The 275022-nt window shown below is 39.6% G+C and overlaps 1 protein-coding gene across 1 annotated transcript; it reads right to left on the bottom strand.

Moving 5' to 3' along the window:
* Positions 1-58437: 58437 nt before the first annotated feature.
* Positions 58438-268600, bottom strand: CRACR2A (calcium release activated channel regulator 2A). Its single transcript, XM_043967976.1, has 19 exons — positions 268069-268600; positions 244770-244818; positions 195267-195523; positions 174226-174337; positions 168105-168279; positions 162140-162286; positions 151257-151347; positions 145117-145212; positions 133417-133604; positions 128347-128418; positions 118739-118784; positions 113563-113657; positions 87569-87875; positions 84381-84513; positions 78567-78648; positions 78237-78351; positions 64051-64152; positions 62881-62957; positions 58438-59020 (listed from the first exon to the last, which is right to left on the bottom strand). Exons 3-19 carry the CDS (start codon positions 195480-195482, stop codon positions 58930-58932), a joined length of 2145 nt encoding a protein of 714 aa, XP_043823911.1. The 5' UTR covers positions 195483-195523; positions 244770-244818; positions 268069-268600; the 3' UTR covers positions 58438-58929.
* Positions 268601-275022: the final 6422 nt, after the last annotated feature.

Genomic DNA, 275022 nt, shown 5'->3' with positions numbered 1-275022 from the left:
CTAGGTTACAACACATGGCTGGGGGTGGAGTGGGGGACCTAGGGAAGTTTGAATTAGACTTTTACACATATGTAGAAACAAACATGCATGCCTACAAGAAAAAGCTGAGTTTTAGTCTTAGCATAGACTCAATAAGAAAAATAACACTACTTAACAACAAAGAAAAATGTGTAACAAAAATAATGCAATCATCTTTCGAGAGCCTAGGAATACACTGCTCTTCTAAATCCTAAGATATGGGTTTAATCTGAACCTAGAATTTCTAGGATGTGTATAGTTTGGTTTTATTTTGGTCCCTATGACTATGTTCACTGTGAGTAGCAAAGGAGTCTGAATAACAGTTTCCACAAGATATTTAACTCATACTTCCAAAGGACCGGCCATCAATTAGTTACAGAGGCAGTAAGTCTGGAGTAAGCTGGTACCTTGACTTCATGGTAGAGGAACATGTACATCTGATGGGGAATGGCTCTTAGGAGAATTGTTTCTTCCCCAGGTTCCAGCTGTGTGGTCATTGGTGAGGGCTTCTGAGTGCTTTTGGCTTTAGCTAGCTCATTACAGTGAACTCAGAGTGAGTGAACTCAGCAGACAGCCCTAACAGGAAGCAGTTGCCTCCATTTTACTTGGTATCCCATCAGATTTTGTCCTTCTGTGCTGCCCAAGCCCCATGCTTCTGACCAGCAGAGGAGGGGGCAGACAGAGTGAGAAGCATGCTGCATTTCTCAAAATAGACACCTGGAACTGAACATACTACTTTAGATGTGGCCCAGCCAGGGCAGCATATATCATGCCTATTTGGTTCTCATAATAATAATAGCTGAAATTTATGTAGTGCTTTAAGGTTTGCCAAGGACTACAAATATTATGTCACTTATCCTCCTGACAACCCTGGAAGGTAGATGCTATTATTTTTTTTTTCAGGGCAATGAGGGTTAAGTGACTTGCCCAGAGTCACACAGCTAGTAAGTGTCAAGTGTCAAGTGTCTGAGGCTGGATTTGAACTCAGGTCCTCCTGAATCCAGGGCCAGTGCTCTATCCACTGCGCCACCTAGCTGCCCCCTGGTAGATGCTATTATTATCCCCATCTTGCACATGAGGAAACAGAGGTACAGTGATGACTTGCCCAGAGTTACACTGCTAGTAAGTGTCTGAGGCTGGATTTGAATTCAGGTATTCCTAACTTCAGGAACAATGCTCTAATTGCTGTAACACAATAAGCCTTGCCCCCTACATAATGTTGTCCCTGCCTTGTAGACAGAGATCTCTCTGAGAACTATTGCAAATTTGGAACTTCCTTGGTACTTCTGCCTAGTTGAATGAGTGCATGGAAAAGCCAAGGTCCATATCATCTCTGCCAAATAGCAATGTGGGAGTCCCCCAAAGCTTTGTCCTGGGCCATCTTCTCTCTCCACATTCTCTCTCTTGGTGACCTTTTCAGCTCTCATGGTCCAGTTACCTCCTCTATGCAGATGGCTCTCAGATACTGCTACTTGTCCTGCCAGAAGCTAAGTATCACCTGGCTAATCCATCTGCCATGAACTGAATGTGAACAAGAGCTCTCCTCTATGTGTTGTCTCCCCAAATTAGAACTTGTGCTCTTTGAGAGCAGAGACTGTCTCAAATTTCTATTTGTATTGTCAACACAGCTTCATAAATGCTTTTCCATCCCATTCCAGCACACTGTTGCCTCATATTGTTTGCATCCTATTAAAAGTATTTTTAAATGTTCATTTTTAGTTTATTTTTCTAAAAATAAATTTATTTATTTTATTCTGAACTTAAATGCATTTCCATAACAAAGTGGGATAGAAAAACAGAGCATTGCTTTGACATTGCCAATCTGCCATGTACAACTTGCTATTCTTCTATTAAAAGTCTTACCATTTTTCACTTAGTTTCTACATATAATTTTTCTATCATATTCTTGTAAAGTTCATTTTTTAAAAACTCATTAAGATTTAACCTTTATCCTTTAAAATTTCATCACGTTACATATGTCCCAGTATTCTAGCCTGTCAAAATCTTTTTAGATACAGACAAGGTGGTAACAGTGGACAGAGAACTGGACCTAAAGTCAACTGGGTTCAAGTCTAGCTTCAAGAACTTTGTATCTTCATGACCCTGGACAAGTCACTTAACCTCTGCCTGTCTCAGTTTCCTCAACTGTAAAATGGGGATAATAATAATAATAATACCAACCTCACTGGGTTGATGTGAGGATCAAATGAGATAATATTTATAAAGCCCTTAGCACAGTATCTAACACATAGAAGGCACTTAAGAAATGATTCTTTCTTCCCTTTCTTCATTCCCTTCCCCTTTCTCTCCTAAAATGTTAGCTACCTCTCCTCCAGACTTTTCAAAGCTAGGAACTCCTAAATTTGAGATAACTCAATGTTTTCATTTAGGACCCAGAAGGCATGAGAACAACAACAACAATAATAATAACAAGAAGAAGAAATCATGACAACATCTTCCTTTTGATTGGAAAACTTTGGGTCTTGCATCAGTTCACTTCATCCAATGGCTTTCAAAGATTTTTCACACTTGGCATAAAGTTTTTGATTGAGATTCATTCATTGATTGAGCATATTATCACTTACATTAAGTGGGGCAGGATAACTTGATTGATTTACTCAGTCACCCCAAATTTTGATATTTTTTTGTGTATATCATACATTACAAACATAAGATGCAGCATAGTATGGTGGCCATAGTCTTGGAGTCAAGAAGACCTGAGTTTGAGTCCTACCTTGGACTCCTACAAGTTGTGTGTATAACCATGGACAAGTCACATAACTTCTCCACACCCTGGACAACTCTCTAAGGCTATAAGTTACAGAAAACTGACAATAACGATTGGAGATTTACAGGAGACAAAATCCAGGAAAAAAAAGAGATTGTATGTATGTGTATATGTAATACATTAATATAGGTTTATGTATGCATCCACCCATATGTGTGCACATGTGTGTTTGTACACCTGTATATATTATGTCCATTTACACATAAACATATGCATGCACGTATACATGCATGAATACATGCACATACATATACATGTAAACACATATGTGAGTCAGAAGAGGGGAAGGCAATTTTTTTTTATCCCCTAACTTTTTCAGCTAAAAACCTTTCGACTATATGTACAAGACTACTGGCAATTCTTCCCAGAATTGGTTAGGTGCACTCCATCCTTTGCCAAGTGGTTCAGAGATTCAAATCTCATTCTTAGATACTTCTTTAATCAGTTGTCCATATTACAAATTTTTCCTTCTGAAGCCTTTGACTTTAATTTGCAACAATGATGAAATTACTACCCTTGCTGATGCTTTCCATTTTCATTTTTAAGTATTATTTGTACTCAAATGAAAAAATAGAAGTATATAGTAGTGATATAGTCTCACAAGTCTTTCTCTTGTATATGTCCCAGGAAGACAGCAATCTCTTTATTGTTATTGTCAGGTGAAAACGTAGGTGCCCCAGCTCCTCATCTTTGTCTTAAACTAATACTAGATAATCTTTTATCTGATAGTACCTCTAGATTCCTTGGAGGAGAAACAACTGCTTCTTCCTTAAAGGGTTAAACTCCTTCCTTAGCATGAAGAGCCTCACATCCATGTCTTAGTTCCAAATGTTCAGTTTCACTTTCTTCTCTGTCATATTATTATACCCTCTAACCTCCAAATATAGATTATATATCATCATATCATATCATATATTGTATCATATCTCACATATCATGGAATACCACATCATGTCGTGTCATGTCATGTCACAACATACCATAGATAATATCATACCATACCACATATCATATATCATATCATACCATGCCATAACATATATAGATAATTTAGCATAGATCATACGATATACAACATGGTATGTAATACAATATATAACACACTATATCATACCATGTCAAATGATATCATATCATACCATACCACATATCATATCATACCATGCCATAGCATATATCATACCATACTGTCCTATCATACCACATCATATCATGTCATATTACATATCATATCCCATCATATCAGATCAGCTCATATCATGTATAACATTCCTAATTCATGCCTCTTCAGATCTGAATTTTTCTTTATTTTGACACTGAAGCCCTCCTATGGGTTTTTTTGTTTGTTTTTAAGGAACATCTTGTACTCTCTGATAATTGGGAAAGGCATTCTGTAAGTATTTTTTGCTTCTCCTCTAGGAAGGAGGTCAGCCTGTACTTTGAACATATATTACAATTTCTTGATTGTGGCAGAGACAAACACTGTGTGTTCCTTGCACTTGTAAGCATTATCCTTAGTCTTTTTTTCATTCTTGTTGGTAGCTCTCATGGCTGGGTTACTCTGAGAAATGCATTCTATGGATTCCAGAATACTCTAGAGTATCTTCTCCCCTTCTTACTTTGTTACACCTTCATACACACACACACACACACACACACACACACACACACACACACACTGTTTCTTTTCACTTCCTTTACAAACTTCTTTGTGCTCCTGAGATCCTTGTCCTCAAATCATTTTACCCTTCCCTTTTCTGCCAAAAATCCTATTTTTTTCTTCTTAAGCTCAAATCCTCCCTCTTTTCTTCATTTCTTCCATGTCTTTGTCCTTCTCCTTGAACCTTCCCAAACTTTTCTTCCCAGTCCCCTTCTTGGCCTTCATAATTGTCAGGTTTGCCAAATCTCCTTTATGGTTTGTTTCTCCTTCAACTTGAATCTTCCTCTTTCTTTCCACCCAACATTCTCTCCCTATTGTGTTTTAAGGTTTACAAAATGCTTTTCTCATAACAACCCTGTGTGAGGCAGATAGTGGAATCCTGGCACAGATGAGCAAACTGCAATTCAGTGTCAAGTAGTAAGTCAACCATCAGCAGCCATTTGTGAAGCATTTACCATGTGCCAGGCAGTGTGTTGGGGATACAGAGAAAGGTAGAAACAGACTTTACCCTCAAGGAGCTTATATTACAACGTGAGTGGGGGTAGGGAGAGGACAACATTCAAATAATCTGGTAAATACAGAATGTATGAAGAGAAGATAGAAGGCTATCTTATAAAGGAAGATATTGCTTAAAGGATGCTACGTGGACTCAGGAATACATCTTGCAGAGTTCAAATCTGTCCTCTGACACTTACTAGCTGTGTGACCCTCGCCAAGTCACTTAATCCTTTTTGCCTCAGTTTTCTCATCTATAAAATGGCAAAGGGGCAGCTAGGTGGCACAGTGGATAAAACACTGGCCCTGGATTCAGGAGGACCTGAGTTCAAATCTGGCCTCAGACACTTAGCTGTGTGACCCTGGGCAAGTCACTTAACCCCAATTGCCTCACCAAAATAAATAAATAAATGAACAAAAAATGAATGAATGAATAGATAGATAGATAGATAGATAGATAGATAGATAGATAGATAGATAGATAGACAGATAAATAAAAATGGCAAAGCACTCCAGTATCTTGGCCAAGAAAATCCTAAATGGGGTCATGAAGAGTCGGATACAACTGAACAACAAAATTGTTGGAAGCCAGCTCTTCTGACTCCAAATCCAGTGCTTTTGTCTCTATACCAAATTAGAAACACATCAAGAGTATAGGTTAACTCATTAGCCCATCAGAACAACTGTCCCAAATGCCCACTCCAGGGTCCTCATGTCCTGGAAAGCACCTTGGAAAACCTGTAGGGAGGCAGCTCTTCCTTCTGGCTGAAGGAGCTGCCCTGCAGTGCTGGCGGGAGACACCCTGTCACCCTCTGTGCTTCATGCTGGGCTTTTTCATTTGCCTTCTGGCCCAGCATGGCACAAATTACTGTGCCAGGCTTCTTTTCATAAGGATTGCTCATATTCTGTGCCTGTCCCTGCCCCTTCAAGTCTCTTGTGCTGAGAGCTCTGCAGAATTTAACCCATTTTATCAAACGAGAGTCTTTTGGGGGCTGCCTTAAAAATTCAGTTGTCCAGGGGCAGCTAGGTGGCGCAGTGGATAAAGCACCAGCCCTGGATTCAGGAGTACCTGAGTTCAAATCCGGCCTCAGACACTTGACACTTACCAGCTGTGTGACCGTGGGCAAGTCACTTAACCCCAATTGCCCTGGAAAAAAAAATTCAGTTGTCCCAACACATCGTGGCATGGTGTCTGGATTGTTAGTCATGAAGACCCAGGTTCAAAGTTGCATCAACATGGGCAAGTTATTTAGCTTTTCTGAGCCTTCATTTCTTAATCTGCAGAATGGGGATAGCAAATTACCCACCCTATAGGTTGTTGTGAAGCTCAAATAAGAAAACCTCACTTTGCAAACTTTAAAGTTCTATGGAAAATCCATTCATGTCGTGAGCAAGTGGTTCTTTGGCAAGTGGGACTTAGGGTCCAAAGGGTGCCATGAAAGTATTTCTCTCTTCCCAGTCCTCCACATTCTCTCAGTTAGAAAGGCCATAGAATCCAGGGATCTTCAAAAGTTTTTGATCATATGCCTGTGTCAGCAAATAACAGTTTGAGCATTTACCCCCCATATATCTATAGTTATTAATATAAAAATAGTATACAGTTCCTAATAGAATACATAGATGACAAAAATGCAAAAACAGAAATTAAAAAGGATGAGATGAAATGAACAATATATTTTATTTGGTTCATCGGATGGGGTCTGGACCTGTGATTTCATTGTTATGGGGAACTTGCAGATGAAGAAACTCTCTCTGCAAATGGAGAATGACACCTTATCTGTAAAATTATAGTCCTAAAGAGTTCCCTGGAACCTAACTTCTTAAACTGTGGGTTGTGACCCCATGTGGGGTCACAACTGTGATAACTAAATGTGGGGGGTCATGAAAAATTTGGCAACAATAAAAAAGTTATATATACCTACTTTATGGACCTATATGCCCAGGGTCACATAAAGATTTCTCAGGCGAAAAGGGATTACCCCTGGAAGAAGTTTAAGAAGCCCTGACCTAGAGCACTGAGAGGTAAAATAATGTTTCTAAGGTCACACAGCCAGAGGACACACACACACACACACACACACACACACACACATATTCCTGGTCTCCAGGTCTTCTCTCCATCTACTTAGTCATCCTGCTTCACATTTTATTCATTAAAAGTGCCAAAAAAGGGGCAGCTAGGTGACGCAGTGGATAAAGCACTAGTCCTGAATTCAGGAGGACCTGAGTTCAAATCCGACCTCAGAGACTTGACACTAGCTGTGTGACCTTGGGCAAGTCACTTAACCCTCATTGCCCCACCAAAAAAAAGTGCCAAAAAAACCCCTTTGACTTTCATTGAAATATTATTAACAACAACAATTTTAGTGAGAGTAGTGTGATTGAATAAGCTTTGGGTTTTTTTTAATCCTTGTGGATATCCTGGGGGATAGGACAGACATAAAAAATAGGGACAGCTGGGTGGCACAGCCCTGGATTCAGGAGGACCTGAGTTCAAATTTGTCCTCAGACCCTTAACTCTTACTAGTTGTGTGACCCTGGGCAAGTCACTTAACCCCAATCACCTCACCAAAAAACAAACATAAAAATAGTTGTTACTAATTCATTATTCAATTAATTTAATCAGTGTAGTTAGCCATGCAGGTGAATTTCTTTCTTTAGATATTGTTTTTTGGAAAAATACATAATATAAAAATTAATTGATAGGTTATGACAGTTTGTGAATGTAACAACTTTTCAGCAAAAGTCATATTTCTCTGCATACAAGTAAATTCACCATACTCAGCATAAAAAACAGTAGACATATGAATTGTCTCTGATTTCTAATCAGCAGATATTTTTAATATACATCCGTTGCTATTTCTTTACATGGTTCCATTTAATGGAAGATATCACACCTTAATTTACTATTCATATTTGAATACCTTAGTTGTGTTTTTGTATGAGTGAGGGGACAGAAAAAAAGGCCATCTTATAATAAATGTTAAAAAGCAGGTCAGGACTGGGTTGAGGAGGGTTTTAATTACACATAGAGAAGTTTATATTTGATACTGGAAGTAATGAGAAACTACTGGAATTTATTGAGTAAGGGAGTGACATGACCAGATGTCTTTAGAAAAAGAACTTTGGTAAATACATAGAAGTTAGATTGGAGTGGGGGGAAGTCTCAAGGAAGGTATACTAACTATGAGCCACAAGGTAATGTAGGAGAGGAAGTCATAATCTTGGGGGAAGAATGAGATTTTTCCAATATTACCTCTGAGGCTATTCCTGTGGGAGAATGAATCAAAAGCCTCATGTAGAAGGGAGATCAGGGAGCAGAGGGAGGATATGGAATGGACAAGTGTTAGGGAATAACGGGTGAGGGATAATTGTGGTTGTGTCAGAAATAAAGTGCATGATTGACTACTGGGGAGGATAGGATGTGATTCATCTTCTCACCCCCTGATAGTTGATCATATACCCCTTGGGGTCATGCCACACTTTCTTGGGAAAGTGCCCCAGCCATAGCCCCACTTTGGAGATCACTGATCTTGTCCTGCCTCTACCAGAACTGCAATCCCCAAAATGGTCATCCAGACTCCACTTGAAGACTTTAAGTGATAGAGAACTCATTACCTTCTGAAGCGGCCCATCCCATTTTGTAACCAATTCCCTCACTGAGTCGTTTTCTCCCTATATATTAAGCTGAATATGCCTTTCTGCAATTTTGGCATATTGTTTTTAACCTAATATTCTGTAGCCAAGCAGAACAAGTGCAATTCCTTTTCAATGCGACAACCCTTCAAAGATCAGAAGATGGTGATCCTTACCCAGCAGCCTTTTCTTCTTTAAGTGGTGTTTACCCAATCACATGCCCTTTCACTCTAAAAACCATCTATTGCTCTTGCTGCCCCTTTCAGTCCCTTGCTGGGACATAATCCCTGACCTAGACCTGTGCCACTGAAGCTGCCCCCTTAATTACTGAATATGCTGTTTTCTAAACAATCATCTGCAGTGGGATTCCAATAGTGCGAGGATTAGAAATGGAGAATCTGGGTTGTCTGACTCCTCCTTTGCCACTTTCTTCCTGTGTGTGGCCTGGGACAAGTCAATTACCCTGTCTAACCTCAGTTTCTTTATCTATAAAAATGTTGGGGATGGACTAGATGACTTCTTTTTTTTTTTTTTTGGGCGGGACAGTGGGGGTTAAGTGACTTGCCCAGGGTCACACAGCTAGTAAGTGTCAAGTGTCTGAGGCAGGATTTGAACTCAGGTACTCCTGAATCCAGGGCCTGTGCTTTATCCACTGAGCCACCTAGCCGCCCCGACTAGATGACTTCTAATGGCCATCTTTGTTCTAAATTGGTGCTCCTATCATTCTCTTCTGGGTTGCAATGACCCAAAACTCTGAAAACTGTGTTCCTGAAAACCAAAACAAATACCTCCCTTCCTCCTCCCTGCCCCCCACATTAACTCAAATGTTCTTCATGGTCTTTAGCTTGAAAATGTCTCACTGACATCGAAGGGACACATTGCTTTGTACATGCTTTGTCAGTTGCCGTTTAGGCCAACGAAAATGAGGCTGTACATTTCATTTGTGTATCACCCATCCCACCGCCCCCCCCCCAACTCTTCCTGTGCTTTCTCTGTCAAAAATCTGTGCTGCCTGTCATTTCCCTCTGTCCTCAATCCATGTGCCATATCTCCGTAGAAATGAAAACAAGCAAAATTTTTTCCAGTAAGCAAATAAGTAATTTTAGCAAAATACAGTTGGGAGGGGGCATATTTAGCTGGAAGTATTTATTTATTTAATGAGTTGCCTTGGAGCTAGGCAGCTTCTCCTGTTTCCCCTAAGACTAGGGTTTCCTCATCACACTAGTTGAATTCCCTGGGGTCACATTCCATATTATTTTTCCAGAAAGAAAGAGCAGCCCTGAAGTGGTAGGAAGAGGCTTGAAGGTGGAATCAGAGGACTTCTACTTGCTTGACCTTGGGGAATTCTCTTTGGGTCTTAGCTTCCTCATTTATAAAATGAAGAGGTTGGCTTTGATTATCTCTAATCATAGCCCCAATTTCTATGATCATGTGATTCTCCCAAAGGCATTTACATTTTATTTTTCCAATAGGGAAAGTGAGCAGAGTACTTGGAAACTTTCCAGTGACCTGGTATGACTGGGACAATTTCCTGCACTTTCCTGTCCTATCCTTCCCTTCTCCTACAAATACCAAAACTCTACTGGGAATTGTGATTTCTCTCTGAGTCACTAGGATAAGCAATGTTGCCCTTGAGTATATTCTGAATGGAAGACAGGGTGGAAAACCCAAACTTAGAGTGACAGTTTATAAAGGTACCATTAAATTATGCAAGCTACTTCTTTTCACACCCTGTCTCTTCTGGGTTAACATTCGAATTCTTTAGGGATGTTTTCCAGTCACCAGCATCTCGAGGGATTCTTCCTTCCCTTCCCACATTTATTTCTCCCCTATGTCTTCTTCCATGACATCTGCCTCATATCTCTTACTCTAAATATGTCAGCAGGTACCCTACTCATCTTCCTTGTGTCTCATCTCTCTGATTAGATTTGGAGTGGATCCCAGCAAACATATAGCAAGTATAAACTCTGGGATCCTACTTCAACTTCATCTTGTATTGAAAAGTCAGGTCCCCCAGAATGTGGCTACTGCGTCTAAGGGCTCTAGGGGTAGCCCTGACTGGTGTCTTTCTGGTGTCATACCTTACAAGCCCCCATTCCCTTATGATTATCAATTGATATCAATCAGTCAGCCAGATTTAATTAGCTTTTAGAAAGGGATATTTACTAAGGAGGTATAGTAAGAACAATTGGTTCAAAATATTCCCCTACAAAAGCCTGTGACACATTTTTCCATTGGTATATTCAGAGTCCTAGGAGAGTGGGCTCAATTTGGAAGGTAAATGTGCTTATCCTAACAGTATGGTCTACCTTCTGTAATCACCTACTCAGAAAGTGGGGACCCCAGACCTTGTTCCTTTCAAGGATGGGGGTTACAGTTTTCCTCACAGGTTTCTTGGCTACTATTACCAATAACTACTCTCATCTTCATTGTGATGGAGATGGATGAAAGAGCAATGTAATTGATTGTCCTAGCTTCCTAATGCCAGGTATTATTGGCTTTCTTTGTAAGAAGTGTAAAGGTTATTGTTTCTTTGCTGATTCACTTGTAAGAGGAACACTAAATCTAGGAATTGAGGGCGAAATCCCACAGAGGCGAACATGCAGGAGAAAATGGCCTAGAGAAGAAAGAGGGATAAAGGAAAGAATTATTATCTTTTGGATAGAATGAATGTCTTTGATGTGTGTGCAGAATCTAGGAATGTATTGATACCAGTAAAATATGTTTTATCGTACTATGTGCAGATGGAAACAACTAACATAATAGGGTATAACAGAGAGAAAAACAGACAACAATTATAATGTTGAATGCAAGTAGATTGAACTCACCTATAAAAAGAAAGGAAGAGAATTGCACAATGGATTAGAAAGAACAATCCAACAATATGTTAATTATAGAAACCATTAAAACAGCTACATGCGCATTCAAAGTGAGAAGCTGGAATAAAATGTGTTTCAGGAAAATTTTAAAAACCAGGAGTTGCAAACATAATCTCAGCTAAGATAGAAATCAAATCATCTCATTAAGCAGGGAAACTACATTATGATTAAAGGCACTATAGACAAATATACTTGCACTAAAGAGCATAACAACTAAATACTTCAAAAAGGTTAACAAATGTCAAAGGACCTAGGTCTCAAAGCATGAACAAAAGAAGAGTACATTCTTAAATACTTAGGTTAATGAAAAGAGAAAAAAAGAAAGGAATAATGAAAATATTTTTGCAAAAAATTAAAAATCTATCATTCCAAAACAAATGCAAGAGGAAATATTAAAAATTTAAGTGGAAACAAATAGAATTTGACATAAAAATAATTAAAGCCATAAAGTGTTGTTTTTGAAAAATCCAATAAATTTGACAAACCATTAACAGAAGAGAAAATCAAATTAACAAAATCAAAACTGAAAAAGTAGAAGTCGTATTGGGCAGAAAAGAAATAAAGAAAATTACCAGAAATTAATTTTCTCAATTATATGCCAACTGAACTGAAAATGTAAACAAAATAATTATCTAAAATATACAAAATATCCAAATTAGAAAAACTGGAAAAAGATAACTTGAATACCTGAGTATCTGAAAGAAAATTTGAGCAAGTCATAAACAAACCATAAGGATGGGGGGCCTTAAGGAACAGAGAAATTCATAAGTGAATTTCATCAAATATTTAAAGTGTAAATAATCTCTATACCATAAAGAGAGGTGGCCCTTCTCTTTGTCATGGCTAAATCCTATCCTTACATATGTTATGCCTCTTGTCTCTTGAAAACTTTCCTCATTGATCTTTCATTCTCCTTCCCTTCATCCTCATCTTGCAACTCAGTCTACTGGCTCCTTTCTTGTTTCCTACAAATAGTGAGATCTACCACTTGATCTTCACTCTACCCTAACCTTCCTGCAAGCTATCATTCTTTCTTTATTTTTGTATCTAAATTCCTAGAATCATCCACACTCACTGCTTCTACTTCCTTACCACCCGTTCTATCCTCAATCCTTTATAATCTGGTTTCTGACCCAACTGTACTGAACCTGCAATACTTTCCATTGGTAAACCTTTTCTCAACCTATTTTCAAGAATCCCATAGAAGCATTAGGGCAGGTAAGTGGTATAGTGGATAAAGCCACATCCCTGGAGGCAGGGAGGACCTGAGTTCAAACATGACCTCAGACACTTTCTAGTTATGTGACCGTGGACAAGTCACTTCATGCTGTTTCCCTAAATTCTTCATCCCTAAAATGACCTGGAGAAGAAAATGGCAAATCATTCCAGTACCTTGCCTAAGAAAATCTCTACCAAATAGGGTCACAAAACTGAAATGACTCAATGACAAAAACAGTAGGATCATCTATTTTTCCTTGGCTTCCATGATACTGAATTCTCTAGGGCTTCCTCTTACCTGGATCTACCTTAACAGACATATACATGTATGTATCTATGTATGTATGTAGGTGCTCATATTTACATATACATACATACATACATACATATGTTTGCCCTTCATTCGCAAAGAGGACTGTGATATCAGGAGTTGATGACTAGAGATGGCTCCAGATGTTTAAGGCAATTGGGGTGAAGGGACTTGCCCAGAGTCACACAGATACTAAGTGTCTGAGGTGAAATTTGAACTCAGGTCTTCCTCACTACAGGGCCAGTGTTTGATCCACTGTACCACCTAGCTGCCCCGTCTTCACAGACATACTTAGAGGAGAGAAAAGTTAGTGGGGAAGAGGGAGAGGGGACCATATATGGACTCGTTAGCTGTCATCAAATATTTAAAGTGTTGCCAAGTAGCAGAGGGATTTGGCATGTTCTGCTTGGTCCCAGAGAGTAGAACTACCTGATATGGGTGGAAGTTATATGTGGCAGATTTATACTTAATATAAGGAAAAACTTCCTAAGAGAGTTATTTAAAAGCACAATGCCTTGGAAGATAACGGGCCCTCTCTGATTAGAGCTGTCTCTTGAAGGGCTCTTACTGGGGATATTATAGAGGAGATTTTCAGTTCAATTCTTTTTTTTAATCATAAAATTATTTTATTATTTTCCAGTTACATGTAAAGATAGTTTTCAACAATTGTTTTCATAAGATTTTGAGTTCCAAATTTTTCTCCCTCCCTCCCTTCCTTTCCCCCTGCCCCAAGACAGAAAGCAATCTGATATAGGTTATATATGTACAATCACAGTAAACATATTTCTGCATTAGTCATGTTGTGAAAGAAGAATAGAACACAAAGGAAAACCTTAAAAAAGAAAAAAAAAGAAAAAGTAGAAACAGTATGGTTCAATCTGCATTCATAATCCACAGTTCTTTTTCTGGATGTGGAAAACATTTTCTATCATGAGTTCTTTGGAATTGTCTTGAATCATTACACTGCTGAGAAGAGCCAAGTCTATCATAGTTGATCATCACACAATGTTGCTGTGACTGTGTACAGTGTTCTCCTGGTTCTGCTTACTTCACTCAGCATTAGTCCACTTAAGTCTTTCCAGGTTTTTCTGAAATTTACCTGCTCATCATTTCTTATAGCACAATAGTATTCCATTACATTCATATACCACAACTTGTTCAGCCATTCCCCAGTTGATGGGCATTCCCTCGATTTCCAGTTCTTTGCCACCACAAAGAAAACTGCTATAAATATTTTTGCACACGTGGGTCCTTTTCCCTTTTCTATGATCTCTTTGGGATACAGACCTAGTAGTGGTTTTACTGGGTCAAAGGGTATGTACAGTCCCATAGTCCTTTGGGCATAGTTCCAAATTGCTCTCCAGAATGGGTGGATCAGTTCACAACTCCACCAACAATGCATTAGTGTTCCAATTTTTTCACAGCTTCTCCAACATTTATTATTTTCCTTTTTTGTCATATTGTCCAATTTTATAGGTGTGAAGTGGTCCCTCAGAGTTGTTTTAATTTGTATGTCTTTAATCAATAGTGATTTAGAGCATTTTTTTTTCATCCAGCAACAGATAGCTTTGATTTCTTCGTCTGAAAATTGCCTGTACATATCCTTTCAACATTTCTCAATTGGGGAATGACTTGCATTATTTTAAATTTTATTTAGTTCTCTCTATATTTTAGAAATGAGGCCTTTATCAGAAACACTGACTGTGAAAATTGTTTCCCAGCTTTCTGCTTCCCTTCTAATTTTGGATGCATTACTTCTGTGTGTACAAAATCTTTTTAATTTAATGTACTCAAAATCATCCATTTTGCATTTCATAATATTCTCTATCTCTTGTATGGTCATAAATTGCTCTTCTCTCCATAGGTCTGAGAGGTAAACTATTCCTTTTTCTCCTAATTTGCCCATGGTATCACCCTTTATGTCTAAATCATGTACCCATTTTGACCTTATTTTGGTATACAGTGCAAGATGTTAGTCTATTCCTAGTTTCTGCCATACTATCTTCCAGTTTTCCCAGAAGTTTTTTTCAAATACTGAGTTCCTATCCTAGAAGCTGGAGTCTTTGGGTTTATCAAACAGTAGATTACTATAGTCTTTTACTACTGTGTCTCCTGTGCCTAACCTATTCTACTGGTCCACCACACTATTTCTTAGTCAGTACCAAATAGTTTTGATGACTGCCACTTTTTAGTATAGCTTCATATTTGGTACAGCTAGCCCACCTTCATGTGCATTTTTTTCATTAGCTCCCTTGATATTCTTGACTTTTTGTTCTTCCAGATGTATTTTGTTATTGTAGATAAAAATAATTTAAATTATATCTATAAAATAATTTTAGGTAGTTTGATTGGTATGGCACCGAATAAGTAAACTAATTTAGGTAGAATTGTCATTTTCATTATATTAGCTTGGCCTATCCATGAACAATTGATATTTTTCCAATTATTTAGATCTGATTTTTTCAGTTTAATTCTGAAGCACTGTGATGTGTCTTCCTTAAACTCTTCCTCTGGGCCTACTTCCAGGTATAATTCTATACAAGAGAGTCCTGACCCCTACTTGATCAGCCCAAACTCTTCAAGTGTCCCTGCCACCCCCAACCTCCTCACACACACACACTCCATAGTAAGGCTATGGTGCTATTTACTATTTAACTCGGCTTCTAATATGTAGGTATGAGACATTTTTAAAAACTACTCCTAGAGGGGCAGCTAGGTGGCCCAGTGGATAAAGCACCGGCCCTGGATTCAGAAGTACCTGAGTTCAAATCTGGCCTCAGACACTTGACACTTAGTAGCTGTGTGACCCTGAGCAAGTCACTTAACCCCCATTGTCCTCAAAAAAAAAACACAAAAAAAACTACTCCTAGAAACAAAAATATTTGTCAGGAGTGTTAATAAACCTAGAAAAGAAATTTTGTTGCAGATCTCAAAGATTCAAGTTGTCTCTATCAAGCTTAATGCTGAAACAAAAGTGAGGGAGAGTGGGCCTTTTTAAAAACTATTCTCATCCTTCTTGACCTCTCCTCAGCAGTTGACACTGTCTCATCCTTGGATACTCTCTCTTCTCTTTAAGTTTTTGTGACACTGCTCTCTCCTGGTTTTCCTCCCAGCTACCTACCTGACCTTTCTTTATCCCAAGTCTTCATCCAGGTCATGTCCACAAACTATTAGCCCTCTTCTCTCTCTCTCTCATCACTGAGATTATTATCTCAATACATAGAATTCTACCATCTATCTATCCAACTTTAACCTCTCTCTTCATCTCCAGTCTCATATCACCAATTGCCTATTGGACATATTGAATTGGATTTTAAATAGATATCTCAAACTCAGTATGATCAAAACAAAACTAATCATTCCCCCCCCCAAAAAAAATTGTCCCTTCTTCCCAATATCATTATAACTCTCAAAGGTTATCACCATCTTTTCAGTCACCCAGGCTGGCAAACCTCAATTTCTCATTTATACTCATTCTATATATTCAATCTGTTGCTAAGTCCTGTAATTTTTACTGTCAACCTGAAATTTAAAGCAATCAAAATAACAAAATTAAGATTTTTACCTGGGGCAGAGGAATTATAAACTGTGCCCAAAGGGTGGGGCTCAAAACAGTTTATATGGGTTCAAACAACAACAATAATTAAAAAACCCAGCACATGGAAAGGCTACCTTTGGGGCTGATTACCTTTTGTTTCACCTGTTAAATTCTTTTACATAAGCTGAGAGTAACAGATTCTTTGGGAGATCTACAAACTAATCAGAGGCTGGAACTGTCAAGGTTTGGGCATCCCTAGGTCATCCATTGGTGTGGGGAAAAAAAAACTAAGTGAAGTCAATCAGTTCTCAGTAAATTGTGTTTGTCATTACCTTCACAACATCTCTCATGTTTTTTTTCCGCTCTATTAGCACATATATTCTTAGCACTGTGCCTAGTAAGTTCTTAATAATTCCTTCCTTTACTCCTTTACTCCTTTCCTCCCTCCCTCCCTTCCTTCTGTTATGGGGTTGGGACATATCAAAGAATTTGGAACTATTAAAGTTTAAACTGGCCGGCTAAACTAAAGAACATGGGTCTGCCATAACTCTTCTTGAGAAGCTAAGCTGTCAGAATGGACACACCTGACAAGTAAGGGATATAAGGCATGGCTGCTGACTGGCACCAGGGGACAGAGATAACTCCAGAAATCCAGACCACCACCTCTCATTCAAGTCTTTCCTCACCCCCAAAGAGAACTTTCCATTGTCAGGTGGTTACCCCATCCAATCACCCCATCTACAATCCATAAAAGCTTTTGCCTTTCTTCTGTTTGAGGAGACAGGTATCTCAGAGAATCATGTCTCTGAACCATCTCCCCTTGACTTCTCTCTTGGTCATTTTCTCTAGCGCCTAAATAAAAGATAATTTTATTCTTTTTTTTTTTTTGCGGGGCAATGGGGGTTAAGTGACCTGCCCAGGGTCACACAGCTAGTAAGTGTCAAGTGACTGAGGCCGGATTTGAACCCGGGTACTCCTGAATTCAAGGCCGGTGCTTTATCCACTGCGCCACCTAGCTGCCCTGAAGATCATTTTATTCTAATTGGATTTGCGCATGGGAGGGTATAATTCTTTAAAGAGGAATACCTAAGGACCCCCATATCACCACTAATTTCCCCATGACCCTACCTTCCTTCCTTCCTTCCTTCCTTTCTTGCTTCCTTCCTTCCTCCTTCCCTCCCTTCCTCCCTCCCTTTCTTCCTTCCGCTCATCCACCCACTTACCCACCCAGTCTGGTGCAGACCCTGCCTGGACTGCTGTAAAAAACTGCTGATTGGTCTCCTTTGCATCAAGTTTCTCCTCACTCCAGTTCATCATCCACTCATCTGTTTAAGTGATCTACCTAAAGCATAGGTCTGACCATGTTACCACCCTAACTAATAAACTCCAATGGTTCTCTACTACTTTTAGAATCCAGTATAAAAATCCTCTTTGGCTTTTAAAGCTCTTCATAGCCTGTTCCCTTCTTGCCTTACCAGTCTTCTTACTCTTTGCCCTCTTTTATTCCATCCCCTGACTGTGCCTTTTCATTTGTAGGGGAGGGAGAGGTAGAGGGGAAGGGGGAAGGGAGAAGGAAGGAGAGAGACACAGAGACAGAGAAAGACAGAGACAGAAAGACAGAGACAGAGACAGAGACAGAGAGAGGAGAGAGAGGTGGTGGGATCTTCTTCAAACTTTAACCTTCCCAGACCATAAGAAGTAACCTCTAAACTGACAGGCAGAGAGGTACATGGATTCATTTTTATGTTTGTTTATTTTTTTTAATCAGGCATGTTCTTGCACTGACACAAAAATGGAGAAACTAGTGGTCCTTACTCCCACTCCTTGCATTACATCCTCAGTGTGTAACTTGCCTATTTCTAATTGTGTCCTTTTTTATTTCTGTTAAATACTGAATGTGATGGCTCTAATCTTATTTCTGGTAAATACCTGTGGTTTACCCTTTTCTTCACATTTTCCAGTGTCCCTTTCTTTGTGGCATGACAGCCCTGGGAGCCACAGAGGAGAGCGTGACCTTTCCTAGTTGGGGGAGGGGGAAGAATCTCATCTCCCCAGCTCATCGTTAAAGAGTTTTTGTTCTCTAAAGGGGCCTCATCATGAGCCAGGTCTTAACTACACTTCCAAGAGCAGAATTACTACAAACTTGGATCATTAAAATGTTTTATTTTGTTTTTTAATCTGCCTCATCAGTCACAAAATTAACATCATGACCAAGGGTGTCAGTTTGTATTCCCAGCACTTAGCACAGTGCCTGGCACATAGTAGGCGCTTCATGCATTTGCATGTTGTAATGATGACGACAATGATGATGGTGATGTTGTGAAAGAAGCACTGGATTTGGAGTTATGAGGCCTGGTTTCAAGTCCTAGGTTTGCTACTTTGGTACTTGTATTTCTTTCTCTCTCTAGGCTTCAATTGCCTCATCTGTTAAATGAGAATGGTAGATTAGATGACCTCTAAGATCCCATCAGCTCTAACATTCAATGATCTTATAGGCGCATTATGGGTATTATGGGTCTCTGTTCAGCTGGATGTGAATCACAGAAACGCATCTCTGCCTTTCTGCAGCAGTCAGCCATATCTAGTCTAGACAGAAAACAAGCTATTGCTTCTGGCTTTGTGTGATGATGTTTTTATGAAGTGTGTGGCTTTGTGTGCTATAATGAGTTTCTGATAGAGCTAGGATTGTTACCTGCCTGAGGGTGGGGAGCTCTGTGGGTTAAATTAATGTTTCAATGAGGCCAAAGTCATAGGCTTACAGAGAGCCAGCAATATTTGAGAACCAGATCTTTTGGCTGGGTGACCTTGGGGAAGTCATATCTTTCTCTGAAAAAAAAGGGGGCAAATACTTGAAAAAAATATCTGGGGTTTCATCTGTGTAAGGAACTCCTAATAAAGAATTTTCTCTTGGGGGGAGCTAGGTGGCACAGTGGATAAAGCACCAGCCCTGGATTCAGGAGGACCTGAGTTCAAATTTGACCTCAAACACTTGATACTAGCTGTGTGACCCTGGACAAGTCACAATCCTCATTGCCCTGCAAAAAACAAACAAAAAATAAAAACCTCTAACAATGTAAATCTCTGCGACTTGTAATTCAATACAATTCAATTCAGTAAGCATTTATTAAGTGCCTACTATGTACCATGCATTGGGCAGCCCTTACCTCAAGGCACTCCCAGTCTAATGGGGGAAGACGACACTCAGAAGGGACCTGAAAAGGGAGAGTATCACTAGGGGGTACCTGATTCAGGGACAGAATGTTCTTTGGAGTTGAAAACAAGCAGAGTTGTTGATGGAAAATTCAGATCCCTTCTATAAAAAGAAGTCTCTAGGAGAAGCTTCATGCTCCACTCTCCAGGCCTCCAGTCAGAGGGGAGAGACCACTGAGGAGCTGAGAAGCCTCAAAAACTGAGTCAATGAGCATGACGATGAAATTTCAGGTGATCAGCTCTTCCTGGGTGAGGCATGATGTCCTGAGGAATCCAAACCAAGAAAAGCTGTAAATGAAAAGTCTTATAGTAGTCTTAAAGAGTAGCCTAGAGGCACTGAGAAATTCAGTGACTTGCCCAGGGTCACACAGTCAGTGCAGGTTTAAGGGACTCGAACCTACTTCTGCTTGACTCCAAAGAAAGCTCTCTATCCACCACACCCTTGACGATCCATTAAGATGCTGGACATAGATATTCTTTCTAACCACCAAGCTCTCTGTCGATGAGGATTATTATTATTTAGCACAATAATAATAGCATTTATAGTAGTACTTTAATGACAGCTAGGCTGGAGTCAGGAAGACCTGAATTCAAATCTAGCCTCAGGTATTTCCTAGCTGTGTGACCCTGGGCAAGTCACAACCTTTTTTGCCTCAGTTCCTTCATCTGTAAAATGAGCTGGAGAAGAAAATGGAAAACCACTCTGGGACCTTTGCCAAGAAAACCCCAAATAGGGCCACAAAGAGTTGGATGAAACTGAAATGACTTAGCAACAGCAACATGGTACCTTAAGGTTTTCTTTATAAGTTTGTATGTGGTTCTTCACATGTTCTCTCATTTAGTATCTCTTAGGATCACCAGAGTATATATCTAGAACTGAAAGGGGCCTTAGAGGTCATCTAGTCCAATTTCCTCATTTTACAGATGAAGAAACTGAGGCCCAGGAGGTAAATCGACTTGTTCAAATTCACAAGGTGGTAATTTAGGAGAGAGAAGATTCAAACTGAGTTCCTCTGATGCCAGATCCAGCTCTCTTCCCATTCCTTTATGAAACTGTTAGCCTGGTGAATATCCCATTTCAATGAAATTCAAAAGAACTGATCAGGGGCTTATTATATGGCAGGTGAGAGATTCAGTTCGGCATAATGGAGAGAGGACAAATCTTTTTTTTTTTTTTTTTTTGAGGACAAATCTTAAAATCATGAAATTTGGGTTTAAGTAATGCTCATCTGAGACTATAAGGTACAGACAAGTTGCTTACCTGTGTTAACGGAGAAAATTTTTGCCTTTAGAAGTTCCCATCACTAATGAAATCATAGATCACAACCCCCCCCCAACCTCTCCCTTCCCCCCACATATACACACACTATGTTTAGTGTTGGTGTTATTGAATTCTATAGGACACAGACCCTGATCTCAAGGGCAATTTTTTTGCTGTTTGCTGTTCATTCATTTCAGTTGTGTCTGACTCCTTGTGACCCCATTTGTGGTTTTCTTGGCCTTACCATTTCCTTTTCCAGCTCATTTTACAGATGAGGAAACTGAGGCAAACAGAGTTAAGCAACTTTCTCAGGGTCACACAGCTAGTAAGTGTCTGAGGCCAGATCTGAACTCAGGAAGATAAGTTTTCCTGACTTTAGACCCAGTGTTCTAGAAACAGCTGCCCAAGGAGGAAGTGGATTCCCCATCAGCTAAGGGCTGAAAGGGAACCAGTAGTGTAGTCTTCATGCTGTGAAGGAGGAAACATAAATTTTTATTACAGTCAATTGATAAAGGTGAAGAATGTAGGACTTTGAAGAGCCTGTTACTCTCACTGGAGGTTTCTAGTCGGATATTATTTTTCTATTGTACTCTACAAAGGCTCGTAATGTTAGAACAAGATTATGCTATGGTATGTTCAGCTGAGACATAAAACATGTAGTGCATAAAATGCTCATTACGTAATGTTGGGAAGAATGGTAATGACAAATTGGAGCTAGAGTCATAGACTCAGAAGTGACCTTAGACAGTATGGGTTAATCCCTTCAAATGTGAAAACAGAAGTGACTTGCCCACAATGGCATAAATAGAAAGTAACTAAACCAACAATAGACCCAGGATTCCTGACTCTAATTCTAGTCGTACCCCGTCCCTACTGTACCACCTTACCAAATAAAATCCTCAAACCTGCAGGCCTTTGGCTAGAACTACAGGGGCAGTCAGGAGGTATGGTAGATAGAACACTGGACAGGAAGACCTGAGTTTGAATCCTGCCTCAGACACTTACTAGCTGTGTGATCCTGGGGAAGTGACTTAACCTCTTTTTTTGCCTCAGTTTCCTCAACTGTGAATGTGGATCATAATACCACCTTTTTTCCTAGGGTTGCTCTTGGGATAAACATTAGACATTTATAAAGTGCCTGACACATAGTAGGTGCTTAATCAATGTGTGTGTGTGTGTGTGTGTGTGTGTGTGTGTGTGTGTGTGTGTGTCTTTCCTGACTCTTTCTTTTCTCTTGGCACCCCACTGGACTGATGACTGTTCCAAAGGCCGTGACACTTGAATTATCTCATAAAATAAGCTTTTTCTGTGTTGGTTTTGAATAAATTCATTGTTGTTCCAGGCTTAATAAATGTCCTATTGTATCATGCAAATAACTAGCTGACCCTGACCATTACTTCACCTATTTGTCCCTCAGTAAAATGAATGGTTGGGCACACAAGATACCTTGAAATTCTTAGCACCATCTTGGAAGGAAAACAATGGAAATTACAAAGTGGAAGAGAATGCAGAAATCACAGAGGCCCATCCTCTACTCTTTTAGAAGTCTGTGAGGCCCTGGGGAAGTCTGAGCCTTCTAAGGACCATTCTTTTCTTGGAGAGGCCCAGAGAATTTATATGGTTCTCATGAGGTCCTCATGAGGTCAAACAACTAGTTAGTGGTGGAGATGTGACTACGACCCGGGTTGTCTGGTTCCATGATATCACAGATGGCTCTTCTACATTGTACAGGAGGCAAATGAATTCTCTGACAGTGAAGCCAGAAAGGCATTGTAGGGAGCTTGCCAAAAAGAAGACTAAAGAAAAGGGAGAGGAATCTGAGATAGCAAGGCTTCATCTGGCATTTGATTCTAAGTTATTAGTGTCTGAGGCTCCCATGGAGATGAAGCTATATTTTGGAAAATCATTTTAATAACTGAAGGGAAAGAGAATTAAGGAAGCTTTTGCCTGCAGCAAGACTGGGGTGGCCCTGCTGTTGATTGGGAGGGAAGTTAATTTGGCTCAGTTAATGTTGTCTATTGATCATCGCTGATTAGATCCTTTTTCACATGCCTTAGTTAAATGAATTCCTGACATGTCTATAAGCAGCAGGTATTCGGAGATGGATTGGGAGGTAGTTGGTCTGTGGGAGTGGATGGGGTAAGGGGGAAGGAGAAATATATAAGGAGTAGGGTAGGGATGTCCAGTGAGCCAAGAATTCTGGGAGAAATGACTGATAGAAACTTTGGGTTGATGCTAGAACAGCATACGAGTGTTTGTCTCATTCATTCCTCCCAATCACTTAAAACATGAGCATCAGCAATTCTTAATTATCCCTAGTAAGAGAGGGCTCATAGGATTATACTTAGATATTGGACAAGCATTTTTAAACACTTATGTGCCAGACATAGTGATAAAAACTAGGGAAAAAAAGAAAGGCAAAAACAGTTCCTACTCTCAAGGTGCTTACATTCTAATTTTTAATTTTTTTTTTTTTTGGTGAGGCAATTGGGGTTAGGTAACTTGCCTAGGGTCACACAGCTAGTAAGTGTTAAGTATCTGAGGCCGGATTTGAACTCAGGTCCTCCTGAATCCAGGGCCAGTGCTCTATCTACTGTGCCACCTAGCTGCCCCAAGGTGCTTATATTCTAATGGGTGAGATGATATATAAAGATACATTCAAGATATATACAGAATATATGGAAAGTAATTTTATTTATTTTTAAATAATATTTTATTTTTCACCAATTACATGTTAAAACATTTTAAAACATTTTTTAAAAAAGTTTTGAGTTCCAAATTCTAACCCTTCCTCCTTCCCTTCTTCCCCTCCCTGAGATAGATGGTAAGCAATCTAATATAGGCTATACATGTAAAATCATGTGAAACATTTCCATATTAGTCATTTTGTACAAGAAGACTTGATCAAAGAAAGAAAAGAGAAAGGAAGAAAGAGAAAAATAGCATGTTTCAGTCTGCATTCAGACAATATCAGTTCTTTCTCTGGAAGTGTATGGTGTGTTTTATCATGAGTCCTTTGGAATTGTCCTGGATCATTGTACTGCTGAGAAAAGCTGTTGTTTGTACTTTATTCTTGAAGAGGGCTATGATATCAAGGTGATGTCATGACTTGCAGTAAATTAGATTGAAGTGAGGGAGGGCTGTGCAAGGTCACTAACCTCACTCTCTCCTCCAGAGCCATCTGGGTCCAGTGGCAAGATAGATAACAGGATGAATGTTTAATGTAGTTGGGGTTAAGTGACTTGCCCAAGGTCACAAAGCTAGTAAGTGTCTGAGATGAGATTTTAACTCAGGTCCTCCTGATTTCAGGACCACTCATAGCTGACCATCATACAATATCACTGTTAATGTGTACAATGATCTTCTGGCTCTGCTCACTTCACTTTGTATCAGTTCATGTAAGTCTTAGAAGGCAATTTTAGAGGGGAATTAATTAGCAGGTACAGAGACTGTGACAGACTTCTTGTAGAAGGTAAGAATTAAGCTGAGTTTTGAGGGGAGCCAGGGACACTAGAGAGGCAGAGCTTTCCAGAAATGTGGAGCTAGTACAAATGCACAGAGAGGGATGTCAAATACAAAGAAGTGCAAATAGGTCAGTGTAGCTGGATTTTAAAGTGCATGGAGGGAAGTAAAGTGAAAGAAGATTGGAAAGGTGGTAAGAGGCCAGGTTATGAAGAACTTTATATTCCAAACACAGAACTTGTTATTTGATTCTGCAGGTAATAGCAGGCCATTGGAGTTTATTATGAACATTACCAATTGCCCTTTGGACATCCTGAACTGCATGTCAATAGGAATCTCAAACACAGCATGCCTAGTATGTCAGCAGGTCCAGCTTACTCTTGAAATGTCCTCATTCCAAAAACTGGAAGATAGTATGGCAGAAATTAGGTGTAGACCAACATCTTACACCTTATTCTAAAATAAGGTCAAAATGAGTACATGACTTAGACATAAAAGGTGATACCATAGGTTAATTAGGAGAGGAAGAAATAATTTGCCTTTCAGATCTTTGGAAAGGAGAACAGTTTATGACCAAATAAGAGATAGAGAATATTATGAAATGCAAAATGGATGATTTTGATTACATTAAATTAAAAAGGTTTTGTACAAACAGAAGCAATGCATCCAAAATTAGAAGGGAGGCAGAAAGCTGGGAAACAATTTTCACAGCCAGTGTTTCTGATAAAGGCCTCATTTCTAAAATATATAGAGAACTAAATCAAATTTATAAGAATCCAAGTCATTCCCCAATTGAGAAATGGTCAAAGGATATGAACAGGTAGTTTTCTGATGAAGAAATCAAAGCTATCTATTGCCGTATGAAAAAGTGCTCTAAATCACTATTGATTAGAGAGACGCAAATTAAAACAACTCTGAAGTACCACCTGACACCTATCAGATTGGCCAATGTGACAAAAAAGGAAAATAATAAATGTTGGAGAAGCTGTGGAAAAACTGGAACACTAATGCATTGTTAGTGGAGCTGTGAACTGATCCAACCATTGTGGAGAGCAGTTTGGAATTATGCCAAAAGGGCTATAAAGCTGTCCATACCCTTTGATCCAGCAATACCACTATTGGGTCTTTTTCCCAAAGAGATCATAAAAAAGGGAAAAGGACCCACGTGTACAAAAATATTTATAACTGTTCTTTTTGTGGTGGCAAAGAACTGGAAATTGAGGGGATGCCCATCAATTAGGGAATGGCTGAACAAGTTGTGGTATATGAATGTAATGGAATTCTATTGTGTTGTAAGAAACGATGAGCAGGTGGATTTCAGAGAAATCTGGAAGGACTTGCATGAACTGATGAGTGAGATGAACAGACCCAGGAGAACATCATACACAGTATCATCAACATTATGTGTTGATCAACTGTGACAGACTTGTTTCTTCTGAGCAATACAATGGTTCAAGATACTTCCAAAGGACTCATGATGGAAAAAGCTCTCCAAATCCAGAAAATAAAAAAAAAAGAACTGTGGAATATGGATGCAGACAGAACTATACTATTTCTTTTGTTTTTGGTGCTGTTGTTTTTCTTTTTTGAGGTTTTTCCTTTTTGCTCTGATTCTTCTCTTATAACATGACTAATGCAGAAATATGTTTAACGTTATTATACAAATGTAACCTACATCAGACTACTTGCTGTCTTGGGGAGAGGGGTAGGGAAGGGGGGGGGAGAGAGGGAAAAATTTGAAACTAGAAATCTTATAAAAATAAATGTTAAAAACTATCTCTACATGTAATTGGAAAATAATAAAATACTTTCATAATAAAAAAAAAGAAATGTCCTCATTCCAAATTTTCTTATAGTATTGTCCAGGGCACCAACATCCTAAAAGTTACCCAGGCTTATGATGCTGGTGCTGGCAGAAAATGAAAGCAATGAGAAAGGAAGAGATTTAAGATAAAAATTTGATCAGAGGGCAACAGAAATGAAAGAGGACAAGGAAGCTGTAGGGTCCAGCTCTCCCTCACAAACACAAAGATCTAGAAAGAAGACCAGAGTCAAGATTGACAAATGAAGAAAAAGTGAAGAAGTGAAGAGGGGTTCTGGAAGCAGGGAGAACTTATCTCACAGAATCAGTGTGCCAGTAGAAGAGGTGGGGGAATTGGGTGATAACTTGAATATCACTTTCATTTGAACTTGTCAGAAGAGGTAGAACACGCACACACATACAGAGAAATGGGTGCAGAAATTAATTTACTTAAATAGGGAACAGGAAAGGAAAGAGAGAGGGGAGGGATAAGAGAGGAAAGAAAGGGGGAAGATGTAGGGTAGATTTAAAGAAGGATTAGCCAAACACAAATCTAATCTCATAGAATGGATAATAAAGAGAGACTTAAAAAGAAAGAAAAAATATACAAGATTTGGGATCTGAGCTCTCAAAAAGATTGCAGTAAGCATAGAACACTGACGCTGATCATATGCCTTCTCTTTCACCACCCTCTTCTTTGTAAAGAGGGGGTGGGGAATACCCCAAAAACATCAAAGAAGAAAAGGACTAATATTCAAAGATGGTTACAGCAGTTCTTTCTGTAATGGCAAAGAATGAGAAATTAAGGGATTGCCCAGTAATTAAGGACTGACTGAACAAATTATGATATATTGCAGCAGTGTGCTTGTAAATGTTTAACAGCTGACTCTCCAAATAAAAAGGTGTGTGTATACACAACCATACACATATACATGTATATTTTATGTGTGTATACATATATTATAATTTTGCCACTATGAAAGGTGTGCAACACATAGTAAAATGTACCATATCCTTTATTTTCAATTCCATATAGTAAATTGATTCTCACAGAATGCTTTTGCTGATTTTTTGCTGAATTCTTAGATGTATACCCAGTCTGTACCATGATTTGACAAATGAAGTTACAGTCCAGTCCGCTCTTTTCCCAATAAATTTATTGTCATTAAATCTGATGTGTGATCTACTATTAAACTATTTCTCACCCTTGTACAAATTACATTCACTAAATTGAAACCTCTTGTAACTTCAGCACTATTGACTGCAAGAGTGCCATCTTTTCCTGCTTTTTGCATAGCTGCAGGGCTTTGAAATGTTGTTTGATTCTACATTCTTATCTGCAAAGTCCCCACAACACTTCAAATAAATTTCATGTTTTAAAATTTCACTTCAATGAAACATTTTTTCCACTACTTATGTAGAGCGGTTAGTTCTTTAGAAGGCCAAATAGATGGTTATAATAAATCAAAATAATTAGAAATGCTGCCATCCTTGAGTCTGTCCGATAAATGACATACATTCATGAGCTGAATTATATTTTCTAATAATATTCTTCAGGAGACCATTAAATTTATTATTTTTATTTAATAGAATGTCTTTAAACTTATCTGACAATAAAATTTTCAACTTAAGAGTAATACTTTCCAGTACCAATGTTTAAATTTGCCAAAGCTCTTTTTTGATTACTTTTTGTGCTTTCTGAATGTTAGTTGATCCTGACTATTTGGAAGTAAAGGAAATTTTTCAAAAATGTCAATCATTACATCAAGTTCTTACAAGAAATTAATACTAATTAATCTCTTTGCCAAACCAGAATAAGAATGAGAAAAATGTATTTATTATGCAGCATAAGCATACCATACAACAGTAGCTCATAAACTATACAACCCACAGTTCATAACCACTTTAACTCATTTCAATTTCAAGGACTTTAGCTACAGTTTCTAGTTCAGTTTGATGATTTTTTTTTTTTTTAGCGAGGCAATGAGGGTTACGTGACTTGCTCAGGGTCACACAGCTAGTAAGTGTCAAGTGTCTGAGGCTGGATTTGAACTCAGGTCCTCCTGAATCCAGGGCCAGTGCTTTATCCACTGTGCCACCTAGCTATCCCATTCAGTTTGATTTTTACCAGATTGGTAGTTAATGGAATATATCTTATCCAGAAATATTTTGAATTGATTAACTTGCTTTATTTTAGGTATTGAATCATCAAGTGATAATTGCAATCAATGGTTTACACAATGCCAAATGATGATTTTAGGAAAAAATTTTAACAGCTCCATAGCTACTCCAGACTTTCTTCCCAGCATCATATGAGTACTATGAGAATAAAAAGCAACTAAATTTGTTTTAAAATATTCAGCATTGGGGGCAACTAAGTGGCGCAGTGGATAAAGCTGTGTGACCCTGGGCAAGTCACTTAACCTTCATTGCCCTATAAAAAAAAGAATAAATAAATACATTTTTAAAATTCAGTATTAAAGTCATAATCATTTAAAGTAGACAATGATGTATTCAAAATACATGCTGCTGTTGTGGACACCAGTTTTTTTCTTCTTTCTTTTTTCCTTTTTTTTTGGGGGGGGGGTTAGCAATGAGGGTTAATTGACTTGCCCAGGGTATCTCAGGCTGGATTTGAACTCAGGTCCTCCTGAATCCAGGGCCATTGCTTTAAGTACTATGCCACCTAGCTACCCCCAACACCAGTTCTTTTAAAGCAATAGGTAACATTACCAGTTACTCAGTTGAAGCTGATGGAACTGCACACACTGCCTGTGTTAAAAAAACAATTCAGAAAATTCCTGAAAACTTAACAATATGTTGTTATGAGCTGGTATGAACCAACTCCAGTATTCCATTGAGCATATGGATGAGTACTATGCTGAAAGAAATGATGAAAGGGACAGTTTTCAGAGAAATATGGGAAAATTTGTATGAATTGATGCACAATGAAATGAGCAGAACAAGAACAATTTATGAGTTGTAATAGCAACCACATTATAAAGACAAACAATTTTGAAAGACTTAATAACTTGGATCAATGCAATGACCAACCATAATTATCAGAGGACTAATAAAGAAGCATGCTGCCCATTCCTCAACAGAATGAAACACATAATTTTTGGACACCAATTAGCACAATACCTGTCATATAGTAAACACTTAATAAATCTTTATTGATATGACCAATGCAGGAATTTGTTTCGTTCCAAGGGTTTTGTTTTTCTGTTCTTTTCTTTCTCTTTATGTATGTATGTATGTATGTATTTTGGGGGGGGGCAGGGCAATGAGGGTTAAGTGACTTACCCAGGATCACACAGCTAGTCAAGTATCTGAGGCCAGATCTGAATTCAGATCCTCCTGAATCCAGGGCCGGTGTTTTATCCACTGTGCTAACTAGCTGCTCCCTTTTCTTTCTCTTTAATGGGGAAGGGGACATGTGAGGGAGAAAAATGGATTTCCAGTTATCCAAAAGAAAAATTAATCAAAGGAATCTTGTTGATTATGGAGCAGGAATTTTAGAGGGTATAATGGAAGGAGCATGCTAGGGTTAAAGTGTTTGGAATTAAAGATGCAGGCATTTTAAGAATTTAAAATTGGGAGGGATGATCATCTAGCCTGCGGCCCAGGGAAGTGAAGTAACATACTTAGGGTCACTCAGTTGATAAGTAGCAGAGCTGGGACTCAGTCCCAAGTCCTCTGATTTCAATTCCAGTGCCCTGAATGGTTCTATCTTCAATGGCTCCATGATCTTATCAATACTGTTATTCTCTTTACTACCTTCATCATCTCAATCTGCTTGGTTCTTACCAGTATAGTTCATAAATCTTCAATACTTCATGCATTATGATTTGTTTTTTAAAATATTTTATACAGGACTCAATTTGTCCCTTACTCCTTCAACATAATGTAATGATTGGAATGACGCCACCTGCTGGAGACTTACTGTAGAAGAGTTCCGCCCATGAAGCGAAGGTCTTTGAGGGCAAGACCAGGAGTCTTTTCTTTGGCGTCAGGAAGTGACGCGGGCTAGTGGGAGGAGGAAGGAAGAGACTGGCGTTCAGTCTCACGCTCTTTCCTCTGGACTCTGGTGGAGAGCGGAGCTAGAAATGTGCTCTCCCTTTAATAGATAGGAATCTAGGCCTTTTCTTCTCTCTTTACCAAACTCTTATTCTCCTTAATAAATGCTTAAAAGTCTAACTCTTGCTAAAGCTTATAATTTATTGGCGACCACTCATTAGATATTTTAGACAGTTTAGCTAGAATTTTAGCCCTTAACAATAACCATCTCTCTTTTTTTCGGTTCATATATTTCCTTGATGGCATCTTTCACATTTGCATTTGATTCTTGGTGAAATGTGTAGCCTGGTTTTGTCCTCCCTACTTATATCCTCTATTTCTATTCATTCTCCTTTGTTCATGCCCAATTTTTATTCTTTAAAGACTGTAGTATTCAATGACTCATAGGCACATAGCACCATTGGGGGGAATATCGATGTTAAAAGATTGTGTGCAGGGGGGGGGGGCAGCTAGATGGCACAGTGGTTAGAGCACCAGCCCTGAATTCAGGAGGACCTGAGTTCAAATCTGGCCTCAGACACTTAACACTTACTAGCTAGGGGAGGGGGGAGGGGGAAGGGGGGAGGGGGGAGGGGGGGAGGGGGGAGGGAGGGGAGGGAGGGAGAAAAATCTGAAATTGTAAAGCTTGTATAAACAAAAGTTGAGAACTATCTTTACATGCAACGGAAAAAATAAAATACCTTATATGTAAAAAAAAAAAACACCAATTACTAGCTGTGTGACCCTGGGCAAGTCACTTAACCCCAATTGCCTCACACACAAAAGAAAAAAAAAGATTGTGTGCGGGGGTGTTCGTGTGTGTGTGTGCGTGTGTGCGTGTGTGTGTGTGTGTGTGTGTGTGTGTGTGTGTGTGTGTGTTTATGTGTGTGGACATTTTGGACTCATTGAAAGCACTTCACAAATTCCTGAATGTAATGTAGTCCACTTTTTCCTTTTATTCCATTCTGGGTCCCTGCTCATTACCCACTTGCAGTGAAAGTATTATGGTGGTAAAGAAGTTAAATTGGTAAATACATTAAGCAGGCCTGAACAAGAACTAGCTCAGCCCTAAGAACTCAGGGTCTGATAATATACTTGATGGATAAAGGGAAGCTTCCATTTTCCCCTTAACTGTTTCTTGCTAAGAGATGTAGCAACATTCTAAGGATTGATGACTAACATTGGCTGGTAACTAGAATGGAGTAGAGAGGGCGAAGAAAAAATACTTTAATATAGAAGTATGCTTCTCAGAGATGAAGTGAAGGCTGGAATGCAGAGAATTTGATCACAGAATGTACCACAGTTACCTTAAGACTTAATGTGCTTGTGGTAAGAGAGGTTATTTCTGCAATGTGACTGGGGTGTTATATCAAGCAGGAAAGAGGACTGGTATGGGGTGATTGGGACAATACTTGCATATAAGGGCGTATGGAGTATTCAGGGTGACTAGCACCTCTGGTGTAAGGGCTTACTGAACTCCTGTCAGGGCTGCTCAGCCCCTTTGGTGTTCCCCTCATTCACCCAGCTCTTACCTGTGCCCCCCAAAAGCTGTAGCATGCTCAGTGGTCATGTACTGGTAAACCATTTTGGCAGATGAGTTCAAACAGGTTGAGGGTAACCAACAGGCCTGAAACCTGTCAGTGAGTTAGGGGGATGTCTGCATTAAGCAGAATAGGAGGATGAGAACAATTTGTTCCAATGGCCATGAAGGCAGCTGAAGCAGGGGCTGGGGAGCACATTGCACTTGGCCAAAGTCATCCACGGCATTCTGAGCCATCTCCAATACTCTTGACTTTTATCTCCCACTGTACTTTCATGACTCAGAAAGAGAGAGTGAGGTTGGTGGCTTTGTGCAACTCTGTCTCATTTAAATCCAATTCAGAGTAAGTCAAGACACCCCCCCATGATGTCATTGAGGTTCTTTGGAAATGAAGGACACCAACAACCACACCTGCATAGAGCATGGGGAAGCAAAACATAAGAAATCCTGCGTGGTTTGGGGAAAGTGGAGCTAGGTGAAGGTATATGACACTTTCTACTTCCATGACTAAGTGGAATCATAGGACATAATTAAGTTTCTTAGATTCACTTTTGGAATTGATAATCCTAAGAGAAAGGGAGAACACTCCTGGAACATGGATTCAAGGATTAACACAGAATCTATCCATTATAAATACATGATGAGGGGGCAGCTAGGTGGCGCAGTGGATAAAGCACCAGCCCTGGATTCAGGAGGACCTGAGTTCAAATCCGGCCTCAGACACTTGACATTTACTAGCTGTGTGACCCTGGGCAAGTCACTTAACCTCCATTGCCCTGCAAAAACAAAACAAAACAAAAAAATAAATACATGATGAACTGACTCAATGGGCAACACACCCAACTGTCCTCTGTAGGGTTATCTGCATAGGCCTATCTATTTGAATAACTATAGATTAAGGAGTTATCTAGAATCCTGTAGCTGGATACAAAGAGCAATATGCCATCCATAAACAGAAGTATCTGGAAGAATTCACTATGGGGTATCTTTTTCCATTTGGACCCAGTTTGGGGCATTTTTCATGATAGTGAGAAATATCATTGAGTATACATCTCCCTGCTTTGTGCTTTATTTGAAAATGATAATTAGATCACTGAACAAAATGATCTCTGTAGCTGTATTTATTCAAGAATACTATGTAAAATTAACACGGGAAATCCCTTGTTGGAGAAGACTCTTTAAAACTTCGTTTTGTTCTACTTAGTTAAATGCTTTTAAACATCGCTAGCAAATAATATGTATTGTGGAATCTTGCGTTTTTCTATACCTTTTACATAATTGTATGACTGTGAAAAAAGTAGTTTGCTATAGAAAATCTCTTGCAAAAGTCTACCTGTTCATTTCTTATATTTTTGTCAAGGGTACTTTTGATATATCTATAGATAATTCTGATAAAGATTTTAAATTGATGAAGAAAGTAAAGTTGGTGGTTATTGATATCTTTTTGTTTAACTTTTTGTGTGTGTCTTAATGTGTTTATACTTTAATGGATCTGTAATTCCACTGCTGTACAGGTGTTTAGGGAAGACTAGTACCTCTGGTATGAGGACTTGTCAAGCCCTTTTTGGGCTACTCATTCCCCTTTGATGTCAACCTTGACCCAACTCTCACCTGTGGCTCCAAGAAGCTATGGCGTCCTCAGTGACTGCATCCTGGTAAACTGTTTCACAGTTGGGCTAAACCAAGTTGAGGGTAACCAACAGACCTCAAACCTGTTGGTGAGTTAGGGAGATGTCTATCCCAAGCTTATGAAAACTTTCCCCAGCAGAATGGGTAGATAAGAAAATTTATTTCAGTATCTATGAAGGAAGCTAAAGTAGGTGCTGTAGAGAGCTTAGAGCTTGGTCAGGCATAAAAGACACCATGATTATCTACAGTATCCCAGGCAATTTCCAGTCACCTCGAGTTTTGTCCTGCCACTGGATTTCAATGACTCAGGAAGAGAATGAGGCTAATGACTTTGCACAAGTATGCCTCATTTAAAGGTGGCTAGGTGGTTCAGTGAATAGAGCACTGGGCTTGGAATCAGACCTCAGACACTTACTAGCTATGTGACTCTGGGCAAGTCACTTAACCCTGTTTGCTTCAGTTTCCTCATCTGTAAAAAAAGCTAGAGAAGGAAAAGGCAAACCACTCCAGTATCTTGGCCAAGAAAACTCCAAATGCAGTCACAAAGACTCAGACATCCCCGAACAACAATGAAGCCTTACTTAAATCAAATTTACACACAAGTCAAGGTATCACCTGTAGTGTTACTGGTCCTCTTTGAAAAACAAAGGATGAACAAGGGTATAGGTTCTTTCCCAATGATACAACAGTATGACTTGATACCATTCTTTTGATATCTTTCCATTGTTAAGATATCTTGAAAATCGATAACTGAATGCCTATGTTATATTATGTTATGTATTATGTCCAGTACGGATTTTATCTTTGGGTACTTTTTCAGATCTAATTTCTTGTCCCATATTCCTTGATGGATGTTCCATTTCTTCATATGCTAAGTACTAATAAGTGGGAGACTAAGTTTGGTGTTTTCATTATCATTAATTATGAGAATGGATCAGCATGGATACAGTCCAAATTCATTCCATTTTGCATCTCTTTGTTTTCTGCCTCCATGTTTTTCTTATATAGGATATCCTGAAAGTCCTAGTGAAGTTTTATCTTTTATAGCTGTATAAAGGCTTTTGAGATACCCTGTTTAAATGTTTTGGGGGTGATCTACTTGGAGCCATATCTAACTTTGTTCAGCTCATTTATCACTTCATTGCTTTGGTTCCTCTAGTATTGACAACTCTTTGGTCTTTGGACAAAGGTCTCACCTTTAGAGGACCAACGACTAAATTAATGTTTATAAATGGTGTAGGAATTATGATTCTTAATGCCTCCCTTGCTGCCAGTACGTATGTCATTGTATCTAAAAAAGAGGAAGGACATTACACAAGACTGAGGGGCACTTTGTATTTTTATTTTGTAGGTGGCCATCGCCAAAGAATTCATCCCCAATTGTGCAATTTTCTCATGATGAGCTGTTCCTTATTTAGGTAGGTTGACTTTCAGATAGGAGATAGAGTTTACCACTGACTCTGAAGTGTTAACCATTCTGGCATGGTAGAACCTGTCAAAATTTGTACTCTATTAACAAGTTTTTCAAGGACATAGGGTTTTCTCCATGACACAATAAGAGAGAGGAATAGGATTAAATTCCAATACCTCCACAAAACCTAGACTGATTCTCCTTTCTAGCTATCCATACTATTTTGTTTGCATTTTTTAAAACTGAAAGATGACTTGTTGATGTTACTCTGGGCCAAGGCATCTGTGTACAGGCCTATAAAAATACAGCAGCAGATATGATCCAATGACTCAGCAAGGCCTTTCTATCTTGATTTATAAAAAAAATCATCAGGGCAGCTAGGTGGCACAGTAGATAAAGCACTGGCCCTGGAGTCAGGAGGACCTGAGTCCAAATCCGGCCTCGGACACTTGCCACTTACTAGCTGTGTGACCCTGGGCAAGTCACTTAACCCTCATTGCCCTGCAAAAAGAAAAAAAAAGAAAAAGAAAAAAATCATCATTCACATCTAGGATGAGCTTTGCAAACTGCAAAGCTGTAGATGCTACATAAGGACAGACCTGCCATATGTCTGTCAGTAAAGGTGTGATGGATGGGAATAAATGCTTTGTGACAATAATGCTGAAATGCTAACAGACATAACAAGAGAAATGTTTCATTGTTGCCTAAGCACAGCAGATCCAAGGAGTGAACAATCAAAACAAAACAAGAGAAAACAAGGAAAAAACATTCTGGAAAAGGTATCTGTCTCTTTTGCCCTTGCAAAGAAGGAACCCATGTAAGATTTTATTGGTCCCTAGAGGTTCCACTCAGTGATATGCCTTGACATTAAAGTAACTGGAAAGCTAAGAATTGTCAGGTACTTGGTCAGTGGATCATGCCATTATGTATTTAGAACTGGAGGGGTCTCAGAGACCATCAAGCCTACTCCACTCAATGTAGAGATAAGGAATTGAAGTCCAGGGAGGTCATGATAAAACTGGATGGTTGATAAGAGATGATGATACTGACAACTGGGGGATTCTAAAACCAGAACTGTTCCCACTGTCCCATAGCTGCCTCTGGCATCATATTGGTGTTTGAAATACTAAAATGGGGGCAGCTAGGTGGCACACTGGATAAAGCACTGGCCCTGGATTCAGGATGACCTGAGTTCAAATCTGGCCTCAGACACTTGACACTTACTAGCTGTATGGCCCTGGGCAAGTCACTTAACCCTCATTGCCCCATTAAAAAAATTAAAAAATGAAATACTGAAATGGCAGAAACAGCCCCCAGTGGTACATGCTCAAATGCTAGGTTATTACCTTGCCAGGACTTAATGCTGGTCAAGGTCAGTGCCCATAACTCATCCAGCAATGGGCTCACAAATAATTTGTGCTTCCAAGTAGTTATTAGCACTTCCTTCTACCCTCAGCTCTAAGGTTTCTCCTAGGGCTTATGCCATTGGGAGAAAGATCAGACTAATAGTAGTTATTTTGTGTTTTGCTTTTGTATATAAATTCTTGCACACTACCCAGAACTCAACCCTGGACAAGAATGTTTCTCCAATGTTTCCAGAAGAATGATTCTCTTGTGGAATTTCCAAGAAGATCCATTCATCTGTCTATGGCACCAAGCAAGGTAAGATATAGATAGATAGATAGATAGATAGATAGATAGATAGATAGATAGATAGATAGAGATGATATAGATATAGATATAGATATAGATATAGATATAGATATAGATATAGATATAGATATAGATATAGATATAGATATAGATATAGATATAGATATAGATATAGATATAGATATAGATATAGATATAGATATAGATATAGATATAGATGTAGATGTAGATGTAGGTGTAGGTGTAGGTGTAGGTGTAGGTGTAGGTGTAGGTGTAGGTGTAGATGTAGATGTAGATGTAGATGTAGATGTAGATGTAGATGTAGATGTAGATGTAGATGTAGATGTAGATGTAGATGTAGATGTAGATGTAGATGTAGATATAGATATAGATATATTTTTTTTGTGGGGTAATGAGGGTCAAGTGACCTGCCTAGGGTCACACAGCCAGTAAGTGTCAAGTGTCTGAGGTCAAATTTGAACTCAGGTCCTCCTGAATCCAGGGCTGGTGCTTTATCCAATGTGCCACCTAGCTGCCTCAATAAGATATATTTTATAAAAACTTTTGGGGTCAATTAACATGGGTAATTTAAAGCCAAAGACTAAGACATGTTTTCTTAAGAAACCACTTGATCCCTGTGTCCTGGGACACTGGGGAGTTTGCTAATATTCCATAACACACTGTGTTATTCTAGGTATCTGTCCCTGGAAATGAGGCCTTGATAGAGGGTGACCTACTTGTTTGAGAGTAGCACAGGGCAAGACTTATGATCCAGTTGATCCACTGATATGACCTTGGGTGTGTTGAGTGGGTGGAAGAATCCAGTAAACCCACATTCCTGGGATATTGATTTATCAAACAATTGAGCAATCATCAAGCATGTAAGTGCTGGCTATGTGCCAGGTGCTGTGCTTGCAGCTGAGCATGCAAAGGCAAAAATGAAACAGTCCCTGCTCTCGAGGAACTTACATCTTAAGAAAGTTGGGGAAAGACAACATGTACTTACATAAGTAGATATGAAAGACATACAAAGTAGGTACAAGAGGGGTAACTAGTTGGCGCAGTGGATAGAGCACTGGCCCTGGATTCAGGAGGACCTGAGTTCAAATCTGGCCTCAGACACTTGACACTTACTAGCTGTATGGCCCTGGGCAAGTCACTTAACCCTCATTGCCCCATTAAAAAAATTAAAAAATGAAATACTGAAATGGCAGAAACAGCCCCCAGTGGTACATGCTCAAATGCTAGGTTATTACCTTGCCAGGACTTAATGCTGGTCAAGGTCAGTGCCCATAACTCATCCAGCAATGGGCTCACAAATAATTTGTGCTTCCAAGTAGTTATTAGCACTTCCTTCTACCCTCAGCTCTAAGGTTTCTCCTAGGGCTTATGCCATTGGGAGAAAGATCAGACTAATAGTAGTTATTTTGTGTTTTGCTTTTGTATATAAATTCTTGCACACTACCCAGAACTCAACCCTGGACAAGAATGTTTCTCCAATGTTTCCAGAAGAATGATTCTCTTGTGGAATTTCCAAGAAGATCCATTCATCTGTCTATGGCACCAAGCAAGGTAAGATATAGATAGATAGATAGATAGATAGATAGATAGATAGATAGATAGATAGATAGAGATGATATAGATATAGATATAGATATAGATATAGATATAGATATAGATATAGATATAGATATAGATATAGATATAGATATAGATATAGATATAGATATAGATATAGATATAGATATAGATATAGATATAGATATAGATATAGATATAGATATAGATATAGATATAGATATAGATATAGATATAGATATAGATGTAGATGTAGGTGTAGGTGTAGGTGTAGGTGTAGGTGTAGGTGTAGGTGTAGGTGTAGATGTAGATGTAGATGTAGATGTAGATGTAGATGTAGATGTAGATGTAGATGTAGATGTAGATGTAGATGTAGATGTAGATGTAGATGTAGATATAGATATAGATATATTTTTTTTGTGGGGTAATGAGGGTCAAGTGACCTGCCTAGGGTCACACAGCCAGTAAGTGTCAAGTGTCTGAGGTCAAATTTGAACTCAGGTCCTCCTGAATCCAGGGCTGGTGCTTTATCCAATGTGCCACCTAGCTGCCTCAATAAGATATATTTTATAAAAACTTTTGGGGTCAATTAACATGGGTAATTTAAAGCCAAAGACTAAGACATGTTTTCTTAAGAAACCACTTGATCCCTGTGTCCTGGGACACTGGGGAGTTTGCTAATATTCCATAACACACTGTGTTATTCTAGGTATCTGTCCCTGGAAATGAGGCCTTGATAGAGGGTGACCTACTTGTTTGAGAGTAGCACAGGGCAAGACTTATGATCCAGTTGATCCACTGATATGACCTTGGGTGTGTTGAGTGGGTGGAAGAATCCAGTAAACCCACATTCCTGGGATATTGATTTATCAAACAATTGAGCAATCATCAAGCATGTAAGTGCTGGCTATGTGCCAGGTGCTGTGCTTGCAGCTGAGCATGCAAAGGCAAAAATGAAACAGTCCCTGCTCTCGAGGAACTTACATCTTAAGAAAGTTGGGGAAAGACAACATGTACTTACATAAGTAGATATGAAAGACATACAAAGTAGGTACAAGAGGGGTAACTAGTTGGCGCAGTGGATAGAGCACTGGCCCTGGATTCAGGAGGACCTGAGTTCAAATCTGGCCCCAAACACTTAACACTTAGTAGCTGTGTGACCCTGAGCAAGTCACTTAACCCCAATTGCCTCACAAAAACAAAAATAAAAACAAAGTAGGTACAAGGTGACCTTGGAGGGAAAGCCATTAGTAGCTATGAGATAAAGAAAAGATTCATGCACAAGGTGGTGCTTGAGCTGAGTTTTGAAAGGAACCATGAATTCAAAGAGAAAACCAACATTCCAGAAGTGGCATACAGGCAGTCAAAAGGCATTGAGATAGGAGAGGAAGGGTCATGTGTGAGGAAGAATGTGAACAGCATTGTGACTGAACTGTAACGAATGAGGAGGGAAGTAATATGAAAGCTGGGAAGGAAGAATGAAGCTTTAAATGCCAACCAGGGGAGTTTACAAGTGATCCTAGAGGCACAAGGGATCCATTGGAGCTTATTGAGTAGGGAGTGACACGAGCGGACCTGTGCTTGAAGAGAATCCCTTTAGTAGCTGTGTGGAGAGTGAATTGGATTAGGGAGAGACACGAGAAGGAGACTCTTATTGAAAGGCTATTGCAATTGGCCATATAAGAGGTAATAAAGATCTAAACTAGAGTGTTGATTGTGTGAGTAGAGATAAGGGCATGTATGGGACAGATATTGTTGTGATAAAAACAAGACTTGGCAAACCAGTGGATATTTTAAATGAATGAGAAGTAGAGGATGATGCTGAGGCTGAAAATCTGGTTGATTGGGAAAATGTGGTATCTTCTACAGACATAAAGAAATTCCATAAAATGGTTAAGTTTAGGGGGAAATATAATGAGCTCTCCTTTGGATATAATGAGTTTGAGATGCCTAAGGGAAATCCAGGTTGAAATGTCCAAAAGGTAGTTAGTGGTGTGGGATAGAAACTGAAGAAAGAGATTAGGTCTAGGTATATAGATGTAGGAAGCATCCCCATAAAGATAATAATTGAACCCATGAGAGCTAATGATGAGTTCACCAAATGAGTGTACATAGAGAAGACAGGTGGGCCCAGGACAGAGCCTTAGGGTATACCCTGAGAAGAGTGGACAGACAAATAGGTGGAAAACTGAGAGGAAGAGAGCAGTGTTAAAACAGAGAGAGTCAGAGACAGAGAGACAGAACACAGAGAGAAACACAGGCAGACAGATAGACAAAGACAGAGACAGAAAGGGAGACAAAGAGTATCCATCTGGAGAGAGCGGTCAACAGTATCGAATACTGCAGAGAAGTCCTAAAAGATGAGAGTTAAGAAAAGGTCATTGGGTAAGGCAATTAAAAGATCACTGAGAACTTTGCAGAGCAGAGTTTCAGTTGAATAATGAGGTCAGAAGCCAGATTTTATAGAGGTGAGAAATGAGTGACTGGAGACAAAATAGTTAGCTTTTTCAAAGGAGTTTGGCTGAGAAAGGGAGGAGAAACATAGTATGTTTGCTGAGATGGTAGGAACTTTTTTCAAAGGCAGAGGATACTTAGACATGTCTGTAGGAAGTAGGAAAGGAACTAGTAAATATGGAGAAATGAAAAATTATAGAGAAAGTGGATGATAGTGGAGGGCAATCTACTGAAGAAAACAGTAGGGGAAGGGGTCTAGGGCACAAGCAGAGGGATTTGGGTTGGGCAGGAGTCTTCCCTTTATTGCAGACTTTATTGCAGTAAAGGAGAAAATACTGAAGGTTAATGTCAAGGGGTTATGAGATGAGGAAAAGGAGATAAGAATGACCTCACAACAAATGGCCTTGGTTTTCTTAATAAATAATGAAGTAAAGTCTTCAGGGAAATTGGGGAAGATGGGAAGCTTGAGGAGAGAATTTGTGAACATCTGCTGTGGTAAGTGGGATAGAAAATCAGTTAACAGTGGAATAAAAGACATGCTTCAGTGAGGGCCCAATTGAGATGAAATAACATAAATATGTAGTGGACCCAGTTAGCAAGATTATGTGATTATATTTCCAGCTCCACTGAGAAAATCCACTTGGTAAGAGTAGAGGAGATATATGGTAAGAATTATCCAGGGTTGGAGTTTGTCAAGACATAAGCCATGATAGGGCACGAGAACAAGGAATTTGAGAGCAAAAATCATGTATTGTTTAAATGGTTTACTAAGGGGACCAAGATTAAGAAGGGAGGAGAGACTAGACAGAGCCGGGGTGAAGAGCTGGGAAAGTACTGAGGGGGCAGAGAGATTGGAGCTCATGATGAGATTAAGAATATATTTAGGAGAATTAAGGCACCAGAAAAAACTGAATGATAGTAGATCATGACCAGATAAAAGAATTTCAGAATTCTTGATCACAGAATTGGAAGACTTGGGTAATGGCTGGTATCATTCCTGTGTGTAGTTGAGGTACAGTGAAGGAGAAGGTGTTGGGATTAGAATGAGGAACAGAGTGGTATTTGAGGAAACATCAACATTCATGTTACATCAACATGAATGGTCATGAATGTTGTTGTTCCCTAATGTTTGGGCAGGAATTGGGGTGGAGAAGAAGACTGTGATAAAGCCATTAATTTGACAGAAGGGAGAATGCCTTGGGGGTCAGTAGATGACTTCCATAGGGATCTGGATCAGCTAATAACATTGGGGTACAGTAGAGAGATTGTTGATTGATGGAAGTAGAGGGAGTCTGGAAGTGGCAATGGGGACCAAGGAGTATTCTGACTCTTTTTCTGAGATCAGTCTGTGTATGCATGGGGGGGTGTGTAGGGTGTGTGTGTGTGTGTGTGTGTGTTAAGTATGAAAAGAAGGTACAACTAATGAAAGTGGGTAGGGGCAAGGAGGGAGTCAGTTCCTGTGAATGCCAGAAATTGAAGAAAAAGAAAAAGGGCAGGGTAGAAATACTCTTTATCATAACTTATATTGATACAAGACTTTAAAATCACTGAACAGTTTATATACATGATTCCACTTGATCCTTGCAATAACCTTCTCAGAAGTCAGGTGTTTTCATATCTTCATGTCAGGTCAGCATTCCATCCACCAACAGCACACGCACTCTCTCTCTCTCTCTCTCTCTCTCTCTCTCTCTCTCTCTCTCTCTCTCTCTCTCCTTTCCTTATAGGGGAGGAGGGAGGTGAGCTTCATGAATGAAAAATTACTTTCTCTCTCTGGGGAGTGGGAAGGGAATAGGAGGGAAATGGAGCCTCATCTGCTTGTTTGTGTTTCGCTGTGTTTAAAATGTCGACTCTTAGCATATTTTTAAATTCATCAGACGTAGAAGGCGGATTTAAATAGCCCCACAGTGTGAAGTTGGTAATTTCACTTGCCATGTTATAGATGCTGGCAGGAGGCTGGAAGGGATACAACACTGTTCTTGCAATTTGGGGGAAGTCATGGAGCGCAGATTCCCCTTTGGTAGCCTTTCCTGGGTCAGAGGTGTCTTGGTACCTTCCTCTTGGGTCTATAAGAGTTCCAGATAAAAGGGAGGAAAATGAGAAGGAACAGGAGGGGGAAAGATATAAAGATGGGAAGAGAGAGGAAAGGAGATCCATACATTTCTTCCTTGCATAAATTAGAATAGATGAGGTCTTTTTCAATGGTCAAATTCTTTGATTCTATGAAAGAGAAGGAAGAAATGAATCGAGAGAGAACAGGATGACATGGAAAATTAAAGGTAAAGAAAGGCTGAAAAAATGTCAACAAACATGTATTAGGCTCCTATGGCATATGAAACACTGTACTAAGCACTGAAGAAGATACAAAGTTTAGATAAGACAAAGTCATTCCCCTCAAGAACCTGAAGGCAAGAGGTTCTACAGCCGTTTGTCCTTTGTTCTTGAAGAGGACCGATAACATCAGGAGTTGGCAAGAGTATTGCATTGAAGTGAGGCAGAGCTTTGCAAAGTCATTAGCCTCACTCTCTTCTCCAGGGTCATCTGAGTCCAGTAGCAAGACATAGGTCAAGCTGACTAGAAAGGGCCCCCAGGTTCTACAGGTGAGCAGTGTCTGATGGTATCCAGATGGGCAGTGTTCAGCTTTTGTTTCAGGTGAAATACTGGACCAGATCTTTTAAGAAAAAAAAAAGCATCAACAAACCCCAATTGTAGGATCAGCAGGAGGCTCCTCTGTTTTGTTCTCCCCAATCTGAGCTCTGTATCCTCCCATTTCCCAAACAGAAGAGCATATCCCCAGGAGTCAAACTTTAGAATGAAGAGTAGGGTCATCCCAACTACTGAATCCTCTTAGATTTAGTCTTGTCTTTTCATATCCTTTCTAGGAAAGGGGAGAACAGAGACCTCCTCATAACATTATTCCTAAATGTGCATCTCTTCAGGCCAGGTCATAACCCAGGCAATGGTCACTTCCCCAGTGACCTCTAAGCAGATCTGGTGTTTGGATTTTCCCAGTTTTTGCCTCCAAGTTTCTCCCACTTGCCCAAAAATATGGCAGTGCGGGTGAGGGGTGGAAGAAACACAGAAGCTAGGTCACCCAGGAGTAAGGCTCACTGAATTCTAGACCTTTCAATATACAGATATCTCTCCTCAAAGTCTCAATAGGGCAAAGTCTAAAATTGGCCTTTATTCTATAATTTGATACTAATTAGGTGTTGTAGGTCTGGTCCCTGAGCTTCAAGTTGGAAATGAGAATGAAATTAGACATATACTCTAGATCATTATTTCTCAAAGTATGGTATGGGGATGCTTGAGGGTACCCAAGACCTTTTCATGGGTTCTACACAGCCAAAACTATTTTTAAATATATATTTTTTTTCAGGGCAATGGGGATTAAGGGACTTGCCCAGGGGTCACACAGCTAGTAAGTGTCAAGTGTCTGAGTCCGGATTTGAACTCAGGTCCTCCTGAATCCAGGGCCCATGCTTTATCCACTGAGCCATCTAGCTGCCCCCCCCCAACTATTTTTATAAAAATACTAAGACATTCAAATTTCTAATATGATAAATATCAACAGACATTATCCAAATAAACAAAAGGTCTTTGGGGGATTTTGAGAGACAAAAGGGATCCTGAGACCAAAAATTTGAGAATACTTGCTCTAGAACATCTGAGAGTTAACAAAAAGGAAGTTTACTTAGCCATGACATTGAAAGGATACCAGTGATGATATATCCTTTGAGTCAATTAAGTGAAGAGTTCCTGCTTTTGTGATACTCATGCTGATACTACCAGTCTAGCCTGAGAGAGAACAACACTCGCTCTTGTGTGGTCTGGCTCTTGTATGTAAGCCATCAGGAAACTGCATGAAATTTATTCCCCTGAGCCAATTAAATATGGAAGACAGCTTCAATGCTTTTTAAGGAAAAACTAACCTAACCTCCATGGCAGATATTGTTCCTCCCATACTAGGTATTAGCAAATTGTTTCTTACCTATTGAAGGAGTACAAATGCTGTCACTAACATCTAAATTTCAGGGCCCTGGGACAAAGTTCCAGTTGCCCCTCCCTAGTTATAATTCGGTCTAGAAGCACAAACCTCAAGGAAGAACTGAGTTGATTTGAAGGTCAGAGAAAGCAAAGAGAATTTATCTCAGAGATCATGAAAAAAATATCGACACCCATTAATAAGTAACTTTTTCCCCAAAGAACTTTGTTACTTGTAGTCATGGTTTAGGCAGCTGTCAATCCTCATAGTTCCTCAGCATGCAATCCAGAGCCCTCAGCAGGGTACAGATATCACTCTTGTAATTCCTCATAGGATCAACAGGCGAGGTCCATTCCTTTGGGACTTCTCCATGTCTCTCTTGGTACTTTGCCTTAATTCCTATGTATTTATCATCATGCCAGCCTCTCCTCCCCACCTAACACACACACACACACACACACACACACACACACACACACACACACTTTTCCTTGACCCTCCTTTAATTTTTTTCCAGAGAAAATTCCCTGCTGCCGCAGACCCAATCTTCCTAATACAGAAAGGAATTATTCTAAATTTCTTTTTTGTAAAAGGAGACAGATTCTCCTCAGTTAGAATTCAAATTCAGGAGTTCCAGATCAGATATCCCTTCTGAACCCTCTCTTGTACTCAACAGTTCCTGACATCCTCTGACCTCAAAGAAGTTTCTGTAGGAGTTAGGATCAGCAGTCTTCATCTCTTCATCATTTTTGTATGGGTAACAGTTACTGACACTGGTTTGGGTCAGGATGAGTACCCTTTCCCCCAGCACTCAGGTGGTATCTTTCTCTTTTGGGGGGCTTTTTTGTTTTTGTTTGTTTTGGGGGGGGTGAGGCAATTGGGGTTAAGTGACTTGCCTAGGGTCACACAGCTAGTATGTGTCAAGTGTCTGAGGCTGGATTTGAACTCAGGTCTTCCTGACTCCAGGGCTGGTGCTCTATCCACTGTGCCACCTAGCTGCCCCGGGTGATATCTTTCTCACCTTTATCAGCATCCCATGGATCTAAAAACTTAGCATAGGAAATCCTTCCAGATCATCTCTCCAGGTCCAGTCTCTCAAGAGACTCCTATATAGGGTTATTCAAATTGTCCAGATCTGCTGCTCCTAATAGTAGAAGGTGGGAGGATCCAAGGTACCATCAAAGTTAATACAGGTTGAGAAAGTAAAGGGAGAGGGGGGGGGGAAGTCCCGGCTACATAAGGCATCTCATATGCAGGCACAGGTGCATGTTTTGTCACTCTACCTAGATTGCAATTCCCCGAGGGTTTCTCTACATACATAGGTATATCTATGTAGAAAAGTACCATGTGCAGAGTGAGTGCTTATTTGAGCCCAAAGGAGTTTGAAGGGTTAATTAGACAGAGGTTGAGAGAGAGACTAATGGGGAAGATTGTAATGAGCAGGACCAGAATGTGGTGAGAGGCTTGCCCTCTAACCTTTAGGAAGGCATCTAATGACCACATACTGAGAGAGAACAAAGACCAGATGGAGTCCTCTATTTATTCTTGGGAAACAGGGATCAGACATAAGGTGGGGAACAGAAAGGGTTGGAGCTAAGAAGATGAAGTCTAGATGAACACATAGTTCAGAGGACAGGATGAACAGCTGAAATCAAATGACCATCCTGAGATGGAGGGAGAATGCTGTTGTTTTTGTCAATTAGTTGTATCTGATTCTTCTTCATGACCCCATTTAGGGTTTTCTTGGCAGAGATACTGGATTAGTTTATCATTTCCTTCTCCAGCTCATTTTATAGATGAAGAAACTGACACAAACAGGGTTAAGTGACTTGCCCAGGGTCACACAGCTAGTAAGTGAGGCTGGATTTGAACTTAGGTTCTCCTGCTTCTGGACCATCCACTTGCTACTAGATGAAGAATGGTCATATCCAAATGAGACACTAGCCATTAGAGGGTAAGCTCCTTGAGCTCAGATACTGCCTCATTTTTGTATCCCCAGAACATAGAACAGTGTCTTGGATATAGCAAGGATTAAACCAGCCTTTTTGGCCAGTCATAGCTCGGTGGTCCAAGATGGCTCTGTCCCTTTTGGTACTCAAAGGGACTCAACCCTCCCTGTTACCTGATGAGCTGAAGTCAGGAAAGTAAGACTGCAAAAATATCTAGTTTGCATTAGAGCAGCTTCAGATTCTGCCTCCATTATCACCCTGGGGTCACTTTATACTATAACAGGAAGATATGAAGTGACTTCAGAACTCTAATCAATACAATGACTTGAGCGATGGTGAAGCATGTCTTCCATCTTGAGGCAAAGAGGTGGCAGAGTATCAGTGTCCAATGAAACACACATTTCCAGACATGCCAATACATTGATTTGTTTTGCTCAACTCTACTTACATGTAACAAGAGAGGGCTTTATTGAGTCAGCAGAAAGTGATAGTGATGTTTTTTAAAAAAAGAGCACCAATGAGATACTTTTTAAAAAGCCCACCCTACCACCATCACCAAAAAGGGAAAAAAAGACATGTCCTTGCTTTGAAGGGCCTTTCACTTGTCTCAAGTTCCTCCCTAACCCCGCCCCCCAATAGAAGGCTGTTATCACAGCTGCTTAGGCCCCAAAGAGTCAGTCACTGATCAAAGGGCTCCTGAGCAAATCAGGAAGGGCCGGGATGGGCTTGGTGTAGTAGAAGGAATGCTAGGGGCAGCTAGGTGGTACAGTGGATAGAGCACTGGCCCTGGATTCAGGAGTACCTGAGTTTAAATCTGGCCTTGGACACTTGACACTTACTAGCTGTGTGAATTTGGGCAAGTCACTTAACCCTCATTGCCCCACAAAAAAAAGAAGGAATGCTAGACTGAGAGTAAGGAGATCTGAGTGCTGGTCCTGCCTCTATCATCACCTCAATGAATGACTTTGGGCAAGTCACTTCACCTCTATGGGCTTAAGGTTCCATATTTTTTAAAAAGGAGGTTAGATTTTGTTGTTTGGTCTTTTTTTTTAATCATATCTGATTCCTCCTGACTTCATTTGGGGTTTTCTTGGCAAAGATACTGCAGTGGTTTGTCATTTCCTTCTCCAGCTCATTTTACAAATGAGGAAACTGAGGCAAATAGGGTTAAGTAACTTGCCCAGGGTTACTCAGGCTGGATTTAAACTTATGAAGACAAGTCACTTTAGGTCATCTCTAAAGCCCTTTTCCCTCTAGTTCCTACGGTCCTATGTATAAATGAACTATTCTTTTAGCTCTAACAATTTAAGCACATTGTCCTTTATACCAGATGGAGGACGTAGGCCTTTGTAGAAAGATGTGAGGTAAGGTGGAATGAACAATGTACTTCAAACAAGATAATACCAGGATCAAATCCAGACTGATTTTTACTGACTGTGTGATGCTGGGCAAATCTCATTTCTCATCTGTAAAATGGGGCTAATTATATCTGCACTACCTACCTCAGAATGTTGTTACAAGGAGCAAATTAGGTAAAGTGCTCTATAAATGACAGCTATCATTATTATATTCCTCAGCCTCCAAATATACAGGACCATTGCAATAGACAGAGGAGACAAATGAAAGAGAGGGGGTGGTGCCTGTTTGTTTCTGAAATAAGCAAGGGGAAGACAGGCGTGGAAGCATCTTTTCTGTGTGGCAATGAGGGAGCCAAAGTCATATTGAGTTGTCATTTTTCATGTAATAAATTGCCACGCGAAGCAGTCAGGGAGGCTCTTGGGGAAGGGAATAGCGATGCTTTGATATGCATCACCCTGCCTGAAAGAAAGGCCAATCAAGCCCTAGACACCGGCACACTCCTGCTGTATTATATTTTACAAAGTCAACAGCACGAAACTCCTTGCCCATTAGCACAGAGAAAAGCAAATTCTAACCAGTCACCTGCCTGCCCTTGGACATATTTGCCAGGCCTTTTGATGCAAAACCTTGGGGACTGAATTTTTAACAGAAATGCATGGTTAACTTTGTTCATTATTTTTAGTAAAGAGGATGGTTTGATTTCCTTCAGACTCTGTGGCATAATGGAAGAAAGAACGGATTTAGAATTCAAAGACCAGGCTTTGAATCTATGCTTTTCTATTTGCTGGTGGTATGATGCTGAGCAAGTCATTTCATAATTCTAGGCCTCTATTTTCTCATATGTAAAATGATAAGGTTGCAATCCCAGCTCTATAACTTGCATCACTCACCATTTCTAACTGTTCTGAATACTGAGGGTATTGGTGGTATGGGAAAGCCATGTTCAGTGAGCATTTATACCTCAGAAATCAGAACTTGACTTATTGTTTTGTTAATTGGCTAGTTTCAAGAAAGTAAAGGAGAACATTTAACAATCAGATTAAGTTGGAAAGTGTGTCTTGTATACATTTTTCTTTTTCTGGAAAAAGGCTGTTAAACATTACCAGCAATCCCCGAATGCATTTTACTATTGTGAAAGAACCCTCTTGGTTGTATGACAGGTATATACAGTAGATCCCAGGTCATAAAAAATGTTTTATCTGATTTCACACTTGCCTCACCTGCTCAAATTCCACTTGTTTCTATTTTTTTTTTTTTGCAGGGCAATGAGGGTTAAATGACTTGCCCAGGGTCACACAGCTAGTAAGTGTCAAGGGTCTGGGATCAGATTTGAACTCAGGTCCTCCTGAATCCAGGGCTGTTGCTTTATCCACTGTGCCACCTAGCTGCCCTGCCTCCCACTTGTTTTAAGAACACTAGACTTGGAGAGATCAGGAGAGACCCGGGTCCAAATTTTGATGTTAGCTTTTACTTCAGCAAATCATTTAAATATTTTGCATCTCAAGGTCCTCATCTATAAAATAGGGATAAAAATATTTGCCCTGATGATATGATGACATACTTAGAGAATCCTAGAGAATCAACTAAAAGAACTAGTTGAATAATGAACAACTTTAGAAAAGTTGCAGGATATAAAATAAACACACATAAATCATCAGTATTTCTATATATTACCAACAAAGTCTGGCAGTAAGAGCCAGAAAGAGAAATTACATTTAAAATAACTGTAGACAATAAAAAATACTTGGGAGTTTACCTGCCAAGACAAACCTAGGAACTATATGAACTTGGTTACAAAACACTTTTCACACAAATAAAGTCAGATCTAAACAAATGGAAAAATATTAATTGCTCAAGGGTAGGCAGATCCAATATAATAAAAACAACAATTCTACCTAAATTAATCTACTTATTTAGTGTCATACCAAGCTACCTAAATATTATTTTATAGAACCAGAAAAAATTTTTTAATTCATCTGGAAAAACAAAAGGTCAAGAATATCAGGGAATCAATGAAAAAAATTGTGAAGGAAGGTGGTCTAGTCATACCAGATCTCAAATTGAATTATAAAGTGGTAATCATCAAACAATCTGGTACTGGCTAAGAGTGGTAGATCAGTGGAATAGATTGAGAACACAATACACTTTAGTAAGTGAACATAATCATTTAGTGTTTGATAAAGTCAATGATTCAAGCTTTGGAGATAAAAACTCACCATCTGACAAAAACTATTGGGAAAACTGGGTTGTCAAAAAGTAAGTATAGATCAACACCTCACACCATATACCAAGATAAGGCCAAAATGGGTACATGATTTAAACGTAAAGAGTAATACCATATGAAAATTAGGGGAGCATATAATAGTTTACCTGTCAGGTCAATGGATAAGGGAAGAAAATAAGACCAAACAAAAGATAGAGAGCATTAGGAGATATAAAATTGATTATTTTAATTATATTAAATTTAAATATCATTTAAAATTTTAAATTCTCACATTAATCAATGCAACCAAAATTAGAAGAAAAGGAAAAAAAGGAAGAAAAATTTTTATAGAAAGTATCTCTGACAAAGACCTCATTTCTCAGATATATAGAGAACTGAGTCAAATTGATAAGAATACAAGTCATTCCCCAATTGTTAAATGGTCAAAGGATATGAACAGGCAGTTTTTAGACAAAGAAATCAAAACTATCTGTAGTCATATAGAAAAAAAATCTAAATCACTGCTGATAAAAGAAATCCAAATTAAAGTAACTCTGAAGCACCATTTCATACCTATCAGATTGACTAATATGACAGAAAAGGAAAATTGTGTATGTTGGATAGGGTGTGAGAAAATTGGGACACTATGCACTGTTGGAATTGTGAATAGATTCAACCATTCTGGGGAACAATTTGGAACTATGCCCAAAGGACTATAAAACTGTGCAATACCACCACCAGGTCTGTATCACAAAGATTTTTTTTTAAAAAGGAGTGAAAAGGACCTGTTTTTATAAGGGTATTTATAAGAGTTCTTTTTGTGGTGGCTAAGAATTGGAAATTGAGGGGATACCAACCAATTGGGGAATGGCTGAACAAGTTGTAGTATATGATTGTAACGGAATACTACTGTGCTATAAGAAATTATAAACGGGATGCTTTCAGAAAAACCTGGAAAGACTTACATGAACTGATGCAAAGTAAAGTGAGCAGAACCAGGAGAACATTGTGCCCAGTAACATTAATACTGTATGATGAATAGTTATGAATGACTTAGCTATTCTTAGGAATACAATGATCTAAGACAACTTCAAAAGACTCATGATGAAAAATAAGAACTGATGGAGTCTCAATACATACTAAAGCATACTGTTTTCACCTTTTTTTGGTTTGAGTTTTCTTCTAAAAAAAGACTAATAGGGAAATATGTTCTACATGATTATTACATGTATAACCTATATCAGATTGCTTATCATCTCAGAGAGGGAGAAGGGAAGGGAAGGTGGGAGAAAATTTGGAACTCAAAATTTTAAAAAACCAAATGTTAAAAATTGTTTTACATATATTGAGGAAAATATTATTTTTTTAAAAAGTGCCCTACCTACAGGGAAATTCACATTAAACATGAATTACTGTTAATATTATTATTGTTTTTATAGTTGTTAATATCAGTGTTTGTAGCAGAACTACAGAGTTCATAATTTTCCTATATGTTCTCAGTGGGTATTTCTCTGCAGTGTAATATAATCATTACTGTTTAGTTTTATAGCAGGTCTTGACTTACTGTAATAGTGCACGTGCTTTTTTGGAACAATGCATTGTAGCAATCAATTGTTGGGATACTGATATCCTGTCGATAAGATGAGTGGCTAGATGTTCTGACTTCTGAATTGAGGTTAAAAGAGGGTAGATCCCATTTGGAAAGATGCCTGGTTAATATATGTGACATTGCCTTGGTTCTCAAGGAGATAAAGGCTTTATTCGGGTGCTTCTCACTTACTACATTGAATTTGCTCCTTTGTCAGTCATGTGGTTTCTTTCCATTAAGGAGAGCAGTTCTAGCAACTCCCTCCGCCACACTGGAGGTTTGAAAAATGATATTCTTGTGGCTTATTTTGTCTTATCTTGTTTTCATCTTTTTTTTAGATGGAGTACAGATAAAAATGATCCTTAGATGAGCTGATCTCCTGCTATTGGTCCTCCATATTCAAGTTTTACAGACTTTTGCTCGCTGTTGTGATTAGCCTTCATTTTCAGAGTACCATGACATCAGGGTGATGTCATAACTTGCACTGAATTGTATTTGAGGGAGAGTTGTGCAAGGTCACCAACCTCACTCTGTCCTCCAGAGCCAGATTGGTCTAGTGGCAAGATGTGCATCAGGATGACTGGAGATGACCCTGGATGTTTTAAGGCAATTGGAGTTAAGTGACTTGCCCCAGGATCCCATAACTAGTAAGTGTCTGAGGTGAGATTTGAACCCAGGCCCTCTTGACTCCAGAGCCAGTGCTCTATCCACTGTACCACTTAGCTGCTCCACAGACTATTGCAGAGATGGATAAAATAACTGGGTTTTGTTGTTGTTGTTGTCGTTGCTGTTGTTTGTTTTTGTAGATATGATTATTTTTGATCTGGACCTGTGATTTCATTGAGGTAGGGAATTCTCAGTGATGCTACTCCTTCTACACATGCAAATCAACATGTCCTGCAATTTATAGTCTCAGAGAGTTTTCTGGGGCCATGAGAGATTAAATGACTTGTCTGAAATGTGTCAAAATCTGAACCCACATCTTCATACTGCCTAGGACAACTTTCCATCCACTACACTACTATGATTGGTGTACCCTTATTATTGCTGAGGACAATAATAGAGTCAGAGTTGAGGACTAAGATATAGTGAACCAGAGAGACCTGGGTTCATTCCTTGTGGAGCTTGACCTCTGAAAAAGAAAAGAGTCAGACTTTTCTTGCAAGTTCTGGTTTATTATCCCCAAAATTCAGAGCCCTCGGGACAATCTGTTAAAGATTACATTTGATTCATATTTGAATCTCCCTAAAAATGATTAACACTTCATTATATAAAGTGATGAGGCGTAGGACAGCCATTTATTTCCTCCACTACAAAAAACATACTAAAAACACAAAAGGATCATAAGTACACACTGGCAAATACTTAGAGCATGAAAAGTCTAATGATATCCCTCACTTACCTGGACTACTCTCACCCTAAGCCTCTTTTGGGGGGGGGGAGGCGGGGCAATGAGGGTTGTGACTTGCCCAGGGTCACACAGCCATTAAGTGTCAAGTGTCTGAGGTCGGATTTGAACTCAAGTCCTCCTGAATCCAGGGCCAGTGCTTTATCCACTGCACCACCTAGTTGCCCCCCTTGCTTTTCTTATTTACTATTAAAGTAAGCTAGGGTAAGTCATGAAACTACTGGCTGGTCCACTACAAATTTATGTTATCTAATCTCACCTGGACTCTCATTGTAGCAAGGCAAACATTTTACTTCCTCCTGTTTGACTTGCTATCCTATTCTCCACAGTGGCTGTTCCAAAACTTCTCTCTCTCCGAGTCTCCCATGACACCTCTTCCCCCACCTTCTCAGTTGAGGACCTCCCCTCATACTTCAAAAGTATTGAGGTCATTTACCAATAATTGTCCCTGTCCTCATCTCACATCACAGACATCTTAATCCAATATATCCTTCTTTATTTTTGGTTTCATGTGTTGGTGGCTCTTCTTGCCAAGCCCAACATTTCTACATCACCCTTGATCATACCCCCCTGTTCGTCTTCAGCAGATTGGTCTCTCTCTCTCTCTCTCTCTCTCTCTCTCTCTCTCTCTCTCTCTCTCTCTCTCTCTCTCTCTCTCTCTCAAATTCTATCTCTGTCACTGTTTCTGTCTCTTCCCTTCCTCAGTCCCTGCTCCCTTTCTCTTTTTCTCCATCTCTTCCCCCTCACTCCACACTCCCCTTCTCTCCTTTTCTCCATTTTGCTGTTTCTCCCCGCCCCCAGTCCCCACTCCCTTTCTCTGTCTCTTTCAGTGCTGGGCATATAATATATGCTTAATAAAAAACTTCTTTTCATTTGTGTCTGACTCTTCATGAGCCCATTTGGGATTTTCTAGGCAAAGATACTGGGGTGGTTTGCCATTTCCTTCTCCAGCTCATTTTACAGATGAGAAAACTGAGGCAAACAGGGTGAAGTGACTTGCCCACAGTCACATACAAATAGAAAGTGTCTGAGGTGAGATTTGGATTCAGATCTTCCTGACTCCAGGCATGTGCTACCTGGCTGCCCTTGTCAGTCTAGAATGGTTGGATTCCTAGAGCTTCTTGGGATAATTTTGATGTGAGTTATTAGGGGTTTGGGTACAAAAAATACGTTCAAGGGAATAAGGGCACTCTGGCCTTTACATATATTTCTAAGCATTAAATTAGTTAGTGAGGCAAGGAATCCAAAATCATTATAAAATCTTAGAGCTGAAAGGAAACTTCAAATTGACCAGTGGAGAGATGGCTGAGAAAGGAGATGAACACCATTTGCTGAAGAGTAAAACTATGTGTGGTCTCTCTCCGGAGTTGGGGGGAAGTGACTTGATAGATTTGGGGAGGAAATCAAACTGCTAGAGAGAAGACTCACCCTGCATTTCCACATTCTGAGATCTACCCCTTCTCCTGAAACAGAACAGGATTGTGGGAAGGCGGACAACATCCTGCCATAGGTCAATGTAAAACAGAAGCTCAAGCCAGGGGGTACTGGAGCCATTAATAGGATGAACCAGGGATCTGAAGTGAATCTGCATTGCTGACCAAACTGACATGGGGAGGAAGACGTCATGACTCTTTGCCCTCCTTACCACCCCTTTCTCCTTTTTCGGGAAGAAGTTGAATGTCTCTCTCTCTACTATATTCTCTCTCTGCTTCTGTTTGACACCAATAGGGTGATTGAGAGGCAGCCCAGGTTTGGAAGCTAGGTTCTTGCCCCAAATGTTTCATTTTTGTCTTCAGTTTTACTCTGTGGTAAAGTTTGATGGCCAACAAAATCCCCAGGCTGTTTGATGTATCAATTAATGTATAGATGGCTATAAAAGGGTGAGGAATTCTCTCTTTCATACATAGATCAAATACATTTTTGCCCAGTAAGGCTGGAGTTTTACAGAAGCAAAGAGGAGTCAGTGTTATCTTTCTATAAGCCTTGTTTAAAAAAAAAGTAACAAATATAGAAAAGTAGAACACTGAACCTTTTTTTTTTCTTTCCATTTGTCAGTGAGCCAGAAGCAGTATAATGGGAGAAGAAAAGCCATTGCTTCTGTGGTTGAAGAAACTCAGAGTAGCTGGCTTCCTCATTTATTGAGGATTCTGTGAAGATACAGTATCTCAACTGGAGGGTATCAAGTGTGGAGGTATCTTGAAGATGCTACCGTAACAAGTTAACAATGCTACCAGTTTCCAAGCTTACTCCTCCTGCCTTGGTTAGCTCACCAAAGGGGTTAGACTAAAGGAGATGGAATAACAAAAGGATGGCAATGCTGAGAATGGGACTACAGGAAGCAAAGCTACAAGAGCTGAACCTTGGAGACAGAACTACAGAACCTCTGAGGAGCAAGCATCACCTGATGGGAGCTGGTGGGAACTATCAGAAGTAGAGTATGCTAGTATCCCACTTCACTGAAGCCCCATCCAGGGTAGTATTGTAAGTAATGGGGATCATATACACAACTAGAAGGGAAAGTTGCCAACTATGGGGGGTGGAGCTCTGATCACTCTCTGAGGGCTCAGATAAGATTCCTTTCTGTTTTCCATATAAATAAAATAATTTTTCAATTTGAACCTTGTGAATCTAAGTGCTTATAAGGTGAGCTGGTGGCTATCTTTGGAGGTGGGTGGTCTACAGATATTGCCTTTCCCAGGTTCTGGCTGGATGAGGGCAATAAGTCACAAAACTGAAAGTTCCTCAAGTCAAAGGGGAGCCCCTGACAATGGTTATGTAGCCAAAGCTGACTTTTGAACTCTGGCCCTCTTGATTCCAAATTGGGGTGAGCATTTTTTTTTTTGGATGGGCAATGAAGGTTAAGTGACTTGCCCAGGGTCATACAGCTAGTAAGTGTCAAGTGTCTAAGGACAGATTTGAACTCAAGTCCTCCTGAATCCAGGGTTGGTGTTTATCAACTGTGCCACCTCGCTGCCCCCATGACCATTTTCATAAGGCAAGCCTCTCTTCTAGCTTTATCTTATCCCTAGTCAGTGAGGCTGAACTATGAAAGTTATAAGGTCTCACACTCTACTGTTTGCTAGGCATTCTCTTTTGTCCCTAAGGAAAGCCTCCTCCTATGATAGTGGGAGGAAATTTGTAGAGGCTCATGTTGTCAGATTCACATGAGTCAGACCTGAGTTGGATCCAGACCAGACCTCTGGGATGGAAAGGGAAATGGGTGGAGAGAAGGGAAGGTGGCTTAGGGAAGGGCTTGGTGGGGTCATGAGGAGTAGTAATGATAATATCAGGGAAACCAGAAAGTGGAGGTAGGACTGGCCTCAGGAATAAGTAGAGCTGATGATCATAAGCTTTAGATAGGAAAAGAACCTTAGAGATCAAAGAATCCAGTCCCTTCCTTTTTTTTTTTAAATTTTTTTTTTAGTGAGGTAATTGGGGTTAAGTGACTTGCCCAGGGTCACACAGCTAGTAAGTGTTAAGTGTCTGAGGTCAGATTTGAACTCAGGTACTCCTGATTCCAGGGTCAGTGCTCTATCCACTGTGCCACCTAGCTGCCCCCAGTCCCTTCCTTTTATTTATTTATTTATTTGGTTGGTTGGTTTTTTGGGAAGTGAGGCAATTGGGGTTAAGTGACTTGCCCAGGGTCACATAGCTAGTAAGTGTCAAGTGTCTGAGGCCAGATTTGAACTCAGGTCCTCCTGAATCCAGGGCCGGTGCTCTATCCACTGTGCCACCTAGCTGCCCCAGTCCCTTCCTTTTAAAGGTGAAGAACATACCCAAAGAGCCAACATGAATTACCCAAGGCCACACAGGTAATAAATATCAAAGCTGGTCTTTAAACCCAGGGCCACTGACCCCAGATCCTGCTCCCTTAAAGTACGTCATTCTGGCCCTTCTGGGAAATTATTCTAAGGACCCCTCCTCCCACCTGCACTGATGCCATGTTAGCAGTTATTGGGGTGGTAAATGACACTCTTAACATTTGTTCCAGATAGATTTCAGGGAAGTGGCAGTGGTGGCCTGAGACCCTAGAACCTTGTCCCAGATGAATGGCAGGCTACAAATATGCCTGAGTGCCTTTGGGGCAGAGGGAGAATTGACCTCAGTGTTAGGGTTCTTTTATCTGTCCCCTTTTCCATTCCTCCAAATCTGTGTATGAACTGGCCACTTCCTAGAGTAATCTCTGCACTGGAAACTGACGGAAAGTGACATCACACAGCACTCAGGGCAATGATTCATGGAACTTTAGAACTGGATAGTTAAGGGTTCACCCATCTACCCTCCTCCCTCATTTTACAAATGAGCAAACTGAGGCTCAATTATTCCCATTCCTTTTCCATTCCAGCCAAGGTGACAGCAACATTTCTCTTCGTTCTCAAATTCCATCAAAACATCAAAAGACACAGTTACAGAATTTTTTTAGTTTTGTTTTTAAAATCTGATCTCCTGTGGAAGGGGTGTGTTGGAGGGGGGGGGAGAGTGAGGAAAGGAGAAGAAAAAAAGAAAATTAAGTTGGTAACTATGGACCTAGTGTAGGGCTTCTATGGCATATCTGAAAGCATAGTGATTTCTCTTCCCTGACTGTCAATCTAGCCCATTAATCACCATATACAGTTTTTCTAAAAGCTATTTTGAGAAACATTTAGAAAATGGATTTTATATAGCTATATATATTGTGTTTATATCCCCCAGAAATGGTCTCTTTTAGAAGCAGATGGTTTTTCTCCATCTTTTTTTCTTTCTTCCCTCCCTCCTTTCTTCCTTTTTCTTCTTTCCCTCCCTCCCTCCTTTTTCTCTCCCTTCCTTCCTTCCTTCCTTCCTTCCTTCCTTCCTTCCTTCCTTCCTTCCTTCCTTCCTTCCTTCCTTCCTTCCTTCTTTCCTTCCTTCCTTCTTTCCTTATTTTCATTTCTTTTACCTACATTAGGTACCAAACCCCTGATGTAGTACAATTGCCCACAGTTTAGCCTAGTGGGGGTGGGAGGGAGGAGTGGAGGTTTGTTGGTGAGGCCATGGGTCCTTTGTAAGAACTGAATGTCACTGAAGGTGACCAATCAGAATGAGCAAGGTTACTGGCCCCAAAGCAATAGTCAGTCTAGTTGTTGCCCCTTTCAACCTGGGTCAGGGTTGGGCTAGTACAAAGGGTCTGGCCTATGCCCTGCTCCACAAAGATGTGGAGGGGCTTGAGATATCATCTAGTCCCACCTCCTTTTGTAACAGAAGAAGTAACTGAAGCTCAGAGTCCTAATCAATGCCTTTTTGAGTCAGGACACCCTGGAGAAGTTTGGGATTGGAATATGAGTGGCTCCCGTCTTGGTATTTTCACAAGAAATCTTTATTGAGTCGAATTCATTTAAACACAGCTAGACAGGACGGAGGCCTAGGAAGTGCTTATTGAGACAGTTCAGTTACCAGAGAATGTACCTTGATATAGTCCCTGAGGAGGATTCAGGCTGCTGTCCAAGAAGCAGCAAATCTGTCCTATAAAAAATGCCAGGGCTACTACGATGCGGAGTATGCCCTGGGCTAGGGAAGAAGAAGGGAGATGTGAAAAGGCACATGGTGACCTCTGCCAAGCCTGTTCCTCCCCTCTCCATCCCGACCCCCTCCTTCGCCATAGAAGCAGGCTTTAGAAATGGACATCTGGGCTTGAGGAAGAAGAGAGGGGAAAGCGGCCCCCTAGTGTCTAACAGCAGCTCCCACAAGGTTAGATCATTTCAAAGAGGAGGAATGAGTCATCAAAGTGAATCAAGCTCTGAGCATATGTTGACTTCAACAAAGAACTGGTATTCCAGATCGTACACGGGCCTTGTCGTGATCCAAAGCATAGTCTGGGTACTCTACTGCTGGCCACAGCAGGCCTTCTTCTTAGGTTGCTGGTGGACCTGGACAATATTGTCTCTCACAGTGTCCTCCCGTTCCTTGAGGATCCTGGGAAAGGAAGAAGATGAGTCATCAGTTAGGGAGGAACAACCTCCAGATGAGTCATGGTGAAGGCTAGAAGTAGGCAGTGCAAGTATTATTTATCTCCATCTGAGAGATCAGGAAACTGAGGTTCATAGAGAGGAGATGACTCGCCCGTAGCCATAGAGCTAGTAAATAGCAGTTACTATCTGATCTATGATTATCATGTCAGCCAGTGGGCTGAGCCACAAGGTAATAGGGGAGATGAGTGCCAGAGACATTAAAAGAATAGTAGAGGTATCTCATGGTCATATACAACTTCAGATTTGTCAATGTAAGCTCCTTGAAAGCACAGACTTGTCTTACCTTTCTGGTTTTATCCCCAGCACTTAGCACAGTGATTTCAGTAGAGTAAACTATTAATAAATGCTTTGTTCATTCATTAAATCATTCATTTCATTTTTTAAAAATTCACTTTAAAAAAAAAGATTTAGCTATGTTTTTGCAACACTTATATTTCTCCTGCATCCTTCTCTCTCCCAGAGAGCTATCCCTTATAACAAAGACTCACTTTTAAGAGGAAAAAAAGAAAGAGAAAAAAATGTTTTAATTATTGTATTTTTAATTTGTGGAGTAAAACAAGCATTTCTATAACAGTATGATAAAAAAGATTGCACATAAAACTGCAATAATATAATAAGAATACTGGGGCAGCTAGATGGCGCAGTGGATAGAGCACCGGCCCTGGAGTCAGGAGTACCTGAGTTCAAATCCGACCTCAGACACTTAACACTTACTAGCTGTGTGACCCTGGGCAAGTCACTTAACCCCAATTGCCTCACTAAAAAAAAAAATGAATACTAACGAGGAAAAAATTTGTAAATTAAAAAAAACTGACAATATATGCAAAGCACTACATTTGTGGACTCTGGCCTGTGCAAAGGAGTAGGAAGAGGTATCTACTCAGCTCATTGCATTCTTTTTTTTTTTTTTTTTTTTTTTTAGTGAGGCAATTGGGGTTAAGTGACTTGCCCAGGGTCACACAGCTAGTAAGTGTTAAGTGTCTGAGGCCGGATTTGAACTCAGGTACTCCTGACTCCAGGGCCGGTGCTCTATCCACTGCGCCATCTAGCTGCCCCCTCATTGCATTCTTAGGACAATCTTGAGACTTTGGCAAGTGAGATAGTGTTATTGTCATCTACATTTTACAGATGTGGAAACTGAGGCTGAGAGAAGACTTGACCAGGCTTTGATAATGAGTCAGTGGGGAGCTAAGACTACCTAAGATCACATCTCTCGGCTCCTACTTCAGTATTTTTCCCACTGATACTGTTGTTATTGTTTGTCCTTCCTTCTCAAAGAGGACCATGACATTGGGGGTAATGTCATAACTTGCACTGAATTGTATTTAAGTGAGGGAGGTCACCAATGTCACCAACCTCCCTCTCTCTTCCAGAGCCATCTGGGTCCAGTGGCAAGATATATATCAGGACGACTGGAGATGGCCCCAGGTGTTTAAGGCAATTGGGATTAAGTGACTTTCCCGGGGTCACACAGCTAGTAAGTGTCTGTAGTAAAATTTCAACTCTGGTTCTCCCAACTTCAGGGGCAGTGCTCTATCCACTGCACCACCTAGATAACCCTCCCCAGTCCCTCAGATATTAACTCTCCAGTAGATACACTAAGTAATTGTTAGTATGAGAGTGTTTTTAGATTTTTATGCCCTTAAGAAAGTGGTCAAACCTCCAAAATGTGCTGTGTGGTATTGGGGTAGGTATGGGTGGCTAAAGAACATTGTCTTCAGGAATTCCCACTGGCCTAGTGTTGGGTGACACTTTCAAGTAGTCCAACTTTGTCTTTGGCTCCTCTACCTCTCTAAGCCTCTTTTGCTTTACCCTAGGGGCTTAATCTTGCATTTTTATCTGGTTTCCTTTTAAATCTCAGCTTGGTCACTTATTATCTTATTATCCTGGATAAGTAACTTCATCTCTTTGGGTCTCAGTTTCCTTAGCTATTAAATGGGAATAATAACATCTGAATCACCTACCCCACTCTGCAGTTATAAGGCTCCAGTGAGTTAATGTGTGGGAAGCATATTACAGGCTAACACATTATGTAAATCACTACTTCTATTATTCCAGTGCTCTGATGCACTTATCAGGGAATAGCGTGCATTGTAGTCATCTGTGTTGGTGTCTTATTCCCAACTAGGCATGAGAGCACACCATGTTTGATCAAAATTTCCTTTCTCTCCCACTGCTTAGTATGTATACTTCTATATACAGTAGGTGGTACAATGGATAGAGTGCCAGGCCTGGAGTCAGAAAAACTTATCTTCCTGAGTTCAAATCTGGCCTCAGATGCTTCCTAGCTATGTGACCCTGGGCAAGTCACTTCACCTTGTTTGCCTCAGTTTCCTAATCTGTAAAATGATATGGAGGAGAAAATGGCACCCCAATCCAGGACCTTTGCCAAGAAAATCCCAAATGAGGACACAACTGAAATGACCAAACAACAACTTAATATATCTTGAATTCTTATACTGTATTGTGTTTTGTTGTGTCATGTGTATTCTAAGTACTATCTTTTGATTGTCAGTTCACCAGGAAACATAAGACCACAGCATTTAGTGCTTGAAAGGATATTAAATCATGTAATCCAATCCCCTCATTGTACAGATGGAGGAACTGAGACCTGGAGAAGTAACAGAATTAGGTCCTTGCACTTCAAATCTAGCACCATACCCATTGTGCCATGTTGTCTCTCCCTCCAACCCCCAAATTTTATAGATGAGGAAAGTGAGGCCCAGAGAGAAGTGGGACTGTTACCCACAGCGACACCGCAAATCACGGTGAGAGTACAGGGCATGATCGCAGCTCTCCTGACCTGTGCTTTAGTGCTCTTTCCATGACACAGGGGTGACTTCTCCAATACCACATACCTCATTAGGTCCACACTTAAACCCTCTGTCCATTTGGACCAAACCTTCTCCCCTGAAACCGACCACACTTTGTGAGGATTCACCCCATGCTTGGGGCCTTCATTTTGCTGTCAAAAGTTAAAATGGTGTCTAATCTAGAGGCAAGGCTGTCAGACTGAAGAAGTCCCCGTTTCTCCTTGGGTTTACCTTCCTGCAAGTTAATCATGACAGAATTATGCTCTTCTCAGATTGTGGTGAAAAGTACCTTGTCTTGGGAAGGGGATGAAGGGACTAAAATGATGACCAGCAAAGCAACATCAGCCCTTGTTCTCTCTGACATTTGTTTTCTTTAGTAAATCAGTTATTTTCTTTTTTTCCTATATTATCTCTCTATGACAGATTTTAGATACAGTAAACAACCATTTGACTTCAGAGGATCATGCCTTTATTAACACCATCTCCATCCAAATCTAGGATTAACTTTCTTCATAGAGTTTCTTCTGGACCCACATCCCCAAACACAAAGAAAAAAAACCTGACAGAAAAAAAAAGAAAAGTCATCCTTGAGGTTTCTTTAAACTTTGATCTCAAATTCTTCAAATTCAAATTCAATTCAATCCACCAAATATTTTTAAAATCATCTATTATATGCAAGATACATATCAGACCCTGTCCCATTGGTTGGTTTACTCCTCCAGACTCTTGAAGGGAGAGATTTTTAGGATCTTTAAGCCCCCATATTCCAAGTCTAGTTAGTGTTTTTCCTCTGCTCTATTCCTCTGAAGAGATGGATAGGACCTTCTCCATCCTGAGACAACCGTATTCACTCTTGCCATGTCTTTTGTAGAAGGCTATACAATGACTATCATAAGACTGAATCACAACCAGATTTGGCTCCCTCATTCTTTTTTCCCTTTAAGACATTCATTACACTGTGGAAGGTAGAGAGTTATTTTTTTTCCTTTACCTGGCTAGGTGAAGAAGAGATTCTTTGACATTATGGCCCGAATATGCACTGCATTCATAGAAGATCAAATCATTCTCCTAGATCCATGAGACAGAAGGAAAAGAAGTGTTTAGAGGGAGGCAGAAGGGTGTAGTTTCTTAGGAAAGACATTAGGAATGAAAAGCATTCTACAATCCTTTATCCAGAATCCTGTATGGTCTTTATTAAGACTCACTAGCTCCTCCCAGACCTTCCTAACTCAGCCTTACTCTATTATATCCTTCAGGTTCACTGGTTGAGTGTAGGACAGTATCAAGCAGAATACTGGCAATTTACCATTATCATCATAATACTGATAATGCTGCCTCTTTCCTATGGGAAGTACTGCACAATTCTTCACATCAGGCTGGGTTACAACTAGGTTTGATTGTTCCACATTCCCTCTCTACTTTATGAAAAGAGATTCATTATGTTAAGGATTGCAGGGCAATTTAAAAAAACATCAATTTTTGTCAGTCAATAAATTTTGATTTTTAAAAATTTTCTTTATTTTATTCTAAACTTTAGAAATTAAAAAGGCATTTCCGTAACAGTAGAATAGAAAAAAATAATTGTACATGAAACTGCGAATCTATTATGTACAACTTATTTTCCTTTTTAAATATATAATAAAATTATCATGTTAACTTTCTTTTTTTCCCCTCCATCAATACCTCACAATGCTACACAGGTACATCTTTTTGTCCCACTTCAGCTCTTCTTATCTATCATACATATCTTTTTGCAACCAACACATTCAGCCACTCCCACCTCAGCTCTGATGAACCCCTTGCTGACAAACAAGAGTGCCCAGAACAAACAAAGACGGAATAAAAACAGGCAAGGAAATTGCCTCCTCCTTTGGGTAACTGGCTACTTTCATTAGACTTGGGCTTATTTCACTGCTCTCTTGGGCTAGTAGGCTTGTGCTTGTTTTCAAAGCATGTTTAGTTTCAGATGTTTGGTTCCTTCCTGGGAATCTTTCCTTCATCTTATCCCCTTCATCTTGGCTTCTGAGCTACTGAAGGTGTGAGAGATTGCCCTCAATCCCAAGTGGCCTCTAATCAAATTCTATTGATCACCTGTGACTTTCCCCAGGAGGAATCCTTTTCCCGACTGACCCTAGTATGGGTAGAGATACCTGATCCTTACCTTGGCAAGACGTTCTCCATGTCCCTGGGGGACTTCTCTCTCTTTTTCATTGTCAACCTTATTGCCCAGAAGAAGGATGGAAATGTTCTCTCCCACAGCTTCCTATAGAACAGACAAGCCCCAGCTAGATCGGACTCAAGAGCGGGAGAAACCAGAGCCCAGAAGGAGTGACAAAGGCTGGTTTCCAAGAGGCAAGCAGAGGTTAAAAGTCTCAGAGATGGGAGATAAAGTCATCACAAGGGAAGAGATGGGAAAGCTGACTTCTCTGCAGGGCTTGGTGGTGTCCAGTATTTCCAAATTTCATTGGCTTTAGAGTTATATGTCCTCGCTAACCTCCTTACTTGACCTTGGAGAAGTTGCTTCCTCTCCCCAGACCTTAGTTTACCCACTGGTAAAATAGGGGAGTGTTAAACTAGGTCAGGACTTCTCAAACTTTTTCCACTTGTGACCTTTTTTTGTCTAATAAATGTTTATGTGACCCCAAGTATATAGTATATAAAATAGGTATGCATAACCTTTTGCTGTTGTGAAATTTTTTGTGACCCCCAACATTCAGTTATATGATCCCCAAATGGGGGTCACAACTCACAGTTTAAGAAGCTAGGAACTAGGGGCAGCTAGGTGGTGCAATGGATAAAGTACCAGCCCTAGACTCAAGAGGAACTGAGTTCAAATCCAGCCTCAGACACTTGACACTTAACACTAGCTGTGTGACCCTAGGCAAGTCACTTAACCCTAATTGCCCCCCCCACTCAATAAATAAATTAATAAGCTAGGGACTAGATGATTTCCAAGGTCTCTACTACCTCTAAATCTTATGACAATCATCAGGTCTGGCAGTGAACTACATTTGGTCTCCAAAGTATACACTGGATTCTCCATCCCTACATTGCCCAAGCTGGTTCACTATAACGTAGGGGGAGGGGGAAGGCAGAAGATGTAAACTAGGTTATTTATATACTTTCAGACAATGCCGGATTCCCCTTACCCCACACCTTCAAGGAGAGTCCAAGGTATTCCCAGAGACACCAGAGCTGCCACAGCTAACGGCAGTACACAGTAGGCATCCAGGGAGTCCGCCCAGATACCTTAGTAGAAGCCACCACTCTGGGCTCTAGAGCTCTTTCCTTTCTAGACTGGCATCCAGAAAAAGATGTTCCTGATGTATAAGGGCTTGAAGTCAATAGACTAGAGCTCAATTGTGTACAATGAGGGTGTTAGCCTAGATGGCCCTCTATGGTTCTCTTGGGGTCTAAATTTTGAGATTCTACAAGCCACTGAAGCCATCTGACCCCCTTTGAGGATTATTGTGAAGAATCAATCAATTAACAAGCTTTAAAGCACCCGTATGTCAGGAACCATGCCAATGCTCAAGAAGAGCTCTGTAAACCTTAAAGAGGTTAAATGTCATTTGTTTCTTTAAAAATCATTATAACAATGTTCTAATGCCATTAATGTAATATTACTTAATGTAATTATTATTATTCTATTCAAGGAGTTAATACTGGGTAATTATGTAATTCACTCACATAATGGCCACCTTCCAATAAGGCTCTGCTAGCTAGTCTTTAGGACAGAACATCTGTGTATTCACTTCCCCCAAAACACGAAATGCAATATATACTTGCCTCACCTCTCCCTGAGTTTGAAAAATGGGCCTAATACGTTGAAATAAAAATGAGTAAAAATGATAATGTCCATATTTAATAACCCTAGGCAAGCTATTATTTTTACTTTGTGAAAGCTCTAATTAGCACTTTAATACTTATTTGACAACTTATGCTAATCCCTAGCAACTGAATTTTTTAAAAAATTGAATAGAGGTGCTGTGGAGTCACAGAAGCTACAAAACCTGATAGTTTCATGGATTCTTTTAATAATCACCATAATTCCAAATAAATGGCTGAATCTCATCTAACAGTCATAATAATTTTAAGTTTAATTCACAATTACACCTGAAGATTCTCAATGAACTCTTAATGGTTATATGAGATAATACAGTCAATTTTGTCAAGTTTCAATAGTTTAAAATAATACATAACTTATTTACAGAATAGGGAACTAGGGCCCAGAGAGACTGAGAGACTGTTCCAAAAGAACCTAAAGTAAAATAAAGCATAGCACCATCTTTTTCTTGGGCGGGGGGGAGACAGGGAAATAAGGTTTAAGTGACTTGCCTGGGGTCACACAGCTAGTAAGTGTCAAGTGTCTGAGGCCAAATTTGAACTCAGGTCCTCCTGAATCCAGGGCCAGTGCTTTATCCACTGCACCACCTAGCTGCTCCCAGAACCATCTTCTTTTAAGTACAAGGTATCCCAAAAGTCTTAGTGCTGTTTCAAGCTTTAATAACCTAATCTTAAAAGTGCAGTAAGATGTTTGGAATAATCTGTATTTCCCCCTAGTTTCTCATTCTTATAGCATAGTTACCTCTCCTTGCTATCTGGCACTCTATTAATCACAATGCTTCTATCTCAGGTTGTGCAATGACATGTTACAGCATTTATGAAAGTTCAGAGCCGGAAGGCATTTTAGAGATCAACAAAATTACAGAATTTAGAGTTGGAAACTCAGAACCCATACAGTCCAACCCAGGTACAAAAGGAATGTTAACTACAACATTCTCAACAAGTAATTATCCAATCTAGAAGCAGTGTGGTGCAGTGGAGAGGGCATTGGGCTTGGAGTCAGGAAGAAATGGTTTCAAATCCTTCTTTAGATACATAATAGCTGTGTGACCCTTGGGAAGTTACTTAATTTCTGTGTACTTCAGTTTCCTCATCTGTAAAACATTAGGTGGTTGGACAAAATGGCCTATTTGCCTTACTGGCTAAAATTATCAGACTTAATTTTTTTGAACTCCCAATGGGCATTTATACCTTACCCCTAAATATCTGGTTTAAAATTTTGTATAGCCTCTAGTCACCTTTTTGTAACTTAACAGTTACTTTCTTTCTTTTATTCTCAATAATTTCACAGTCACACCCACTTTTTCTCCTTCTCCACCTCCTCTTCCTCCCAACCTCCTTTCTATTTCATCAGCTTGCTGCACTTTCCAAAGACTTTTCCAATTACCCAGCAATTCATTTCACTTCATCCCTTCCTCTTCAGGTTTCTACTTCTTAATCTCATCCTTCTTCACCGTTCTTTCACTGAAGCCAGAAGGAGCATCTGAACCTGGAAATTGTTCTTTAAATTTTTCTTGCTTTCTCCCAAGTTTGTACAAGCTGCTGCTCCTTTTTTTGTTGTTGTTTGTTTTTTGTGGGGCAATGAGGGTTAAGTGACTTGCCCAGAGTCACACAGCTAGTTAGTGTCAAGTGTCTGAGCCTGGATTTGAACTCAGGTCCTCCTGAATCCAGGGCTGGTGCTTTATCCACTGCACCACCTACTTGCCCCAGTACAAGCTTCTTCTGAAATTTAATCTCTGGTCTTCTTCATAGGTCCAAATCCTCTGAGATCTGCCCTCTCACCCACATTGAAATAATCAATAGTTTCTTTCTCTTTCTTATTTAGTTCAATTCCTAATGCTTCTCCCACAATGCACTCCCCATGGAAGCCAATGTTGTTTTGTTGGGGGGGGGGGAGGCAACCAGAGTTAAGTGACTTGCCCAGGGTCACACAGCTTGCAAATGTCAAGTGCCAGATTTGAACTCAGATCCTCCTGACTCCAGGGCTGGTGCTCTATCCACTGCACCACCTAGCTGCTTCCCCCCCCCCCCGGCCTTTTTAAGGCAGCATAGGTATCTGTTTATTTAAAACAACATTAATTTTAAGAACAAATAGTCAAAAGCTTCAGAATCTTGGTAGGCATCATCACAACTTTTTTTGTTTGTTTGTTTTTTGTTTTTTAGTGAGGCAATTGGGGTTAAGTGACTTGCCCAGTGTCACACAGCTAATAAGTGTTAAGTGTCTGAGGCCGGATTTGAACTCAGGTACTCCTGACTCCAGGGCCGGTGCTCTATCCACTGCGCCACCTAGCCACCCCCATCATCACAACTTTTAAAGAGCCTCTTGACAAAAGGTGGCATTGTCTCAAGATTGAAAGTATCAAAGTAGCCCTGAACCAGCCTCCTGGTGAACAGAAGTGACTGGCAAACAGCCGGTCCCCTTTCCCTCTAGCATGGCAGAGGGAACTCAGTGGCAATGAAGTCACCCCAAAACCTGGTCTGAGGACCAGTTCTTCTATAGTCATGCCAATCAACCAACATTTTGAAGATCCCACAAAGTAGATGGTTGAGCAGGCACAGACCTCCAAGTATTCTACATTCTAATTACATCATTCCACAGGCAAAAATGTATCTGTTTGGGAGTGTTATCCCCAGCGATCATTCAAGATCATCAAGTTTTATTCTTGAGAGCTCATATTTCTAAGGCACTTCAATGTTAGCAAAACATTGTCTTCATATTAACCCTGAGAAGGAGGTAGTGAAGTATTATTGGGCTAATTTTGCAGAGGAGGAATTTTACCTGCTTGGGCAGCTCATGGTTGTTCCACAACCATGTATCAGAGGAAGGACACATTGGCTTTGGAGAACATAGGATTATTCATAGATTCTGTCACTGCATGACTCTGGACAATTTGTGTCACTTCTCTGGGCCTCAGTTTCCCCATTTGTAAAATTACGGTGTTGGACTAAATGATATTTGAGTTCTCTTCTAACTTCCACACTATTGCCACCTTAGATCAGAACCATAGTCCTACTAACCCAAGATTCTATCTCTGATCATGGACCCAGTATATAGTCTGTGGGCCAATAGTTTCCTTTCATGACATCAACTTCAAAACTAAGGCATCACACACACACACACACACACACACACACACACACTATCTGCCTTCCCAGTTTGCCCCTTCCTCTCATTTCTTATTTCCTTAGGAAACTCTTATAGGTCCATTATTCATTAATTTATATATACCCTCTTTAACCTGATTGAACATTTTTAGCTCACCCCAAGCCTTGGAGTAGTGAATTTTCTAAGTTTGCTCTAAAGGTAAATAAAGACCCCAAAATGTTCTTTTAAGCATCATGTGGTGATCCCTGTTCTATTTGCAATTTGATGAACATGTCTCTATTTAGGCTCCCATACTATTTATAATAATTTCAAACAAATGCTTTGTCAGCCTTTGACATTGTAGCCTGATGAGTCACAAAATCATAGAAACTTGGTAGTCAGAAGAGATATCAGGGGTCATCTGATCCAACCCTTATTCTTTTTTGATATTCTTAAAAAGCAATCGGGGAGGGGCAGCTAGGTGGCACAGTGGATAGAGCACTGGCCTTGGAGTCAGGAGTACCTGAGTTCAAATCCAGCCTCAGACACTTAACACTTACTAGCTGTGTGACCTTGGGCAAGTCACTTAACCCTAATTGCCTCACTAAATTAAAAAAAAAAAAGCAATCGGGGCAGCTAGGTGGCACAGTGGATAGAGCACCAGCCCTGGAATCAGGAGTACCTGAGTTCAAATCCGGCCTTAGACACTTAACACTTACTAGCTGTGTGACCCTGGGCAAGTCACTTAACCCCCATTGCCTCACTAAAAAAAAAAAACAAAAACCAATCAGGCACCCTCTGTTCAAATGCTACTAGGGACAGGCAGCACACTTCCATAGGAGGCAGCTCATTTTGTTTTTTTTATTTATTTTTAGTGAGGCAATTGGGGTTAAGTGAATTGCCCAGGGGTACACAGCTAGTGTTAAGTGTCTGAGGATGGATTTGAACTCAGGTACTCCTGACTCCAGGGCCGGTGCTCTATCCACTGTACCATCTAGCTGCCCCTAAGCCCATTTTATTTTAAGACCAACATTTCCTAAGTCAATGTTAGGAAGCAGTTCCTTATACTAAAGCAAAATCTAGGTTTTCATGGTTTAAAATGAGTGTAGGGGCAGCTAGCTGGAGTGGTAGATAAAGCACAGGCCCTGGATTCAGGAGCACCTGAGTTCAAATCTGAACTCAGACACTTGACAATAGCTGTGTGACCCTGAGCAAGTCTCTTAACCCTCAATGCCCTGCTCAAAGAAACAACAACAACAACAAATCACCATAATAATAAAATGAGTGTAAATAGAAATTATTTTCTATTCTGGCCAGAAACTTTAAAGGCTTCACCTCCCAGATAGTTTTGTGATGGTAATTTGTACCATCTTTTCTCTCAATTCTTATAGCCCCTAGTCATTGAATGGGCGTTGCCTCAGACAAATTGAGACCTGGGAAAAGACCTTAATTTAGAAAGGCCCACTGCATCCTGGGCCATCACCAGTTGTCTTGACTTTTGTCTAGCCACTGGATTTCAATGACTCTGGAGGAGAGTGTGAGACAGAGGACCTTGCATAGTTCTGCCTCCCTGAGATCCAATTCATTCCTAAATCACCCTTGTGATGTCATTGGTCATCTTCCAAGAATTAAGGATGAACAACAACAACATCTCCTTTGTAAATCCTCAACTTTTAACCTGACTCTCTTTAGCAAGCCTGGATAGGCTCTTCTGATAACTCGTTATAAGATTTTGGGTGAGTTCCTTCTCACTGGGTCTCAGTAATAGGGAAGATTTTTCTATCCTTATGATCATTTTTGTTGATATTCTCCAAAATTCAAACATGTGGAAGACAAGACTCTGGAATTCACAACCCTACCTCTTTCTGATTTTAAATATGACAGGCTGTAACTCAGAAAGGCAGCCTGCTTTGCGGTATAGAACATAGAGTTGTTATATTTGGGAGATGTGGTGTGAATGTGTGTGTGTTTCAAAATATATTTGGTGAGAGGCAAGAAAAAACATTTAGCCTGGAGAGTGCTGGTGTTTCTTTGGAGCAAGAACAAAAAAAAAATTTCTCTGCATAATAAAATGTGCTGTTATGCTCAGGAAAAATGACTGCAAAATTATATCTTGGGGGTTTCCATATTTATCCAGCCCCTGGACTATGAGTCAAAACAAGATTTATTTGTGTAGTTCATTCTAAACTGCCAGCACTTCAAGCTCAAGTTGGAACATGGAAAAAAACAAAACCAAGCCTCCAACTGTGCTATTTTTTGTTCTGTGCTGTAAGGTGCCACTGCTCACAAAGACTGCGCAATGTGAATTAGCTAGCAACCTGGGAGTGGCAAGGGAAGCAGCCCCACGCATGCGATCTGAAAGGAGAACTGGGCTGCTTCCCATGCCAAGGTAGGGATGAACCATGGTATGATCAAATATAGTCTCCAGTAGAGGCCTCCTGGACATAGGGATTAGCCATGAGAGAGACCATAGAGATTGGGTTTCTGATCTTGGCAATGCCATGAGCTTGCTGTGTGGCCTGGGCAAGTTACCACCTCTCTGAGCCTGTTTCCTCCTATGTGAAATGAATAGGTTAAACCAGATGATCTCTGAGGTCCTTTTTGCCCCATCATCCTGAGCTTTACATGGGGTATAGAGAGCAATTACAAAGCTCCCTTGCATAGGTACCCAATGTCATTAGGTTGGGTCAGTCCATTTGACTCCAGTGGGCATGGAAGGCTCCAAGGGAGAAAGAGGCCACAGAGATCTCCAGGTGCTTTGAGTTATGAGAAATGCACTAAAATATATATGTAACCAAGAAGATTCAACAACAAGTATTCTCTAGCCAAAAGTTTCAATTCCTTTCATAGGGAAATTTCTAATCTCATTCCTAAGGAAGCCAGAGTCTCCTGGGTGGCAACTGAAAGCAGATGGGTAGGGGATAGAGCTAAACAAGTGTAGTGATAGGAACTGAGCTCTAAAGCTAGTAGTCCTAGGGAGCATCTTGTCCAACCCCCTCATTTTACAGGTGAGGAAACTGAGGCACAGAAAAGGGAAGTGACTTGCCAAGATCACTCAGGTAGTAAATGGCACATCCAGGATCCAAATCCAGGAATTTCCTGATACTGCTTCATCAAGGAAGAAGAGATGATATTAAATGTGGGCTGCTCTGGGGCTTTAGAGAAGGATTTCAAGAATCTTTGGACTACAAGAGATCACTGTAAGGAAGGGTGAGGAAGTTACAGTGAGACAGATTTTTGTTCAATGTGAGGGGAAAAACCCCACTTCATAAGAAACTCATCCACTCTTCCACAGCCAAGCAAGACTGTACTTCTGACAGCCTGAACATATCAGGATCGCTTTCACCAAAGAATTTCCTAGAGTTCCCCCATGTGACATAGCTAGTTAGTGGTGAACTGGGGTAGGGGTACAGCTTCTCCTTGGAGCTTCCCAGGAGTTACTCCCAGACACCTGCTCCAATCCTCTTTCCAGCAGAAAATGTGTTCTTCTGTATAACCTGCAGCAATTTAAGCCCATTTCTTCTTGTTCTGCCTTTCGGGGGAGGAGAGAAATAAAGAACAGCTGGTCACCATTCTCTTAATAATAACTCTTCAAATACTTGAAGGCTGTTATTAGATCTCCCCCTCTGTCTTCCCTTTGCCAATTCAAGTGACTTAGAACTCCTTGGAAAAAATATGGTAGAGCGCAAATACAAAGAACTGCTTGTCAGTACCCCCCTCCGTCAAATTAGGTGTCAGGTTTTAATACATCATCTGACATCTCTGATTGCTGGTTGCCAAGGCAGACTGACTGAGATTCTCAGGAGCCTTGAAAACAAGTGTCTCGATGATGCCAGTGCTCCATACCTTTAACATGCCTCCCTTCACATGACACAGCTCCTGCTTTCTGCACAAGGCTCCAACTTGAAAGGAGGAGGAGCCGTGATTTCAGATTCCAGCCCCCTAGTTGCATTACTCAGGGGTCAGCCTTCTGATGATTCAACTCCATTTAACTCAACAAGCATTTAATAAGCCACTACAACATACACAACACGGTGCTAGGTATTGAGAAGAGAAGGGCAAAACAGAAAACCAGGCTGGATGGCCGACGGATAGTCTCCTGGCCCATTGTTCAGGACTTTCCAATTTGGTAGGACCTGTTAGAGCTCTTTGGGCATATGTAGATGTTGAGTACTGATGGTTAGCTGGATATTTTGATGTGGCATCTGACCAGGACATTAGTGGAGGAAATGTGAATTTATGCTGAAAACACACACCACATTGAATCTTAACTACCTACCACCTATACAGCACTTTAAGGTTTGCTGAGTATTTCCACACAATATGCCTGTGAGGTAGGCAATGCAACTATTTTTATTTATTTATTTATTTATTTTTTTAGTGAGGCAATTGGGGTTAAGTGACTTTCCCAGGGTCACACAGCTAGTAAGTGTTAAGTGTCTGAGGCTGGATTTGAACTCAGGTACTCCTGACTCCAGGGCCAGTGCTCTATCCACTGTACCACCTAGCTGCCCCGGCAATGCAACTATTACAGCTTCCATTTTCCAGATGGGAAAACTGAGGCTCAGAGAAGTTAAATGATTTGCTCAAGGTCATACTGGAAATTGGAAGCAGTGGAATTTAGACCCATTCCTTGACTTGAAGACCAGTGGCTCTTTTTACCCTGTAGGCTAGTGAACATGAAGTGCTTTCCAACAGAACCCAAAAGCTGCACCACTGTTATCCTTTGCTCTCATTACAGGACTGGCCCATTTATTTGATGACATTTTTTAGGTTATGCCACTTCTTGCACACAATTTTTCATTGGCAATCCACTGCAGCCTATTAATACCCAACATGCATCTTCTCAGTTGCCTTTTTCAAATATTAATTCTTTAGAGGTTGTCATATTTCATGCATGATTCATCATAATTGTCACTCTAACTTTGAGAAATAATATATTAAATTGTAGAGAATTTGGTTAAGGAGCACCAGAAATTAGGATCTCTCTTAGTTACAATTTTTTGAGGGTATGGTAATGGGTCCCATCACTTTCTGGCAAATAGAGGGAGAAGAAATGGAAGCAGTGCCAGATTTTTTATTCTTAGGCTCAAAGATCACTGCAGATGGGTCATGAAATTAGACACGGTCCTTGGAAGGGAAGCTATGGCCAATCTGGACAGCAGACTAAAAAGCAGAGACATCACCTTGCAGACAAAGGTTCGGATTGTTAAAACTTTGGTTTTTTCCAATAGCAATGTATGGTTGTGAAAGTTAGCTGAGCACCACAGAATCGACGCTTTCAAATTGTGGTACTGGAGAAGACTTTTGAGACAACAAACTGGGCAAGAAGGAGATCAAATCAGTCAGTGCTCAAAGAAATCAATTCAGACTATTCAATGGAAAGTCAAATACTGAAACTGATGCTTAATTAGTTTGGCCACATAAAGAGAAGATGGGACTCATTGGAAAAGATCTTGGTGTTGGGGAAGACTGAAGGCAAAAGGGAAAGGGAACAACAGAGGATGAGATGGATAGATGCTGTGATGGAAACAACAAACATGAGCTTGGACAGACTTTGAGAAGATAAAAGAGGAGGATATAAGGAACTGGCATGCTATGGTCCATGAGGTCATGAAGAATTAGACATGACTGAACAATGGAGGGGAAAAACCATAGGCAGTCAACAATACTGATTGAGCACAGACCCTATTGGGATAGAATATCTACATCTTGTGCCATTGTGATACTTCCTGGAATCATGAAGACCTTCATTTGAATCCAGCCTCAGATACTTTCTAGCTATGTGACCCTGGCTAAAAGTCACATCTTGTGAGTGCCTCATTTTTCTCATCTGTAAAAATAGTAATAATAATCGCAATTACTTTTCAAGGTTGTTGAGAGGATCAAAATATGATATTTGTGATGTGCTTAGCATAGTGCCTGGCACATAGTAGGAACTTACTGAACATTTATTTCCTTCCTTCCTCCCTCCTCCACACCTTCCTCCCTCCATTCCTCCTTTCCTTTCTTCTTCCCTCCCTTCTTCCCTTCCTTCATTCCTTCCTCCCTCCCTTCCTTCCTCCTTCCCTTTGTTCCCTCCTCCATTTCTCCCATCCCTCTTCCATTCTCACTCACTCACTCCCTTCCTTCTCTTTCTTTCTTTCTTTCTTTCCTTCCCTCCTCTATCCCTCCCTTCTTTCCTTCTATCTTCCCTTCCTATTCTCCAGTTATTTCTTACTCTCACCATGTGACTAACCCTTCTCTTTGTCTGATGATCTCCTCTATTATTCCACTTCTTAAGGTGGTTGTTGTTGTTGGTTTTGTTTCTGTTATGTGTTGTAGCCTGCTTACCTTTCCAGTTTCTCCACTGCCCTCTGGGTGACACTCATTTTTGATTCTTCAGAGACTGAGTGTTCTATGACTCACAGTCATACAACAACATTGTTAGAATAATAGCACTTTTTAGAATGGGCTTTTGTTACCTGGAGAAGTTTGGAATCATTAAAGGAGCTCTGTAAATTCCCAGAGGCAATCTAGTCTGCCCCCTTTCTCCTGTTGAATTCTGGGCTCAGCTTGTCCATTTGTAGAAAAAGACTCACACCCACATTCACCCACTCACTCACTCACTTATGAACAAGTGCATGAACTCACTCCTGACCACTTGTATCTATAGTTTTTTTTCTCTCTGTGTCTCTCTGTCTCCTCATAATGGAAAGCTCTAGGGATTGTCCATCTAACTGCATGCCATAATCTGTACCATAGATGTTCTCCATTTATGTGTTTCTTTCTGGAGGTTTCCAAACTCTTTGGAGTGCTTACAAATATTTCCAGGAATCTCTCTACTTATCTCCTGGGATTGTTGTGAGGATCAAATACGATAATATTTGCAAAGTGCCTGGCACATTGCCTTGTGAAAAAGTAGGTGCTTAATAAATGCTTATTCTCTTCCTCCTCTGGGATGTTCCAGGGCCCAATTCAACTAATACAATGTCATGTTCCATCTGGAGGACCTCACCACCTAATCCTATTCAGTGGACATTAGATTTCCTTCATTCCTTCATGACCATGGAAATATCTCTGGTAAACATATATCTCCCTGTTTTGTGATTTTTACAAGAATTTTAATGAATGGTTGATTGCTTAACAAGGTTACTTCTATTTTTCCTATTTTGTATAATTTTGAATAATTTTGAATAATTTTAATGCAAGTATGGGGACATTTTGTTGGAAGAGAGCCTTTAAGGCTATGTTTTGCTTCACTGAATCTAATTATATTTTAAAATAATCAACAACAAAAAAATAAGAGTGAGATCTGTATTCTCTACATCTTTTAGTCAGATCCTTAGTGGTAAAGATTGTCTATTATAGAATATCACTTCTAAAAGCTTGACTGTTTCCTACTAATGTTTTCATCAAGGACACTCTTGATAGATGTTTATAAGATTATTACAAAAATTATATGTAGTTGGGAAAGTAGACATATCGATTGGTAGTTGATAATGTTTTTTCAGTCTTCATTCTCAGTACTGACACTGTCCTAGATTTCCCGCCCTGGATTTGATGTCTCCTCTTTTCTATGCCCTTCAGAGCAGAAACTGTGTTCTATATAACTCTGGATATTTTACAATGTCCAGTACAGTTCAATGTAGCCCAGCGGAAAGTGCCCTGGACTCTGTGAATTAGTCTCTCAAAGCAGCTGCTTTCCCCTCATTTTCTCTTTAATTCTATCTCTAGGCATATCTGGGATCATTAGAGTTCAAGTGTGATGGCTCCATTGACCTTGACGGTGAAAAAGAAGTTTGTTGTAAACATCTTCATGGGTCTTTTTTAAATCTTTCTTCTGTGTGTTATCCTTTTATTACACACATTACCCTTCAAGGAGTGAAAAGAATCCTATCTCTTAAATCAAGAAGGGCCCTCATGTCATCTGGTCCAGCCCACATCTTAACAGAAGTAAGATACTATTTTCCCATTGACAAATGTAGCAACTGAAGCCCACAATTGACTTGTCCACACTGTCTTTGGTCTTGCTAAGTTTTTTAATAATGTTGAAATGACAGGAAAGTTATGGAAGACAAGAGACTTAAGAACTAAAGACAGTTATAACTTTTAAGGGGTGAAGAACTGAGGCCCTAAATGTGAAGTGACTTGCCCTAAGTTATATAGTACATACTCAGTCTTGATCTTTGGGCTCCATCTCAATTGACCTTGAAGGCAGGCATTGTATTGAATTTTATATATTTCTCAGAGCCTAGTTCAGTGCTGGGTACACAATATGTGTGTACTAACTGTTAGAAATGAATATTTTGTTGTTCAGTCATTTCAGTTGTGCCTGACTCTTTGTGACCTCATTTGGGATTTTCTTGGCAAAGATACTAAAAAGGTTTGTCATTTCCTTCTCCAGCTCATTTTACAGATAAGGAAACTGAGGCAAACAGGCTGAAATGACTTGCCCAGGGTCCCATAGCTAGTAAGCGTCTGAGGCCAGATTGAAACCCTGACTCTTTCCACTGTGCCACCTAGCTGCCCAGCGAATGGATATATGAATTTATGTAAACAAATGAAATCAAATCCCTATTATATCTCGTCTCATTACAGCTACCAAGGAATTCAGTATGACACTAGTCTATCACAGACTTTGTCCAAAAACTTTGATCACCTGAAGTCCTGGGAGGTTCTGATCCATCTCCACCTGTTACACGATGCCATCATAATAAGGATGGTAATCAGTGATAGTAGTATAGTGCTTCATGGGCTCAAAATTCTATTATCTGTATTTTCTCACTTAACCCTCCCCTCCCAATAACCTCAAGAAGTAGGTAGTATTGATATTAGCAATATTTTATGGATGGGGGCAGCTAGATGGATAAAGCACCGACCCTAGATTCAGGAGGACCCTGGCCTCAGACACTTGTCACTTACTAGTTGTGTGACCCTGGGAAAGTCACTTAACCCTCATTGCCCCACAAAATATATGTGTGTGTGTTTTATGGATGAAAAAAACAGGACCCAGAGAAATAAAATAATTTGGCTAAGATCACTCAGCTTGTTAAAGGGACCAAGACTCCAATCTAGGTCTTCTAACTCTAGGTCATTTATTTCCAACACACCACACATATACTTCTACTAATGTAGAATACAAATTAAGTACATGAGGGGATGAATGGATGCAGAGAAAAGAAGAGGTGTGAAAAAAAGATGGGTGGGGAAAACCAGGGAAAGTTTGAGGGCATAGGCAAGTTTTGAGCTAGGCTGCAAAAAGTGGAGAGGGGATATGGAGTAGCAGAGAGGAAGACTATTCTAGAATGGTGGAGAGTAGGAAGGTAATGTTTGGGATAAGGTTAGAGGCTGAGAAGGAGGCAAAAGAACAGAAAGCAGCCATGAGCTGTGGCTAAAATTTGCTGACAGGAGCTCAAGTAATGGCATCAGCTCACCTCGACACTCGTCAGCCACTGGCGGATGGACATGAATGTCTGCTTGGCTGTGATGTCGTACATCACAATGACACCATCTGCCTTGCGGAAGAACTGCTGGGTGATGCAGCGATACCTGCCGATAAGGGATCCCCCCAGCTCTGTCAGAAATGTAACATTCCACCCCCTCCAACCCCCATCCCCCCAAAAGTGGAGGAGCTTGGATCTTCAGCTAGATTCCGGAAAGACAACTCAATATGGAGTAGGAAGTAAAGGGGAACAAGGAAGAGGGTTAAATTGGGACCAGAAAGGTAGGATGACAGGGTGGGGAAGCAAAGGGCATTTCCTCACCTCTCTTGCCCAGCTGTGTCCCACAGCTGCAAGGCCACCTGGGATCTGTCCACTTTCACTGTCTTCACTTGGTAATCTAGCCCTGCAAGGTAAAAACAAAGCCTGTCAGGGTTGGTCTAGGCCTATTCATGGGGCACTGGTTGTATCTTGGATTGTAGAATCACAGAAATTTAGAGCTAGAATGAACTTTGGAAATCAATTACTATAATCCTCCCATTTACAGATAAGGGAGATGAAACTGAGAGAGATGATGCAAAAGTAGCATGCCCAGTCTGTATCTACTCATTCCCTCATGGAGGAGGGAGGCTTAGAGAAAACTCCCTTCCTTCCTGAAAGCTTCTTATAAGTCTTCTCTTAATGGTCAAAGGATATGAACAGGCAGTTTTCTGATGAAGAAACCAAAGCTATCTACTCCCATATGAAAAAATGCTCTAAATGTCTAATGATTAGAGAGATGCAAATTAAAACAACTCTGAGGTACCACCTGACACCTATCAGATTGGCTAAAATGACAAAAAAGGAAAATAATAAATGTTGGAGAAGCTGTGGAAAAATTGGAACACTAATGCATTGTTGGTAGAGCTGTGAACTGATCCAACCATTCTGGAGAGCAATTTGGAATTATGCCCAAAAGGTGATAAAGCTGTGCATACCCTTTGACCCAGCAATGCCACTTTTGGGTCTTTATCCCAAAGAAATCATGGAAAGGGGAAAGGGACCCACATGTACAAAAATATTTATAGCTGTTCTTTATGTGGTGGCAAGGAATTGGAAATTGAGGGGATGCCCATCAATTGGGGAATGGCTGGACAAGTTGTGGTATATGAATACAATGGAATACTATTATGCTGTAAGAAACGATGAGCAGGAGTTCAGAGAAACCTGGAGGGTCTTGCGTGGGCTGATGATGAGTGAGATGAGCAGAACCAGAAGAACATTGTACACAGTATCATCAACATTGAGTGTTGATCTACTGTGATGGACTATATTCTTCTCACCAATGCAATGGTACAGAAGAGTTCCAGGGAACTCATGATAGAAGAGGATCTCCAAATCCAGGAAAAAAAAAAAAAAGAACTGTGGAGTAGATGCTGAATGAAACATACTATTTCTTTTGGTTTTGGTGCTGATGTTTTTTCTATTTTGAGGTTTTTCCATCATTGCTCTGATTTTTCTCTTATAACATGACTAATGCAGAAATATGTTTAATGTTATTATGTGTATATATATATATGTGTGTGTGTGTGTGTGTGTGTAACATATATCAGATTACCTGCTGTCTAGGAGAGGGGGGAGGGAGGGGAGGGAGGGAGAAAAATCTGAAATTGGAAAGCTTGTATAAACAAAAGTTGAGAACTATCTTTACATGTAAAGGGAAAAAAATAAAACAATTTATTAATTAAAAAAAAAAAAGAAGTCTTCTCTTGAAATGAAAGCATTCCTGGAAGAGGTCACACCATAAACTCTATTAACGAAAACATGGAGGAGGATGAAGGAGAAAGAAGGAATCAAAGTCAAATTTCATATTTTTGCCTAAATGGAATGCCCACCCACAATGTTCTTCCCACCCCTGGCCACCCATACCACATCATCATTATCGAGGCTGCCTAAAGGGCATATACCTTGGAATATGTCTTGGTAAGGGTCAACACCAGAACCTCTCAAAGAAAAGGACTTTTCTTTTAATGGCTTAGTCCTCTTCATAATATTAACCAATGTTAATTAGTTCCAGAAATATGTGAAGGGATATTAAATGGCATTATAGGGGTGAACTCCTTCCATAAAAATGTTACTTAAGTTGTACATGGAGACAGACCAAACCTGGAATATGGCATGTTAGAGGGTAATTCTTGTGTCGGTAAGGGCTCTTTGGAGCAGAAACGATGTTCTGTCCAACTTGGTGCATTCCCCAGTGTCTTGCAGAGTTCACTATGACCCTGGGGAAAGTGCCCAGGACTCTGAGTCCCAGTTGACTCTGCTACTTACTGTGTGGTTCTGGGGCAGTTATTTCATCACTGTGAGCATCAGTTCTTTTGTCTTGAAAATGGAGACTATAACACTTGTGCCACCTGTTTCATAGGATTGTTGTATGGATCCAACAAGATGACAAATGGATATCAAGTGCTTTGCCAACTTGTAAATCCTAATATTATAGTCATAAGTGCTTTCATATTTGTAAAGTACTTTGTAAATATTATCCTGCTTTATCTTTATAATAACCCTGAGAGGTAGGTGCTATTATTTTCTCCATTTTATAGGTAAGGAAACTAAGGGCTACATAGCTAGTAAGTGTCTGAGACTGGATTTGAATTCCTTTTCCTGAGTCCAGGTCCAGGGCTCTATCTATTGTATCACCTAGCTGTATTAAAGAATATAAGCCATTATGTATATAAGTGTTTCCGATCAATGAATAAATAAGTGTTGCTAGATGAATAAATTCCTCTTCTCATAGTCTTTCTCATGTAACTCCTCAGGGTCATATAGAAATGATGAAAGTTTGAAACTTCTTTTTTAAAGAAACCAGATCTGAAAGCTGGCAAGATTTTTCTTCAACATCTTCCCTCTCCCATGGAATTACATAAATATTAAACTTCTTAGGATAGAATAGGGCAGCTCTGGCAATAAAGAATGAAAGAAATCAGACAGATAATAAATGGACCAATCATAATGCAGATGACAAAATGGAATCAAATGAAAATATCAAATATTGACATTGCTTCCAGGCCAAGGGTGAGGTGCAGTAGGATAGTGGGTGGGGGAGAAACAAAGAAATCTGACATTTAGAGAGACTGGGGAGGAAGGGTCCAATCATTTATAATTACACTTTCACATTTGTCACCCCATGTGGTCACCAAAACTTTCCTTTGAAGGAGACAGGTTAATATCAACCAACCCCCTTTTGTTTTTTTGTTGTTTTTTTTTTAGTGAGGCAACTGGGGTTAAGTGACTTGCCCAGGGTCACACAGCTAGTAAGTGTTAAGTGTCTGAGGCCGGATTTGAACTCAGGTACTCCTGATTCCAGGGCTGGTGCTCTATCCACTGTGCCACCTAGCTGCCCAACCAACCCCCTTTTAGGATTTGGAAACTGAGAATGAGGGAGGTTGTGACTTTCTTAGGGTCTCCAGACTCTTGCCTAGCCTTCTGTCCTTTGCTATGGAGAACTAGTACAGTGGTGTTATTGAAAGCTCACTAGATTTGGACTTAGGAGACCTGAAGCCTAGACCTAGCTCTCCCATTTGTTAACTCTTGTGACCTTAGGCAAATCATTTTTGACTTTCTGAATCTGTTTTTTCATCTGTAAGATGGAGCTAGTAATAGTTGTACTATTGTTATGACTCACAGGGCTGCTGTGAGGGCCAGAGAACATGCTGTATGGAAGGCTCTGGATGAATGTTATTTTAGTATGCCATGGATAAAGACTGGGAGAACTGACTGAACTCTGGCCTTTAGTTTTCTTTTTTAATTGGGAAATCTCAGGGCTAACTGCTCATTATCAAAATAGTTCAACATGAACTAGGAAAGGAATTCAAAGTTGGTTTAATATTTTTTTCTTGGACAAAAGAAGTCTGGGAATCTGAGAAAGTTTTCTCTCTTCTAGGAGGAAAGGATAGGCCCTCTCTTTTCTCTGCCTGGAGTAAAGGCAGCCTGTGTACAGGGATGTAAACAGGAATTAGTGCTGAATAATGGGGAGCAATGATTGGAGAGAAGCCATAGACTCAGAGAATCCAAGAATGGTTGAGATGGAAGATAATTTAGCCCAAGCACAGGCCTAGAGAGGGGCTGTAGCTTGCCCATAATCATACCATGAGTGAGGGGGCACATGGGAGACTTATCCATTGCCCAATACTCTATAGGTGTTTCGTTTCCAGACTTCTTTATCTTGTAAACTTAAGTTCATTATCTAATGAAGGAAGACAGACTGGTTAATATAGGACCAGAGGGGGCTAGACTAAACCATCTAGTGATAGAATTCTGATGCTATGCAACAACCACAATAGTAGAAATCATGGAGGGGAAGGGCCAAGTGGATATTTGGCTGGTTAACTGGAGGGGAATGGTGGGTTTCATTCAGGAAAGCCAGATTCTAAAAGTGGGTCTAACCTGTCGCCTTCAAAGGGAAGATTCAGTGATCAATAAAGGGAAGCTTTCAGCATTTTGCTGTGAAGAATAGTAGGCATGGAAAAATTCCTAAGTCCAGAGCTGAGACCCGGGTGTGAGTACCAGCTCTTACACTTGTGAGCTATGTGATGATGGGTGAATCGCTCTGAGCCTTAGTTTCTTCATCCAGAAAAGGGTGATAATGATATTTGTCCCACCTACCTCATCCAGGGTTGTACTTTATAACCTTAAAATTCAATATAAATATGAACTGTCATTATTTAAAAGACAGAGAGAAAATAACTACTTCAAGCCTGGTTTGTCCTGGGTGATTCTCTGCCATTACAGAAAAAACAACATGGATTGAATCAAATCTACCAAGTTCAGTGCCACCATTTTACAGACAAGGAAACAGAGGCCCAGTCAGGATAAAATGTGTGCTCCAGGTCACAAAGGTATAATAAATGAGAGAGTCTACAGTTGAACCGAAGTCTTCTGACTCCAATTCAATAGATCTTTCTGAATCACACTTGGGACAGTATCAGGGATGGAGTAAACCAGCTGAGAGAGCCAGTTCCTGAAGATAAGTGGGGAAAGGAATGGATCGAGGAGGATTCTTAAGCAGAGAACAATGACTGGCTGCTTTCTAAGCCCAGTGAGGATGGAACAAGAAGAAGGAAACCTAAACTTCAGAGGGATTAATGTTAGACAGAAAGAAGGAAAGGTCAGTGAGAAACACTGGGAGTGGTATATGAGGGTAGATGTTGGAATCACCATCCCTGGACAGGGCAACCAAGATCACACAGGTTGTGTCAGAGCGGAGATTTGAACTCAGATATGCTGACTCCTGATTCTTCCCCTGTGCTGTCAGGCACTGCGAATGCCTCCTGAGTGTTTTAGATTTAGAGGTGGAAAAGACCTTAAGCCATCAAACCTAACCCCCTTATTTGTCAAATAAAGAGGTGACGTGACTTGTCCATGGGAACCTCTGATGTCCAGAGAGGGGATCAGATGAAGAACCTTTGCCAGTTTCAATTTTGCCTAGAGCTGGTCCTGTTCTCTCTAAGAGATAAATGGCTTGAGGTCATTTGCTCTATGCTTTATGTAAGGCAAGATGGCACAATGGAAAGGGACCTGGAGTAAGATTCAGATGAGCTGGACTCTACGCCACACCCTGCCACTTGCTAGTTCTGTGCAATTCGGTCTGTCATTTAGTTTGCCTTGGTGTCAGTTTCCTCGTCTACAAAATGAGAATATTTGAATATATGATCCACAGGGTCCTTCAAGGTCTAAAATTTTTTGATTCTGTTATTCCACGCTTGATCATTTAATGGTGGAACTCATCTTAGCCATCCTATACCCACTATGTGTCAAGCTGCTAAGCTGTAAAGGCAAGGCTTGAGGAAGCCCCAATCAGACGACTCCCCACTTCTGTCCTTTTGGCTCTCTGCCTCCAGATCCAGCCAAAGGGTTCATTCTAGGATCCCCTACTCCTTGGGCACTATGCTAGGCACTGGAGGTAATGACAAAAATGAAACCGTTCTTATCTTCATGGGATTTACATTCTACTGGGGTGGGGAAGGGGGAGGAGGGGATGTAATAAATACATAAATAAGGAGATTTCATCAAGGAAATTTGAACAGGAGAGAATTCACCTCCTCTAAAAAAGGAAGGAAATTTCAAGCAGCGGAACAACCGCTATAGGGAGCAACTCACCAACAGTGGCTGCCGTGCCTGGGGAAAATCGGTCTTCACAAAACCTCTTCAGAAAAGATGTCTTCCCCACGCTAGAATTGCCCACAAACACAATCTTGAAAAGCCGATCTGGGGAGTTGGGAGGGCTCTTCTCCTAGGGAGAGGTAGATAGGTCTGCCCACTGCTTAGAAAGCCCTCTAACCCACCCATCCCCCTGCCAAGCCTTCCCACGTTCCCTGTGCAGATCAGTATGCTGGAATGAATACTGAATTTGGAGTTGAGGGACGAGTAGTGAATCCTGGCTCTGCTACTTATTACCTGGGCAACCTTGGACAAGCTACAACTGTCCAACCTCCCCTGGGCCTCAGCTTCATCATTTCTAAGTTGAGGGAGTTGGATTGGATGACACATAGTAGCTTCCAGTTCTAAATCCCCATGACTGACTTTCCTACTCCCAGCATGAATACATAAAATGGGTGTGGAAGGTACAGGGCCTCCAGGAGGCCTGGGTTGCTAATGTGGCAGACTCTGGCCTCTAGGCCAGTTATCATCGGCCTCAGAACATTCAAACACCCGATAGTGTGGATGGGGCAGAGGGGAGAGAAAGGGAACAAAGCTGTTCAATCCTGCATCAGGCATCAGAGATCATTTGTCCATCGTAGGGTACCGGGTGCTAGGGAAGAAGAGCTGCCTTTATTTATCCGACTGGAGACTGAGAAAGCATGGGTAGAGATCAAAGGATCCTATTCCTATCTCAACAATGAACAGCACTTATTAGGGGTCAACTAGATGCTACAGTGCCAGGTCTGGAGGCAGGAAGACCCGAGTTCAAATCCGGCCTCAGACACTTACTAGTTGTATGATCCTTGGAAAGTCACTTAACAGCTGTTTGCCTCAGTTTGCCCATCTGTAAAATGGGTTAGTTGTGAGGATCAACTGAGATAATAATTATAAAACACTTAGTACAGTGCCTGGAGGTTAATTATTATGGCTATTATAATTATCAGTTATGTCAGTCACTTCTATAGGCCTCAGCTTTCTCACCTATGAAATTGGGTATAAAATCTTTCTACTACCTACTTCACAGAGCTGTCATGAGGAAAATGTTCTATAAGCATTTGTGGATGTGAGCAATCATTACAATTGTTAAAGAGCACATCATCTCCCTTCCATTGTAGCCTGTTTTAGTTTGGAGCAAAGCTTCTTAATCTGGAGTCCATGAACTACTCTTTTTCTGAAAAAAATTTTGATAATTGTATTTCAATATAAATGACATTCTTTGTGATGTTATGTATTTTATCTGGGGCATTTAAAAACATGATTTTGACAAGGGATCCATAGTCTTCACCAGATTGCCAAAGGGCCTATGACCAAAAAAAAAATGCTTAAGAACCCTGGGCTTAGGGCTTTCCTATCTTGTTTGTAAATTGTCAGGATAGGATAGGGAAAATCACCCTAATTCCAAATTAATCCAACCCAGTCTTGGGTTCCACAGGGACAAGGAGGGGGGACCAACCTTTTACCCTCCATTTGTCACATGGAGAAACTGAAACCCAGAAGGGTGAGACGAAGTGACCAAAGTGTCCCACCAAGAATTATTGGCAGAAATGGACCAGGAGAACAAAGCTATGTAAGCAGCCTAGGGCTTTTTTCTACTAGTCTATGCATCCTCTCCAGGAAGCTGCTTACTCACTCAGTAATTCTGCCTCTGAGTTCAGGCATAATACTTCCTGAATAAATGAGAAGCCTCTTTTGGATCAACTTAAAAGTGGATCTGGTGGAATTAGCTTCTCTCGTTTAAAAAAAAGAAATCTGTAATTCAACAGTAAATGGACTAAAAAAAAAAATCAACATAGATATCAACACTTAGGAAAGAATCCAAGGTCAATTACAGGAATTTAAATGAAAGACAAAACATTCCTTTAAATCCACAAGGTCTAGCTTTCATCACACCAACATCACTCCATCCCTCCTGGATTTCTTTTCTCAAGACAATGATAGTTATCATTCTTCCAGGCTATTTGCTCCCAAGTCAAATTCTCCATGGTCCTCAGGAATTTGGGATCATAGTGTTTAGAGCACAAGGGAACTTGGAGATCATTTAGTGCAAGCCTTTCATTTTACAGATAAGGAGAATGAAGTTGAGAGACGAGAAATGACAAGTTTCGAGTCTCTCAGGCGGCTCCTGTCCCAGGTGAACATAACACACTTGCTCTGTACCTGCAATGTGTTGGGGCATTAGGAGAGACATCTCTATATGGAGATCCAGGGGAAATGCCCCAGATCTTATGCAAATAAACATACAGAGACATTTGAGGATAGCTCAAAATGCACAGAGTTCAAATCCTGGCTCTGCCTACCTAGATAGCCTTGGGTTTGTTGGGGCTCCTCTTTGAGTCCTATTTTGTGTCTCTATAAAAGGAGGCTGGACTACAGTCCTGTTTGGCTCTAAATCTTTTGATCTATGGAAAATGTTCAAAGCACGTTAGAATGGCAAGTGGCAAAAGGGGTCTGAAGTCTCTAATCAGGGGCATAAATTCTCATCAAGGGACCCCGCCCCCCCCCCCAAAAAAAAGGTTCCTCAGAGCTTTAGGAAGATCTCTCAAAGCATTTTAGTACTAGGAGGATCTAAGAGATCACCTCGTCCAACCACATTTTAGAGATGAGTAAATTGGGACCCAAAGTGACTTATTCAGGATCACACAGGTAGTGCTATTGTGAGAGGCAGGGCTAAAATTGTATTACCTAACTCAAGGTTTATTCTGATGAAAGCACTTTGTGAACTTAAAGCATCATGTATAGTTGGAACTATGATTTTACTGGTCTACACAACTAAGAGGTAAGAAAATCTCTCCACGAATCCAAATCCACAATTGTTCTGCAACTTAAAACCTCTTAAGAGAGTTGCTTGGGCCACTGAGAGGTTAAACAAATTACCCAGGATCATATAATCAGCTTTTTAGAGGCAGAACTTGGGCCTAGGTATTCCTGACTCTTCGACCAGCTCTCAAGCCATTGTACAACACCGCCTTTCTGAAATTGCTGTGAATAATCATTTGAATGTGATAATGGGAAGCTCTATGAAGAACCAAGAGGGAATGAATGGCTGCATACAGTGGTGTTCTTGTGTCATCCTTCATGTTCTTTGAGATGGGATGTATAAGATGGCAATGTAGTAAAACAAGCCAACATGATATAGATCCCCTTACGTGGATCCCTGTCTCCTTTCCTACTGGCTGTCCTCGAGGAGAGGTGGGTTCCAAGGATGGTGCTTGTTGCTTCTTTCCCTCTTGGTTCTGCCCACTGCTCTCCTCCTCTTCCTGACATCTACTCAGCTGTCCCTCTGAGTGCCTCTCCAGAAACTGAGGCAGGGGGTCTTCCTCAATGGAGATAATCCTCCTGAGGGCCCGAAGACTTGGCCCATTGGTCCCAGGCTCCCCATCTGTGGTCCCATTCAGGCCAATGGAGCTTTTCCTTCTCGGCATACCGAACACATCTTCCTCCTCAGTTGACTGGCTATAGAGAGGAGACAAGGGAGGATGGAGAGAAGGGGAGAGGGAGGGAAGCACACACATACAAAGCCATTAGTACAAGGAAATTGGGGGACTGCCTGGCAAATGTGACATTGGTCAGCTTAGTTCATCTCCCCGCACACACTGGGGAGGACTCAAAAAAAAAATAGATGAGAACAGCTTCTGAATTATAGATTTATAGAATATCAGAGTTGGAAGTGGGGGGGCAACTAATTTAATCCTTAATCAAAGTATGTCCCTCCTGCAATAGCCCTGATGGTGGGAAATTCACTACCACATAAAAAACTCTCTCTTCCATGTTTAGATAGTTCTAATTATTAGGGAGGGTTTTTTTTCTCTTCGTGTTTAGCCAAATTCTGACTCTGCATCTTCAAATTACTGATCCTAATTGTACTTCCTGGGGCCAAGAGGAATAAATCTAATCCATCTTCTAAATAATTCCTACAATCCTAGCTGTACACTGGGCTAGTACCCTAGTGTCACCACTTATTAGCTGAGTGGCCTTGGGCAAGTCAGCCTCTCTGGGCCTTGGTTTCCTCATCTGTTAAATAAGTCATTAGGATTAGATGATCTACCCTTCTAGATCTAAGCACTTTGATAGCTCCAGTAAAGTGGCAGGTTACAAAACAAATCTACAAAAATCGACAGCATTTCTATACAACAATAACAAAATCCAGTAGGGAATAATAAAAAAGGAACTCTGATTAAAAATAATTACAAAAAGCATAAAGTATCTGGGAGTCAATTTAAACACAATCAATACCTGTAGAGATATAATTACAAAATGCTCCTTAAAGTATTCAACAAACAACTTAACTAACTGAAGGGATATACAGTACTCATACTTGGGTGATGCCATTTTAATAAAAATGACAATACACCAAAATTAGTTTATGGATTTAGTGCTATATCAATTAAACCACCAAGGGGATATTTTACAGATATAGACAAAATAATAACATTCATTTGGAAGAATGAAACATCCATAAAATCAAGAGAAATATTTTTAAAAGTTGGAATGAAATGAAATAAGCACTTCTAGACTTCAAACTACATTATAAAATTGTAATTATTAAAAATATTTAGTAATTGTTTATTGACTAGATGAGGAAGAATCAGAAATAATAAATCATTCAGTGTTTGAGAAACCTAAAAAATAAATTACTTAAATGCCCATAGTAATCTATTTGATAAACCCAAAGACTCCAGCTTCTGGGATAAAATCTCACTATTTGACAAAAACTACTGGGAAAATTAGAAGATAGTATGACAAAAACTAAGCATAGACCAACATCTTACACTGTATACCAAAATAAGGTCAAAATGGGTACATTATTTAGACATAAAGGGTGATACCATAGGTAAATTAGGAGAGGAAGGAATAGTTTACCTCTGAGATCTATGGAAAGGAGAATAATTTATGACCAAACATAAGATAAAGAATATTATGAAATGCAAAATAAATTATTTTGATTCCATTAAATTAAAAAGGTTTTGTACAAACAGAAGCAATGCAACCAAAATTAGAAGGAAAGCAGAAATCTGGAAGACAATTTTTTACAACCAGTGTTTCTCATAAAGGCCTCATTTATAAAATATATAGGGAACAAAAAAATTTATAATAATGCAAGTCATTCCCCAATTGAGAAATGGTCAAAGGATATGAACAGGCAGTTTTCAGATGAAGAAATCAAAGCTATCTATTGCCATATGAAAAAATGCTCTAAATGTCTAATGATTAGAGAGATGCGAATTAAAACAACTCTGAGGTACCACCTCACACCTATCAAATTGACCAATGTGACAAAAAAGGAAAATAATAAATGTTGGAGAAGCTGTGGAAAAATTGGAACACTAATGCATTTTTGGTGGAGCTGTGAACTGATCCACCCATTCTGGAGAGCTATCTGGAATTATGCCCAAAGGGCTATAAAGCTGTTCATACCCTTTGACCCAGAAATACCATTAATAAAAAAGGGAAAAGGACCCACATGTACAAAAAATATTTGTAGCTGCTCTTTTTGTGGTGGCAAGGAATTGGAAATTGAGGAGCCCATCAATTGAGGAATGGCTAAACAAGTTGTAGTATATGAATGTAATGGAATACTATAATACAGGAGGATTACAGAAAAATCTGGAAAGACTTAAGTGGATTGATGCTGAGTGAAATGAGCAGAATCAGGAGAACATTGTACATAGTATCAACATTGTGTGATCAACTGTAATATACTTAACTCTTCTCAGCAATACAATGATCCAAGATAATTCCAAAGGACTCATGATGGAAAATCCACATCCAGAAAAAAGAACTGTGGAATCTGGATGCAGATTGACCTATACTGTTTCTACTTTGTTCTTCTTTTTCTTTCTTAAGGTTTTTCCCTTGTGTTCTGATTCTTCTTTTACAACATGACTAATGCAGAAATATGTTTAATGTGATTGCACATATATAGCCTGTATCAGATTGCTTGCTGTCTTGGGGAGGGAGAAAAATTTGGAGCTAGATATCTTATAAAAACTAATGTTGAAAACGATCTCTACATGTAACTGGAAAATAATAAAATACTTTTATGATTTAAAAAATAAATTACTTAGGGAAAAAAAAACCTTCTTATTTGGCAAGAATTGCTAGAAAAGATAGCAAACAACCTGGCATAAATTAGTTTTAGAGCAACATATTATACCATATAGTACAACAAACTCAAAATGGAAATGGCCTGAATATTAAAGATGTTCTATAAAACAATATGAAGAGGGGCAGCTAGGTGGTGCAGTGGATTAAAGCACCGGCCCTGGATTCAGGAGGACCTGAGTTCAAATTCAGCCTCAGACACTTGACACTTTATTAGCTGTGTGACCCTGGGCAAGTCACTTAGCCCTCATTGCCCCACAAAAAAACCCCCAAAACCCCACAAACAAACAAGAAAACAATATGAAGGCAGTCAGATCAAGTACCTTCCATATCTAGTGGGAAGGGAACGAATTCTTCTTTTTTTTCTTAATAGTATTTTTTTTTGGTGGGGCAATGAAGGTTAAATGACTTGCCCAGGGTCACACAGATAGTGTCAAGTGTCTGAGGCTGGATTTGAACTCAGGTCCTTCTGAATCCAGGGCCAGTGCTTTATCTGCTGTGCCACCTAGCTACCCCCTTCTTAATAGTATTTTAATTTTTCCAATTGCATGTAAAGATAGTTTCCAACACTCATTTTTTTAAAGATTTTGAGCTCCAAATTTTTCTCTCTCCCTTCCTTTCCTCTACCCTCCCCAAGGTGGCAAGCAATCTGATATATGTTAAATATGTACAATCATGTTAAACATATTTCCACATTAGTCATGTTGTGAATTTTCCATCATAAGTCTTTTGGAATTATCTTGGGTGCACTGCTGAGAAGAGTTGTCTATCAGAATTGATCATTGCCCAATGGATGGGTACTGTGCTAAGCACTTTACAAATCTTACCTCATTTGATCCTCAAAACAGCCCTGCGGGATAGGTGCTATCATTATCTCCACTTTACCAATGAGGATGTGGAGATGAGACATAAATGTATGAGGCGAAACTTGAACTCAGGTATTCTGACTCCAAAGTACAGAGCTCCATCCACTTAACTGCCCCTAATGCTAATACAGACTTTACTAATACTCGTACAAGTTTTCAGGGCTTCTCTGGTGAGCAGGCTTCGGCTCTATTGCTCAGTAACAGAAGTATGAGGTAGAAGAGAAGAATAAAGATTTCTGAATAATCAGTACTCAATATCAGAAGCTTTGTTCTGTGTTGACAATATTTGTAAATCACTTAGCACAGTGCCTGACATATAGCAGGTGCTTTCTAAATGCTATCTATTGTTAATTTATCGATCAACATTTATTAAGCATCCATTATGTGACAGGTACTGTGCTAAGCACTGAGGATACAAAAAAGAGGGAAAAGACAATCTTTGCCCTTAAGGAGCTTATAATCTAATAGGGGGAGGCATATGCAAACAAATATACACAAAGCAAGCTACATACAGGATAAATGGGAAATAATTAACAGAGGGAAGGCACTAGAAAAAAGAGGAGTCCATGATACAGGAACTCATGGACTGGATGGTCTTCAATGATGTTGGCAGTGATTAAATCCTCTGATTCCATAATTCTGAAGACGTACAGCTTTGGGCTGACCACTGGCACAAACAAGACCAAACTACAGCTGCACCTCACAAATAAAACCTTGGGGAGAGCAGATGTGACAGAGGTGCCAAGAGCTGTCTCCTCAGGATTTACGAGGAGCTGTAGGCTTAGGTCAGAGATCAGAGTTGAACCCCTTGACTCCTACCCTGCCCTGGCCTGAAAATGTTAACCAACTAGGCCATCAATGCCAAATTCAGTTTTGATTTGAGGGAGAAGTAACAGATGTCAGTTCTAGAATTGAACTTCATTATGCAGGCAGCGAATGTTCAGCTGCTTGGCACAAATCACAGTGTACCACAGGCAAGTAGGCAGGGGGGCTATTTTCTAGGCTGCCAAGTGGGTGGTTAGTTCTCAGAATGGAACATTAGTAACACCAAGATTCCATGTTATATACAGAAAGCTCTGCTGGGTTCAGGGGGCAGTCTTGTGATTGAGAATAGTCCATGGGCCTAGCTTAAAATCTGCATCTTATTTTTCTCTCTTCCCTTTCAGTTTATTCCCTCAATAAGATTCCAGGTTGGGAGTGAGAGAAGGAGGGAGGCAGGCAGGAACATTGAGTATAATTCCTCTAGGCTAACCATGAGTCTCAGTGAGTAGAAGGAACATTAGAAGGGAAGGAAAGGCTGGCACTGGGAAGAGGCAACTAGGTGGCCTAGTAATCGTAATGCTGGACTTGGAATCAGAAACTCCTGAGTTCAAATCCATCTACAGATACCAGCTGGGCCACAACCTGGGCCACAACCTCTGTCTGCCTCAGTTTCTTCATCTGCAAAAGCGGGATAATAATAGCATCTACCTCCCAGGGTTTCTGTGAGGATATAAAAAGGTAATATTTGTAAAGTGCTTGAGTAAAAACTTAAAATGCTATATAAATGCTAGCTTAGTAGCAGCAGCAGCAGCAGCAGCAGCAGCAGTAGCAGCAGCAGCAGCAGTAGCAGCAGCAGTAGTAGCAGCAGTAGCAGCAGTAGTAGCAGCAGCAGTAGCAGCAGCAGCAGCAGTAGCAGCAGCAGCAGCAGTAGCAGCAGCAGTAGCAGCAGCAGTAGTAGCAGCAGTAGCAGCAGTAGTAGCAGCAGCAGTAGCAGCAGCAGCAGCAGTAACAGCAGCAGCAGCAGCAGCAGCAGCAGTAGTAGCAGCAGCAGCAGCAGCAGCAGCAGCAGCAGCAGCAGTTGTAGCAGCAGCAGCAGCAGTATTAGCAGCAGCAGCAATAGTAGTAGTAGTAGTAGTGGTAGTAGCAGTAGTAATAACAAAAATAGGAATGATAAACATAGGTAAGAACAAAACAGTTTATGCTTATGAGTTACACCATAAACCTGAAGACGTTTCTTGTCACTCCTAGAAAGGATACCATGGAGCTTTGTGCACAGAGAAAACTATGAATTGAAGAAGGTAGGGTATAGAGGGAACTCAAATCAAGAATGGGGTACACTTAATTGGGAGTTAGAAGACCTGGGTTCTCTCCCTGGTCCTGTCATTAACCAGGTGGGGAACTCTGGGCAAATTCCTTTCCTTCCCTGGCCTTCCATTTTCTCAGCTGTAAAACCAGGGGGTTGGGTTCGAGCAGGAGTTCTCCATATTTGTGTGTGTCAGGAATCCTTTTGGCAGCCTGGGAGGCCTGTCTCAAAGGAGATGCAACTTCTAAAAAGTGCTTAGAAGGGGTCCATAGACTTCACCAGACTTCCAACAGGTTCTACAACACACAAAAAGGGTTAAGAACTCATGGACTAGATGGTCTTAAATGTTGTGGGCAGTGATTAAATCCTCTGATTCTATAATACTATGGCACTAAACAATTGCCTTCCCTTTCCTCTTCCCTATGGACCCCTCTTCACAATCATTTTTAATTAAAAAAATTTTTTTTAAACGGGGCAATGAGGGTTAAGTGACTTGCCCAGGGTGACATAGCTAGTAAGTATCAAGTGTTTGAGGCTGGATTTGAACTCAAGTCCTCCTGAATCCAGGGCCAGTGCTTTATCCACTGTCCCACCTACCTGGCCCCACAATAATTTTTTAAATGTAGAAATTAAAATATGTAGGATTACAAAGAAAACCAATTAGATTGAAATATAGTTATGAAAAAAAGTTAATGGACCTCGGGTTAAGAGCCCCTTACTTAGAAGATTTCTAAGATTTTTGCATTCTATGATTCAAGGACACCAAAGAGGAGGAGGAGAGAAAAAGTATGGAGGAGGGAAAGATGTACCAGGGCAAGGAAGAAAATGAAAGCAGGATATCTGAAGTATATACTATATCTATATAATATATTATATAATTTCATTATATAATATGTTTAAGGAAGAAGAGAAAAAATAAGACACACAAACACATGCTCCTTTTTTCTCCACCCTTGACATGTAATATATATTACTACTAAAGACAACACCATCTACATCATGGGAAAAGAAAATCAATGATTAATCATATATCTGGGGGCAGCTAGATGGCACAGTGGTTAAAGCACCGGCCCTGGATTCAGGAGTACCTGAGTTCAAATCCGGCCTCAGACACTTGACACTTACTAGCTGTGTGACCGTGGGCAAGTCACTTAACCCCCATTGCCTAAAAAAAAAAAAAAAAAAAAAAAAATCATATATCTGTTTCACACTTCTTTTAAGAACAATAGTTTAAACTAGATTGCGCCTTAGATCGCAATTGTCGGCACTCCTGAGGAATGAGTCCTGGCCTTGGAATCAAGTGATGTTGGTTTAATTATGAATTACCTGAATTTTAATAAATAGCTTCATTTCTAGGGGCTTCAGTTTCCTCATTTGTAAGATGAAGGGGGTGGACTAAATAACCACTTAGACATCTTTCTTTAAAAAAATTGAAACTAACATATCCTTTAATTATAGAAACTATAAAAAAGAAAGCCTATGGAAATTCAAACATTTTCATTTCTTTATGAGCACTGATAGCTTTTGGAATAGGGATAGGAAATGGACCTGTATGATGTCATTACAATAGAGATGGCCTCCTTGAGGAAATTCCCACCCCCCTGGAGAAAAACTGGCACCTTCTCTACAACTTAAAAGTCTTGAAGACCTTCTTAAACCACTGAAAGTGACTTGCCCAGGATCCCATAGTTAATACGTCTGACCAGTGCAAGGCAATAGTGGAGGTAAAGCAACTTATTCAAAACCAATCTTTGAGATAAGTGATTATTTTTCTATTATATCAATAACCAATTATTAAAGTTCAGTCCAGGTTTTTCTTTTCCTATTTCCTCATTCGGAGGCCAGCCCCTGTAGGCCAGTCAGTCTGAAGGACAATGCCTATGGATGAGATGATCCAAATCCTCTGGGAACACACCTGCTCCTCCACCTTGGGCAAGACCCTATTTAACTAGAAGATCTTACTTTGTTTTGAGTATAAACAAAATCTAATCTAGGTGAATTCCAGCACCAAAGCATTGAGCTATGGCCTTGGACTCTCCCCCTCATCCCCCTGCTTCATTGAAGTTTAAGGTAACCCAGCTCAAGAAGGAGAAAACCAACCAGAATGGTCTGGTAGAAATGGAATCCTCTGCCCAGAGGGCTGGAGGCAGCTGAGTCTCAAGATCAAGCCATCCCACCCCCTCATTAATATGCCCACTTCCTTATTAATTGTTCACTAATTAAGGTTGATTTCTTCTGTCTGGGGCATTCTGGGACAAAAAATATTTAAGGCTTTCAGCGGCTCCATTAGGGGTCTTTGATTATAGAGAGAAACCACTGACCCTCAATTTATTGATTATTAGCTAGACTAATTAATAAATTGATTATTAATTACCCAGAAACTCTATCCCCTGAGCTTTTCATTTATATCAGTTTGGTGACCACCATGAAGGGACCAGAACTCTGCATCCCAGATTCTTATCAGAAAACTCCCCATGTCTTTGGGCCCAAGTGGAAAATTTGTCCACAAGGGGGAACTTTCTGTTAGCACTCTGGCTGTGATTTGACTCTGTCCCTGTTAAGAGCAGTTAGATCTTCTCTGAGGAAATTTATATGATGAGTGTGTTATTTTCTTTTTGCTGCAGCCTTTCTAATTTTTTTCACTCTCAACAGCAGAGTGGTTCCATCAAGAGAATATATTCTATTGAAAGAGGTGTCCTCATACAATGCTATGAGGATGAATTGAGAGATACTTTGTGCACATAAAATTATTGGGGTTCTGCCTGGGAAATTCAGGGTATCTGGGGGATTCCCTCCCATGTACCCCAGACTGTGTCATAATAAGCAGTGTACCGTGAACATTTCTTGCAGGACTAGGGTTTCAAAAAGGAAACTGAGGCATTGCTGTGACAGTATAAACTATCTAAAGTTACAATCTTTGCAGTCAGGTTTTTGGGTATACATATTAAAGGATTTCCTTAAATAGAGGAAGTAATTAGATATTTTTATTCTGAGTGAAAAGGAAGGTGCCTTAATTAGAATAAGAAGAAGGAGAAGTAATTTTTATCTGAACTTTAATTTCTGGTCACCAAGACTCTGAGTGTTCTGAATTTGTATTTTGTGTCTCTTTGTCTCTGTTTATAGTCTGATTTACAAGTTTAGCCTGTATTCACTTCAATTGCACACAGCTGAAGGAAGAGGCAGACCAATAAGACTTTGCCCCAAGGCATTCCTTTTCTTGTATCATCCTTTAGAGTTTAAAGCATAAAAGCAGAGAGAATTTTTTTTTTTTTGCGGGGCAATGGGGGTTAAGTGACTTGCCTAGGGTCACACTGCTAGTGTCAAGTGTCTGAGGTTGGATTTGAACTCAGGTACTCCTGAATCCAGGGCCAGTGCTTTATCCACTGTGCCACCTAGCTGCCCCAAACCTATTGTTGTTTTTTTTAATTTTTATTTTTATGGGGCAATGAGGGTTAAGTGACTTGCCCAAGGTCATACAGTTAGTAAGTGTTAAGTGTCTGAGGCTGGATTTGAACTCAGGTCCTCCTGAATCCAAGGCTAGTGTGCCACCTAGCTGCCGAAAACTTATTTTTTAATCACTGTCTTTTGATTGTGGCGAAAATCAAAAGATAGACAGGAAAGAGGAAGGGGAACCTTTTCCTCAATTTACAAAAGTTTGTACATTTGAAAGTAGAATCAGAATGGGGAGGTGGGGGGGACTACAGCTGATGCTTGTCTTCATCTCTAAACTACTAACGATAAGATCTCAGACCAACCCTCCCAAAGAATCTATCTCAGGGACTTTGTGAACCCAGCTGTAGACAGACAGCAAAGGGCTGATAAAGGAAAATTCTTTGTTTCTTATATGTCCTCTACCTTTAATTCTTAGAATACAGTTCACCATCTCATTTGCGATTGATAGTCACTTAAGCCACTTGGCCCACAGGAAGTATTCTTGAAACCTTAGAAAGGACACCCCTACAGATTTATATAGAAAGGGAGAGAGGGAGATATGGGAGTCAACCCTAGCAAAAAGGGTGTGCTTAAAGGAACTCTCCTAGGAAAAACGCCTCATAGCTTGGGATAAGGACAACTCCCCACTGAGTCAGGGATAAAAGAGGAAGATGAAGAGAGCAAGCGATTAAGTTCTGTGACTTCTGATCTAGAACAACAACTAATTTAGCTGGGGAATCTGTGGCCCACATATGGCTCTTTTTTTGTTTTGTTTTGTTTTTTTGGTTTTTTTGCAGGGCAATGGGGGTTAAGTGACTTGCCCAGGGTCACACAGCTAGTAAGTGTCAAGTGTCTGAGGCCAGATTTGAACTCAGGTACTCCTGAATCCAGGGCCGGTGCTTTATCCACTGCGCCACCTAGCCGCCCCCTTCATATGGCTCTTTTAATGAACAGACGTTAAGAGATTCAAAGCTAGTTATAGGAGACAAAAATCCTTAGCAATTAGAATACTGCTACCTTAGGAGTGGGCTGACAGATCTGGCCACTGATGGCATCTGCTCCATTTCTTCCCTCCTTGTTCTCTACCCTGCTTTATCCACTTCCTCCCTTACTCCTTCAACCCCACCCTACATCTTCATTAGGTGTTTCCCTCACCGATTTTATAAATTGAATGGCTAATCTTTCTACTGATAAATTATCCTAGTAGAAACCTAACAACTCCTAATTGACTAACTGAAGGTGAATGTGGGTATGAATTCTGTTGTAACACAGAACCGTGCAGTGGGTAAATTTACTTCCTGCTCCCTTCGGATTCCTAAATTTTAGGATTTTAGAATTCCCTGCTCTCTGATGTTACTCTATTCCCTAAAGATTGCCCACCCCAATCGGGCCAATGTTTTTGTTCTTTAAAGGCTCACTTTGATCAACAATTTATGTTTAAAATGCATATAGCCATTGTAAAAGTTGTTCATACAAGTAATGTTGGCAAAAACTGTGAGAAAAATACAACTCTCTTGACTTAAGTATTAACCCTCTCCAGATTCTGAAAAGTGAAGAGTAAGTAAGCAGAACAAGTAAGAGTAAGTATGATTTAAACTGCTTTGAGTTGATCTCTGTAGACAACATTACAGATCAGCTGTTAAGAGGGTTGGGAGAATAGACCAACATCTTATACCTTATACTAAAATAAGGTCAAAATGGGTACATGATTTAGACATAAGAGGTAATATACCATAGGTAAATTAGGAGAGGAAGGAATAGTTTACCTTTCAGATCTTTGGAAAGAAGAACAGTTTATGACCAAGCAAGAGATAGAGAATATTATGAAATGCAAAATGGATGATTTTGATTACATTAAATTAAAAAGGTTTTGTACAAACAGAAGTAATGCATCCAAAATTAGAAGGGAGGCAGAAAGCTGGGAAACAATTTTTATGGCCAGCACTTCTGATAAAGGTCTCATTTCTAAAATATATAGGGAACTAAATCAAATTTATAAGAACCCAAGTCATTCCCCAATTGAGAAATGGTCAAAGGATATGAACAGGCAGTTTTCTGATGAAGAAATCAAAGCTATCTATTCCCATATGAAAAAATGCTCTAAATCACTATTGATTAGAGAGATGCAAATTAAAACAACTCTGAGGTACCACCTGACACCTATCAAATTGGCTAATATGACAAAAAAGGAAAATAATAAATGTTGGAGAAGCTGTGGAAAAATTGGAACACTAATGCATTGTTGGTGGAGCTGTGAACTGATCCAACCATTCTGGAGAGCAATCTGGAATTATGCCCAAAGGGCTATAAAGCTGTCCATACCCTTTGACCCAGTAATACCACTTTTGGGTTTTTTCCCCAAAGAGATCATAAAAAAGGGAAAAGGACCCATATGTACAAAAATATTTATAGCTGCTCTTTTTGTGGTGGTAAGGAATTGGAAATTGAGGGGTTGCCCATCAATTGGGGAATGGCTGAACAAGTTGCAGTATATGAATGTAATGGAATTCTATTGTGCTGTAAGAAACAATGAACAGGAGGAGTTCAGAAAAACCTGGAAGGACTTGCATGAACTGATGATGAATGAGATGAGCAGAACCAGAAGAACATTGTACACAGTATCATCAACATTGTGTGTTGATCAACTGTGATGGACTAGATTCTTCTCACCAATGCAATGGTACAGGAGAGTTCCAGGGGACTCATGATGGAAGGGGATCTCCAAAACCAGAAAAAAAAAGAAAAAGAACTGTGGAGTATAGATGCTGATTGAACCATACTATTTCTTTCATTTTTGGTGCTGTTGTTTTTCTATTTTGAGGTTTTTCTTCATTGCTCTGATTCTTCTCTTATAACATGACTAATGCAGAAATATGTTTAATGTTATATATATATATATATATACATATATACATATACATATATACATATATATATATATATATATATATTACCTATATCAGATTACTTGCTGTCTAGGGGAGGGGAGAGGGAGAGGAGGGAGGGAGAAAAATCTGAAATTGGAAAACTTGTATAAACAAATGTTGAGATCTTTACATGTAACTAAAAAAAAATACTTTTATCAGGAAAAAAAAAAGAGCATTGGGAGAACCCAGGAACCAACTACTGGACTTCAACAGGCCTCTTTAAAAGTTTTTGTAATTACTAAAAAAAAAAATAATCTTAATGGATTTTAAAAGGGTTTGTCCTACCAACTTCTTCCTATATTGGAACTAGAAATAGACTGTGCAGGTTTTGAGAGAATAAGAGAGATTTGGAGCTTTTGATCTCCTAAAGAATACCTGAATTCTAACTAATCAAGTAACAGTATAATTGTGATATGCAGACTGATATGGGGGTTAGGACATATCTAGGAATTAAATTTAGTTTACCCAACTAGATAGCAGGAGGGCCACACCTAAGAAGTTAGGGGATATTAAATTCTATAGTAGGAAAGTCAGTTAGGTATGGCTACTACCTGAGCAAGGGGACAGAGATAACTCCAGAGGTCAGGACTATCATTCCAAAAGAAAAATCCCCCTGACTCTCAGAAATCTTTCCCTATCCCACCCCCAAAAGGAACTTTCCTTGTCAGGTGGTTACCCCATCTATCCTCTCTATAAAAGCTTTGTCCTTCTTCCATTCCAGGAGAAAGATGTCTCTAAACCATCTCCTCCTCTGGAGGCAAATAAAGTCTTTGACTTCCCTCTCAGTCACTTTCTCCAGTGGCCAAATAAAAGACCATCTTTATTCTAATTGGATTGTGTAAGAAAGCTGAATACCTAAGGACCCCTACCCAGGTTAAAATTAAATATATCACTTGGGAAAGTAAGTAGCAAGACATGATTTTAACAACTTTATGTGCTAAAGTTATGAAGGAAATATTAAGCACAAAGTTATAGAAGGTTAGAAGAAATCTGATGTTATTCCTAAGTGTAACAATCAAAATCTCATATACTATGACAAACACGATTGATTGAGAACTAATGGGACTCCATCTAGTTTCAGTTTCCAAGCCAATGAGTTGTCTGAGGTTGACCCAACATTATCATTCTGGTTTCTGATTATTTTGTAAAACACCAAACTCTTCTCTCCCTGAGATCCCCGAGGTTTCTTCCTGGACTTTGGCTTATTGTGCAAAACAAGCTGTGAGAAACTTCCTCTTCCCCAAGACAATCTCATACATAGCTCTGTTTTATTGCCCCATATGACCCCCCATATGGTACCATGAGCTGCAACTCATCTGCCTCAATTAAAGATCTTAATTCTATTACATTGTTTTCATTAATTTTTAGGTTGACAACTGTCACTTTTTAAATCTTTGGCAGTGGATTTAGCTAGAAATAGTGAATCCTATCATATGAAATGCTTGGAATAAATAGCCCTTGTGTAGAATAATTACTAAATAATTGAAATTATAAATTTGGTTTCTATATGATACCATTTGGAAAATAGATCCAGGTATAATTGAATTTATTCTGTTCTCATTTGAGTGAAATTTATTATTATTATACTATATCAAGAAACTTGTTATGTGGTTTTAATACAATTTACTCCAGTTATTTGATCTCTAATATGTATAAAGGTAATGCCTAACATTAATTTGATAAATTATTGTATTAGAAACATTGTTTAGAAAAATGAATTCTTTAGTTCTTTTGAGTTATGTTTTTGATCATTAAAAGACTGATGTAAATATGTTTTTAAAAACTCTTTAGAAATATAAGAGGGTGCCAAAATGGTGAAGTGAAGAAGGAACCCTCAGAGGTCCTCCCAAATTCCCCTCCAAACAACTAGAAAACTGCCTCAGAATTGATCCAGGATAAGGGAAGCAGTTCACCAGCCTGTCTTGCTAGGGTAGGAAAAGCAGAAAACTAGGAAAAGTTTTGCAAAAATATTTCTGATAAAGGCCTCATTTCTCAAATATATAGAGAACTGAGTCATATTTATAAAAATACAAGTCATTCTCCAATTGATAAATGGACAAAGGATATAAACAGGCAGTTTTCAGAAAAAGAAATCAAAACTATTTATAGTCATACAAAAAATGCTCTAAATCACTTTTGATCAGAGAAATGCAAATTAAAACAATTCTGAGGTACCACCTCACACCTATCAGAATGACCAGTATGACAAAAAAGGAAAATGTGGGATGTTGGAGGGGAAAACTAGGACACCATTTGTTGGTGGAATTGTGAACTGATCCGACCATTTTGGAGAGCAATTTGGAATTATTCCCAAAGGGTTATCAAACTGCATAACCTTTGATCCAATAATACCACTGCTAGGTTTATATCCCAAAGACATTCCAAAAAAGAGAAAAAGACCTATTTGTACAAAAATATTTATAGCAGCTCTTTTTGTGGTGGCTAAGAATTGGAAATCAAAGGAATGCCCATCAATTCGGGAATGACTGAACAAGCTGTGGTATGATTGTAATGGAATATTATTGTGCTGTAAGAAATGACAAGCAGAATGATTTCAGAAAAACCTGGAAAGAATTACATGAACTGATGTATAGTGAAGTGAACAGAATAAGGAGAACATTATACACAGTAACAGCAATATTATTCAGTGAAGAATTGTGAATGACTTAGATATTCTCAGCAATACAATTATCTTGGATCATCTTAAAAGACTAATGATGAAGCATACTATCTACTTCCAGAGAAAGAACTGATATTGATTGAACACAGATTGAAGCATGCTATTTTTTTCTTTTTCTTTTTTTTTCTTTTATTCAAGTCTTATACTAAATAACTAATATGGAAATGTTTTACATAATTGGACTATAACTTATATCCAATTGCTTACAGCCTCAGGGAGGGGGGAGGGGAGAGGGGGATAGAAAGGGATAGAATTTGGAATACAATGTTTTAAATAAAAATGTTTATTTTTTTTTAAAAAGAAAGAAGAATGAAGTATCTACAACAATAAATAAATTTCTGGGGCAGCTAGGTAGTGCAGTAGATAAAGCACCAGCCCTGGATTCAGGAGGACCTGAGTTCAAATCTGACCTCAGACACTTCAAACTCACTGGCTGTGTGACCTTGGGCAAGTCACTTAACCCTCACTGTCCCACCAAAAAAAGAAAAGAATAAATTGCTTCATGGGTCAAAAAAAAAAAAGAAATAGAGGAAATTATTATAATGGTTTTCTCTAAAGTTGGCATTTCTCTAAAGTTAGAATCCTTTAAGGATGTCCTCATCTTCATATGAAAGGTAGATGTTACTAAAATCTTACTAGACCTGCTAATAGTTTAAAGGAAAACATTGGGTACTTAATTGACAACTGAGTAGAGTATCAATATTTTAAGACTTCGAAATCTAGCCCTATGATCAGGTTAAAGTACCGTTATCTTATTTTAGTTAAGAACTAGATATTACAAAGGAAAAGATTTTTATTCCTACCAAAAAAAAAATCAGCCTCTAACTACTAGACCATACTGTCCTTAGAATGATTTTTAGCTTTGACTTTCATTTCCATAACTAAGGTTAAATAACTATCTGATTAGTCATGTCCACCTACCTCACAGAATGGTAGGTTGGAAGCCTATGTTATAAATCTAACACTATATAAATTTAGGTTATGGTAAAAATATCAGTTATTGTGAATTGTGACTATTATGTGAATGTCAATAATGTTTCCTCATATTGTTCAAATTTAGAATTATTTAAGTAACTCCTTTCGTGAAAACTTGGAAGGTTTCCACCTGGTCTTTTTTGCCTGGGCCAAAAACAAAACCCCCCAAGCCCTCAAACCCCCCAGCCATTCAACTAGAATCTTATAATATTTTAGCCCAAAACACTTTAAACTAACCTGATAACAGGTGTTATTTCAAATTGTTTGTATTTCCTAGAATTGTTCATGTAAAATTCAGTATATGTCTATGTTGTGAAACTTGGTAACACCACTATAGTTAGAAAAAAAGATAATTTTATTTGGATTAGAATGAAGAAAAACGATTTCTTTGTTGTTTTTATCTGATAAGATGTTTGACATGGTTATCAGTTTGTTTCAACTCTGCTGCTAAAATGTTATAAATTCTTAAAGAGCTACAGAAGTGAAAATACCTAATTAGGATGAGGAAATCTATAGATTAGTTTTATGTTAAATTCCACTTAATTTTGTTCGGAATGATTTTTTGTATAAAGTAATTTAGAGATGCATTCAACTGAATTAAAGTACCTTAACTAGAAATGAGTTTTGTTTTATGTTTCAAATCCATAATATTCTTCATGATATACTGTTAGAAACAGTTTTTTTTTAATCTTGATATTGCTACTTTATTTTAACAGCTAAAGTTAAAATAAAGGTTTGTAAATTTAATATGCTGAAGTACTTGCCTATATTGAAGGGGAAGTTTCATTTAAAGTTATTTGGCTATAATTTATTAAAATTTTAATGTTATTGGTTAAGTCATTCAGGGTTATTATGATAAGGCCAATTTAATTGGGTATATTTGTGGCATTGCTTCACTTAGAAAACTGAATCTCCTTCCCCAATGCAAACAGTTTTTGATGAGGAAGGGTAGTAATTAGGAATTTTATTTATTTATGATGCTTAGGGCATTTTTAAACCAACTTAATCTTTTTTTTTTTGGCAAGGCAATAAGGGTTAAGTGACTTGCCCAAGGTCATTCAGCTAGTAAGTGTCAAGTGTCTCAGGTCAGATTTGAACTCAGGTCTTCCTGAATCCAGGGCTGGTGCTTTATCTACTTTAACACCTAGCTGCCCGCCCTCCCCCCCCCCCAACTTAATCTTAAACTCCAATTTTTAAGATTTATTTTTACTTTAAGGGTTGAATAAGAGATAGATGTCAGTCTGGAAATTTACAGTTATCATATTCTATGTGAATTTATGGCTATCATATATTACTTCATTTGGTTCTAATAATTGCCTTTTTACATCAGGATAAATTTCAAGTTGTTTTTGATAAAGAGAAATACTAATAGAAAGGAATGTTAAATTAAAATAAAAAGCTTTTGTGAGGTTTTTTTTTTTAGAAAACCTGACATTTTATTTCTTAGATAATTTATTGCAATAACTTGAGAATATTGGCAACAATTTTGTCCAGCCCTACTGTGATTAATGAGGTTTTGCTATTTGACATGAAACTTTTTGGCCACCCTGAATATTCTTTTTGAGTTACAAAGTTAGGTTTGTTGTGTCCTTGGGTCAACCTTAAATGAAACTTCAAGAAAAATTCCAGAAGCTCAATGAGAGTGATATCTGCAAACTAAGGCCAGTGGATATCTCCCCCTGGGAATAAAGTTGGAAGGATGACCTTGGGAAGGCTAGGGTTGGATTCTTTCAATTCATTTTCCCATACAATAAATCTACCACCAGGATTCCATATATTTGGCTGCTTATAGTCATTCTGAGCCTTGGGCCATAGGCCTTTAGAAGCCGTATTAATGTATTATATTCATGTCCCTGAATATATCTCTAACCAGGACAATAAATTGTGATTTTTTTATGACACATCTCTTTACTGTTTTCAATCAGAAATTATAGTTAATATTTATTATAAGGGAAATGTGATCCTTAATAACTGAATCCACCCAAACCTGTGATTATTGGAACTTTGTATTTAAGACCATATGGGACTATAACTGATATTATTTTGAGTCTGGTTCTAGGTCTGATCATCAAGGAATGCTATTAGGCCAATGATCCATGAACCCAGCAACCTCATGGGGTTGACATCCATGAACTGTAGGTGGAGTTCTCATGGGAAAGACTAGGAGAATGACTCTTGGCATGGACTGAGGTAGGATTCTCCTGGCTTGATTTCCTCAGTGTTACATTTCCTCTTTTTAAAATTTTATTTTCAAATTATGGAATAAATCAAGCATTTCCATAATATAATACAAAAAAGATGATTATGCATGAAACTGAAAATCTACCAAGCATAATTTGCTATCCCTTTCAAATATACAACAAAATTATCATGTAAATTTCTTATTTTCTTCCCTTTCCCCACCTTGCCCTAGAAATGGCTACCATTAGACACAAATGGTGTGTGTGTGTGTGTGTGTGTGTGTGTGTGTGTGTGTGTGTGTGTGTAAAATTATTCTATACATACTTTCACTTATCAGTTCTTTCTCTGGATGGAGATAGTATCTTTCTTCATATGTCCTTTATAGTTAATTTAGGTATGTATAATAGTCAAAATAACTTATTTGCTCAGTCATTTTAAAAAAAATATTGTTCTTACTGTAGACAATGTTCTCTTGGTTCTGCTTATTTTGCTCTTCATTATTCCATGTTTTTCTAAAATTATTGAACTCATCATTTCTTATAGCATAGTAGTATTCCATCATAATAATCATACACCACAACTTGTTTAGCCATTCCCCAGTTGATGGGCATCCCTGAAATTTCCAGTTTTTTACCAACACAAAAAGATCTGCTATAAACATTTTAGAACATATAGGGTTTTTTTCCCCCTTTTCCCCTAATCATCTTTGGAAATAGGCTAAGTAGTGATATTGCTAGGTCAAAGGGTATAGTTTAATAACTCTTTGGGCTTAATTCCAAATTGCTGTCCAAAATTTTTGGATTGGTTCCTAATTCCACGAATCCTGAATTGGTGTCCCAATTTTTCCACTATTTCCTCTTGAATGGAAAGTATCCCACCATTTAAGCCTGGCTCAATGCAACTGGCTATCTATAGGACTCTAGCTTGGAAGTGACATCAAGATAGGGGAACATTTCGCCTTACTGTACAGCCATGTCCCTCTTCTTCTTTTAGGGCAAATTTCTATAATTGAGTCAGGTGATTACAATGAATACAATATTAAATCTTTATCTTATAGGCTAATACTAGCGTATATCTGTGTCACTATAAGAAGAGGCAGGTATAAGATTTAAATTATTTAGCCTAGAATTTTAGTCCTTTCTATATCCTAAACAACTAAATAGATAAGTATTTAGCCTTGTCATCTGCCTGTTGCTAGTTATATATTCCTGTTTAAGTTAAGATATTTTAATGTCTCACAATGGCATGGGGATATTTTGGTGATGATGTAAAGATCTGTAAAACCAAGAAATAACTCTGTTATTTAGTGAGGTTAATATCATAATTCTTTTCTGTTCTGTGTTAATGAAAAGAATTTTAGCACAATTAGTTATCTTAAAAGAATGGCTTGTGGTCTATCTTGTGTTGTCTTAAAGAGACATTTAATTTTACTCAGTATTATTCATTTGAACATGGCTAATAATTGAAAATGTTTTTTTGTAAAGAGCTTATTTGATATGCATTGTTTTGAAATTGATTACTCAATGTATTTATACATTCCATCTCAGAATCTTTTGTTACAATCAAACTTAATTTGGCAATTTTTAAAAGAATTCATTCTAGTATTACAAGTTAGCTTCTATTTAAAAATGTGCCATTATTAGTTATTTAGCAGAATTTCATCCTCCTAAGGTGGGAATTAAACAGCTAAAAGAAAACTAGAGTAAATAATGAAATAAATAGAGTGAAAATTTGGTTTTTGGTGAAGTTTTTGTTTAAATGAATACATTAATAATAAGATCAGATTATGTGAAATATAAAAACTGGGTTCAGAATTTTTTAAAAGTAGAGACATAAGGCTTAACCTAGTTCTCACTACCTGAGCTGGTTATTGGCAAAGTACAATTAAAATTGTATTAAGATTTATTTTGGGGGGCAGGTAGGTGGTGCAGTGGATAAGGCGCCAGCCCTGGATTCAGGAGGACCTGAGTTCAAATCTGGCCTCAGATACTTGATGCTTACTAGCTGTGTGATCTTGGGCAAGTCACTTAACCCTCACTGTCCTGCAAAAAGCAAACAAACAGATCTATTTTTATTAGAGACTTTGATGGAGAAGGAAATCCACTAGAAGTTGTTTTGAAGCCCCATTCATTTGAGAATGCCTAAGAGGAGAAATTACTAGAGGACCAGAGAACTGAATCAGGAATTGTTTTCAGAAACCAGACAGCTAGATGAGATGACTAATCCTGGTGATATGATGGAGCTATGAAATGGACAATTTTATTTTATTTTTTAATTTTTATCATTTACTTTTTTCCTATGTGCCTCTTTTCTGTAAGGTCTACTTGCCAAAGGGGACTCTTCCAATGGCTCATGTCAACGTATCAGTTAAGTTCTCTCCCTTTTCCTTTCACATTGTTTCCTATCATAAGTTAAAAACCCTTGATGAAGCATTTGACATATAAATTAGTGATTCATTGAGGAAACTGTGTCTCTCAAAGGAATCAAAGGGGAAATGAAAGAAGTGATTATTTTTCTATTATGTTAATAACCAATTATTAAATTGGATTCCAGTTTTTCTTTTTCTATTTCCTCATTCAGAGAGTAGCCCCAGTAGGGGAGCCAATCAGTCTCTTAAGGGCAGTGCTGAGAGATGAGATTGCCCAAATTGTATGGGAATATATTCCTCCATCTCAGGTAGGACCCCACCCAACTAGAAGACCTTATTTCTGTTTAAAGTATAAACAGAAGTCTAGCTCCAAAGTCTTAAGCTATGCCCTTGTAAACCCCCCCCCCCCAAACCGCCATGTTGGAGTTTAGGGTAAGTCAGCTCATGAGAGAGAAAACCAACTGAGTGGTCTGGGTAGAGATGGATTCCTCTGTCTAAATTGCTGGAGGTGACTGAGTCTCATGATCAAGCCACATTCTCAGCAGGAAGAGCTGAAGTCTTTTAGCCCACCTCCTCATTAATATGCCTACCCCCTCATTAATTGTTCACCAGTCAGGGTTGATTTCTCCTGACAGAGGTATTCCCTGTCAAAAAAATATTTAAGGCATTCAGTGTCTCCATTAGGGGTCTTTGGCTATGGAGAGAAACCACTGACTCTCATTTTACTGATTATCAGTTAGTCTAATTAATGAATTGATAATGAATTACCCAGATACTGTGTTTCTTACACTTTTCATTCATCTAACTTTCAAAACAATTCTAGCAATTCAATTTTTAACATTCTAGTTAATGAATTTCTAATTGGTCCTTCATCCTTCTAAACATTAACTACTGTTCATCTTTCACTCAGCCTCTTATTAGAGGACCAGTAGGTATGAAAGAAAAAAAATAATAGCTAGAATTTAGATAGTACTTTAAGGGTGCAAAGCACTTTTGAAAAATCTGGTCTGATTCTCACAACCCCTATGGGTTAAGTGTTATCATTATCTTCATTTTACAGATAAGGAAAATGACACAGACAGATATTAAGTGACCTTACTCAGGGGCACAGGTAAGCCTCTGAGGCCAGATTTGAACTCAGGTCTTCCTGATTCCATGTCTAAGGTTATAGCCACTGTGTGCAGTAGTTTCACATTTCAATGGGAAATGCATTTCAGTTCATCGGTGTCTAAAAATGTTTGTGGCCAGTGGAAATCTTATAAGGCAATGTGGAGAATGTTGTTCACAGAGTCAGCAATATTGTTTGATGAAGAATCATGAATGACAACTATCCTCATCAATACAATGATCCAAGACAATCCCAAAGGACTACTGATGAAACTTACTATCCACCTCCAAAGAAAGAACTGATGTTGATGGAACACAGACTGAAGCATGCTAATTTTCCATTTTCATTTTTTTCTTTTATTCAAGATTTTTTGTACAAAATGACTAATGTGGTAATGTTTTACACAGTCCTTCATGTGTAACCCATATCTGATTGCTTACCACCTCAGTGAGTGGCAAGGGAGGGAGAGAAGGAGGGATAGAAATTAGAACTCAAAACTATAAATAAAAATGTTTATTACTTAAATTTTTTTTTAAAACAAAGGCAGTGTGGCATAGCCTCTGAGAGAAGGTGACCCAGGTTGAAATCCCACCTCTGATACTTACTGACTGTGTGACCCTGGTCTGTGAAACTCTGGTTCTTGACTGTTTTACTTAGTTCCTGAGGGCAGAACTAGGAACAATGGGTGGAAGTCCCAAAGAGATAGATATCAATTAGAAAAAAGGAAAAATTTTCTAAAATTATCAGAGTTGGGCCAAAGTGGAGGTATCTGGTTTGTCTTTACTGGAGGTCATCACTTGTTGGGACTGTTATGGAGAGAGGATTCCTGTTCAGGCACAGGTGAGACCATTGAGGCTAATTGAGGCTTCTAAGGCTCCTTTTAACCAATAGCTTCAATAGTTGCCCACTGCCTTTCTCAAAATAGTCACTTAGGAAATGCTTATTGAATTGCATAATAAACCCTTCTCATTTTCCAAGTAATACAACTGAGGCCCTGAAAGATGAAGTGTTTGCCCCATACCACACAGAGCTTGGAATTAGAATCCAGTGCTCTAGATTGCAGGATTTTAGAATTCCACTCCATTTGGCTGGTTTCACACTCATAATTTAGAGCACTTAAACTCCACTGATTCCTTCTGGCTCTCTGTATTTCACTTTGCTCTTCTATGTGGCTGGAGAAAAAGCTTTGGCAAAAAAAAAAAAATGTCACTGGATGCCTTCCTATGTGGATAAGCAATGAGACAACCCTTCAGGCAATCAAGTTCAGTCACACTGTATCCCAGAAGCAGCAAAATAGGTTACCTTTGAGTTAATTAAATGTGACTCACTGGGAATTATCTGTCATGCCCTTGCCCTGCTCTCACTTTCAAGAAGTTAAAAATTGGAGATTCCATACGGTTCTTTAATGAAGCTCCTCCTTCCCTCTGCCCTCCCTGTAATGATTGAACACTGTCTTTTGTTTGACAGATGATGGAGTTTCAGTCAAGTGCACTTTCTAACCTGCTTTATTTCTCCTACTTCTTACTTTCTTGTAAAAACTTAGGGTTCATATGGGTTCATTTAGATTTAAAACTGAAAGGGACCTTCCAGTTTGAGTCCAATTCTTACACTTTACAGATGAAGACACTGTAGCTCAGAGAAATGAAGGTATTTAACCCAAGGCCAGATAGCTAGGAAATAAGAGAAAGAGGTTTCAAATCGAGATTTGGATCATTTTCCACTCCACTGGGCTAGACTTTGGTTTCACATTTTGTCTAAGCCTTGCAACTTAAGGCTTGTCTACAAAGGGGAGATGCTTACCTACAGGGTTATTATTGTTGTTGCTAAGATCACTGAGTTTAGGGCTAGAAGACTCCGTAGAGGAGATCGGAGTCCCACTCCATTCTATTGACCAGGAAATTGAGGGTTAGAAAAAGTAAGTGATTTTTCTCAAGGATATATAGGTAAGAAAGTAAGCAGAACCAAACTTTGACCTTTGGTCCTTTGCTGCTAATGCAGTGCTCTTTCAAGTCTATCAACCACTGTGCAGTTGATAGAATAATGGGCTTGTAGTCAGGAAGATTTGAGTTCAAATATGGTCTCAGAAACTTACTAGCTGTGAAACACTGGACAGTAATAATAGCTAACATTTATATAGCATTTACTATGTGCATGACACTGTGCTCAGCACTTTACAATGATTATCTCATTTGTTAATTTGCCTGCCTCAGTTTCCTCATCTGTAAAGGAGATAATTACGGCACATACATCTCAGGGTCGCTATGAGGATAAAACAAAATAACTGTAAAGCATTTTGCATACATTAAAGTATTATATAAATGCTGGTTATGATATGATTATAATAAACTGTTGTTTTTGTTGTTCAGATTCTGGAGGAGAGAGTAAGGCTGATGACTTTGCACAGCTCTACCTTGTGATGTCATTGGTCTTCTTCAAGAACAAAGGATGGAGAACAACACTATTATAAACCAAAATATCAAACAAAGAAATGCTGCTACATTGGTCCAAACATAGGCTACCTCAAACAGAAACCATATTTCAAATGATAAGATTTTTATGAATTTTTTTAAAAGTACTAAAAAATAACTGATTATAGGTTGCAGTCAGGTTTTATGTAGACCAGATTTTCTTTAGGGGAGGGCTATCTTCAGATCAAGAAAATACTACTGGTATAATTGTTTTCTCTTTCCCCCTCCCTCCCCAGCTTCTCTACTCTGTTTTTTACATCCTCCTTCCTTTTCTATCCTGATTTGTTTTCTTTCTCCATGCCGAATAAGCTACTTTCTTTTGATACTTGTATCATCATTATGTTTCCCCTCCCAACACACACACACACACACACACACACACACACACACACACACACACACACACAATCTCATCCCCAAAAGATTGCTTTAGCTTTGGTACTCACACTGCAATGATACACTCAGTTGCTTCTGCCTCTAATTGGAGGGCTGAAAGGCAGAGAAAAAACTCCTCCCAAACCCGTCCTGTACAGAGGGCTCAAAATCCTAGTAATCTCTTCATTTGCCACCAGATGCTCTGCATGGTTTTGACTCCAGAATCATCATCATGACCCTATTCAAGGTACACTCTGCCTTTTCTTTCCCCATTAGATTGTAAGCTCTTTGAGGACAGGAACTATCTTTCTTTTCTTTTTTTAAAATTTGTATTCCCAGCGCTTAGCACAGTGCCTAGCATGTAGTAGGTGCATGATAAATATCTATTGTATTGTATTGCATCATATCCCCCTGTTTAGTTGCCTCATTCTTAGTCTGTTTTCTTCTCTGAGGCATAAGACAGAGTATGAATGTCAAAAAGCATGGCTGGACATTGCTCAGGGACTGAGGAACTCTTTTATAACAGGAGGAGTAGCAGCAGAAATTCTGTGCAACAGCATCTTACTGACTGGGTTGGATGGGAGGTCAGTTATCTCTGCTACCTACCTCTCTACTCTGAATATACCACATATAACTCTGAGTGGGCAACAGCATTAAAGATCAGAAGAAAGGAATAATTACATGTAGTAAATAGTGTCATACCACGAGGGGACCAGTCTATCATAATGATAATGACAATGCTATGTTAGCTTACATTTAAAATGTAACACATTTAATATATTTTTTTTTTGGCGAGGCAATGAGGGTTAAGTGACGTGCCCAGGTCACACAGCTAGTAAGTGTCAAGTGTCTGAGGCCGAATTCGAACTCAGGTCCTTCTGAATCCAGGGCTGGTGCTTTATCCACTGTGCCACCTAGCTGCCCCCTATATTTAATATTTTAAGGGATTACATCTTAATCATAGCTTACATTTACATTTACAGAAAGCACTTTATACGTGTAATCTTACTTGGTCCTCATCATCAACTCTGTTATTTATGTGGAGCAGGCATTATTCTTCCTATTTTACATCTGACAAAACTAAGGCCCAGAAAAGTTAATCCAATGAAAGTAAACAAATATCTTAAGCACCTACTCTCTTCAAAGCATTGTTCCAAGTGCTGGGAATAAGTACAAAGACAAAAATGACATGATACTTTTCCTCAAGGAGCTGATATACTAGTAGACTTTAAAGTGTACTCTATACATCGATGCATATATATGTATACATTTATACATACATGCATATGTGTGCGTGGTGGGAAGAATAGTAGGATCATTGATTTATAGATAGAAGGCATCTTATAGGGGTCATTTTGTCTAGCTAGCTCCCTCTATTTGTAGATGAGCTCCAGAGAGCTCAAATTCACATAGCTAATAAATTACAAGTCAAGTGATGAACACTGGTCTTCTGACCTAAAATCCTGCACTCTTTCCACTATATAACACTAGGTATTTAGTTCAACTCCATCATTTTCCAGATGAAAAACACCGAGGCCCATTGGAGTCTATGTGATTGGGACCAGCATTCCTCCATTTTCACATAGTGCTTACCATCTAGGGATACCTTTTCCTTCCATGTATTTTCCTATGATAGAGCCAGATCTTTGCTTCCAGCTTGCTTTTGATGCAGCTGCGGCTTTATCTTTCTGTGGAAACAAAGAAAGATCTTAAGGTCAGAGCCTTTGAGTTTGCCCCCAACTCCTGAGAGTGTTTCTTCTATTTCAGACCTGGCCCTGTGACTTACTATGAAGTAGGTTGTACTTGTCCTATGGCCCCTTTTCTACTCTTCTTTCCCCTTTTAATACATTCTTCAAGGTCCTCATGCTAGCTCTTCATTCCAGTCACCCTATCCCATAAATTCATTCATAATATGGGGATTAGAAAGTATTTGCATTTTAAAGAGGGTAAGAGAGAGCATGATCCTTAACCCAAAGGAATTCTTTTCCTGGCTTGGGACTTAGGAGACCTTGATTGGTGAGCCAACAATCGTTTTTGCCAAAATAGCTCATCATTAGCGCTGGCTATAGATACTGCCAAAAAGAGAGACAGAAGACTAAAGATCTTCATTCTAGTAAGAAAGGGCAGCAAGGAAAATTTAGAGTGACCTATACCGATGTCATGATCCTTGTCATTTTACCATGGTCAAGTAACTGCTTTTTCAAAGTGCAGGATGGCCTCCCTACCAAAAGAGAATATAAAGGTACTCAATGAATACCTTTTCATTCTTCATGCTGTCATGCCTAATGAAGTGTTCCTTTTTCTAAAATGGAAGAAAGGCCTCAAGCTTTAAAAAGGAGAAAAAGTATCAGAAGTCAATAACCTGTATCAAAAGGTTAGGAGGTAGGGAAGAGGAGAAGAGAAAGGGAAGACTCCCTAAAACAAGAAATAAGAGCTAGAATAAGAGCAACTGCCTCCAAAGGCTAAGAAGACACTAAGAATATGAATGAAGCCACAATCTGAGGCTAATCCATAAAGCTCAGTGTGCTCAGTCAGGTCACCAACCCCATGATCTGGTAGAACAGCACAAATGAACCCACCGTTTTGTGGCAGAAAGCAGCAGACCTCAACACTGCCTCCAACCCTACTATGTGGAGGAGGTGGAGACAGAAAAAAATGGAGGTGTGCTGTGGCTAGGGCTGCAGCAAGCTGTGTTTCAGCAGAATTCAGCCACACAACTAAAGAGGGACCAGGAGAATGATCAATCTCTCTCTCTCTCTCTCTCTCTCTCTCTCTCTCTCTCTCTCTCTCTCTCTCTAACAGGATTGGCATCTAGTGGAGGCCAACTCCCCCCGCCCCCAGAAATCACTTAGGGAAGGGACTGAGTTCAATGAAAAGTATATTCCCTTACATAGGAAGAAGCTGACACAGTTTTGAGGTCCAATCCTTTGGTTCCCTCAAAGGATAAGGAGTCAGAAAGTAAGCAATAAAGAGAATAAAAGGGAAAAATGACTGAACTTACCCAAGGTCTCAGGAGGGAGACAACTCACTTAAAAACCTTGAGCACAAGAAGATAAATGAACAGGGAAGATATTAGTAGCAGAAGGGAAGATGACCTCCAGATCATCTAAATGAGTAAAAAAACACCTTTATATAAATATTTCAAGACAAAGGAAAATGAATCCTGTACATTCCAAGAAGACAGGGATCCCTAGCAGGATGTTCTCAAATAGTTCAAGAGAGAATAAGGATCATGAAAGCAAAATTTATAGCCTGCATAGCAGAAATAATGGACAAAATAGAAAAACTTGAATCCATTGTGGCAAGTCTCTTCAAAGATACAAAAGACATAACTACTTGGGGATATAAGTAAAAAAAAAAATTAGGTCAGTCTGGAATAAGAGAAGTAAAAAGCAAAAATGTTAAAAGAACATGTGTTCTCTCTATAAGCAAAACATACTGATCTTGAAGACAGGATACACAGAGATATTTAAAAGATCATAGATCTCCTGGAAGAACATAAATCAAAAACTTGAATGCTTCAATGTGATAAATAATGCAAGAAAACAGACCGGAACTTCCAATTTTCTCTAGCAATTGGTTTCTGGGATGAAAATGATGGATCCTTGAGGAAGAAGTGGTCACCCCATCTTGGAATATGGGATAGAGAAGGAAAAGAAAGAAAAGAGTGGCTTGACATGCACCCTAGATTTCTAGAGAACAGATTTCAAAGGATTCAGCAAGGAGGTAGGCAGAATGCTGTCAATAAGATTAGGGGAAATCAACTCAGGAAGGACAGGAAACTCTGGAGAAGGAAATTCTCACGAGAGATCTTTAAAAAGACTGAATGACCTTTTGTGGGAGATGCTGTTCAGAGGGGTTGTTGGTCAGCTATCCTTGGGACTCCATAGTCTCTGAAGTTCCTTCTATCTCAGTCTGCGTTTCTTGGTGTAGACTCAGTTTTCAGTGTTACTGTGACCTCAGACAAGTCCTACTATCTGTCTGAACCTCCATCTGTAAAAGGTGGTGATCGTTCTAGATGAACCATCTTCACGCAGAGCTTAGATGATTCCCTTGTCAAAGATTTTATCAAGGCTATTGTTGGTTAAGTGCAGACAGACCACATGACCTCTGAGGTGCATTGGATCCCATGGCCTTCTGATTGTGTAAATTGCTAACAGGAAGACTTCCTGTGTGAGACTGGAAAGGTGTTTTTGGTCAAGTAGACCTTCCTTCTAAAATCACATACATATAAATATCAGCCTGTCTATTCTATGGATAAAATCAGCTCTCTTCCCCTCTTATCTCCAAATTCCAACAGATAATGAAAAAGGGGGAAATTTCAAGTAGTCAGTTAACCTTTATTCTGCTTCCTTCCTATCTATAAGAAAGGATTTGAAGATGGTGTTGGTAGAAAGGGAGGGGCACCTTCTGCTCTGTTTGTCAAGGTCCCCTAACAGAAGTCTTGGGGGTGGGGAGGAAGCAGATTCATATCCAGAGAAAGAGTTTCATGTTAATCAGCTAACCTTATGTTTCCCAAACACTTTAATAGGGGAAGAGGATGTGCTGCTGCTGCTTTCCAGGTGCCTGAAGAGATGAGCTATGATGACTTCCCAATGAATCTTTAATTATTATTTGGCATAAAGATTATTTGGCAGTCCCTGTTTTCCTTCATCCTTCACTTCAGAGCATAATCCCTTTTCCCCTTTTTAAACAATCCTGAGTTCAGCAGGCCGGAAGAGGGAACAGAGCTTCAGGTTCATTTTTAGTTGAAAGCTTTCAAACAAGTTCCCTGTTACTTTAATTATTAACACCTTTATTATACACCTGGAACATAAAAAAGTTGATGCTGGACCTTTAGCAATGAGAGCCAGGAAGGGGGACTATGTGCTGCTGGTCTGCTTTACGAAAGAAACCAAATTCTAATGAGATCTTGTGCAATTAAGCCACCTTGGACAAGATTCAAGGCAGAGCTGCTTTATAATAATAGCTCATATTTAAATAGCACTCTAACATATGTTGTCTCTTCTGATCCTATCAACAATCCAGAAAGTAGACTATTATTCCCATTTTAGAGATGAGGAAAGTGAGGCTCTGAAGGGTTACAAAGATAGTCTAAACTCTTGTGGTTAGTAAAGGGCATGGGAGAGGCCCCAGACCTGATCCCTTGACTTTAGAGGTATAAGGGGGTAAAATTCTAGTTAGTCTGTCTAAAATATCTACTGAGTAGTCGCCAATAAATTATAAGCTTTAGCAAGAGTTAGACTTTTAAACATTTATTAAGGAGAATAAGAATTTGGTGAAGAAAGAGAGAAAGGCCTAGATTCATCTGTCTATTAAAGGGAGAATGCATTTCTCACTCCACTCTCCACCAGAGTTCTGATGAAAAGAGAGAGCCAGAGCGTCCACCTTGCCCCTTCTTCCTCCCACAAGCAAACATCACTTCCTGACACCAAAAAAAAAAAAAGCTGCATGGCCTTACCCTCAGAGGCCTTCTTCTACCACCTAGCTAGCTCCAGTCAATGGGCTCTTAACCTGTGGGCTGTAAACTTGGTGGTTTAAAAAAATATATATTTAGATAAATGCATTTCAATCTAATCTATTTCTTTTTTCTTTCGTAATTCTATGTATTTTATTTTATATATTTAAAAATATGTTTCTGAGAAGGGGTCCACACTGCTAAATGAATCCATGACTAAAAAACAATGGTTAAGGACCCCCAAACTAGATGATCTCAGAGACCCCTCCAAGATCTAAATCCTATGAGCCTGTGTGCTCTCTTCTAAGCATCTTGACTTATAATCTTCCTGTGAAGTAGGAAGTCGGTTGGAGAATATTCTCCTTTATGTGAGAGCAGCACAAACATAAAGAAGATGAATGATGATTTGCCTCAGGTCACATCACAAAGGCAAGGGGGGATGACTTCCCGACTTGGAAGGAAGCCCCCCCCCCGGCCCCCTCCCCATCTTCCCTCTCTAAGGCACATGCACATTTGCAGATGCTGCAGCAGCATCTTCAGAGAGAGCAGAAGAGAAGAAGCAGGAGGTCTGCAGTCAGTTTGGCACTTTGTGCTATTTGGGGATGCACATACGCTCATAGAAGCACAGACTACGTCGGAATAGAAGGGAGCTCTGAGGTCATCCAGTCCAAACTGTGCCTAACTGACAATCCCCTTCTGACTGAAGACTTCTTTTTGTTTTTGTTTTGTTTTGTTTTGGTGAGGCGATTGGGGTTAAGTGACTTGCCCAGGGTCACACAGCTAGTAAGTGTTAAGTGTCTGAGGCCGGATTTGAACTCAGGTCCTCCTGACTCCAGGGCTGGTGCTCTATCCACTGTGCCACCTAGCTGCCCCATGACAGACAACTTCTAATCAAGGGGAACTCACTAACTCCTGAAGCAGCCCAAGCCACTTTGGGCACTTTGGGCCATTTCTTTTAGTTTGTGACTCTGCAAATCTCACCCTCTGGTAGCAAACGGAATGAGTCTAATCCATTATTCTTCCACAAGACAGTCCTTCAAATACTTAAAATAGCTATTGATCATATTCCCTTTTGAAGTCTTCTCTTCTCCAGTTCTTTTAACAGATGCATGACTATGGACCACATTATGGCAGAGGTGGTTAGCTGCTCTGCCTTTTTAGTGTCTTCCCTGCATAGCCAAAAATATCTGACATCATTGTCTTCACCAGGACTTGGAGTTATCTTAGGCCATGTGGAGAATGCAGCTCATTTCCCAAATGGCCTGCTGCCTTGTAGTCCATTCCCTGGGGAAGGAGGCCTTGATTTATTACCTGCAAACACATGTCTCGTTCATCCTGTAGGTGCTTGTTCTTTTCCCTGTGAGACAAGAGGGAAAATGAAACAAGGAGAAATCAAGTCATGTATGAAACTCATTGACAGCATTGACTTATTCTCAGCCCTTCCTATGCCATCCTCGTAGACCCTGAGAGACAGAGAAGGCAAGAAAGAGTGTGGAATTTCTTCTTCTGGGGATTATAAATCAGAGGATGGTTTACTTGTTGTGAGGCAGAGGAAGTAGGGATTAGTGAGATTAGGAGTTACTATCTTTTCTAATTCTCATGTCCCTTGGATTTTATTAAACTTTTCTGTACCCCATATTCAATATAAAAGTAAATAAATTCTAGAATTTATTGGGGCTTTGTGCACATAAGAAATAAAATAGTCACCAAATATTCCTTGTATTTCCTTGACAGATTTCTTCTCTTCCAAGCTGGGGACCCCTGATTAGGTTGATCTCTTAAAGTCACTTTGATCATCAGGATTACCAGAGCTTTTGAGAATTCTTACTAGGGATTGATTTCCCCAGGCGGCAGTGATCTGAGGGTGAAGCTCAACTCAACAAACCTTTATTGTGGGCAAGATGCTGGGGAACATAAAAGGGAAAAAGGAGACAGTCTATTACCACTGCATGGAAGACAGAGAAAACAGAAGGTAATTTTAGGAGGGAGACAAAATTACAATTAGAGAGAAGAGGTATAAGATAATGACTTGAGGGGGACATCATGGTTAAATGAAGGTTTTAAAGTATGGGGAGGCCTAGGCATGTTTGTAGCAGCAGGAGAGTTATTAGTTAATAAGAAAAAAATGAATGGGAAGGGGGAGAAAAAAAGAGAGGGAGAAAAGGAGGAGAGAAGGGGAAGAGGAGGTAAGAGGGGTGAGGGAGAGAGAATGAGAATGAATGAGAATGGGTGAAGGACAACTTTGGAACCAAGGGCACAGTTACAGGTATTGGTCTTGGCAAGGAAAAGGGGCCATTTCTCAGATACCAGAACAAAGAAGAACAGGATAGGGGTGATATAGAGGGATTTTGAGAAATAAGGTAGAGAAGGATGACCTTCTCTAATGAATGGTGGATATCCTCAATTTTTTCAGAGAGGTAAGAGACAAGGTCCTCTGATGAGGGGAAGGAATAGTCTAAAGGCCGCAAGGAAAGAAGGCAAGACTTCAAATATCTATTTCACAAGGTGTGAAAGAGAGTCAAACCAGGAAGAATAAAAAGATTGCCCTGCAGTAGTGAGGTCTCAGTTGAGGTTAGATGACATAAATTTGTAGTAGACTCAGTGGACACAATTGTGCAATGGTTTCCAGGATCATGCGGCAGCATACCAGCAGCACAGAGAGATAAGGATGTAACCTTGGCTTACATGAGGCATGACTGATGAAAGGACTAGATGGTGGGGATTGAAGGATAGAGGATGGTGAATATTTATGGCATGGATTCAAGTACAAACGATAATGGATGGTTGGAACAAATATGGAGTCAAGACTGTAAAGGGAAGAAATTGAAGTAAAGAGGAGTGATGGATTAGTGTAAGATGGAAGGGTAGAGGACCTGGAGGTTCTAAATCATGAATGTAATATAGTTATGGATAAGATCTAAAATGTGACCATACTTGTAAGTAGATAACTTAGGGAGAAGCAATGGATCATGGAAGTTCAGAAGACAGATGAATCAGCAGGCTAGGCTATTCAAAGGAACACCAATATGGAATTGGATTGCCAAGTATGAGAGCAGGGTTTGAGGTAGAAAGGAAGATTATGATCCAGGTACTGAGCTCCTTGAGAAATTAGTGGAGAGCACTAGAAGCCAACTGCTACAAGGAGATGACTTGGGTGATCTAGAAAGAATGAGCCACAAACAAGAATCAGCTTCTAAGCAATGCAGAAGTGGGCTGAGAGCGCCTAAAAGAGGCAGTGGGGAACTAAGAGTATGTCCAGCTCCCTTCCTGACTCAGTATTAGAGGAATGAGAGAAACAGTGCCTAGTACATAAGAGATTGACCGGCGATGTAGTCTTTCAGGGGAAGCCAGGTTTCTGAGTGCAAAAAATAGAAAGCACATGAGAGGATAAAGTATATGTTAAAGTTGGACATTTTTAATGGAAGAGACAGGGTTACAGAGGGCACAATGGAAGGAGAGCAATCTATACCCTTCTTTCTGCTCTTAGTTTTCTCAGAGATGTTTTCTGTCCCCTCAGTCTGTAAGGGATCAAGGAGAACACAGTTGGATTGAGATGAGAAGATAGGGAGTGAAAATAAGAGAAGGTTGTTGAGTTTGGGGTTGGTTGGTTTGTTTGTTTTTTGCCTCATAACCTGTTGACTGAATCATCATTATAAAGGGAAGAGGCTGGAATTTGTTAGCCAAAGGACAGTTAAGTAGGACCTCTACCCTCCAGGGTTATGTAATGAGTAAGGACAGTGTCAGTCTGTTCTCTCGCCTAACACCTAGAAGAACAGGACAGAAGGGAAGGTGTGATAGATACCAACTCAGAAGATTTTGCACATGTAGAATAAGCACTTGGCTCTCCCTAGCCCCTGGTATCTAAGGTCCCAGGCTAGGTCCTGGCCCTCAGAAGCCTGATTCCCAGACCCTTAATAGATATATAGTGCTGAGCCACTGTTGTCTTTCTCAGTTTGTTGAAGCAGGGAAAAAGAGGTTGTGTTTCTACTGAAGCAATAAGTGCTGGGTCCGGAAGCCCTTCAAATGCAAAGCTTGACAAGGGATTTGGTTTGGAGCTCGGGGAGCCAGAAAATAGAGGGATGGAACACAAAGGTTTCAAGAAAAATAAGGTAAAGGCCAGCAGAGACCAGGGAGGTCCCAGGATTAGAGCTCAAGGTGGGAGAAGATAAGGAGGTTGAGGATAGTATGCAAGTCATGTGGTTTGGAATCAGGGCTATAGTCCTGTCTTATTCTCTTGTGTTTCTAGAGCTCAATATTACTGCAAAAGCCTACCTAAGGTTCTACTAGGTATTGCAAACTTGAAATAACTATGGAAAACCTTGCTATGGTAAAAGAAAGAAAGGCTTGTACTACTTTCTTTTGTAGTTTTTGATAATCCATTGTCTATTAATATTTTACCTTTCTCTAAATACTCTGAAGAGTCCAATAAAACTTGCTAAGCCCCAGAAGTTTTGCCTTTGATAAACATTCAGTAATTTAATGAGTGGTTCTATAAGCAAATTAACATTCCAAACTTCTATACTTTATTTTCCCTATATTATACATCCCATCATTTTATGTAAAAGATTTGCTTTTGAGAACTACTGAGAGTTTCTTGTTGTCCATACTAGATAGGGAATCTGTGGTGGATCTTGGGTATCTAAAGATAATCAATAAAGGAAATATATTCTGTCTATGCAGTTAGTAGAGTTTGGGTGGATCATTTCTTCAAAAGCATGTATTTACACAAGAATGGACAAGAATGCTTAGTTACTCTATGTGCAATTTTAATATTGTCATATGAAAGCAAAAGCAATAAGCAATATATAATAAAATATTACAGTGTGGTCTGGTTCCCAAAGTTTCACCAAATAGTAGATAGGTTGTTCCAAACCCGAGTTCTAGGAAAGGCACAATTCAGCTTGCTTAATAAAATCCTCTTTTCCTCTCCTCTCCCATTAGTCCCCATCTTGTGAGTGGATAAAACAGTATAGACAATGCAATACTTTTCCTAGATGATGTTTGACTCAGACCACCAAGTGTAGGATCCATTGTTATATGAAGAGTTAGGAACTCTAAACTCAAAACTAGACTCTTCCTCTTTGCAATAGAGGGATGTGCTTGAGACCAAGTACAGACTGAAGCTCTTACATCTAGTGCCCTTTTGTTCAGTAGGCTACTTATGGCATGGACCTCCAACTGTTTGTCACTATGACTAGCTCATCGCTTGTGGAATGGGGTTATAAGCCAAGGGTGGGGTCAACTCAGAGAGAAACTTTCTTGGCTCTGCTCATCACCTTGCTTTCTCTCTCCCCTTTGATTCTTCTGACTCTCCATTCAGATGTTCGGTGACCCCATCTCTCTTAGTCTCCAGGTCCTACTTGTCTGTGGTATCTCCTCTTGCTGTTACATCTCATCTCTTCTGCTTGCATGCTTTCTCTGTCACTCCCTATTAGTCAGATCAAGTCTTGCTGCAATACACAGCAAGGGAGGCAAGGTAGAGTGAAAGGGAAGTTACACTGGAAAATCAACCCTTCTTCTTTAGGAAAGTATTTGCCTCTTTTTTATAATCGCAACTTCCCTCTGAGACCTTCTATCTCCTCCCCCTTTCCCCTGTTTTGCCCATCTCCAGATTCTTTCCTTTCTGTCAGTAACAGTTCATCTCACTTTGGTGGCAATGTCTGCCTTCCGGGTCTGTACTCCATGGCTCAGTTTCCTGATTTTAATCAACAGCCCAGTGTTAACTTGGTAACCATGCAGTAACTCTGCAGAAGCTTCAGTGTTATACTTCTGTGTGAATGTTCTGCTATTAAAAAAAAAACCTCAAGTATTTTTCAAGGGTTTTCTTTTCTTTCCTTCCTGTTTTTCTGAATTTGCCCTCTTATTTCTTCTAGATACAAAGGCAAAGAACACACAGCTCAAAAGTGATGTCCTTGTACATCTTGTTCTGTTTTTTTAATCAAAGGTTTCCCAAGTAATAAGTTGTTGATGTCCCCCCCACACACACACCCAATTTTGCTAAAACCTGGCCCTTTCACTCCCATATTCACTTCCTGTTGAGACTGGCTTGAATACTGTATTGAGTGGTGCAAATCTGAAACACATTATATTTAACACATTGTTAAAATTCAGAACAATTCAGACACTAGATCCTGTGGCCCAATTATGCTTTCAAGCAAAAGATTTTATAGCTGACTCATAAAGATGAATTAAAATATGATGTCCTAATGAAAGGTACGAAGGAATCGAACTCTCCCACATTTATTCCAGCAATGATCAAAAAGGAGCACCAGGTGGAACAATGGCCCCCCAAAAAACCCAGAGAAAATCCAACACATCCAGTCTAGTTCAACAACAAAAGAATCAGAAGCTACAGGTGCTAGGAGCTGGGTATTGCCAAAGAAGCTAGCATAAACACGGGCCCTAAACTCCCAGCAAAGGAGCTTACCAAAAAAACCCCAGGGGCAATATCCATAGAACCCCAGGGGACACAGAAGCAAAAGAGCTCTGACTTGGAAAGCCCAGGGGAAGGAGAGCTGAAGACAACAGCAATCATACCAAGAGAAGTCCTGAGAGACACAAAGGAGGCAATGCATTGATCAAGAAAACCACAAGGGTAAAAGTGCCCTGATCAGAGAAAGCTAACCAGAGAGCTCTGAATCTGGGGACATTGAAGCCTTCCAGGACTCTGTGTATAGACATACTAAGGAAAGTGGAAAGCAGCAGCAGAAAGCCAGGGAAGTGAGATCAGGACCAAATAGGGCTTGACCCCATCCAAGAGTGTGGGAGAAAATGGGGCCAGGAGGGGAAGCTAGATGGCGCAGTGGATAGAGCACTGGCCTTGGAGTCAGGAGTACCTGAGTTCAAATCCGGCCTCAGACACTTAACATGTACTAGCTGTGTGACCCTGGGCAAGTCACTTAACCCCAATTGCCTCACTTAAAAAAAGAAAGAAAGAAAGAAAATGGGGCCAGGCACTAAATCTGAAAACAAGAACATAGACTAGAAACATGAGTAAATAGAAGAAGATACCAAATACTATGAAGAAATATTATGAGTCAAATCATCCAGAAAGAAAATCTGGGAGAGGATGATACCATCATACTTATATGCAAAGCCTTAAAGAAGAGGATGACTTGGTGACAAGGGTTATGAAAGGATCCTGGGAGAAAGGTAGTAAGAGATTCTAAATGGGAGGAAGGACTTAATAGGAGAAATAATAGTATAGAACAGAAGCTGTTAAGCCTTACCAAGGAAAATAGAACCCTCGATAATTAGAATGGACCAAACAAAAATCACTGATACCATGAGGAAGTAAGAAATGCTAAAACAAAATCAAGATTGGAAAAAAATAATAGAAAGCAATATAAAGTATTACCTATAAAAAACTGACCCAGAAAGCAGATCAAAGAGAGGTAATCTAATTCATGGTTCAAAAAAAAAAAGCACCTGATACTATATTTCAAGAAATTGTAAATGGAATTTGTCTAGATATGTTAGAATCATAGGGTAAGTGAAAATAGAAAGTCACCAGTCACCTCCTGAGGAAAACTACAAAATGAAGACTTCCAGCAATGTCACAGTTAAAAACCAGAGTTTCCAATTCAAAGAAAAAATTACCACAAGCAACTAGATAGAAAGAGTTCAAATTCCAAGGAACCACAAACAGAATCTCACAAGATTGGCAGCTAGCAGAGGAGAGATCTCTGATCCCTGATCTTGGAACATGATACTGCTAAGGGCAAAATATAAAAACTTAGTGACCAATAATTTATCCTGCAAAACTGAGCATAATCCCACAGGGGGAAAAGAGAGTTGTTTTTTTTTAATTAATAAAGTATTTTTTTTTCGTTACATGTAAAGATAGTTCTCAACCTTTGTTTATACAAGCTTTACAATTTCAGATTTTTCTCCCTCCCTCCCCTCCCTCCCCCCTTCCTTAGACAGTAGGTAATCTGATATAGGTGTTTTATATATATATATATATATATATATATATATATATATATATATACACACACACACATAATAACATTAATCCTATTTCTGCATTAGTCATGTTATAAGAGAAAAAAATCAGAGCAATGATGGAAAACCTCAAAATAGAAAAAAAAACCCAACAGCATCAAAAACAAAAGAAATAGTATGGTTCATTTAGCATCTATATTCCGCAGTTCTTTTTTTTTTTTCCCTGGATTTGGAGATCCTCTTCCATCACGAGTTCCCTGGAACTCTTCTGTGCCATTGCATTGGTGAGAAGAATATAGTCCATCACAGTAGATCAACACTCAATGTTGATGTTACTGTGTACAATGTTCTTCTAGTTCTGCTCATCTCACTCATCATCAGCCCACGCAAGACTCTCCAAGTTTCTCTGAACTCCTCCTGCTCATTGTTTCTTATAGCACAATAGTATTCCATTGTATTCAAATACCACAACTTGTCCAGCCATTCCCCAATTGATGGGTACCCCGTCAACTTCCAATTCTTTGCCACCACGTAAAGAGCAGCTATAAATATTTTGTACATGTGGGTCCCTTTCCCCCTTCCATGATCTCTTTGGGAAAAAGACCCACAAGTGGTATTGCTGGGTCAAAGGGTATGCACAGCTTTATCGCCCTTTGGGCATAATTCCAAGTTGCTCTCCAGAATGGTTGGATCAGTTCACAGCTCCACCAACAATGGATTAGTGTTCCAATTTTCCCACAGCTTCTCCAACATTTATTATTTTCCTTTTTTGTCATTTTAGCCAATCTGATAGGTGTCAGGTGGTACCTCAGAGTTGTTTTAATTTGCATCTCTCTAATCATTAGAGATTTAGAGCATTTTTTCATATGGGAATAGGTAGCTTTGGTTTCTTCATCAGAAAACTGCCTGTTCATATCCTTTGACCATTTCTCAATTGGGAATGACTTGGGTTCTTATAAATTTGATTTAGTTCCCTATATATTTTAGAGATGAGGCCTTTATCAGAAGTACTGGCCTCAAAAATAGTTTCCTAGCTTTCTGCCTACCTTCTAATTTTGGATGCATTGCTTCTGTTTGTACAAAAATTTTTTAATTTAATGTAATCAAAATCATCCACTTCGCATTTTATAATATACTCTATCTCTTGTTTGGTCAAAAACTGTTTTCCTTTCCAAAGATCTTATAGGTAGACTATTCCTTTCTCTCCTAATTTACCTATGGTATCACCTCTTATGTCTAAATCGTGTATCCATTTTGACCTTATTTTAGTATAAGGTGTAAGATGCTGGTCTATGCCTAATTTCTGCCATACTCTCTTCCAGTTTTCCCAGCAGTTTTTGTCAAATACTGAGTTCCTATCCCAGAAGCTGGAGTCTTTGGGTTTATCAAACACTACATTACTAGTGTCATTTACTACTGCATTTCCTGAGCCTAGCCTATTCCATTGATCTACCACTCTATTTTTTAGCCAGTTACCAGATAGTTTTGATGACGGAAAAGAGAGTTTTAATAGAATAAGGGACTTTCCAACATTCCTGACAAAAAAATGAGAATAAAAGCATAGAAGCTTTGAGGGGCTAAATGATGATGAGGTTTGTTTTTTTATTTTTTATTTTTCTAATAGGAGGAAAAGAAACAAACATCTCTTCAGAACCTTAATGTTATGCAACATCATAGAGGAGTTAAAAAAGATATACATGGGGCGTAGGGTAGTTTTGTTCTGTTGTTATGGTCTAAAGAAAAGACATATAAAAATGAATATATGAGGCAACAGAAGAAGAAGGAAAAAGAACTTTTTGTATCACATACTCAGGGTATACAAAGTAAAGATGGATAATGGTATAGGGAGAGTGGACATCACATGGATCTTACACATGAATTAGACAAATGAGAGTTGAATATACTCACATAAGCATACAAAAATGTTTAGTTAAAAATATTAAACTCAAGAGGGAAACAGGTGGTGATAGGGAGAGGGAAGAGAAAGATTTAAAAGGATCAATAAGACACTGGCTCTAGAGTCAGGAGGACCTGAGTTAAAATCCAGCCTCAGACACCTGACACTTACTAGCTGTGTGACCCTGGGCAAGTCATTTAACCCCAATTGCCTCACCAACAAAAAAGAAAGAAAAGAAAAGAAAAAAGGATCAGTAAGAGATAAATTATTGTCAACATAAACTCCAATGTCAGATGGTAAATTCTGAAGGGAGATTCTGTCTGTGCACAGAATATGGGCCGGATAAGTCAGAAACCCCTTCCCACACTCTGCATATATCCACACACACAGAACATCAGCTGGGAAACATTGATCTTTAGTATGCTATGCTAAATTAATTAATTGGGGAATGGCTGAGCAAGTTGTGGTATAACATTGTGATGGAATACTAATTTGCTATAAGAAATGATGGGGGGGATGGTTCCAGAAAAACCCGGGAAGACATATGAACTGATGCAAAGTGAAGTGAGCAGTACCAGGAGAACACTGTACACACTAACAGTAATGTTGTATGATAATCAACTATGAATGACTTAGCTGTTCTCAGCAATACAATGATCCAAGTCAATTCTGACTTATGATGAAAAATGTTATCTGCCCCCAGAGAAAGGACTGATAAGAGTCTGATTGCAGATTGAAGCATACCTTCTTTATTTTATTTTTCTTGGTGTTTTTTTAATCTGTGTTTTCTTTTGCAACATGGCTAATATGGAAATATGTTTTGCATGCCTGCACATGAATATTCTACATCAAACTGCTTGCTTTCTCAAGGCAGGGGAAGAGGGAGGGGAGAGAATTTGGGATTCAAAACTTTTAAAAAAATGAATGTTAAATTTTTTTACATCTAATTGAAAATAAATAATAGGAAAAAACAGACTATGGTTCTGTGATTTTAGGGGATTAGATAACTTTGGAATGGTGCTTCCAAAATGAGTTGGCTAGAATGCAGTCTTATGAATACAAGCTATAGACTTACCTTAGGAAATCCAGTTGTTTCAAAAGACCCGTCTTTTCTCTCTGCAAACTTTCTGTCACCCGGTATACTTCCCTGGGAAATTGGAAACCACAGAGTTTGTGAGCTGCAATAGGCAAAATGAAGGTAGGCACAGTGAAGAAGTCAGACTTACATATGAAGCCTTCCCAAAGGGATAAAAAACCGTGAACATGATGGATAAATGTACCATGAGAGACGACAGATGGGATTTGAGCCAGAGAAAGAGATGCTCTGAACTCACTGAGGAGATTGTTAAAAGGAGATTTGTTTCTAAGTTCTAAAGCGAACTCTGTTTTGTCTGATGGGGTTGTTCAACCTTGTTAGGGACTCACAGTCTGCATGCCAATCTCTAATCTGATATCTCTTTCCTCAAGAGGAGGAGGAGGAGGAGGAGGAAGACTTGTTCTCCTTATTTCTTCTTCTTTTTTAGTTAAGTGCCTTTGCAGTTCTTCACTAAGTCATCTTCCAATAATTGTCTTTATACCTCCAACATCTGGCATTGTGCCTGGCACACAAAAGATGCTTAAAAATGCTTGTTGAGGGGGCAGCTAGGTGGCACAGTGGATAAAACACTGGCCCTGAATTGAGGAGGACCTGAGTTCAAATTCAGCCTCAGACACTTAACACTTACTAGCTGTGTGACCCTGGGCAAGTCACTTAATCCTCATTGCCCCGCAAAAAAAAAAAAAAAAAATACTTGTTGAGTTTGGTCCTAGATTACAATGAAGAAAAGGTTTCTTTCTTCTCACTGTAAAGGTGGGGAGTATGATTTCTTTTTCTCTTTCATTAAAAGTTTTTATCACAAAAAAAGAAAAACAATTAAAACAATTAAAAAAAAATTTTGACACAAAAATTTTTCCCTAGTTAACCACCTTCCCCTTCTAATCTCAGCTACTTTCTTTTTATTAAAAACTTTTACATTTTACCTAATCAAAATTATCCATTTTATCTTTTGTAATCCTCTCTATCCCTTATTTGGTAATGAGCTATCTCCCTGTTCATAGATCCAATCCACATTTCTTTTCCATTGCTCCTCTAATCTGTTTATGATGTGCCCTTTTATATCTAAATCCTGGAATTTATCTTGATGCAAGGATGATGCAAGATGTTGATCTAAACCTAATTTCGGACAGACTCTGCTTTCCAGTTTTATCAGCACTTTTTGTTCAATGGTGAGGCTGGGATCTTTGTTTTTTAAGGAACATTAGGTTACTGTGTTCACTTGCTTTTGAATATGGTGTTCCTAATCTGTTCCACTAATCAACCTCTATTTTTTAACCAGCAAGAAACCATTTAATGATAAATGCTTTGTAATGTATTTTGAGATATGGTCCTGATAGGCCCCCTTCCTTCCCACTTTTTTCATTGCTTCCTTTGAGATTCTTGACCTTTTGTCCTAACATATGAATTCTGTTATTTTTTTCTAGTTTTACAAAGTGATCCTTTGATAGTTTGACTGGTATGACAGTGAGTAAGTAAATTAATTTAGGTAGTATTATACTATTTATTGTTTTGGCTTGGCCTACCTCTGAGCAATTAATATTTTCTCAATTATTTGGGTCAGCCTTTATTACCATAAAGAGTGTTTTATAATTGTATTCATATAGTTCCAGCATGGGTCTAGGAGGTATGGAGATGTGCTGTAGCAATTGCTTCTGTGGATGCTGTAGCCACAGCTACAGAATCTACTGATAATGCAGAAAAGAAATTTCTTAGCACCCAAGTGTTTGCTACTATCAGTGGTTCAAGATCAGAAACGGATATAATTTCATCAGTGGAAATGACATTAAAGAGGATGCATTACTCTCTGTCTGGCCTCTGTACCACAGGACCACGGGACCTTTCCATCTGACTTGCACCTAAAACCTTCCATATGTGTTGCCGGCCCCCATTTAAATGTGATCTCCTTGAGAGCAGGGTCTGTTTCTATTTGTAAGCCTAGTGCTTAGCACGGTGCTTTGTATACTGTGTGTGATTAATACATGATTTTTCAGTCCTTCGTTTATTCCTTAATTAATACAAATACAGAATGTAACAATCCCCACCCAAGTAGTGATGATGGTGAAGAAGAGGTCCTCTTGCCTTCTCTGCAGTGAGACCAGTAGTAAGGAAGTGTGTTGTGGCAGAAGGAGAAAGGGTTAGAAAGGGGAGAGGTCTGTGAAAGTAGTCATAGCAATAGAGATTTCCTAGCAAGCTGATAATAACTTGATTCCTTTGGAGTTCTGCATGGAGTGAGTCTCTCTGTCTCTCTCCCTCCCTCCCATAATTCCTGTAGAATTCCCCTCTATAATTACACAACAATTATAGAGTTGATGTGTAACAATAGCAAACAAATCAAATCCTAGCTCACCTCAGACAATCCTAATTCTGTAACAAAATTTCCTTGTATCCTAAAGAGCTGGAAATTCCAAACGTTTTATTACCAATGATATTTCATTTGAACTCGAGGGGGAAGCAATATATTTTCCACTATCCAAACTGGGCCCCCAATACCTACGCATCTTGAGGATTCTGCTCCGATCTGTGCTATGCTTAGGCAGGCTGCTCTGGCCTATCAACTTTTACCCTCCAGCTTTCCCTCTCACTCCTTCCTAAGCCTTCTTCGTCCCTTCTGAACCCTCTTTCCCCAGGGAGGTTCTGCCTAGAGAACAATATTCTATTAGAAAAAGAATGAAAAAAATCTCTGCAGAAATCTTAAGCCTGGGCTCCCCCAAAGAGAGTCTGTCTGTGCACCTGCTTGCTGCCTCATTATCATATTACCCAATGTTCCATGTCCCAGTGGCAGGCACTGAGCCAACAGTTGAAAATATGGGGCAGGGGGAAGAAGAAATAAAAGAAAAGAAACCAACTTTCATTGGTGAAAACTGTGATGCTGAAGATGTCTGCTGGGATAGCTAAATAAATAACCAGAAAGGAAGAGTACATCCATTTATGATCTATTACTTAAATACAAATGTCAAGATCTTATAAGAGGGGGAGGGGTTGGGAAGAAAGAAGAGGAGGAAGATTTCTTACTTTCTGATCCCAACTCCTACCTTCACAAATTATCATCTTCAGCATTACCAGATATTATAAATTAGTGGAAATCACGCTGGATCTTGTCCCAGGTCTGCTATGTGACTAACTAGTCATTATATCTCCCTGAGAAGTCTCTTGATCTTAATGTATATAAGTATGGGTCAGGGAAAACCCTGATCAATTTGATGAAAACCTCAATCAATATGACAAGATTGCAGAGCATGGACTTAGGGGACCTGGATACCCCCACTCCCATGAAGTCTAAGTGCATAAGGGATCTCCTAGGCTGCCTCTAAGATGATTAGTGACTGAGAGTCAAGAGAGACTTTTTGTAGATTCCTTTCTTATTTATTTGTTTTAGTAATGATAACAGCTAACATTTTTATAGTATCAGGAATTGTGCTTAGTACTTTAAAAGTATTATCTCATTGATCCTCACACCAATCCTGGGAGGCTATTATTATACCCATTTTCAGACAAAGAAACTGAGGCAAATAGAAGTTAAATGACTTGCCCAAGGTCACATACATAGCTAGTAAGTGTCTGAGCTGGATTGGAATTCAGCTCTGACTTCAGGCCTGGCAGTCTTTGTCACCTAGCTGCCCCCGAAATTATATAAATAATCAAATGAACACTTCTCAGGTATCTTGGAGAGAGTATGCATTTTGGGGTCTAGGTTAGATTAGATGGCCCCTGAAGGCACCTCCAAATTTGAAATCATGATTATGTGTCTGTCTTAATTAGATTTTTCTCCTATTGTGATTCTATGTCTTTTGTATGGTTTAGATTTAAGCTTCCTGAGGGCAGGGTCTGTGGCATTTTTGTCTTTGTATTCCAAGTGCCACTTGTCATGAGGACTTGTCCAGGGCCAACTTCCTGCTTCTGGACAGCCATGTACATGAGTCAGTGCAGAGGGGCTCTGTCATTTTGATATGAACCCCTGGTTAACCACTGAACAGGAAAAGCAGAGGACATCTTTAAAAAAGGTCCATTCCAGGGGCAGCTAGGTGGTGCAGCGGATAGAGTACCGGCCCTGGAGTCAGGAGGACCTGAGTTCAAATCCGGCCTCAGACACTTGACACTTATTAGCTGTGTGACCCTAGGCAAGTCACTTAACCCCAATTGCCTCACCAAAAAAAAAAAAAAGTCCACTCCTGACCCTCCAGGTGGCATCTGGGACTTCCCATTACAAGAGGAGAAAAGGTTACTTCATCCCATCCCTCACCCCTGTCCCCATGATTTTCCCTAAGGGAGTCTGTAGATATGGGGCTGCCTCTTCTGTTTTATTCTTTCCTGATCTTAGGTAAATGAGCATTGATGCTAAGATCGCCTCTCTAGAATACTGAATCCTGCTTAGAACTCTTCTACAAAATGTTACAACCAGGAAGAAGCTTAGAGCTCATTTGACCACACCACACTGTCTCTCTCATGTCAATAAAGGAAATGACCTGTTTTCCCAATAGAAGCTTGCAGATTAGGGACTCAGAACCCCACAGCAAAGCTAGGACTAGAATTTCCTGACTGTCTAGTCTCTTTCCGTTTTTTCTTACTGCCTTGAGCTAAGACCAGGGGTGAGCTGGTAAAGTTTTAACAACAGCTGCAGGACAGACTTTTAAGTGTAATCTGCATTATTAACATCTTCCCCATCTTCCTCTATCCCAATTTTCCTCATTTTTTCAAGTCTAGACAATCAACAAAAAGAAAGCAAGCCCTGATTGGTAGCATTTGCTGGTTACTGAAGTGTAATTTAACAATCAGCTCTCCTTTTGGATTCCTCAGTGTGAGTGGGCTCTAGCACACCCCTAGTTAAGGCTTTATGTCTCCGAGAAGATAAAACATTAATTCACGAATAGCCATTAATACTAGATCAATTCTTTGATCAGATAATGAGTTCTAATCTTGGAAGGGAGAAAGAAGGGCCTACATTCCACAAGACACAAGATGGGTGACTTTTGATGGGATTAAGGAAGACTTGGCATGTGAGATGTGATCTGAGGCCACACGACATGATTTGCATCATAGCTCACCACTCACATCTCCTTTTCCTCTTGCAGTTTGCAAGCCTCTTTCTGCAGGCTCTCCAGCTGCAGCTGGGCATACTGGAGCTCACTCGAGGTCCGCTCCAATTCCTCAGCCAGCTCCTGGTTGGTGAGTTTGAGTTTAGTGTTCTCTGCTTTGGTTTCATGCTTGTCATTGTTGAGGGCCAAGAACTGACCTTCCAGCTAGAAAGAGATAACAGAGTTCAGGAGAAAAAAGACAAATCAGTCTGACACTTTCAGCCCCCCAAAACAGAAGGTCGTTCTCAGGTCTTTCCCTCTCCCCTTGTTATCTGCTCAGAGTATTCTGTTCTCTATCTTACATCCACATCTTCATGTAGGAAAGAGATCCTTTCATCCATTCCCTTGTGTCTAGGAAAGACTTGAATAAACCAGCCCAGGCAGATCTATCCAGTCTTCAGGGAAAGGGAATTCTCTATCCTTCAATCATGAAAAGCTAGGATCTAACTTAAATCTGCCTGTACTAAGGCAGAGAACAATTAGGAGTCATTCTTCACAAAACTACCCTCCTTAGGCTGGGGAAGTAATATTAAATTCTCTTCCTTAGCCTTCTCTTCTTTTAATTAAATAATCCCAGTTACTTTCATCTGAAGGAGCCTGACATGGTAACCAAACACATTCTGCTTAGGAAGCAGCTCCAAGAGGTCAACCAAAGCACATGTAAAGAGAAGCATCATAGAATGAGTATCAGATTTAGAGTTTGAGGACCTGGATTTGAATCCTGGTCCTGCTACTTATTACCTATGTGACCTTGGGCAAACCCCTTTATCTCCCTGGCCTTCAGTTTCTATATCTGTAAAATGAGAGAGTTGGACTAGAAGTTCTGAGATCCTTCCTGGCTCTCTATAATTCTACCTGAGTGATCAGGGGCCAGTCATTGCTATCCTTCTGGTTCTCATTTTTCTCACTAAATGAGGGATCGAGACATCTCTAGCTCTAAATGTGGTGATCCAAGGGCAGCTAGGTGGCACAGTGGATAAAGCACCGGCCCTGGATTCAGGAGGACCTGAGTTCAAATCCGGCCTCAGACACTTGACACTTACTAGCTGTGTGACCCTGGGCAAGTCACTTAACCCCAATTGCCTTACCGCCCCCCCCCCCAAATGGTGATCCTTTCCCTCTATCCTGAAAGCACTTATAACAAATGATAAGATGAAAAAACACTGAACTTGGATAACAATAATAGTAGTAATTAACATTTATATATTACCTTTAAGTTTTCCTAACAGCAACCTCATGATGTTGAATAAGGAGTATTACCATCGTTGTACAATGGAAACTGAGAATGAAAAAGTTAAGTGATTTTCCTGGAATCCTACAGCTAGTGAGTACTAGATCTGGGACTCAAACCCATGCCTTCTGACTCTGCCCTTTTCACTATGCCCTGCTCTTCGGGATTCAAATCTCAGACCCATCACTCACCAGCTGTGTGACCTTTAGATGAAACCTTCCATCTGGGCTGTCTCCTCCATTAATGTGCAAGTTCCTTGAGAGCAGGATTGTGATTTTTCTGTTTGTACCCCAGCACTTAGCACAGTGCTCTGCAGTTGTAAGTGCTTAATTAATGCTTCATTCATTCATTCATTCATTCATCCATCCATCCATCCATTCAAATCACCTCACTTCATAATACAGAGAATGCAGTAAAAAAAAAGTCTGAATGCTACCTTTTCTAGGTGGGGGTAAAGGACTTCATAACTAATAAGGTGCCACAGAAATATTATCCTTCGACTTCTCTCTACCTTCAACTATCTCTGCATATCTTCAACCCTTTCACTAGACAAAGAATTATACCATTAAAATATTATTTAAAAAAAAAACCTGGTCTAATTAATGCAGCTGGTAGAAGAGAGAGAAGGATGAGAATAACAAGGAGTTCTGGAACATTCCTCAGGGGCTCTTGGGTAATTAGGCAAGCATTTAGTAATTAAATAGCATTGCCATCATTCATTTAATAGATAAATCTAATTGGCAAAAATAAAGAGGATAAAGAGGAAAGGACAAAGGAGATCGCCCCAGACCACTACCAAGAGCAAGTTGCCCTTTCCACAAACATTTATTAACACTTGACTTTCCTCTCTCCCTTAGCTCTGATTTCCAAACAGTTGTGAAGTCATGTCATTTCTGCTCAGACAATACCTCTTCCTTCCTCTCCACTTACACCATAACCTGCTTTGGGCCCTCATCCTCTGCCACCTGGATGGCTGCAAAGGCCTCCTGATTGGTTCCCAGGCCCTCAGTCTCTTCCCTCTCCAACCCATCCTCCACCCAGCTGCCAAATTGATATTCCCAAAGTATGGTTCTCACACTGTCATTCCATTGCTCAAGAAGATACAATGACTGGCTCTTATCTCTAGCAGAGAATGCAAATTGTTCAGTTTGGCTTTTAAAGCCCTTCACAAGCCCGGCCCCAGCCTCCTTTCTCAGCTTTTGCCACATTCATCTCCTTCATGCGTTCTGCCTAGCAGTCAGATTTGTCCATATGCTCTTCACTGCACATATTTATTTTCTTTTATTTTTAATTTATGGAATAAGCCAAGTATAGTATAACACAGTATCATAAAAAGATAACTGTACACAAAAGTGCAAATCTATTAAGTACAAGCTTGCTATTCCTTTTAAATAGATAATAAAGTTATTATGTGAATTTACTGTTTTCCTTTTTTTTCCTTCTGTTCCCCCTTCCCAGAAATGGCTACCACTAGACACAAATATGTGTGTGTGTAAAATCATTCTGTACATGCTGCCATGTATCAGTTCTCTATGGATCCAGATAACAGCTCCCTTCTTAGGTCCTTAGTTAATTTGGGTATTTACAATAGTCAAAATGAATTGTTTGCTCAAAGTTGTTCTTAAAACAATATTGCTATCACTATATACAGCGTTCTCTTGGTTCTGCTTGTTTTGCTCTTTGTTGTTTCATGCAAGTCTTTCCACATTTTTCTAAAATCACTAAGCTCATCATTTCTTATAGCACCTGAGTATTCCATCGTGATCATATGCCACAGCTTGTTCACTGCACACAACATTCCATCCCCCGTCTCAGGGCCTTGAGAGCAACTGACCCAGATACCTGGAATGCCTCCTCCCCTTGGAATTCCTGATTTCCTTCAGAGTTCTACTCAAGAGCCACCTCCTCCAGGAAGTCAATCCCAATCCCCCTTCCCATACCCCTAAGTTGTATGTGTTTTCTATTGACACTTTTTGTGTCCATGGTTTTCTCTTCCACTACCTCCAACAATAGATAAACCCCTTGAGAAGAAGGGACTATTTTGTTTCTGTATCCTCGATACATAACATTGCCTGTACATGGTAAGCACTTAATTCGCTCATTCAAAGAATCATTTATTAAGCCTCTACTCTATTCTGGGTCCTTTACTTTCTGCTGGGGACACAGAAATAAACATGAAAAAGCTGTTGTGGTAGCAGGGCAATGACTAAGAGCATGCAGACATCAGGAGACCCATTAAATCACCCAGCTATAGTCAGATGTACAGAAAAGCAGGAACTTTGTCCAAAGCTTTGCTCTCCTGCTGTGTGACCTTGAGAAGTTGCGTGACCTCTCTGGACTTTGTTTTCCTCATCTGCAAAATGTGGAGGGTTAGATGAGATGATCCCTTTCCAGCTCTGAAGCTGTGACCCTATGGTCTTTGAGTCAGTCCATCAATAAGCATTTATTAACTACTTATTATATAGGTATACACACACACACACACACATGCTGTGCTGAGGAAACAAAGAACCCAAATAGTCTCCTGTCTCTCAATGTTATGATCTGCATGCATTTTGCCTCTGCCCTGAGCACCAGCTGCACAGTCCTTTTCCTGAGAGCTCCAAACACCAGCCCGCTTCTGCACTGGCAAAGCTTTCCAAGGGGACTGGATGATCCTGCTAAAAATAGCTTCCCACCATTCAAACTGAAGCACAGACAGATTGTGTCTGGGTCTGTCCAGGGTGAGGATGTTTCCAATCGCAGATAAGGCAAATTAAGCAGTTGGACAACATTCTTCTTCCCTGAACCTTCCCTGACCTCTCACCCCATCTGTGCCTTGGCATGCCCTTTCTCCTTCTCTTAGACTCCTCAATTCTGACCCATCCTTTAAATTTTGAATTGGATGAACCCTTTCCCTGGAAGCCTCTGTGGCACTTCAGATCTGTTCCAGCTTCTGTCTTCAGACTTTATGCGGCACCGTGCCTCCCTCTGATGTCCTTTGCTAGCGAATATTAGGGATTTTAACACTTCTGCCACCAGCTAGAGTAAAAAAGTATTATGAGGGAAGCAAACACATCAAGTACAGTTTCTGGGTTTTTTTGTTTTTTGTTTTAGTGGGTAATGGGGGTTAAGTGACTTGTCCAGGGTCACACAGCTAGTAAGTGTGTCTGAGGTCAGTGCTTTATCCACTGAGCCACCTAGCTGCCCCCCATGTACAGTTTCTATCTCCCTCACTGTATAAGGCTCTGCAGATGTTAGCTATTTAATATAATCTTTTGGGGTGGGGGGAGGCAATTGGGGTTAAGTGACTTGCCCAGGGTCACACAGCTAGTAAGTGTTAAGTGTCTGAGGCCAGATTTGAACTCAGGTCCTCCTGACTCCAGGGCCAGTACTCTATCCGCTGCACCACCTAGATGCCCCTAATATAATCTTTAATAGCATAACAATAATGATTCTTTTGGCTCCCTCTGCCCTGAGGCTTAGGACAAGAGATGAAGATGCAGAAAAGACATTTTACTTGGGCCAAAGCATCATAAAATCAGAAGCAGAAACATGCTAGAGCTAGCTAGTATTAACTCATAAGAGCCAATTGTTAAATTTTTTGGTAGGACAATTTACATCTCAGAAATGGCAAATGCTACAAATTAGGACTAGATTTCTTGTTGACTGCCTAGACTTAAGGAAATGATAGAGAAAATGTTAAGAATGGAGATTAAACACCCTCTCCCCACCCAGAGCCTGTTGTTAAACATATAAACCAGCACACTGTAGATTAGGTATGTGATCACAAGTGGTGAGTAGCAGTCTGGACTCAAACCTAAACTGACTTCCCATCCATAACCTTCTTCTATCTGTGTCACATGTAAAAGTAAGCTATCCTGTCCTGCAGTAATAAATAGCATTTTACCTAGGACTTTATGTAATTTATTTCATTTAATCTTTACAACAACTCTGGGGGCAGCTAGGTGGCACAGGGGATAGATAGCATTGGCCCTGGAATCAGGAGGACCTGAGTTCAATTCTTACCTTAGACACTTACTAGCTCTGTGACCCTGGGGAAGTCACTTAACCCCAATTGCCTTAAACATCTGGGGCAATCACCAGTCATCATATATATATATATATCTTGCCATTAGACCCAGATGGTTGTGGAGAAGTGAGGTTGGTGACCTTGTTTGCACAGCCCTCCCTCACTTAAATCCAATTCACTGCAAGTCATGCCATCACCCCAACGTCATGATCCTCCTTGAGAATGAAGGACAAACAATAACAACAACCCACTATTCCACCTATCTGCCCCATATGTATACACACATGTATATATATATAGTATACATACATGTTATATGCACATTTTCTCATATTCGGTGACATATCTATCTCCCTGTGTACATATACACACATAAAATATATACATTCATATTTATATATAATCTACATTTTATAGATATAAATTGAACTTAGAGATATTAAATGACTTGCCCAGGGTAAAACTGTCATGAAGTTGGGATTTGAGGTTGTATTTCCTGACTACAAGTAATAATAATAACTAACATTTATATAGCACCTACTATGTGCTAGGCACTAAGCTAAGTACTTTAATACATAGTTTCTTCTGGAACTCTAAATGACAGATCATACTTAGAAGGTATATCACACTTCTTTTCTTTTAATTCTCTTTTTATGTCATGAACTTAATATTGACAAACACAAACGTTTCCCTCACACAAAGAACAGAAACTGTGAATCTCTTTTATGCACAGCTTGGGTTTTAAATATGTGTATATGTGTAAAATTTAACACAGTAAACCAACACTTCCTAGCTTTTTTGTTTCCCCTTCTGAACTTCTTTCTGCTTTCTTTTGTGTATTTAATGTTTCACTGATACTCATTTCTTCCTTTTTTTTCTTCTTTCTTGTATCACTCATGGCTACCCACTTCTATCCTTGTATGTTCTCTTCCTCCCCCAAAATAAATAAAAACTCTCTTATAACAAATGAGTATGGTCAAACAAAATAAATTCACATATGAGATATGTCTGAGAGTATATGTCTCATTCTGCAACTCCAGACCATTCCTTCTCTGCCAAGAGGCGGGAAGTATGCCTCATCATCAGTCTTCTGGAGTCATGATTGTTCACTGAATTAATCATAGCTTTCAAAGATTTTTTTTACAATGTTATAGTCATCATATAAATTATTCTCTAAATTTTGTTTTTGCTGTGAATCAATTCCTTTAAGTCTTCTCAGGTTTTTCTAAATATATATCTTTCATAATTTCTTAACATACAATAACATTCTTATGCCATAGTTTGTTCCACTATTCCTGAATTGATGGGCACTAACTTTGTTTTTAGTTCTTTGCTACAAGAAAACATGCTACTATAAATATTTTGAGATGTGTATCCTTTCCCTCTATCTTTGACCTCTTTGAACAGTTTAGTGACTTATGGGGTATATTCCAAATGACTTTTAAGAATGGTTGGAGTGATTCACGATTCTACCACTCTCATCATCAACTATCATTACCATGTACCTATTAAGTTCTTATGATTTACCAGGCAGTATTCTAAGTGCCAAAGATACAAAGAAAGGGAGGGGAAATGGTCCCTGCCTTTAGATAGTTCATATTCTAATGAGGCAGATAGCATGCAAAGAATTCTGTACATATAAAATACTCATGCTATAAAAGGGACATAATTTCAGATACCTTGTAATAGGTGGGATTTAAGTTGAGTCTTGAAAGGGAATCAGGAGGTGAATGAGGAAGGAGAGCATTTCAGGAATGGGGAACAACCAGTGAAAATACATGGACTTGGGAAATGAAACACTGTGTGAAAGGTACAGAAAGACCAATTTAGAGTACCTAGCATGAAGTATAAAAACATTGGAAAAGGGGCTGTTAGGTGTCACAGTGAATAAAGCACTGGTCCTGGACTCAGGAAGACCTGAGTTCAAATCCGACATCAGACACTTGACACTAGTTGTGTGACCCTGGGCAAGCCACTTAACCCTCATTGCCCCACAAAAACAATAACAAAAAAAACCCAATCCCCCCCTCCCCCCCCCAAAAAAAGCCACAAAAAACACTGGAAAGGTAGGAAGGACTAAATTCTAAAGGGTTTTAAAAGTCAAGCAGAGGATTTTGTAATTTGAGTCTGGAGGTGATATGAAGTCACTGGAATTTATGGAGTAGATGACATAGTGAGACCCGGGCTTTAGGAAGGTTGGTTAGGAAACTGATTGGAGAGAGACTTGAGGCACAGTAACTAACTAGAAAGTTATTAAAGTAATCCAGGGTAAACACTGTGTAAGTGGAGAGAAGGGCACTTAATGAGAGATATTCTGAAGGTATAAATGAAAACTATTGTCAACACATAAGATCTGTGGGGTGAGTGGGGATGAGGAATTAAGGTCACTGAAGTTTTGAACCTGGATAATTGTTAAAATAATAGTGCCTTTGAGAGTAATGGGGAAGCTTGGGAAAGGGGAAAAATTGGGGAGAAAAGATGATGAATTCTATTTTAGATATGTTAAGTTTGATATGTCTATGGTACATTTAGTTTGGGATGTCCAATAGACACTTAGTTGAATCCATAGTAGCTGACAAGTTCACCAGTGAAATGGTAGAGAGGGAGAAGGGAAGACGACAAAGAACAGACCCCTGAGGGACACCCACAATTAGTGGGCACGACCTGGATGACAATCCAGCAATGGAGCCTGAGAAAGAGCGGTCATTCAGGCAGGAAGAGAACCAGGAGAGAGCAGTGCATGAAACCTAGAGAGAAGAGAGTATCCAAGAGAAGAGGAGGATGGACAGTGTCAAAGGCTACTGAGAGGATAAGGACTAAGAAAAAGTCATTTAGTTTGGCAATTAAAAGCTCACTTTGGAAAAACAGTTTCAGTTGAATGATGAGGTCAGAAGCCAATGCCTAAATTCCTAAAGTTCTCGAAGTAAAACACAGATATTACTTACCACATTCAGGAAAGGTCCATTTATTCCTAAGGGGCAGTTAGGTGTTGCAGTGGATAGAGCACTGGTTCTAAAATTGAGAGGACCTGAGTTCAAATCTCACCTAGGATATTTACTGTGTGACCCTGGAAAAGTCATTTAATCCCAATTGCCTTAAACATTCAGGGCTATATCCAGTAGTCCTGATATATACCTTGCCACTGGACCCTGATGGTTCTGAAGGAGAGAGTGAGGTTGGTGACCTTGCACAGCCCTCCTTCACTTAAATCCAATTCAGTGCAAGTCATGACATCACCCCAATGCCATGGCCCTCTTCAGAAATGAAGGAAAAACAATAACAACAACATTTATTCCTAAATGTTTTGACATTTTTAATGAAATATGATGTATTTTATTCAAAGCCTTTTTTGTATATCTTTTTTTTAAGTGAGGCAATTGGGGTTAAGTGACTTGCCCAGGGTCACACAGCTAGTAAGTGTTAAGTGTCTGAGGCCGGATTTGAACTCAGGTACTCCTGACTCCAGGGCTGGTGCTCTATCCACTGCACCACTGTTAAGGGTTAAAATTCTAGCTAGTCTGTCTAAAATATCTAATGAGTGGTCGCCAATAAATTATAAGCTTTAGCAAGAGTTAGGCTTTTAAGCATTTATTAAGGAAAACAAGAATTTGGTAAAGAGAGAGAGAAAGGCCTAGATTCCTATCTATTAAAGGGAGAGCACATTTCTCGCTCCGCTCTCCACCAGAGTCCAAAGGAAAGAGAGCGAGCCTGAGCGCCAGTCTCTTCCTTCCTCCTCCCACTAGCCCACGTCACTTCCTGACTCCTGGTCTTGCCCTCAAAGACCTTCCCTTCATGGGCAGAACTCTTCTACAGTAAGTATCCAGCAGGTGGCATTATTCCAATCGTTACACCACCTAGCTGCCCCATTTTTTGTATATCTTAATGTAGGCATGTGGTTTTTTGTGATTAATATTATTATTTTTTATTGGGACCAACTGACTTTTAAGAATCATACAGGCTATATAAGTTATAGCAGTCTCAAAGGACAACTGAACTTGGCTATAGTCTCTACCAGAAAAATTTATTGCTAGATATGGTCACTATGTACTTTTCCTCCAGGGTCTTTCAGGCATCTTTCTTGCAAAGCACAGAGTGATGCATTAAAAAAAATAGAGAGAAGTTTCTCTGTGTAAGTTTAGGGAAATTTCCTAGGGTTATGACTTTCTATCCTGCAAAATCTTCTAGGAAAGCTGGAAATCAATTTGGGAGAAATTAAATTTAGAGTAACAGTTTACATACTATATCACAATAAACTCGCAAAAGGACCCATAAGTTAAAAACAAAGGTTGTATCATAAACAAATTAGAGAAGGAAAGGAAATATCTTTTACCACTATGGCTAAAGGGAGAATTCAAGGACCAGAGGTGATCAGAAAGGGTAATATGGACAAGTTCAGTCCTAAACAATTGGAAACCTTTTGCATAAGCAAGATCAACAGAGTTAAAGTAAGAAGGGAAACATTTAATTGGAAAGAAAATTCTTTGCATCAAATTTCTCTGATAAATATCTGATATCCAAGATATTAAGGGAATTTCACTTTCTTTATCCTTGTTGTCCTTCCTTCCTCTCTGTAGCCTTTGATAATGTTGATCACCTTCTTCTCTTAGATCCTTTCTTCTCTCTAGGTTTTCATGATACTGCTCTTTCCTGGTTCTCTTTCTTTCTGCATGACTAGTCTTTTTCAGTCTTCTATTCTAGATCTTCATCCAGGTTATGTCCACTAACTCTGTGTTTCCTTTGTTCTCTTCTCTTCTCCTTCTATACTACCTTACATGATAAACTTGCCAGAACCTACAGATTCAATTAATTATTCTTTTCCAATATCCAACCAAGTGCCTATTAGATATTTCAAACTGATTAAGAAGACTTAAATGAATCCTGTATACACATATATAAGAATAGGAGCCATTCCACAATAGATAAGAAGTCAAATGAAAAGAAATGCAAATTACCAACAATCAGATTTTTTAAATGCTTCAGGTCAGTAATAATTAACAAAATACATATTAAAGTTACTCTATACATGAGGTTGTCAAAGCTGACAAAAATGGGAAAATGACAATTTTTGGTGGGTAAAAATGTGAATTATTCCAACCATTCTTGAAAGCAATTTGGAACTAAACTCCAAAAGTCTCCAAACTGTATAGTCCAGGGTTATCACTATTATGTATATACCACAAACTTTTTGTATTCTCTAAGAATTGGAAACAAAGTAGGTGTTCATCAGTTAGTAAAAGGCCAAATAAAATATGATATAAAAATATAATGGCATGTTACCTCACTGTAAAGAATGACTATGAAAAAAATTTTTAAAAACAAACAAAAAAATAATGACTATGATCTATTCTTAGAAATCTGGGAAAGACCCAACAAACTATACTGATCAAAAGTGAACTAACTGGGCAGAACCAGGAGACCAATTTACATGATGATTACAATAATGAAAGGTGAAACAAAGTTAATGCGGTCAACAATCAATTTCAAAGAACTGTTGTTAAAAAATTCCAACCATCTCTTGGCACAGAAATGGTGGACCAGAGTTATAGAATGAGACATGAATTTTCAGACATTGAAGATGCATTGCCTTGTTTTGCTTGATTATTTTTGCTGTTGTTGTTTAGTCATTTTTCAGTCATGTCTGATTCTTTATGAACCCATTTGGGGTTTTCTTGGCAGAGATACTGGAGTGGTTTGCCATATCCTTCTCCAGCTCATTTTACAGATGAGGAAACTGAGGCAAACAGGGATAAGTGACTTGCCCAAGGTCACACAGCTAAATGTCTGAGGCCAGATTTGAACTCAGGAAGAGGAGTCTTCCTGACTCTAGACCCAGTGTTCTATCCAATGGACCATGTAGGTGCTTGACTCTAATATAATAATTTGTTATACAAGGAGGCTTCTATGAATCAAGGAGAGTAGGGAGTTATGGAGATGCCAAAGAGAGTATCAGTAACATTTTTAAAAACAGAAGAAAACAAAAAGAAATTTATAAGAAGACAAACAGGGCAATTCTGCTACCACTACTGTGTTGTTTTATAGAAAGAAGAAGCTAAATTAATATATGCTATAAAAACTACATGACAGAAATTCATTATATCATACAGAATTCTCTTCTGTTCTTTATATAGTAAATTATTTATGTTTATTAATGATTGTTCAAAAGAAAAAAAGAAAAAATTTAAATGGGACAAAGGATAATGCCTAATATCATCTCATGGGAAATCTAGAACAATTTTCTCAAGTTCTGCTCCTGGTATTGGAGAATTTGTATTTACTTGATTACCTGTGATTTCAAAGATTTTCACTTTGACAGCCAAAGGGAATCTCCCCAGAATTTTTTTAACTTAAGTGCCTGGCCCAGAGAAGATGAGAGAGGTAGGGGAGTGTTAGGAGAAGGATGTGTATGTTATTTTGAAGGCAATCATGTAAAATACCCGTTTCTGCTTCTGGACAAGCTGCTCCAACTCCTGTTCCTTTGACACCAGCTTTTGCTCCAGTTCCTGACTCTGGCACTGAATTTTCTTCATGTCCTGTCCAACAAAAAGAGGCAAAATGAAATCCAGACACAATCTGGTTGAGAGCTCCTGAGAGTCAAAGAATCAGCTGGCATTGGAAGGGAGGTTAGAGACCATCTATTTATTTATTTTTCTCCCTATTCATTCATTCATCCATCCATCCATCCATCCATCCATCCATCCATCCATCCATCCATCCATTCATCCATTCATTCATTCATTCATTCATTTTTGGTGGGACAATGAGGGTTAAGTGACTTGCCCAGGGTCACACAACTAGTAAGTATCAAGTGTCTGAGGCCATATTTGAACTCAGGTCCTCCTGAATCCAGGGCCAGTGCTTTATCTACTGCACCACCTAGCTGCCCCCATGTTAGAGACCATCCAGTCATGAGATTTTATCATATCTGGAGCTAGAAGTTAGCTCAGAGGCCATCTATTCCAACCCCCTCATTTTAAAGATGATGAAACTTGGGTCAAGGAGCTCAAAATGACTTGCCCAAGGTCCATAGGTAGACAGTGTCAGAAGAAGGATTTGGACCCAGGTCCTTTCAACTCCAGGCAGCTAGGTGGTTCAGTGGATAGAACTCCAGGCCTGGAGTCAGGAAGATTCAACTTCCTGAGTTCAAATCTGGCCTCAGATACTTCCTAGATATGTGACCCTGGGTAAGTCACTTAACCCTGTTTGCCTCAGTTTTCTCATCTGTAAAATGACCTGGAGAAGGAAAAGGCAAATTACCGTAGTATCTTTACCAAGAAACACTAAATAGGGTCATAAAGAATTGGACATGATTGAAAAATAACTAAACAGGGGGCAGCTAGATGGCGCAGTAGATAAAGCACCGGCCCTGGACTCAGGAGGACCTGAGTTCAAATCCGGCCTCAGATACTTGACACTTACTAGCTGTGTGACCCTGGGCAAGTCACTTAACCCTCATTGCTCTGCCCCCACCTCCCAAAAAGAAAAATGACTAAATAACAATCTCTCACCCCACAGTCAATATTCTTGCCATTCAGCTTTATCCCCTTTACTTTGCAAATGAGGCAATTGAAGTCAAATGAGTGAAGTTTAATTGCCAGGGTCACATGGCTAGTTGAGTGGCAAAAATGGAATCAAAACAAAGAAAACAAAAAAAAAAACAATTTTTGTTGCATAGCTATTCTGTCTGCCTAGCACTATGCCAGGCACTGAAGGAAATCAAAAGTTTAGAAAAAACATTCCCTACTCTCATAGAAATTATATTCTCCTAAGGAAGCAAGACACCAACACAGTTAGCTATAATACACATGAGAAGCCCATTAGTGTATTTGAACTTGGATCTCCTGACTGGCTAGTGCCAGTCCTTCCCTTCCTCCAGCCTGGACCCACTCTGAAGACCTTAGGCAGATGCTGTGTGTCAAGTTCTGTTTCACCTTGTAGCAAATTTGCTTCTAAGCACAACTCCTTCACTAATTCAGTGTAACTTTGACTATTACATCATGAAATCGAAGTCTGTTTTCTCATCTGACAAGTGGGAATAACAACATCTGTCCTATGTAGTTCACAGAATTGTGACAGGTTCAAAAAGCTGTAGCTGGAAGAGGTCTTAGAGATTGTCTAGCCCAAGTACTTTACTGATTAGAAAACTGAGGCCCAGGGAGTTTAAATGCACAGGTTGTATCAGAGGCAGGATCTAAACTCAGCATCTTTGACTCCAGATTGCTTTAATTAGTGTCCCTCATACTCCAAACCCAGCACACTACACTGTACCATGGTCTCCTAGTCAAATGAAATGATATATGTGAGAACACTCCCCAAAGCATATGGTACTTTACAAGTGGAAGGCATTTGTTAAGCATGAGCTCCTATCCTAGAGGAGAGTAGTACAGTAGCTGACATTCAATTTAATTGTGAGCTCCTTGAGGGTTGGCATGTTCTTGCGTCTCTTTTTCTTTTGCCAGGGGTTAGCAGAGTGCCTTGCGCATTTTGTTGTTTATTCATTTCAGTCGTGTCTAACTCTCTGTGATCCCATTTGGGGTTTTCTTGGCAAACTGGAGTGGTCTGCCATTTCCTTCTCCAGCCCATTTTACAGATGAGGAAACTGAGGCATGCAGGACTAGGTGACTTGCCCAGTTAGTAAGTGTCTGAGGCCACATTTGAACTCAGGTCTTCCTGACTCCAGGCCTGGTGCTCTATCCACTGTACCATCTCCCTGCCCCACCTGGCACACAATAAATGTAGGCACTTAATAAATGTTTATTAACTGACAAACCCAGATTTGCAAACTTGGAGTCATCCTTACTACTTCCCTCTTCCTTTACCAATCAAATCTAAACATTAGAAAACAATCTAATTGGGGGCAGCTACGTGGCGCAGTGGATAGAGCACTGGCCCTGGAGTTAGGAGTACCTGAGTTCAAATCTGGCCTCAGACACTTAACACTTACTAGCTGTGTGACCCTGAGCAAGTCGCTTAACCCCAATTGCCTCGCTAAAAAAAAAAAAGAAAACAATCTAATTGAAAGCAACTATTTTTATATAATTTTAATATCTTTTTTATTTTTATATAAAAGCAGGCATTTATTTTTTGTTTTTGCATTCAATATTTTACAATAGTCTCTTGCACTTATTTCAATAATCATTTAGAAATTGTTGGATTGAATCACCAGTTTTTGTAAAGTGTATCTCTACTGCAATTATCTGGTGCAGGGAATAGAGTGATGGATCTGGACCTGAGTTAAATCCTACTTCAGACACTTATTAGTTATGTGACCCTGGGTAAGTCATTTAATCTTTTTTTTGCCCTATTTCCTCAACAAAAAAATGGGGGAAATAGTAGTATCTAGCTTCCAGAATTGGTGTGAGGATAAGATGAGATGGAATTTGTAAACCTTGAAGTACCTTATCAATGCTACCTATTTTCTACAACGTTTCCCCCACCTGTCCCTTATTCACTCACAGGGCAGTTAACCCAGTTCAAGCTCTTAATACCTTTTGCCTAGATCATTGAAAAAAGCCCCAAACTCCAAATTGATCTCCCTTCTTCCATTCTCTCATCTTTCCAATACATCAGACCCAGAACTACCAAAATAATCTTCCTAAGGAACAGGTCGCTCCCCAGTTTGAAAACCTAAAGTGGCTCCAGCCTGGCATTTAAAGCCCTTCATAAGCTGGTGCCAACCCACCTTCATGTACTGTTTCAGGAATTTCCCTCAACTCCTTTCCCTCTCCCATCCAACTGTCCCTCATGCCTGGGACAGTCATTTGCTCCTTGGGGCAGCTAGGTGGCTCAATGGATAGAGCACTGGCCCTGAAGTTGAGAGGACCTGAGTTCAAATCTGGCCATCAGACACTTGGCACTTACTAGCTCTTCAAGAATGAAGGAAAAACAACACTTGCTCCTTACCTTTTCCTTAGAATAGAATCCTTATTTCATTAACGGTTCATCTCAAGTGCTACTTTCTAAGTAATCTTTCCTGATCCCCCAGCAGTCAGAGGGCTCTCTTCCTCCTTAAGATATATTGCATTTACTTCTCTGGGTAGACACTGGATCTCCTCTGTTTATCTCATCTTATAAGTGGTAAATTCTTTGGAAGCAGGGGCCTTCCTCTTTTTGTCTTTGGTAGCCCTAGCACTGTGCCTTGCATAGACAGAGTAAGTATTTGATGTTTGTTTAATTGAATTGGATTTACATCAAACCTAAATCTGTCCTTTACAATTTTCACTGATTCCTACTCATTTTGCACTCTGGGGACAAAGAGAGCAACTCAGATTTTTGTTCTAAATGACAGCCTTTCAAATGCTCAAAGACAGCTATCGGGTCCTGGAATTCTCCTCTTCTCCAGGGTAAACATACCCATTTCCTTTTACTGATTCTCATAGGCAGGGCCTTGAGGGCCCTCATCATCATACCCTCTTCTGGACACGTTTCAACTTGTCAATGTCCTTCTAGAAAGCAAGACTGGGATAGCCGACCCAACGTGAAGCTGAGCTAAAAAAAAAAACCATGACGTTGAACTCAGATGCACCGTTCCAGCAGCAGATGCCAAAGTGCTCCTTTTCCCTTTCTGCCCACCCTACTCTTTTATGCCAGTGTCATTGTTTGGCATTCCCATGCTGTGTATGTACACAAATTTTTCTGCATTTTGTCAGCCAGGGCTGTGGCTGAACCATAAATTCAGTAGAACCATTTCTTTTCCTCCTCTTCCCCACTCCCTACTCCAAACTCCCATGCTGTTTAAAGAAATAAGGGTTCCTTTTCCTCCTGCCTTCTCCCACTTCTTCTTGGAAAATAATCTTTTGGTTCAAGTAGGAAAAAAAAAATTTGACTACTCCAGGAACTTGGAAGTTAGTAATAACAAAATATGGTGCCCTTCCCCAACTGCCTCCCCACCCCTACTCTCCCCCTTTCCCCCCAAACCTATGCTTGCTTTCTAGCAGTGCCGCAGAATACATATCAGTCATCTCTGCTTGCATTAAAAAAGCATAACCACCCAATCCAGTCAGTTTCACAGATACTGTGTTAAAAAGGAAGTGGAGGGAGGGAGGGAGGGAGGGAGGGAGCCGGGAGGAGTTGGGGGTGAGTATTGTCAGGTTCTGATTATCTTAAATTACACTCATTTGTACTTTAATTTCTTCCTCCTTCCCCCTTCCTTGGAAGTTTGCCTTCAGTGTTAGTGGTTATTCACAAGGGCCTGTGTTTGACCAGGCAAGTAATGGCACATAAGTTACAGGCAATAATCCAGTAAACTCTGGTCCCACAGTGGGCCTGCCCATTTGAGATAAAAGAAGAAGCATGGTGTCTGCCAATAAGGATTACTGGTCCCAGAAGATCACTCTGCAGTGTCTGACAGGCATGAGAGTGTGGGTGTTGACTATGGCTTACGCATGCAGCCAAACTGATGGTCTGGGAGCAGTCAGAGTTTTCTGGCTGTGTTTAAAGCCTGGAGGTGGGTGGGGAGTAGAGAACAGAGCTGAGACACTGGCCTGCCTTCCATGGTGCAGTTGGCTATGACTAGTCTTTTCTCATGAAGATTTAGGTTTCTTGCTGTAGTCACCAGAAGCATGATGTAAGGAAAAGGGCCATTTTTTAGATATAGATTTGGAAGTAGAAGACTGGGTTTAAATCCTAACTCTAGGATTTACTATCTGTCTGATACGAGGTAATGATAATGATGATACAACTTGACCACTTACTATGTGCATGCAAGATTAATAATAGCAATAATAATCATCAAAAGGTCAAGTGGATGGATGACCTCATTGATTTAGGCATTTTCTCCAATGATGTGAGTCACAACCCATTGACACCTTGGCATCCTGTGCATCCCTTGTCCGTGCCCTCCCCTAAATTCACCAAAGGGGGTTCACTCAGTACACTGGAGGCCTTCTTTGCTTTTTCCTGACATCAAAAGCATTCTGGTGGTACACCCTGCCAATCCACCAAAAGATCCCTTACCAGGTGATCTTTTCCAATCATACTTTTCCTTGATACAATTTACTCATATTCTTCTTCGAAGTTCTATCATCGAACAAACATTGCAACCTGTTTACACAAGCCATGGGCTTCTCTCTCACCCTTGGGGCAACACTTCATAATACATGCAAAACTAAGGATTGGGTTAGATGGTTTCTAATGATCTTTCCAGGTCCAAATTTTATGATCCTAGTATATTGGGAGACAATGTGGCCCCTCCCAACCCCAGAATTACTTTGTATATTTCCATATTTACTCATATTTGTAAATGTTACAGACAAGACTGTAAGTTCCCCAGGGGGCAGAAATCGTTCGTTCGTTCGTTCGTTCGTTCCTTCCTTCCTTCCTTCCTTCCTTCCTTCCTTCCTTCCTTCCTTCCTTCCTTCCTCCCTCCCTCCCTCTCTTTTTCTCTTTCTTCCTTCTTTCTTTTTTCTTTCTTTCTTTCTTCTTTCTTTTTTCTTTCTCTCTTTCTCTCTGTCTGCCTTTGCATCCCTAGTACCTGGCACATAGTAGGCATTTAAGAAATCTTTGATTTATTGTTAGTCTGTAAGGGATAAGAAAAAATTTAAATCCTCAATTTGGTCTTCTAGGCTCAGCTACTTACCTTCAGGAGAAACTGCTCCTTCTCATTTTTTATCTGCTGCTCCATTTCCTCATAGAGATACCGAACTTCTTCATCATATGTGGCAATTTTCCTAAACAGATGGTAAAAAGGGGTTTTTGACAAAATCTATACTGAGGTTACTGTCACTTTACATATATAACATATGTGATTTGGGAGACATAACTGATTTAGAAGCAGGGAGCATAATTGGTGAATGTAGGAGTTTTGTTTCAGCCAAAGGGAAGCTCAATTCTAAATAAAAAAAAGCACATATTATATATGATGCAAATTAGATATGATATAGTTTGAGGGGGGAGGGTCCTGTCCTGTGATTTTATCAGTTCTGGGAATTCCCAGTGAGACAACTCCCTCTACCAATGAAAACATACAATTGTTGGACAACTTACAGTTGAATCAATAAACATTTATTAAACACTGGCAATTGGCATGGACACAAAATATAATTTCATGTTATCTAATGTCTCCTGGGCACTCACTGCTGCATGGAAATACTTTTATTCTTCCTTTCTTTACCACGATTTTTAAAGGTGGCTTCTTCTCTCCTCAAACTATTTTAGTCACTCCCCAATTCTTCTCACTCAACACATAACCTCACCTACTTTACTAAGAAAATGAAGTCCATCCTCTATGAGCTTCCCTACCATTGTTCACTTGACTCAGCCCCTGACTCTCCAAGATACTTTTCAACTTGCCTCACCTTCAGCTTCCCCCCCCCCATTAGAATTAGGATCTCTGTGGGCAATGACTGTCTTTCTTTAGCTTGCATTTGTATTCCCAAATTTGGGAATGTATGGGGTATATGGAGTGTTAGGAAGACTAGCCCCTCTGAGGGTAACAACCTGACCTGAGCTTTGAAGGAAACTAAGGATTCCACAAAGTATACATGCTGAGTGAATGCATTCCAGACATGGAGATTTCACCTGTGAAAAGGCATGAGAGCAAGAAGCAGAATGTTGTGTACTCATGAGACAACTAGCAATCCAGGTGACACAAAGTGTTTGGAAGGGCCTCAAACTCATTAGTGAGTTCTTAGGGGGGTAATCTACTCCAAGAGTGTGAAAACTTCCCCCATCATAATGGGTGAGTGAGAACAATTTGCTCCAACAGCCCTGAAGGTGGCTGACTACTTAGACGCTGGTCAGACATCAAAGATGGCAAGGTCATCACCAGTTATCTCGACTTTTGTCCTGCCACTGGACTTTGATCTCTAAGGAAGAGAGAGTGAAGCTGATAATTTTGTGTAACTCTGCCTCACTTAAATCCAATTTATATGCAAATCAAGACATCCCCCACAAGGTCACTGGTCCTCTTCAAAAATGAAGGACAAACAACTTGTATACCCAGCAGTGCCTTCTCTTCTCTCCTCTCTCTATTGCTTCAGTCTCACTATCTCTCTCTCCCCACTCCATAACTCAGAACCCCTCCCTCTACATCCTCACCCATTCTCTTCTTTACTGTAGTCTCTAAGGAATACATATTCCATACACATTCTCCTGTCAAGGCTAACACTTCTGCCTTTGAACCCATCCCCACATGGAATTTGCCTATTTGATCATTCTTTCTTTCCCTTCTTTAATCTTCAGTCTCTCCCTTCTACTTGCTTCTTCCCAGCTGTTTGCAAACATGCTCAGGTTCTTTCATTATTAAAAATGATGACGTTAACTTTCACTTGACCATGCCAATTGCTTCATTATCTTTTATCTTTCTACCTTTGCTGTACCATGTTCCTAGAAAGAATTCTCTTCTCTCCCTGTCTTCACTTCCCCAATAGACACTCATTTCTCGATGCCTTAAAAACAAGTTTATGACCCCACCACTTGACTACTTTCTCCAAGGTTACAACAATCTCTTTTCTGCTCATTTCAATGACCTCTTCTCAGTCTTCATCCTACCTGTTCATCTTTTGATCCTGCTGACCATGATCTTGAACACTCTTGCCTTTTTTGGCTTCCTAGATATGGCCTCTACTGAATCTATTCTACCTGTTTAACTGATCCTTTTCAGTCTCCTTTTGAGATTCATAGCCCATCTCCCACATTCTAAGAAAGGCTCTATTCTGGGTTATTTTGTATATCTATCTCTCTGAATTTTCTCCTTGGTGATCTTATTAGCCACCATAGGCACAATGACCATTCCTACAGAGATGGGGGAAAGGAAGGGGAGGGAATAAGCATTTATATAGCAACTACAAGGTACCAGGAGCTATGCTAAGTACTTTTGTTGTTGTTGTTGTTTGTTTTTTACTTGTTTTTTAGTGAGGCAACTGGGGTTAAGTGACTTGCTCAGGGTCACACAGCTAGTAAGTGTTAAGTGTCTGAGGCCAGATTTGAACTCAGGTACTCCTGATTCCAGGGCTGGTGCTCTATCTACTGCACCATCTAGCTGCCCCTATGCTAAGTACTTTTAACAAATACTATTCCATTTGAGTCTCTATAACAACCCTGCTAGGTAACTATCATTATCCCCATTTTACAGTTGAGAAAACTGAGACAGAGGTTTAGTGACTTGTCTAGGGAATCACCTGTAGTAAGTGTCTGAGGCTAGATTTGAACTCAGGTCTTACTGACTCCAGGCTTAGCTTTCTATCTAGTATACCACCAGCTGCCTCTCAGATGGTGTATATATATATATATATATATATATATATATATATATATATATATATATATATATATATATATATATATACATATATATATATATATATATACACACATATACATAAATACACAGAGAATGAGAGAAATCTATATATATATCTATCTCTATTTCTATATCTATTTCTATACCTTTTTTTCCTCCAAATATACCCATTTCCACCAAGAGTAGCACAACCCTCAAAGTGACCCAGGTTTGGAACACTGGGAATTATCTCTGACTCCTCTATCATCTACCACATTCAATCAGTTGCCAAATCTTGATTCTGCCTCTAAAAAATCTCTTGCATTCGTTCTTTTCTCTCCACTTCAGCCTTCTTCCACTTCTCACCTAGACCAAAGCTTCTTAAACTGGGGATCAAGAACCCATATGTGGGGATCACAAAAAATTTAGCACCAGTAAAAAGTTAAGTATATCTATTTTATATACCTATATACCCAGGGTCACATAAAAATTTCTTGGGTAAAAAGGGGTCTTGAATGGGAAAAGTTTAAGAAACCCTGATCTAGACTATGGCTATAGCCACGTAATTAGTTCTCCCTTTCCCATATGCTACTAAACAAATTGTCTATTGTCCTGCTCAAAAAGCTTCAGTGACTACCTATCAACTTTAAGATAAAGTACACATACTCCTCAGCCTGACCGTCTCATACCCTCCCTATTTTTGTTCCTGCTGATTTTTCTAGCCATATTTCAAATGACTTCCTTCTTCAAAATCTATATACCAAATAAACTGTTAGACAAACCGATTTCCCAGAAATCAGCATTCCATCACTTGCCTCCAGGTAGTTACACTTAACTCCAGAATCCCCATTATGCACTCTCTTCTCATCTCTGCCCTTATATTTATCTTCCTTCAAGTTTTGGCTCAGATGCCACTGCCACTGTGAAGCTCTCTTTAATCCCCTCCTATTTAAGCATTAGAACTAACTCTTTTGCTCCTCAAACTACTTGTATTACACCCTTGGTAGACTATTAAGTCAGTAAGAGTTTCATTTTTGCCTTTTTATTCTTAGCTTCTAGCACAGTGCCATGCTCATAGTATAAATTTAATAAATATTGATTTCAATTGAAATGTGTTCAGTCCAGCAGTGTGGGATTCAGAAACAGCAAACAAATACTTGAGGATTTTTTTAAAAAGGATAAAATACAGTTTCTCCCTTGCAAGAAACAAAGTTTGTATCTAAGCACTGGGAAAACAAAAACCAAACATAGTCTTTGCCCTCAAAAAGCTTACATTTTTCTGGGGTGACATAACATATACAAAATAAGGACAGAGATTTCAAGAGGGAAAGAGCATTAATAACTATGAGAATCAAGAAAGGAGGTACAACCTGACCTGAGCTTTGAAGGAAACTAAGGATTCCACAAAGTATATATGCTGAGTGAATGCATTCCAGACATGGAGATTTCACCTGTGAAAAGGCATGAGAGCAAGAAGCAGAATGTTGTGTACTCATGAGACAACTAGCAATCCAGGTGACACAAAGTGTGGGAAGGGAAATAATATAAAATAAAATGGGAAAGGTAGTTAGGAACCAGATTTTGGAAGGCTTTAAGCACCAGGCTGAGGATTTTGTATTTTAACTTGTAATAGAGATCATTGCAGATTTGGGGGTAAATGTATCTTCATATGAATTTGGCAGCTGTGCGAGAAGTGCATAAGGAAAAGGAAGAGTAATTTCTTCTCAAAAGCTGGGTTCTTTCTCCCTGCAGTCATGCATGAAGCTAATGCCTTCTTTCTCATCTGTCAGAGAAGAATCTCTTCTCAGAACTTGCTCGTGCTTTTTATGGCCACTAGGGGGCATGGATAATAATTTAGTCCATCACTTGCTAGCCCTATACAGTGGTATGGAAAGTACTTGGGAAAGGCAATAATTTTCATATAGTTTCATTTTGAAATAGTTGTTTATATCTTTCTGCTGATAATAGGGCAATTCAGAACATTAGACCTTGGCCAGATAAAACTGGATTAAGATAGCATCTACATCTTTAAATAGTTTTCTATTAAGCAAGTGCAGAGTTTTAAGTTATATGCATGTATTTCTATTTTTTGTGTTTTTAATTTGTCGGTTTTTAAGAAAGGATGTTACTGGGGCAGCTAGGTGGCGCAGTGGATAGAGCACCGGCCCTGGATTCAGGAGGACCCGAGTTCAAATCTGGCCTCAGATACTTGACACTTACTAGCTGTGTGACCCTGGGCAAGTCACTTAACCCCAATTGCCTCACCACCACCCCCAAAAAAGGATGTTACTTCAAGAAGACATGCAAAAGTTGTAGCTCTTTAAAAAACAGGCCTCGGTAAGTGTTATAGATATTGCATCAACTGTTGGCATGGAGAAGTAAAGCTTTTTATTGCTTTTTTAAGCTATAATGAAATAGAATTAGGCAAAGAAAAATTTGATCGGCATCAAATTCAATGACAAGAACCGAATAACTATGACTTAGGAGAAGCTAATTAATCCTCAGCAACAATCAACTACTCTCAGAAAGATTCAGCAGCTGGAAGGGGTGTTATTATTCCTCTATAGTGTTACATCAGCTTCTTAAAGTTAGGATAGCAAGAAGACCAGGAAAAGGTGGAGGGGGACCTACTGTAAACTTTTGTTATGAAGACAGAAATAGTTGTCATAGTCAAGACAACAGAAAGACTGGAATACTTAAGATTTTCCAAAAGGTAATTTTACTGATGAAATTTGCTTTTTCATTCAAGCCTATACCAAAACTTTTGTTTTGTCCAGGTGACAATGTAATATTTGATCATCTTCTTAGGACTACAAAACATTCACTCAAAAAATTTGTTTGGAGGATTTTTTTTTACTTCCACTCACCTGAAAATCTTGTCCTTACTGAAAGAACAATGAACTCTGATAAAGATACATTATATAAATTATAAATTTTATAGCAATATTATGTACTAATATATTATGCTAATATAATAAATATATTAATATATTATTATATAAATATATCTTGAGATTCAGAATTATTCTGGAATTATGGAAATTCACAGATACAGGTGGAAAACCACAACATGACCTTGTGCTATGGCACATGTTATAAAAGGTTAAGAAATTTATCCAAGAAATGGCTGGGATAAACATGCTTCAAAGCATATGCTACAAAGAAGATGGATGAATGACCTTCCCAGGATCACACAGGTATTGGCCATCAGAGGTAGGGTTTTAACTTGGGTCGTCTGACTCTAAATCCATTGGTCTTTCCACTTACTATAATGCCTCTTGTCTTTGTATCTCCAGCATTTAGCCCAGTGTCTGATATATATAGGGTGGGCCAAAAGTCACAAAGTCACTAAGGGGTTTCAATATTTAATAAATCCTTTATTTTTTATTTATAACACCACAGCATCATATACAGTATATACACACATATTTATAAAATAAAGAAAAATAATTTTCAAAAAGTTATTAAAACATCAGACATCCCTTCATGACTTTGGCCTACCTTGTAAGTAGGTACATGAATTCTTCTTGATTGATTTTTTTAAAAAAAGAAAACTTACAAGGCTAGACTTGGGAAAAAAATTGACTTTATCAAAGTTACCCTTAACATGAGTTAATTAGTTAACATTAATATTAATATTGAATGTTATTCATGATGAATGAAAGACTATATGTCAAATCTTATGAATTTGGTTCAAAACCATATAAAACAAATGATTTTAGCAAAAAGATGAGATAGTCAATATTAAAGGTTTTAAAAATATAAAAATTTTCTAAGGTTTATTGTATGTCAATAAATGTAATTATTTTACACATATTAATCTATCAACTCAGTTGAGGAACTATTTCACATCTCCTAAAGGAAAAAAGACGTTTTTATTCTTTCTTTACACTCACCCATCAAAGTTTAAAAGGGGTGAGTGTTTTATGAAATTGGCCACTCCTAGTTCCACACATTTTATAATGTTGGTTCACTTTGGTTGTTAGCCATCTAAGGATTTCTACCCTTTTTAAGCTATGAAGGCAACCACTAGAAGCCTGAAAGGGGCAAAACCTTCATTCCTTATTGTCTGTTCCTGTCCCTCATATCCTATAATTTTATCAAGTGGGTTGGGGTGACTCAGTTGATCAGGGGTCCTCTGATCAACCAACCCACTGCTTCTAAGTAACCGCATTGCATTAGCTTCAAGGTCTTTCTCTCTTCCTCCTTTGTGCTATTTTTTTCCACACTAGGGTCAGTATTCCCTTCTGCCTTTTCAAATTATCTTTTCTTTAATTGTTGTTTGTTTTTACCTTGAAGCCCACTTACTTTTTAAAGGAACACTTTCACTTTCCCTGTTAACCTGAAGAGTAGAGAGACATACTTTTTTTTTTTTAAAGGATAGGGGCAATAGAGCAGCGGCCCTGGATTCAGGAGTACCTGAGTTCAAATCCGGCCTCAGACACTTAACACTTACTAGCTGTGTGACCTTGGGCAAGTCACTTAACCCCAATTGCCTCACTAAAAAAAGAAAAAGAAAAGGATAGGGGCAGGGGGCATCTAGGTGGCACAGTGGATAAAACACTGGCCCTGGATTCAGGAGGACCTGAGTTCAAATCTGACCTCAGACACTTGACATTTACTAGCTGTGTGACCCTGGGCAAGTCACTTAACCCTCATTGTCCCACGAAAAAAAAAAGAACACCAAATAGACCTATATTATGGGCAGCTAGGTGGAGCAGTGGATAGAGCACCAGTCCTGGAGTCAGGGGGACCTGAGTTCAAATCCGGCCTCAGACACTTAACACTTACTAGCTGTGCGACCCTGGCCAAGTCACTTAACCCCAATTGCCTCACTAAAAAAAAATGCCAGGTTAAGGGGGTAGCTAGGTGGCACAGTAGAGAAAGCACTGGCCCTGGATTCAGAAGGACCTGAGTTCAAATCTGGCCTCAGATACTTGACACTTACTAGCTGTGTGACCCTGGGCAAGTCACTTAACCCTCACTGCCCCACCCCACCCCCCAAAAAAAGCCAGGTTGAACTGGATTTCATGCCTTAAACATGTTTCATTGCTTTTTTGTTATGTTTTTAATTCTGTGATTTTTAAAGACTGCATATACCTCCATGGAAACATGATAAAGTTGTATGGACTATTTCTTCACTGGGCTGGGTTGGGAGGTCCTGAATAAGATTTTTCACCTTTTTTTAGGAGTTAAACTAGATTTTCAATTGCTTTTGATTGGCAGCCTAGAAGCTTCTTACCAGAAGTCCAATGCAAGAAAACAATAGCCCAATGCACTGTGCAATGAATCCTGGAGTCACAGAACCTAGGTGAGGATCTCAGGGAAGAATGAAATAAGCATGTATCCAGTACCCACTATATGCCAGGCATTGTGCTAAGCATTTTGCAAATATTATCTCATTTGATTCTCACAACAATCCTTGGAGGTAGGTGCTTCTAATATCCTCATTTTATAGTTGAAGAAACTGAGGCAGGCAGAGGTTAAGTGCTTTGCCCAGAGACACAGCTAGTAAGAATCTGACGCCATTTTTGAACTCAGGTCTTTCTCCCTTCAGGCCAGTACTTTGTGTACTATGACACCAGCAGCTGCCTCACAGCTTGGCCATGTGACTTTGGGAGGCTCACTGAACTTTTTCAAGGGTTCCCAGGGCTGTGAGGACAAAATGAGACAATATTTGTAAATCATTTTGCAAATTTTAAAGCACTATATAAGTGGTAATTATTGTTGTCATTGTTGCTGTTATTGTCATTATTATTACTATTATATATGAAGCTGACATCAGCCACTCTAAAATCCCACCCATTCATTGTTTCTGGTTTTGTCCTCCAAGGCTAAGTAGAAGAAATTTAATCTCTTCTCTATACAATGACTATCCAAATATCTGAAAACAGTGATCATGTCCTCCATATATTCTCTTCTCTAAGCTAAACCTGCTGAGTTATTTCAATAATTCTTTTATGACATGGTCTCCAGTCCCTTCTCTATCCTGCTCACCCTCCTTTGAACATGCTCTAGTTTGTAAATATCTTCCTAAAATAAGGCATCCAGAACTGGGTACCCGATAGGTCAAGACCTAGCTGGGGGTTAGGGGAAACAAGAGAGGAAAAGCATGGGTTGATAGTACTTCATAAATGATCTTAAAAGGGCAAATGCTTTCTAGTCTTACAAGTCCTGGGCTCAATAAGTTTAGTTTAGGACTTCAGCATGAATCCTGGGATGCTCCAAAATTTGGATAAATTTTGAGTTCATGACACTGGATAATAAGCTATTATCGTGAAATGTTCAAACCGAATCTACAGAGTCTCCTGTTGAGGAAATGTTGGGAATATAATGGACCAACCTCCACATTTCCCTTGCTCATCCTAATCTCCTGAAGGAGGTTCACTGTTATCCTGATTAAAGACATAGAGGTGAAATAATCTTGCTTCCAAACTGTATGAAAACTCTTCCTTGGGCTATTATCATATCCTCTAGATCATGACCTAACCCACTTTAAATGATAATTTAATTGTTTAAGAGACACATTTTTCTTTTCTTTGTTTTTGGCCCAGACCTTCTAGTTCATCAGTGGAGGGACTGCCCAGTTCAGAAACTCCCTCCATTCTTTCTTCATTCTGCCCAAGCACTTTCCCTGCCTCTAGGTTATAAGTGATGAGAGCCCTCAAAACCAAGCAGATTGGTCATTTTTAGCCCTATCACCAAGCAAGAATTTCCCTTCCTTCTCCCATCCTTCCCTTCCCTATTTCTTGCTCTGAGATCTAAAATTAGATCAACATTACAATTACTTCTGGAAAAAATATGTCAGCCAACTGTCTAAATGCTAATGACTTTCTAAACCAAAACCAAAATTCCCTTCCCTGGCCACTACTCTCTCTTCAACCCCACCCCTCTGTCTTTCTGTTTCCCCCTTACACACACACACACACACACACACACACACACACACACTTTTCTGCCTTCTTTTGTGTGTCTCCTCCTTTAGACTGTGAGCTCCTTGAAGTCAGGAACTGTCTTTCTTCTATTTAATTATATGCCCAGTGATTAGCACAGTGCCCAGTAAATAGCAGGTCCTTAATATTAATTAAATTAATGTTAATTAAATTGTCTCAGATAATTATAAGTTGTTCTTCAAAGTCAGGGCCAGTATCCATTTTTATATATGTATTCTTGTTGCTTAGCACTGTGTCTAACACACAATAAGCACTCAAAAATGCTTTTTCATTCATTCAGCATTTTTTCACTCACTAATGCAGATGAGTATATCATCTGTAACTTAAGAATCTCACAGAGCTGTCTATGTATTGAGAGGCTCAGGAACTTGGCCATGATTTTATGGCCAGTATGTTTCTGAAGAGATTTAACCAATGTATTCCAGATTCCATCCACTATGTAATGCTGCCACTAATCCACAAAATGTTAACTCTTCAATGCAAATATAAATTCAATGACATGAAACCTCATGACTAGTATAATGCTTTACACATAGTAGGTGCTTAATAAATGTTTGCTGACTTGAGAAAGTGAATGGAACACCACCAATATGACTTGACCCGTATTTTGTACAGTACATCTATATGGCCTGATTTTAGCTCAGCCCCTCAGAAAACACAATGTTGTTTTAAGACTTGGTGAGTATGACTGTGTGTGGAAGTGGGAAGGAGGGATCCTAGATGCTAGGAACTATCAGGAGAGGTCTTGGAGGAAGAGAACAAAACACAAAAGATCTAAGGATGTAGTGGAAGGAGGATGCTCTAAGATGCCTCTGAAGCACAACAACTTGGGGTAGCTAAGGCCAAGAAGGAAATGAGCAACCCAGGAGCTCAGCACCACTCAAATCCATGCTACTCTGAAATGACATTGAGAGAATCTCTCTCTACTTCTCCCTCTGAGTCCATAAGCTGAATTTAATGCTATCTTAACCATTGTTGTTGTTGTTGTTTGTCCTTTGGTTCTCAAGAGGACCAATGACATCATGAGGCTGTTATCTTGACTTGTGCATTAATTGGATTTAAGTGAGACAGAGATGTGCAAAGTCATCAGCCTCACTCTAGCCCCCAGAGTCATCAGAGTCCGATGGCCAAACAAAAGTCAAAACAACTGGCAATGCCCCAGCTATCTTATCTAGAGAATGATTTTAAAACATTCTCGGATGCTTAGGTGGAAGGCACAACAGAAAGACCCATGTATCTGTTCAAGGAGAGAAGAGGCACAGAGGGGAATTGAGTTTGGATACTCACCTTTCCAGGGCACATTCCAGTTCATCCTTCTCCTTGTGGGCTTCCTGAAGCTGGCAGAATATTCTGGAGAGAAATTCTTCAAAGTTGGACAGCAAGTGAGGCTCATTCTTCTTTAGCTGCTCCCAAAGTTGCTTAACATCACTTACACTGTTTAAAAAAAGAAGGGAATTGAAGAATAGTGATATTATTGGGGTAATATGTAAGATCAAGTCAGTGAGGGCTGTGGAGCATCAATCTATTATTTGTCCAATGTACTTCAGAACATAAATTATGTGGCCAAGCTTGCTCAACCCAATAGTTCCCAATATATAACAAATGGAGAAGGTAAGTGTGTTTAGAGATTAGGGTTATGAAGCTGGAAGAGAAAGGTCACTACCCCAAATCCTGGAAAACATTGGCATTTTATGTTGAAAGTTAAAGGCAGGGGCAGCTAGGTGGCACAGTGGATGGAGCACCGGCCCTGGAGTCAGGAGTACCTGAGTTCAAATCTGACCTCAGACACTTAACACTTACTAGCTGAGTGACTCTGGGCAAGTCACTTAACCCCAATTGCCTCACTAAAAAAAAACAAACCAAAAAACGAAAGTTAAAGGCAAAGAACTAGAAGAAAAGAAGAAATCTTCCCTCCTTGCCCCCCTCCCCACTGGAAACTAGTGTGAAGGAGTGTTACTAATAGCAGAGAAAGAAGAAAAAAAAAGTTGAGAAATATACAGAGAGAGGTTCAAAAGGAGTCAGAAGAAAACTAAGAGTTCTTAAAGTTCTTAAGCTCTATGGCAGGGGGGTTGTGGAAGAAGAGATTGAATCACTGCTAAGGAAGGATGAGACAGCAAATAAAAAGAGAGAGTGGGAAAGGAAGAGACAATGATAAGGAAAATAGGAGGGGAAAGGGAGAAAACAGAACTACTTATTTTGTCTCTTCTCTCTGACCAGGTGAATAATGTTAGGACTAGAAAGGACAGAATAAAAATGGTAATAGGGAACATCTAGCTATCATTTATGAGTTCAAGCTACCTGGCCCAAATAAAGGCCATTCCTGGTTTTCTCATTAGTAACATGTTAAATATTTATATTATCTTCCTCCCAGGGCTTTTTTAGTTGAGAATATATAACATCTTGGGAAAAATCTATAATTTGTGAGCTATAGGAACTCTCTACCTATATCTTATATGACTACATCTTAGATAGCCAGGGTATCTTCATGGTCAGAAATGTTTTACCCCTGGCTACACTAAAGCCTTCTGCTTCTCATGTAACACAGATCTTCTCCACACTTTACTGGTGTTTTCTGCTAGTCATGCCTAAATCCATTGTGTCTACTAGCTTTCTCCTGAATACTTTCTTTTTCTCTTTTGTAGACTATGGAGGGAGGTTGAGCAGCAGGAAAATAGAGGATTCTGCCTCTGCAGAGGCTTACATTCTAGTCTGTGTCCTAGAATTATTCTGAGGAGGTCAGTGGAAAGATCCAGTGAGAATTCAATCTCACCCATTTTTGTGCAAGTTAGTGGCACCTATCTCTACATGCTGCCTTAATTCTCATACTACCCATGTGATTATTAAACTTCAAAGATAGAGAAAAGAATATCTATATCATTTTTCAAATTAATTTCCATTCATTTGTATTTGTTTGTTAATGTATTAATTTATCCTCTCCTAACAGGGCTGAGTTCCAGGCTGGTATTTTTACCTCTGCTTTTTTCGTTTGTTCCTTTTTAATCTCATGTATTTTATTTTATGCATTTTAAAACGTTATTCTGAGAAGGGGCACATAGGCTTTACCAGACTACCAAAAGGGTCCACAAGTTTAAGAATCTCTGCCATAAGGGAAATTCAAATTCACATGGGATCTCCTACTCAAACTCTCACTTACCCAGGGCTCCGCACTCAAACTCATCCCTCCATTCATATACACTGACTCATGTTCCCCCTTTGTCTGAATAGCAATGCTACTCACTAATTACTCTCTTGTCCCAACTCATATCACAAATCACTCTAAATCCAATATATAACATTCCCTGTGTTCCTCACACTCCACTCCATCCCAAGCACCCAGAGAGGATACTCCACACACATCTGCTCCATCCAGTAAGGAGAATATTCTCAAGCTCCTTTATAACCCTATCATTAGTTAATTGCTGCAAATAACAACAGACATTCTTCAACTAAGGTATACTGCTGTTGCCTCTTCAGCGTCAATCAAGACACACCTAAGCCTGTTTTTCTATTCATTCATTTATTAAGTACCTACTATGTGCAATACTAGCCACTAGTCAGAAAGACAAAGAAATAACAGGGTAGCTGTCCTCAAGGAAATAAGACATATAAACAGATAAGTTGGGAGGACATGAGTTCAAATCTCACTTCAGACACTCACTAGCTGTGCGATCCTGGGCAAGTTGCTTAACCCCAATTGCCTTAAACATCCAGGGCCATTCCAGTCATCTTGATATATGTTTTGCCACTGGACCTAGATGGCTCTGGAGCAGACATTGAGGTTGGTGACCTTGCACTACCCTCCCTCACTTAAATCCAATTCACCGTAAGTCATGACATCACTCTGATGTCATGGTCCTCTTTGAGAATAAAGGACAAACAACAACCGTGACAACAAGATGAATTAGGCTATAAATGGAACAGAATGCTGTGAGATTAGATGGGGAAGAAATCACTAGCTATTTATGGAAAGGGAGAAATAAGGACAGCTTAATGGAGGAGACAGAGTTTGAGATGACCTTGAAGGACCTCTGTCCTTGAGGAAGATGGAGATAGCTAGTCCCCAATGTCTATAGATTGACCTTTCACTGACCTTCCACATAGCTTTCTCTTGTCTGAGACAACCCTTTGGGTAGTGTTTTTCTCCCAGGCCTCTGACATCAGGACCCTGAAGGATACTTCATGATTTCTGCTAGGCAAGTGTACAGGTAAGCGGCTACCAGGGCAGCTTGGGAATGTTCCTTCTTTCCAAAAAAAAATCTTCTCTATCTCTTCTTCACCCCACTAAGGTAATAAATGAGGGATATGGTATAATTGATTTGTGAAAGCAAGAAGGCAGAAGCTATTTCCATTAACCCTAGTGGAAGCATCAGCCTCCATCCTGTTCTAAAGCTGCCTGTAGGCTAGCCTGTAAAAAGGAAGAACTTAGATATCTGAATCACTATATCCTAAAATGGCCCTGACAGTGTATCTGCAGAGCTTAATGAGTTCATAGGATGGGGAACAAGAGAGGTGAGATACTGTTGTGGCAGAGCAGTGAAACTCTGGACAGTCTGGTTACCTGGGTGGGCTGCTCCCATGTGTCTCTGCATGTGTCACACTGTATTTGTTGTGTGTGTCCCTAGGTCATAACTATAAGCTGCTTGAGGTATTGAGGTCAGAGAACCCAGCAAAAAGGCTGGGCAATGGCTGCTCCGTTGCAAGACCAACCCAGAGCTAACCTAAGCTGTGCCCAAGGGCAGCTCCCTCCCTCTTCTCACAGGTGTTTATGTGCCAGAGGTTAAAGTACCTTCTCTGGAGAAGTCTGCAAAGCAAAGCAGTGTTCCGTCACTAGATTTGGCCCTATTTCTGCTAAGAAGCCGATGCAGGTGACAAATTTTCTGAGTCCTCCCTCCCTGTGGCTGCCAGCTGCTGTCTTCTCCTAAGACCCATCCATTCTTGCAGCTGAGCTATTGCTGCAACAATCACACCCATAAAATTCTCTTGTAGAATTCTGGCAGTGTGCTCATCGCCTGGTACAGACTTTCACTGGCCTCTCCTGACCCTGGTACAATCCTGCAAGTCATCTCCTAAAGATCATTAAGCCACAAACACTCTATCTGGGCTGACAGACTGTACTATATGATAGGCCCACTGATAGGGCCCTCCTCCACCCTAATCTAACCATCTGCATCTCCTTCTACTGTTACCCTTTCCCACCAACCTCTGAGAGTGTCAGCCCTTATCTGCAGGGTTTTTCCACTTATACAAGCTATTAAACCTGACTCCAGTAGATAGAGGACCTAAAAATAAGAGGATAAAGGTTATATGAAATTTATTTTGGGGCAAGACCTTAGTCTCAACCTAATTCATTTTTAAGAGTCAGTGCTTAATTTCATTTTTTGCCTTGATCAAGAGGACTTTATGGATGAACTGGGGTGTATCTAGGGGGAATGTATTTGGTTTGAAAGCCTAGATACCTAAAAATATCAGTCTACCAACTGATAATCAATATAAATAAACATGGATATAAATAACTAGTTTATAGATTATGCTTAGCCTAATTTTCTGCCTCAGCATGCTGTGAAAATGGTTTGTCACACTGCTGCTTTCTAGCTAAATGACCCTGGACAAGTCAATTCTCTGAGTTCCCATTTCTTCATCTGTAATAAAAACAGTTCATGAAAAGTTTCCTTTGATTTCTAAGCCATTTAAATTATGATCACATATACTGGACAACAAACAAGTGGCTTGTTATGATTATTAAATGCACAGAGAGATAAAGAAAAAGGGGATCCTGTTGCTTAAAGAAATGGGGGACTTTTTTTTTCCTCAGAAAAGCTGGTCCAGGGGCTATTCCACAGAGTGTTGTAGGCTCCATGTGTGCATTGAAGATATACTGGAGACTAATAATGTCTCAGGTACTGAGACTGTGAGGGGAAAAAAAGACTGAAAAAAAATGCTTCATGCTGAAGGCCCTGAGTCTCTTGTGGCTAGCTTTAGTGTGGCCAGGTGTGAAGGAAAAGCCTGGTCCCAGGGGGTGAGGTGGGGGAAAGCATAGAAGGCAGTGAGGACTTCAGGCAGGTACTGTGGGTCTGCGCTAGCTGTAAGCACTATATAAAAATCAGAGCCAATAGTGTGAAACTGATAATAATAGGCCCTGGGGAAGGAGAGTTTGGGAAAGGTGAAGGGTGTATACAGGCAGGAAACCATGTTGACTTCCCCCAGACTATACGTACTGCTTGAAGCCAGGATAGAGATAGACTCTGAAGGATAACTACCCTCTGGGCTAGACTGACCTCAGGCCACATCTTCTTCATGTGTGATCCTTGGTCTAGATTCCTCCCCCAGATGAAGAGAGTTTCCTCATCTTCAAATAGATGCTGACCTCATGTGTGTTGTTATAGCCCAGAGCAAGGGGACCAAAGTGGAATGGCTACTGCTGCTTAGGGTCATCCTGCACTTTTCTCTCTATCTCTGAATAAAACCTATGCAAGCCAAGCCAACCTTGAGCTGGCTGTATCTCTCAAATGGTGGGAATCCTTCGATCCTAATAAGTTCTTACCCAAAATGAAAGGTAATGGGTAAGATGTGTTGGTGTGTTGCTTTTTTTTTTCTGTGAAGAATCAGAAAAAAAGAGACATGGATGAGTCACTTCAGGGAGCAACAAAAAAGGTGTGTGTGGGGGGTTGTACCAATGGACATGTGGTACCAGTTAAAGATGGAGGTAGCAGCTAGGTGATGTAGTAGAGTGCTGGGTCTGGAGTTGGGAAGACTTGAGTTCAAATCTGCCCTCAGATACTTCCTAGCTGTGTGACTCTGGGCAAGTCACTGTTTGCCTCAGTTTCTTCAACCATAAAATGGCGGTATTAAGAACACCTGCCTCCCAGGGTTGTTTTGATTAAATGAGATAATATTTGTAAAAAAAAAAAACCACTTAGTACATCATATGATACATAGGAGACATTATATTCCCTTTCCTTCCCTCACTAGTAGAAATAATACTAGCTTTGGAATTGGATATTCTGGGTTTGAATCTTAGTTTTACTGGTTAAGGTCTGTGTGACTCTGAACAAGACCTTTTATCTGTGTGGGACTCAGCTTTCTCCTCCATAAAACAAAGGTTAGACTGGACTATCTCTATGTGTCCTTCCAACTTCCAATTCTATTATTCAATGAGAAGGTCAGGGTAGATGGAGAAGTTTCCTCCCAGGCCAGGTCCCAACACCAATGATAGAGAGGCCCAAAGTGGTTGCCACTGCCTCAGAGGACTTACTCTTCTAAAATTTTCTGTGCTCCAAGTTTATTCATCAGTGTGTGGAACTGGTCTTCCTCATCTTCATCCCGGTTGTCAATCACCTCTTCCCACCTGGACTGATAGACTTTCTCCTCCTGGGGCTGGGCCCCCTGTTCATCAGAGTTATAGTTATTTTGGCTAAAGAAGAAATGACCTAAGGATCAAAGTGAATAGAAAAATTTAATAACTGGAAGGAGGGAGTTTTCCCCTCCTCCTCATCTCAGTTGATGGTTAACTGACTATATAGATATGTCTATGCTCTGTTGCTGTCAGGAGGTGTAAACGCCTCTTCAATTCATTCAAGATGGAAATAACTCAGTTGGCAAACAAATTAGCCATGCCTAAATAGCTAAACCTTGGAAAGGTGGAGGCACTGTAAAATGGGAGCTGCTTGTGGAAGAGACTCCTGTTGAAGGGGGGGGGGAGTAGATTTCTCTATCATTCCTTGTCCCCCTCCCTACATCAGCTACATAGCTTCAAAGGTGAACTATTGGACAATTAGGAGACATTGCATCCAGTAAGGGACAGAAGCACACAGTATAGCCACATGTGGATACAGAGACAATCAAGAAGATAGCCTCTGGCTGCAGAAAAGAGTGAGACCATGTAGGGGAGGCGATACTAGGAAGCTAGTCAAGGAACCTACCCAACAAAGATGCGGCACCCAAGAGAAGCTGCACAAAAATGTTTACAAAGAGGGCAGAGACTTTCTGCTTTACGGCATCAGCAGTTGGGAGCTGCCTATGTCGCATATGTACGATGTATGTATGCCTCACTGCATTGATGCTTCTAAGTTTGAACCCGCTCTTCCCATGGATGCTATGTGTATTTGTGGTACAGTGTACCTTAAATTTGTGGGGGAAATGTTTTGTAATTACCATTCTTGCTATTTCTTCTGAGTAAATGACTTTGCTAAGAGGTAATTAAGTCTACTGGCTGATTGTTAGTGATAGTGTTAAGAGTACAGTTCTATAGGATTTATGCATTTGAACCCAAAATAGTTGCCACTCTCTGAGGGATTCATCCCTAAGGGGCATTCCGGTATATCTAACTATGAGTATTCCTATACAGGCTGCAGTAGGAATAAAAGAATATATCAAAGAGACTTTAAATACCCATTCCAAATGTCATGTCCCTTCCTTCTCTTTATTACTTCTATCTGAAAGACACTTTTGCTACAGTGGAGACATAATGCATTCCAGTAGTAGTGGTGGTGGTGGTAGCAGCATCTCACATAAATGTAGGGATCTGAGGTTCCAAAAAGTACTATGAGGAAAACCTCATAACAACCCCATAATGTAGATAAGACAAGGGTTGACATTGCCACTTGAACAATGAGGACACTTAGGAATCTTAGAGATATAACATACCCTGCCCAAATTCCTATAACTAGGAACTATCAGAGCCTGGACCCACAGAATCACAGTATGAGTCAGAAGATACCTTGGAGGTTTTATAGTGTTGGCTTCACCTAAATGAAAAGCCTTCTGTAATATACTTGATAAGTGGTCATCCTGTTTGGCTAAAGAAGTCCAGTGAAGTGGAATGCACTACCTCCTGGGGTAGCCCATTCTATTTCTGGAAAGCTCTAACAGCCTGAGTTTTTGTGTGTTTGTTTTGAAACTACATCTTCTTGCATTGTACACAGTATCATCAACATTATGTGTTGATCAACTGTGATAGACTTGATTCTTCTCACCAATACAATGGCACAAGAAAGTTCCAAAGGACTCATGATGGAAAAGGCTCTCCAAATCCAGGAAAAAAAAAGAACTGCGGAATATGGATGCGGATTGAACCATACTATTTCTTTTGTTTTTGGTGCTGTTGTTTTTGTTTTTTGAGGTTTTTCCTTTTTTCTCTGATTTTTCTCATAACATGACTAATGCGGAAATATGTTTAATGTTATTGTACATATATAACCTATATCAGATTACCTGTTGTCTTGGGGAGGGGGGAAGGGAGAGGAGGGAGGGAGAAAATTTTGAAATTAGAAATCTTATAAAAAGAAATGTTGAAAACTATCTCTACATGTAACTGGAAAATAATAAAATACTTTTATAATTAAAAAAAGAAACTACATCTTCTGATTCCAGTCCATTTCTCCTTTTTTTTTAGTTCAATTTTATTTTAACTTCCAAATACTCCCCTTCCCCACATGCACTTCTCTCTCACCTATTGGGAAGACAAGAAAAACAAGACCCATTACAAATGTGTACAGTCATGCAAAACAAATTTCCCACTTAGTCATGTCAAAAAAAAGAGAAAGAAAGCAAAAGCAAAAGAAAGATAAGAAAACATGCACTGTGAGTCTGTCACTTCTCTAACTGAAAGGAGTATAGCATGTTTCATTGTGAGTACTTCAGAAATATGGCGAGTCAGTTACTAGGTCTTTCAAAGTTGATTATCTTTACCAATATTGCTGTTACTATATACATTGTTCTTTTGGTCCTGCTCAGTTCACTTTGCATCATTTCATACAAGTCTTCCTAGGTTTTTCTGAAACCATACCCTTCATCATTTCTTATACCACAGTAGTATTCCATTGCATTCATATATACCACAACTTGTTCAGCCAGTCCCTCAGTTTCCAATGTTTTGCCACAACAAAAAGAGCTTCTATAAATGTTTTTGCACATAAATATCCCTTTCCCCTTTCTTTGGGGCATATACCTACTAGCAGTATCACAAGGTCAAAGGGTATGTGTAGCTTAATATCTTTTGGGGTATAGTTCCAAATTGCTTTCTAGATTTGTTAGACTAGTTCACAGCTCCCCCAACAGTGTATTAATGTACCTGTCTTCTCATAGCCCCTCCAGCATTTCTCACTTTCCTTTTTTGTTATCTTAGCCGATTGTTTGAATGTGAGGTGGTACATCTCAGAGTTTGATCAAATTTGCCTTTCTCTAATTATTAGTGATTTAGAGCATGTTTTCATATGGCTATTGAATTTGTTCCTCTGAAAATTGCCTATTCATATCCTTTGATCACTTCTCATATGGGAATATTGAGTCTATTATTCCTAATATGTGCATGTTACCTGCCCTCCCCAAAATTACAATATAATATGTGACATATTATTTGTCCATGATAATACATATTCATTCTTTCTGTAACATAAGACAAAATTTGGGACTATTCTAGGAGAAGTATAAGGTGCTATGTAGTTGCTTAAGAGAGAATATTAATAATTATGATAATGATAAACATGTATATAATACCTACTATGTGCCAGGCACATATTTTATCTCATTTGATCCTCACAACAACCATGGGGAGTAGTTGCTGTTATTATCTCCATTTTACAAATAAAGCAACTGAGGCAATTTGAAGTTAAGCAACTTGCCCAGGGTCACATGGCTAGTAAGTATCTGAAGCTAGACTTGAATTCAGGACTTACTGACTCTCTATTCACTGTGCCACCTGGCTCCCCCAACACTTTTTTTTTGCACTTGTCCCATGAACTTTGGGGCAGTAAAAAGAACTATGACCTGGCACTAAGAAGGTCTAGGTTCCAGGCTCTACTCTGACAATGACTATCTATTTAACTTTGGACAAATTATTCAGCCTCTCTAGGCTTCAGTTTCTTCCTCTGTAAATCGAGGGATATAGACACATTACGTATAAGGTTCTTTCTAGCTTTCAATATCCCATAACTCTTTAGAAACTATCTTCAGTACATATGGTACTGAAGTGGCGAGTCAGTTACTAGGTCTTTCAAAGTTGATTATCTTTACAATATTGCTGTTACTATATACATTGTTCTTTTGGTCCTTCTCACTTCACTTTGCATCATTTCATACAAGTCTTCCTAGGTTTTTCTGAAACTATACCCTTCGTCATTTCTTATACCACAATAGTATTCTGTTGCATTCATATATACCACAACTTGTTCAGCCAGTCCCTCAGTTTCCAATGTTTTGCCACACTCTATCCAACTGTCTGGAATCACAAGAACTTGCTCATCCTGTTTGATATACATTGTGTCATTCTGACTTTTGTAGTTTCTGTGCATTTAATCCCTTGCTCTACCCTTTGACCCAGTGGTACCACTGCTAGGTCTGTATCCCAAAAAGATCATAGAAAAGGGAAAAGGACCTACATGTACAAAAATATTTCTAGCAGATCTTGTTGTGGTGGCAAAGAATTTGAAATTGAGGGGATGCCCAACAACTGTGGAATGGTTGAACAAGTTGTGGTATATGAATGTCATGGAATACAATTATGCTATAAGAAATGATGAGCAGAAAGATTTCAGAAAAACCTGGAAAGACTCAAGTAGACTGATGCTGAGTGAAGTGAGCAGAACCAGGAGAACACTGTACACAGTAACAGCAACATTGTGTGATGATCAACTGTGATAGACTTAGTTCTTCTCAGCAGTACAATGATCCAAGACAAAGCCAAAAGACTCATGATGGAAAATGCTCTCCACATCCAGAAAAAAAACCTATGTGTCTGAATGCAGATCAAAGCATACTGTTTTCATTTTTGTTGTTTCTTCTTTCTTGTGGCTTTTCCCTTTTGTTCTGAGTCTTCTCTCACAACATGACTAACGTAGAAATACATTTAACATGATTATAATATATAATCTATATCAGACTGCTTGCTGGCTTAAAGAGGGGAGATGGAGGGAGAAAAATTTGGAACTCAAAATCTTACAAAAATGAATGTTGAAAACTATCTTTACATGTAATTGGGAAAAATAAAAATAAAATACTATTTTTAAAAAGTCCCTTGCTCTGAGAATCCCTTAACCACACAAATTTACTAGAAATCACACCAATCTTTCTGTCATGGTCCTACTTCTAAAAAACAATCATCCTTTGACAGTGCATTTTGACAATAACAAAAAAAGCAGACTTAAAATCAGGAGGCCTACACTTGCTTACATCTAACTCCCTCATTGTCCATTCTTCACTGCTCCTGGCTCTGTTCTCTAGGGCCAAATAAAATAAACCTAAACTCACTTCCTCATAACAGCAGATCCTTGAAGGCAAATACTATGTCTCCTACAAGTTTTCTCATCTCCCAGCTATTTCTATTTGTTTCCATTTCCTTCAAATATTCAGCCTGTGGAACTGAGACTTTTTGCTTTCCTGGTCATTCTTGAGATATGCTGCCAATTTCTGTCCTACAATGTGGCTCCCTGAGTGAATGAAGCTCTCCCAGAACGGGGCACAGTGCTACAGGTCTAGCCTGAGCCAGTAAGAGGACAGCAGAACTCTGCCTTCCCTAGAAGTGCCTCTAGTCATTCCGTCTAAGATCACATTTGGTTTTTTTCGGCTGCCATGTCACATGGTTGCTCCAAATTCAACTTGAAATCCACTTAAACCCTCAGATCTTTTGCATACAGAGTATTGTCTAGTCATACTTTTTTCAACTTATATGTGTTCAGGAGAAGACTATAAATCCAGTCATCTCCAACTCCTACTTCCTTCGAATTCCAGTTAAAATTTCACCTTCTACAGGAACTCTTTCCCAATTCCCCCTTAATTCCAGTGCCTTCCTTCCATTGATTATGTCCAATTTATACTGTATATGTCTTGCTTGTCCATAGTTATTTGTATGTTGTCTCCCACCTTAGACTGTGGGCTCCTAGAAAGCAGGAAATGTCTTTTACCTTTCTTTGTATCTCCACCTCTTAGAACATAGTAGGTATTTAATAAATGTTTATCCCTATGTATCCCTATTAAATTTTCTTCATCCTTCTAGCCTGCTGAGATCTTTTTGAATCTTTACTCTGTAATGTAATAGATTGACTATTTCTCCCAGTTTTGTGCTATCTTTAAATTTGATAATGACACCATCCATGTACTGGGAGCTCAGGTGGGAGAATAGGCTTGAATGGCTGAAAAAAAATCAGGAAAGATTTCATGAAGAAGGTGGCCATTGAATCAGCTCTTGAAGGATGATGGGTAGCCTTAACCAAGGAAGAAGGAACAAGAAAAGTGAGGGGGTCTAAACAAATCACAACCTTAGTCCTAAATATTTCTGCATGCAGGAATATGAGCCATGATGAGTTATTCTTCACCGTTCTCAAGCTCTCAGAGAATCTAGAAGCTGCAGCTATATGACCACATTTGAATTGGGCACTCACTGAATCCACTGGTGAGCTCCTCTAGAGTCAGGAAGCCATTGCCATCAGCATCCAGGGTATCAAACACATTTTCCAGATCCTCCAGACTGAGAGGTAATTCATCGTGAAGCCGCTGAAAGCAATGAAAATCGTATTTGTTACAGGGAAGGACACGTCCATCAGGGCTGAGTAGGGAGGGACTTCAGGGGCCACTAGCAATTGACCTCAACTTTAGCTGATTTCATCCCACATGCCAGAAGCTGCTTCTTTTCTAGAGATAGTTAGACGTTTAGTGTGTTTTTTCCTTTCTTTGTATCCCCAGCACTTAGCCCCATGACTGCACCATAGTGAGTGTTTCACAAATGCCAGGAAATTTATAGTGGTCTGATAATTAGAGCCAGAAAAGGCCAAGTCCAAATCTAAACTTCTTGTTTTGACAGTGAAAAAACTGGAGTCCAGAGCAGTGAATAACTTGTGACAAGGTCACACAGCTAGTCAGTGAAAGAGTTGGGACTCCAACCCTCCTGGTCTCCTGATTCTCAATGCATTGTTCTTTCTGAACTGCACATCTGAAGGTCAGCTCTTCTTGGAAGGCCTTTTTGATGAAGGCTTCTGACTCTTCCTCATGCCCTAATGATGACTTTTGCTTTAGAAGTAGCTTGAAAGATGTAAGTCTTTTAGGATGAGAAAAAGGAGGTGGGCCAGCTGTGTAACAAGAATGACAGACAAAATAAAGGGAGCCTAACTGCTACACAGGGGTCTCTAAGACATCCAAAGAACTGTAAAAGAGGGCTCCAACATACTGGATGGATCCTCTATGGAGGATTTTTTAAAAGATATGGATGGCAGTCACACGCAAAGACATAGATGAGCTATCATCTGGACTGGTGGAGTGGGTACCCACACTCATGAAATCACAGAACCTCCTAAGGATGTAAATATAAGATCATTTACTGGAGGGGGAGGTGGTACAGTTAGAAGTTGTGAGCTGAGTAGAAAAGTTTTGTTATAGCTGAGAGGGCAAATGTAGTGCTTGGAGCCTAGGTGAGAGTAGCACAAATCTATAGTGGACCAACCAATCGTCACAGTTTAACAAGGTCTAGCAGTGGATTCATTCAAACAGAGATCACAGGATGATAGATTTAGAATTTGAGCTGGGAGGGACCTCCAAGTATTCTAGTCCAAATGACTTGCCCAAGGTTACATGGATAAGTAGAAAAGCTGAGATTAAAACAAGGTCCTCTAACTCCAAATCTAGTGTTCCTTATAAGGGCAGTTAGGTGGTACAGCGGATAGAGTACAGGGTCTGAAGTCAGGAAGACTTATCTTCTCAAGTTCAAATCTGGCTTAAGTCACTTACTAGTTGTGCGGCCCTGGGTAAGTCACTTAACCCTGCTTACCTCAGTTTCCTCATCTGTAAAATGAACTGGAAAAGGAAATGACAAACCACTCCAGTGTCTTTGCCAAGAAAACCCCAAATGGAGTCATGAAGAGCCAGATACAAATGAACAACAACAATAATATTGGAACAGGAGGGTGAAGGGAAGAGCATCCAGACACAAATTTCTGTCCTGACTTCTTTCTTATCTCTTGGTTTTTCAACTCCCCTCTCCCCTTCCTGCCCAGCCCCTGCCCCCCCCCACCCAAGCTGAGGAAGTTCCAGGAATTGGCCAAAAGGGAGAAACCAAAAAGCTGCAAGGGTGGACACTGGAATATTTGCATGTGGATATCTGTAAAAGACTGACCACAGAGGAATAAACAAAGATTTGGCCCAGTGTTTTTGAATGGCTGCCAATTCCTGCCAAATTGTTGGACTCTCTTCAGGTGGGACTTAGCTGAAGAAACAGAGAGCAAAGTAGCAGAGCCCCTGGCTTTGCTGCCTGATTTTCTTATTGGCCCTCAAGTCAGGTAGATTTGTGCAGTTGTAACAGAAGCCACTGATCAGGTGGTTTGATGAAGTGGAAAGAGAACTGGGTTTTGAGTCAAGTGCCCTGGGTTTTTTGTTTTGTTTTGTTTTGCTTTTTGTGGGGCAATGAAGGTTAAGTGACTTGCCCAGGGTCACACAGCTAGTAAGTGTCAAGTGTCTGAGGCCAAATTTGAACTCAGGTCCTCCTGAATCCAGGGCTGGTGCTTTATCCACTGTGCCACCTAGCTGCCCCCAAGTGCCCTGGGTTTTAATCCTGCCCTTAAATAACTGCACGACCCTGGGCAAGTCAATTGGCCTGAGCTCCCTCATCTGTAAGACAAGTGGTTGTACTAGATAATTTCTAAGATTCCCTTCAGCTCTAAATCCCACGAAACTATTATACCTATGAATCTATCAATGTCCAAATGGGTTCAAACAAGCTTGGTGTCATAAAATTCTCCTGTCTATTTTGAAGAGGAATTTCTTCCCACAAACCCATCCCTCACCCAAAGGCATAGGGGAAACCTATACTTGTTCTACAGAAACCAAAAGTGACTTGTAATGAAATAAAGGGAGAGATTATACTGCTGTTCGGTAGGGTAAGAAAAGGGGATGATACCTCTTTTGTGATACCCATCTGAATAATAAAGCAAAAAGAGCTAGCAGGTGTGAAAGTCCATAAAACAACATGCAAGCGCACTTGGCAATATCCTGTGGCAATCTTCTAGCAGATCAACCATTAAATTTAATTTGGCAGGTAGCTACATTAAGAGAGACTGTGATGCACAGCAGAATGGGAAGATGGGATGATGGGGAAGCCATTTGGAAGAATTAAATTAAATATGAATGTTCTTTAAAAGAGGATAAGGACGAGGGAGAAGCAGAGATTGTAGGCATGCATCTGTTTAGCATCCAGAAGAATTTCTGACCTGATCTGTAATCCATAAGCCATCTGTCTTAACAGCCATGTTGGAGGGTGAGTAGAGGATATTTAGAAAAGGGTGAGACTTTATTGGGGGGGGGGATTATTAGCTCCCTTTAAACCAACTATCACTGCATTAGAGGTAGAGTATACAACAACCCTACTCATCTTATCCCCTGCTCCTGTCCTTTCAGGGATAACCCTGATAATCCCCATCCACACCTTTCTTTGCCTTCCTTAGTTCTTCTCTAAATTTTATCTCCAACATCACGTAGAGCACTTGTGCTGGAAGGAAATTCTAGAGGTTACTGAGTCCATTCTCCTACTTTCAGGAACACAGACATCTAAACCATCACACCTCCATTAGTCTACCCCTCACCAGGAAAGGTGTTTGTGCCCTTGCTGGCACTTGCTCCATTATTTTCTCATGTTGACTCTCACAGATCTCTCCAAATGTCTCAAACTTAAAATACAGCAAGAAAGATTTGGATTATTTCTGGCTTCTTTCATCAGTAGAGATGAATGCCAGATGTATCACATCACCCATATGATACATCTTAACATACCTGCACATTATTATTATGCATTCCTTTAACATCTTCTTTAGGTTAAATCATTCTACTTTCTTCAGCTTTTGAAGATAATTAATTGTCTCCACTCAAAAAGCTGCAAGGGCATGGCTGCCAAAGTAAAATTACGAGACATTTCTCTGCTAAAGAAGTCTCAGTAGTTCCCTGTTTCTTCTAGGATTAAATACAAACTTCTATGTTTGTCCTCAAAAATCCTTCCAAGTCCAACTCAGCCAACTTTTCCAGGCTTTTTATACATTACTCCTCCACATATACTCTTTTTGTTGGGCGAGGGGAAAGGCAATGAGGGTTGAGTGACTTTCCCAAGGTCACACAGCTAGTGTCAAATGTCTGAGGGCGGATTTGAACTCAGGACATCCTGAATCCAGGGCCAGTGTTTTATCCACTGAGCCACCTAACTGCCCCTCATATACTCTTTAGTCTAGCCAAAGGGGCCTTCTTTCCCTTCCTCACACACAACACCTCTGTGTTTTTGTACAGGGAGTCCTGCATGCCCATGATTAAATCCCTGTTTGCTTCAGTCCCTTAAGATCCCTGGTTTTCTTTAAAGTTCAGTTTAAATGCCATTTCCTAAGGCCATGAGAACCTTTCCCTCCCTCCCTCCCTCCCTCCCTCCCCCAAGTTGTTAGAGCTTCTTTCCAGAAAAGTATACTGCATTTATTTGTACATCCATATCTATTGTTTCCCCTGATAGAATGTAAATCTTATGATTATGTACTAGGGCTGCTTCATTTTAGTCTCCAAATCTCTATAACCGAGTGTTTGGCACAAAGTGCATCTTTAATAAATGCTTATTGATTGTATAGATGGCTGGTCTTAGGGTCAGGAGGACCTGGGTTTCCACAGGCATCCTCCTCTACCCCAGTGAAAACACAAGACAAGAATAACAAACCACGCCACAGTTTACTACAACGGGAGCTGGGGATGCAAAAATCAGAAGGGAAAAAGCGAAACAAAACAACATTCCTTGCCATGAAGGAGAGTATGTTTAAAGGGTCTATTTTTCTTTAACAAAAAACAAAAACCTTTCATCCCCATCTTCATTATCACACATCTGTCATCCTTCTAAGGAAATGGAGAACCATATATTACCCCACTTAGCCTCACAATATCCCCTAGGTATTCAGTGTTATATTTATTCTGTGGAAGGTCAACATGTCTACTTCTTAACTAATGGGGTTAAGCCAGAAGGAGGGCCTAGATAACTGTTCACTTAGCAATTGGGAAACAATAAATCTTTATAGACCTGGAAGTACCAGATTTCTGATTCAAGGCTTTATCAGGTTATAGCATCCTGGCATTGTTCATCCTGGCATAGCACAGTTGTGCCATTCAGGTCCTCTTCTATATCCCCATTCTCCCCTGCTTCCCCCAAATGATAAGATTAACAATTCCTTAAATAAGACCTATGGTTTGTCCTCAGAGAACTACCACAAGGTACCAACTCCTGTTTCACTCTCAGGAATTGAGATCTCTCTAAGAATCATACATATCTGGTTGTTGTTGTTTAGTCATTTTCCAATCATGTCTGACTCTTCATAACCACATTCAGAGTTTTCTTGGCAAAAACACTGGAGTGATTTGCCATTTCCTTGTCCAGATCATTTTACAGATGAGGAAACTGAGTCGAACAGTGACTTGCTCAGGGTCACACAGCTAGTAAGTGTCTGAGGTCAGATTTGAACTCAAAAAGATAAGTCTTCCTAACTCCAGGTCTGCTGCTCTATCCACTGTGCCAACTAGCTGCTCTTATGAACAAGTCTAGAACCAGCAATAGGAAGGAAGCTAATTCAACCCTTTCATGCATCTAATAATCTCCCATCACTATAAAACAGTTCTTTGGAGTTTGGCAAGTTATAGTGTCTGTGAATCCCTTAGAAATCCCCATTCATGATCACTGGGGTTCCAAGCCCCAGCCTGAAGAAATACTGGGTCTAGGTTATGCAACCTTGGATTTTGAATGGTACAGCTGTCTCATTTTACATGTTCTTTTAGAGACTATGTAATGGTACTGATGGTGCCACCTTAGAAATCTGCTTAATGATGAAAGCACTGGGTCACAGCAAGAAACTTCCTAATGATTATCCCACCAATGAATGAACAAATGAACGAATGAATGAGTGAAAACAAAAGCAACTTGAAACAGTATTATAGCCATTGATATCAGTTTGCACCATGTTCAAAGAAAGCCCAGATCATTGAATTGCAGAATCTCAGAGTATCCTCTGAATTTAGGGGCCTGTTTCATAGTTAATACTTGTGGACTTACTGATTGACTATTCTATTTATCCTTCTATATCAAATAGATGCATATGTAACCTAGATATAAAATGTCATACATATCATAAACAATTTGGAGAAACAAGGAAGAAATTACTTTTCAGTTCTATGGGATGGGGGAGAATGTTATCTTAGCATTTAAAAAATGCACAGATGAGAAAAGAAAGAAATGAAACAAATGTGCTCAATTCATTGTATATTTTAAAGACATAAAAGCTACACACAAAAAGGATTTAAGTTTTTTTTACAAACAGTTCTCTTTATATTTGCAAATGTTCATGTTTGATACCAACTTTAAGCACTTAAGTCATAATTAGACCATAATAGTAATGAAGCACACATGTAAGAGATATGTGTGACAAGGTTTAACTCTGGAAGTCTTTCTTTCTATGTAGAGACCTCATGGAGAACCCTTGTTGTTGTTCATCCTTTCTCTTTACTCCTCCCCCTCCTCATCTTCCTCCTCCATTTATTATTTTTTTTTTCAAAAAAGCTGGGACAATTTACTTTTCATCCTGCACAAATTTTTGATTTCTTAAAATATAGCTTTGAAAAGACAGGCTTTAAAAAGTCCATTGTCTTTTAAATGGAGTTACTTGACTACACCATTAAACCGAAGTCACTCTGGCTTTCATTGAATAGCTAATAATAGCCCCAACTCACATCTCTATGGCTCATCGTTTAGGTTTTGTGCCACTTTACTTATATATTTTCCAAAATCTGTCATTTTCCTTTTTTGTCAACTTGTCACTCTGATGGTTGTGAAGTAGAATTTCAGAGTTATTTTAATTTTTATTTCTCTACATACTGTTGGTTTGCAGTATTTTTTTTCATATTGTTATTAATAGCTTAGATTTCTTCCCATAGGAACTGCCTAGTTGTATACCTTGACCATTAATTTGTTGGGTAATGGCTCTTATTTTTATATATTTAAAATACTTTCCTATATATTTTAGATATCAGACCATTGTCAAAGACATTTGCTACAAATATTTTTTTCACCAGGTAACTATATTTTGTCTGTACAAAAGCTTTTTAACTTTATCTAATCAAAGTTGTTAAATTTTGTGGTCCACTTTATGTCCTATTTGATCAAGAGCTCTTCCCAGATCCATAGTTATGAAAAATATTTTCTTCCCTGATAATTTAATTTTTCATAATGTTACCTTTTACATCTTAGTCCAATTTGGAACTTACTGTGGTATATGGTGTGATATGTTGATCCAAATTTAGTGAAACATTTGTGAGTAATAGGTGCAGTTAGAATGTGGCTATTCTTATGAATGGCTGAAGTGGAATATAAGAGTAGGTCATAGGTTTTAAGGAGTTTAAGGAAATGAGAGGTTAGAAAGCTCTAGGGGATGCCTACATGGATAGTAGAGCCCCTTAGAACAAGACCTATGGAATTGAGGAAGATAGTGAACTAGGTGCGGAACTCCTTGAGAAAGGAGGGAGAATGATCTAGAGGGTGGTATATTACAACTATCATAATTTTTACAACATTTTAATTTTGTGGACTTCAAAAGAGGAAAGTGATGTTTGAATTGGTCTTCAAAGGAATGGATGACATTCTAGGCATAAGGAATTGCATGAGTAAAGGTATAGAGGCAAGAAAACATAAAATTTGTTTTGAGGGAGAGTGGTCCAGTTTGATTGTGATAAGCATTCCATGGAAGGCTTCAGCTCTTTCCTTGGGTTCATACCCAGTTTCCACTCATTCTTCTTCCATTGTCTGCTGGGATGTGACTTACTATGGAGACCAGAATCCTGTGCTTCTGATTCCCCATGTGCCCAAGAATAAGCTCAAAACAAACTCTGGCAAAGCAAGATCTCTCTGCAAAACCCAATCTGCATAGGTCTTGCCAGACCAAGGGGACAGACCAATCTGACTCTTGGCAGATGGACTGGTATTAGAGATGCTGGGGTACCAGCACAGCTGACCCTCACCTTACTAATAACTAAGCTCTGTTCATGGAGGCTGGGTTTTTTTTTGGGGGGTGGGGTTAGTATGGTTTTTTGACCATGAGGGGCTGCCTCCACTCTCACACCTTAAATAAATTAGAAAGAACATTGATTATGTGTTTTGTCCCCCTACCAAGAGGCATTAAAAAAAATGTCCTAGTGTACCTCTCCTCTCCAGGGATCAGAAAAACCTCATCATGCCCTAATTCTTCCCCAAAACAAAAACAAAAAACCTAACAATTATGAAGAGCTCTTAGATTTTTACCACAATATTTTCACAACCCATGATATAAATAGAACAAGCATTATAATCTCTATTTTACAATTGAGGGAATAGTCTCAGAAAGGTTAAGAGGGACTTGATCTTGGTCATAGCTAGGTCATCCTTTCAACTGATTCTTTTTCTATCCATCTCCCCAAGCACACCTAAGACACCATAATCTGCCCCCTGAATTTGCTCCCTTTCCTGCTCTATAAGGGCCTTCCTTATAGCTGCATTTGGTTTTTCTTAATAAACTTAAAGCCTCCTGCCAGTCTCTCTCCTGTCAGTCTGCAGGTTAACCTAGGTGTGAGAATAAAAAGATGGGAGTAATATCAATAATGCAGTGAAGGCAAAGGAAGAGGGCACTGCTGGTATCCACAAAGTAGTTAGGCAGAAGCAGGATCGTGCCCACAAGGAGTTGAGAGTTATTTTTAACGGCAGACAAATTACAACACACAAAAGCCTTCCATAGAAATTTGAAAGCTGACCGTATGTTTTCTTGAGCGTTGACTGATGTTTCTTCACATTAGCACATCTTTCACAGTCCATAATTATAGCCTGTATGGAGCTAATAAGCACATAAAGACTTCAGAAGTTAATAATAGGGAGATAGGGAATGGACCTGTGATTTCAGTGATATGTAGAAGGTAAGAAAACTCCCTCCAGGGATGCAGGTCAACATATTCCCTGCAATTTAGAGACTTAGAGTTTTCTCAAGCCCTAAGAAGTTAAGAGACTTGCCAGGGTCACACAGAGATGGTATATGTCAGAGGCAGGATCTGAACCTGAATCTTCCTGGTTTCAACACCAACTTTCTATCCACTGTTGTTTTAAGATAGAGAAGTTAGGTGGTGCAGTGGATACAGCACCAGGCTAAGTATCAATAAGACCTGAGTTCAAATATGACCTCAGACACTTACTAGCTGTGTGACCCTGGGCAAGTCATTTAACACTGTTTGCCTCAACTGTAAAATGAGCTGGAAAAGGAAATGGGAACTCACTCCAGTATCTTTGTCAAGAAAACCCCAAATGAAGTTATGAAGAGTTGGACACAACTGAACAACAAAAAGGTTTTCAAAGCATTTTTACCCAGAACAATCCTGTGAGTAGGCTATTAGAAATAAAGACAGCAGCCAGTCCTTAAGTGAGGTATCAGCTTTGTGGTTTCTCCATCACAGCCACTTTTGCCTCCTACCTAAGATGAGCAGCTGGTTGGAGTTGGGGAGCAAAGTAGGAAGAGTAGAGAAAAGTGTCTGAACTTATTTCTCTTTGATTATGTCAGACTACATTCCAAAATCAAATACAAATGCTTTTTCTTTTAAGCTTATCCCTTGGTTATCATTCTCTTTTAATTTTTTTATTTTTATTTTTCAAGTAATAAGCACTATTAAAATTAATCTGTCCCTCTCACTATCTCAAACTATTAAGTAAAATATGAATAAATAAACAAATCCCTTAATACATATCTACATAGTCTGGAAAAAATAGACTCTCACACAAGCCGTGTTCAAAACTGTCTGTCTCCTTCTGCATTTTGGCTTATCATTACTTTGATTAGAGCTCTAAAATTTTTTCAAAGTTTTTTTCCCCTCTGTTTCTATTGCTGTATGAATTGTTTTCCTAGTTCTGCTCACTTCACTGTTTCAGTTCATGAAGATCTTTCCAATTACTTCTAAAATTGTTCATTTAATCATTTCTTATGGCATAAAAATATTCCAATATATTCATATACCACAATTTATTTAGTAATTCCTCAATAGAACACCTTTTTAGTTTCCAATTTGGGGCTACATAGCTAGAATTCTCTATACCTCATCTCTTCTCCATTAGAGTGGCTGATTAAGAATTGATTATAATATTTAAAAACACCCCCACAAATCTGTGATAGTTAATTATGGAGTTAAAAAGCCGGAATTGAGGCTTGTCAAAAGTTTCCAAAAGTGCTTCTGTTAATAACTTCTGATGCACAATCTAATGCTTTGTTCTGTCATTTCAGTCATGTCCGACTCTTTGTGATCCCATTTTTTCTTGGCAGAGATACTGTAGTGGTTTGTCATTTCTTTCTCTAACTCATTTTACATTTGAAGCAAACAGGGTTAAGTGACTTTCCCAGGGTCACACTGCTAGTAAGTGTTTGAAGCCAGATTTGAATCCAGGCCTTCCTCATTCAAGATCCAGTACTCTATCCACTAGCTGTCCTGTGTAATGCTAGAAATGTCTTTACAAAATAGAAATAGATTACAAATCATTAATTTTAATACATAGTTGGTCAGAGGATATTGATGGGAAATGACTGAAAATTTCCAAGTCTTATTTTTCTCCTTTAGCTGAAAGGTTGGCTAGTGGACAAAAAAAACTATAAGTGGAAGTCTTCAAAGGATGTTCCCCGAGGCTAAGAGGGACAGACAAGATATTGACTTTCATCCAAAGTGCCAGAACCAACTTGGAACCCCCAAGTTTTCCCTCTAAGCAGACATGATATTTAAGGGTAATATAGTTGTTGAACCATTTCGTTGTCCAGCTTCTATCTCTTTTGTTATAAAAAAAAAATTAAAAAAATTTGTCAGTGGTAAGTTATACACACCTGCCTTTCAAGCATAGATATAGTACCCCAGATAATGCTTTTTTTATGGAGTTAGAGATAAAATAGGAAGTGGGAAAATTGTTTTTCTAGGGTTGAACTAAACGTTCCATTTTCTTTATGAGTTTCTGGGTGAAATTATGATTATAGTACAAGGAATTTAGGTAATATGCTAAGAAGAACTCTAAGACTAATAATAATCACAGTTTCATATACACACATATATTTATAAATATTTACATATATTCGTGTATCTGTAAATACATGTGTATTTAACTTTTGCAAAGCACTTTACAAATATTATCTCATTCAACCTCACAACCACCCTGGGAGGTAGATGATATTATTATCCCCATTTCATAGGTGAGGAAAATGAGGCAGAGAGATGTTAAATGATATCCTTTAGGTCTATGGATTGGCTATAACCTCAGAAAATTAAGGAAAAGGGAAGCTGCTCTTTTCCTCTGGGAATATAGTACAGTGCCGTTACGTTGTGGAAGCAGAAGAACAGACAACATGATCTTTGAAGATTCCTTCCAGGCCATTTGGTGGAAAGACACTATACTTAGGATCACTGAATAAGATATTTCAAGCTAGAAGGGTGAATGCCCTCCCTTTACAGATGAGGGAACTGAGAGCCCAAGAGATGCAGTGTGCTCAGACTCACACTAGTTATAAGCAGCACCAGGACTGGAACTCCAAATAGATATTGATGTATTTAGAGCTGCAAGGGAGCCTAGAGCTTATCCAGTCTCCCTCATTTTTCAGATGACAAATGGGAGGCCAGGGAAGTAAAATAAATTGCCTAAGGACTTGTGGTTGGTAAGCAGAAGAATCACTATCTTACATAGCAATCACCTAACTCCAAAACTGGGGCCCTCTTTCTTCTACAACTACGGTTCTCAAAATTTTTGGTTCCAGGATCCCTTTACTCTTTTTTCCCCTTAGGCAATCAGGGTTAAGTGACTTGCCCAAGGTCACATAGCTATTCTGAGGGCAGATTTGAACTCAAACCCTCCTAACTTTAAGGGACTGTGCTCTATCCAATGTGCGACCCAGCTGCCCCAACCCCTTTACTCTTGTTTTTCTTTTGTTTTGTTTTGTTTTTGGGTGAGGCAATTGAGGTTAAGTTACTTGCCAAAGGTCACATAGCTAGTAAGGGTCAAGTGTCTGAGGTCACATTTGAACTCAGGTCCTCCTGAATCCAGGGTTGGTGCTCTATCCATTGCACCACCTAGTTACCCCCCCCCCCCAACCAATGCCTTTACTCTTAAAAATTATTGAGGACGGGGCAGGAGGAAGGCGAGCCAAGATGACGGAGAAAAGCCAGCAAGCTGCCTGAGCTCTCCTTCAGTTCCCTCAAAAAAAACATCAAATCAAGCCTCTGGATGGATTCTGAAACTACAGAACCTGCAAAGAGACAGAGAGACACAGTTTTCCAACCAGAGATAATTTAGAAGACCTCAGGAAAGGTCAGTCTCACTCAGGCAAAAGGGAGGCACAGCGCACTGCAGCGTAGCACAGCACGTGGAAGAGGTGGGGGCAAGTCAGAAGGAAGCTGTAGGTAACAGCCAAGCAACTGAGGCCCCTGGATCCTGGCTCAACAAGCTGGTGGTGCATCAGAACAGTGGCAAAACCCACCTGCACCACCCAAGAGGGCAGGTTGCCAGCTAGAGGGCCACCCACAGGACAGGCATGACCAGGCCTAGCCATCCCAGCATGCACCCAGGGTGGTGAGAAATCCACAAACCATAGAGGCCTCAGTGTAGAAAGTCAGTGACACAGCCCCTATACCCCAGCACAAGAAGTTTGAAACAGAGACCCTGGTGCCCCCAGAGCAGACCTCAACTTAAAAAAAAAAAGCTGCAATATGAGTAAAAAACAAAAAGGAGCTCTTACCATTGAGAGCTTATGTGTCCACAGGTAAGAGGCAAACACAAACTCAGATGAGGACAATACTGTCAAAGTGCCTCCATGTGAAGCCTCAAGAGGGAAGATGAATTGGTCTCAAGAACAAAAAGCCTTCTTGGAAGAGCTCAAAAAGGATTTTAAAAATCAACTGAGAGAAATGGGGAGAGAAATGAAAGCAACACAAGACAATTATGAAATAAGAATCAGCAGCTTGGAAAAGGAAGCACAAAGAATCAGAAGCTTGGAAAAAGAAGCACAAGGGCAGCTAGATGGCACAGTGGATAGAGCACCAGCCCTGGATTCAAGAGGACCTGAGTTCAAATCCAACCTCAGACAGTTGACACTTACTAGCTGTGTGACCCTGGGCAAGTCACTTAACCCCAACTGCCTCACAAAAAAAAAAAAAAAAAAGGAAGCACAAAGATTGACTGAAGAAAGCAATTCCTTAAAAAATTCATTTGGCCAAATGGAAGAAAAGGTGCATAATCTCACTGAAGAAAACAGTGCCTTAAAAATTAAAATTGGACAGTTGGAAGATAATGATTCAATGAGACACCAGGAATCAGTCAAGCAGAATCAAAAGAATAAAAAAAAAATAGAAGAAAATGTGAAATACCTCATTGGAAAGACAACTGACCTGGAAAACAGATCCAGGAGAGACGATTTGAGAATCATTGGACTGCCTGAAAGTCGTGATCAGAAAAAGAATCTAGACACCATATACCAGGACAACTGCCCTGATATCATAGAATCAGAGGATAAAATCCTCATTGAAAGAATCCACCAATCATCTCCTGAAAGAGACCCCAAAAGGAAAACTTCAAGGAATATTGTAGCCAAATTCCAGAATTATCAGGTGAAAAAGAAAATACTCCAAGCAGCCAGAAAGAAGCAATTTAAATATCATGGAGCCACAGTCAGGATTGCTCAGGACCTGGCAGCTTCAACATTAAAGGACCGCAAAGCTTGGAATATGATATTCCAGAAGGCAAAGGAGCTTGGATTGCAGCCAAGAATCCATTATCCAGCAAAAATGTTCATTCTCTTTCAGGGGAAAAGATGGACATTCAATGAAATTAGGGACTTTCAAGGTTTCCTGATGAAATGCCCAGAACTGAATAGAAAATTTGATCTTAACATACAAGACTCAAGTGAAGTTTGAAAAGGCTAACAAGGGGGGAAAAGGATACTCAATAAGGTTAAACTGTTTACATCCCTACATGGGAAAATAATGCTTATAATTCTTGAGAATTATACAAGAAGGATTATACACAGAGGGTATAAATATAAATTGTCTTTGATATGATGATATAAAGACAATTAAGGGGTTAAAAAGGGAGTTTATGGGGAAAAGAGGAAAGGGGAGGTGGAATGGGGTGAATTATATCATATGAAGAGGTGCAAAAAACCTATTACAATCGAGGGAAAGAATGGGGGGTGAACATTGTTTCAACCTTACTCTCACTAGATTTGATTTAAAGAGGGAATAACATATATATTCATTTGGATAAATAAACTTATTCTTTAGGTAAGTAAAAGGGTAAGGGGGAAAGGGGGAACTGATAGAGGGGAGGGCAGAAGCAAGGGAGAAAAGGGTAAAAGAAAAGGGAGGGAGGGGGTGATAAAAGGGAAGGAAGATTGGGGGAGGCAGGGGTAAGAAGCAAAATGGTGAGGAGGAATAGTGTGAAAGAAGGGGGGGAAAGTACAAAGAGGGTAAATAGAATGGAGGGAATAGACAGCTAGTAATAATAACTGTGAATGTGAATGGGATGAACTCTGCTATAAAATGGAAGTGAACAGCAGAGTGGATTAAAAACCAGAATCCTACAATATGCTGTTTACAAGAAACACATTTGAAACAGAGAGATATACACAGAGTAAAGGTAAAAGGTTGGAGCAGAATATGTTATGCTTCAGCTAAAGTAAAAAAAGCAGGGATAGCAATCCTTATCTCAGACAAAGCAAAGGCAAAAATAGATCAAATTAAAAGAGATAAGGAAGGAAATTACATCTTGCTAAAAGGTACTATAGATAATGAGGTAATATCAATATTAAATATGTAAGCGCCAAGTGGTATAGCATCCAAGTTCTTAGAGAAGTTAAATGAGTTACAAGAGGAATTAGACAGTAATACTATACTAGGGAGATCTGAATATCCCCCTCTCAGAATTAGATAAATCTAGCTGAAAAAGAAATAAGAAAGAAGTGAAAGAGGTGAATATATTACTAGAAAAGTTAGATATGATAGATGTCTGGAGAAAATTGAATGGGGATAGAAAGGAATATACCTTTTTCTCAGCAGTACATGGCACATTTTCAAAAACTGACCATGTATTAGGGCACAAAAACATTGGAGTCAAATGTAGAAAGGCAGAAATAGTAAATGCATCCTTCTCATATCATGATGCAATAAAAATTACATGTAAGAAAGAGCCAGGGAAAAGTAGAATAAAAATCATTTGGAAACTAAATAATATCATTCTAAAGAATGAATGGGCCAAACAACAAATCATAGAAACAATCAATAACTATATCCAAGAGAATGACAATAATGAGACAACATACCAAAATCTATGGGATGCAGCCAAAGCAGTGCTTAGGGGAGCTCTAAATGCTTACATGAATAAAAAAGAGAAAGAGGAGATTAATGAATTGGGCATGCAACTTAAAAAGCTATTATATTATACAAATTATTTGGAAAATAGGTGAAGAAGGAGTTCTACCAAATTCGCTTTATGACACAAATATGGTGGTGATACCAGAACCAGGCAGAGCAAAAACAGAGAAAGAAAATTATAGACCAATTTCCCTAATGAATATTGATGCTAAAATCCTAAATAAGATATTAGCAAGGAGATTACAGCAAGTTATCATCAGGATAATACACTATGACCAGGTGAGATTTATACCAGGAATGCAGGGCTGGTTCAACATTAGGAAAACTATTAACATAATCAACCACATCCATAATAACTAAAATCATATGATTATTTCAATAGATGCAGAGAAAGCTTTTGACAAAATACAGCACCCATTCTTAATAAAACACTAGAGAGCTTAGGAATAGGTGGAGCTTTCCTTAAAATAATAAGCAGTATCTACCTAAAACCATCAGCAAGCATTATATGTAATGGGGTTAAGTTAGAGGCTTTCCCAATAAGATCAGGGGTGAAACAGGGTTTCCAGTATCACCTCTATTATTTAATATTGTACTAGAAATGTTAGCTTTAGCAATCAGAGAAGAAAAAGGAATTAAAGGAATTAGAATAGGCAAGGAGGAAACAAAACTATCACTCTTTGCAGATGATATGATGGTATACTTAGAGAATCCTAGAGAATCAACTAAAAATTACTTCAAACAATTAACAATTTTAGCAAAGTAGCAGGATATAAAATAAATCCACATGAATCATCAGCATTTCTATACATGACTAACAAAGTCCAGCAGCAAGAGATAGAAAGAGATATTCTATTTAAAGCAACAGTAGACAATATAAAATACTTGGGAGTCTACTTGCCAAGACAATCCCAGGAACTCTATGAACACAATTACAAAACACTTTTCACACAAATCAAATCAGATCTAAATAATTGGAAAAATATCAGTTGCTCATGGATAGGCCAAGCTAATATAATAAAAATGGCAATTCTACCTAAATTAATTTACTTATTCAATGCCATACCAATCAGACTACCTAAAAATTATTTTATAGAGCTAGAAAAAACAATAACAAAATTTATCTGGAAAAACAAAAGGTGAAGAATATCAAGGGAAATAATTAAAAGTGTGCAGGAAGGTGGGTTAGCTGTACCAAATCTGAAGCTATACTATAAATCGGCAGTCATCACTATCTGGTACTGGCTAAGAAATAGAGTGGAGGACCAATGGAATAAGTGAGGCACATGAGAGACAGGAATAAATGACTTTAGTAAGACTCCAGCTTCTGGGATAGGAACTCAGTATTTGACAAAAACTTCTGGGAAAACTGGAAGATAGTATGGCAGAAATTAGGCATCGACCAACATCTTACACCTTATACTAAAATAAGGTCAAAATGGGTACATGATTTAGCCATAAGAGGTGATACCATAGGTAAATTAGGAGAGAAAGGAATAGTCTACCTTTCAGATCTTTGGAAAGGAAAACAGTTTATGACCAAACAAGAGATAGAGAATATTGTGAAATGCAAAATGGATGATTTTGATTACATTAAATTAAAAAGGCTTTGTACAAACAGAAGCAATGCATCCAAAATTAGAAGGGAGGCAGAAAGCTGGGAAACAATTTTTATGGCCAGTACTTCTGATAAAGGCCTCATTTCTAAAATATATAGGGAACTAAATCAAATTTATAAGAATCCAAGTCATTCCCCAATTGAGAAATGGTCAAAGGATATGAACAGGCAGTTTTCTGATGAAGAAATCAAAGCTATCTATTCCCATATGAAAAAATGCTCTAAATCACTATTGATTAGAGAGATGCAAATTAAAACAACTCTGAGGTACCACCTGACACCTATCAGATTGGCTAATATGACAAAAAAGGAAAATAATAAATGTTGGAGAAGCTGTGGAAAAATTGGAACACTAATGCATTGTTGGTGGAGCTAATCCAACCATTCTGGAGAGCAGTTTGGAATTATGCCCAAAGGGCTAATAAACTGTGCATGCCCTTTGACCCAGCAATACCATTTTTGGGTCTTTTTCCCAGAGATCATACAAAAGGGAAAAGGACCCACATGTACAAAAATATTTATAGCTATTCTTTTTGTGGTGGCAAGGAATTGGAAATTGAGGGGATGCCCATCAGTTGGGGAATGGCTGAACAAGCTGTGGTATATGAATGTAATGGAATTCTATTGTGCTGTAAGAAACGATGAGCAGGAGGAGTTCAGAGAAACCTGGAAGGACTTGCATGAACTGATGATGAGTGAGATGAGCAGAACCAGAAGAACATAATACACAGTATCATCAACATTATGTGTTGATCAACTGTGATAGATTTGATTCTTCTCACCAATACAATGGTACAAGAAAGTTCCAAAGGACTCATGATGGAAAAGGCTCTCTAAATCCAGAAAAAAAAAGAACTGTGGAATATGGATGCGGATTGAACCATACTATTTCTTTTGTTTTTGGTGCTTTTGCTCTGATTCTTCCCTTATAACATGACTAATGCAGAAATATGTTTAATGTTATTGTATATATGTAACCTATATCAGATTACCTGCTGTCTTGGGGAGGAGGTAAGTGAAGGGAGGGAGGGAGAGAGAAAAATTTGAAATTAGAAATCTTATAAAAACAAATGTTGAGGGGGCAGCTGGGTGGCGCAGTGGATGGAGCAATGGCCCTGGAGTCAGGAGTGCCTGAGTTCAGATCCAGCCTCAGACACTTGACACTTACTAGCTGTGTGACCCTGGGCAAGTCACTTGGCCCCAATTGCCTCACCAAAAAAAAAAATGTTGAAAACAATCTCTACATGTAACTGGAAAATAATAAAATACTTCTTTATTTTTTAAAAATCATTGAGGACTCCTCAATTGTGAACGAGTTTTATCTATTAATATTTGAATAGAAATAAAAACATTTTAGTATTAACATGAAAATAGTTTTCACCTCAGAGATGCCCTGAAAGGGTCTCAGGGACCCTAAACACCTCCAGACCACACAGTGAGAAATGCTTACCCAAACAATACTGCCTTTCCTGTTTCTAAGCTGCTCAATGAACTTTCCTGAGGCTCCCCATAGAGCATTAGATTCTCACTGCCGCCATCCTAATACAGACCCACCACTGCCATTTATCTCTGTAATAACCTCTTAAGATGTCTCCCCATGCATCTTCCTACCTATGCTTTGTACACATGTCCAATCTATGCTTCATACATAGAATAATCTTCCTCATGTAAGCATATAGTTACATCATTCCTCTGCTCATTGGCTCCCAATTTTAAGGTTCAAACATTTTAATCTGGCATCCAAGGTTCTCAATCAGATGATACTCTACCTTCCTGGCTTCATTTCTTATTATTATCAGCCACATACGTTATGTTCCAGTTGGAAAGGATCCTTCTGTCCCCAAACATACCCTGTGCTTTCTCAACTCTCTGCCCTTGCTCACGGAATTTCCTTGATCTCCCTCAAGGACTTCTGAATTCCTATCCATCCTTTAAAACCCAATTCCAAAGCCACCTCACCCAGGAATCAGTCTGCAGGACCATCTCCATTAGACCAAACAGTTCACTTTGTTTTGCATCTCTTGTCAGCCCATCTTGGGTTGCTGGGTGGTGCAGTTGACAAATGGTTGGAGTTGGGGTCAGGAAGACCTTTTATCAAAACCTGCTTCAGACACTAATTAGCTTTGTTTTTTGTTTTTGTTTTTGTTTTTGTTTTTAGTGAGGCAATTGGGGTTAAGTGACTTGCCCAGGGTCACACAGCTAGTAAGTGTTAAGTGTCTGAGGCCGGATTTGAACTCAGGTACTCCTGAATCCAGGGCCGGTGCTCTATCCACTGCGCCATCTAGCTGCCCCACTAATTAGCTTTGTGATCCTGGGCAAGTCATTCTCTCACTGTCTCAATTTCCTGTAAATTTTCTGTAAAAATGGGAGTAATGATAGCATTTACCTCATCAGGTTGTTGTGAGGATCAAATTGAGATAACATATGTAAAGTGCTTTACAAACCTTAGCTTCCTTATAGAAATGCTAGTTATTGCTATTACCTCAAGCTATAATTATCCATGTAGTTTCTTTCACCCCTTCTAGACAGCCTGAAGGCAAGAACTAAATCTTATCTCAATTCTGTATCTGCTCCAGATCCACAGGCTTAATAAACATTGGTTAAATAACTAACTGCACAAAAACTAAGCTACTCTGATCATTCCAGTGATCCAAGCCAATTCCCAAGGCCTCATGATGAAAAATGCTATCCACCTAAGAGAGAACTGAAGCACTCTGAGTGCACATTGGAGCATATTTGCTTTCATTTTATTTGTCTTGCACTTCTGCCCTCCCCCACAATATGGCTCATGTGGAAATGCCTTTTGAGTCACTTCAAATATATAACGGGTATACTATTTCTTGACTTTTCAATGGCTGGGGGAGGGGCAGAGGGAGGAAGGGAATTTGAAATTGAAACTTTTTCAAATGCTAAACCTTTAATGTTTTATTTTAATAAGATGCATAAAGGCTAAAAAAGAAAATAAACATTGGTTAAATTGAATGAGCTGAATTACTTCAGAGCTCTTGAGATAGCTTCAAGCACTCAAAAATGGGAGCAGATATCATTTCTAATTTATATTCAAGATTTTTCTGGGGGGAAAATTCTTTCCTTTCTCCTTTCTCCAAGGTCATAAACCAGCTGAGGCACCCTGACAAAGAGGCAGGAGGTGGTATGGGTCAAGCAAGGCAAAGCACCATTCATCACTGCTTCACTCACTACCTCCCCTCAGACTGAGATGGAGAAAGCTCAGGACCCTGAGCCTAAGAGTCCTGGAAATAACTGTGGTCACTAGATTGCCTGCCCCAATTACAGCCTGGCATCCAAAGCTGTCATTAAGGAGAACAATCCCTGAGGACAACAGGCCATCCCTCCCTCCGACCCTCCAGAGCCTCCACCACCAATACCAAGAACTGACCAACTGCCATTGAGGAGAAGGTAAGTTTAAGAGCCTTGGGAATAGCAGCAAATGCCCTCTCTTCCCCCCAGCTACTGAAGACTGAAGAAAAATAAAGTTCTCCTCCCCAAAGTTCTTGGCATTGTCAAATGGTTTAACATAAGAAATGGATATGGTTTTAAGGGTGGGAATAACAATAAACATGATGTATTACCATCTGCTTTCCCACTGCACCCTAAGGACCATGGAATCTTTCCATCTGATTTGCTGCTGAAACTCCTCTATGTGTTGCCTCCCTCTGTCCTTGAGATCAGTGGCTCACTGTCTTGTTTTCCTATGTGTTTTCCCAGCACTTAGCACAATGCTTTGTATATGGTAAGCTCTCTAGAGTTACTTTTTCTTTCTTCCTTCCTCCCTTCCTCCCTTCCTTCCTTCCTTCCTTCCTTCATATAGGGTACAGTAAACTTTACTCAGATGTTCTGACTCCCAGTATAGTCCTTTAATAATCAGTATAGACTGCTTCCAGACAATCTCTAGATCTCTTTTGGTTCCAAATCTGTGATCCCATGATCCTCTAAATTCTGGAGAATGATCATTTGTGGATATTTATGGGGAAGAAAGAACAGTGGGTTGTTTTTTTCATTTTGGGAAATACTAATAATTCACATTTCTATAGTGCTTTAAGGCTTACAAAGAACTTTTCTCAAAAAAAAAAAAACTCTATAAGGCAGGCAGAGCAAATGATGAGAAAAACTGAGGCTCAAGGAGCAAGTGACTTTCTTAGGATGATATAGCCAATGACATCAGGTCAGGAATTGAACTTAGATTTTTTGATACCACCTCCTGTGTGTGTGTGTGTGTGTGTGTGTGTGTGTTTCCCACTATGCTCTATGGATGGCATCTTTTCCACGGGAAGATGTCACTAGTGATGATAGGGATGGAGGAGGCTGCCCATAACATCAACTGTCAGCCACAAACCTCCATAACACACAGCAGGTTAACTCTAACTGACTGGGCGCAGAAGCAGATCCCCTTACCTGAATGTCCTTCCTGGCGATGAAGCCTTTGCCCTCTGTGTCACAGTTCTGGAAGAATTCCTGAACTTTTTTCAACATATCCAGCTGGCTAGGGTCCTGTCCCCTTGTCCCACTCCCCTGTACATCCTCCGGGAGCTTGGGGTTGGCCCCATTCCCCTTAAGTGTAAGCCTGGCCTTCCCAGATCCTCGAACCTCTCTCTTTTCAGGAGCAGCCATCTTGTCAGATCAGCATCCACGGTCCAGCTCTGTTCCTGAACCTGATAGGAAAAGACAAGAGATAGTGAGCTGGGAGGTAATGGTAGGAAGCAGGATAGAGGGGAGAAAAGTAGGGAAGATTGAAAGGGAATGATGATGAAGAGAAAAAACTAATTTCACCAAACTCCCTTTATTAAAAAATATATAGTCCTGGGGGCAGCTAGGTGGTGCAGTGGATAAAGCACTGGCCCTGGATTCAGGAGTACCTGAGTTCAAATATGGCCTCAGACACTTGACACTGGCTGTGTGACCCTGGGCAAGTCATTTAACCCCCCATACCCCCACCAAATAGACAGATAGATAGATAGTCCGTCCTAATACCTAAACTAGAAAAGGTTTAAGTAAAGAAAGAGAACTATTAAGTCCAAAACCACTAGGGAATATCAATTCAAAATTTTTAGATAAAATCATAGCAGAAAGATACTGACAATTTATTTTTAGAAAATCAGTCACTATGATGAATTTTTATTTGTACTGGGGTGTAAGATTGTCCAACATTTTCTTAAATCCCATTAAAAACAAAAACATCTAAAATAATATAATTTTCTCAATAGGTATAGAAAAAAGTGTAACAAAATACAATATTTACTTTTGCTTAATACCTTGCAATGCTTAGAGGAATTTTTATAATATGATAAATTATATAAACCCCAAAGCGAGCATTATATTCAATGGAAAAACACTAAAGCTTTCCCACTAAATCCATGAATAAAGCAAGGGTATTCTTCCCCTCACCCCAACATACACTACATTTTGACATTGTTCTAAATATGTTAACAGAAGTAACAGGAAAAGAGAAAGAAATTAATGGAGTAAAGATAGGCAAAGTGGAGGAAAAAATTATCCCTATTTGCAGAACAAGTGATAGAAAAATCCTGAGGGAAAAAAAGAGCAAAAATTGATATCTTTAAAAAGCTCCAGTAAAGTTGCAGACCTAAAAAGAAATCCATTAAATCAAAAGTTTCCGGGGGCGGCTAGGTGGCGCAGTGGATAAAGCACCAGCCCTGGATTCAGGAGTACCTGAGTTCAAATTCGGCCTCAGACACTTGACACTTACTAGCTGTGTGACCCTGGGCAAGTCACTTAACCCCCATTGCCCTGCAAAAACAAACAAACAACAACAACAACAACAACAACAAAAAGTTTCCATATTATAATTTTTAAAAAACCATTTTGATTAGGCAATGATAGAAAGGGAAATACCATACAAAATGCATTAAATATCTTAGTTATACTACTAAGGCACATTCAGTGCCTGTCTATACACAATTATAAAATACTCCTCAAAGAAATAAACACAGCTTTAAAGTAAATGAAAGGGGGCAGCTAGGTGGCACAATAGATAGAGCACTGGCCCTGGATTCAGGAGGACCTAAGTTCAAATCTGGTCTCAGACACTTAACAATTACTAGCTGTGTGACAGCTGGGCAAGTCACTTAACCCCAATTGCCTCACCAAGGGAAAAAAAAAAGATAGATTGTTGTTTAAATAAATGGAAGAATATGGTGGGGCCATGACAGTATAATAAACATGACAATAATACCAAAATTATTTTAAAGTTTGGTGCTATACCAATCAAACTACCAAGGGGATTCTTATAGAACTAAACAAAATAATAACAAAACATACTGGGATGAAAAATAACTCTAGAATAACATGAAAATTAATTTTTAAATGGTAATAACAAAAGGGAGATAGCACTATTTGACCGAGAGATTGTTTGCTTGACATATATTCTAAGGAGGTTAATAACAAAAATAAACACCTCATACAAAAAATTATTTATTGCAACATTTTCTGTGGTAGCAAAGGACTAGAAACAAAGTAGAGGCCATCCATTGGGGAATGGCTAAATAAATGTTGACACATGAACACAATGGAATATTACTGGACTATAACTGATGATCATGATAATATAGAGAAGCAGGGAAAGACTTACATGAAATGATACAAAATGAAGCAAATAGAATCGGGAAAAAAAACCATACAGAATGACTATAAAAAATAGGATAACATAACCTTAGCAACAGATATCATAGAAAGCAGGACCAGGTCTTATGACTCAAGATACAAAATGAATTGCAGCATGTGGCACTGATTTCTTCATGAATATATATTTCTAAATGGAGCACAACAGAAAAAAATAAGTAAAACAAAACAAAAATATATACATATATACATGTGGTGGGGAAAATAATACCTTTTCCTTATAACAGGCTAGCAAAACTTTTTTTTTTTTTAAGTGAGGCAATTGGGGTTAAGTGACTTGCCCAGGGTCACACAGCTAGTAAGTGTTAAGTGTCTAAGGCCAGTTTTGAACTCAGGTCCTCCTGAATCCAGGGTCAGTGCTCTATCCACGGCACCATCTAGGTGCCCCTAAAACTTTTAAAAAACTAAAGAACATAGAGATACCCACATAGTCATAGGAAGACTCTTAAGGAAATGTTTCCCCTTTTCAGGGCTTATAGGATCATTTAAACTTCTAAGGAACAATAACCAGGTTTACCTGCATTGGTCTTGTAGGTGGGCTGCTGCAGAATAATTCAATTCTGCAATTGAGTCTAGACTAAAACAAAGGCTGTATCTTATCTTAGTCTAGTAGGAAAAGCAAGACTAATGAAAAGTTAACTAAAGAGCAAAAAGACATAAAGAGTAACAGAAACTTTCAAGTTCTCTTAGGGGGATAAATCTAGTAGAAAGATAAATTATAAGGAAAACAGAAAACTGAAGTGATTATTGGAAAAGTTAACTTTTATAAACCATAAGCCTTAAAAGGCTAATGACTTCCTCTGAATGGGGGGATTAATGAATACACACAGTTCTCAGAATTATGTGGCACCTTCACAAAAACAGACTATTTGCTAGGGCACAAAGAAATATAAACAAATATAAAAAGACAAAATACTAAATATATCCTTTGCAAACCATAATACAATACATTAGCAATTAATACAGGAAACACAAACAAAAGATACAAAACTAAATTGAGACTTACTAATGGCATCTTGAATAAAAAAAGCAAGCCAAGGAACATATTTGGAAACAATAAACAACTCTGTAAAATAGAATGAATGATGACACGGCATATTAAAATTTTGAGGATGCAACTAAAGTAGTTAGAAGAAAAATATCTCTGTAAAAAACACATTAACAAAATAGAAAAAGAGAGGAACAATGTATTTAGTACTGAGTTTAAAAACCAAAGAAAGAATAAATTAAAGGGCCCAAAAGAAGCACAGAAGAAGAAATATTAAAGATAGAAGAAAAAACACATTAACTATTTTTCCTTTAACAGTTGAGATGAAAATGAAAAAAAACATAAAAAGATCATAGAAATGAGAAACAAACTAAAATATGGTTCTATGAAAAGATGAACAAAGTCAATAAACCTTAGATTACTTTGGTCAAGAAGAGAGAGATCAAATTACCCCCATACACACACACACACACACACACACACACACACAATTTTTTAATGAATTAAATGAATTTATAACAGAGAAAAAAATTTTAATGATGCATAGAACCCACTACATACTATTGTCTGCAAACAAAAAAGTAAAAATTAAAAGGAAATGTATTTATATCTGAACAAATATCAGATACCCAAATTAAAAGAGCATGAAGCAGAAATCCTAAACAGCCTAACCTCAGAAATTGAAATTGAGCAAACTACAAAAGGACTACCAAAGAAAAATGCTAGCCCAGATGGACTTTCATGTCAATTCTATCAAGCATCTATTCTAAATAAATCATTATCAATGGGCAAAAAGAAAAAAACCTAATGAATTCATTTCATGACGCAAATATGATTTGAATACCTAAATGAGGGAGGAATAAATCAAAGAAAGAGAACTTTAGACCTATATCGCTAATGGATATTGATGCAAAAATTTTGTTGTTCAGTTGTGTGTGGGGTCTTTGGGATCCCATTTGGGGTTTTCTTGGCAAAGATACTATGGTGATTTGTCATTTCCTTCTCCAGCTCACTTTACAGATGAGGAAACTAAGGTAAACAGGGTTAAGTGACTTGCCCAGGGTCACATAGTGAATATCTGAGGCTGGATTTTAGCTCAGGGCTTCCCTGACTCTAGGCCCACCACTCTATCCACTGTGCCACCTTGCTGCCCAATTTTATTGATGCAAAAATATTAAATTTAATTCTAACAAAAAAATTAAAGAAATATATCCAAAAATGATTCACTCTGAACAAGTTGGATTTTTCCCGGAATTCAAGGATAGTTCAAAATTATGAAAATAGCAAAATTAATTATATTAAAATAAAAACAACTGAAACCATATGATTATGTTAATAGATGCATAGAAGTCTTTTGATGAATCACTCATTTACATTAACACCCTTTAAAAAATACATGCATAGAAGACCATTTAAAAATAGATTTTTTAAAAGTACATATCTAAAACCAAAATCTATAATTATTTGCAGCATAGACTAGAATACAGTTAAATACAGGTGTAAAGCAAAGATGCTCCTTCTTGTCCTGTCATTTGACAAAGTTCTAATGATGCATTCAATAGCAATAAGAGAAAAAGAAAAAAATCAAAGAAATAAATATTGGCCACTAGGAGATAAAATTATCCCTATTTGCAGAAGACACCATGGTTTACTTAGAATATCTCCCAAAATTAGCAAAAGAATTCATTGAGGCTATAGTGTGGTAAAAAGTATGCCAGTTTTTGAAGGACCACCCTTTCGGGGAGGAGACCAATAGCCGTGCATGGGCTACGCACACCAGTCTAGCTGCCAAGCATTCCACTTCCGGGGTGTGAGCTTAAAAGGCAAGGAGAGAACGGAAGTGAGATCTCTTTTCCGCTCTCCTTGTCCGATGACTGCGCTGCACACACAGACGTTGAAGGAGGTTGGACTCGGCCTGGCTCCCCGTAGCAGCACGTGCTTGATGCGGTTCCCCCCACCCCCGCCCCAAACAGGTGGCCTTGGGTTTTTTGGTTAGTTTTATACAGAATATAGACTAAGTTTAGACTTAAGACTATTTGTTTTATATTTCTACTTTCTTATCCCTCTATTCAACATCACCTTGTAATTTCCAAACAATAAAAGCTCTAACTAGAGATCAGAAGCTTCTTCCATTTACTAGTCTGAGAGATAAATAAGGGAAACAGTTAAAAGGGGAAGTTAATGCTCTAGTATCCAATTTTAAATCTCACAATAGCTTCAGTAAAATTGAAGCAGTATGGCATGGTGGATAAAGAGCTGGCTTACCTGTAACACATACTAGCTATATAAAATCATGGGCAAGGTAAATAACTTTTTAGTGCTTCAGCTTCTCTTTAAACTATATGCTGCCAAGAAGACACTATCCTGAATTGACAGAGGGAGTTTTTTCACCTGGTAGTTCTCTGTCAATGAAATCACAGGTGTATCTAGTCCTTATCCCTGAAGGAGCAGGATACAAAATTAATCCATAAAAATCCTCACCATTTCTAGCAATAACAAAAACTATGAAGAAATAATAGAAAGAGAAATCTTATTCAAAATAACTCAAAAATGCATAAAATATCTGGGAACCAATGTACTAAAATACACACACAACATATGGATATGATTTTAGAACACTCTTTACAGACATAAAGGAAGATTTAAATAATTGAATGAATATTCATTGCTTGTGGTTGTGCCATAGCGATATAATAAAAATTATAAAACTACATAAATTAATATGGAGATTTCAAATGACTAAATTACTTAGGGATTACTTTATAATCCCTATAGAATAGACTATATAAACAAGAAGCAGAAACAATAGAACTCAACAGCCCAGTATTTAATAAACACTAGAATATTAAACTACTTGAAGGACTCCTTATTTCATGAGAACTCCTGGGAAGACTGGAAAGCAGTTTGAAAAAAATTAATTTAGAGCAGTTTCTTACACCACACACCACTGTAAATTCAAAATGGATGAGTAACCTAACTATAAAAGATAATGTCATTTTTTAACATTGCAGAAAATGGATTGGAGTATCTTCCACAACTATGAATCATCATAGGATGTTGGACAGTGCTGAGAAAGACCTTAGAGGACATCAATTACAATTTATTATTTTTACAGATTTAGGAAAATGATGATCAGAAAGCTTAGATAATTTGCCTATGGTCACTCACCTAGCAAATGTCTGAGGTGGGATTCTAATCCAAATCTTCTTGACCCTAAATCCAGTGCTCTTTCTAGTTTCTTGAAACTGGCTAAGGGGAGAATTCTTGAATTTGGATAGCTGTTAGGTGATACACTGGATAGAATGCTAGGCCTGGAGTCAGGAAGACTCATTTTCCTAAGTTCAAATCTAGCCTCAGACACTTACTAGCTGTGTGACCCTGGATAAGTCACTTAAGCTTGTTTGCCTCAGTTTCCTCATCTGTAAAATGATTTGGAGAAGTGACAAACCACTCCCATAGATTTTTCAAGAAAACCCCAAATGGGGTCACAGAGAGTAGGATACAACTGAAATGATTGAACAACAAAAAGGGGAGAATTTTTAACCAAAGGTAAAATAATTTTGATTGCATGAAAATATTGTTAGCATGAACAAAACAAATGCAGTTAGGCTAAAGGGGGGAAATTGTTAATGCAGAAATCTTTACATTAGGTATTGAGCCATTACTCAATGAATAGCGGTCAAAGGATATGATTCTCAAGAAAAGAACTAGGGGGCAGCTAGGTGGCACAGTGGATAGAGCATCAGCGCTGGAGTCAGGCGAACCTGAGTTCAAATCCAGCCTCAGACACTTGACACTTACTAGCTGTGTGACCCTGGACAAGTCACTTAACCCCAATCACCTCACCAAAAAGAAAGAAAGAAAGAAAGAAAGAAAGAAAGAAAGAAAGAAAGAAAGAAAGAAAGAAAGAAAGAAAGAAAGAAAGAAAGAAAGAAAGAAAGAAAGAAAGAAAGAAAGAAAGAAAGAAAGAAAGAAAGAAAGAAAGAAAGAAAGAAAGAAAGAAAGAAAGAAAGAAAGAAAGGAAGAAAATAACTGTGAATTATCAACAAATCAGAGATTCTTTCAAACCACTAATAATAAGAGAAATTGAAAGAATAGGAAATAATATTTTTGGGGGGTGGGGCAATGGGGGTTAAGTGACTTGCCCAGGGTCACACAGCTAGTAAGTGTAAAGTATCTGAGGCCGGATTTGAACTCAAGTACTCCTGAATCCAGGGCCGGTGCTTTATCTACTGCGCCACCTAGCCGCCCCCGAAATAATATTTTTAATATCTACTTCACAGGATTGCAGTGAATAAAGCACCAATCTCAGAGTCTCTCCATGGTTTCCTCAATCCTATTCCAACAGTAAGGTACATGTACACACATACATTCATACACACCTTACTGTTGGAATATACATAGTTGGAATATAATATATATGTAAAATATAGTTGGAATGTAATATATAATAATAAATATATAGTTGGAATATATTACATATATATATGGTTGAAATATATATATAGTATACACTTTATCCCTAGCACCCTGCTTCCCCCCAAAATTGTAGAGTAGACTTTGAGTCTTGCCTTTACCCCTGAAGTCAAACTAAACAGAAGGAAATAAGGGGAAAGTAAGAAATTTCTTTGTGAAATCACTTAAACTCAGAGTGGGTTACACCTAAGCAAATCTTAGAATGGAGCGGTGACCAACAAAGTAGTTGTTTGCTCTCTGCATGCAATTAAACAGCCTTCTGTCCCCCTATGCCACCAGCGTGGTCTTCGGTTTCTGGCTTAAACTATAAAATTTGTGTTAAAAACCAAGAGGTAAAGAACATAGAGCTAAAGTACTTACGCTTTAGGATCAAAATAAAGAAATTCTTCTATGGGCTCTGGCTATAGAACATCTCAGCAGAGCCTCAGGCACAAGTTTTGGCAAAGCTTCTACCTCAAGAGAATTTTAATCTATATAAACAAATAGCTAGACAGATGGCACATCTACTAAAGGGGAAAGTTAGGGGACCTACTCCAAAGGCAAAGGGACATAAGCTATGGGGAGGAAGAAACAGGAAATGCTTTTGTCCTGTGACAATAACACCTCCTGGTGATAGCTCTTTAAGTTTACAAATTCTTTTCCCACAACTCTACTAGGTAGCTCAAGCAAATTATATATGACTACCACTATTTTGCAAGTGACAAATCTGAGGCATTTAGAGGTGAAACAACTTGAACATGGTCAGACAGCTACTAAATGTTATATTTAGTCCTCAAACCCAGATTTCTTGACTCCAGTTCCATCATTCTTTCCATTGTTTTGTCCCTTTGTCTTTGTCTTCTAATGTAAGAGATTTAAGTAACGATAGATGAGGATTGGGCAGCTAGGTAGTCCAGAGAACTCGACCTGGTTAGGAAAACCTGAATTCAAATCTGGACTCAGACAATTACTAGCTATGTGACCCTGCGCAAGTCACTTAACCCTGTTTGCCTTGGTTTTCTTAACTGTAAAATGAGCTGGAGAAGGAAATGGCAAACCACTCCAGTATCATTGCCAAGAAAACCCCAAATAGGGTCAAGAAGAGTTGGACGCAACTAAACAAACATGAGAATTGCAATATCACAGCTCTTTAGAGCAGGAAGTTCCTCCAGAACTCCTTCTAGAGGAAGAAGACCACAGGCTACCCTACTGTTTCCTAGCCCCTTCACAAAGCCATTCCAAACAGATGGATACTATATTTTTATACATTTCTAAGACTTTTCAGTTTTCTAAATAATTCTTAGAAACCTAGATTCTTCCAAAGTAAAACATTGTGAAGTGGTCTGCCCATCAGGCTGGAGAAACTCACAATAAGGGAGCACACCAGCTGGCCGGATGGGACTGGTTCAGGAACTGCAGCTCTGAAATCCCACCAGGTAAATCAGACTGTGTTGCCCACTCTGAGTGGATATTCTAACATGCACCAGTAGGTCTCTTGCCTCTTCCCATGCCAATCTACTGCAAAGCAGCCCATTATTTCTCTGCCCTGACTCTCATCATCCTTGCCACTTAGACTATCTCCTCATCACCAGGCCCAAAGCCTCCTCACTCAGTTGATTAAAACCAAATCAATATCACAGCTCAGAGCAAAGAAAAGCCCTTACTTATTAAAATGGGTCCATAAATCAACCATGCCTCAGCCTTTCAAAACCAGCAAGGGACCCGTAGCACCAACTATCTTGCTATCCAGCCATCCAAATGAGTTCAAATCTAAATTCTCAACCTCACTCCAGGGGAAGAAAATAGAATCAAAATCCAAGTTGGGGCCTAGGACACAGCCACCAGCTATCTGCTGTCCATGACTAGCACAATCTTTCCTCTCACTTGCTAATTCATAGTGTAAAACTGTCTAGGAAGTTAATATTCTTTTCCTTTACTATCACTCCTGACTCATTTTCATTCTCATTCACTTCATCCTCATCCTTCCCCAACCCTATTTAGGTCTGCCCTCCCCTTCCTTTATGCTCTTCAGAACCCTAATTCTATTGTTTGTTTGTTTGTTTGTTCATTCATTCATTCATTTATTTGTTTATTTCTATTGTTTAAAAAACTACCCTTTATATTAGACCTCATCTTCTTTCCTTCAGTCTTCTTGTCATTACAGAACTTGGCCATTCACCTCCAATACTGAATGCACAAACTCTCATACTCCTCCTCACCTTCCTTTTTCTACACATACACTGGGATAGGAATAGATGTACTCCTTACTGTCACTGCCAGACCCTTTCCCTGACACATTCCATCACAAAATTTTCCTACTGTAAAGTTCATTCTAGATATATGACCCCATTCAGAACCTGGTAATAGTTATTTCCCATTTCCTGGTCAGATTTTCCCCTCCTTTCTCAAGGAATTTGGTAACTTGCTCACAATCTTCTCCAGTACAAACTCTGCCCTTATAGTTGGGAGCATCAATATATACATCAAACTAAAATGAGAATTCTTCCCTGATGTAAAAGGAATCTGATGATCTCTACATTTTTCTCTAGCAACCCAAGCATTCACCCTTTCAGAGTGTGTGTGGGGGAAAGATTTAGGGGACAATTAAGTGACAGGGGGACTGAAATTCAGGCCAATTATAATGGGAGGGGGTGCAGAGAGGTTGCTAATTGCTCTGGATATACTCCTTCCTTTAGTCAGAAACCCATTGCCCCCATTCTCAGAGTACTGGGAGATTGAGAGTGTGTGTGTGTGTGTGTGTGTGTGTGTGTGTGTGTGTGTGTGTGTGTGTGTGTGAAATCCAAGCTCAGTAGAAGCGTCTAGGATAGGGTGCACAACCCAATCAGTCCATGAGACTTTGTGCAGCAAGAGGGAAAGAGAGGACCAAGTATGGAAAGCAGAGATAGTAGGGTGGCCAAGAACCTCTTTACTATGTCAAATAAAATTTCTATTTCCTCTAAAAACAAATTACAACAAAATTCTGTTCCTTTATACCAACTCAAACACAAACAAACTCAGAGACAGTCACGCTCATTTCAAAGATCCAGATCTCTGAATTTCCTCTCTCTGAGCATTGCTTCTCATCCCTTCTATCCCTTCTAGTTGTCTCAACCCTCTTCTTCATCCTCACCCAAGCCTGCAGCTACTCTGCCCTACTCAGATTTCTTAATCTACTCCCTCAGCTCTGGCTTTCTTTCCTTCCTTTTAAATTCTTGATGCTATGTTGTCCTCTGCCCCTGAACCCTTTGCCTTTCTTGTCCTCTGGCCACTCATCAGTTTTTGAAATTTCAATCCTGGATCTTTTCTGTCCCTCCTTAAATGCTGCTGAACACTACTAGTCACAAACATGCTACTCAGGTTCACAACAAATTCATGTTATTTACTCTCAACTGGGTTATTATCATTGCGTGACAATTCTTTTTTTCTTTAATAATTGACTATCACTTTCCCCACAGGTTATTACAAACACTCTTTGTTCTTCAGGCCACCTACATCACCCCCTTCCTCTTCTTCCGCAGAAGACTGAGCCTCACATTTTGCCAAGGAAATTGACAGCATCCACCACAAGCTCCCTATTCTCCCCACTTTTAGACTTCAAATTCCCTCAACATTCTAATTCTCAATCAATAAGCATTTGATGATTTTTTAAATTACTTCTTAGCTATTGGGCTATAAACACTGGAGATAAAAAAATAAACAAAAGCAGTCCCTTTCCTCAAGGAGCTCATATTCTCATGGGGGAGACAACATATACATAAAGAGCTCTATGCTAGGAGGTAGGTGCTATTATTTATCTCCATTTTAAAGTTGAGGAAACTGAGGCAACCAGCAATGGTTAAGTGACTTGCCCAGGGTCACATGCCAGTAAGTATCTGAACTCAGATTGAACTCATATTTGAACTCAGGTTGTCCTGACTCTAGGCCTACTTCTCTGTCGGTCCACTGAGCCACCAGCTGCCTCTAGGTAGTAGTATGGACCTAAAGTACCTTCTAACTCAAACGTTTTATCAGTTTATGAGCTTTTCTCCTTTCTCCAAAGAAATAATTGAGTGGGGATAGTGGTTTGCAACTGATGGGAGGACATACCAAAATCAGCTTTGGAGAAAGGGCTGAACCTTAAACTTTTACAGGTTTCTCTAGAGTCCTTCTAAGTTCCCCGGGAAGGAGAGGAAGAAAGTTTCAAGCTTGTCAACATGCAGTTTTGGTGTTGTTGTTTTTTTACACAATCGATTCAACCTAAGTCCTTCCTCCTGTGAATTAGGTCAAGTTTTCTTGAGTTAGTCCTTAGAGAGGTAGAAGGCGGCCACATAGCCCACCCTAACGTATCCAGCTTCATGTTAAATGACCTTGATAACCCTGAGAGGTCCTGGTGTGATTATTGCCTGAATTCTAGTAATAATTAGTGATTTGTAAACCACTTTGAAGATAAAAGGCATTTTATAAGAGCTAAGTCTTGTTATGATTAGCTTTCAATATTTCTCTGCTGATGCTGATGAGCACATCAAAGAGAACATAGCCCCAGCATGATGCTGAATCATTAATTAGGTACATTCCATATTAAAGGGGAGAAAAATTGCTGCAATAGTTAGAAACATTAAAAAACAAAAACATCTGTTTGGGACCCAGCATGAACAGGTTCTTTTCAAATGCATTGCTGATATCTTTGAGACCACCATCCAGGAGAGGAATGAGAAGGCCGACTTGATACACAGCTCAGTGGGGGATAATCGGATTAAGAACAGCTTATATTTCCCAGAATGTTAGACATCATTTTACAGAAGAAGAAACTAAGCCCCAAGGAAAGCGATTGACTTGCCCCAGGCTGAGTAGCTACTAAGTAAGTGACTGAGGCAGAATCCAAAGCCCTGGTCCTTTGACTCCAAATTCAGAGCTCTTTGGCAGTGTGACCTCAGAACCCAATCAATATCAACAAATCACATTTCCGTAGGGTTAGAGCATTTCCTCACAATAACCCTGAGGAGGTAAGTAGTATGTGTATGTAAACCACATTTTACAAATAAGAAAAAAACTGAGCTTCAGAGAAGTTAGGTAATTTCCCCATAGTCACACAGTAAACAGGTATTAGAGACGAGACTCGAATTCATGTTTCTTAACTCCAAAAAGTACTATCTACTCAACACCATCCTTTGAGGGATAATTTACTCCTATTTTACCGTAGTTGAAACTAAGGTACAATACTAAGGTCACATAGCAATTTAGGGTTGGAGCTGGGAGGAGAAGCTAAGTTTCCATAGTCTTAACCAGGCAAGCCACTCTCGGTTTATAACTCCTGTTCTGAAAAATAACTGTGCCAGGCCTTAAAGAAATCAGGTAATGAGCCAAAAGTAGCTAAATAACAACTAGACCTTGATCTAGGCATTGTGCTATTTTTGTTATTGTGTATGTGTTAATATATGTTTTGTGTCTCCATTATGATCATGAATTTCTAAGAAAACTGATCCAAGCCTATGGCATTCATTGACTGATTTTTTAAAAAACATTTTGTGGGGCAATGAGGGTTATGTGACTTTCCCAGGGTCACACAGCTAGTAAGTATCAAGTGTCTGAGGCTGGATTGGAACTCAGGCCCTCCTGAATCCAGAGTCAGTGCTTTATCCACTAGCCACCTAGCTGCCCCCCATTGACTGATTTTTTCAATGTCACTTTCCAGTAAAGAATTCTGCATGTTTTCTTCCAACTAAGAAAATCAATATCACAACTTAAAAGTCCAGGATTCTCTCTTACCCATAATGTTTAGCCTTTGGTACATAAACTCACCATGAAAAATCAGCAAAGTTAAGTAAACTGTCATGTTGAATCCATTGTAAGTTTGTGAACACCTAATTCAAGAATTCTTAATTTTTATTTTAATTTTTTTTTTGTCATGGACCACTTTGGCAATCTAGTGAAGCCTACGGACCTCTATTCAGAATAATGTTTTTAAATGCATCAAATAAAAGAGTCAATCAATAAGCATTCGTTAAGCACTTACTATATGGAGGCATTTCACTTAGCACTGGGGATACAAAAAGAGACAAAAGTCAGTCCTGACCTCAAGGAATTCACAATCCAATGGAGGAGACAACAACCAAACCAATATGTATAAACAAGCTATATACAGAATAAATAGGAAAAATTAAGAGAGGGGAAGGACTAGAATTTTAAGGGGAATTGGGGAAGGCTTCCTGTAAAAGGCAAAATTTTAGTTGGGACTTGAAGCCAAAGAAAGCAGTAGGTGGAGATGAGGAGGGAGGGTATTCCAGACATCAGAGACAGAAAATGCCCAGAGATGAGAGAAAGGATGTCTTCTTTCTGGAACAGCAAGGAAGGCAGTGTCACTGGATGGAAGAATTATCAGGGAGTAAGGTGTAAAAAGACTGGAAAAGTAAGATGGGGTAGGTTATGGAGGGATTTGAACACCAGATAGAGGATCTAGAGGTAATGGAGAACCATTGAAGGTGACATAGTTGGATCTGCTCTTTGGGACAATCACTATGGTGTCTAAATGGAGGATGGATTGGAGTAGAGAAAGACTTCAGGCAGGCAGAACCACTACTGGGCTATTGCAATAGTGCAGGTATGAGGTAATAAGAACCTAAACCAGAGTACTGGCAGTGTCAGAGGAGAGAAAGGAGCATATTCAAGAGATGTTATGAAGGTAAAAGGGACAGGTCTTGACAACAGATTGGCTATGGGGGGAAGGGGAAGAAAAAGTGAGGAGTTGAAGATGACACCTGTGAGCCTGAAGGACTAGAAGGATGATGTTGCCTTTGAGAGTTTGGGGGAAAGATAATGAGTTCCATTTTGGACATGTTGAGTTTAAGATGTCTACTGGACATCAAGTCCATGATGTTTGAGAGGCAGTTGGAAACTCAAGATTAGAGGTCAGAAGAGAGGTTAGAACATGATAAGCAGAATTGAGAATCATCAGCATAGAGACAGTAATAGTATTAATGGGAGCTGATGAAATTATCAAGTGAAGTGATGAAGAGGGCTCAGGACAGAACCCTAAGGGATCCCTACTGTTAGAAGGTGTGATCTGGGAAAGGATTCAGCAATGGAAGAGAGAAGAACCAGTCAGATAGATATGATGACAGCCAGGAGAGAGTGATGTCCCAAAAACCTAGAGGGAAGAGAGTATTAAGGAGTAAAGAGTGATCAACAATGTCAAAGGCTGAAGAGAGGTTAAGGAGAATGAGGACTGAGAAAAGACCATTGGATTTGGCCATTGAGAGATCATTGGTAACTTTGGAGAGAGCAATTTTTGTGGAATGCTAAGTTGGATTTTAAGGGGTTAAGAATCATATTGAGGGGCAGCTAGGTGGCACAGTGGATAAAATACCAGCCCTGAGTTCAAATCTGGCCTCAGATACTTGTCACCTACTAGCTGGTGACCCTGGGCAAGTCACTTAACCCTCACTGCCTCACCAAAAAAAAAAAAAAAGAAAGAAAGAAAGAAAGAAAAGAAAAAAGAAGAAAGTAGAAAGATTCATATTGAAATAAAGGCATGACTTTTTCCCATCCAAGTTCATGGGCTCCCTAAAATTTATACATGGACCCCTTAGGAGTCCATAAATCCCAGGTTAAGAGCCTGTGCTCTAGCTGGTCTCCAAGTTGGTCTCTTTAGTAGAATGTGATGGAATCAATGACAAATTTAGGCCAGAGAAGCCAAGTGACTTCCATTGAATATCTACATGACTATGGGCAAGTCAAAAAGTTCTCTGAGGATTAATGTCCTTATCTGTAAAATGAGAATGGGGGGGGGGGTGGGTATCTAACCCAAGCATGTGAAGACTTCCCCTGTCAGAATGGAAGAATAAGAACAATTTGTTCCAATGGCCATGAAGACTGAAGCAGGAGCTATGTACCACTTAGAAGCTGGTCACACATTAAATACACCAAGGTCACCCTCTGCATCCCAGGCCATCACTTGTCATCTTGACTTTTGTCCTGCCACTGGACTTGAATGACTCAGGAAGAGAGAGTAAGGCTGATGACTTTGTGCAACTCTGCCTCCCTTAAATCCAAACCATCCACAAATCAAGACATTGACCCCTCATGTCACTGGTCCTCTTTAAGAATGAAGGACAAAAAACAACAACAGAATGAAGCTACCTACTCTGCCAACCTTATAAGATGTTTGTGAGGATAAAACAAGGTAACAGTCTCCTCATGTAAGGCTGCGAATTGATATGATTCTTGACTGATATGATTGAAATGAGTCTTCTCCTTTCGGTTGTATAAAGAGACAAAAGTGAATTGGATGCAGTGTCTACACTCAAGGAGCTTGTACTCGAATAAAAGTGATAAGACATGCAAACAAATGATAACAATAACAACAAATAATAATAGTATTTTATAGAACTTTAAGGTTTGCAAAGTGCTTTACAAATATTAGCTCAAAACAATAATGCAGAGGGCAGCTAGGTGGCACAGTGGATAAAGCACAGGCCCTGGATTCAGGAGGACCTGAGTTTAAATCCAGCCTCAGACACTTGACAGTTACTAGCTGTGTGACCTTGGGCAAGTCACTTAACCCTCACTGCCCCCACAAAAACAAACAAAAAACAATAATGCAATACTTCAAAAGGTCATTTATGGGGCAGCTAGGTGGTGCAGTGGATAGAGCACTGGCCCTGGAGTCAGGAGTACCTGGGTTCAAATCCAGCCTCAGACACTTAACACTTACTAGCTGTGTGACCCTGGGCAAGTCACTTAACCCCAATAGCCTCACCAAAAAGAAAAAAAAAAAGGTCATTTACCTCCCTGAGCCTCAATTTCTTCTTTTATAATATGAGGAGGTTGAACTAGATGGCCTCTAAGGACCGTCCCAGTTCTAAATCTATGATTCTATCCTCTGATAGCATCTCTTCACTGAGCAAGAAGCAGCCTTTCCATAGCTTAGGAGATTGTTTTATGAATTGCTGTACACCGCTCCCCTGAAATTATCAAATGATGGCCAACATTTTGATGCTGAATCCCTTTGCATCTAACTAGACAGTGCTGAGAGAACTCTTTCTCTTGATTTAAACTCCAAGCATCTTTCCAACTTAGTAGGGCCTGCCAGCAGCCTGAGCTGACTTCTACCAGCACAGTCTTAGTATTGGTATCTTGCCATTATGTAGCATCACAGTAGGACTCTGGCATGTAATATTCTATAAATAATATATAAAGGGGGTCAGTTTCTAAAAGCCCAAGATCTAAGCCCAGAAAGCATTCAGTGCGATTGATATTTCCAAAATGCTACCAAGCTATTATGTCAAGAGTAGCATTCCCTTGTTGGTTTCTGATCTTAACAAGGAGTGTATTTAGGTGGTGGGGTGGGGAGAGGGTGATTCTTCCATTCTTTTTCCTCACAAATTTTATTTCCTAGCAGAAAAAAAAAACTGAGTCAAATGTTATTTCCCAGAATTAGGAACACAATGGCTGGAGACTTTCATGCCAACTGAAGGGATATTTCTCCCAATAGAGCTGGACTTACCCTAGAGAATAATTAGGTATTCTGAAGTTTAGAGAGGTTAAGAAATGCAGAAAAGATGAGGATTAGAAGAGCAATAGTGGCAACTTTGCCTAATGATCAGGTATAATTCTTCTATTCATTCATAAAGTAAGCATCTATTAAGGTCTGGCAGGTACAAAGATATATAAAACATAGGCTCTGCTATGTGGCATAGTGGATAGAGCACTGTCCCTGAAGTCAAGAGGACCTGAGACACTTAGACACTTTCTATGTGAGCCTGGGAATGTCCCTTAACTTTATTTACCTCAGTTTATCATCTATAAAATGAACTGGAGAAGGGAATGGGAAACCACTCCCATACCTCTGCCAAGAAAACCCCAAATGAGGTCACAAAGAGTTGGGCACAACTGAAAAAATTCAACAACCACCACAAAAGGGCACGGTAGGAAAGGAAGAACAAGGACACAAATAACTGTGATTTGGGGAAGGAGAGGGATATGTAGCAACTGAAAGGAAGGGTATAGACAAAGTATAGAAATGTAAGAAATATAAGAATATGAGAAAGGTAACATGAATGAGAAAGTAGGGATGAATAATCCTCTTCCTCCTTCTCCTCCTCCTCCTCCTCCTCCTCCTCTTTTCCCAGAGAGCTTGCTAGGGCCAGAAAGATTTCAAAAGGAGGTAGGATCTAAGTAGAACTAACTAGGGGAGATGGAGACAGAAACTCTTTTCTTACCTTGAGTCATTGTGTACTTCATTAACACCTATGTACATTTTTCTAATAAGATTTAAATAAAAGAAAAATGTGAGGAGGATAGGAAGGAGATGTAGCAAAGACAGCAAACAAGCCAATCTCTGGACATCAGAAGGGCAAAGAAAGGCACAGGTGTGACCATGTTACTGGCCCCCTATACAACTTTCCTCAGGGCAGCTCTTTCAAGTGTGCAGTATAGATATCATTACCCTCATGTTACAGATAAGTTCACTCAGGCTCAGAGTGGTTAACTCTGTCCATTTTCACACAGCAAATCAGGGACAGGATGTAAATTCAGGACTTCCTGACTCTAAACACAGCACTCTAATAATACTGTACCACATAGTTGTTTTTGTTTTTTGTTTTTTGTTTTTTTAGTGAGGCAATTGGGGTTAAGTGACCTGCCCAGGGTCACACAGCTAGCAAGTGTCAAGTGTCTGAGGCCGGATCCGAACTCAGGTACTCCTGAATCCAGGGCCGGCGCTCCATCCACCGTGCCACCTAGCCGCCCCATGTACCACATAGTTTTAAAGGATCATTTTGAATTGAATAGGCTTTACTTTTTTTCCCCTTTTAAAAATTCTAAAAAAAATTCTAAACCTAGCAAACACCAAACAGAATATGCATATTTTAATCTTAATATGCTTAATAGAACAACAAAAAGATGATTAACACAAAACTTTGGGTCTCTATTATATCCAGCTTGGTTTTCTTTATAACTATGTAATAAATTCAGCATGTAACTTTCAAAGTTTTCATGCTTACCTGTGATTCTTTCAGGCTGTCCTTCCATTTTTTTTCTTTGCATTTAAAAAAAAAGTTACAAGGACCCTGTTTTCTCTCTTTTTTCTTTTGACCCCACTATCCCTATCCAAATCTATTTTCCATCCACATTGGAAAAAAAAAGAAAAAGAAAGTCTTTGTAGCAAATACACATAGTCAAGCAAAACAAATTCCCACACTGTTTCTGAAAATGTAGGTCTCATTTGGCATCTGGAGTCCATCGCTGAGGTGGTTAGCTTGCTACATCATCAAACCTATCTATCTGAGGCACTAACTAATATGGTGAACTCTTGGGACCAAGGGGCAACCAAGTTGCCTAAGGAAGGATGAACCAACTCAAGTTGGAAACAAAACAAGGAAAGAGTAAAAGAAAAGAAAAAATGAAAGAAAGAACAAAAGGGAGAAAGAAGGGAAGGAAGGAAGGAACGAACAAACGAACGAAGGGGAAGAGAGAAAGAGAAAGGAAGAAAAACAAAAGAAAAAAGGAAGGAAAAGGGGAAGAGAATAAGCATTTGTATAATGTCTATTATGTGCCAAGGCACTCTGCTAATCACATTATAAATATTATCTCATTTGATCCTCACAATAACCCTAAGAGGTAAGTGCTATTATTATCCTCATCTTATAGTTGAGGAAACTGAGGCAATCAGAGGTGAAGTGACTTGACTGGATTTAAAGTGAGGTCTTCCTGATTCCAAACTTGGTGCTTTGTGCATTGGCTATTTAGGTGCCTAGAAAAAAAGAAAAAGAAAAGGAGAGGGGCGAGGGGAGAGGAGAGGAGAGGAGAGGAGAGGAGAGGAGAGGAGAGGAGAGGGGAGGAGAGGAGAGGGGAGGAGAGGGGAGGAGAGGAGAGGGGAGGGGAGGAGAGGGGAGGGGAGGGGAGGGGAGGGGAGGGGAGGGGAGGGGAGGGGAGGGGAGGGGAGGGGAGGGGAGGGGAGGGGAGGGGAGGGGAGGGGAGGAGAGGAGAGGAGAGGAGGAGAGGAGAGGAGAGGGGAGGGGAGGGGAGGGGAGGGGAGGGGAGGGGAGGGGAGGAAAGAAGTCTGGCTGGCTGGCTGGCTAAATAATCTTCTCACCTCGAGGTCAAGGGCCCTGGTTCTGTTTGTCGCCCAACAACAGGATTCTCCTATGTCAAAACCTCTCCATAGACACTAAAACAACAGCTCCTGTCTCTTAAGGACACCTAAGCTAGGAATTAACAATTCACATTCGGTGATCACAGTTATCTCCAATAATGTTTACACTCACCAAAACTTCAAAATTACTCTAGTCATTAGATCCCACACATCTGAAGTCTTCCTGTTTACAGACTTTATTTCAGTAGGATAGGTTCCCTAGGAATCTTATATATTTTATTTTATTTTTGTTGTTGTTGTTGTTGTTGTTGTTTTTGTTTTTAGGCAATGGGGGTTAAGTGACTTGCCCATGGTCACACAGCTAGTAAGTGTCAAGTGTCTGAGGCCGGGTTTGAACTCAGGAACTCCTGAATCCAGGGCCAGTGCTTAAACCACTGCGCCATCTAGCTGCCCCTATTTTATTTAACTCATTTAAAAACAGTATTCTAAAAAGGGCTCCATAGGCTTCACCAGACCGACCAAAGGTTCCATAAAACAACATAGATTAAGAACCCCTGCTATAAAGAATGATGGCTTAAAAGAAGCTGAAGAGACATCTCCCCTCCCCCTTTCATTGCAGGAAAAAAAGTAGGAGACAGAGAAAAAGAGGGTGGAAAAGTTTTCTTCCTTGATGATCCTGTTTTACTTTTTATCTTGTGTATCAGGGACAATGGAGTATGCTCAGTTTGCCTAATATGGAAGTATCTAAGGGGGTTTGCCTGTGAATGCCTGGCTCTCCTAAAGCGGACACACTCGAGGTCTCCCACCATGCGGGTGAGTATAGTCTCCTTTGGCTGCATAACTGGTACAGGCAGCATCTTTAACACTAACAAGACTTATATGGTTTTTGTCTCTTTCTGCCCATCTGTTTTGGGTTTGCTTTTATCCTAAACTCATCCAGCCTTAGCAAAGATCAAAGGTTATCCACAGCATAGGAGCCATGAATTGAACTGGAAACGGAGTAACTAATGGTAACTTCCTTTCTCTGCTCTCCCTCTCTTAAAACCTTGGCTCTGAAAAAGGAGGCTGGGGGTGTTAGCTTCTGTGCTTGTCCTCTGTTTGAAGCCAGGGTGACCTCGAAGCCAGGATCCCAGTAGGGATGAGGCAGTCAGCCAGACCAGCAGGGAAGTCTTAAGAAGCCAGAGTCGCTTAGACCCAAGCCCAAGGCAACTGACTTGGTTTTTTGCCAAATTTCTCTAGGATCTCACAGTCTATGGCATCTTAAGATTCAAAAGTCCCAGGAAGAGATTCTTTCCAGGGATTTCCACAAAAGTGAAGAACTTTATTTTATCCCACACAAGACCCAATGTGTTAACACAATCTCCCCTGGCTCCCACTGCCTGAAGGTCAGGTGTGCCACATTTTACTTCTCCCCAAGAGTTCTCCCATACTCTTAAAGGACCTGGAGAGGGAGACTGTGTCCATGGCAGGCCATTAGCTCCAGCCCCCACTGATGGTGTTCTCCCAAGTATAGGGGTGCTCCTCTGCACCCCAGTTCCATTTAACCCCTAATATATTGGCTTTCACAAAGGAACATTTACTTCAAAAGATAAAATCAGGGGGCAGCTAGGTGGTACAATGGATAAAGTACCAGCCCTGGATTCAGGAGGACCTGAGTTCAAATCTGGCCTTAGACACTTGACACTTACTAGTTGTGTGACCCTAGGCAAGTCACTTAACCCTCATTGCTCTGCAAAAAAAAAATTACAAATATACAAACTTATTTCCCTGTATCATGGAGAGCATAATCCCCATAGCCCCTTTTGCACCACCTCATGCTCTTGGAGATGAGAAGGGGGTTAGGTTCACATTTCAGCCCAATTCCTATACAGCATAATCCCAGTTCTAAATCCAAACCTTTCTCCAGTTGCAGTCGCAGGTACCCTAACTTCCCAGAGCTTTACCCTCTGGCTGTACCATCCCACTTAGAATCCTAGCTCCAATGTCACCTTGGCATGAGCTCCAGGGTTCAGTGGGGATTACCACCAGTACCTAAAATGGAGAAGGACAGAGAAGACAGCACATGAACACCTCCCCCAGCCCATTTTGGAGCTGGGATAAAAGAGGAGAACGGGGAAAGGAAGCCCTTTCCCTCTCACCAGTTCAGTTCATGGAAGCCAAGCTATTGGTGACCCTTGACCATCACCCTCTGGATACCAAAGGAAAAAGCTTTTAGGAAAAAGCTTGAGCCAGAAAAAGACCAGCAGAAAGAAAGTAACCACCTCACTCTTACCAGTTTTTAAAATGCCATCTGTTCCACCCACATGGTAGGGGATGAATAGTGCCTCCACTTTAGGGGGTCCCAGCATGCCTGGGCAAGATCCCTTTGAGATGCCTCAATGGTAGGTGAACTGGGCATGCTCCAAAGGCCCCACTATATTTCCAAAGAGAATGATGAGAATTCTTAAAAAGAAAATTTGTTATCTTACGCTAGTTGTTTTGGAATAAATGAAGTTCTAAGAAGTGAAAAGAAATAATCTGCCATTACAGTGAAGGTTTGAGATTAGTGGTTGTGATTATTTTCCCAGCTTGAATGTTGTAAATAATTAACAATTACTTTGTTTTATTATTGATAAAATTATTAATAAATCATAAATTCAGTCATTTTAATATTTAATCCTAAAAGGGTTTTAGGGATTAAGGGATTTAAAACAGAGAGAAATATAAGTAACTATTATTTGGAAAGAAGGTCAAATACTATTCAATAAACTGGAGGGGGTGCTGAGCTTACTTGATTAACTACAGTATGTTAATTAGTAAGGAAATATGAAAACATATCCCTGGATTATCCTAGAGCTGTAATGATATGATAAAACATGGAAAAAGTCAAGTAGTGGGCTGAAGGATGACCTGTACTTGAGACTGACTGGCCTATCCAACTCCCAGAGGAGTGAACCTCTGGCACAGTTTCATGGATGTAATGCTACTCATCTGACCTTTTAGTCCACATCTGCCTTTTAGTCCACATCTGCCTTTTAGACCTCATCTGCCATTTAGTCCAACCCCCTCATTTCACACAGAAGTTAAGTGACTTAGCCAAAGTCACAAGGGTAGTAAGTCAAGAAGAATTTGAACTTTTGACTCAAGTCATTACTCTTTCCCATATTGTTGTCCTATGCAAATGGTTCTTTTCATGCCTACCTCCTTTCACAGGGCACAGAGGTTAGCTAAAAAACCTTAGATTAAGAGTCAGAACACCCAAGTCTTCCAGCTTTGCCACTATTTGTATAACCTTTGGATAAGTCATTTGGTCTGTTTGGGCCTTGGTTTCCCCATCTGTAAAATGAAAACTAGATTAAGTGATCTCTCAGGTCCATTCTAGCTCTAAGGCTTTAGGACCACTCTAGCACTAAGGTTCCATGTTTCTATAACAATGGCCTTCATTTCTCTGCAAATTAATAGAATAAGTACCGGTTTTAGCCATTTGTAATATTGTGTGGAACAGAAGCACCAAAGCTATAATTTTAAAGGCTAGACCCTCTAGCATTCTTGGCTCCTTTCCTGGACTTTATGATCCCCAGAAACTCATCATTCTGTAAGATGAAATTAATTGAAACTTTCAATTCTTCAGATCATTTCACACCCCAGCTACAGGACTTCATCGTGCCCCTTCATTAAGTAACTCTGACTCCCTCTCCCCATTTCTACTTCTTAATTTTTTTGTTTCCCTCCCCACACCCCTTTAGATTGAGAGCCCCTTGAAGGCAGGGACTGTCTTATGCTTTTCTTTTTGTCTCTAGCACTTCGAACAGTGCCTGGCACATAATAGGCACTCAAGAAATGTTGATTGACTTTATAATAAACATCTTTTTCATGAAGACAAAGAAATGAATGATGACACAGATTTCTTCTCCCTTCCCAATGTTTCTTAGTCTTCTACGCTTTTATTTGGTGTGGGATGCTTTTCTTCAAAAGCCAAAAGCTTTCTAGGTCTGTGGTGGTTTTTTTTTCCTCCTGCTGGTCACATAATGTCCTCTCTTGGGTAATATTTAATTCCAGAAACAGCTTTCACCACCCCACATGCCCTTTTAAAAAAAGCCTAAAAACTAAAATAGACTTAACCTCATAAACTAAATAAAAGCTGTTCACAAACAGATTTTCCTCTCATATCCTCTTTTATAGTTTTATTGCTTTATATACTGATGAGTCTGACACTGTTTCAGTTTTTGAAATATATAATCTATCCTAAACCTCTATTGTTTCTGGAACATATATGAAATCTAAGGCTGCATTACTGCTTGTTCCCCTTTTTGTTTCTTTTTGTGTTCCATGACTTCCTTAACCCTACCACCCAGCTGAGCTCAATCCCACTTTGATAGAGAAACTATTTAACCCTCCCTACCACCATCCATGGCCACTGGAAAGGATTCTATGTGATTTCCTTCTCTAACTAACTACATTGCCTAATCCCAGTAGAGGATCCTCAAGCCAAATCAGACTTAGCATCATTACTTCTTAGAAAAAAATCCCACTTGCACATACTGAGGGAGAACGGAAGGTGAGTGAGAATTTGGGTGCTTCAACAGGTCATTGTTACAAAGCTGGATTGAAAGCAAATCACAGGAACTATTCAGTCTTTAGAATTACCTCAACATACAATCATAGATCAAAATATTTAGAGCTGCACGTTGAGCCATGACTAATTCAGAGATTGAAAAGTCTACAGAGATCATCTGCTAGGACTCCACTTTTAAATTAGCAGTTGATCAAACCTTGTCTTATTTTATCTTGTCTTAAAATTTCATATTTGGGGGGGGGCAGCTAGGTGGTGCTGGGGATAAAGCACTGCCCTTGGATTCAGGAGGACCTGAGTTCAAATCCTGCCTCAGACACTTGACAATAACTAGCTGTGTGACCCTGGGCAAGTCACTCAACTACTACAAGTAATCTATAGGCATGAGTATAGACCTTTGGCTTCACTGGTTTCATACTCCTTACCCATATTTTCTAACATTTTTCATCATGCTTCCTATGTATTTATAGAGAAGAGATCAAAATTCATAGGATTCAATTCTCTGTGGTGTAGAGGAAAGATGACTGACTCTGCAGTTAGAGAACCTGGGTTCCAATGAACATTTACTACTTGTACAGCCTTGGGAAAATAACTTGGGAAAATACCTGTTGTTTCCCCTATTAAAAAGTAAGCTCTGTGAATACAAGGGAATGTTTCACTTTTGTCTTCTTTGTTTTCCTAGAGTCTAGCATAGTGCCTAGTACATAGTAGGTGCTTAATAAATGCTTTGGAATCCAACTAAATTGAATTGTATGTAGAAGTTATCCTAGAAGAGATGAAAAGCTCTCTAAAACCACATTCTAAAGACATAAAACCAAATTATTTTTGTGTTATCACTCTGCAAAGGTGAACCATCCATGGTCTAAGGATTTCTAAGACTCTATGATCACATGAACCAGATCTAATCTTGGAGGCTGATCTCAAGAGGACCATTATTTCCTTTTGGCCCTTTACATCCACCTTCAATTGCCCCAGGAAAATCTGCTAATATGCTCATAATATAGTTCATGTCTAGGTTTCCCCCAAAGGGGTTCTCCCACCAGCTCCTGTACAAGTATTCAAAAACCAGTTGCACATCAGGACCACGCTCCATACATCATGCAAATGCCACAAAGAGCCTACTGGAGCTCACTTCTAAATTATAGAAATGCATAAAACATTCAACTGCTCCTGGAAGAAAACAACTTGGTGCTGACAGAGGGATAAATCCCTAACATTACAGTGAATCCCTCTCTTTCACAAGATCATGAATCATCCCTCCCAAACTCCTTGTGCACTGCTATGGTGCGACCTTTCCCTATAATGTACACACATTTTGGGAGCTATTCAAAAAGCATTCTTCTTCTCATTGGACTTATACTGTCTAAATAACTCACTGGCTTTGTGTTCCAAATAGGATTTTGCTTCATTGAAACTTTCTCCAGGGGTAGCTAGGTTGCACAGTGGATAGAGCACCAGCCCTGGATTCAGGAGGACCTGAGTTCAAATCCGGCCTCAGACCCTTGACACTTAGTAGCTGTGTGACCCTGAGCAAGTCACTTAACCCCAATTGCCTTACAAAAAAAAAAAAAGAAAAGGAAAAAAGAAACTTTCTCTAAAGAGAATCAAGAAATCATTTTTTTGTCTTTAAAAGATCTAATGCCTGAACTCTTGAACTTGGAGTTAATTTTCAGGCAAATACCAAGACTGGGAGAGTCTACTCAGAATCTTCTAAGGCCATATGTAAGCACATCTCTAGCTCTGCCACCTGTATCTATAAGAAATGTATGTTTCCCAGCAGATGCCACTGTGATGTTTAAAATCTAAATTGTGGTCACTTTAAATTAGAAGCTTTAGCACCGGTCTTTGGGCATTAAGCATTTATTAAAGCATACCAGGTATTCATGTGGAGTTCAGAAAGTTAAGAAAAGGTGTATCTAGCCTAGAGTTCCAGCCTGGTCTGGTTCTTCCTCAAGTCCTCCGCCATGAGCCTGCTTCAATCAGGAACTCCCCAGCAAACTGAGTGTGGAAACTTTTTATAAGTGCAGAGGAAAGGTGATCCTTTCACACTGCTTCAAGATGATTGGTTAGCATCATCCAAATCCATTGGTTCACTGGACTTGAAGGTGTTCTCAAGTTGAGTTCAAAGTCTAGCTTCTGAGAACAATACCCTCTTAAGGGCTAGCCAGGTGTGATTACAATCTAGTTAACTTGAAGTAGGCTAATCAGCAGTCAGTCACTCTCACTTAATTCAATCAGTTTAGATTAATCTCCAGGTGGACCTTTGAGTATCTGCTGAATCCCATTATTTTATCACACCACCTTAAGGGCTAGAAAAGTACATTCCCAGGGACTACAATGTCTATCCTATGTTCTGAAAATAAAACAGAAAGGTTGAAGTCAACTACGAAGATGAGGTAGAGGAATTCCTCTCTCAGGCCACCTGGACAAATATATGCAGTTTGTCATGTATTTCTGCCATATCACTTACTTCTGAGTAGAAGAAAAGGAAGGAAGGAAGGAAGGAAGGAAGGAAGGAAGGAAGGAAGGAAGGAAGGAAAGAAGGAAGGAAGGAAGGAAAGAAGGAAGGAAGGAAGGAAGGAAGGAAGGAAGGAAGGAAGGAAGGAAGGAAGGAAGGAAGGAAGGAAGGAAGGAAGGAAGGAAGAAGGGAGGGAGGGAGGGAGGGGGAGGTGTAGTAACGTTAAGTTTTAGAAAATGTTTCAATTTTTGTTTTTATTATGTTTCATGCATAAAAACTGGACAATAATTATAAAATCTCTAAAAGATTCTGAATTCTATAAGAGATCTGTTCTCAACCTCTCTCTCTTCACTAACTTCTAATACACTTTAATAAATACTTAAAAGCCTAAACTATTGCTGAATTTATCAATAATCTTAGCCAGTTTCCCTCCCAAAACTGGAAGGGGGCAGGTAAGGACCCACATTAGATTCTAAATATAACGGAGGGAGGGAAAGAAGTATTTCAATTGGAAAACTGGAATCCAAAAAGCATTAAGAGCCAAAAGAAGGCTTTACAGATATGAGTAACTCTTCAATGGGGAATTTTCAGAAAGACACAGAGAAGGACTTCTCAAGATGTGAAAGTACAGTGCAGGTGTACCCTAGATCAGTCACTGAACAAGTCACTAAACTTCAATTTGTTTCAGTTTCCTCACCTACAAATGAAGATAACAATAGCACTTATCTCACAGGGTTGTTATGAGGATAAAATGAACCATTTGTAAATTAGCACAATGTCTGGCGTATATAAATGCTAACTACTATTACCATTATTGAACCAATGAATCAAAGGTATAAACTAGTTGTGAACAAGTCCTTAACCAATTTTGGAAGGATGAAGTGTTTTGATCATTGGATGAAGACAAAGGACACTCAGGAAACATCTTGAAATTGGTCAAAAGAATCAGACACCCCTCTGGACCTATGCCTAACACAGCCAGCCAGTTCGAAATGGAACATTCCAGCAGCAATCAATCTAATGACAATGAAATTCAAACTAGGGAAATCTAAATGAATATGAACTTAATATTAATAAGAGTATTACAAAATATAAACTTGATCGCATGACTATAAAAAGCTTTTACAAATATTCTCCTTGTTTTAGAAACTAAGTATAAGACACAATCTCAAAAGCATTAAAATCTCTATGAAAATAAACCTATACCATTAATTCCAAAATGTATATGTAATAGCATAGAAATCCTATGTAACCTCTGAACTGACATTAATAATCTGAGTGAATTCAGAACACTCTTGATTCCGATATCTAAAATCCCCAATACTCATATCAATACCTTGCTGCTTACTTCTACATTTCTGTACAATATATACCCTTCCATGGCAAAAGAAGCAGAGTCTTGAACTATGTTGATGATTGTCATTCTTATTCAGCTTAAGTTTTTCTTCTTTAACCCCTCTACATTGTCTGTCGGGCTTTTCACCATACAAATGCTTTATAAGATTACTAATGAAAGACAAAAGCAGGTTAGCAAAATTATGAACAAAACGAGCATATCTGGAATTTAAAGGGCTTTCTAAGGTTGTCTCAGAAGCACAGCCAGGCTGGGGAAGGGCTGAGCCTGAAGCTGCAAATGTAGTTAGAGAAAGTTGAGCATGCGCATTAGATCTTTGGACTTCCTGGGCAGGGGAAGCAATGGGCTTGGCCATAGGAGGAGTAGAGGGTGGGGTCTGGAGAGGAGGGGAGGGACCAGAGCAATTTGAATCAGACTTGATTTTGAACTCAGGCCTGGATTCCTCTTCCCCCACTTTGCCTCCAGGTGCTAGGGGATTAAAAGCTTCTAGAGGGTGGGTCATTGCCTCCAGGCATGCAAAATTAGAGCAACAATTAGTGTTAGAACTGGGAAAAGCTGCGGGAATCTCTTCAGGTTTCTCTGAAAAAGCATGGTTGGGAGAGGGAGAGATATTTCCTTGTGTGAGTAAGTTGCTGGCTCTTTTAACAAAAATAAAAAGAAAAATAGAAAATCCACAAAAACAAAGCATTAACATGATCTTATCTCCCATTTGTCTGGTTAAACAGACCAAAATCAAAAATAGGATAATTAGGGAGTTTAAAAGATCCATTCGAAAAAATTTAAAGGGAAAACACAGCCAGTACGCCAGTACTTAGCAGTTTAAAGGGTAAGGGAAATTTCTTACCCAACCAGAAGATCAGAAGTGAGGTTCAGCTTTCCTCTTCGTGGTCAGCCATCTGTTAAGGGCTAAAATTCTAGCTAGTCTGTCTAAAATATCTAATGAGTGGTCGCCAATAAATTATAAGCTTTAGCAAGAGTTAGACTTTTAAGCATTTATTAAGGAGAATAAGAATTTGGTAAAGAGAGAGAAAAAGGCCTAGATTCCTATCTATTAAAGGGAGAGCACATTTCTAGCTCCCTTCTCCGCCAGAGTCCTCAGGAAAAAAGACCGAGACTGAGCGCCAGTCTCTTCCTTCCTCCTCCCACTAGTCTGCGTCACTTCCTGACTCCTGGTCTTGCCCTCAAAGACCTTCCCTTCATGGGCAGAACTCTTCTACAGTAAGTATCCAGCAGGTGGCGTCATTCCAATCGTTACACTCAGTTACCCCTTTAACTTAATCAGCTACCTTCTGGGGACTCCGACCTTTCAATATCAGTGCAAGCAAAGGAAGTAACCCAGCCAGGGTAGTACAAATGTAAAGGGAGTTCATCAAACACCACACATCTTTAAAAAGACTTGTACAGAAGATGAAATCACAGGCAGGTAATTGTTAAAATAGTATCAGGTATGCTAAAATGCAAAATGAAATAAAACTGGCACAGAGGATAGAGTGCTGGCCCTGGAGTCAGGAATTCTTATCTTCCTGAATTCAAATCTGGCCTCATCCACTTATTATCTGTGTGACCCTGGGCAAGTCACTTCACTCAGTTTGACTCAATTTCTTCATCTGTAAAATTAGCTGGAGTAGGAAATGGCAAAACACTCCAGTGTCTGCCAAGAAAACCCCAAATGGGGTTATAAAGATTCAGATACAACTGAAAAACAACTCAACCACAAAATATACATGTATGTATGTGTGTGTGTATTTATGTGTGTGTATGTATCTGTCTTTCTATCTATCTTTGTTTGGTGTGACCCTGGACAAGTCACTTAACCCTGTCAGTCTCAGTTCTTCAGCTATAAAATGAGCTGGAGAAGGAAATGGCAAAGCACTCTAGTATCCTATCCTGGTCAAGAAAACCCCAAATGGATTCACAAAGAGTCAGATACAACTGAAAAACAAACAACCACAAAATATACATGGGTACATGTATATATGTATGGATGTGTGTATATATATATATATATGTATATATATATGAATAAGGATATATGTATTTATAAAGATATATGCATATCGAATAAGAAATTTGTAGTTGTGGATGAAATGAGATGGGATTTGCTTTCCTTAGTTTTGGGTGTTGTTTTTTTTTAACTTGTCTGCTCATCTATCTCATGGTTATAGGTCTGGCAATATATGAAGCATTAAAATGAGCCTTGTGTAGTTTATAAATAAGTAAAGAAATGCTCCTTCAGTTAATCTTCTTTCCCCAGGAACAAATATCAGATCTGATCTCAAAATAACCCACTTCCTTCATATTCCAGACCCACTCAATTGCTTTGAATAGCATATATTGTGGCTTATATTATTCACTCTTTCAGATTATATTTTCAGTGCCCCCTCCATTGAGGGAATGGTAGACAATAATCTTCCTGCTATCTAAAACAATTATGTATGGGAAAAGTTATCTTCCCCTTTCTAAAACGACCACTAACAGGGAGTAACTGATGAAATCATTTTCAACAGCAAGAATGAACTTATACAGGGATATTTATTAAAATACACACTTGAGAGCTGGGCATGGCAATGTATGTCTAATCTATACTTCTGGAAAAGTCAAGTTTAGTAGATCCTGTAAGTACAGGAGGGACCGGGTACCTACATTAAGTCCTGCACCAATAGGAGGAGCTCCACATATCAGGGTGTCTAAGGAGGAGTGAATTGCATAGGTTGGAAAACTGGTGCAGGTTAAAGCTTCCATGTCAATGCTGTTCAGTATTAGAATTGGGCTGGTGAGTGGACACTACACTTCTAGCCTGGGTGAGATAGGAAGACTCAGTCTCCCCCAGCCCTCAAAATACACACACACACACACACACACACACACACATGTCTAATATATATATATATATAAACAAATACCCACGTAAATGCACAAAGCTGCACAATGTGTTTAAGTGCATGTATGTATGTATACATGCATACTTATGCCCACAGTTTGTTCAAAAAATCTTTGTACTCTTTTAATTAAAGCACCAAGACAGTGGGAACTTATGTGCATGTGTATATGTGTCTACTTGAATTATCTAAATTTGATCATTCAATAATGGTACTTCTTACATATGTATATGAAATTTTATTTTTGGTTGAGAGGTGCCTTTTTCTTTCACTGAGCAATGCAAGAGGAAGCAAAGCCCCCTCTTTCTTCCTACTCTCAGGAAGAGAAAAAGGCTAAAAATCCCCATGCCTGCCAGGTTTGTCTGGTTAACAAACTATTTTTGCTTTCAGTTAAATAGCCCCAGTTAAAATAACTGGAGTCGCAATCTGATGACTTTTCCTGCTTAGAGATTAGCTTAAGTTCTGTGCTTGTGTTTTTCATTTTCTGAAGTGACTGCTGGCTTATCACAAAAGGCACCTGTTGGAAAGTATTCACTGTGAAGTGACAGAAAAGACCAATTAAAACCCCCAAGCCCCAATTTGGATAAATTTTTTCATCCTTTTTCATAGGGCTCCAAAATTCAAACTAGAAATACAGGTTTGCCCATGTCAACCTAGTACACACAAATCTACAGATGGCTTTCTCCATCACCTTTAGGACAAAAGACAAACTCCTCAGATGACATTTGACGCTTTCCAAATATGACTCAAACAACTTTCTAGTTTTATTTCATATTACTCTCCCTTGCTATACTCTTCAGTCTAATCAAATCAGCTTCCTAGCTGTTCCTTTCATGTGGGAATCTATTTTCCACCTCCACACCTTTGCAAGATTGATCCCCTATATCTGAAGTGCACTCTCTCTTCATCTCTATTTTGTAGAATCCCTAAGTCCCATCAAAGCACAGTTCAGGTAACACTTTATCTGATCCTCTCAATTATTAGTTCTTTCTCCCTGTTGCCATTTCTTGGCAATACTTTAGTTCTCCTCCTCCTCTTCCTTCTTCTTCAGTGGGGTAATGAGTGTTAAGTGACTTACCCAGGGTCACACAGTTAGTAAGTGTCAAGTGTCTGAGGCCGGATTGGAAGTCAGGTCCTCCTGAATCCAAGGCCAGTGCTTTATCCACTGTGCCACCTAGCTGTCCCCTTGATATACTTTACATGTATGTTGTACATCCCCCTTAGAATGTAAGCTCTCCATGAGTAGGGACTCTTGCTTTTGTCTTTATATCAACAGTGTTGAACACGATACTTTGCCTATAATAAACGCTTAATTAAATTTGAATTAAATGTTTGTTAAATGGAATGAAATAATGGAGAAAATGTGAAAGTACTCCACTATTATTTTGCTTATATTTTCTCCACCATGGGGAAAATCTTTAGACATGGAAGGTAGAAGGGTTGAAAGAATTTGACTATTGTAGACTTCAGTGGACCTCCATGTATAAACTCACCTTAGACACTGCCTTCTCTGTCCTTGCTCCCAGAATGAGGTCAATGAAAGAGAAAAGCCCCGAATGGCAGTGAGATCCAGATCAAGCTGTACTATTATTGCGAGTTGTAACAGCGCTAAGAGTTCAAACACTCTGCCATCTATCAAAACTGAGTGGACTGCCAGTTCATGGATATTTGTCCTATCAATCTCACAAATTTTCTTGAAAATATGGCCCAGAAGTTGAGGACACTCTTTTCCATTAAGGGGCACCAGCTTCTGATGTTGGGGCGTCTGACTCCAAAGCAATGGGAACAGGTTCTTCTCAAACTTTTTGGTTTATTATGCCTCCCTCACAGAGCCCCAAGGAAAATCTTAAATCTTAAATTTGGTTCATTTCTAGTGACTCCTCCAAAAAGGTTTAACAGGATCCCCTGGGGAAAGGTACTTAGTGAACAAAGCACATCAGGTAAAGGACGGCTATTTCAAAAGACTCAAAAGCATGCACTGATAAATACTTAAGGCATGAAATAATAATCCACCACACATTATACTCTCCATAGAAGTTGATAGAGCTAAATCCTGATTAGTGTGAATAATGCATCCCCAGAAGTGGAGGCATTAGTTGAATTCACACTGCATATTTCCAATGGGCTGAAACCAATGACCATATTTTACATAATTATGCCTTCAAATAATGTGAATTCTAATATATGTCACCACTTTCATGTATTCATTACTCATAATTGCGACCTAGCCATACTTAAAACTTTAAAACATGGAAGACTTGGTGGGACTACTGACCAAACACCTTGGATCTGTATTTTCTGGGAAACTTCAGGTTCAAATTGTCTATCAGGCTAGGGCATGGCTTGGGCACATTCTACTGGTGGTGATCATCTATAGAAGAAGCTATTTCAGAATGTCCAGCACCAAAAAAACCAGGAACTTCTGCTTTCTCAAACTCAGGAGATTTCCACAAAGGCTAGAAACATCCATCTCAGGGAATCACCTCTGTTCAGGGTAAAAACACAAGGCAGAAAAGGAATTGAGCTTACATCCCAGGTTCATCTAGGTCAGTACATGTGCTCAATGCTATGTCCTAGTGGTCGCCATTACTGCCAGAGGGTGGGGAGAAAAGGGTGATATCCCTTACACCCACTTCCCTGAAAGTCTGAGGGAGAGTTTAATGAATCCTGACATGCTTGGTCATTGAAAAGAGAGAATGAGAGAGTAGAAGATGTCTCTCCTTTAAAGTAGGAATGAGGGGCTCTTCCTACTCACTTGACAAAATGTTTTCAATATACTATCTGCTCCTTGACATAGGAGAGCATAAGGGAACTAATCAGAAGCCTCTGCTTGTTAGTCAGTTAACAAGAATTAAGCATTTACTACATGGCAGGCACTATGTTAAACATTGGGGAGAAAAATAAATCCCCCCAAAAATGATCCCTGTCCTCAAAAAAATTACAAATATGGAAGACAACATGCAAATAACTATGTAAGAACAAAACATATATATTTGATATTTGGAAGGTAATATGGGGAGGAGGGTACAAGGATCAGAAGATGAGGGAGGAGAAGAGAGTAGGAAAGAGGAGGACTGAGAAAGACTTCCTGTAGAAGGTAGGATTTGAGTTGAGTCTTGAAAGAGTCAGGAGGTGGAGGCATAGTCAGAACATTCCAGGTATGAGGGATAGATAGCCAGGGCCAGGCCACAGAACTGAGACATAGAATACCATTTTTGAGAAACACCAAGTACTCCAGCATAGCTGTATCACAGAGTATGTGGAAGGAAGGAAGGCTGGGTAAGAAGACTGGGAGGGTAGGAAGAGACCAGATTGTAAAGAGGGTTCCAATACCAAAGAGAAGACTTTATATCTATTTGATACCTGAGGTAGCAGGAAGTTACTGGAGAGTAATAAGCAGGGGGATGCCTTGGTTAGACATATACTTTAAGAAAATCATCCTGGGGCAACTAGGTGGTGCAGTGGATAAAGCACCAGCCCTGGATTCAGGAGGACCTGAGTTCAAATCTGGCCTTAGACACTTGCCACTTACTAGCTGTATGACCCTGGGCAAGTCACTTAACCCTCATTGTGCTGCCAAGAAAGAAAGGGGGGGAGGGAGGGAGGAAGGAAGGATGGAGAAAGAAAGAAAGAAAGAAAGAAAGAAAGAAAGAAAGAAGAAAGAAAGAAAGAAAGAAAGAAAGAAAGAAAGAAAGAAAGAAAGAAAGAAAGAAAGAAAGAAAGAAAGAAAGAAAGAAAGAAAGAAAGAAAGAAAGAAAGAAAGAAAGAAAGAAGGAAAGAAGGAAAGAAGGAAAGAAGGAAAGAAGGAAAGAAGGAAAGAAGGAAAGAAGGAAAGAAGGAAAGAAAGAAAGAAAGAAAGAAAGAAAGAAAGAAAGAAAGAAAGAAAGAAAGAAAGAAAGAAAGAAAGAAAGAAAGAAAGAAAGAAAGAAAGAAAGAAAGAAAGAAGAAAATCATCTTGACAGGTGAGTGGAGCATGGATAGGAATGGGGAGATCCTCAAGGCATGGAGATCACTTATAAAAGGAATTAGTCCAGGTGAGAAGGAATAATGGCCTGAACTTGGATTCTGAGCTATATAAAGGGAGAGAAGCAGATTTATGGGGAGAAATAGTATATTAATATATACACATAAATATACAAATATATACACACACACGTGTGTATATGCTTTCTCCAATTACATGTAAAAACAAATTTTAACATTTGTTGGAGTTTTTTTAAGTTTTGAGTACCAAATTCTATCCTTCCCTCTGAGATAAGCAATGTGCATTGTACATGTGCATTCATGAAAAGCATTTCCATATTGGTCATTCTGTGCAAGAAGATGAAGGAAGGAAGAAAGGAAGGCACGCAGGAAGGAAGGGAGGGCAGGAGGGAGGGAGTAAGGGAGAGAGGAGAGAGAGAAAAAATAGTATGCTTCAATCTTCATTCAGATAACATCAGTTTGGTGTTGTTTTTTTTTTTGAGGCAGATATCACTTTTCATTATGAGTCCTTTGGGATTGTCTTAGATCACTGTATTGCTGAGAATAGCTAAGTCTTTCACAATTGATCATCATTACAATATTGCTGTTACTGTGTACAACAGTTTCCTGGTTCTGCTCACTTCACTTTGCATCAAAACATATAAATCCTTCCAGGATTTTTTGAAATCATCCTGCTTATCATCTCTTATAGCACAATAATATTCCATTACAATCATATACCACAGCTTGTTTAGCCATTCCCCAATTGATGGGCTTCACTTTGATTTCCAATTCTCAGCCACCACAAAAAGAGCTGCTGGAATATTTTTGTACAAATAGGTTCTGGGGAAATATTTTAAAGTAGAAATGATATCTTGTATCAAGGGGCTCACTAGAAAGAGCCAGAGCACAGGTGGCCCCATAAAAGGCCAGGCTCTAGGCCTGTTTCCTGGGACAGGCACTGTCAGGTAAGGAAATTGATTTGTAAACCCTAAATCACTATATAAATGAAATGTATATATTTAAAATGGAGAGTGTTCTGTGGACCCTATCGATAGCCCTCTAACCTCACATCCTTAGAGTCTCACTGCTTGATTCTGTCCTGGATGTCTGAGGAAGAGACCATTGCGCTGGAAAACATCCCCCCTTCCCCCTCAGTAGAAGACTTCTCTAGTTCAGCATATCAAGAAGCTCTGTTTCATTACAAGTTTTAATTGCTCCTTCAACAACCAGAGTGCACAAGACGACATCATACTCAGGGCGACCTCCCTGCACCCACACTGTTGTCTCTGAGTTAGCTTTTCAAAACGATGCCTAGGAAATGCACACACAACACCCAGTAATTTGATTAACAAGTTCTTGTACAAGCTTATACACACCCTCTCGGCTCCTGCTGAGGCAGCCTTTGCAGCAAAGTGGAGCTTGGGTTTCACAGGGCATTGTTAATGAAACTTTCACTTGCTTATGCCTGTCGAAAGTAGGGCACACAGCCATGTGGGAGATGTCCTCACAAGATAATTGGCCGGTTATTAGCACAATGCTGCTGGTGCCGTGATTGTACAGAGGATGGCATGCTTTTTCTTGTTTTTGTTTTTAGATTCTAGGGGTCGGACAAGCCTCCTCCTGGAAGACTCTACCACATGTAAAGGTACTCATTTGTCATCGATTTAGAAAATCTCTGTGGAGAGAGGAATGCTTCCCTTGTCCCTTGTAGAACCACAGCAGTAATGTTAGCTATGCTACAATGAGACTGGAGAAGACAGAAGAGAGTGATGTCACCTACTACTGAAATGTGAAAGGACACACAAAGGGAGGAAGCATCTTTCCTAGGAAGAGGCACTACCTCCAAAAAATTCCAAAGGGACAATCTATCTAATTTTACCTCTCCCTACTACTCATGTTCTGGTGTAAGACAGTAGAAAAACAAGAGATTCGGAGTCAGAGACACAAATTCATATCCTACCTACTGCTTATAACTTCTGTGACCTCAGAAAAGTCACTTAGAGGGGCAGCTAGATGGCGCAGTGGATAGAGCACCAGCCCTGGACTCAGGAGTACCTGAGTTCAAATCCGGCCTCAGACATTTAACACTTACTAGCTGTGTGACCCTGGGCAAGTCACTTAACCCCCATTTCCTCACTAAAAAAAAAAAAAGAAGAAGAAGGCGATATAGGGGCAGCTAGGTGGCACAGTGGAGAGAGCACTGGCCCTGGAGTCAGGAGGACCTGAGTTCAAATCCAGCCTCAGACACTTAACACTTACTAGATGTGTGACCCTGGGCAAGTCACTTAACTCCAATTGCTTCACCAAAAAAAAAAAAAAGAAAAGAAAAAGAAAAGTTACTTAGTCTCTCTGGGCCTGTTTCCTGAATTGTAATATGAAGGCATTGAACTAGGTGGCCTTTAAGGTCCCTTATAATGCAAAATCTATGATTTTTTTATCCCTACAGTTACGTCTCCTCACTGTCCCACAAACATGTCTTACTCATGCCCACTGCCTAGTCTTACCACCATGTTCTTATTCATATTGTTCCCTCTACCAGGAAACAAGGGTTCAAATTCTGGCTCCGAAATTTTTACATTGTGTGACTCTGGGCAAGTCACCCAGACTCTCTGGGCCTCAATTGATCATTTATAAAACAAATATAACCATGCATATGTACACTTTGCTTCATAGAGCTGTGATGAGGAAAGCATGGTGTAACTCAGATCTCAGGGTGCCAACAGAGAGCACTGTACTAAGTCAATTCCAGGGGCTTAACCCGAAGAAGGTCTGACAAAAGTTTAGTCCCCTAACTATTGGTTTTCAGTCATCTTGGAAGCAGCAAATGGTTGAGAACCAATCAGAGGTATTCCCTGTGACCTCTCAGCAAGGTTTCAGGGTGAATGCCTAAGTCCATGGGAAGAGTCCTTAAGACAAAATTCCATATTGTGTGATCCCACCAAGTTTATTGGGTGAACTCATCAAATTGAACAAAGGCTCCCCTGTTCAATCTCTCCCCCTCCTCTTATGTTAGCTTAAGTAAAATTTAGGTCTAGGTAAATCCTTTTGCACTATATTTAATGAAAAACATTAATTAAAATAACAGTTAATTAATTTAAAAGCATTAACATATTAAGTTGTAGTAGAGGCTAGGAGTTATTGCTTCATTTATTGTTTTTGTATGTCTTATCTCCCCAATTGAGGAGATGCTCACTAAATACTTGTTGGGTAATTGATGGTGGCTTAAAAACCTTATTTTGGGGGGGGGGTTAACAGGAAGGCAGGCAACACACCTTCAACATCCATTCTGACTTGTGTCACAACACATTTTCTTTTGTACAGTTTGTTCACTGCATTTTGTGCAACCCATACTCTAATACTGAATCAAGAAGAAACAGGCTTCTTCCTCACCCCTACATCAAGCCTGACTGTAAACCTAACCACAACAGTCCAAATAAGAAAATAGACTTTAAAAAAAAAGACTTCAATTGTTCAAGGATAATCATGTGAATGAACTTACATAATGAGTCCAGGAAAAGAACAGAGAGAAACAAGCCAAACTATAAGATAGAAGTCACTCTAAGTCAGTCAGTCAATAAACATTTATTTAGCACCTATTATGTACCCGGAACTGGGTGACCTATAGGGATATTTTTTAAAAAGGCAAAAGGCAGTCCCTGTTGTCAAAGAGCTTACAGTCTAATGGGGAAAACAACATAAAAACAGCTATGTACAAGTAAAATATCTGAAAGATAAACTGGAGATAAATCAACAGAGGGAGGCCACTAAAATTTAAAAGGTTCCAAGTTTAAAGTCTTGGACCATTCTTGAGAATATTTCCTTTGTTAAGCCATTAGACATATCATTTAAAAAAAGAAGAAAAAACCTCAGGATGGGCCTACCTGTTAAATGTGATTTCAAGGACAAGAAAATCACTTCCTACCCCAATTCATCCAATCACCAAATCCTTCTCCCAACTCTTGGATGATTCCTGAAATTCCTTTAATAAGAAACAAAGCTTTTCATTCCACAGTGAGGGTTAAGACAATATGAAGAGAAAGGAAAAAAAGACAATATAAAGAGACCCCTTGGGAGAAGTATGATTGGAAAAGGAGGAGTCTTGGTCATTTATAAAAAGAGAAAAATAATAAATTGCGTGTGACATGGTGTGGAAAAAGAAGAAAAGAGGGAGGGAAGGAAGAAGGGAAGGAGGGAGGGAGCATGGGAGGGAGGGAGGGAGGAAGGAAGGAAGGAAGGAAGGAAGGAAGGAAGGAAGGAAGGAAGGAAGGAAGGAAGGAAGGAAGGAAGGAAGGAAGGAAGGAAGGAAGAAATTCAAGTGAAAAACTGGAACCCCAAAAGTATTGAGAGCCAGAAGAAGGCTTTATAGAGATGAATGACTCTTCCATGGGGAATTTTCAGAAAGACACAGATAAGGACTTCTCAGGATGAGAAAGTGCAAGTGCAGTTGTAACCTGGATCAGTGGAAGGAGTACCAACACCAAATAAATCAATAAATCAGTATTTATTAAATACCTACTTTGCACCCAAGACTGTTAAAGGCAGATACTGTACTGGAGTTACAAAAACAGAAAAAAATACACCATCTCTACTTTCAAGTAAACACATTTTGTCAAGGGATTTGTCAAGGATATTAGAATAAGCACACAGAAAATACAAGGAGGGCATTAGCAGTTAAGGGATCTAGAAGGAATTCATGTAGGATGTGATGTATGAGCTGCATCTTGAAGAAAATGAAGGAGTCTATAATGAGAAATTGAAGAGAAAGTGTATTCTAGTCATGGGAGACAGATGGTAAATAAAGGTTAATGGAGTGCCATGTGTGAGAAACAGAGAAAAGGTCAATTTGGCTGGACCTTGGAGTGCAGGAAGGGAATAATACATAATAAGAACTGAAAGATAGGTTGTGATCAGAATGTAAAGGACTTAAAAAGCCAGAGTCAATATTTTATTATAGAGGCAATAGGGATCCACTGGTGTTTATTAAGTTAGAGGAACGGTCAGACCTACAATTAAGAAATATCACTTTGGTAGCTATCTAAAGAATAAATTAGAGAGGAGGAGAGACTCGAAGCAAGAGACCAATTAGGAGCTCATTGCAACAGTGCAGGCAAGAGGTGACCAGGGCCTGAACTTAAATGGTGGCTCTGTGAGTAGTGAGAAGGGGACAGACTAGTGATATGTTGTAGAGGTAGAAAGGGCAAGATTTGGCAACTGATTAGATTGTAGAGTGAGGGAAAAGCAGAAGTCAAGGATAATACCAGGCTTAGAACCTGGGAGACTGAAAGGATAATGATGCTCTACACAGAAATTGGGAAGTTTTGAGGAAGAATGGATTTAGGGAGAAAGGTAAGGAACTTTTTCCACATGAATCATATTGTTTTTTAAAAAGCGAGACAAATAAAATGAGAAAATTATATCTCAGTTTGCATTCAGAGTTCATCAGTTCTCTCTCTAGAGGTGAATATCACTTTTTCATCATGAGTCCTTTGGAATTGTCTTGGATCATTATATTAATCAGAGTTGATGAATCTTTCATAGTTTATCATTATTATAACATTGCTTTTACTGTACATAATGATCTTCCAGTTTTTCTCACTTCACTTTGTGTCAGTTCATATAGGTCTTGCCATGATTTTCTGAAACTACCCTCCTCATCATTTCCCAGAGCACAATAGTACTCCATCACAATGATATGCCACAACTTGTTCAACCATTCCCTAATTAGTGAGCATTCCCTCAATTTCCAATTCTTTACCACCACAAAAAGAGCTACTATAAATATTTTTGTGCATATAGCTTCTTTCCCTTTTTTCTTTGATCTCTTTGGGATACACACCTAGTAGTGGTATTGCTCGGTGAAAAGGTATGCAGTTTTATAGCCCTTTGGGCCTAGTTTTGCAAATTATTCTCCAGAGTGGTTGCACTAGTACACTATTTCAAGCAACAGTTTATTAGTGTGCCTATTTTTCCTTCATTCTCTCCCACATATTTCATTTCTTCTAATAGTTGTGAGGTGGTACTTCAGAGTTGTTTTAATTTGCCTTGCTCTAATCAATAGTATCTTTACATTGACTACAAATTGCTTTGATTTCTTCTTCTGAAAACTGCCTGAAAACTGTTTTTATCCTTTGACCATTTATCAGTTGGGGAGTGGCTCTTATTTTTATAAATTTGGCTCATTTCTATATTGAATACGTGTTTGAGAAATGAGGCCTTTATCAGAGTAACTCGTTAGGCACCTTTTAGCAAAATGCAACTTCCCTGATGGGTTGTAGGGAGCATTCAAGGAAGACTAATGTGGGGGCTGCCAAGCCCTTTGTAGGGCTGATTTCTACCTTTAGTATCCACCTGATTCACCCAGCTCTCACTTGTAGCTCCAAAAGCTGTAGCGTATGCAGAAGCCATGACCTGGTAAAGCTTTTCACCAAGTTGAAAGTAACCAAGGGGTCTCAAACCCATGTGTGTTAGGAGGATATCTATCCCCAGCATGTGAAGACTTCCCCTGGACAATGTGTGGATGAGAACAATTTTCTCCAATAGCCATGAAGGCTGCTGAAACAGGTGCTGTGGAGCCCTTAGAGACTGGTTAGACATAGAAGACACCAAGCTCAGTCGCTGCATCCTGAGACATCACTAATTGTCTTGACTTTGTCTTACCACTGGACTTTGATGGAAGAGAGAGTGAGGCTGGTGACTTCACACAATTCTGCCTCACTTTCATCCAACTTAGGTGCAAAGTAAAAAACATAACCTATACCATTTTACCTATATCTCAAAGTCCTGTGGCTACAGGCAAGTGATGAAGTAGCAGGTACAGATACACTGGGAGCTGTAGTGACAATCCTAAACACAGGCAGCCCAGGCTGGAAGCAGCGGTAGAATTCGGCAGCCCCCAGGTATCTATGCAGACTTTTAATGACTGCACTGTTCACCTTCTGGTGTGAGGAAGGGAGTAGAAAAGGTGCCCTAAAAATGTCTGTTTCACCCAACTCTGGCCTGCTTATTGTGGCTGATGAGGAATCCCACCCTGCAGTTGAAACACTCTCTCTCTCTCTCTCTCTCTCTCTCTCTCTCTCTCTCTCTCTCTCTCACACACACACACACACACACACACACACACAAAATTGTACAAAAATTTCTGCAAATACAATTCCACTCACTATCAGTATACAGAATGTGTGCATGCTTATGGACAACACAGAATATAGTAGACCTAAAAGATGAATAGTTCTTGTTGAGAGAGAACTCAGTAGGTATCATATCCAAATAGCAGCCCTGAGTGAAACAAGGCAGGCAAATGAAGGCCAGTGAGCCATTGTGTTGACCTCAACATTGTATGCCAATGAACCTGGAGAGTATACCAGCACCATGCCAGGAAATTGAATCACTTCCTTTAATTATCTTGGGAAGATTCTGAAGATCACCTGGCAAGATAAAATACCAGACACTGAGGTCCTTTCTTGAGCTTAAACTGCCAAGAATTCAAACTCTACTGCAGAGAGCACAACTCCGATGGCCTGGTTATGATGTCTGAAAGCCAAATATGTGTTTGCCTAAAAGACTATTGTACAAAGAACTCATGCAAGGAAGGTGCCCACATGGTGGTCAAGAAAAGCAATACAAGGACACTCTCAAGGTCTCTCTGAAGAACTCTGGAATCAATTGCATGACATGGGAGATGCTGGCAAAGAACTTTCCAGCAAGGCATACCTGCATCAAAGAAGGTGTCTCACTCGATGAGTGAAGCAGAATTGTGGTAGCTCAAAAAAAAAACAAAACCCAGAAGATGCACAAATTTATAAACATCTCCACTCCAAATTTTCATATGGACTATTTTTGACGAACCTGTGGTAGAATCTTCCAAGATCTCATTGGTCGGATCAGTCACAGTCAGACACACTGTACCTTGATTCCAACCCAATGATGTCATTTTGGTCCTCTTTAAGAATGAAGGACGGGGCAGCTAGGTGGCACAGTTGGATAAAGCACCGGCCCTGGATTCAGGAGTACCTGAGTTCAAATCCGGCCTCAGACACTTGACACTTACTAGCTGTGTGACCCTGGGCAAGTCACTTAACCCCCATTGCCCCGCCAAAACAAAACAAAACAAAACAAAAAAACAACAACAACAACAACAACAAAAAATGAAAGACAAGGAGCAGCTAGATGGTGCAGTGGATAGAGCACTGACCCTGGATTCAGGAGGACCTGAGTTCAAATCAGGCCTCAGACACTTAACACTTACTAGCTATGTGACCCTGGGCAAGTCACTTAACCCCAATTGCCTCACCAAAAAAAAAAAAATGAAGGACAATAACCAACCAACCAACCAGTTTTCCTGATTATTCCTTTCAATTAGGTCTATCTTTGCTTTTGCTTTGTTTGAGATCATAATTGCTACCCCTGCCTTATCTTATTTCAGCTGAAGCATATTAGATTCAGCTCCAACCCTTTTTTAAAACAGTGTGTGTCTTTCTGTTTCAAGTGTGTCCCTTCTAAACAATACATTTTTGGAATCTGTTTTTTAATCCATTCTGCTTCTATTTTATGGCTGAACTCGTCCCATTCCCATTTACAGTTGTGTTCACTACGTGTGTACTTCCCTCCATCTCATTTTCTGCTGCTTCTCTCTCTCTCTTAATCCTTCTTTCCTCAAAAGTCTATTTTACTTTTAACCACTGCCTCCATTAATCTCTCCTACCTTTTATTAACCTTCCCCCTTTCTCCTATCCCCCTTCCCCTCCAATTTCCCTATTGAGTAAGTTACATTTCTATACACAACTGCACGTTTATATATATTTTCCCCTCTTTGAATCAATTCCAATGAGAGTAACGTTTAAACATTTCCTGCCACCTCTCCCATTTTCCTCTCTCCTATAAAAGCTTTTCCTTGCACAGTTACTTTATGTGAAAAGGTTTATCCCCATTCTATTTTTCCCTTCCCCCTTCTCCCAGTGTATCCCTTTTTCTCAGCTCTTCATTTTTAGATGGCCATTCCAACATAATCGACTCACATCCATGTTCTCTGTCTATGTAAACTCCATTAAATTGCCCTAATAAAGTTTGTAGGAATTACATGTATCATCTTTCCATATAGGAAAGCAGTTTAAATTTATTGACACCCTTGTGATTACTCTTTCCTGTTTAGCTTTTCATACTTTTCTTGAGTCTTGTGTTTGAATATAAAATTTTCTATTCAACTCTGGCCTTGTCATCAAGAATGCCTGAAAGTCCTCTATTTCATGAAGTCTCCATATTTTTTCTCCTGAAGGATTATATCCAGTTTTGCTGGATAGGCTCTTCTAGGTTGTAATCCTAGCTCCTTTGGCTTCCAGAATATCATATTTCAAGCCCTTTATTCATTTGATGTGGAAGGCACTAATCTTTTGTGATCCTGACTGTAATTACATAGATTTTGAACTGTTTCTTTCTGACTATTAGATGTATTTCCTCCTTGACCTGGGAGTTTTCATTTTGGGATCTCTTTTAGGTAGTGATTGGTGGGTTCTTTCAATTTCCATTTTACTTTCTGGATCTAAGATATCAGGGCAGTTTTCCTCAATAATTTCTTGAAATATGATGTCTAGATTCTTTCTTTGATCATGGCTTTCAGCCAGTCCAATAATTCTTAAATTATTTCTCCTTGATCTGTTTTCCAGGCCAATCTGATGAGATGTTTCACATTTTCTTCTATTTTTCCACTCTTTTGACTTTCTTTTATTGTTTCTTGCTGTCTCATGTATTCATTAGTGTCTACTTGCCCAATTCTAATTTTTAAGGAAGTATTTTCTTCAGTGAGCTTTTGTACCTCCTTTTCCATTTGGCCAATCCTGCTTTTAAAGGAGTTCTTTTCTTCAGTGAATTTTTGTACCTTTTACCACTGCATATTCATGTTATGTCTTTTCATCCTCTCCCTCAGTGCTTCAGGACAATCCTTTTATTCTTCCTTGCTTGAGTCTATCCTCTGAGTCTACTTAAGAACTCCACACCACCATTCCAAACTTTCTCCTTTCCTCTGAAGCCTTTGATTCTACTCCCAAGAGTAGATTCTCTTCCTACAAGATAAGCTCATCTCTTATTTTCCTGAGAAAATCAACACAATTCCCTCTAAGTCTCACTTCTAACTTTTCTTGTATGTATCTATTTCTACATTGCCGTCCCCATTAGAATGGAAGCTCCTTGAGAATAGGGATTGTTTTTACTTTTGCTTTGTGTTCCCAGAATGTAACATGATACCTTGAACACAGTAGGCATTTTAACAGAATTTGCTGATTTATTGATCTTTCAAAAGCTCCCTCATCTCCTTTTTCCTTGCTTCCTATTCCCTCTACATCAACAATTATTCTCTCCTTTAATTTCTTTTTTTTTTTGCAGGGCAATGAGGGTTAAGTGACTTTCCCAGGGTCACACACCTAGTAAGTGTCAAGTGTCTGAGGCCAGATTTGAACTCTGGTCTTCCTGAATCCAGGCCCGGTGCTTTATCCACTTCACCACCTAGCTGCCCCACTTTAATTTCTTAGGGATATTATATATTTTGTTTTCTATCTTCGTAATCCCAGTGCCTAGCACAGTCTTTCTCATAGTAGGATCAAATGAGATAGTATATGTAAAGAACTTTGCAAATGCTAAAGTAATATATAAATACTAGCTATTATTATGACAATACATTAATATTCTATTTTATTTACATGCCACTATTTGTTCATCCATTCCCCATTTTGTTTTGAGTATTTTGCTAATGCAAATAATGCAACAACCCTGTGATGTAAGTGCAATTATTGTTTGTCCTTCACTCTCAAAGAGGACCATGAAGTCGGGGTGATGTCATGACTTGCACTAAATTAGATTTTAAGTGAGGAAGGGCTATGCAAAGTCACCAACTTCACTCTCTCTTCCAGAGCCATCTGGGTCCAATGGCAAGACATACATCAGGACAACTGGAGATGGCCCCAGTTGTTTAAGGCACTTGGGGTTAAGTGATTTGCCCAGGGTCACATAGCTAGTAGTGTCAAGTCTCTGAGGCTACATTTGAACTTGGGTCCTCCTGACTCCAGGGCCACTGCTCTATCCACTGAACCACCTAGTTGCCCCTAGGTGCAATTATTATCTCAATTTTACAGATGAAGAAAGTAAGGCAGACAAAAGTTAAGTGATTTGGCTAAAGTCACATAGCTAGTAAGCACCTGAGGCAGTTTGGAAATCAGATCTTGCTTACTCCAAGTCCAGCACTTGATTCACCCTACTGTCTTCTCTAAAAACAATAAATACAAGGAATTCAGAAAAAAACATGGGAAGACTCACATGAAGTGATGGAGAGAAATCAAAAGCAAGATAATAATGTATATAATGACATTAATGAAGATGGTAAAAATACTAAGAAGTCATTGAATTATCATGAATTATAATGAATAATTTTAACCTAAAAGGAAATAACTTTCTCTTAGTATCGAAGTGGGGACTATGGGTGTGGAAGGTAGAATACAGTGTCAGACACGGTTATTATAAATACTTGCTATGCATAATTTTTTATGTGTTAGTATTTTTTAAAGGCAGAATTCAATGGGGGCAGAGCAATTTAAAAAGTAGAGTGTAAAAAGCACTGAATTTGGTGTCAAATGAGTCAATCCTAACTCAACCACAAAACCTCATGGGGCCTCTTGCACTATTGGCACAACTATGTGCCTAGAAGCATAGTGTAAAAACAAAAGGCAACAATAAAACTATTTTTAAATGTTGTTCAAATTGCTGAATTGACTGAAGGTAGTAGAAAGGTGAATGACAATATTGGAGGCCATAGAACTTCCCCTGTTTTACTAGCCTTATATAAGAACTGTCCCTTCCATAGCTGCCCACTGGGTGATACAATGTTTTGGTGTCATATTGTTCTCTACTTCCAGACCTTTTTTCTTTTACTCAAATAGTAATATAACATAATTAATGCCCAGAAACAGCTGTAAATAGTCTGCCATGTTTTTCTGCCATTAATTTGTCTTATGATTTAAGCCCAACTCAAACTACTCCTTACCATTGCTATGCCCTGGTACAAATAAAGGACTTATGGGATGCACATGGATTAATTGTCATTCATAGAAATGAGAAAAGGCAGGGGGCAGGTAGGTGGTGCAGTAGATAAAGCACTGGCCCTGGATTCAGTAGGACCTAAATTCAAATCCGGCCTCACACACTTGATACTTACTAGCTGTGTGACCCTGAGCAAGTCATTTAACCCTCATTGCCCCACAAAAAAAAAAGAAAAAAAGAAATGAGAAAAGGCATAGAAGAGGAAAAGGAAGTACCTCTCCTGGGAAAAAATATCCATTCCTAGAAAAATCTCGCAATAATTCCTCTAATCCCATTATGTTCATCATCATAACTAATCATAATGAATTATAATCTCAGATAATCAGAAGTGAACCAAAGAGGGACCATTCAGAAGGAGCTTTCAATGGATTTGCATAGCAATCATATGTCCTGCTGGCCCTTCCACCCAAGAGAACAGAACAGTCAGAGGTGGACATTGCCCCTCCTCCAGTTTACAGTTGGAAGAAAGGTATAGAAGTACTTAAGGATCCCTGGCTTAGGTAGTAGAGAGGCAGAGTAAAGGCTTGTAATCATTGGTGTGGGTCAGTTCCAGGTTGAATGAGGTATCCTCTGAGCTTTGTTCTAACTGGATTCTGTGCCTACATGACCTTTAAGGTTCAATTGAGTTCTGAAATTCTGTGATAAATAGGTGGCACTATTGCACTGGCCTAAAACCTTGCCAGATTTGCTGCTGTGAGTGACATCACACCAAGCTCAGGCAGCATAGGTCTTCAGTATATGCCTTACCCTTATCAAATATTTGATAAATATTCACTGATCTTTGCCTCAATTTCCCTAATTGTAAATTGAGGGAGTAAGGACTCCAAGGTCCCTTTCCAATCTAAATGGTCCTATGAGTCTGATTCTGATGATGCCTAAATGATCAAAAAATATGGATCAAATGATCAAAAAATTAATGGAACTGTTATGCCTTAATATAATGGAAGTCAATCAACAAATATTTCTTGGGCATTCACTATGTTCAAGGCACAAATGTAGGTGCTATGGAAGTCCCAAAGCACTCTTCCTATTCTTCAGGAACTGCCAACCTAGCTGAAGTACTGACAATAATGGAAAAGTGGTATGTGGCATAAGTATACAAACAACAGGCTGTATGAGATGGGCTCAATGAGTTGTACGGCTAGTCAGTGCCTCAGAATTGGCATGGTGCCATACTTGAACCAAATATACATATCTTACTTGGTGAGGGAGGTGAGTGTGCAGAGGGTAAGAGGGAAAAGAATGGCCTACAATGCCAGGCAAATCCCCAAGATGTGAGCAATCATGTAATGGAAATCATTTTAGACTTGGAGTAATGAGACCTGGGTTGGAATTCTATTTCTGGCATTTGTTAGCTATGTGATCTTGGACAATCTCACTCTGAGACTCAACTTTCCTCATCAATAAAATGAAAATCATATTTACACTGTCTCCCTCCCATGAAGAAAGCCCCTTGCAAACTGTAGAGAACCATGCCTAAAAGAGCACAAGACAGAGATTTACAGTTTACAAGGATAACAGTCAAGCAGTCAGTCAACAAGCATTTATTAAGCACATAATTTACAAACACTAACAGTGAGCTATTATTTTCACTAGGCATTTTCTGGGAGGTAGCCAAGCATTACTGTGCTACTTTTTTTAACCACAAGTCATCCAGAGGAGTACCAAAAATTCAGGACTCTACTACCTCTGCTACCTTGGTGGCTTTAAGCAAGTCACCCCCCTCTTGGGTTCAGTTTTCTCATCTGTAAAATGAAGAGACTGGACTAGATGACATGTCCAAGTTTCCCTTCCACAGCTAAATGTTAGGCTTTTATGTCCACACACCACTAGGGGAATTTCTTCAGGATTAGGGTAACAATCCTGATCCTGAGAAAATATCTGATAGGCTCTGAATTGTCCCCTTTCTATCTAAGCGTCAAGCACCCTCCCCAGACCAGAAAGAAAGAATTGTTAGAAGATTAACCCTATTAAGACTGTCCTCTGAAGGTGTGAAACTGAAAGCACATGAAACCCAGATGTTTTCTAAGGTTGGTCTGGCCGGCCAGCTGGCTAGATTTTCAGGGGGTCAGTTATCCCGAGCCACCATCCCAAGTCCACCACCACCACTATCATCATCACCACACAAAGCCTTTGTTGATTTCTCTCAGGCTTCTTGCAGCCTTCCCTAACCTCTGTAAAAGCTTGATTTTGAATCCTCACATGATCAAAAGAACAACTCACATAGATGGTCACACACCTGTTTTGAGTACAAGCTTAATTCTTCCTATTTGGAGCTATCTCTTTCAACCCTCAGGATATTTACTCCTCCAGTTTTCTTCTAGCTTCTTGCTCTCCTTGGGGAGAGATCCAGTTGAAATAGATTATATGTAATAATACATTTCCGGGATGATAAAATTTATGAAGAATAACAATCCATATAAAGACTACACCCCTTTGTCAAGCAATCACATCACCTGATCATGTCTCTGAGCCAGCTTCCTTGAAGAATCAGAATGATGTCATCTGTAAAAAGAATAGAGAGAGTGAAGACTTCCTTATTTTGGTGCTGATCAACTTGGCCAAACTTTGTCTACTCTTTTATACAGATTTGTAAATTGAATTTTATGCTATACATTATATTGTATTTTTGTAAATCTTTTTAACATCTGGCTTAGTAGAAGAAAGCTAAATTCTTCTATCTACTTCTACATTCAAGCTGTTGTGATATACTCTTTTGATTGAAATATTTGGAGAAAATCAGGCCCTACCTAGATATGTATTTAGAAAAAGGAGAAATATTTTAAAAGAAAAGTATCATCTCACTATTATATTAAGAAAGTAGTTTTAATCTTGTAGAACTCCTGAAAAGGTTTCAGGGATGCTAGGAGTCCACAGACTACACTCTGAAAACCACTGGGCTAGATGGTCTCTGAGGTCTCCAACATTCTCTCATTTCTGAGACCCTGCCCAAGTATACCATGCCCTTTTGGGTAGCTATCTACTAAGGCTGGAGATTTTTTGTTTTCGGTGGTACAAAATAAATTATGGAATTATAGACTCCTTAGTCCTTATGTCCTTAGTCCTAAGGATCATCATTTAATGCTAGAAGCATCCTTAGAATAGGTTAGGGGAATCTAGCCTCTCTCATTTTTGCAGACAAAGAAACTGATGCCCAGAGATAAGAAATGGCTTGGCTAAGATCACTTACTAGTTATAGTTAGCATTCATACCCCTACACAACACTGCCTTCCATGCTCCCTACTTCCTACCCTCCATCTTCACATTCTTCAATCATACCCTTGGACAAACTTTGTCCACTCTTTTTATACTGTTTAGCCAATACCTTGTATCATGCATCAACCTAGGTGAGAGTCAAAATAAAAGACTTCCTTTGCCTATTAAGCTCCGGGCCTCTTCTTATTTCCTCAAATATTCTCTTAGGGAAAAGAAAATCTATCTTGTTGTCACATTTAAGATACTACTGGATGGGGGTGTGGGGAGAGATGGAGTGTCATTGTCTATGTGTGTATAGGCATGAAGATTAGATCAAACATGTATAACCCATATCTGATTGCTTACCACTTCAGGGAATGGGGAAGGGAGAGAGAGAAGGAGGGAGAAAATTTGGAACTCAAAACCATAAATAAAATGTTTCTTATTTTAAAAATAAAATAAAATTGTAGTCTAAAAAAAAAAGACTAGCTCAATCTGGATTCTCTGTCTCCTGAGTGTGCACCATACTTGTGGTTTTTCATTTCCGGTTCCAGGCTAGACACATGCTGTACCAAGTTTCTGAAATGTGATTATCTCCTCATAATCTTGTATGGCATCTATTTACGTTTGTGTGTCTTAGTTAACCAATGTGGAAAATAAATATGATAAGTAGATAAGTCTGAAAATCAGAAGAGTAATTTGCCCAATATCATCAAACGAAGGTCAGAGACAAGAACATTCTATCCACTTCACTATGATGCTTTTCAAATGCATACATGTATATGAGTGAGTGTGTGTATGTGTGTGTATATATTTATCAACTCCCTTAATCATTGCAAATTGCAACTCATATATAGCTCAATTGATGAGTCCTACAAATTTGCCCAAGGCACACAGAGATCAAATGACTTGCCTATTAATTGTCAAAGGCAATTGAACCCATCTTCCTGACTCCAAACCCAGCACTCTAGCTACTATGCCAATCTACTCTCCAGATGATTGATAGGAAGAAGGCAGGAAAGAAGGAAAGAAGGAAGGAAGGAAGGAAGGAAGGAAGGAAGGAAGGAAGGAAGGAAGGAAGGAAGGAAGGAAGGAAGGAAGGAAGGAAGGAAGGAAGGAAGGAAGGAAGGAAGGAAGGGAGGGAGGGAGGGAGGGAGGGAGGGAGGGAGGGAGGGAGGGAGGGAGGGAGGGAGGGAGGGAGGGATGAAGAAAAGAAGGGCAGAAAGGAGGAAAGGAGGGAAGGAAGAACAGGAAGGGAGGGAACAAGGAAGGAAGAGAAAGAAAGGAGGAAGGAAGGAAGGAAGGAAGGAAGGAAGGAAGGAAGGAAGGAAGGAAGGAAGGAAGGAAGGAAGGAAGGAAGGAAGGGAGGGAGGGAGGGAGGGAGGGAGGGAGGGATGAAGAAAAGAAGGGCAGAAAGGAGGAAAGGAGGGAAGGAAGAACAGGAAGGGAGGGAACAAGGAAGGAAGAGAAAGAAAGGAGGAAGGAAGGAAGGAAGGAAGGAAGGAAGGAAGGAAGGAAGGAAGGAAGGAAGGAAGGAAGGAAGGAAAGAAGCAAGGAAGGAAGGAAGGAAAGAAGCAAGGAAGGAAGAAATGAAGAGAATGAAGGGAGGAAGAAGCAGGGAGGGGGAAAAGAAGATATATTTGACTGACAATGGAAGCTCATAGTTTCACCAGTTCACAAAATGACCATAAGCTCGAATTACACTTCAGGTTGTTATTGCTTGGCCTACTTCGGTAGAGCCAATATGGCAGAGTAGAGGCAACAATTCAGTTGAACTCTCCCAATATTCCTCTCCAAATAAATTTAAAATAATGCCTCAAATCAAATTCTGGAGCAGCAACATCAACAAAAGGTCAGGGTGAGACATTTTTCCAGCCTAAGACAACTTAGGAAGTCAACAGAAAAGGTCTGTGACATAGGGGTAGGGACCAGCCTGGAACATAGGCAGTGGCAACACCAGCAATAGGCCTTAGAGGTGGTTGTAACAGTGACTGTGGCAGCAGCTTCAGGAGTTCTCAGCCTGGAAATGGTAAGATATTTGGACAATTGGTCAGAAAGAGATTAAAAGGGGACCCTTTGCTGTCACTACCAATGATTGTCATCTCAATTTTCCATATGTGTTTCTGGGTCACAGTTCCAATTGGTCACAAGAAAGAAAGGCCCTCTTAGTAGTTACAGGGTAGAGAAGAGCACTAGTGCTTGCAGCAGCAGAAGAACAGGGGCCTCTCCTGGCTAAAAATGAGAGCACAGACCAGAAAAACAGTGACATCTCTCCCTGGATCACACCACCTTGGAGGCACTGAAAACATGCAGACCCTTCTATCTAGCTCTGAAAGCAGCAGCATGACAAAGCCTGAAACTTGGGACGCTGCCTCTCCAAACCTGAGTGAGCAAAACTCAACTTTAATATAAAATTCAAAGGCAAGAAATAGACCAGGAAAATGAGCAAATTAAAAAAAAAAAGAATTTAACCATAAAAAGCTACTACAATGGCAGAAAAGAATCAAGAAATGAACTCAGAAGAAGATAACAATGTAAAAACAGTTACAAGCAAAGTCTCAAAGAAAAATGCAAACTAGATTTCTGGAAGAATTAAAGAAAGAGATAAGAGTAATAAAGGAAAAAGTGGGAAAATAAATTAAGAGTAATATAAGAAAATTATGAAAAGAAAATTACAACAGTTTGGTAAAAGAGGTACAAAAAATGCTGAAGAAAAAAAAATCTTTTAAAAAACAGAATTGGTTAAAGGTTAAAAGAGGCACAAAAATTCAATGAAGAAAGAACTCCTTAAAAAGTAAGGCAGGCCAAATGGAAATGTAGGTACAAAAGCTCACTGAAAAAAAATAATTCCTTAGAAATTAGAACTGGGCAAATAGAAGCTAATGACTCTATGAGACATGAAGAAAGAATAAAATAAAGTCAATAGAATAAATTTTTTTTGAAAGTGAAATATCTCATCAGAAAAAACAACTGATGTAGAAAAAATAGATTGAGTAGATATAATTTAAGAATTACTGGACTACTTAAAAGTCATGATAAAAAAAAAAAGCCTAGATATTATTATTCAAGAATTTATCGGGGCAGTTTGGTAGTGCAGTGGATAAAGCACTGGCCCTGGATTTAGGAATACCTGAGTTCAAATCTGGCCTCAGACACTTGACACTTAACCCTCATTGCCCTTCAAAAAAAAATATCAAGGAAAACTGCTCCAATATCTTAGATCTAGAGGGTAAAATAGAAATTGAAAGAATCTTCCAATCACCTCCTGAAAGGGATAACAAAATGAAAACTCCCAGGAATATTATAGTCAAATTTCAGAGCTCCCAGGTCAAGGAGAAAATATTGCAAGCTGCCAGGAAAAAAAAAAACAATTCAAATATTATGGAACCACAGTTAGGATCACACAAGATTTAGCAACTTTCACATTAAAGGAGCAGAGGACTAAGAATATGATATTCTGAAAGGCAAAGGAGTTAGGATTACAACAAAGAATAACCTACTTAGCAAAACTATTCAGGAAATACTTCAGGGGGGAAATGGTCATTCAATTAAATAGAGAACTTTCAGGCATTCCTAATGAAAAGACCAGAGCTGAATAGAAAATTTGATCAACACCAGACTCAATAGAAGCATCAAAAGAAAGAGAAATCATAAAGGATTCAATACAGGTAAAGTATTTACCTTCCTATATGAGAAGTTGATATATGTAATTCTAAGAACTTAATCATTATTAGCTTAGTTAAAAGGAGTCTACATAGAAAGAGAGCATGGGTGTGAGCTGATTATGTTGGGGCCATCCCAAAAAAAATCAAAGCACAAGAAATAGGGATGTACTGGGAAAAGGGGAAAGGGAGAGGTACAATGGAGAAAATGTTCTCACATAAAAAAGGCATGCAAAGAGCTGTTATAATTCAAGGAGACATTGGGTAGGTGGCAGCAATGTTTTAACCTCACTCTCATTGAAATTGGTTCAAAGAGAGAAGAATATATATACACACTCACTTGGGTAAAGAAATCTATCATCCCCAAGAAGGAAATAAGATGGGAATGGAAGAGAAAAGGGAGTGATATAAAGGAGAGCCAATTAAGGGAGGCAATGGTCTAAAGCAAAACAGACTTTTGAAGAGGGACAGGATAAAAGAAGCATAAACAGAAGAAAAAAGAATGAAGGGAAATACACTGTTAGCAATCATAACTGTGAATGGGATGAATTCACTCATAAAACGGAAGTGGATAGCAGAATGGATTAGAAATCAGAATCCAACAATATAATATTTACAAAAGACATACTTGAAATGGAAAGATATACATATAAAGTTAAAATAAGGTACTGAAGCAGAATCTATTCTGCTTCAACTAAAGTAAAAAAGGGACAATGCAAAAGCAAAAATAGACCTAATTAAAAGATATAGTCAGGGAAACTATATTTTGCTAAAAAAAGGTACCATAGACAATGAAGAAATAGCAAAAATCTTCTCAAGATTCTCTGATAAAGGCCTCTTTCTCAAATATATAGGGAACTGAGTTAAATGTATAAAAATAAGATTGATAGGGTCAAAGTCAAAGAATGGTCAGTTTTTAAAAGAAAAAATCAAAGCTATCTATAGGCATATAAAAATGCTCTAAACCACTAATTATTAGAGAAAAGCAAATTAAAACAACTCTGAGGTACCACCTCAGACCTATTAGAAATAACAAACACTGGAGGGGATGTAGGAAAATGGGTATACTAACGAACTGTTGGTAGAATTGTGAATTGGTCCTATCATTCTGGAGAAAAATTTGGAACTATACCCAAAGGATTATAAAACTGTGCACACCCTCTGACCCAGCAATACCACTACTAAATCTGTATCACAAAAAAGATCAAAGGAAAAAGAAAAGGAAAAGGACCCATATATACAAAATATTTATAGTATCTCTTTTTTTTGGAGGCAAAGAATTGGAAATCAAGGGGATGCCCATCAATTTGGGAATGGGGATTGTCCAGCCATTACATTAAATGATTGTGATGGAATACTATGAGAATATATATGCACTATAAGAAATTATGAAGGGGACGACTTCAGAAAAACCTGGAAATACCCGTATGAACAGATGCATAGTGAAGTGAACAGAACCAGGAGATCATTGTAAACAGTAAAAGCAATATTGTAACATTGATCAATTGCGAAAGACTTAGCTATTCTGATCCATACAATGATCCAAGACAAATCTGAAGGACTCATGATGAAAAATGCTATCCACCTCCAGAGAGAGAACAGATAAACTCTAAGTTCAAATAGGAGTATAATTTCCCCCACTTTATTTTTCTTGCTTTTTGGTGACATTGCAAATATGGAAATATGCTTTGCATGACTTCACATTATAATTGATATTATATTGCTTGCCTTCTCAGTGGATGTAGGAGAGTATGGAGGAATGGAGAAAATTGGGAACTCAAATTTCTTTTAAAAAAAAAAAGAATGCTAAAAGTAAATAAATAATATTTTTAGAGTGTTGTTATTCTTTTCTTCCCCTTCAAACCACATCCACCTACTGTTGTACAAATCACTAGAAGGAACTGACACAAAAAATCCATCTACTTGGCTATACATGCACAGTACAAGTTACAGAAATTAAATTCATTTATTTATTAATTCAAAAACTATTATTAAACACTAATTTGCCCAGAGTACCATGCTAAGTGCTGGAGGAAATGCAAAGTTTACATTTGACACAATTTCCTCACAGAATTTACAACATGAAGTGGAGATAACAAACACAGAAGAGCATAACACAAAATTATATAAGATTAATGAAGTGGAACAAGTACAAAGAACAAATTACCTTGGAAAGTCTAAGGAGTAAGGTTATTGTCAACTTTGGCAATCTGGGTCAACTTCCTGGAGTAAGTGGCATATAATTTGGATTTTAAGAGATAGGCAGTAATTCAACACATCAAAGAGGGAGAGAACATTCCAGACTTTGAAAGAGAATAGTGCTTATAGAGGGCAAAGAGTAATTCAACTTGGCTGTCATATAAAGGGACTTCAGGATCATTCCGTAACAAGTCTCCCACTTTACAAGTATCGATATTATCACCTAGCAGTTTAAAATTCTCTTTCATTCAGTTGGTTGGCCTACAGGCTTCTCAAACTCAACCTATCCTTAACCCCTGAAATTTATTCTCTCCCTAACTTTCTTTCTTCTGTTGAAGACACCATCCTCTTAATCACACATATTCAAAACACTGGACTCTTCCCTCTCTCTCAGCTCAAATAGCCAATCAGTTGTTAAGCTTTCTTAATTCTGTCTCCACAACATATCTCATATCTGTCCCCTTCTCTCCTCTCAGGAAGTCACTAGCCTAGTTTAGTATCCCAACATTTCTCACCTGGACCATTGCAATAATTTCCTAAGGAATCTCTATCCTTCCTATCCTTCCAGTCTCCAATTTATCCTCTGCTCAGCTGCCAAATTGATAATCCTCAAACATTTGGCTCAGCTCAAATGCAACTTCCTCTAGGAACCCTATCATTAACCCTCTAGTAGCTAGTTCCTTCTCCCAGAAAACACTGTATTTTTTCTGTATTGATCTATGAGTATTCATACTATTTCTCCCAATAAAGTGTTAGCTTCTTTAGATCAAGGGCTGTTTAGTTTTGTCCTTCTATCCCTCGTGCCTAAGACAGTGGCCATAACATAGGAAGTGCTTAGTAAATTCTCATAAAAATAATGAAAGAGAAAAAAATAAAGGATTTAGCAGAGAGTTGGATTGATGTGCCCAAAGGTAAGAATAAACACCATTTCCATGGGACATTTGATCACTTTAAATTTTAAGTACTCATTTTAAGTATTGCCAATGTAGCATCTGGGGCATCCCCATGTGAAATATGGGACCCCACCAGGATAGTTACTTTAAGTAAAAGGGACTCAAAAAAAAAGGGGACTCTATGTGTCTGCACTGACTCACAACAATAACTCACAAGGCCTGACCTATTTATTTTTTTCTCAAATCTACTGGGGAATAAAATTTATTCAAAGCAAAAACATTTGAAGAAGTAGCATATTGCCTTCTCAATTGGGGTAAGGGAGGGAACAAGAAGGAAGCAGAGAATTTGGACCTCAAATTTTACAAAAAAGAATGATAAAAATTGTTTTTTACATGTAACTGAGGAAAAATAAAATATTAAGTAAAAACAGTTATATCAGTTTATGGCATCTAAAAAATTAAAAAATAAAGAAATAGCATAATAAGAAAAGTTACTAACCAACCCACCCACACATAAATATACTCTCCCACAAATACAGTAACTGCCGAATATACACACCATTAGTGGAGAAAGGAGACACATGTAGGGATCGAGCATGAAGGACAAACATATAGGGAACACATGTAGCCCAGATACACATACATAAGGGCCTTAAATCCCCTAATTTACACAAGACCACATGTGGCTTCACACTGCTCTCCTTAAGCCTGCTTCCTATTGGGTGTGACATCTCTAGTGACTACATTGCTATACTGGTATCTGCTGGTCTTTCAATGACTACTAGGCACATTATTTGGGTTTAAAGCATAAGATCTGCTGTGCAGTCTTTGACAAATCAAAAGCATCAAAGAGGCAATTCTCTGGGTCTCAATTTCCTACTCTGTAAAGTAGGGATAATGATACTTGCATTATCTAATTCATGGGTTTGTTTTGCAGAGACTGTTTCGTAAATTATAACATTTCATGGATTGCGGAGCTATCATTTTTACAATTTTATTCCCAAACATATCCCAATGGGGTAGCTTCTATAAAGCAGTGTAGGCAGCCCTATGGTAACACTAAGAAGAAATTCTAAGAACTCAAGTCACGAAAGCTTCCTCCTCTACTCCCTAGAGAACAGAAAGAAGTAAAAATGTTTCCACAATACACCCAGGGACAATCAAACTCTTTCTAAATTCAATGACCAAATTTGCAACTGTCTAGATTAATTACAATTTTCAATAAGGCATGTCAAACAGGATGATTTTATGTAAAGATATGTTAGTAAATAAATGCTTGACAACTGACTTTTTAAAAATGTATGTATGATATGCTTTTAAATTTATTCTACACTAGTAACATTTTCTGCATCACTTTCTTAAATCTTGAGAATTAACAAAATAACACATCAAGCTCTGTTTTGTTGTTTGTATCCAACTCTTCATAACCCCATTTGGGGTTTTCTTAGCAAAGATACTGGAGCAGTTTGCCATTTCCTTCTCCAGCTCATTTGACAAATGAGGAAACTGAGGCAAACAGGGTTATTAAGTGACTTGTCCAGGGTCAGACAGCTAGCAAGTGTCTGAAGCCAGATTTGAACTCAGGTCTTCTTGACTCCAGGCCTGGTATTCTATCCACTGTGCCCCCTGGCTGTCCCTTAGTCAATGATAAGATGGCCCTTTCTTGTTCCCAAGGTAAAACTCTCTGAATATAAACCTGATCCCTTTCCCTCCTGCCTTCTCTAGCAGAGTCCACTCCACTGTGTGAGTGTGGATGAGTGTGAGTGAAGAGCCAAGGAAGACTTGCAAACTTAGGAGACTTGGAGGATGGTGGAGTCTCCTTCCTCAGGGACATGTTGTACTTGAGATGTCCAACAGACAGTCAGTGATTCAGGATTGGAATTCAAGAGAGAGACTAGGGCTGGACAGAAAGATCTGGGAATCATCTGCATAGAAATGATCACTGAGCCTATGAGAACTAATGAGATCCCTAAGCAAGGCAATATAGAGAGAAAAGAGAAGACAGTCCAGGATAGAACCTTGGAGGCCTACCAAGGCTAGTGTTTGTGATCCAGATGAAGAACTAACAAAGGAAAATGGACATTCACACAGGTAGAAGGGGATCTTGGAGATAACAATGCACTAAAAACCTGGAGAGGACAGAGTATCCAAGAGGACAATGGCATCTACAGTGTCGAAGGCCGGTGGTGGTCCTTCATTTTCAAAGAGGGCCAGTGACAACTTGACTTGCACATGAATTAGATTTAAGTAAGGCAGAGTTGCACAGTCATTGGCCTCACTCTCTCTTCCAAAGTCATCAAAGTACAGTGGCAGGACGAAAATCAAGACGACTGTCAATGGTCCAGGATGCATGGATGAGCTTGGGGTCTTCAATGCCCGACCATGCCCTGAGCACTCCACAGCACCTACTCCAGCCACCTTCAAGGCAATTGGAACAAATTGTTCTCATCTGCCCATTCCACTGGGGGATTTCTACTGGGTGAAGTCTTCACATGCTTGGGGTAGACATCCCCTAACTCATCAATGGGTTTGAGGCCTGTCAGTTACCCTCTTTAGCCTATCTACAGAGACAGTTTTACCAGGGTGTGACCACTGCACATGCAGAACAGTAAAAAAAAGGATGTGTAGACAACTTTCTAAAGAAATGTAAAAATGATTATAACTAATGGAGATGGCTGGATTGAAGTCAGCACTTTTTTATGGATAAGACAGACATGAGTATGTTTATAGGCAGTAGCAAAGGAGTCAGTAGATGGGAAATATAAAACATGAGGAGGAGAGTAGGGAATGAGGTATTCTGAACAGAAGAACAGACTAGGGAGCTCACAATAAATCACAAAAAATTAAATAGACTGTATCTTTTTTGTTTGTTTCTATGGGGCAATGAGGGTTAAGTGACTTGCCCAGGGCCACACAGCTAGTAAGTGTCAAGTGTCTAAGGCTGGATTTGAACTCAGGTCCTCCTGAATCCAGGGCTGGTGCTTTATCCACTGTACCACCTAGCTGCCCCTAGACTATATCTTAACAGGTGAGAACCATTTTAGACGTAGCAATCCGTGTATGGTCATACCATTGACTATCAGTTCTAAGATCAAAATTGACACTAAATCAGAAGAATGGGTAACAATGAGAAATTGCTTCATGTAATTATGATAGTTGAAAACTGGCCAAACTGTAAAGTGAAAAATAGATAAAAGTTTAGAAATTGACTCTGATTATTACTATTCCTTAGAGATTAACCAAGGTAAAATAGTCACTGAAACAAGGAAGTCACAAAAACTTGGAAATCCCTTCAGTAGCAAACATTTGTTCTTACCAAGCAGTGGGACATGACAACCAAGGGAAACATTAGCTCATATTACAAATTCATTTGCAAAATGTTATGGAGAAGAATGATGGAAGATTTTGAGCAGTGTTACTTTACAAAAATAGTAAAAAGCAGTAGAGAAGAAATAATCCTGTAGAAAATTTAACATTAGACCCCACTAAGCTACTCATCTCAAAAACTTGCAGATGAAACTTTGTAGACGAAACTGGAAAGGAAGACAACAAACAAACCAAAATGAAATAGGTTTAGTCTCGTTCTTTCAGTGAGATATTCTAATTATTGATGGAACCACAACAGCAGAATCACAATATTTAGATGATCACACCTAAGTATAAGCTACATGAGGAAGTGGAAGTGGTTCAAACAGAAACATCCCAGCAAAGATCTAAAAAAGTACCAAATAGAACAATGATCAAAAAGGCCAAAACAGTAATCTCCTTCATGTAGCAAACAAGGAAATAAAGAATGGCTGTCACCCGGATTATGACATGTGGTTGGATAGACCGAGTTAGTCCATGAGTCCCCAAATCTTAAATAGACATTGCAAATGAATTATGAACTAAGCTCAGGATTGAAAATAAGAAAGATCTTTCTGGATCACATTTAAGAATTTATGTGGCATTTTTAACAATCCCAAGCTGTTCTTCCTACACAAAAATCCATCCTTTTTAACATTAGTATTCTACCATAGCTTTATGGTTATATACACATTATTTCTTATGAATCTAAATTGTAGGTGACAAAAATAACAACAACAACAATGTAGGGAAGTAGTGGTGGCTGCAACATCTTATGATGACTACTTTCCAAGAAATGTCATAAAAGAAAGTCTCTACTACATTGAGTAACTGATCCCTTTTTGATGATTTATTAAAGGAAATGAACAAAAGTGGAAGTATGTCTTCTAGAAAAGTTCTGTTGGGTAACCAAAAGAAAGCACAAAGTTATGTGCTTGAAGGTGCCTGAAGGTGCCTGAAGGTGCCCAGCACATGAGCATGCTTCACCCCTACCTACCCCCTTCACTCTCCTCCACCACAAATAATTTCAGAGAGAAGAGCCTCATTCTGCTGAGATCTTTATCTTTTAAGACATAATTTCACCCCAAGCCAAGAACAGATGTGAAACAAAAGCCAGGACCTAAACCCTGGCTAGGACAGCATGACAACAGAGATCTGAACAACTGGTCTCTCTTGATCTCTCCCGGCCTGATAATAATATCTGTGGTAAGAGTCAGATGACTTTACCCACGGAAATAAAGGGAATGTACATCTCCCCTCCCCTTCACTAGCAGCTGACCCCTAGGGGCAGTCTTACTTATCTTCCACCTACAGGAGGATAAATCCTGGTCCAAATGCCCCATAAAGGAATGAAGAGGATGCTGATCCCAGATCTGTTCAGGCAGTACAAAGGCTAGAACTCTTGGACAATTTCCAAGCTTGTGGGCCTTCTGAGTTATCCTGTGCGCTCTTGCTCGCGCTCTCTCTCTCTCTCTCTCTCTCTCTCTCTCTCTCTCTCTCTCTCTCTCTCTCTCTCTCTCTCTCCTGATCTAGCTAAAGTCACTCACGGGCATGTTCCACCTGATGGGGAAGGTACTCTTATTATAGGCTCTCAATCCCACTTTTAGCTCCAAAAGTAGCAATTTTGCTCCCAGGACCCAGCAGCAGTAACACTACCAATAATATGACCCCAGACCCCTTCTTGCTATTTAAGGCATTTCTTCATTAAGATTTACCTTCATCAAAGAGCTTCTCTTAAACACTTATCTCTTAGATGCTCCTGAGAAGGATGCATCTAGTATCACCTACATAAGCCTGGTCTTCCTTCCCATTTGTCCAAGGAGAGACTCCTGCCTGTGTCCTTCTTGGAGACAGAATGGCCAAGGTTTCTGCACCCTCTGCTTCTGGGCACTCCCTGAGCCCATCTCTGTACCTTGGAGGGGTGGAGAGAGGGATATTCTGGGTTACCTCCAACAACATGTGGTAGTTATTCTTTTAATAAATAACCTGAAGGTATTGCCTATTTGTTGGGCATGAGGGCAGGAGGTGGGGTAAGATAGGGGAACATTCCAGCATTTGTCACAGTGTTCTGTTTTTAAGCGGAAATCCCCTACAAAGAGTCTCACTGGTTGCTTTTTACAGTTTTAAAATGTTGAGTCAGAATGATTCAGATCACAGGATTTCCTAGATGTTAATAAATCCGACTCAACATTTTGGTAAAATTTCACTCAAAACTCTGGGGCAGCTTGTCCAGAACTTAGTCTTTTGGATAGCAAAGTTAATTCTTATTCTTTTAGACACATTTTAAAAAAAATTTTCTATCTCACTTCTTGACCTTTTCATCTCAGTTTTTTGTCTACTTCTTTTATACATAAGAAAATCTATCTATCTATATATACATACATATATAAACACATATTGTATATAAACATATGTCTATATATACATACATTTTTCTCATGCATAAAATATATATGTGTGTATATATATTCAGTTCCCCTTTATAAAAGTAAACATATATGTGAGTATATGTGTGTATGTCTCTCTAATATTTTTTTAATTTTAATTTTTTTTTTGGTAAGGCAATTGGAGTTAAGTGACTTGCCCAGGGTCACACAGCTAGTAAGTGTCAAGTGTCTGAGGTCAAATTTGAACTCAGGTACTCCTGACTCCAGGGCCAGTGCTCTATCTACTGTGCCACTTAGCTGCCCTCCATATTTTTAATAGCATATGATAAGAGTTAACATAATGACTCCAGGTTCCCTTGGGACCTGGCAGGCTTTGTTGAGTTATCGCACGGCATGGCAAAGATCAGCAATCAGCAACTCAAGAAATTCAAAATGAAACAGAACTCTGATTTTTTTTTTAAGCCACATGATGGATTCTTTACATAGATAAAGGAACACAATGGTTTTTTTAAATCACCCCTTAAGTTGTAAAAGTGAATTGAAAAATATAAAAGGCTTTATAACTTTTGTGCTTTTGATGGAATTTTTCTTCGTGTGTGTGTGTGTGTGTGTGTGTGTGTGTGTGTTTGGGGGGGGGGAGTTGTGTTATTTTGTTTTGTTTTTTTTTAAGAAGCAATAATGTCCTATTGGCAAAATTGGGTCTCCAAGTCAAATAAAAAAAAAAAAACCAACCAAATAAAAATACCTATCTGTGTGGGAATCTGAGGACCTTATAGAGTTAAGTTACATAGAAACAGACTTCCCCTCCTGAACTCTCCCCAACAGCCAGACTGGTCGGCCTGGCTCCAAATCTCAAGTGGCGGTACACACTAGCTGTGTGACTTTGGGCAATTCATGTAACTTTTCTGAATCTCTGTTTCTTCATCTGTGAAATGGGGCTTCTGTATAGAAAAAAAAACTGTACACCTTAGAAAACTATAAAAGTGATTTATTAACCATATCATTGCTCACTGCAAGGGGTGGAGAGGGTCTATAAATGTAGTTGATGAAAACCAGCTTCCATATCTTTGTTCACGTTACCTTCTTGATTCAATTCATCAAACATTTCTTTAACCTCTTATTTGTGTTGAGAATGGTTGCAGTCACTTTGGTGACTTTTAAAGTTTAGATAAAGGGCTTTGTATGAAACTTACAGGAGATTAAGACACATATGCAGATAATTATAATAAACAATCGATGAGAAGGTTTTAAAAATTATTAACTAGGTATCAGGGAAAGCCCCCTTTGAGTTTTAAAGGATGGGGAAGAATTCAACAGATGAAGAAGAGGAAAGAAAGCACTTCATACACTTCTGGGGTTCTTTCTGTCTCTTCAGAACTGAGCTATGTTTGACAGTTCAGCTCATGCCCAATATTCTTGTGAGTCTTTTGTCTCCTTTTAGTCATTTCTCTCTCCTCTGGGCATCATTTGCTGCACCTGGTAGTTAGTACCTGCTCCCTTATATTATCTTTTCATTTGTGTGCCTTATTTCTTCCATTAAAAACAAACGCAAAAACAAAATTTTAAAGTCTTCCAGGATAAGGATTATATCTTCTCTTCCCCAGTCTTTGTAATCTCCATAGCCCTTGAAGCATAAGGGCTCAATAAATATTTATTTATTAATCAACAAATAAACTATCTCTGACCTCTGTGAGCTATAATCTGACAGATACTGATAAAAAAATTAGAAAACGCATAAACTGCTTACTAACTCCCCAAATAGATAAAGGTAACAATGTTTATGATATGCGAGATAAGAATGAGTATCTTGTTGGCCGAGTGGGAAAGATCCCAGAAGTTCAATATTTGGATTCGATGGGACTGAGGAAAGTACTTGTATATCTTATCCTGAGCTCATTTCTACTTCTGGGACAATGGGAGTGCTCTAGCCTGCCTTAGCAATTAAAACAAGACTTTATGCACTTATCATTGAGGTCTCTGAGGGTTGGAAATCTCCAAGGTCAGTGATGTGTAATCTCAAAAGTAAATAAAAGAAAAATAAGCCAATGGCCCAGGTAATAGGAGATTGACTTCCTGTTAGAAGTAATAATTGGTCCATTGTTCTTACTACCCCACATTACTGGCTCTTTCCCAAATGCTACTCCAAAGAGAGTCACGAGGGCAGAATTAGCGGGTGGAGAGGGCATGAAGCTAGATAACTAGAAACATGCACACTTGGTGAGGCTGAGACTACATGGAGGAAAGGAAGAGAGCAAATAGAGCTCTGAACACCTCCAGGATGAGTCTTAAACCTGGTTCTTCTCACCTCTTGTGAAGGCAACAAAGCAGAGATATTGAGTCTATAGTCTTAGAGAGTGACTAATTCTTTCTATGACATTCTCATGGAAGTCACTGATGTCCATCCCTTCTACCAACTCCCTGTCCTGTGGGTCCTATTCAATTTCAAATGGGAATGAGGATACCTCAGATATATAATTTGGGGTTTGGGTAATTTAAACCACATACTACGAAATCAAGAAAAAAGAATACAAAAAATATGGCATACAATTGAAACAACTATAAATAAATAATTTGCAATGAGAAATGGGAAAAGGATCTTAGAAATGGCATCATCAATAATCATAAAATTTTTATACAAAAAATTTAAACATTGTGGCTACAAGAAGAGCAAACGTGCCCAGGAAGCACTTCAGTAAGCAAACTTTTTACCTGTTAAATGGAGAAAGATGTTGGCCAAAGGCATCACCAATTTGAAATATAAAGTCATTTATAAAATTTTGCAAAGAAGAATAATGAATGACTATGAGAATGATCATCTCATAAAGCAAAGAGAAGCATCAAAGGGTGAAACTAGTTTAAAGAAAGCTTGGAGAGAGGCAACTAAACCCAGAGGACAAAATAGAACAACAAATAGAAGATAAACTGTTTTCACTGTTAAGGACAATGAAGTCACTGCAATCATACCCTAACACCACAGTCCTGCCTGTGCTTATTAGAGCCTCAGAAATGGTACTTGTAAGAACAAAGAGAGCAATGCATAAAATCAAGAAGATGTAGAAACTATCCATGCTGGAGAAAGCACAATTGTGATGGCACTGAGGGATCAATACACAAGTTATCTGAATGAGGGGAAGATATCAAAAGCATGTGAAACATCTAGGACTTTAATTTTATAAAAAGAATGTGACAAAGAAAACATCAACAGCTGTGAACCTAGAAAAATAATTGCAGCAAGTTTCTCTAATAAAGGTCTGATATATAAGATCTATAAGAACTGACTCATATATGTGTGTATACATATACATATACACATGCACATGCACATGCACATGCACATGCACATACATACACATATACACAAGAATGGCAGTCATTCTCCAACAGATAGTAACAGGATATGAGCCGGCAGTTCTCAATGGAAGAAACCCAAATGATCAACAGCCATATTAATTTTAGGTTTTAACCTCACACCTGATTGATAAAGATAACAAAACCAGAAAATGTTTTGGTGGAGGGGCTGTGGAAAGACAGGCACGTTGATGTTGTTACAGCAACAACTTTGAATTGGTCCAGTCATTCTGTAAAGCAATTTTGGATCCTGCCCCTAAAAGTCACATGCACTTTGACCTAGTAAGGCCCACAACCAGGAGATAAGAGAGGGAAGAGACACTCATTCACAAAAATATTGATAGCAGCCTTTTTTTTTAGCAATGACCTGGAAACAAAGTAGGTTCCCATCAATTGGAGATGGTCTAAGCAAATTATGCCATAGGAACTCCAGGTGAACAGCAAGAGTGCTCCAATGATGTTCTCACAGTGCCAAAAGAAAGCAGGGAAGGCCTACCCAGCATTGAATAGACCCCCAGGGGAAAACTTATGGGGGGATATGGACACGTGTCATACCCCATAAGCTCACTCTATTCTTGCACTACCTCTCACATTAGAAGTATATTGGGGGCAGCTAGGTGGTGCAGTGGATAGAGCACCGGCCCTGGAGTCAGGAGGACCTGAGTTCAAATCTGGCCTTAGACACTTAACACTTCCTAGCTGTGTGACCCTGGGCAAGTCACTTAACCCCAATTGCCTCACCAAAAAAAAAAAAGTACATTGGCTCTTGAAAATTTACCTTCTAATTGGCTGGTTCCTCTTAGAACCTCTAATTTAAGGAGGATGCCCAGGCCAAAGATGTCTTCATCCCTTTCCTTTTTTTTTTTTTTAATTTTGCTTTTATTTGCATATTAACATCACATTTACTCCTGTGCCATAAGCTTCTATTTCTTCAGTTTATTTTGGGATGTCTCTTTTGAGCAACCTCCTCTTCTGGTTTAGGGACAATTTGTTCCTTTTCAGACAGTATCATCTCAATATGGCAAGGGGAACTCATGTATGGGTTGATTCGACCATGTAAGTATGCCATCACATTTTGGGGGCCTTGTTAACCTGGATAAGCTCAATGACAAGAGAATCCACATCCAAACCCTTCAGTTCAGTGTTACTTTCTGCATTTTTAAGCATATGCAGCAAGAACTCAGCACTCTTTTTGGGCCAACAACCCTGCGCCCAACCCCACTGCTTAGCCTGGGCACACCTGCCGACTCCACCATTGTATGAACGGAAGGGAACACATTGTTTCTTCAATGTGACATCTTCCAAATACTTGGTAGCTTTTCAGATATGCGTGCTCATGATAGCTTGGGCTGTTTCACGGATATTCTTAAGTGGACCCGGAGATTTGAACCCCTTGACTTGCATGATTTTGTGGGGTTCTCTGGATCAAAAGAGTACTTTACTATTTTAAATGATTACCTAGGACAGCTTAAGGGAAGAGCTCTTCATCCCTTTCTAGGCTGCACTGCTGATGTATCTCCACAAGACCTTCACTACTGGCTCTTGGAAGAGTACTTTCCCCTCCTCTTTAACCTCAGCCACTTACTAGCTGTGTGACCCTGGGCAAGTCACTTAACCCCAATTGCCTTAAGCATCCAGAGCCATCTCCAGTCATCCTGATGTATATCTTGCCACTGGGCCCAGATGGCTCTGGAGGAGAGAGTGAGGTTGGTGACCTTGCACAGCCCTCCCTCACTTAAATCAAATTCAGTGCAAGTCATGATCACCCCGATGTCATGGTCCTCTTTGAGAATGAAGGACAAACAACAGATGAGATGTCTTCCTTCATTAGAATATAAACTGTGCCTTAGAGGAAAGGGATTGTCTTTCTGTTTCTATTTGCATTCCTGGTGTTTAGCACAGTACCTGGCAGATAGAAAGTGTTTACTAAATGCCTGTTGATGGATTGACTGGCAGGATAAGCAGGCATGGAAGAGTAATCCGTAACGTTGGAGGAAACTATAATAATATCAATGAGATCCCAGACTCATTTGAAAAATTGAATATGCAAAGTTTAATTTCTGGAATCCGTCTTCAGCGACCTCTCACCTGGATGTCACAGAGTGTAGACCAGATCCCACAAAGAAGCTTCGCTACCAGACAGCAAAATGCCTTGCCCAACATAAGCACTGGATAAATATTTGAGGAATGATTGATTAAAGGAATTAATGAATATGAATTCAGAAGCCTAGTAAGGTAAAAGCACACAAGTGGAAAGTCTAGGATAGATAAATTAGCTGACATTTGCAAAAGTAGAAATCTTAAGACACAAAGACATCAAAAAGAATGTTCTGGGCTATGAGCAGTCTCCAGACAACCTTTTTTCTAGAGAAGTCCTGAAAAAATTTCATAGCTCTGCTTTCAGTGTCTGAAGCCAGAAATTCATGCAAAGGAACAAATTTTGAAGTTTCTGGTAAAGAAATCATTCCCAATCATCCTTCCTGGAGAGATCAGGACTTGGGTGAAGTGACGACACATGAAGCAGGTGGCAACTCTGATAAAGGATTTGACTGAGAAGCTTAAGGAAAGAGGGTTTTGCCTTCTGAGACCCCTGTGTGTGCTCGACAGGGAACCAGCATGGTAGAAATTGCTTCTACACACCTGATAATCAGGTCCCAACATGAAGAACTTGATTTCTAGTTCCCAAACCTGAGGGTGATCTCCAAGTGGGAGCAAGGGAAAGCACTATGGGCACTGGAGAAATGCCAAACAATTACCTGCCCAAATTGGAAAACAACTCCTTGAGAACATGAAGTCAATTCTCAAGTGGAGCATCTCTATGGAAGAATCAACTGAGGCAGTCATAAGGGAGAGAAGTGGGCAGAATTTCAGAAATGTGCTGGCAGGTTTGGGAGACTCTGGGGAATATGGAAAAGGATTCCAAGTTGAGCTCATGTGCTGCTCCATCTAGGATGCCTTCCTTTATTCTCTCAGTGTTATATTACATTATATACTATCTGTGCGTGGGTTTTATTGCACCAGTAGAATGTTAGGTTTCTGAGGTCAAGAACTATTTTGGTTTTTGTCTTTGTATTCCCAGACTCTAGCAAGGTACCTTACACAGTAAGTCTAATGTACTTTTGTTGAATTGAATTGAGGACAATGAACAGCAAAGAAGTTAAGTGGCTTCCCTCCAGTCACACAACTAATAAATGCCCAAGGTGAGACTTGAACCCATATCTGTTCCATCAAGTCTAGAACTCCTTCCACTTTTGCTATCTTTTTTGCCTCTTTTTGTATCCCCAGCATTTAGCACAGTGCCTGGCACATAGCAAGGGCTTAACAAATGCTTACTAATTGAATGATTGATATTAAATAACCACATAAACTTGAGTGAATCTTTGAAGTTCTCTGATCTTTAGTGTTCTCATCTGCAAAAAAGATGATACTTGAAATGATCTACCTTTAGTCTTTTATCAGAAATGTACTTAATAAACCTTAAAAACCTATAAAAATATGAGTTCTTATAATCTCTTAGACTCCTTTTAGAGTTCTGATTAATCTATGAATCTATAAAATATTTTATATTCCTTATCAGTGTAGTGTAATACTTTAGTGTCTCAAAAAACGTCCTTAATATGTCACAATGTCCTGTGTTTCCTCACTTCCTTTTGCCAATTTCTGACATGAGGGGGGAGGTGGCAGCATGAGTGTGGTAGGCATAAGAGGAAAGATGGCAACCATGTGGGTGTACACATGCACAGATGCATCTGTGTGTCATGTGCAGGGAATGTGACATGGTTACATAGATGGTTAGACTGGTGGAGAGCTGGATGCAAAGCAACATGAAGCACTCACTTCTGCTGAATTTCCACATATGTCCTAGGTTGAATAAATTAAGGAAACAATTACCCTGGTGGTCCTTTTCTCTGATGTGCTAATGTTCCCTGACCCTCTTTGCCCTTGAGAAAGACACCAAGAAGCACCAAAAGAGAAAACAAGATGAAAAGGGATGACTATGGGGCAGCTAGGTAGTGCAGTGGATAGAGCACCGGCCCTGGAGTCAGGAGTACCTGAGTTCAAATCCAGCCTCAGACACTTAACACACACTTACTAGCTATATGACCCTGGGCAAGTCATTTACCCCCAATTGCCTCACTAAAAAAAAAAAAAAATTTAAAAAAGAAAAGGGATGGCTATGAGCAAACCCTGAATGATCAAAGGTTGACCATACTCCAGATTTCTCTATGGGCTTTTGATGCTAGCTGTCCTCAGGTTTTTTAATTGTTGTATGCAAGGAAAGGAGGTGGCACTGTGGATAGACCACTGGACTTGTAGTCAAGAAAATTTGGGTTTAAATCCTGCCTTAGACATTTAGCTGTGTGATCTTGCGTAAGTCAATTAACTTCTCTGGGCTTATTTCTTTATCTGTGAAAATGAAGCAGTTAGTAGATGATTTCTAACGTTCCTTCTGACTCTAAATCTATTGGACCCTATGAAGATGGGTTAGATCTGTTCTCGTCTGCAGAAGTTGGAACTAGTAGCTTCACAGAGGCAAATTTCAGCTTGACAATTAGGTTCTCTCAGGAGATAGTGGGTTTCCCTTTCCTTGTGATCTTCAAGTAAAGGCAACATGACCATTTGTTGGATATAAGGACACAGGAAGAGATTATTGTCAAGATGCTAGCAAGACTAGCTCTCCTCTGGGGGGGCCTTCCAACTCTGACATTCTGTGATCAAGCCATAACTCTCCCCACACTTGAACAAGGGTGGGCTGAACTGACTCTCATCAGCCAGTCATGGCAAGGTCATAAAGAGAATGTGGGTCTTCTCTACATTCTGGACAATGAGACTTTAAATGTTATGTATAAATTTGTTAAGATAAAGTGGAAAGGCACAAGACTAGGAATGAGGATGCTTGGCTCTGAGAATAATTAATTACATGATGAGGCAAGTCACCCTTTATTCTGGACCTCAGTTTCCCTATGTGTAAAATGAAGGGGTTGGATTAGATGGTAGTTAGGGCTCCAATGATTTTATACTTTGTTGGGCAGCTAGGTGGCACAGTGGATAGAGTGCCAGACCTCAAGTCAGAAGACTCATCTTCCCCAGTTCAAATCTGACTTCAGACATTTACTAGCTATGTGACCCCTGGGCAAGTCATTAAACCCTGTTTGCCTCTGTAAAATGAACCAGAGAAGGAAATGGCAAACCACACCAGTATCTTTGCCAAGAACATCCCATGTGGGGTCATGAAGAATCAGAAACCACTGAACAAAACTACTTTTATTATTCCAAGGAAAAAATGTGGTTCTAGAGACAGTGATATGGAGCCAATGAATAACCTACTAATTTTCTAGGAGGGAAAGCCTCCCTCTCAACTAGGTTTCTCCCAACACCCTTCCAAAGTAACGAGGGAGACCTTCAAGCAGAGGTCCATTATTCTACACAGTGGGGAAAGTGGAATAAATTGTCAAGAATTCAGGCAGGGTTTCCATGGAGTGGCAGTAGCTGCTGGTCCCTACCAATATCACCCTAAAAAGGCAATTTACCTACAGTGAGCATAGTTTCCAAACCAAAACTCAGAACCCACAGACAAACAAAGGTTATTCCTTTTACAAAGCCTCAACACAAGCATATTTTCCTTTCTTGAAATCTTAACTGTCGCAAAAACCAGGATGTAACTGTTAGGTTATCACCACAGGATGCTGGGAAAATACCTTGTCTTCTGGAAGGTATTTTTATGGGCGCTATTAGAGGTTACTATATCCGAAGTCCCATTCTTTCTAAAGGACTGAACTGGTTCCACTTGCACCATCATTTTAGGGGTCCAAGTTCCCCCCTCAACTTTCTCAAATAGCTGAAAAAAATCACAAAGCCAGACCATAGTATATACACACACTGGGGGCCTAGAGAGGAAGTGGAAAGTCAGTAGCTATTGGTTTCCTCTCTTACACTGTTCTAGGAGACACTGTGATGGTTTTCTTCCATCCTTTTTCTTTTTTTTTCTTTACTTCCTTCCTCTCTTTTTATCTCTCTCTTTTGTTTTAGCCACCCTGCCGGCAGATAACATCAGTAATAGTTCAACCCAAAAAGCATTGATTAAGCTTCTTCCATGTACAAAGCTGACTTATTGAAAGCCAAAGAAAATACATACACTCAAAAGAAACAGTTCCAGTCATAAAACATTTTACATTAGGAATCTTCAAGGAAAACCTCTGCCCTGGTTGGTTTCTATTAGATTCTTAGGTCGTTATGGGCATATGGCTGCATCTTACCTAAATTTCCCCAGTTGCTAGCACCTAATCAGTGTTTGTCTCATGTCCCCAGCCTTTGGGTTTCACTGAATTAATACCAATTACAACATTATTGTATATTCTCTTTACCTGGAGGGAACCTTTTGACGTTCCCAAGATTAAGAGACCAGAAAAGGGATTCAACTAAACAAGGTCACAAGCCAAGTCAGGCCTAGGGATCTCCGGGATCTATCTCCGGGCTATCTGACCAAGCCACCCACTAAAAAGCCACGACTATCTCTATGCCTACTCTCTCTTCTCCCTCCTCCTTATCTTTCCCTCCCTCTCTCTGTCATATGAAATACACCCTGCACCCCACCCCACCCCCAACACACATTCACACACACACTTTTGAAAGTCAGAGCTGCAGGAAACAGATGGCCAAGTTGCAGGCCCTCCGCAGTCTACCCTACTACTACTGGTAGTTGGGGGAGATTCTGGTAGTCCTTACCTGGAGTGACCCCCACTCCCCTCTCTGCCGCTGGGCTTCTCTGCCAGCTGTTCAGCCGCGCACGCTGGGTTTCTCCCGGTACTCGGTCGCCTTACTCCTCCTCTCCCTAGGAGCTGCCCAACCTTTGCCAAGTCGGAAGCGGGACAGGACGAGGCTGGTCTGGATTGCCCAGCTCCCGAGTGCGAACCCCCGGGGCTCTCTCTCGGCTTTCAGGGCGCCTCCAAACGCCCGCCCGCAGGACCCCCGCTCCAAAGTTTCAATGGAGTCAGGTGGCGAGACGTGAGAGGCTCGGGGAAGGGGAGGAGGCTAGGAAGGGGGTAGCTCTGGTCTCGGGGAGGCGGGGCTGACGCTGCCCTAGCCTGCCTCACAGGTTCTGTCTCCCGGGCCCTTGGGGTCCTAGTTGCCCCCTTTCCTTGTCGCCCTGCGCTGAAGTGAACAGGGGAGGGGAAGCGCCTCTGTATCCACGAGCACTCATCCAGGCGGTTCTTGAGTGGGACGTCCAGTGCCTGGTGTTGTAGACAGGTTGTTCCTCAAGCGCAGGAGTTATTGTGCTTACTCCTCTGCACTCTTCTGTGTGTAGAATTGACCTGTGATTTCATAGACGTTCCTGGGAAGGATCTTTCTGGGCCAGTGGAGACCAGGAATCTCCCATTAGAGGGGTGCTCACGAATACTTGTTGCCCAACTGATCAAAAGTACCTTTAAAGAAAAAGAGATGGGGGAAGCTAAGTGGCACAGTACATAACACAGGGGCTCTCGACCTATGGTGGTATTGTGATGGAAGACCAACCTTACCCCCTAAATGGGCTGGGACTTGTGGGTTGGTGCGCCTGGCCACCCCCTTTACTGTGGCATCTGAGCATTTCTCCAAATCTGAGTCTAAATCAAGAAAGAAACACAACCCAGAGGAGCAAAAAGGGTCTATAGCTTTTACTGTTTTTTAGGATGCTGTAATCTGCCTACATAGCATAGGAGTCCCATGTGCCAGAATCTCTCCTACAGTAGGTAACCATTACTAAAAATGTAGATTGGAACCAGCAGAGGTTCATCAATTACAGTAGGGATGTGGTACAGGGTATTTCTGAACAACTGGCTGCAACTCGCAAAAATGGCTTGGGAAAACAGAATAGCCCTTGATATGATGTTAGCAGAAAAAGTGGGAGTGTGTGTCATGCTGGGTGGCCAATGCTGCACCTTTATCCCAAATAATACTGCCCCTGATGGTTCAATAACTAGAGTCTGGAAATGCTTAAGTACGCTGGCTGAAGAATTAGTAGAAAATTCAGGGGTTGACACCACTTGGATGGATAAAGCACTGGCTCTGGATTCAGGAGGACCTGAGTTCAAATGTGGCCTCAAACACTTGATACTTACTAGGTGTGTGACCCTGGGCAAGTCACTTAACCCTCATTGCCCCACCAAAAAAGAGAGAGAGAGAGAGAGAGAGAGAGAGAGAGAGAGAGAGAGAGAGAGAGAGAGAGAGAGAGGTTGGGGAAGCTGTGGAAAATTTGGAACACTAATGAATTGTTGGTGGAGTTGTGAACAGATCCAGCCATTCTGGAGAGCATTGGAACTATGCCCAAAGGGCATACCCTTTGACCTAATAATACCATTACCAGGTCTGTATCCCTAAGAGATCATAAACAAGGGAAAAGAAGCCACATGTACAAAAATATTTATAGCAGCTCTCTTTGTGATGGCAAAGAATTGGAAATTGAGGGGATGCCCTTCATTTGGGGAATGGCTGAACAAGTTGTGGTATATGAATGTAATGGAATACTATTGTGCTATAAAAAATGATGAGCAGGCAGATTTCAGAAAAACTTGGAAAGACTTAAGTGGATTGATGCTGAGTGAAGTGAGCAGAACCAGGAGAACATTGTACACAGTAACAGCAACATTGTGTGATGATCAACTGTGATAGACAGCTCTTCTCAGCAATACAATGATCTAAGACAATTCCAAAGGACTCATGATGGAAAATGCTCTCCACTTCCAGAAAAAAATAACTGGAATCTGTTTGTAGATTGAACCATACTATTTCTATTTTTTGTTTTGTTTTTTGAGGTTTTTCCTTTTGTTCTGAATTTTCTGTCACAACGTAACTAATGCAGAAATATGTTTAATGTGATTGTATATATATATATGTGTGTGTGTATTATATATATATGTATGTATATATATATATATATATATATACATATATATAAACCTATATCAGATTGCTTTCTGTCTTGGGGAGGGAGGAGGGAAGGAAAGGAAGGAGAAAAATTTGGAACTCAAAATCTTATACAAAGCAAATGTTGAAAACTATCTTTACATGTAACAGGGGAAAAGGTACTTAAAGATTTTTAAAAAGAAAGAAAAAGAGAGCATGCTATAGGAAGGAAGGGAGTAAGGGAGGGAAAGAAGGAAGGAAGGAAAGAAGGAAGGAAGGAAGGAAGGAAGGAAGGAAGGAAGGAAGGAAGGAAGGAAGGAAGGAAGGAAGGAAGGAAGGAAGGAAGGAAGGAAGGAAGGAAGGAAGGAAGGAAGGAAAGAGGGAAGAGGGAAAGAGAAGGGGGAGGAAGTGGAGAGGGGAGAGAGAGAGAGAGAGAGAGAGAGAGAGAGAGAGAGAGAGAGAGAGAGAAGTATTTATTAAGCACCTACTATGTACCAGGTGTTCTGCTGAGGGCTTTTCAAACATCTCATTTAGTTCTCACAAAAACCCTGGGAGTAGGTGCTATTATTATTCTCATTTTTAAGTTGAGGAAACTGAGGCAGACAGAGGTTAAGTGACTTGCCCAGGGTTACACAATTCGTATGTGTCTGAGGTCAAGTTGGAATTCAGGTCTTCCTGAGCCCAGACCCAGGCCTTTTTCCACTAAGCCACCTAGCTGCAGTATAGAGAGAAAGGTTTGGAACAGGGTTCTAGGAAAGTTTGAGCTCCACATAAGGAAAGATAGACTGAAAGTGGAAAAGGAACTTCACCATTGGAAGCTGCCTGGCCACTTGTCTATGATATTGTAAGGACAGGTTCCTGTTAAGGTATGGGTTATATGACCTCTTGGCATAGGGAGGCAGTGTGGTAGAACAGAACTTGCTCTTGGACCTGACACAACTGTCATAACAGCTAGTAGATCATTTAACTTCCCTCTTTCTTCCTTGATGACTTCTGAGGCTCCTCCATCCACCCAAATACCTTCCACCCTGAAGATTCTGGGAGTCTGGAGCCCCCTTTTTGCTATAAGCAACTTGTGTGATCTCTTCCATTCTTTGGGCCAAAGTGTCCTTATCTGTGAAATGAAGGGGCCGAACTTGAAGACTCCTAGGCTTTTCCAGCTCTGAGTCTATGATGTCCCTAGAGCCAGGGATTTGTATATTCACCAATATGTGGCTGGGGGTGAAGGTGGGAGAGCAGGAAACATCAAGCTGCTCACTTAGAATATAAGACCAAATCACCTCCCTTACCCTCCCTCCCTCAGCTCCCAGTAGAACAGCACAAACCTGTATTTCTAAACAAACCAAATCCTCCCCCAGTATCAAACACCTGTTCAAAAATCATGTTCTCCAAGAAGCCATCAGCGATATGTGATCAAATGTTTAAAAACCAGCTTCTATCTCAAAAACAAAGAAAAACTGTGCCTGGACACCCTTTTAAATTTCATCTATATTATTAACATTTTCTTTATGACTTTCTTAAGTCTAGACAATCAACAATAAAAAAATCAAACCTTGACTTGTAGTTTTGGCAAGTTCAAAGTATAAGTAAGTGCTCACACTGAAAATTAAGCAGTGGGGAGCCCCTATAGCTGAAGGATATTGAATTCCCTTCAGCTCTCCCTTGGCACTTAAGCTCCTGTGCATAATGAGAAATTGTATAGTTGCCATAAATTTTGGTAACATACCCTTCTCAACTATGTTTAGGTGTTGAGTCTCCCCCTTCAGAATCTGCAATTCTCCCGGGATTGGATCTCCTGCCTCTGAATTGCACATATACCTAGGCCCTGGGCATATCTGATAATCATTTCATGTTATTGACTGCCTCACTGGGTACTACGGATCTTTACCCTTCTCAACCGACTCTCCCATTTGAGTGATAAGGGAGAATAAATGGTGTTCCTCTCTGAAATTACTGTTGTTGTCTTGGGACAAACGAAGGGAGAACCAGAGAGAAGGGTAATGACAACTGGGAGAGAAAGGGGACACTTTAGAGACATTGTCCTTATCTTTGTGAAAGAAAAAAATTATTGTACTTTTGAGTTTGGGGCATAAGGCTGTCAGAAACAATTGCATTAATCTAGTTTAGTCTAATCATGTTTCTGCTTAGAGAAAAGTGCAAACTGGCAGCACCCTGTGTTCTTGGAAATCTTTATACCAACCCATTTTGAAGTATTCCTCAACAACAACAAAAAAATCTTTATAGTCAAGATTGAGCAAGGATTCATAACTTGGGTAACAGTTCAGTTGACAGTTTACTTCACCAAACAGAACAATATTCACTTAATTTGGTGAATCATTTTCCTGGAACCACTCAGGTCCTCTTTGAACACTCCTACAAGGCAGGGGTTCTTATCCTGGGATCCTTAACGGGTCTGTGGATAGATTTCAGGAGCCTCTTTAAATTGGATGGTAAGGGGAAAAAATGTATCTTTATTTTTACTAAACTCTAGCTGAAATTTAGCATTTCCTTCAATTGTGAAGGTGGGCGATAAACAATAAATCTCTGACAAAGGGATTTATGACCCAAAAGAGATTAAGAACTCCTCCTCTATGGATTCTTTTTTCCATTTGGTCAAAGATGAACTCAAGAGATCATCAAAGATTTTGTCTTTCTCCAAGTCTGAACATTAATCTAATTAGGTCAAAGCATGGGAAAAGAGATGAACCTATTTCTCCTACTTTGATCAGTTAAGGATCCTTTGCCTTTGTCTGGTCACCACCCTAATTCAGAGAACCGCATTCCCCACCCCAAACTTTCATCCAGGGCACCTCAAAGAAACTAATTAGGCCTTTGGTAAGAGAGAAAGGGGATATGGTACAGGGCATTATTGCAGAATTGATCATTAGAACTGATAAAGGTTCCTCATGCAGGTTCAACCAAGACATTTAGACTAAGCAGGGGTCACCAAATTCAGCCTGATACCTATGATTGTATAGCCAAAAATTAAAAATTATTGCTGCATATTAAAACATAGTTTTATTATATTAAAACATTACCATTCCCAGCTCTCCAGCCTTCAGCAGGCAAGATTTCACCTCTAGCCATAGTTTGCCAATGCCTAGACTACAGTCCTAGTGCTATTTTGTAATGCGTGGCCTTAAAAGAGAAGGTTGGGGGGTGGCTAGGTGGCGCAGTGGATAAAGCACCAGCCCTGGATTCAGGAGTTCCTGAGTTCAAATCTGGCCTCAGACACTTGACACTTACTGGCTGTGTGACCCTGGGCAAGTCACTTAAGCCCCATTGCCCCACAAAAAAAAAAAGTCTTAAAGTTTGGGGCAGCTAGGTGGCACAGTGGATAAAGCACCGGCCCTGGATTCAGGAGGACCTGAGTTCAAATCTGGCCTCAGACAGTTGACACTTACTAGCTGTGTGACCCTGGGCAAGTCACTTAACCCCCATTGCCCCGCAAAAAAAAAAAAAGAGAGAGAAGGTTGGGGAGGAATGGGGTGGGGAAGGGATACTCAGTATTCTTCTACATGTTGCACTGAAGAGATGGCCCTAGTAAATTGGAGAGGTCTGGAGATGTGCCCTTTCATTGCTTGGGAGCTATGAGGAATGGCAAAAGACTGGATGAAGAATGGCAAAAGAACTTGCATGTATGCTTACACCTCACCTCCACACCTGCTTTCAACTGGCAAGGTGCCAAGACAAAATTGGTGAGTCGGAGACCCAGATTTAAGGCTATGATTCTTAGGATTTACATATATTTTAAGAATTGATGGTAGTTCATTCAATTGTCTCTATTATTTGTATCTCCCTTTTTAAATAAAACTTTCTTCTGTAATACTTTGCTTCTCCCCAAAAGTACAACCAGGTCCTTTGTTTATGAGAAACCAAAAGGTCACATATAAATATAGGAAACTGAGCCCCAGGGAAGTTCAGTAGCATGGCTGCTGGTAAGAGACCAACACAGAAGCCTATAATTCCTTATGGCCACTGGCTCCTCCACAGTCAAATATTTAAATGATTCAGATATTCACTAAACATGTAACCTTCTTTGCTGTTGGCATAACCACCTCAATGAGAGGAGAGCATTGTTCAACATTGATGCCTGCTGCTTAAACAACTGTTATTAGGGCTTCTCTTGACCCAAGCCTAGTCTACCTGCAGGGTTTTTCTCTGTACTTCTGGCCAGCCTCAGGCAAATTTGTAAAGTGGATGATCTAATGACTTATGTAGACTGGACATCATTATAGGGCCTTCCTTTGGGTAGAAAAGTTGTGTTTCAATGAGGCTCCTTCAAAATATAAATTGAACTATGCCAAAATGTTAGTAGGAAGTACCTGCTAATACAGTGGTATGAATAAGTTTATCAGATTAGTCAGTTGTCACTTCAGAAAAGAAAGGGATGGATCCTGAGGGCATGGGAGGATGGTACACAGAGAAGGTAAGTTTTGATGGAAGGTAAGCAAAAAATACTGGATTTGGAGTCAGATGAAATGGATTCAAGTCTTCCCTTTCTCAATTACTACCTATGTGACCTGGGAGCAAGTTCACTTAACCTTTCTGGGCTTTAGGTTCCCCATCTATAAAATGAAGAGGTTAGACTAGATGTCCTTGAAGATTCACTTCCACCTCTGCTTCCTTCCACCTATATCAGTCTATGATCTCATGATTCCATGAAAGGTCTGGAGCCAAGAATGCTTTCTAGAGAGGTCAGATCTTCATGAAGCACCTGGGCAGTGAGGAGGCAAGGTGAGATCATGTAGGTGAGATATCTAGGCATAACAAGTACAGAGTAGAAAGGCACACAAT

Source organism: Dromiciops gliroides, chromosome 5 (genome assembly GCF_019393635.1).
Source record: "Dromiciops gliroides isolate mDroGli1 chromosome 5, mDroGli1.pri, whole genome shotgun sequence".
NCBI lineage: Eukaryota > Metazoa > Chordata > Mammalia > Microbiotheria > Microbiotheriidae > Dromiciops > Dromiciops gliroides.
The sequence above is the reverse complement of the archived record's forward strand: the minus strand, read 5'-3'. Positions and strand labels throughout refer to the sequence as shown.

Bases quoted from the DNA above. Each gene is read 5' to 3' on its own strand.
- CRACR2A (XM_043967976.1), bottom strand. From the start codon at position 195,482: ATGGCTGCTCCTGAAAAGAGAGAGGTTCGAGGATCTGGGAAGGCCAGG. The intron at 118,785-128,346 runs GTAAGTCTATAG...CTTGTCTCACAG, and splicing joins AAACAACTGGATTTCCTAAG to GGAAAAGAACAAGCACCTAC. The intron at 59,021-62,880 runs GTAAAGGAAAAA...TTCCTTTCCCAG, and splicing joins TCTCTTCTTCACCTAGCCAG to GATCCTCAAGGAACGGGAGG.